Source organism: Haliotis rubra, unplaced genomic scaffold (genome assembly GCF_003918875.1).
Source record: "Haliotis rubra isolate DU_JTF1 unplaced genomic scaffold, ASM391887v1 Scf161, whole genome shotgun sequence".
Lineage (NCBI taxonomy): Eukaryota > Metazoa > Mollusca > Gastropoda > Lepetellida > Haliotidae > Haliotis > Haliotis rubra.
The window spans coordinates 1,385,796-1,674,153 of record NW_025765570.1 but is presented as its reverse complement, the minus strand read 5'-3'; the positions used below and the strand labels follow the sequence as shown (position 1 = coordinate 1,674,153).

Below are 288,358 nucleotides of genomic sequence, written 5' to 3'. Positions count from 1 at the left end.
GACAACAGAAAACACCCTTACACCCGTATGTATGTAACAAATACATACAACAGAAAGACCCTAACACCCGTATGTATGTAACAAATAAATACAACAGAAAGACCCTTACACCCGTATGTAACAATTGCATACAACAGAAAGAGACCTAACACCCGTACATAACAAAATACATACAACAGAAAGACCCCTTACACCCGTATGTAGGTAACAATTACATACAACAGAAAGACCCTTACACCTGTATGTATGTAACAATTACATACAACAGAAAGACCCTTACACCCGTATGTATGTAAACAAATACATACAACAGAAAGACGCTTACACCCGTATGTAACAATTACATACAACAAAAACTCTTACACTTAACAATACATACAACAGAAAGACCCTAACACCCGTAGGTAACAATTACATACAACAGAAAGACCCTTACAATTATGTATGTAACAAATTACATACAAACAGAAAGACCCTTACACCTGTATGTATGTAACAATTACATACAACAGAAAGACCCTTACACCTGTATGTAACAACAAATAAATACAACAGAAGACGCTTACACCTGACCCTACACACCCGTATGTAACAATTACATACAACAGAAAGACCCTACACCCGTAGTAACAATTACATACAACAGAAAGACCCTACACACCTGTGTGTAACAATTGCATACAACAGAAAGACCCTAACACCCGTGTGTGTAACAATTACATTGTATGTAACATACAGAAAGACCCTTACACCCGTAGGTAACAATTACATACAACAGAAAGACCTTACACCCGTAGGTAACAATTACATACAACAGAAAGACCCTTACACCCGTAGGTAACAATTACATACAACAGAAAGACCCTTACACCTGTGTGTAACAATTGCATACAACAGAAAGACCCTTACACCTGTGTGTAACAATTGCATACAACGGAAAGACCCTAACACCCGTAGGTAACAATTACATACAACAGAAAGACGCTTACACCCGTAGGTAACAATTACATACAACAGAAAGACCCTTACACCTGTGTGTAACAATTGCATACAACAGAAAGACCCTTACACCTGTGTGTAACAATTGCATACAACAGAAAGACCCTAAGACCCGCAGGTAACAATTACATACAACAGAAAGACGCTTACACCCGTAAGTAACAATTACATACAACAGAAAGACGCTTACACCCGTATGTAACAAATAAATACAACAGAAAGCCCCTAACACCCGTAGGTAACAATTGCATACAACAGAAAGACCCTAACTCCCGTAGGTAACAATTACATACAACAGAAAGACGCTTACACCCGTAGGTAACAATTACATACAACAGAAAGACCCTTACACCTGTGTGTAACAATTGCATACAACAGAAAGACCCTAACACCCGTATGTATGTATCAAATACACCCGTATATAGGAAGAACACGACCACGACTTGTGTAACGGTTGTACATTAACCGCAGTACAACTGAGCAACGTGTTTAGCTGAAGAACAGCAATGTATGTGTGTATTGTACAATAGAGCACGATGGAAATGACCATCTCCATGGTAATGTTCTCGTTCCCCGCTACCTTGCCTTCCTCAATATCACCAGTGTTCCAAACGCTCGATAACCCTCAAGCACCACTGGAACCGTGGCATTCTGAGACGGGACAATAAGTCTTGGTAGATATGACATTTCGTCTAATGAATGGAAAGCATTTAGAAACACCAACCGTCTCCAGGGAGGACCGACATCTTCGCAGCAACACACGTCTTTCCGCGTCACACCTCGTAGACAGAAGTTCCCCTCACAAACTTTGTGTGTCTGATCGATTGCTACGTATTTTAGATCCAGTAGACGACATTCAGTGTACATTGCCTGTGTGAAATACCAATTTCATTTTGATTCTTTCCCCATGGAACAAGACCATGCTGTCAAAAGACCTTTCCAAAGACATTCATCACCTTTCAAACAATATTATTTTCTGTTCTCGTTGCAGCATTGATAGATAGAAGGTTAAAAGAGTAGGTCCCCACGCGGTGCTCGTTCAAACATGTCGCCCTACAAGGGACGGTCTTCATTACCGCCCGACTGCCACATACTGGGAGACTGTCTACAGACAACGATAGGTCATAGCATCATCGATATACCCGGGACATTGTTATATAAGAATGTGGGTATAGACAATTGATATCACATGAGAAAGCTGCTACGTGAACGCTGCCTGGCGATAACACCGATATCTCATGAGATTATGTACGTAATGGTATTATGTCTTACGCCCATGTAAACACATTACAGGTGATATCTCACAGCCTACAAACACAACACATGTCGGACAGCATCCATTTCATTTTTATTGGTCGTGATGGAAGGGGGTGGTAACAGCGAGAGGGAGATATTTTTAAAGAAATAGTTTGTTTAGAAATATGCCCAATATGAATAGTTTTGTTGGCAGTGTTGAAACGATGAATAGGGGAAAATAAGGTAAACAAGGTAGTATTAATAGTGAATATGGCTGAAAAGGTTGTTGGCTAAAGCTGGGAAAATGGATTGTTCTAAAGAAACAAAAGGTATGATTCTACAGATCATACAAAATCATTATTCCACTTTTTTCCAGTTTGTAATAATTAGTGTAACTGTACAGCCTGCCCAAACATTGGCAGATAGTGATGTCGTTTGGAGTCATAGGAACGATGAAGTCACACTGGCCTGCAAACTTTTAGGCAAAATATTTTTAAGGTATTAGTATGGCAATGCTATCTAATGCGCCATATATGATAAGAATGTATAGCGTCAGCTTGGCAATGCTATATACGGCGTCATATATGGTAAGACTATACAGTGTCAACTTGGCAATACTATGAGGTGCCAAACATCGCGATAATATTTATACCAGACGATACCATGTGGTCAGTCGTGAAAACACTAGAAGGTGTCAAATATTGCAACACTATAAGAAGAACAAATCACCAAACAACACAACCACTGTTTCTATATCATATAGTTTCCTAATGATTCCTATGCCGATATATTTCTACCCTTGGATAACCGGATAACTCGAACAGTGCAGGCATGTTCGACACAACGAAGTTTCACTTGTGTAAGAACATACACCTTTTTAGTTATTTTTCCACGAATGGCAGTCTAATCTCTGAAGCATTGCTCTAGGATTACAGTTCCTTGTTTGCAATCAAATGAATATAGAACTGGTTCCAGATTTCATCAAAGTTCTGATATTTGAAGTTAGTATGTGCTTCAGGCAGGGCGTCGCGTTGTAAGGAAACCAACGTATGCTGTAACTGTACAGTGTGGTATCTGTTTGGATAATGACGCGCTGACAAGGATCAATCCCCCTGTAACAGAGAGGCCTGACCCCTACAGTGCTGAATCGGAGGACAAACAGATAGTCAGGGAGATTCATTTCAGTGTCCCTTTCAAACAAATCTCCCCGTTGTAGCTACAGGCTGGTGACTGATGTACAGATGGCGTGTACACAGATGTTGACATAGGCCAAGGGTCCTACTTAGGTTTCATTTCCCATGATGTCGATTGCGAGTTGTCGATTAAACATCGATTTCATAATACTCGTGACGGGCAAATACTCACCACTGAGTCGCAGCATGTATATAACACATTGATTTCATAATAATGATAATTGGCAAACACTCACTAAGCTGTGGGTATTGCTCTCCGACACTGAGGGACAGGAAATTATTTTAACCCTGGGGTCATTACCGATAAACCGATTGCGTCCTGGGGTCGTGGAAAAAGTGGCTATGAGTGTGGTTTGTAGCTTCATTAACCCAAGATAGGCTAAAGTGTAATGCACCGTGACGCTGTATAATAGAAGTGGACCCTGAAGCTACAGTGTGGTATGGCAGAAGAAGATGTATTGTGCCGTCTTCTTGGCGCAGCTGACATTTTCATTGTAACTCTGTAATCACCTTTTCTTGATATGATTTTGATATTGCCATCACGGTAGCTGTTCTGTAAGGGCTCATATTCTATTTGTTCCAGATTCGACCAGCGTACGATCAATGAGTAGGTGTCTAGCACCGACAACGTGTTTACAGTGTCTGGAAGATATGTTAAGCACATAGAGGGTGCAATGTGGACATGATAGCATGGAATATGATGTTGGAACATTGTAACTGGAATATGCCAGAACAATATGACTGGAATATGATGTTAGAACAGTGTGACTGGAATATGAAGTTAAAACAGTGTGGCGGGATTATGATGTCAGAACAGTCTGGCTGGAATGTGAGGTCAGAACAGTGTGGCTGGAATGTGAGGTCAGAACAGTGTGGCTGGAATGTGAGGTCAGAACAGTCTGGCTGGAATTTGAGGTCAGAACCATGTGGCTGGAATATGTCAAAACAGTGTGACTGGAATATGAGGTCAGAACAGTGTGGCTAGAATATGAGGTCAGAACAGTGTGGCTGGAATATGAGGTCAGAACAGTGTGACTGGAATATGAGATCAGATCTTAGAGGATAGAATATTAGCAATTAATACAACATATGTTATCTATGTTAGGTTAACTAAAGCACAATACAGTACGTCAATACTGCACTTGGAAAGTGTACAACTATCGTCAGGGGTTTCTCCAAGACTTTCCACCAGTAATCCCAGCCACAATGGACGCTCCACATTGGGCTTGGTGTGCAGCTGGGAGTTAGGTGTTCTATCCTTGGATTGTTTCGAAATAACTCACAATTTTGGTTCCAAAGATTTCTTATTGATTAAAATTAATTGCTATTCCGCTCAGTATAATCACTTGATTGTACCGGCGTCAGAGGTAATTACTCGTCTAACATCTGTAACAAGATTCGCAAAAAAGAAAGCAAAATAAAACACACACGATCCGTGCTTCTAATTATAGAAATCTTGTTTTACCCATGTGATTAATTGGACAGGATCTCAGGGTCTTGTACGAATAACAACCTGTTATGGAGGATTGAGTGGTCAAAATGGTTGATGTGTTGGCTGTTTTAGGGACACGCTGTCCACACTTCTCTGGTCTAGCACGTCTTGTGTATCACTGTGTGAGACAGCTGGTTACAACTATTCGTGGATTTAGCACGTCTTGTGTATCATTGTGTGAGACAGCTGGTTACAACTATATCGTGGGTGAAGCACGTCTTGTGTATCACCGTGTGAAACAGCTGGTTACAACTATATCGTGGGTGAAGCACGCCTTGTGTATCACTGTGTGAGACAGCTGGTTACAACTATTCGTGGGTGAAGCACGTCTTGTGTATCACTGTGTGAGACAGCTGGTTACAACTATTCGTGGGTGAAGCACGTCTTGTGTATCACTGTGTGAGACAGCTGGTTACAACTATTCGTGGGTGTAGCATGTCTTGTGTATCACTGTGTGAGACAGCTGGTTACAACTATATCGTGGGTGTAGCACGTCTTGTGTATCACTGTGTGAACAGCTGGTTACAACTATTCGTGGGTGAAGCACGTCTTGTGTATCACTGTGTGAGACAGCTGGTTACAACTATTCGTGGGTGAAGCACGTCTTGTGTATCACTGTGTGAGACAACTGGTTACAACTATTCGTGGGTGTAGCAGTCTTGTGTATCACTGTGTATCACGTGTGTGAGACAGCTGGTTACAACTATTCGTGGGTGTAGCACGTCTTGTGTATCACTGTGAGAGACAGCTGGTTACCACTATTCGTGGGTGTAGCACGTCTTGTGTATCACTGTGTGAGACAGCTGGTTACAACTATATCGTGGGTGAAGCACGTCTTCTGTATCATTGTGTGTGAGACAGCTGGTTACAACTATATCGTGGGTGAAGCGTCTTCTTGTATCAATGTGAGACAGCTGGTTACAACTATATCGTGGGTGAGGCACGTCTTGTGTATCACTGTGTGAGACAGTGGTTACAACATTCGCTGGTTAGCAACTATATCGTGGACAGTGGTTAAGCAACGTCTTCGTGTATCACGTCTTGTGTATCACCGTGTAGACAGCTGGTTACAACTATATCGTGGGTGAAGCACGTCTTGTGTATCACTGTGTGAGACAGCTGGTTACAACTATTCGTGGGTGATAGACGATCAGCTGGTTACAACTATATCGTGGGTGAAGCACGTCTTGTGTATCACGTCTTGTGTGTGAAGACAGCTGGTTACAACTATATCGTGGGTGAAGCACGTCTTGTGTATCACTGTGTGAGACAGCTGGTTACAACTATATCGTGGGTGAAGCACGTCTTGTGTATCACCGTGTGAGACAGCTGGTTACAACTATATCGTGGGTGTAGCACGTCTTGTGTATCACTGTGTGAGACAGCTGGTTACAACTATTCGTGGGTGTAGCACGTCTTGTGTATCACTGTGTGAGACAGCTGGTTACAACTATTCGTGGGTGTAGCACGTCTTGTGTATCACTGTGTGAGACAGCTGGTTACAACTATTCGTGGGTGTAGCACGTCTTGTGTATCACTGTGTGAAGACAGCTGGTTACAACTATTCGTGGGTATAGCACGTCTTGTGTATCACTGTGTGAGACACGGTTACAACTATTGTGTGATCACGTCTGTGTGTATCACCGTGTGAGACAGCTGGTTACAACCATATCGTGGGTGTAGCACGTCTTGTGTATCACTGTGTGAAACAGCTGGTTACAACTATATCGTGGGTGTAGCACGTCTTGTGTATCACTGTGTGACAGTTGGTTACAACTGGTTACAACTATTCGTGGGTGTAGCACGTCTTGTGTATCACTGTGAGACAACTGGTTACAACTATTCGTGGGTGTAGCACGTCTTGTGTATCACTGTGTGAGACAGCTGGTTACAACTATTCGTGGGTGTAGCACGTCTTGTGTATCACTGTGTGAGACAGCTGGTTACAACTATATCGTGGGTGTAGCACGTCTTGTGTATCACTGTGTGAGACAGCTGGTTACAACTATATCGTGGGTGAAGCACGTCTTGTGTATCACCGTGTGAGACAGCTGGTTACAACTATATCGTGGGTGAAGCACGTCTTGTGTATCACTGTGTGAGACAGCTGGTTACAACTATATCGTGGGTGAAGCACGTCTTGTGTATCACTGTGTGAACAGCTGGTTACAACTATATCGTGGGTGAAGCACGTCTTGTGTATCACCGTGTGAGACAGCTGGTTACAACTATTCGTGGGTGAAGCACGTCTTGTGTATCACTGTGTGAGACAGCTGGTTACAACTATATCGTGGGTGCTGGCACGTCTTGTGTGTATCACACTGTGTGAGACAGCTGGTTACAACTATATCGTGGGTGTAGCACGTCTTGTGTATCACTGTGTGAGACAGCTGGTTACAACTATATCGTGGGTGTAGCACGTCTTGTGTATCACTGTGTGAGACAGCTGGTTACAACTATTCGTGGGTGTAGCACGTCTTGTGTATCACTGTGTGAGACAGCTGGTTACAACTATTCGTGGGTGTAGCACGTCTTGTGTATCACTGTGTGAGACAGCTGGTTACAACTATTCGTGGGTGTAGCACGTCTTGTGTATCACTGTGTGAGACAGCTGGTTACAACTATTCGTGGGTGTAGCACGTCTTGTGTATCACTGTGTGAGACAGCTGGTTACAACTATTCGTGGGTGAAGCACGTCTTGTGTATCACTGTGTGAGACAGCTGGTTACAACTATTCGTGGGTGAAGCACGTCTTGTGTATCACTGTGTGAGACAGCTGGTTAACAACTGGGTATCGTGGGTGTAGCACGTCTTGTCTTGTATCACTGTGTGAGACAGCTGGTTACAACTATATCGTGGGTGTAGCAGGTCTTGTGTATCACTGTGTGAACAGCTGGTTACAACTATTCGTGGGTGAAGCACGTCTTGTGTATCACTGTGTGAGACAGCTGGTTACAACTATATCGTGGGTGTAGCAGGTCTTGTGTATCACTGTGTGAAACAGCTGGTTACAACTATATCGTGGGTGAAGCACGTCTTGTGTATCACTGTGTGAGACAACTGGTTACAACTATTCGTTGGTGTAGCACGTCTTGTGTATCACTGTGTGAGACAGCTGGTTACAACTATTCGTGGGTGTAGCACGTCCTGTGTATCACCGTGTGAAACAGCTGGTTAAAACTATATATGGGTGCAGCACGTCTTGTGCGTCCCTGTGTGAGACAGAGGGGGAAAGGCCACTTTTCTTGGACAACGGGAAAGGTTCTGTCGACATACAACTCCTTTATTATTAATATAAAAATAGGATATTTGGTTGAAGAAACTTTAAGCATTTAATTGGACTTATTATTTTGACAACACGAGGCAAACGCTCGTCTTCGAAGACAGGATGGTACCAGGACATCCCAATCACCCTCAACAACATCTGGTAAATAAACTCAAACTCAGTTTTGTAACTACCAGCAGTATTGCAAACTCAGTTTCGTTAAGTCTTTACCGATGAATCAATGGATTAGTAATGTAGTCCACTGGTGCATGCATGTGTTGGAACACCTTGTGTCAACCCTATGTTCAGTTCACAACAACTTTGTATTTTCCTTTTCAAAGCAGTTCCAGCTGAACATGGCGTGTAAGTGAGGGTGCTTATTCTCTGGCCGTTAACACCTGATAACCAATTTACCAACATTGTATCATGTTGCATCTCTCACTCTCTTTCTCGCTGTCTCTCACTCTGACTCTCGCTGTCTCTCACTCTCTGACTCTCTCTGTCTCTCACTCTCTGACTCTCTCTGTCGCTCTTAATATTGTCCTAAATATCGATTTCTGAAAATGATAAATGTCGCGATCAGAAAAAAACATATTCTCTTATTGCATCAACGATTTCAGTGTAACTGAAACACCGTAGTTTGGAGCTGAGAGCTACACTCAAATAAAATTGTTCTAACTGAGTATAATTGGCATTCTGAAGACTGCAATTGCCGATATGTCGACACTAACAACGACAGGCATTTGGCAGGTAGTGGAAGGAAGTGATATTCAACAGGCGAGCATTGACGATGAACATGAATGTTTGAAGCGTGGATGGAGTATGTTTGATCTATTGTGACGTTTGACGAGAGTATAGAAAGGGTCAGGTCTCCTGTTGTCATTGATGCATGTATTACACAGTTTGACGTCATGTCACTCCTGACTCGTCTTGTAACAGTTCTGACGCTCCCACAGGATTGTGTGGCCTCCTGTTGTCCTTGATGCATGTTTTACACTCCTCTAGAGAACGTCGTCTTGAGAACAGTTTGACGTCATGTCACTCCTGACTCGTCTTGTAACATTTCTGACGCTCCCACGGGATAGTGTGGCTTCCTGTTGTCACTTCATGTATTAGGAATTGGCATTTTGTTTCATCATATTTTACAGGTCAATGTCATAAATGGAGTGTTGCGGGAGTAGCTTGTATGTGCAATGTACATTATATACTTGTTTATACAGGGTTTCTAAATGTAAATGTAAAGGAGACCAGAAGGTATGAAAAATGACCATTTTACAATTTGAATATGCATGAAGTTTTTAAATTCACGATTTGTGAGTGTTTCTTTCCGTAGTGGTTTTGTCTTTTTTTATTAAATCTGCTAAGCACAGAAAGGGGAAAATGGATTTGGTTTTCTTAAATATTTCTCAGTTACAGTTTTTGGCGTCTGCAAGCTCAGTAATTTTGTCGTCTGTTCCTCAACACCATGTTTAGTTGTCGTTCTCTCAATAAATAGAGATTACTAAACGAGTGTCTGTCAGATACCATTTATCTTACAACGAGTTGTTTCAAAACGTATTTATCGAGCGAAAGCGAGTTAAATACGTTTTGAAACAACGAGTTGTAAGATAAATGGTATCTGACAGACACGAGTACAGTAATCTGTTTCTTACACACCATAAAATCGCACCATTTTATGGTCGAATACATTCAAATTTCATGTTTTCTCATCGTAGGTGCGCAATAATACACAACACAACGTTTATGAATAAGTGACGTCACTTGGCTTCCTAATCACTACTCATCCCCATGGTGACCCTCCACAAAAAGGTTTTTGCCACCTCTTTGCATCATCAAGGCAAGAGTGATAATGATAACTAGATAAGATCACAGAAAATTAATTAAACCCCCAAAACGATGATGCTACCATGCACATGTGGATGATTTTAATTCTTGCAAGCGTAAAATATTTGAGCGAGTGACGTCATCGTTATCGCTTGGTGGTTGTCGTCATCGGTAGATTGTTTTGGGTATCTCTGCACATTGGGGATCTGTACTTGTGTACCAGTTTACGTTCAATGTTCTCCCATCGACCGGAGCCAAAACTTTTGAGTGTGTGTAATTAGGTGCACCTAGTGTGCTTGAATGTGACATTGCTGAGGTTACGTTCACTGTCAATGGGGGACTACTCTTCTTCGCCACATCCTTCTCGTTTTCCCGAGCCAGAAACTGCCACTTGGAATGTAACGGAATTTACGGAGTTGTCAGTATGAAATGTGAGTTGATTACATCCTGAAAGTTATCAAGACATAAACTTTTCATTATCATGCGTCGGAGGAATATCTTGAGCAATGACTTATGTGTAGATCAACCGTTCCTGTACATGTTCGATTGAATAGAAAGGACGTGTGCCGCCATTTGCACTCATGAAGCCTTGCAAAACGTACCATGTTGTACATTGTTTCAACGAGTGTGTCTTGGTTCAGATTCTCATGAGTGAATTTGATAACATTGGAATCACAATAGTATCTCGGAGCTGGAAGTGGGTCTTCATCATGTGTATCAGTGAAAAATGTCATCTTCATCAATGCATCAAAGAAACAACGAGGCAAATCGATCTCACAATGGACAGGCACTGACGTTATCGCGTCAGGTATTTTTGCAAGACGACACATGACACTTGTCGAATCTCTCCAGTAAAAGTACCAGTGTTGTACATTTTGAATATTCGAAGGGAATCAAGGGTTTTATCTCTAACGGTGATTTTCACATAATTGTTTACACAGGTATCACTGATTGTTGGAGCCATTTTGAATTCATGACTAGAAATCAAAAGTTTTAATAAAAAGGAATTAGAAAATGAATAGATTTGTGTTATATTTATTCTACTTGTGACTCATTTTATAAATACCTGTTTATGTTGCAATCGCAAAATAACAGGTAGGTGAAAAGGGGGTTTTTTTGCACGAGTAACAGGTTTCTGTTCGATTGAAGCACGAGTAACTTATCAATGAATTTTAATCAGGAAAGTAGTCCGTCATACCCTGGAGTAGCCAATCACGGGCTTAGAAATCGATCTCACACATATGTGTGATACCAGTTTTCTCACACGGGTTTCTCACCCACGGGTGTGTAAGAACATGTTTTGTCGTCTGTTGTTTCAGTAACATCTTTGGCATCTTTTTTCTCACGGTATAACATATTCACGTGCGTTCTTCGTTTCATGCCCGTAGGTTTAAAATTTCACCACAGTGGTGAACGCCTAAGATCTGAATCATTGGGTGGTAAGCAGCTGTCAAACAGTGATATAACTCAAATAGTCATCAAACCCACGGTTAACCACATTCACTCACTGCATTCTCCTCACCTATCTGTCTACTCTCTGCCATCTTGGAGAGAGGATGACTGTGAGAGCTTTGTTTGACAGTTGTAATTCACTAATTAGCTTGGTGAGACTTGGGTTGATTGTTTGCAATTCCCCGTACAATCCAATCAGCTGTTATCAATAACACATCCGCATCTAGAATCACTGAGTGGTATCATCAGAATACGCAGGATTATATCCAAGAACCCTAATCAATAACACGGGTATTATTATCAAAGCCATCTCGTTACGGCGCCGTGTTCCATTGTCCGGTTCTATCGTCAGCTGTCAATGTTATGTCTGTGACAGTGGCCACTTTGTCCTCGCAGTGACCGGCACCGCTCCGGAAAACCTTATCGGGGCAACTATCTCTGACCGCTTGGGTCCAGATGTGGTCAAGGATTAGTCCTATTACTGTAATATCCCCATCATTCACCCTCCTGCCGCTGTGGGTGATGTGGGGCTTCATTTTAGTTGTACAATTAATCTTCTCGAACATATTGAATGAGCACGTTTGTTTTTACCCTTAGCCTGAGGTTAACCTGAAATTGGATAATGAAATATTTGTTCTCTCCCTTAATAAATGTTTTCTGTTAATCCCGGAATGAACTTCGCGGTAAGTGGTGCTTGGTTACCGTATGTGGAGACTAATTCATGCATTCAAAACGAACAGACTGGCTACGTGTGACAGTTTCCCTTGCGTACAGACGTGGTGATGGAGAATGTGGTCTGGGTGTCTGAGGGTGTGTCTGTTTGCTGTCTAGCAAATTCTCCAGCTATATGACGGTGGTCTGGAAATAACACAGTCTGGACCGGACAATCCAGTGATTGATATCATGAGCATCGATATACGCAACTGGGATTTGATGACCTGTGACAACCAAGTCAGCAAACGCGACCACCCCTACGACTTGCGAAGATGAATTCTTATCCGAATCCTCCTGAGTCTTAACAAGGCAAAGAAAAGAGAGAAGGAGAGAGAGAGAGAGTAAGGGACAGAACGAGAGAGTGAAGGAGAGATAAAGGAGCGAAGGAGGAGGGGAGCAAAAAGAGAGAGAAAGTGAAAAAAGACAGACTTAGAAAGAAGGGACTAAGATCCATGCGCACACGCACGGAAATAAATTTCAAACCTTGACACCGACCCCAGGTGGTGCCCGGTTGCTCTGTCTGACCGCACAGTCTGACCATTATTGACCATCCGGTCAGAGCGTGTGTAAATACATTAAGATACCGTCATGTTTATTTGACAACTGTACATCATTAAACTCTCTTCAAGTTTCAGCGCCTAGGTTAAATGACTGTAGTCAATAGTTCATGCCGCTGTTTTATCTGAAATATCGCTGGACATTCGATATCTGGGACATACACTTGATATCCTGGACATGCGTTTGATATCAGGAACAATGCATACACACTGACTCAAGCCGTATGTGCACCTGCGCCATCAAACTCTGTTGTGTTTCCTGATTTAGTGTTCAGAACAATATTTACACTGTTGATAGCCAGCCCCGTTAGGCTGTTGTTGAACCTATGCTTATAACTCAGAAATGAATCATCTGTGAATCTTTCATTACTCTTGCTCTTTGTCTGTCAGTTCTTTCCGGAGAACATTGTGTCATAAAGTGTGACCAGTGACAGTTTCCTTTATACCTGGAGATTTACACAATACAGACAATAATAAATTATCACTTTCCTATCAGTTTTCAGAAACTTGTATATTGTAAGTATCAGTTGAAGCTGTGAACTTGCCTCATACATGTGATAAGCACGATACTGTGCACAATAGTGTCAGGAAATATTTAGATTTACACGCTGGTTTACCGAAATATACCTAACACAGTGTCAGCGGGTCGTAAACGCACTCTTGTCACGGTCTAGTGACCGCACCGTCTCCCTCTCCCGTAACTATCCGTCTTCAATTACCTGGCGGTTGCATATAAACTGACTTAATCGTAAAAAAATGAAACGTGATTTGGTGGTGACAAAGTGCCTCGTACAGAGCTCAAGCTGTATAATCACTTCTCTTTAGGTATGTATTCGATATATGTTGTCTCGTGAATGTTGACAGGGGCGGTGGAGCAGCCTAGTGGTTAAAGCGCCCGCTCGTCACGCCGAAGACCCGGGTTCGAATCCCCACATGGGTACAATGTGTGAAGCCCATTTCAGGTGTCCCCCGCAGTGATGTTGCTGGAATATTGCCAAAAGCGGCGTAAAACTGAACTCAGTCAGTCAGTGTTTGTTGACACCTTGCACATTGATTTTGTAACTTTAGCGGGATTACTATGTAGCCGTATATATTACCCATGTAATTATGGCTATCTTCGCTTCCTCAGTAACTGCAACATCACACTCTAATCACAATCTAATAGTGGGACCTTGGGATATGTTATTTTGATACTTACATCTTCCATGTTGGTGTAGGAGTTGGGGAATGTGGAAATGGTATTCACATTTTGACTCGTGAGAGCTTGTTCGCACGTCATCTTGGAAGAACTAAGACCTATGTGTGGGGCAGTTCTCATTATGTCTATCCAGGGATAGACTGTGAAATAAGAGATTACTATGGGTTTAGTCGTATTGTCATGTAGCGGAAATCCGAGCCAGGTCATTTGGAAAATAGTGTCAGCTGTGGGCGAGACCTTCTCCAAGGTCATTATTGACGTTGTTGATCCGTTATCTAAGACTACTCAGGGCAATCAGTACTTGTTAACCATAAAGTTAATACGAGATCCTGGAGGCTATTCCGTTACGTAAGGTAACTGCGGCTGGGATAGCTAAGATTCCCAATCAGTATTTTACTATGACAAGGCCGCCTAATGAAATTCATTCTGATCAGATATCGAATTTCATGTCTTGAATATTTCAACAATTCATGTTTTTATTGGAGTTACATCAGTTCCGGTCTAGTGAGATAGTCCAGAGATGCTTCAAAACGTCTTCACCAGAGTGTGAAAGAAGTGTGTATGTTGATGTGTTTGGAGCATGAGATGGCCTGGGATACGGGAAGCTCGTCTGTGGTGTTTGCTACTAGAAATGGTGCTCAATACGTTGTGGAAACCAAACAGCGACGTTTTTGATGGCTTGGAGAACAAGCTAAAGCGTCATCTAATTCAGCGAGGTACAACCAAAGCTATGGTGATAGACGTGGACGTGGACGACGCCTAGCCAGTTAAGCAGCATCTCTACCGTTTCGAACCTCACAAGAGAGCCTTGCTAAAGGAGATCGACAGGGAGGGATCGAACCCAGCAAGTGCAGTTCCCCCTGTTTGATGGTACCCAAGCCTTTGAATCAGATATTGTGTCTGTGGTAACTTGATACTACTCTGTCACGCATCGACGACTGCATAGACAGCATACCACCTACATCAGCTGGACCTTCTCAAGATTTCGAGATTCCACTCTCTGATGAGGAGGATGACACTGACCTGGGCCATCCAGATACCAATACCATGTGATGCCATTCAGACTGAAGACAGCGGCAGCAGCGTCTCAAGAATCTGATTCTGGCGACATCCCCGAAGTAATCGTGTACGGGGACGACATCGTCATCGCTTCCCACGCCTGGAAAGATCACTATGCTAAGTGCTAGCTATAGGTCGTCTCCTCAGACAAGTGCGAGTTCGGGCACACCAAGGTGACTTTCCTAGGCGACATGGGAGGAGAGGGAAGTGTCGTGCCCGAGACGGCAAACTTAAGCCAGCGTGAACTTTCCCAAACCTCCAATAGGTTTTCACTTTATATACAGATTTTTCATGTGTTATTCAGAAAATGTCTACATGTTACTCTATTCTATGTAACATAAAACGATACAAGGCGAGAGGTACTGTACGGAGTGTCTGACCGTGTGTAAAGACATATAGGAAAGTGTATTTCTGACATTCGTAATCTTAATTGACTTCGATATATTTAAGCAACAACACAAGGGACTGTGTCCACACCAGCTTACTGCATTCGCCCGGCTGACCAATATTAATCCACGTCACCGACGTCCGCGCCGGCGTGTAAAAAACCTTGTTGTAACCTTGTGTAATGACAAAACTGACCCTTGTTACATCTGGCTACTTTTTATATGGCATTGTGTCTTCATAGCTTACGTCCATGAAGCAGTGCCACTTGTCAGAGGGATACACAACTGGACTACCGATCTAGATCACCAGTTGTCGGACCTCCATTGCTGTAGAAGCCCGGGGTCTGGGTGGGAATATTTTCACCCTTGATGTCCAGCCTAGTCCTCTTTTGGAAGTATGACCACTCCTGCAGCTTGGTGAATGGTATTGGCACCGACTGTTGTTATTAGCGTTGTAGCGTTGTAGTTAATGTCATTGTGATCGCACTGCCGTGACTTTTGCCCTGCCATTCTGTTCTCAGTGCGGGATTAATTACTTTACAGGAATTTGTCTTGATTTGCGTGTGTTTGATAAGTACGCTCAGGACTAGCATGAAACTTATACATGCAGGATGTTACACGAGGTGGTTGACCAGTGGGATTCCAGGTTCCACCTGAATCGTTAATCTGGACCTTGGTTAATCCGGACAGTGGTGAGTGTCTAGGGACAGTAGAGGGGGTTGCTGCACTTCACCCACCCGTTCTGCTATATGTAGCTCCAGAACGTAGAGTCGATTGTAATGAAATACGCCATCTGTAATATCTGTAACCGCTGCCGCATATAGACATTTCATCACATTGGACATATTCCATGGAAGGTATGATATGAAGTGATGATGTTTCACCAAGTGTTGTGTGTACATACATACATGGTCGGCACCCACGTTGGGCATGTACAGAATTACAAAAAGTTACAGAAATCCGTTGCTCAAAGGCATTCTCAGGGCTGGAATTAAGGCCCCAGATTCCCAAAACAGTCTCCATGAAGACATAATGGATCGTGTGTATGTTCAGCTGCGGTGCACAGGGGAAATATTTTCTCTGTAGATGTTGGCGGACTAGGGTTTCCTCTCCGTAGCGACTGGTGCGCGAACGGCCGCTGGAACAACAAGAAGCCCATCTCATGGAGATATAACATCCTATATCGTGTTTGTGCGGCCCAGTCCTCTGCGTCAACAGAAATAAGGTGGGAAAACATTGACATCCCTGGAATTTATTTAGGTTAGAAGTTAAAGCATTGCTTGCTTTCAGAAAATGAGGTGTATTTGGATGTAGTCACGGTGGCCGACATGTGTCACTGGCGGCGGGCTGGGCGAGGAATTAAACACCCTATCATCAAATACCAATAGGATAACGCACATCTTAAGTTCAGTATACGTTTCCTGCATACCTGTCGTCTCATGACCTACCTACCTTCCCTGTACACCTGTCGTCTCATGACCTACCTACCTTCCCTGTATATCTGCCGTCTCATGACCTGCCTATCTTCCCTGTATACCTGCCGTCTCATGACCCTGTCGTCTCATGACCTACCTACCTGTCTCTCCCTACCTATACCTGTCCTAACTACCTCTCATGACCTACCTACCTTCCTGCATACCTTTCCTTTCTGTCTCATGACCTACTCATGACCTACCTACCTTCCCTGTACACCTTCCTGTACACCTGCCGTCTCATGACCTACCTACCTTCCTGTATATCCTGCCGTCTCATGACCTACCTACTGTCGTCTCGTGACCTACCTACCTTCCTGCCGTCTCATGACCTGCCTATCTTCCCTGTATATCTGCCGTCTCATGACCTACCTACCTTCCCTGTACACCTGCCGTCTCATGACCTACCTACCTTCCCTGCATACCTGTCGTCTCATGACCTATCTACCTTCCTGCATACCTTTCGTCTCATGACCTATCTACCTTCCCTGTACACCTGCCGTCTCATGACCTGCCTATCTTCCCTGTATACCTGCCGTCTTATGTCCTGGCTATCTTCCCTGTATATCTGCCGTCTTGTGACCAACCTACCTTCCCTACATACTTCCTTCTACCCTCCTTCCTGAAATAACATCCATATTGTCTCAAGATCTACCAGCCTAATTTATCAAACGCGTTCATATAAATGAGAATTACACTTCGTGTTTGGGACGTACAACACTTAATGCATATAGCTAAATTGTGTCACTCAAGAAACAGTAGAAACACATGGCACATATTTGTCTTGAGTCATTGACTTGATCCGATATCATTGGTCCCAAACGTCAGAAGTCCTCTACTTGACGTAAGACACGTTTACAAAGGGTAGTCTGCTATTTCAACGTGCCTGATACTTTTTACTGATTAGTTATTTCCACAGCTTCAACATTTGACCATTGCTGCCTGCCAAGATGAACCGTTGTTCCACCTCCTCCTGTTTGGGACGCTATATCATTATCGACATGAAGCAGGGATTGCACTCGATGGTTCTGCTGTGGGCGAGGCAGGCCGACAGGGACAATCATGATCTGGCCTTCCTCATGACACGACTGCAACCAGACCTCCACGTGCAGCTCAGGGAAATCTTCCTTTTCGCTACCCCCTGACTGCGTGGGAATGTGCACGTGTGTGGGTGTTTATTGGACGCTGGTGTTACATCCACGTGTGTGATGGTCTTTCAACAGAATCAGAGTCGTGGAGACAGCATAACTGGTAATACAAATATACTATTCACACTATGCTAAGGATCAAATCATGGATTCAACAGAAAACTATGATGTGGGGTCAAATTTGGTTTAAATATCTAAGCTTATTGTAAGCATGGATCCTAGGTTTCAGTTTGTCATTTCGTCTTGTGGAACCCACACCTGCTATTGACAGGTGTTGTGTAATTGTCAATGACTCGTTCCATGATTTGCAAAATGTTTGATTGGTGCCATGAAAACAATTTCTATGGTTACTCAGGTATCAAGTGCATAAGGTGAGATTAAAGTGACTTGAAAAAACTGAAGTAGGGCTTCACAGGAAATAAAGTTCAATTTCTTTTCAAACAGATACGTTTTAAACTGGAACATATTTCAGGGACTAGTCATTTACCACAGGGACTGGGATCGGGTCATGAAAACCTGCTACATAAGATGATGATTTGATATGGTCTGAAAACCGATAAACCACCTTTAACCACCTTATCATCCCGAGCAGAGGGTCCACAACTAACCAACAACTTATATCAATTTATAGGAACAGACATATGCTGGAATCAACACATGTTGAATTTGTCCGAGCAGACACCTGGGATTCCCCATCAACAAGTGCCACATTGTTGACAGACCTACGCGGGGCACGACTTATCTTTCGTTCGCTCGACACAGAAGGGGCAGGATCGACAGACTCCGAAGGTCGTTCACAATCTGGGCGTGGTCTTGAAAGTGTTTGTTCTGCACCATTGGTATGTATGTATCTACATGTTTCCAACCTCCTGCTTCTGCCCTGAACACATACTTACAACATTGCTGTACTCCATGGGAGATGGCACCGGTATCTGTCTGAGATCCCGGGTTCATGTCGCAGGGAGTTTGTTGCTGGGAACTGGGGTTATTGCGGGTGTAGCTTCCACCTGACACATTGCTTCTACTAAAATCTATTTAAGACGGTTGTACATTAAAATGTACAGAAAGTACATTACATGAAAAGTGTCGGTACAAGCACATTCTCTGTTTCTGTAAATTATCCGTAGGTATGTCCAGTTGTAAGTATTCAGCCTACTTCTAGGGAATGGTATGTAGTTCAATGTAATTCGTTGTACGTCTGTTGTTTCAGTGTCATTCTGGCACTTGTTAAAATTGAACACTGAGGTCTACGGTACGTATGGAGGGCAATCTATGGGCATGGACCGAGTATCTACCGTTTCTGTGGAAGGGAAATCTAAGAGCAGTCACATAAACTAAAAAACATTTAATCTGAGTTTATGTGTTTCTGTGAGTGTCTGATTTTCATGTGTGTTCGTCTCTTTCTGTATCTGTCCGTCCGTCCGTCCGCCCCCCTGCCTGCCTGCCTGTCTGTCTGTATCTGTGTCTGTCTGTCTGTCTGTGTCTACGTGTCCTGGGAACGTTCTAGAACTGTTCCCTTGCAGTGGAAGAATCCAATGAGCCCCCTTGCCCTGGCCGCTATTGACGTAATCATTTTTGACCGCCCTGCTATATGCATAGCTCTCAGAGGTGGCCCAGCGTCTGGATGATGCTCCTGAGTTGCAGCCCCCCCTAACGAGCAGACTTTCATCTGACAACTTTCATTATGTCCATATGATAAATACAAACGAGATTCCATGAGATATATCCGCTAACATGGAGACGCACAAACCGTGGATGATGTAAGACTCTACTGCTGCTTGTTTCAAGTGGTGTATATGTTTCGTTGGTTTGGTTTTGCTACTGTGTGTTTTGTGCCTGTTGTACACCGCAGCATCAGCTGCACATGGCCGGCTTGTAGATATTCCAGTCTGGACAACCCAGTGGTTGATGATATGAACAACATGCAATCAAGTCAACGACTCTGTCTGTCCGATTCATATCGCCACGAACCCAGTGGTTCTGGTCCCGTTCTGGGAGTTTTTTACGGATGTTCTAGAATCTTCCAGACCAGGCTATACCGCCGGGCTGAACCCGACATGCTGCCGTTACTATTACTATATAATATGTCATCACATTTTCATATAAGATTCATGATTTTATATCTTTCAGCTAACTATACTTCTCAACGGATTAAATTTAATTGGGCTTTTACATTGATATAACACTGTGTTTGTATATTATGGTCTGAGATAGCAAATTTGGCATTAATGGTCTTATCCCTCTGTCAGGAGCTCATGTCTACAATGAGTCATCCGTAAAGGAAGAGTAAATATAAACGTGCAATACGATGTTATTTCGTTATAAATTTATTAGGTTATGTATTTGCAGCAACTGACATGAAATATGGCATGATATACGTTGACTATTGGCCTGAATACATGTTTAAATTGATATATGCGTGGCTGTCCTTAGTTGAATACATCACTGATGACAAGATAGTACGGACAACGTACGCCCTTTTCACATGTGTCAGAGGTCAGGCGGGTTATAATGCAAGCAGTTACGTATTGCTGCAAATATCGAATGCATGATTTTACAACTCCACAAGCAGAGAACAAGGCATATCACTTGAACCATCCCCCAATGAACGGAGTAATATTGAAGTTCTGTTTGAAGGAAACCATTGTTTCTGTGTCAGCGTCATATTAGCACCGCGTCAAATGACGTCACACCCCATTGTGGGGAGGAAGGAGCGCTACAAATGAAACGTCACCCTCAACACAACAATAGCAAACTCACGGACCGAGGGGGTGGGGGTGTGTGTATGGTATATCAGCTATGAGTTACAGTGTCGTTTAGGAAGGGGACAAGAAAGGTAGGATCGTTAATGGATGTTATGCTCTGTTTCATTGTACCCTACCTTCCTTAGTACTATTCAACGTCTAAAATGCCAGTTAAACAGATAAAGAAAGGAAACATTCTATCAAGGACCTCATTAAAACCAGGGATCCAAAACGAAAATGTTACCAATGTGAAAGCCAACGTCAGTTATTTATAATTATGTAGAATAAACAATGTTTACACTAGTCAGTTATGGTAATAGTCCGCTTATATGGCACTCATGTCCAGGCACACTACCTGCTCACGGCGCTACGTACATTACTATCCCCGGTCATAGGACACTGTCGTACTTTCCGATACATTTTTAACTCCCTTGGGAGCTGCCTGTTTTGTACAATGAACTAAACACTCACATTGCCAGCACATCCTCACGGGTACCCATTTTACAGCTGGGTGAACTGAGACAATGTGGATCAAAGTATCTTGTCCAAGGATACTACGCAATGTGCGGGTGAGTAATTATTGGTCAAATCACAATTTGTCTGAAAAGTTGACCTCCTACTGCTACTGAACGTTAGCACTGCACGTGATTGTCCGTTTACAGTCTATGATAACGTATTCTTGCTACTTTTTGCCGTTAAGAAACAGGAACAATTTATGGATTGGTATTCTTGATGTTGAGAATGAAACATGTCTTCGTTTCTAGATATCTATAACAGGAAAATATTTGTGCACTTTATCAAGTCCATTAATGTTGAAGAGATTGCTAATACAAACACTGCTAAGTCATAAAACGTTGTTTGAAGATTTGGCTGATACTTCATGATTGTTAAGATGCGAAATTGAGTTTTCATGTAATTTTCGACATTTTAGGAAGGTTGTTTAGGACAATGGCGGAATGTTTTTGAACTTGATGTTTAAAGGCTGAAACTCCAAGAATTTCTGTCAACATTAAGGTGAATGGTACACACGTGATCAGTCGTATAACACATCAATATCTCATCTTAAATCTTATGTCAGGCATATACTACTCAAACTTTCCCAAGGATTACCACTTCAAAAGTTGATACGTCAAAGAACATGTAAATTTGTTGAAGTAACCAATGGCAATTTTATTGTTTGAAGAACAAAAGTCTATTGCCAAGTGTCATATGATGCAAACCACCAACAAACAAAAATAAGCATATGTGAGCATAGTTGGACATATGTGAGCATATGCGATTATATGTGATCCTCGTGATACGATCACCACTAGGCACCGTCGTCTCATGCTCTGATTGGTTGCTAAGAGAAGAGTATTGTAGGAACTTCTGTGTAGTTTCCGGTGGAGGTCGTGTGTTATCGTTCGTGAGGTTGGAGGCCTGTTGATTGTGTGATTGGACCGCCATTGGGTCTCACCTACACATCAAGAATATCATCGCTGTAGCGGAACACCTGTCATCGTGCATCGCTGTACGGTATTGGGTTCGATCTACTGAAATACCTACTTCATGTTCACCTGCGTTTAAATACTGGAATATTTCTCCTTGCCTAAGTTAAACTCAGGTACGACGATCGGTGAAATCCTCGATTCGTCGATGAAAATCACTAGAGTCTGGTCTGTCTAACTGACGTAATCTTCACCCAAATCCAAACGTGCCAGCCTTTGATGTCGGTTTAGGAATGTCCGAAGATTAGCCTCACGGAGAGTCTGATTTGAAATATGATCGTCGGTATCTTGGAGTGTTGCTGCAATCAGGAGGAACCTCACTTCCCGCTGTTTGGTGGAACACTGTCGACCACCACGTACATGTGACTGGGTAGCTAATCCAAATGTCTGGTTTCCATTGGCTGCCCCGCTGAGGACACTCGTGGCATTGTGTAGACCGAGTTTCAAGCCTGTCTATGCATCTGCCAAATTCCTCGGTCGTCAAATGACGTCTTTGACCCTGGGGTGGATTTGGTGCTTTTGGTGGTTGTAATCTTCCAAATGTTGTACTTTTCGACAGCGATGTACAGTCAGGTCCTTCAGGGGATTACTCAGTCGTTTTGTACCGTGCTATTTTAATCGTTTTCTTGCATATCTTCAAAATATTATCCTTGGCAAACTTTGCGTAGTATATATATATATAAGTATCGAAGAAGTAAAAGCAAAATATTTTCAACGATACTATAAATCCTTCCAGGATGAGGTTGGGGCTGTCTGTTTGATTTTCTGTGTTGGTGCCTTTGTGCCTTGTCTGTGTCTGTGTCTCTGTGCATCTGTGTCTGCTGTCTCTGTTTCTCCGTGACTGTGTCGCTTGGGTTTTGTGTGTGTCACTCTGTAGCTGTGTCTCTGGATGTCGGTGTCTGTGTTTATCCCTACCTGTGTCTGCCTGTCTGTTACTGTCACTCTCTAGCTGTGTCTCTGGATGTCGGTGCCTGTGTTTATCCCTACCTGTGTCTGCCTGTCTGTTACTGTCTCTCTGTAGCTGTGTCTCTGGATATCGGTGTCTGTGTTTATCCCTACCTGTGTCTGCCTGTCTGTTACTGTCACTCTCTAGCTGTGTCTCTGGATGTCGGTGTCTGTGTTTATCCCTGCCTGTGTCTGCCTGTCTGTTACTGTCTCTCTGTAGCTGTGTCTCTGGATGTCGGTGTCTGTGTTTATCCCTACCTGTGTCTGCCTGTCTGTTACTGTCACTCTCTAGCTGTGTCTCTGGATGTCGGTGCCTGTGTTTATCCCTACCTGTGTCTGCCTGTCTGTTACTGTCTCTCTCTAGCTGTGTCTCTGGATATCGGTGCCTGTGTTTATCCCCACCTGTGTCTGCCTCTCTGTTACTGTCTCTCTGTAGCTGTGTCTCTGGATGTCGGTGCCTGTGTTTATCCCCACCTGTGTCTGCCTGTCTGTTACTGTCTCTCTGTAGCTGTGTCTCTGGATGTCGGTGCCTGTGTTTATCCCTACCTGTGTCTGCCTCTCTGTTACTGTCTCTCTGTAGCTGTGTCTCTGGATGTCGGTGCCTGTGTTTATCCCCACCTGTGTCTGCCTGTCTGTTACTGTCTCTCTCTAGTTGTGTCTCTGGATGTCGGTGCCTGTGTTTATACCTACCTGTGTCTGCCTGCCTGTTACTGTCACTCTCTAGCTGTGTCTCTGGATGTCGGTGCCTGTGTTTATCCCTGCCTGTGTCTGCCTGTCTGTTACTGTCTCTCTCTAGCTGTGTCTCTGGATGTCGGTGCCTGTGTTTATCCCTACCTGTCTCTCTGTAGATGTGTTTATTTGTGTCTGTTTTTGTGCATCCATATGTCTGTCCGTGATAGTGTGTGTGTGTGTGCGTGCGTGCGTGCGTGCGTCTCTGTTTCTCTGTCTCTTTGTCTTTCTCTCAGTCACTTACATTATGAGCTTCGATCAACGTTGTAATTCCCGGACAACTGTGGTGCAGTATAACGTAACTGTACGTTGTCCTTATGTTACGGATTTCACCTACTGCATATTCATATTGTTTTTATCATGTAACTTTGCATCTGATATGAAAGTTGATATCATGGACTACTGAAGGAACATTAAGATAGCATCACCAATTAGAAAATACAAACATATATCGTCCGTTGTAACTCAATGTGTGTTTTTCCGAAATACCATGAGAGTAATAATGGCATGAAATCAATAGAAAATTTGACTTTTTAAAATACAAGATGGCCGCCAGTTTGACGGATGAATAACACACTGCAATGTATTTCTTGCACTATGAATAGAAAGAGGACAAAATTGATGCTTAGGCGCACCGGAAATTTCCATCATAGTTGGGTTAAAAACAGAAATTGAAACATTTGAAATAACCCGTTTTAGCTTCAATTTTACATTTATCACATACAAGGCCAATAAAGTAAAATATGACATGCACCTGGCCTTTAACATAGTGTATAACGTGAATATGTTCCTTAACCTCATTAAATATAGCCTAGTGCAAGCGTGAGATGCACCAGGACACTCATATAAGACATGACATACAAACTATGCACCGGATCCATATACATATCCTACGGATCACTAACATATGATATAACACACAAACTATCCACCGGATCACTAACATATATGACAAAAACTATCCACCGGATCACTAACATACATATGGCATACAAACTATCCACCGGATCACTAATGACAAACTATCCACCGGATCACATCCACCGGAACATATCCACCGGATCAACATATGATATATATCCACCGGATACAAATATGATATCCACCGGATCACTATGATATGGCATACAAACTATCCACCGGATCACTAACATATGATATAACATACAAACGGATCACTAACATATGATATAACATACAAACTATCCACCGATCACTAACATATGATACTAACATATGATATGGCATACAACACTATCCACCGGATCACTAACATATGATATAACATACAAACTATCCACGGATCAAAACTATCCACCGGATCACTAACATATGATATGACATACAAACTATCCACCGGATCACTAACATATGATATGGCATACAAACTATCCACCGGATCACTAACATATGATATGGCATACAAACTATCCACCGGATCACTAACATATGATATGGCATACAAACTATCCACCGGATCAGGATCACTAACATATGATATAACATACAAACTATCCACCGGATCACTAACATATGATATGACATACAAACTATCCACCGGATCACTAACATATGATATGACATACAAACTATCCACCGGATCACTAACATATGATATAACATACAAACTATCCACCGGATCAGGATCACTAACATATGATATAACATACAAACTATCCACCGGATCACTAACATATGATATGGCATACAAACTATCCACCGGATCACTAACATATGATATGACATACAAACTATCCACCGGATCACTAACATATGATATAACATACAAACTATCCACCGGATCACTAACATATGATATGGCATAAACAATCACTATCCACTAACGATCACTAACATATGATATGGCATACAAACTATCCACCGGATCACTAACATATGATATGGCATACAAACTATCCACCGGATCACTAACATATGATATGACATCACTAACATATGATATAACATATGATATGACATACAAACTATCCACCGGATCAGGATCCACCGGATCACTAACATATGATATAACATACAAACTATCCAACATATGATATGGATCAAACTATCCACCGGATCAACATATGATATCCACCGGATCAGGATCACTAACATATGATATAACATACAAACTATCCACCGGATCACTAACATATGATATGGCATACAAACTATCCACCGGATCACTAACATATGATATGATATAACATACAAACTATCCACCGGATCACTAACATATGATATGACAAACTCCACCGGATAACATATGATGGCATAACATACAAACTATCCACCGGATCACTAACATATGATATGGCATACAAACTATCCACCGGATCACTAACATATGATATGACATACAAACTATCCACCGGATCACTAACATATGATATGGCATACAAACTATCCATCGGATCACTAACATATGATATGACATACAAACTAAGGAACCACATGAAAATATTAACGTTAGTGTTCAGTATTTATCTACGAGTGTTTTGAATACACAATGACATTTAGAAAGTGGTCAAATGTAACACATGTTCTACTTGGGATTAAACTTTCTCAGTAAAGTACAGTTTCAAGTAAAATTTTACAATATGATGTGTATGTATGATAGAAATGGTAGATAAATTGGAAACAAATGTGAGAAATTTGCTTGAAACATGTGGATTTGGCTATGCTATAAACTTGATTGTAATAGTTTCCCGAAGGTATTTATTAAATATGTAACACAAAAAATGTGGACTATTGACAAAGATATGCAACTTCTTTATTCAATAGGCGACTGGACATGCTGGACATGCTCGCTAACTCTATCACCCAAAAGCTCATTATATAGAACTTTTAAATCAGATCTTATAGCAGAGCATTACCTCTTTGATGTTAACCTTAAAAGGTTTAATACAGCAATTCCAATATTACTATGAACATCCCATGAATTAAATATAGAAAAAGGCAGATATTACAATGTTCCACGAGAAAAAAGACAGTGTATGCTATATGATTTAGGGGTGATAGAAGATGAGTTTGATATTAGTTTGTCCCTATTTTCACAATTTAAGAATGTTATATAGTCCTCCATTTTACCGTATCAGTCCTTGTGAATATAGATTAAAGTTATTTCTGAAAGCAACAAAATTACACATTGTTAAAAATCTATCACCATACAACAATCATGGATTCAACAATAGAAAATATGTTTTAAATATCATGTGACTGTATTGTATGTGACTGTTTTGTATGTGACTGTATTGTAAGGAACTGTATTGTACTATGGGCCTGTGGCTTCTTCAGTAACCTGAAAATTCGAAAACTAGCTCTTTTGTTGGGTTGAGTCCCATCCGGGATTCAAACCCAAACCCCCAGAGTGATGGCGATTAGGTGCCTGACTACCCGCATGGAACTCAACCCAACAAAAGTCAAATATAACATGTGTTACGTGTGTTTTGTATTTAACTATCTGTGCTATGTGTTTAACTACCTGTGTTTTGTATATAATTACCTGTGTTTTGTACTTAACTACCTGTGTTTTGTATTTAACTATCTGTGTTTTGTATTTAACTATCTTTGTTTTGTATTTAAATACCTGTGTTTTGTACTTAACTACCTGTGTTTTAACGCAAGCTTGGAGATCTACATATATGTATGTATACATTATGCTTGCGACTGGCGGTGGCCTATGTAGCGGGAGTGCCAAACCCAGCAACCGGTTCCTGTACAATCAGCCCTGACTTATGAATTACTAACCCCGGCTTGTGTACAGGTGGAAGGTGGTCGCCGACAGTTTGTGCACGGGATATTTATGACAGCAATGCCGGATTATGGGGATAAAACGAGTAGAGAGAATGATCGATAAGAGACCGCATGCCTCCGTCGGTAAGATGGACTGTTCATTGACAACAAAAACTGATTTATTAAATTCTCCGAGAGAGGCAATAACCACACTTTATTCAATTTACTACCAATACAATCTCATACAAATGCAGTTTCGAATTAATAATATCACATTAGTTTTATTTGAAAAATATTTCAATATGATCTCATGAAATTCAGCGGAGTACTTCCAAACAGACTCAATAAATAGCGTCAGCAATGCACCTGTCCAGTTGTGAATGAATTTAGAGTAGCTGTTCATCAACAACCGAAGTCCAAACTTGATTTGAGGCAACCAATCCATCATACTATGCCCATCAGCAAAACTCCCTGAAAGGCGAACAGTCAATTGATAATCATGGTATCCTTTTAACTCGTCCTTCCACAGACAAATATACGGATCAACTACTCCAGTGATCATCTTTCACATCGATACATACAAAAGTCACATATTCGCATTCAAAACTCGCTTACTTATAAACAGGCTTATTGTTTCAACAGTGCGCAAATGAAGCTTTTATCTTCTGACAGAAACAAAGATGAAAGCGAATCTCCTGTGACAGTCTGTATGGAGACAACTGTTGTTGATGGAATGGCTGAAGGGTAAGACAGAAGACATATACCAGATCAACAAGGCGTTCCGAGACTTGACATGAAAGAGGCAGAAATATTAACTTTCTACATACTATATACCGCTCAAAGAAATATACGAACATCCGCCATATTGAATCTGTTATGCCATATATTTGCGCACACGTATTTTAACGTTTTTCAATGCTGATTGGTCAGTTCCATCGTTGAAAATAACACATGACGTCATTCTGTCATCTGAACAAAAGATGGGTGTTTGTCACGATTTACATTACCAGGAAAATGGTAATATGTATTAACCTGTAAGAAAATCGAAAACTGGGACTACCTATTTGCTAACGAATGAATGGTGGACGTCCATGACAGCAGTTGGGAAGAGCGCTCGCAGACTGATATGTATTGTCTCGATACAATAAATTTAGATATTGTCCAGTTACAATAAATATCAATGTTGTCTAGATACATATACAAATAAAATCAGTATCGAGGTTCAAATTATCAAACTTATCTCCTCCACCATGCGCCAGGCAATGGGAGAGTCTAAATGTACCGCTTGCATGGCACCATTTCACTTTACACATTTCCTGTAGACAAAAGGTTTCCACAGTGCGAGACACAACTAGTTTCATCCAGCTAGTCTGTGTCCCCTGGTCGTCTGTCACCTCATCTTTGATCTACAGTCAAGGTCAGGTCAACATTTCGGCAACATGAAGTAGTCCCTGCAGAGAGCGAGTGTTGCATTGACATCCACCATCTTCCTCTGACATTTCCCACCGTCGCCAGCAGTAATGTCCAACTGATCACTCGGATCTGTACAAGAGGAACCTGTTTCCCCTGGTGTGATGTCATGTCCTGTCCACGCCGCAGACTTGTGTTATCTGGCTACATGGAGTAGGTAGGCATTTATTTAAGGGCAGATATGTCTGTCCTAACCCTTGTTGAGCACTTCTTGGGTCGTCCTGTTGAGATGTTTTCACTGGCGCCGGTTCTCATCGAGCTGAACCTGATGTAGGGGGGATCGGTGACGTTTAGCTCGAACTATCTCAGGCACTAATGAAGACAGCACATCGTCATGGCTTGGTCGTCTCACTGGGTAAAGAAAGAGCGCGGGATCAACTTCATAAGTAAGACGAGAGCTACAATTAGGCCTGAAAACTCAGAAATGAACGAGATAGTTCATAGTTGATATAGTTTCTGTTGTATCATGATTATATGTTAGATTAGAGTATAAAGTCATATGCCGTCTTAGATATCAGTCTGAGGGCATGTGTCATGTTAGACTAGAGTATAAAGTCATATGCCGTCTTAGATATCAGTCTGAGGGCATGTGTCATGTTAGACTAGAGTATAAAGTCATATGCCGTCTTAGATATCAGTCTGAGGGCATGTGTCATGTTAGACTAGAGTATAAAGTCATATGCCGTCTTAGATATCAGTCTGAGGGCATGTGTCATGATAGACTAGAGTTTAAAGTCATATGCCGTCTTAGATATCAGTCTGAAGGCATGTGTCATGATAGACTAGAGTTTAAAGTCATATGCCGTCTTAGATATCAGTCTGAGGGCATGTGTCATGATAGACTAGAGTTTAAAGTCATATGCCGTCTTAGATATCAGTCTGAGGACATGTGTCATGTTAGACTAGAGTTTGAAGTCATATGTCGTCTTATATATCAGTTGTCTGAGGGCATGTGTCATTCTGAATGACAGTCAGAGAGTATGTGTCGTGTTAAATGTCTTATATCTTGGAAGAATAAAGTGTAATGTATAGGGCTGATTCTAAGAGCACGTGTAATGTTAGATTTGACACTGAGGGCACGTGTCGACATGACATATTTGCGATGTAGTTCATGTTTCAAGGTCGAGGAAGTTATGCCATGCTTCAGGTTGTCCCGTGGTTGTGCTTCTAGGGGAACCATCTTGAGGCGAGCAGGTCCACTGGGCCTGTAGTGGTTGCCGTGCACACCGGAAGCCAATGCCTGTGTGCCTATTATGTGCGCTTCAGCGTATCTCCACAATTAATCTGACACAGGAGAGGCAGAAGCGGACAGCGATCTACGACACCAAACATTTTTAGATGTTGAAATAGACCCGGGGGTAATACAACTCCGTCATCTTAGAGCTGTGAGGATGGAATCGACGCTGTGGTTCACGATCAAAGGTTCACGCTGGTGATCTAACATTACTTAAAACACCTCGTGAGCAAGTAAGGACGTATGTTTTACAAAAGGCAACACTCTGGAATGTCCTTGTTTTCAACTATAAACCATGTGTTTTCCACCTGGGTCCTAGATACATGTATAATAGACGTGGGAGGATAACGCTAGGGCGATGCCTTGGGAGTACACTTTTTTCTATTAGTTATTTTTTTATACAATCGAGCACCGTTTTGTGATCCCTGTGAGTAAAAATGTATATACAAATAAATATACATGAAATCTACTTTTTGTTTTGTTTTCTTTCATAGTGATATGTGATGATATGCCCTGGTCGGATGTCTCGAAGTTCGGATAACTCGATATTATTTCTTGGTCCCATGAATATCGAGGCAACGGTGCTCGACTGTATTCGGTAAGATGTTCGAAGAATAAAGATATCCATTTGTTCAACATGATTGATACAAAATCTAAGACTGTCTTTTTATGAAGTTGGCTTCTACTTCTCCTCTTATACATTGTAATGAAAATAAAGATAACAAAGCTGTAGATCACAGTTATGACGGTATTGATAGCAAACCTTCAGCGTCGACACAACATTAATTCATGTGTCAGCACTTTGAATTTTACACCCAACAGTAGTTACATGGGTAACTGGGTAAAGCAATCAACTGTCTTCACAAATGTCAACAATGAACCCGCGTTTAATATACTTTACCACGGCTCCCCGGCACTCCGTTTCCAAGAAGACAGACATTAACGCTATCTCATCAAAATTGGTAAAATGAACTCACAAGTGTATAGCTTTAACAACAAACGTTTCATTTCAAATATATGTACGTGCAAAGAGAGCTGACTACGGGGCCCCGAGAGTACCATGCGTGTAAGCTTTAATTATGTGTATACAGAGAACTCTACACAGTGACTGGTTAAAGGTGATACAACATGTAAGTTGTCAGACAAGTCGTCGTCACATTCACTGTGGCTTGCATTAGTTGTACTAGCATTGGTAGGACATGTGTGGTTTGTGACATGATAATGGCATCCCACTGCTGCCATCATGTGGGAAGTGGCAACATACTCCAGTCATCTGTCTCTACTTCACATGTGGGAAGGTGGTCAACATCACTCCAGTCATCTGTCTCTACTTCACACACTATAGCATCACTGGGTTCTGTCATCACCCCAGTCATCTGTCTCTATTCCACATTCTATAGCATCACTGGGTTCTGTCATCACCCCAGTCATCTGTCTCTACTTCACACACTATAGCATCACTGGGTTCTGTCATCACCCCAGTCATCTGTCTCTACTTCACACACTATAGCATCACTGGGTACTGTCATCACCCCAGTCATCTGTCTCTACTTCACACACTATAGCATCACTGGGTTCTGTCATCACCCCAGTCATCTGTCTCTACTTCACACACTATAGCATCACTGGGTTCTGTCATCACCCCAGTCATCTGTCTCTACTTCACACACTATAGCATCACTGGGTTCTGTCATCACCCCAGTCATCTGTCTCTACTTCACACACTATAGCATCACTGGGTTCTGTCATCACCCCAGTCATCTGTCTCTACTTCACACACTATAGCATCACTGGGTTCTGTCATCACCCCAGTCATCTGTCTCTACTTCACACACTATAGCATCACTGGGTTCTGTCATCACCCCAGTCATCTGTCTCTACTTCACACACTATAGCATCACTGGGTTCTGTCATCACCCCAGTCATCTGTCTCTACTTCACACACTATAGCATCACTGGGTTCTGTCATCACCCCAGTCATCTGTCTCTACTTCACACACTATAGCATCACTGGGTTCTGTCATCACCCCAGTCATCTGTCTCTACTTCACACACTATACACACTATAGCATCACTGGTTCTGTCATCACCCCAGTCATCTGTCTCTACTTCACACTATATAGCATCACTGGGTTCTGTCACTCACCCCAGTCATCTGTCTCTACTTCACACACTATAGCATCACTGGGTTCTGTCATCACCCCAGTCATCTGTCTCTACTTCACACACTATAGCATCACTGGGTTCTGTCATCACCCCAGTCATCTGTCTCTACTTCACACACTATAGCATCACTGGGTTCTGTCATCACCCCAGTCATCTGTCTCTACTTCACACACTATAGCATCACTGGGTTCTGTCATCACCCCAGTCATCTGTCTCTACTTCACACACTATAGCATCACTGGGTTCTGTCATCACCCCAGTCATCTGTCTCTACTTCACACACTATAGCATCACTCGGTTCTGTCATCACCCCAGTCATCTGTCTCTACTTCACACACTATAGCATCACTCGGTTCTGTCATCACCCCAGTCATCTGTCTCTACTTCACACACTATAGCATCACTCGGTTCTGTCATCACCCCAGTCATCTGTCTCTACTTCACACACTATAGCATCACTGGGTTCTGTCATCACCCCAGTCATCTGTCTCTACTTCACACACTATAGCATCACTGGGTTCTGTCATCACCCCAGTCATCTGTCTCTACTTCACACACTATAGCATCACTGGGTTCTGTCATCACCCCAGTCATCTGTCTCTACTTCACACACTATAGCATCACTGGGTTCTGTCATCACCCCAGTCATCTGTCTCTACTTCACACACTATAGCATCACTGGGTTCTGTCATCACCCCAGTCATCTGTCTCTACTTCACACACTATAGCATCACTGGGTTCTGTCATCACCCCAGTCATCTGTCTCTACTTCACACACTATAGCATCACTGTCTGTCTGTCATCACCCCAGTCATCTGTCTCTACTTTCACACACTATAGCATCACTGGGTTCTGTCATCACCCCAGTCATCTGTCTCTACTTCACACACTATAGCATCACTGGGTTCTGTCATCACCCCAGTCATCTGTCTCTACTTCACACTATAGCATCACTGGGTACTGTCATCACCCCAGTCATCTGTCTCTACTTCACACACTATAGCATCACTCGGTTCTGTCCTCACCCCAGTCATCTGTCTCTACTTCACACACTATAGCATCACTGGGTTCTGTCATCACCAGTCATCCTCCAGTCATCTGTCTCTACTTCACACACTATAGCATCACTGGGTTCTGTCATCACCCCAGTCATCTGTCTCTACTTCACACACTATAGCATCACTGGGTTCTGTCATCATCCCCAGTCATCTGTCTCTACTTCACACACTATAGCATCACTGGGTTCTGTCATCACCCCAGTCATCTGTCTCTACTTCACACACTATAGCATCACTGGGTTCTGTCATCACCCCAGTCATCTGTCTCTACTTCACACACTATAGCATCACTGGGTTCTGTCATCACCCCAGTCATCTGTCTCTACTTCACACACTATAGCATCACTCGGTTCTGTCATCACCCCAGTCATCTGTCTCTACTTCACACACTATAGCATCACTGGGTTCTGTCATCACCCCAGTCATCTGTCTCTACTTCACACACACTATAGCATCACTGGGTTCTGTCATCACCCCAGTCATCTGTCTCTACTTCACACACTATAGCATCACTGGTTCTCTGTCATCACCCCAGTCATCTGTCTCTATTCCACATTCTATAGCATCACTGGGTTCTGTCATCACCCCAGTCATCTGTCTCTACTTCACACACTATAGCATCACTGGGTTCTGTCATCACCCCAGTCATCTGTCTCTACTCCACACACTATAGCATCACTGGGTTCTGTCATCACCCCAGTCATCTGTCTCTACTTCACACACTATAGCATCACTGGGTTCTGTCATCACCCCAGTCATCTGTCTCTACTTCACACACTATAGCATCACTGGGTTCTGTCATCACCTCAGTCATCTGTCTCTACTTCACACACTATAGCATCACTGGGTTCTGTCATCACCCCAGTCATCTGTCTCTACTTCACACATTATAGCATCACTCGGTATTCTGTCATCACCCCAGTCATCTGTCTCTACTTCACACACTATAGCATCACTGGGTTCTGTCATCACCCCAGTCATCTGTCTCTACTTCACACACTATAGCATCACTGGGTACTGTCATCACCCCAGTCATCTGTCTCTACTTCACACACTATAGCATCACTGGGTTCTGTCATCACCCCAGTCATCTGTCTCTACTTCACACACTATAGCATCACTGGTACTGTCATCACCCCAGTCATCTGTCTCTACTTCACACACTATAGCATCACTGGGTTCTGTCATCACCCCAGTCATCTGTCTCTACTCCACACACTATAGCATCACTGGGTTCTGTCATCACCCCAGTCATCTGTCTCTACTTCACACACTATAGCATCACTGGGTATACTGTCATCACCCCAGTCATCTGTCTCTACTTCACACACTATAGCATCACTGGGTTCTGTCATCACCCCAGTCATCTGTCTCTACTTCACACACTATAGCATCACTGGGTACTGTCATCACCCCAGTCATCTGTCTCTACTTCACACACTATAGCATCACTCGGTTTCTGTCATCACCCCAGTCATCTGTCTCTACTTCACACACTATAGCATCACTGGGTTCTGTCATCACCCCAGTCATCTGTCTCTACTTCACACACTATAGCATCACTGGGTTCTGTCATCACCCCAGTCATCTGTCTCTACTTCACACACTATGGCATCACTGTTCTGTCATCACCCCAGTCATCTGTCTCCATTCCACATTCTATAGCATCACTGGGTTCTGTCATCACTCCAGTCATCTGTCTCTACTTCACACACTATAGCATCACTGGGTTCTGTCATCACCCCAGTCATCTGTCTCTACTCCACACACTACTATAGCATCACTGGGTTCACTGTCATCACACCCCAGTCATCTGTCTCTACTTCACACACGATAGCATCACTGGGTACTGTCATCACCATAGTCATCTGTCTCCATTCCACATTCTATAGCATCACTGGGTTCTGTCATCACCCCAGTCATCTGTCTCTACTTCACACACTATAGCATCACTCGGTTCTGTCATCACCCCAGTCATCTGTCTCTACTCCACACACTATAGCATCACTGGGTTCTGTCATCACCCCAGTCATCTGTCTCTACTTCACACACTATAGCATCACTGGTTCTGTCATCACCCCAGTCATCTGTCTCTACTTCCACACACTATAGCATCACTGGGTTCTGTCATCACCCCAGTCATCTGTCTCTATTCCACACACTATAGCATCACTGGGTTCTGTCTCACATCACCCCAGTCGGTCTGTCTCTACAGTCATCTGTCTCTACACTATATAGCATCACTGGGTTCTGTCATCACCCCAGTCATCTGTCTCTACTTCACACACTATAGCATCACTGGGTTCTGTCATCACCCCAGTCATCTGTCTCTACTTCACACACTATAGCATCACTGGGTTCCGTCATCACCCCAGTCATCTGTCTCTACTTCACACACTATAGCATCACTGGGTTCTGTCATCACCTCAGTCATCTGTCTCTATTCCACACACTATAGCATCACTCGGTTCTGTCATCACCCCAGTCATCTGTCTCTACTTCACACACTATAGCATCACTGGGTTCTGTCATCACTCCAGTCATCTGTCTCTACTTCACACACTATGGCATCACTGGGTTCTGTCATCACCCCAGTCATATGTCTCTACTTCACACACTATAGTATCACTGGGTACTGTCATCACCTCAGTCATCGTCTCTATTCGACATACTATAGCATCACTGGGTACTGTCATCACCCCAGTCATCTGTCTCTACTTCACACACTATAGCATCACTGGGTTCTGTCATCACCCCAGTCATCTGTCTCTACTTCACACACTATAGCATCACTGGGTTCTGTCATCACCCCAGTCATCTGTCTCTACTTCCACACACTATAGCATCACTGGTTTCTGTCATCACCCCAGTCATCTGTCTCTACTTCACACACTATAGCATCACTGGGTTCTGTCATCACCCCAGTCATCTGTCTCTACTCCACATACTATAGCATCACTGGGTTCTGTCATCACCCCAGTCATCTGTCTCTACTTCACACACTATAGCATCACTGGGTACTGTCATCACCTCAGTCATCTGTCTCTATTCCACATACTATAGCATCACTGGGTTCTGTCATCACCCCAGTCATCTGTCTCTACTTCACACACTATAGCATCACTAGGTACTGTCATCACCTCAGTCATCGTCTCTATTCCAGACACTATAGCATCACTGGGTTCCGTCATCACCCCAGTCATCTGTCTCTACTTCACACACTATAGCATCACTGGGTTCTGTCATCACCCCAGTCATCTGTCTCTATTCCACATACTATAGCATCACTGGGTTCTGTCATCACCCCAGTCATCTGTCTCTACTTCACACACTATAGCATCACTGGGTTCTGTCATCACCCCAGTCATCGTCTCTATTCCAGATACTATAGCATCACTGGGTTCCGTCATCACCCCAGTCATATGTCTCTACTTCACACACTATAGCATCACTGGGTACTGTCATCACCCCAGTCATCGTCTCTATTCCAGATACTATAGCATCACTTGGTTCTGTCATCACCCCAGTCATCTGTCTCTACTTCACACACTATAGCATCACTAGGTACTGTCATCACCTCAGTCATCGTCTCTATTCCAGATACTATAGCATCACTGGGTTCCGTCATCACCCCAGTCATCTGTCTCTACTTCACACACTATAGCATCACTGGGTTCCGTCATCACCCCAGTCGTATGTCTCTACTTCACACACTATAGCATCACTGGGTTCCGTCATCACCCCAGTCGTATGTCTCTACTTCACACACTATAGCACAACTTTCTTGTTACGCATATTCTGGGTCCTTAACATTATGGTTACCTGCTGCCTGGGTTCTTAACTCTCTTGTTACTATTCTTGGTTACTTATAGGTTTGGTCCTAAACATCCTGGTTACCAGAGGTTGGGTTCTTAACATTCTGGTTACCCATATGTTGGTCATTAAGACTCTCGTTACCCATATGTTGGTCATTAAGACTCTCGTTACCCATATGTTGGTCATTAAGACTCTTGTTACCCATACGTTGGGTCCATTACATTTTGGTTACCTGTATGCTCGGTCCTTAAGATTCCGGCAAGCTATAGGTTGGTCATTTACTTTATGGGTACCCATAGGTTGGTCATTAAAAGGCTGTGTTCTTAACATTACCCAGTGCATGTTAACCATTGACTGTCATTAACTTTCTTGTTTCCCAAAGGTTTGGTTCTTAATTTTCTGGTTGCCCATCATTAACATCCGGTTTGGTTTAAACATATTTTATTGTCCAAAAGACAACGGGATTAGGCACAAGAGCACCACTTATGGCCGCCTTCTCCCTAAACATCCCCTAACATCCGGTAAGTATCTGATTAGTATGATTATCATCGTGGATCTGGACCTCAAACATACGATCATATGATTCTGGCACTGGCAATCAGAGCCAGAAAGAGAGGGCAGCGTTAATCCAAACTCACTCACTCACTCACGATGATCGAACATGGGTGTAAAGTCTAATCAGAACTACGCCTTTGAGCTATTTACTGGGTGACTGTGTATAGTTTAAAACCTCTTTGATCGATATTTTAGTATCCGTTTCGACGCCTTTGAACCCAATTTGCTCATAAACATTCCTCTCTTTATACGTGACTTATTACCCATGTCTTGATGCGGTAACTAGGTACTTCTCGGGGGAGATGAACACTGAGCATTAACCTATTCCAGAAAAACACGTTTATGTTCCTTTTATTCATATTATATGTGCCAGGAGCATATCACTTCTTGTCATACTTTATCATATTACGGTATTAGCTTTTCGACGAATATGACAGGTTAATCACCGTATCTAATTAAAAGCTTATTACCACATAATATATTACGTATGTGTTATAGACTTTTTGTAACCACGCTGATAGTTATTAATGCGTGTTGATAGCGCAACAGTATATCGCCGTTGTGTCGTATGTTTAAATGTATTTAATCGTCGATCCATGGCAACAATGTCACTGTCCCGTGTCTAACCAGGATGGTGTACTGTGTGTAAGCAGGATGATGTACCGTGTGTAACCAGGGCGGAAGTACCGTGTGTAACCAGGATGATGTACCGTGTCAAACCAGGATGATGTACTGTGTGTAACTAGTATGATGTACCGTGTCTAACCAGGATGATGTACTGTGTGTAACTAGTATGATGTACCGTGTCTAACCAGGATGATGTACTGTGTGTAACCAGGATGATGTACCGTGTGTAACCAGGAAGATGTACCGTGTCAAACCAGGATGATGTACAGTGTGTAACCAGGATGATGTACTGTGTGTAACCAGGATGATGTACCATGTGTAACAAGGGTGAGTGTACCGTTTGTAACCAGGATGATGTACCGTGTCAAACCAGGATGATGTACTGTGTGTAACCAGGATGATGTACCGTGTGTAACCAGGGCGGAAGTGCCGTGTCTAACCAAGATGATGTAACGTGTCTAGTGTGTAACCAGGATGATGTACTGTGTGTAACCAGGATGATGTACCATGTGTAACAAGGGTGAGTGTACCGTTTGTAACCAGGATGATGTACCGTGTCAAACCAGGATGATCTACTGTGTGTAACTAGTATGATGTACCGTGTCTAACCAGGATGATGTACTGTGTGTAACTAGTATGATGTACCGTGTCTAACCAGGATGGTGTACAGTGTGTAACCAGGGTGTGTGTTCCGTGTGTAAACAGGGTGTGTGTACCGTGTGTAACCAGGATGATGTACTGTGTGTAACCAGGATGGATGTACCGTGTGTAACCAGGATGAAGTACCGTGTGTAACCAGGATGATGTACCGTGTGTAACCAGAATGGATGTACCGTGTCTAACCAAGATGATGTACCGTGTGTAATCAGGTGGATGTACCGTGTGTAACCAGGGTGGATGTACCGAGTGTAACCAGGATGATGTACCGTGTGTAACCAGGATGATGTACCTTGTCTAACCAGGAACATGTACCGTGTGTAACATGGATGATGTACTATATGTAACCAGGATGATGTACCGTGTGTAATATGGGTGCGTGTACCGTGTGTAACCAGGGTGGATGTACCGTGTGTAACCAGGGTGATGGAACCGTGTGTAACCAGGTGGGTGTACCGTGTGTAACAATGGTGTGTGTACTATGTGTATCCAGGGTTGGTGTACCGTGTGTAACCAGGGTGGATGTACCGTGTGTAACCAGTATGATGTACCGTGTGTAATCAGGATGATGTACCGTGTCTAACCAGGATCATGTACTGTGTGTAACCAGGGTGTGTGTACCGTGTGTAACCAGGGTGTGTGTACCGTTTGTAACCTGGATGATGTACTGTGTGTAATCAGGATGATGTACCGTATGTAACCAGTATGATGTACCGTGTGTAACCAGGATGATGTACCGTGTGTAACCAGGATGATGTACCAGGTGTAACCAGGATGATGTTCCGTGTGTAACCAGGATGATGTACTGTGTGTAACCAGGATGGATGTACCGTTTGTAACCAGGGTGATGTACCGTGTGTAACCAGGATCATGTACTGTGTGTAACCAGGGTGTGTGTACCGTGTGTAACCAGGATGATGTACCGTGTCTAACTAGGTGGAAGTACCGTGTGTAACCAGGATCATGTACTGTGTGTAACCAGGGTGGGTGTCCCGTGTGTAACCAGGATGATGTACCGTGTCTAACTAGGTGGAAGTACCGTGTGTAACCAGGATGATGTACTATGTGTAACCAGGGTGGGTGTCCCGTGTGTCACCAGGATGATGTACCGTGTCTAACTAGGTGGAAGTACCGTGCGTAACCAGGATGATGTACTATGTGTAACCAGGGTGGGTGTCCCGTGTGTCACCAGGATGATGTACCGTGTCTAACTAGGTGGAAGTACCGTGTGTAACCAGGATGATGTACCATGTGTAACCAGGGTGGGTGTCCCGTGTGTCACCAGGATGATGTACCGTGTCTAACTAGGTGGAAGTACCGTGTGTAACCAGGATGATGTACTATGTGTAACCAGGGTGGGTGTCCCGTGTGTCACCAGGATGATGTACCGTGTCTAACTAGGTGGAAGTACCGTGTGTAACCAGGATGATGTACTATGTGTAACCAGGGTGGGTGTCCCGTGTGTCACCAGGATGATGTACCGTGTCTAACTAGGTGGAAGTACCGTGTCTAACCAGGATGATGTACTATGTGTAACCAGGGTGGGTGTCCCGTGTGTCACCAGGATGATGTACCGTGTCTAACTAGGTGGAAGTACCGTGTGTAACCAGGATGATGTACTATGTGTAACCAGGGTGGGTGTACCGTGTGTCACCAGGATGATGTACTGTGTGTAACCAGGATGGATGTACCGTTTGTAACCAGGGTGATGTACCGTGTCTAACCAGGATGATGTACTATGTGTAACCAGGGTGGGTGTCCCGTGTGTCACCAGGATGATGTACCGTGTCTAACTAGGTGGAAGTACCGTGTGTAACCAGGATGATGTACTATGTGTAACCAGGGTGGGTGTCCCGTGTGTCACCAGGATGATGTGGCACCCTTGAAGAGCACCTTCCTCGTGGTGGGTGCTGGGTAACGCCAATGCCGTGGGTTGCATCCCTGTGTCGGCAGAGGAAGGGAGTCTGGTGCTTGAGGATGACGGAACCGGCAATAGTGTTCAATAATCCAACACACCACTTCGACCCTAACTTCGCCTAGACGGGTGGTAGAATAGGCCCGATTCTACCAATCGGCTGGTCACGCCTTGCCCTGTGCATGGAATGTCTATACAAAATTTGATATTACATAACACTTTGGCCATGTTCAAAATGTTAACTAATATTCTACCAAAACAAATTAGCCTCGCAGATCCATGCACAGAAGGCGGTGGCTCATGGGCCAATCTAGTGATGCTGACCTCCGATTTCTGTACGTCTCCAATTGATTGTCATGGACAGAACCATCCTGACCTTTAATCTGGTAGGCAGCTACAGCATTTCATGTCACATTCGCTGGAGTATAACACCCCCTTATCCCTGGTCTTTGCAGCTTGAAGATCCGCTGCAATATAAGATCGTCCTTGTAGACACTCCACGGTGGGTGGGGAGAGGGGATGCCGAACCACATTAATTACGACATGGCTTCCCAATACCCCGGTTCAAAACGAAGACACATGGATACTGACAACTCCTCGTCTGACGAGAGTACGCCCTTCCGACCTGACTACTGGCCACGCTTCCTGCTTATTGAAGCTTGTGACATTTGCAATCTCCAAAGGTATCGCTGGTATCTGCGGAGAGGTTGCCAATGTTACAAAGCTCCGATCTGGCTCTCTCCTGATAGAATGTACCCGGAAACAACAATCCTTGAATCTCCTCAAAATACAAGAATTTGTCAACATCAAGGTCGCTGTCTCAGCGCACAAAACACTTAACTCGTGTAGAGGCATTGTACGGGACAGAGCTCGATGCCTGTCTGACATGACTGAAGAACAAATTGTCGAGGAACTCTCTCAGCAGTCCGTCACAGCCGTAAAAAGGTCAGTGTTGTTCAACCAACAAACACCTATCTCTTTACGTTCGCGCGAGCAAAGATTCCTGACTCGATTAGAGCTGGTTATTGTAGCATTGGTGTGGAGGTGTATGTCCCCAATCCACTCCGGTGCTACAACTGCCAAAAGTTTGGACATGGATCCAAGTCTGTCGTTCCTCTGCTGTTTGTTACCGCTGTGGTGACAAGCATGAGGGCAACGACTGTACTAAGGAAGTGAAGTGCACAAACTGCGGTGGTAACCATATGGCCTCTTCCAAGTTTTGTCCAGTGTGGCAACGCGAATCCGAGATCCTAAAGATCAAGCACAAAGAAAATATCTCCTTTCATGATGCTAAGAAGAGGGTTGCAAGTTTAACTGCAGCCCCTTCAACCATCACCTACTCTTCTGCTGTCTCCCGTCTTTCTATCACTACTGCAACTATCTCATGTCAGACCGATCTAACATGGATCATGTCTTCTCAGCCAACTCAACTTAACACAACTCAGCCCATCTCAGCCACTCCATCTCCAACGCCAAAAGTCAAAACTTCTGAATCACAAACACCAGAACAAATGCCAAAACCAGAAACAGAAACTGCGCGCAAAAAAGGGGAAAAAAGAGGCTAGAGAGACTAAAGCAACTTGAGCAACTGCCAAACACAAAACCAAAGGCCACCTCTCCTTCAGAGGTCCCCGTCGAGGTCCATAACTCCTTTGGCCCTCTGGATATGGAGGTAACTCCATCTCTGCATGACACCAATAGGAGTTCATCAAACGCTTTCTTACGTTCACGTGACATGTCACCAGTGGAAGCACCATGAATCCACAAAACATGATCGAATGGAATTGCAGAGGACTTAAGAATAATTATAATGAATTACAGTTATTGATTCAAGACTTCAAACCATCCGCGTTTTGTCTCCAAGAAACCTACCTAAAAAGGACTGATAAATTTGACATCCGTCGGTACAGTTCCTACCACTCCTTTTCTCTTCCCGGTGTAAAAGTTACAGGAGGTACTTCTATCCTGATGAGGCAGGGCATCCTCCATAGCCCTGTTCCACTTAACACCAACCTACAAACTGTTGCTGGCCGCATGACTCTGAACATAGGGTTTACACTATGCTCACTCTATATTCCTCCCTCCTCAACTGTCCACCTATCAGATATTCAGAACTTGTATAATCAACTCCCAAAGCCCTGCATAATCATGGGCGACCTGAACGACCATAACCCTCTATGGGGGAGTACTGATACCAATAATAAGGGAAAGGTCCTTGAAGATTTTCTCTCCAATAATGATCTATGCATCTTCAACGATGGATCAAACACCTATCTCCATCCTGCCACTGGAACATACACTGCACTTGATCTATCACTGACGGATTCTAATTTCTTAAACGAGTTTGAATGGTCGGTCCACGATGACCTTTGTGGAAGTGACCACTTCCCAACTATTCTTACTCCTATCACTCCCGCGGATGAACCACCTTCAACAAGATGGAATCTTACTAAGGCCAATTGGCCATTATTCCAAACTCTCTGCTCTGAAAAACTTATACCGAACAACTTCAGGAATGTTCCTGATCCCATGGAATTATTTTCTGATATCTTAAATACTATTGGAGACGAAACCATTCCTAAGTCATCTGCAAACCCGCACATACGCAAACCATGGTTTGATACAAACTGCAAACAAGCTAGGAAAAATAGGAAGAAGGCGGAAAAATACTTCCGTCAACATCCTACTGTGCATAACCTGAATGCCGTTAAAATGACAAATGCCAGGGCAAGACGTACATTTAAACAAACTAAACGCCGGTCATGGAGGAAATATGTGTCCAAAATCAACTCCCGCACACCCATGTCCAAGGTGTGGAACATGATTCAAAAGATTAAGGGCAAAGGATCCAAATCTGGTGTTCGCCATCTCAAAGATGGTGACTCCTCTTAACCAATAAAGTTGAAATAGCAAACAAACTTGGCGAAACTTTGGCAAATCACTCCTCCTCGTCAAACTATAACCCCAAGTTCCAGAAATACCAAATCCAACAAGAAAAGAAATCTGTCAACTTTAACTCTGATAATGGTGAGGATTACAATGAAACGTTTTCTCTCCATGAACTACGTACTGCCCTGGGGCAGGCTCACGACACTACAGCAGGAGCTGATGATATTCATTATCAGCTTCTGAAACACCTTCCTGATTCAAGTTTGGAAACTCTACTCAATATATTTGATGACATTTGGACAACCGGCAACTTTCCTCCTTCGTGGCACAACGCCATCATCATCCCTATACCAAAACCTGGCCGGGATCATACCGATCCCTCAAACTACCGTCCTATATCACTAACTAGCTGTGTTTGTAAAACCATGGAGCGCATGGTCAACAATCGACTAATCTGGTACCTGGAGACCAATAACCTCCTTAGTGACTGGTTTCCGAAAAAAACGAAGTACCATTGACCATCTGGTGCGTCTGGAATCTTTCATAAAAAATTCCATCGTCAACAAACAACATACTGTATCTATCTTCTACGATTTAGAAAAAGCATACGATACAACGTGGAAACATGGTATCCTAAAATATTTACATGAATTTGGATTGAGGGGCAGATTACCTCAGTTCATATCTCAGTTTTTAAACAACAGACAATTTCAAGTACGAGTAGGTTCCACATTGTCTGATTATTTCCACCAAGATCAGGGCGTCCCTCAAGGCAGCATCCTGTCTGTCACCCTTTTTAGCATCAAAATTAACAGCCTCACTAACGTCCTGAACAGTTGCGTTGATGGGTCCCTTTTCGTGGACGATTTCAATATTTCATGTCGTGGTAAGAACATGCACGCAATAGAAAGGCAGCTACAACTCTGCCTTAACAAAATCCAAAAATGGGCCAATGAAAATGGCCTCTAAGTTTTCAAAATCCAAAACAAATTGTATTCACTTTTGTCGTAAATACAGACCACACAAGGATCCAGACCTATCTTTAGATGGTACTCCCATCAAGGTAGTAGAAGAGGCCAAATTCCTGGGACTCATATTCGACCGCCACCTGACATTCTTGCCACACATAAAATATTTGAAAACCAAGTGCTTGAAGTCTGTGGACTTACTAAAAGTCGTTTCAAATACAGAGTGGGGAGGGGATCAGATTACACTCCTTCACTTGTACAGATCTTTGGTTCGCTCAAAACTAGACTATGGCTCCATTGTTTATGGTGGAGCCTGCAAAAGCAATTTAGAAATATTAGATTCTATCCACCACCAAGGCCTGAGGCTCTGCCTGGGAGCTTTTTAGGACCTCTCCGGTAGACAGTCTATATGCAGAGGCTAACGAACCTTCCCTTGAACAACGCCGCATTAAACTTTCACTGCAGTATATCACTAAACTACGTTCAAATCAGTCCAATCCAGCATACAATTGTGTTTTCAACCCTCTCTATGAAAACCTGTTTCCTAAACTGCCAAGCCTGGTTCCACCACTTGGAATCAGAATTCAACCACACATATCTGAAGCTAAAATTGATCTCAATAGCATAGCACCTTACCGACTCCTGTTTTCACCACCCTGGCAGATGGTGAAACCACAGGTCGATCTTACCCTCACTAAATTCAAAAAGTCTGAAACAAATCCCTTGGTGTTCCAGCAGGAATACATCCAGTTACGTTCCAAGTATGACACCCATAGATCCATTTTCACACACGGATCCAAGGATGAGGGCCAAGTCGCCAGTGCTACAGTCATTGGATCTAAGACTGTCTCCTCTAGGATTCCCGACAACAGTTCCATTTTCACTGCCGAGGCCAAAGCTATCTTTTCAGCTCTGACCTATATTAAACAGCAGAACTATTCCAAAAACTTCATCGTTTTCACAGATTCATTATCTTGCCTTCAAGCACTTTAAAATGTCACCCCATCATTCTGGACATTTTGGAACTTTACAACGACCTCTCTACTGGCCAATGCGACATCGTCCTCTGCTGGTTGCCGGGTCACGTCGGCATAGCAGGTGACACAAAAGGCGATGCTGCAGCAAAAGCAACTCTTGACAAGCCCTTATCTCCACTGCTAATCCCGTACAGTGATTTCAAACCCACTATCAAAAGCTATACTCGGGACCTCATGCAAAAACGATGGGACACTCAAGTAGGAAGAAACAAACTGTATGAATTGAAACCAACAATTGGTTATACCTACTTTGGCTGTCAGTCAAGACGTGATGAGGTAATTTTACGACGATGTCGTATTGGCCAAAGCCGATTTACCCATGACTATCTGCTGAAAACGGATGGGGATGGACCCCCCATGTGTGTCTCTTGCGATGAGGTTTTCACCATCAAGCATATTCTGCTTGAATGCGTGGACTTATCGTCTGCAAGGGACTCACATTATGATGCAACAAACCTAAAAGATCTGTTCTCCCGCGTGAGCGCTCATCTGATAGTGAACTACCTGAGGGAAGTTGATCTGTATCATAAATTGTAACTGTGAAATGTAACTATCATAAATTGTGACTGTGAACTTTCACTCACAAATTGCCTGCCTTTAAATTTGATGCTATGACTTTTTCTGCTTTTAAATGACAATGTAATGAATATATGTTTTTGAAATAAAACTCATTCCGAGTATGTACTTACAATGTTTATTAATGCAAACTTGTTCTCGTCACTATATGGCTGGAATAATGCCGATGTGACGCAAAACCCAACTCAACTCAACCAGGATGATGTACCGTGTCTAACCAGGATGATGTACCGTGTCTAACCAGGATGATGTACTGTGTGTAACCAGGGTTGGTGTCCCGTGTGTCACCAGGATGATGTACCGTGTGTAACCAGGGTGTGTGTACCGTGTGTAACCAGTATGATGTACTGTGTATACCCAGTCTGGGTGTACCGTGTGTAACCACGATGATGTACTGTGTGTAACCATGATGATGTACCGTGTGTAACCAGGATGATGTACCGTGTGTAACCAGGATGATGCACCGTGTGTAACCAGGGTGTGTGTACAGTTTGTAACCGGGTGTGTGTACCGTGTGCAACCAGGGTGGCTGTACTGTGTGTAACAAGGGTGTGTGTACCGTGTGTAACAAGGGTGTGTGTACCGTGTATAACCAGGATGATGTACTGTGTGTAACCAGGATGATGTACCGTGTGTAACCAGGATGATGTACCGTGTGTAACCAGTATGATGTACTGTGTATACCCAGTCTGGGTGTACCGTGTGTAACCAGGATGATGTACTGTGTGTAACCAGGATGATGTACCGTGTGTAACCAGGATGATGTACCGTGTGTAACCAGGATGATGCACCGTGTGTAACCAGGGTGTGTGTACAGTTTGTAACCAGGATGATGTACCGACTGTAACCAGGCTGAATGTACCGTGTGTAACCAGTGTGGATGTACCGTTTGTAACCAGGGTGTGTGTACCGTGTGTAACCAGGGTGTGTGTACCGTGTGTAACAAGGGTGTGTGTACCGTGTGTAACCAAGATGATGTACCGTTTGTAACCAGGATGATGTACCGCGTGCAACCAAGATGATGTACCGTGTGTAACAAGGATGATGCATCGTGTGTTACCAGGGTGGGTGTACCGTGTGTAACCAGGGTGTGTGTACCGTGTGTAATCAGGATGATGTACCGTGTGTAACCATGATGAATGTACCGTGTCTAGCCAGAGAGGGTGTACCGTTTGTAACAAGGGTTGTGTACCGTGTGTAACCAGGGTGGATGTACTGTTTGTAACCAGGGTGTGTGTACCGTGTGTAACCAGAGTGTGTGTACCGTGTGTAACCAGGCTGGATGTACTGTGTGTAACCAGGGTGGATGTACCGTGTGTACCCAGGGTGTGTGTACCGTGTGTAACCAGGGTGGGTGTACCGTGTGTAACCAGGGTGGACGTACCGTGTGTAACAAGGGTGTGTGTACCGTGTAACCAGGATTGTGTAACCAGGGTGTGTACCGTGTAACCGTGTGCAACCAGGTGGCTGTACCGTGTGTAACAAGGGTGTGTGTACCGTGTGTAACAAGGGTGTGTGTACCGTGTGTAACCAGGATGATGTACTGTGTGTAACCAGGATGATGTACCGTGTGTAACCAGGATGATGTACCGTGTGTAACCAGGATGATGTACTGTGTATACCCAGTACTGGTAACAGTGTACCGTGTGTAACCAGGATGATGTACTGTGTTATGTAACCAGGATGGGTGTACCGTGTGTAACCAGGATGATGTACCGTGTGTAACCAGTATGATGTACCGTGTATAACCAGTCTGGTGTGTACCGTGTGTAACCAGGATGATGTACTGTGTTTAACCAGGATGATGTACCGTGTGTAACCAGGATGACCGTGTACCAGTGTGTAACCAGGATGATGTACCGTGTAACCAGGGTGTGTGTACAGTTTGTAACCAGGATGATGTACCGACCGTAACCAGCCTGGATATACCGTGTAACCAGGGTGTGGATGTACCGTGTGTAACCAGGGTGTGGATGTACCGTGTGTAACCAGGGTGTGTGTACCGTGTGTAACAAGGGTGTGTGTACCGTGTGTAACCAGGATGATGTACCGTTTGTAACCAGGATGATGTACCGTGTGTAACCAGGATGATGTACCGTGTGTAACCAGGGTGGTGTAACCAGGGTGGATGTAATGTGTGTAACCAGGTGGGTGTACCGTTTGTAACCAGGGTGTGTGTACCGTGTGTAATCAGGATAATGTACCGTGTGTAACAATGATGAGTGTACCGTGTCTAGCCAGAGAGGGTGTACCGTGTGTAACCAGGATGATGTACCGTTTGTAACCAGGATGATGTACCGTGTGTAACCAAGATGATGTACCGTGTGTATCCAGGATGATGCATCGTGTGTAACCAAGGTGGGTGTACCGTTTGTAACCAGGGTGGGTGTACCGTGTGTAACCAGGATGATGCACCGTGTGTAACCAGGGTGGGAACAATGGCAGTCCCGTTAGCAGCGGGTGGACCTGAGTAAATACTGAAAATGATGCCTTTATCTACTTTACACAAGACTGAAGAGGCTCTGTTGCCCGTGCCGTGAGACGGACGGTCTTCCTGGATGGGTAGCCCTGACGTCCGTCCGATGTGGGCAATTTACCAATGTTGCAGTATGCCTCAGTATTCCTATTGCAGTCCTTTTGAATGTATGACTATATTTCTGGTATAATTCATCACTGCTTGTCATCACCCATGCAAGCAAGATAAGTAAGAGTGACTCATACATGGATGATTGCACTAAATGCCTGATTCGCCCTTCTCCGTTATCCTGCCCCTTTATACTACCTCGTGTATAACGTGTTTGTCTACCCCTATACTACCTCGTGTACAACGTGTTTGTACCCCTTTATACTACCCTTTATACTACCTCGTGTGTACAACGTGTATGTCTACCCCTTATACTACCTCGTGTACAACGTGTTTGTCTACCCCTGTACTATGTCTACAACGTGTATGTCCCCTTTATACTACCTCGTGTACAACGTGTATGTCTACCCCTTTATACTACCTCGTGTACAACGTGTATGTCTACCCCTTTATACTATCTCGTGTACAACGTGTATGTCTACCCCTTTATACTACCTCGTGTACAACGTGTACTACCTTAAACTATGTGTATGTCTACCCTTTGTACTACCTCGTGTACAACGTGTATGTCTGTTTAAACTACCTCGTGTACAACGTATGTATCCTCTCGTACTACCTCGTACAACGTGTATGTCTTACCCTTTATACTATCTCGTGTACAACGTGTATGTCTACTACCCTTTATACTACCTCGTGTACAACGTGTATGTCTATCCCTTTATACTACCTCGTGTACAACGTGTATGTCTATCCCTTTATACTACCTCGTGTACAACATGTATGTCTATCCCTTTATACTACCTCGTGTACAACGTGTATGTCTTACCCTTTATACTACCTCGTGTACAGCGTGTACGACGAATTGAACCGACCCCCGATCCACGATCTCACACAGATACACAAGATATCGTAAACACATTGCATTCAAACACTGTTTGCTCTCATTAGAAGAATAAACAGGTTTCCGTGAAATGTAATCCGAGCATGATTCGAGGGCACTCGAAATATTAACACTAAATAATAAATCCAAATAATGCTGTTTGATATACAAAATGATAATTACCTTTCTCACGAGAGAAACTCATTGTCATAATGGATCACGGAACAAAGCCATTACCTAACAAACCAGTTGCAGAACAAGAAGGAACAATGGCTGACCGTCGAGTCTACTTATACTTGGACTTATCACACAATAATCATGGAAATAAGGACCATCACATCAATCTTACGAAGAAAGAATAACACGGGCAGTGGTCTTATCATCACGTCTCTCTCTGGGTGAAGCTTCAGGAAAGACAGTTCATGAGCATGTAATCATAGTATCGGTCGCCATTAGAACAACTGGCCCATGGCAGGTTCACCAAGACCGGACACGGTGCTTCGTCAAGGAGAATATGGTGCTTCGTCACGGAGTTCACCAGGATAGAACATGGGGCTTCGTCACAGAGTTCACCAGAACAGAACATGGTGCTTCGGTACGGAGTTCACCTGCACAGAATATGGTGTTTCGTGACTGAGTTCACAGGACAAAACATGGTGCTTCATCACGGAGTTCACCAGCACAGAACATGGTGCTTCGACACGGAGTTCACCAGCACAGAACATGATGCTTCGACACGGAGTTCACCAGCATAGAACATGGTTCTTCGACACGGAGTTCACCAGCACAGAACATGGAGTTCAAGACGACTGGCCATGGTGCTTCCTCATGGAGTTTACCACGACTGGCCATGGTGCTTCGTCACTTAGTATAATAAGTCGTTGTTGACAAGCAAGTTGCTGTATTCCTGATGGTTTAATGTTATGGCCATATTCCAACCAAGCAATAGTAGTCTCTCTCCCAATGCAGCACCAACGTGCTGCTTCCAGTCCGCTGTCCGTCGGCCATTACATCCTAGGTGTCCCTCCAATGACACCTGGTGTCCGGTGTCCATGGACATATTTACAACCAGGTAAAAGTGTCCCAGGGTCACTAGTCCTAACAAATCGTTGTACGTGGCTGGAGGGTCATGTCGTATCAGTGTCGTCTTCCCCGCTATGTTCTGTCTGCACACTCTATCCTTATGTTAAGGAACGCATATCCTAGCCCCAAACGAACACTTATTCGTGAATATTCAAATAATCATTCTACAACAGAGGGGTACCTATGGGGTTAACAAAGTACGGCGATATCTGTGTTGACATCACCTATTTTTCACTTTAGACACGTTGTTAACGGCAACGACCACTTTCTAAATGACATTGTGTATTCCTAGCTTTCAGCCATTGACGCCGTGCCAATTTATATCTTTCAGATGGGTATACAAAGTCCGTGGTCTAGACTACCAGTTGTCCGACTTCCATGTTTTGAGGAAGCCGCGATGGCTGTGTGGGTTAGACGACTGACTTCATGTGCTGGCGATTAGGTGCATGACTCTGGGAGTGTGAGTTCGAATCCAGGATGGGACTAAACCTAACAAAGGTACTAACATCTGTACTTTGCTGAGAAAGTGTAATCCCAAATATAACGTGTCAACAGGACTAATCCAGCATCGTGGCCAGAATAGTCTGCCCTGGAGGCGTCACGGTTGTTGTTGTGAGTTGATTGTTAGTATTCTCACCACTGACGTTAATGCTGTCACCTCTGCAGTTTATACCGTCACTGCAATCATGCTGCTATCTAATTGTGTCACTTCATTGTCAACTGCCATTGTAATTATACTATTCACGCTTTGCTAAGGATCAAATCATTGATTCAACAGAAAACTATGATGTGGGATCTAATTTGGTTTAAATATCTAAGCTTATTGTAAGCATGGATCCTAGGTTCAGTATGTCACTGCATCTTGTGGATCCCATACCTGCTATTGACAGGTGTTGTTTATTTGTCAATGACTCGTTCCATGATTTGCAAAATGGTTGATTGGTGCCATGAAAACCATTTTTATGGTTACTCATGTATCAAGTGCATAAGGTTAGATTAAAGTCGCCTAAAGAGGGGTTACCATATCATTATTATCTAGTTTTAAATGGATGATACAATTTCAAATTATAAAAATATGTAATATGTGCAATTTTGGACGAACAGAATTCTTGGTTCATGTATCGTTGGATCTTGGAATTTTGCACATGTACAGATAGATATTTGCTGGTGCTAACCAAAACAGTCCCACCTTCAATAGTTAGAATTGAGATTATCTGCCCTGTGATTATAAATGTCCTATTCCTTTTATAAACAATTATTCTAGGATCGTCTTCCTCTTCACCTGTCGCCTAAATCAGGATGACAACAGTCGACACAGGTGAAGTATTTTATGCACATCAGTGACTTCCCAATATATATATATAGGTATGGAACTCAAAACAAGGACAGGAAGCAAATATTTTTACTTTTCATTCATCATCTTGTAGTTATGCAAGTAAGTTGGTAAAATAATGTTTCTCGTTATACCTTATTTATCATAAGAAAGTTGGTTTGGTTTAGTCAGAGACCATATAATATCTATTATATGGTCTCTGGTTTAGTTAATTTGAACAGCCCAGTTTCTACCCGCCGTTTCATCTCGGGATTTGAACAAAGGGGAAGCCTAAGGGAAGCAACTCTGCACGGCGAATCACGCCTCCTTGCTGTGCGACCCTGGTCACAGAGTCAGTAAAAAAGACACAGAAACATAAAACATTTTAGCAAGAATTCCGGGACGTCCCTGCCAGCCCATGCAATGGCCGACACAGATTGTATTACAGTGTTATGAGTTTCGTTCACCGTCCTTCACGACTTAAATCACATTCCATGGGGCAGCAACAACGTCATCAAATCAGACAATACCGTCTTAACTATCCCAGGCAGAAACTACTCGATAGGAACAGAATTGCCAAATTGAATTTAAACCAGGCATGACCATGCAAAGCCATCTTCGTCACTGTGTGTCCGATTGTGATTACTTTGCAATACAAAGATTAGATTTAAATAATCGTATTTGCATGATTACGCTGATCTCAGAGGTGATGCAACACATGACAATGGACGCGTTGCCGAGCAATTCACGTGACATGGATTTATGTCGGTTAAAGCACAAAAACTGTAATGGAGAGTGGTGTTGAGTCAGTTGGCAACGCTCTCACGCTATCTCCTCCCCAACCAACAGCTCCCCGCCCCCCTTCTTCGACCCTTCCTGGGTTGAGGAGCATTAGAAGCAGCCCCAAGATCAAGAGGATGAGGCACATTGTTATAGACAGAACTATAATCTACTCACCACTGATTAAAGCAGTTGGTTCATCATATCGCCAGCCCCTTGAAGATCCGGGTAGAACTGGGCTACACGAACCCTTGGTTTTCGTAACAGGCAACTAACGGGTTTGAGTGGTCAGGTTCCCTGACTTAGTTTATGGCATCGTATACCAGTTGTGTAGATCGATGTTCATGACGTCAATCACTGGATTTTCTTGTTCAGACTCGAATATTTAAATATAGCTTGACTATTGCTGAGTCCGGCGTCAAACCGCGGATTATATAGATTGTCATAGTTTCCCAAAGACACACTCCCGTCGCTACCTAGAGAAGGACCAACACGGAGCACATGCCATCTTGATAGCGGAGGAATGTGGGTGCAGTGCAGGTCTTAAACGCTTACCACTGAGGTGGAGCAACACGGTGCTGTCAAACCTTGTAACGTAATGATGACGAACGAGAAGCAACGATGCGTGTATGACAAACCTAAAGAACGCAACTCGCCTGAGGAACGCTGCCTACCGCGGCGCCGTGGTCGTCGTCTGGTTTTCGGTGACCACACTATATGATGAAACATACATTCGAAAAGTAAAGGGGCGGTGGGGTAGCCTAGTGGTTAAAGCGTTGGCTCGTCATGCCAAAGACCTGGGTTCGAATCCCCACATGGGTACATTGTGTGAAGCCCATTTCTGGTGTCCCCCGCCGTGATGTTGCTGGAACATTGCTAAAAGCGTCGTAAAACCAAACTCAGTCAGTCATTCCAAAAGTAAATGTTCTGTTATTTCAGTAATCGGCCCACGGGAAGTTTATTATAGAAAGAGTTACAATGTCACACGTTATATAAAACCCTTGGTGTTAAATGAGGGTTACCACGAGAGGAGAAGAAACAGAAAGTGCTGAACGTACCTGCTGAACTGTAAAATGTCTTTTACAGTGTGACAGCTTCCCAGCCACCAGCAACAACAACGACAACTACAACAACAACAACGACTCCAACTGGGATTTGATATACCAAGTATCTGACTAAAAAGATATATAAGTACGAAGATCTGTTTTAAGACATTGCCTTTCAACACGTTTAATCTCTGACATAGTGTTACATCTCCCAGTGGCTCCAGGTAACACATTGTAACACACGCCACGATAAGTGGTCACGTTTCACAGGATTTGTACGTGAAAGTCGTAGTGCTTGCTCTGTGAGGTTTTGCAAGGTCGTGCCACTGGGATTAATTGTCAAGAAACACACGTTTTATTGGATGTATTGCTCCGGTTGTTTTATTAGGGATTTTATTTATTTGTGATTGGGCTCACGTGATTCCTGGATGGCTGAGTAAATAGGGTAATGATTCATTTCAACACAGCCTCAAATACCATCAGTGTCACTGAAAACACATAGTTCACGTCGATTGTTCGGGGCGATTAAAATGGCGAGAATGTGCGCAAGTAACAGCATCAGGGCCGCTAAAGGACGGCATGTTAGATCAGAATAATCGGGCGCAGCCGAACCGGAGGTGAAATTCAACTCACTTACTCGTGCAGTTATGACCAATAAAACCCCAAACTAGCTTAGAATATCTGCGGCGCAAGCATCACCAACGTCGGCTATTACTGCCACGTTATTGCCCACAGCGTGATTAGGATATGCAGAACATGTATACATATATATTTGCTCTTTCTACTGAAGTGGCCATACTCTGAAGGCGAGAATGGGCTATCCTACCATGCTACCTATCTACTTACTATTTGCCAGACGTTAGCATCAGTAACTAATGTCCCGGAAACCACTGGTTCCATTGGCCCATGTGAACGCCGACCTGAGTTGGTTGAAGAGTGGAGAAATACCAGCGCCTTGAGCATGCATTAGTTGCCTGGATATGTGCGCTATATAAATATTCTATAATAAGAGATATATTGTCGCGCATAGTGGCACAGGTTAATTGGACTATCGTACATTGTTTCCTGGTGGGGAACGCAAGATACGTTCCTCCAATGACCATTCCCAAGTTTGGATGCATGCTATTCTTAAGTGTGTTTCAGATAAGGTTTAAAAACTTACTACCACCCGATCATTACATAATTCAGAGGAAATCCTTAAACAGGCTTTGCCTGAAGAAACATGTACGACTCAGCGTCAACATAAAGCATGGTTTATTCCAATATTAGTGTGTAAAACGCTCCAGAGAAATCGGAAAGCTGAAATTACGATTCCACTTCCACGATCAAAGTGTTTTGTGATTAAATTCATTACTAGCTATAAACATGCCCAGACAAGCATCGCCTTTGTGGGCAGTTCCTGGGAGATTAGGGACAGAAACCGTAGCCATGTGCGGAACTTTACAAATTGGTATTAACCATCTGTAAGCATGGTCTCTCTGTCATCAAACTTTGAGTGTTAGTCATCTAATACGATTCTGTTCATTTCATTGCTTTCAAACATTGATTCCATCATGGTAATTGTCATTTGTTGCATGTTCCTCCTCTATGTATCACCACTGCAGATAGCTGACATCATGCACATTAACCCTTTCCAACCCTCATACACATTAACCCTTTCCAACCCTCATATAACCCTCACATTAACCCTTTCCAACCCTCATACACATTAACCCTTTCCAACCCTCATACACATTAACCCTTGGAAACTCTTCAGATCCGCTCTGACAATTGGGAAGCCATGTCAACATTTTGGCAACCTCCTTCACAACTACAATAACAAGTTTTCCGATTGTAGATATCTACATATCTACATTAATCCTTTACATTGTGAACAAATATTCCTCACCTCTGCATTGAACTCTGAGACTATGTGTCCCGTCTGGGCATCTCCTCATTGAACTCTGAGACTATGTGCCCCGTCTGACCATCTCCTCATTGACCCCTGAGACTATGTGCCCCGTCAGGGCATCTCCTCATTGAACTCTGAGACTGTGTGTCCCGCCTTGGCATCTCCTCATTGAACTCTGAGACTATTTGTCCTGTTTGGACATCTCCTCATTGAACTCTGAGACTATGTGTCCCGTCTGGACATCTCCCCATTATACTCTGACACTATGTGTCCCGTCTGGACATCTCCTCATTGAACCCTGAGACTATGTGCCCCGTCTGACCATCTCCTCATTGAACCCTGAGACTATGTGTCCCGTCTGGACATCTCCACATTGGCCCCTGAGACTATGTGCCCCGTCTGACCATCTCCTCATTGACCCCTGAGACTATGTGTCCCGTCTGGACATCTCCGCATTGACCCCTGAGACTATGGGTCCCGTCTTGACATCTCCTCATTGACCCCTGAGACTATGTGTCCCGTCTGGACATCTTCGCATTGACCCCTGAGACTATGTGTCCCGTCTGGACATCTCCTCATTGACCCCTGAGACTATGTGTCCCGTCTGGACATCTCCTCATTGACCCCTGAGACTATGTGTCCCGTCTGACCATCTCCTCATTGAACCCTGAGACTATGTGCCCCGTCTGGGCATCTCCTCATTGACCCCTGAGACTATGTGCCCCGTCTGGGCATCTCCTCATTGAACCCTGAGACTATGTGTCCCGTCTGGACATCTCCGCATTGACCCCTGAGACTATGTGTCCCGTCTGACCATCTCCTCATAGACCCCTGAGACTATGTGCCCCGTCTGACAATCTCCTCATTGACCCCTGAGACTATGTGTCCCGTCTGACCATCTACTCATTGAACCCTGAGACTATGTGTCCCGTCTAGACATCTCCGCATTGAACCCTGAGACTATGTGTCCCGTCTGACCATTTCCTCATTGACCCCTGAGACTGTGTGTCCCGTCTGACCATCTCCTCATTGACCCCTGAGACTATGTGTCCCGTCTGGACATCTCCGCATTGACCCCTGAGACTTTGTGTCCCGTCTGACCATCTTCGCATTGACCCCTGAAACTATGTGTCCCGTCTGACCATCTCCTCATTGAACCCTGAGACTATGTGCCCCGTCTGACCATCTCCTCATTGACCCCTGAGACTATGTGTCCCGTCTGAGCATCTCCTCATTGACCCCTGAGACTATGTGCCCCGTCTGGGCATCTCCTCATTGACCCCTGAGACTATGTGTCCCGTCTGGACATCTCCTCATTGACCCCTGAGACTATGTGTCCCGTCTGGACATCTCCGCATTGACCCCTGAGACTATGGGTCCCGTCTGGACATCTCCGCATTGAACCCTGAGACTATGTGGTCCTGTCTGACATCTCCTCATTGACCCCTGAGACTATGTGTCCTGTCTGGACATCTCCGCATTGACCCCTGAGACTATGTGTCCCGTCTGACCATCTCCTCATTGACCCCTGAGACTATGTGCCCCGTCTGGACCCCTGATCTCTGGGCATCTCGCATTGACCCCTTGAGACTATGTGTGTCCGACATCTGGATTGAACTCTGAGACTATGTGTCCCGTCTGACCATCTCCTCATTGAACCCTGAGACTATGTGCCCTGTCTGACCATCTCCTCATTGACCCTGAGACTATGTGCCCTGTCTGACATCTCCTCATTGAACCCTGAGACTATGTGTCCCGTCTGGACATCTCCTGCATTGACCTCTGAGACTATGTGTCCCGTCTGACCATATGAACTCTGAGACTATGTCCCCGTCTGACAATCTCCACCAATTGACCCCTGAGACTATGTGGTCCCGTCTGACCATCTCCTCATTGAACCCTGAGACTATGTGTCCTGTCTGGACATCTCCTCATTGAACCCTGAGACTATGTGTCCTGTCCGTCTGACCATCTCCTCATTGACCCCTGAGACTGTGTGTCCTGTCTGACCATCTCCTCATTGACCCCTGAGACTATGTGTCCCCGTCTGGACATCTCCTCATTGACCCCTGAGACTATATGTGTCCCGTCTGACCATCTCCTCATTGACCCCTGAAACTATGTGTCCCGTCTGACCATCTCCTCATTGAACCCTGAGACTATGTGCCCCGTCTGGACATCTCCTCATTGACCCCTGAGACTATGTGTCCCGTCTGGACATCTCCTCATTGACCCCTGAGACTATGTGTCCCGTCTGGACATCTCCACATTGACCCCTGAGACTATGTGTCCCGTCTGACCATCTCCACATTGACCCCTGAGACTATGTGTCCCCGTCTGGACATCTCCTCATTGACCCCTGAGACTATGTGCCCCGTCTGACCATCGCCGATAAACGGTTTGCCGACAGAAGTACCTTCATACGTCCATATTATATATACTAAGTAGCAAAAGAAAAGTCAGTTTGGAGTGTTCCTTCACTAAAACGAACGGTTTTATTGTCAGCAGGATGCCGCGACTCACGACAGCTCAGAGAAACCAGGCGCTAGGAAGACTTGAAGCTGGCCACACTGCGCAAGCCGTTGCCAATCACTTCCAGGTCAACGTTCGGATCATCTACAGGCTGCAGCAACGTTTCCGGGCCACCAACACCACAAATGATCGCCCCCGTACTGGCAGATCAAGGGTGGCCACAAGACGACAAGACCGCCATGTTGTGCGACAGCATGTACAGAATCTCTTCATGCAGGCATCCGAAACAGCACGCCAGACAGTGGGAACACACGGAAGGCCAATCAGTACTGATTCAGTACGCCGACGTCTTAACAGCGGGAAACTCCATTGTCGTAGACCTTACCGTGGACCTATCCTCACCCCTCGTCATCGGCGTGAACGTCTACAGTTTGCCCTACAACACCAAAACTGGCGATACAGGCAATGGAGAACTGTTCTGTTCACAGATGAGAGTCGGTACTGCGTATCAACTGCGCATGGCAGAACAAGAATATGGCGACGACGTGGCCAGCGTTAGTCAGACCAATGTGTTATGGAAAGAGACCCATGGGGAGGTGCAAGCATCATGGTGTGGGGTGGAATAGGCCTGAACCAGAGAGTGGGGTCCTGTGGTGTTCCAGAACCTTGGTCCAGGGAGAGGAGGCGGCACCACAGCGGTGCGCTACATCGACCAAGCTCTCAGACCCCACGTCATACCACATTTCGCACGTCACCGGAACAACATTTTCCAGCATGATAACGCCCGGGCCCATACTGCCAGAGATACACGGGACTTCCTACAACAGAACGGGGTCAACATTATGCAGTGGCCAGGCCTTAGTCCTGATTTAAACCCAATTGAACATCTTTGGGATGAAATTCAGAGGAGACTGGATAATGTCATACCAAGGCCGAACGCAGCCGATTTATTGCGCCAGGCCTTTCTCAGAGTGTGGTTCCAGGTGTCAATGGCCTTCATTAATCTATTGGTGCACTCCATGCATAGACGCTGTGCTGCAGTTATTGCCACTCGTTGTGGTCACACTAGATACTGAAGTCAAGAGTCTGAATGGACTGCAAACGTTCACGTAATGTCTTGGAATTGTGCTGAGTTATTCATTGATGTGTCGGGATATTAAACATAAAAATGTTTTTGATCCGCTTATTATGTCCATTTCTGTAAGGATTTGATTACAGTGCCTATCTACAATGTAATTTTGAATTCATACTGACGGTTTGGTTTTTTTGGCTGCTTAGTATATTAACATGGAGAAAATAGACAAAGTTGTACAAATACTTTATGACATGTTATGTTATTGGAAACTGGAAATATCACATACTGATGACCGGTTATCTCCCAATTGACAGACACCCATTTGACAGACAGTCGATTGACAGACACTGAACTGTTAAAAAAAGGTTAATTAGGGTAACACCTACGGGTATAATGGAACAGTCCACTGTCTGTTGAGTAGAGTTGGGTGAGCCTGAAACGTTGTTACTGAGAATAAAACTTTGTTGAGATTAAATGATAATCTATCTTCTCTTCTCAAAATTGTTTTACTATCAATTACTATATAAAAACAGGTTTGTCACTGAGAGGTTTGATTGTGTTTATTGATTGAAACATATTTCATTCATTCAAAAAAGGATTGGGTACAACTTAAAAAATCACTCTCCCAATATTAGGAAATGTACAACAGAAGTTAACTGAGAAACGACTGATTTTCAGTAATTGAAACACCTGCATTGCCATGCAAGATAATACCAATCAGTGTTCGAATTTTAACAATATGTTCTAAAGATTGTAACAGTTTATGTCTTTGAATAGTATACGATGGACATTCAAGGAAGTAATGAAAAACATTCTTACATGGCCACATTGACATGATGCGTCATTTTTAACATTTATTCTAAATAAATCATAATTAAGTGTACTTGTCATATATCTTAATCTAGTGTGCAACTTCCTTATTCTATATAGATATATTTTTAGGTGCACATTTTTCTTTCACGTGGATTAAGATTTAAATGATGCAACAGAGTCGCAATTTCTAATAGCTAAGGGAATATTATTTCACATTTTAACTGCTGATGGAATAAAATATGATGTGGTGTACTTCAGTCTTGTACATGGTTGGCTTAAATGATCGGAGATTCTAAATTCATGGCTTGTCAGGTTGCCTACTACAGGTGGGAGTAAATCCTGAAGAAACACTAGTGTTGTTCTGTTTAGTAGGAACTTTAATTCTTAAATGCTCCAATCATTTTAGATGTCTTTTTGACAATGTTTTCAACATGAGGCCACCAACTCCTGTTAGACGAGAAGATTAAGTTCAATTGTTTATTATTTATGTTTTTATATTGCAGCAATCAAAATTAATTCATATTTATGTCTTTTCGGGGTCTTTCAAAATAAATAATATAGCTTCAGTTTTTCCTTGAGTTTTTATTTGGACTATTCCATTATAATGCGTAGGTAACAGGTTGTAGCTAATATGTTCATTGAATCGTAAATGTTGTTGTTTTAAGGCGTCTGTGAACTGCCTGTCGGCGTAATGGGAGGACACCTGACACTCTGTAAACCTGGACCTTCCTCGAAATTATCACAACTTATCTATAAGTTCGCCTATTTGCGATCTGTAGCTATTAATGAATAAAATGTCTGGACGAGTAATGTAAGGCAAATACTTAACCTCTGTGCCCTATCCTATGTATTTCATGACCCATTAAGTGTTTCAATCCAATGGCTAACAGACTCTAAAAGATCAGTTCTATGAAAACTGGAGATCTGACGTAGAGAAGCCCGAAAGGTTTATTATAAATACTTAAAAGATATTCCTTCATTTGATAACTATCTCCTTCTGCCTAAACAAATATACTGCCCTCTCTTGAAATACAGAACTTGTAACCATAATCTGCCTGTCGAGGTTGGCCGTTGGCTTGGCATAGAGAGAGAATTTAGGACATGTACACTGTGTATGTCGCCAGCTATAGCTGATGAATTCCACTACCTGTTTAAATGTGTAGCTTTTCACGAATACAGATTCAAATTTATTCCAAATAAATACATACAGTTCCCTAATATAATAAAGACTTAGTACAAAAAATTGTTGAGTAGTAGAAATGTAAAAGAAATCAAGAACCTTGCACAATTCATCTGCATAATAGATAAGTGCCTTCGAGTGTGATTGTATACATGAGTACAGAATTTCTGATGCGGAGTTCATATTTATCTGTCTAGATTTATACATTCATAATTGTTTTCAGTCACAATATCTTAATGTCGCCAATTATCTGTACAACATAACTGCCATCATGTAAAGTACAAATTATTTTTATTTTTGGAAAACTTTTCTCCTGTACCATCGTGGGTTGTTCTTTTTGAGAATAAATGAATGAATGAATGATGACCGCGTTCCACCATCTTAAACCTGCCACTGATAGCGAGCATCGGACATAATCCATATACATACATTGGTGGCATACTTGCAAACTAGTCATCCATTTATCATCGATGCTTCCTCAAACTAAATGATATCATCTTAAGTTCACAATAACACTTTTATCGCGAGTTTAATCAGGAAATGCGATTATCTGCGATCTGAAAAGGTATATAATACGGACGACAGTCACATATTATTCTGTGGCGGTCTAATTCACTCAGGTAAGAAACATTCTTCTACTTTGTTAAAATGTTTATGCTATTATGTCTTAAGTTTATTATCTATCATGCCTTAACTATTTGTTACGACCCTTAGGGTCAGGGTTCGGGTTCAGGGTTAGGGTCAGGGTCAGGGTTCGGGTTAGGGGCAGGGTCAGGGTTAGGGTTAGGGACAGGGTCAGGGTCAGACAGGTTAGGGTCAGGGTCAGGGTTAGGTGTATGTAGAAGGTGGCATCCTTTCATGCAATTCTCAGATACTCTGCATTACTGTCTATTTCAATACTGATAAACACTTTGCTGTTCTAAACATGTAATATGACTATTTATATGGTATATCTTGTGTAATTACCCTCTCAGGTAATGCATTAGAGTGTGTCGGGTGTGCTCTGTTCCATGATAAGTAAACTGCTGTACGAGATTGTGTGCCTTGATATTTATCGTTACTAATGTATCTTTTGTAATTCTTTTATAGCATCCCTGTTCTTGATATATGTACTCCTACACATGATTATAACATGGTATAAAACCTGATTGTATTTTGTATTCTAGACAAGACGAGTTATGTATATTCGATTCTGAGGCTGTGAAATATACTCCTCGTTTATTCACTCAGGTCTTGAGGTGAGGTGAGGTGAGGTGAAATTGGGTTTTACGTCGTGCTTGAGAATATTTCGCTCATATGACGACGTGCATGAGTGTGTATGTGTATGTGCGGCTGCCTGTACTAGCCCAGACTTAAGCCGGTTTTATAGTGCTAGCCCACTGAGATACCAGGCCGCAGTGAAGCATGAATACCCCACTCAGACACATTATACTGACTCCGAGCCGACCAGTCCTTGTTGTACCCATTAATGCCGAACGCCAGGCATGGACCAACAAGTACCATATTTTAACGTCTTTTGGTATGACGCGGTCGGGGATCGAACCCGCGACCTTCCGCTCTCCGAGCGGACGCTCTAACCACTACACCACGGAGGCGGTCAGGTCTTGAGTGTCACTCAGGATTGGTATAGTGGTACCTCTTGCCAAGCGAACCGATTCCCCAAACACTCGCGTTTTAATAATATTAACACCTTCAGAGCTACCTTCTTGTGTTTAGCATCAACCCTAGCCATGTGCTTCGGAGCATTTCATGATGCAGGGATCTGGGCATCATACATTCTTTTCCTTAAGCCTCCCACTCAGACTAAAGTCTCACTACTGACATTCAGCCAGCTGGCAGTGCAACCTAACGGTAACTACCAAACTATTCCTGTTACTAAGGAATTGTTACGGGATTATGCGACTAGACACACGGGATAATCAAATTTCATGTTTCCGATTCACGTTTTATAATATCATGGGGAAAGAGATTCGAAAATTGGCAGTATCAATTTGGTGATTCACACAACACTGATCTAAAGCTCCCCACAGCATCCCGGCATGACACCGGACTTCAAGACGCCCAAGTCGGTATTTTGTAGCACACGATGCAGCGATTATTGGGCAACAACTATAAAAATACACCACCTGTCGATTTGGGGCAAGTTAACATTATTGATTCGACTTCCCCGGAAATTTCCTCATTTGTTGATTGCTGCGTGTGACCCCAAGCCTGCCCAGTCGTCGTCTCTCGGGGAGATCTGGTCACGTACTGTTCCAACACCGGACATGACGTGTGGATTTTAACTACTAGCTCTCCCACAAAATCCTTGAAAGAAAACTAAACCCTCGAACTGCCCTCTGTGTCGTGTAGCCTATGACGTCGATCACCGTATCGATGATCGATGGAATAATCAATGGCGAGAAAACAATACATATGTAGCCTCGAGATGATCAAAAAACCATAAGTTTCCACCGATCTGTACTCGACAACTTGAGTCGGGATTATAATAATTATATATACATTATACAATATTCGGGCTGCATATCAGTGTATGCATCTCATCACGGCGACAATTTCCTTCGGCTGATCATCCGTTTTATCGGGAGTTTTAATTTCCGATTTGTAACTAGCGGAAAGCCCTCGGTGCCTATCTTGGTCTTTGTAAATGCCGACAACTAGATCCAGCTTTACTGACACTTTAGATCATGGACGATGTCACGTGATTCAAGATATTCTCCGTTTGTAGGGCCCCGATGAAAGCATGAATAAATCCAATAAACCGCTGAAATGACATTTATATGTGCATGTGCGAATATACATTATGCAAAACGATCACAAAACAACAGCGAGATAAAGATCGGTTCAGTGTATTACTTTAAACAACATAAACTGAGGCAAATGATGCTCCGCGTGACGTCTCTGTGTTTGTGCATGTCCCAGTGCTGTTTCCTGCTGCTAGGAAGCGAAAGTTCGATGTAAAAGTTTTCACAACACGATAAATATTGACATGAGTAGGCTTTAAACAGTCGGTTACCATAGCAACTCACATGTTCCATTTGCATATATGGTCCAGCAAGTTTTTCTAATGGTATCGTAATGGAAATTGTTACAATTTGCCCGTGGGTTTGATACTGTCAATAATCTGCAGAGACTGAGCAAATATTAAAGATACTTCCTTCATCACTTCCTAGACTGTATTGGCTGGAACAGACAGCACACCAGGTTCTTGTTCTCTCTCCCTGGGTGGGCGGTAGATTCCTTCATCTTACTCGGGCAATGTATTTTTCCAATATGGCCATGATTTACAATCGTCTAAAGGTCGTTTTCAATGTATTTCTGTGTCTCTGGTATAACGTATCTGATCTTGTCATTTCATTACTCAACCCCTTTAAAACTTTACATTAAAAGTTCATTCCTGGTCCTGGACTAGATATATATTTAGGGGTTTACAGGAGAGGCACCGTCCCGGGTACTTTGTGTCAGCGGACGTCACTTATAGAATCTGGCCACTCGTTTGACATGATCTGTTATACAGCAGAGCATGCATGCAAATCTGGGGAGTGAAATTTTACAGCGCTTTTAGAAACAGCACGACTGATAAACACCATTTATACGCCACATATTGTATCTATGGTATACACCGAACACGGGTCTTCACTCACTCACTCACTCACTCATTCACACAATATACCAACTTCCTACAGCAATGTAAATGAACACTGGCCCACTTGATCAGTGTCTAGCCGCCGACCACTCTGCGCCGTGTATGTTCTGTGATTTCAAAGTATGATATAATAAGTGAAAGACGCTAAGTTGTGATGATATCAGTTATAGGAGACTAATGGATTCCTGCTTTGATCATTTCCTTACTCCATTGATCACTGCCCATCGCAGCTAGAGAAATGTTGCCCTACACTTTACAGGGGCAGCGGCTTGGTCACATCCACTTTTATCCAACTGTCCCGAAAATAGTGTCTGCCGGTTATGAATATCCTCAATGATGTTGTCTATAACAGTGAACACACTGGTCACCACTCTCTAGCTACTTATCATGCTGGTTCCCTGGAGGGCAATAACAGTTGCCTTCAGCACAGGGAGAATACGACTCGGGAGGACAAATACGGGGCGCGGTCAGCGTGTAATCAAGTTGAGCACAAACACTACTATTCCATCTTACAGGGACGGAATGTGAATCTTGATGGGGCCATTACCAGGAATGACGAGTCATTTCTCAGCTTAAATCACAAATCTATTTCATAGATGTACCATCGTAACGAGAATGCCCACGAGGACGCAGTGGTGGCCTTGCGGAAGAGTTTATGTCCGGTTGGCGAATGTGATGGACTGCAGTGAGTCGAGCCATCAGCGAGGTTAACTGCAGATATATGTATAACCCTAATGGATTTAGTTATTTTCCATAGTATGTGTTGTATGTGGCGTCTGCAGTGGGTGCGATAATTGTGATATTTGCGACTTTCTGAGATAACGAGTGGACTGAGAGTGATTGATGATGCAAGCTAGTTAAGCTCAGAGGCTTTGTCTCGTCAACCCAGACTGGCAGAACAATCGCAGAGTATTACGACATGTCAGATTTTTATATGCAGAAGTGTTTTAAAGTAATGAATGTTTTAGTTTCAGAAAACTTTGTGTTCGGTGTAGGGCGAACGCCTTCTGAGGTTGCTGCTGTTGCAGTCGGTGTTCGGCAGTACGAGAGATGTTTGAGTCCTTGAGTAGCCTAGTGCCAGAAGAGTTTGCCTTTCTAAAACATCTGTGTTGTCGTCTTTCTTATGAATATGTCTAGTCTAAACGTGCGATTCCTTCAAACTTTGTTAGCACTTCATGAACTTAGTAAGCCACACAGAACGTTAGATTTAACCGCTGCTATAAATGAGTATATGACAGAAGACGTGCCTTCCCGAGATTGATGCAGTGTAGAGGGAAACGGACACAGAGGGGTACACTCAGATAAAGTTTGTCTCCATAGAAAGATGCAGTTGTGTTCGGATGTCAGATTACAGAACATTGGTCAGATGAATAATCGTGGTACATTTATCCGACGTAAGGCGTCAAATGATAAAACAGCTCCACATTTTAGGTTTTCCTGGAGGTTACACGTCAGCGGTAACAGCAGATATATTCAACACCCACACTATTGGTTAAAATAATGAGGGGGTAATTCTGTTTTGTTTCATCTTGAGCCATACACACGGCAATTGCATGCTTTTTTAACAGGGTCTTTGTGACGCCTATATTTAGTGAGAAACACAACAATCTCGTGCGAGTTGCGTGATGACACAAGCTGTCACGCGTGTATTGGTATGCAAGTACATAGGCATTGCTGATCAACAACTTACTCCAGAAGTGCAAGTTTTAATCAGAAAGCGAGTATGCCGCGACACACAAGTCGGCTATCTGGACAATTGTTGCTGGACAATCCTTTACTGGTCTGTAGTCGTCAGACGATAAACAGTTATTGGGTGCAGATCGATCAAGGTCTGGGACGCCGCGTGTGACGTCACACCAAGAGTGGTTACACTCGGTACATACTTCTTGTGTTCCTATAAAATGATGCCTCAGTCCAGGTTTCATCGCCTATTAGGCCACATAGAATAATATTCTTGTTTCTCATCACTTTTTCAAATATATGTTGCGGGCGGGCGGGTTCCGTTTTTAGATTTTTTTAATTCTATGTCCATAAACCCTTGATTTCTGTAGAAATTTACACCTTTTCTCTGACAGAAAATCAAAACTTACAAGTGTGAAAAATTCATGCACATTTTGAGAGTCAAAGTTGCAATTTCTCTAGTGTGAAAAATATATAAAAATCGTATGGTCGGGTCGAATTTGGGTGTTGAGCGGTTTTTTTATATATGGCCTTACCTGGATGGTAGCAGTATTTTCATAATAATGTACACAGTGCAGAGGTATGGTATCAAATACGTGAAGAGACATACCGTGTCATGTAAGTGAACAGACATACGGTGTCATGTCCGTGAACAAACGTATGGTATCATTTTCATGAACACAATGATGCACGGCGTCTAGTAACTGAACAAGCAGATGCACGGTGTCTGATAATTGAATAGGCGTATGATGTTGTGTAATTGAACACACGTACCTAATCTGGTACTTCAACAGACATACGTACGGTGTCTAGTAATTGAACACAGAGACGTACGGTCTCTACTCTAGTACTTGAACAGGGAGACGTACGGTGTCCAGTACTTGAAAAGGGAGACATACGGTCTCTACTCTATTACTTGAACAGGGAGACGTACGGTCTCTACTTTAGTACTTGAACAGGGAGACGTACGGTCTCTACTCTATTACTTGAACACAGAGATGCACGGTGTCTGGTACTTGAACACAGAGACGTATGGTCTCTAGTACTTAAACACAGAGACGCACGCTGTCCAGTACTTGAACAGAGAGACGCACGGTGTCTAGTACTTGAACACACAGAGACGTGCGGTGTCTGGTACTTGAACACAGAGACGCACGGTGTCTGATACTTGAACACACAGAGACGTGCGGTGAATGGTACTTGAACACAGAGACGTACGGTGAATGGTACTTGAACACATAGAGACGCACGGTGTCTGGTACTTGAACACACAGAGACGTACGATGTCTGGTACTTGAACACAGAGACGCACGCTGTCCAGTACTTGAACACAGAGACGCACGGTGTCTGGTACTTGAACACAGAGACGTACGGTGTCTGGTACTTGAACACAGAGACGTTCAGTTACTGAGTGACCCCCAGACGTACGGATGGTATCGGGCTATGGTGAGCAGGCGTAAAGCGTTACATATGGCGCGGAGGCGTTTTCTATTGCTTCTTCAAAGTCATCCCGCTTTTTATGAATGTCTGTTAATCAAACGAATACACTGTTAAAAGTAATTTGAAAAAAAGAAGTTTGATGTACAACATAAAAAGAAAACAGAAAACTGTTTTATATGTGACGTTAGATGGTATTTGACACTAACAAATCCTTTCCCCATGCATAAAGTGAGATTTTCCTGAGTTTTATGGTGTCCCATTACTCAACCACATTTAACACGATCGGATGTAACGTTCCCCGTTCTTTCACGGGCCTCTACACCGACGCTGATTTACGGTCTTTGAAAGAAAAGCAATAGAAACAATTAAGACCTCTTTAATGCCCCAAATCCCACACTGTAATGAAACTGTGTAATAAGTTCTTTCGTCGTCTCAGTTTCTCTGTATAAAAAAAATCAAATAAAAATATAAGGTGCAAGTAGCCCGACTGACGACGATTCGGTGAGGTAGATTACCCACTTTAAGTCGTGTCACTCGTTTCTTCATAGAGTGCAACAGTGATTTCACGGAACCCTGAAACGTTTATTGCCAATAAACACAATTTCATTGTGCACTTTCGACAGACTCTCATAATCCTCTATTGTAGAATGGGTGATTATATAGGGTAGTTATTTCTGTATGTTGAAATATTGTCTCAAATATAAGGCTTGGGACATCCGCCGTATGGTAATATCAGTATACACACAAGTGCATCCATTTACGACCAGACCGAGCTGAACGAACACGAAGCCAGACCTAACCAGTGCGTATTTACTGAGACTATTGCACCAGTGTGTCCCATTTACTAAATGGTGAGCTTTGACTAGTTGTTAGATTGTATACCCACTGCACGTCGTCATTGTAAGTGATACATTGCTGCACAAATGTTTCCCACTGTACGACGTCATTGTACGTTGTCTCACAAATGTGCCCCCACTGCACGACGTCGTTGTAAGTGACACATTGTTGCACAAATGTGTCCCGCTGTACGAAGTCGTTATAAGTGATACATTGTTGCACAAATGTTTCTCACTGTACGGCGTCATTGTAAGTGATACATTGGTGCAAAAATGTATCCCCGCTGTACGACGTCATTGTAAGTGACACATTGTTGCACAAATGTGTCCCGCTGTACGAAGTCGTTGTAAGTGATACATTGTTGCACAAATGTTTCTCACTGTACGGCGTCATTGTAAGTGATACATTGGTGCAAAAATGTGTCCCCGTTGTACGATGTCCGACGTCATTGTAAGCGTCGCCTAGTTGTATAATTGTATTCCCGCTGTACGATACCATTGTGTTATTGCTGGACTAGCGTTATAAATGAAAAGGAAGTTATCTTTTTGGAAAGTAGTGGCCAATATGTGTGGATGGCTATACAGGGGGGAGAAGTAGAGAGCATATTACTCAATCACCTCTCCGCTGTGACCAAGCAGACGAGGTGAGCATAGCGAGCGAATGAATTCCACCTACAGTGAAGTAGGCTGGAATTATGATTATGGGGTTTCCGCTGTGAAAGCGGACAACCAGCAGCATAGCGATTGAGAGCTTCTCACCCCAAACAGGCCACCGCGATACAAATCGCCGGCCATCCACACAACACGATATAGGTATTAGAAAACAGTGGATACACGAACAGCAGAAACAACCCAAAATTAGCGGGAAAATTATGGAACGCGTGTGCTCACTTATTGCCGTTATTTTAGCATTATCTGATTTAGTTAGCAGTTAAAGCCTTGATAATACTGTGCACGAAAGAGTCCATTGCACTGAGTGACAGGTGCACCCCGTCAGCCAAGTAATGTTCCGAGCAACATTTGACTGGATCAATCTGATCGTGGCGGACGCTGATCCCATGTAGCTCTTCAATTCTGTTAGCCAGTCTTCGATTGAGCTTTTTGCAAGAAAGTTCAAGCTTTTTAACGTTCACAGCCGCCGGCCACACAACACGTAGCAACATGAACGACCACACCAACCTGGTGTCCGGCAGACGTAGCTTGGCATACAGCAAATCATATAGGATGTCGTCGTACATGCACCTGGCGGACATTTGGCACATGTCATTTGAACCTAAATGGATCACGAGCCATTTGGGAACGGTGTTACCCGCAGAAGCCAAGAGATTGTCAAGGGAAGATCGGAAGTGGCGCCATCGCCTCCCGCCTCGGACTTGCCATCGTGTAGTGCCAAGACGTTGCAAATGTTGCTCCAAGCTTCCCCTCGTTCTGGCCATGTAGCTGTCGCCAGTTACCCAGGCCACATCTGTAACATATAGATCGGACAGCAGAAAAAATGCTACAACAACGTAATTAATAGAAGCCAAGCTAGTAAATATTAACTAGATTAAGTTAATTATTTGTGGGTATTTTATTAGAACTTAATATAGCCTTGGTATGCGCGAGATGACCATCTACCATAATGCTGAATTATACTTTCCTCCAAACTATTAATCGCCGCAGTTGTAGCAGCGCCTATTCTGAAAGAATGTGATGTATACTGGGTCACGTCATAACCGACATATGATAGTGACTTATTGAGAATCGCCCGAAATTGATAGCACGTTAATGGCGAGTCAACAAAATGGACAAACATCTGTGAGGTGGTGCATGGTCTGGACGTGAGATGCCCAGCGAGAGCGCTAACAGGGCATAGTTCTGAGACAATAGGAGAAATTGAAAGCACTGTTCCTCTACCGAACTGGTCAGTTTTCGAAAACCTTATGCGCAATGTTAATCCCCGGCCGGAAAGTGAAACATCATTAATTTGCAGTGAAGTTTTTTAATCATCGGCCTGTGAACTGCAAACCAACTCGCTGACCCTAAGGAAACCAAAAAAGGTTAAGGTAAATGCTGATTTAAACATCTGAGCTTCGTAAGAAGAGCTGCAGATAACAGGCAAAGCATTGACGATTCGCTGAAGAATTGGAAAAATGATGGGCTTTCCTATGTCCCGTTTTACTTTAATCTTGTGCATTCCGATGATGGCTTTTATAACCAAGAAATGTTCACAGTGATTGATAATGTCCCCGCTGTCCGATGTCCGACGTCATTGTAAGCGTCGCCTAGTTGTATAATTGTATTCCCGCTGTACGATACCATTGTGTTATATTGTTATACAACTGTGCCCCAACTGTGCGACGCTATTATACGGGTTATATTGTTGTGCAATTGCATTCCAACTGTCCGACGTCAGTGTGTTATATTGTTGTACAGCTGTATCCCCACTGTCCGACGCCATTGTGTTATATTGTTTTGCAATTGTATCCCTACTGTCCGACGTCATTGTGTTATATTGTTGTACAGCTGTGTCCCCACTGTCCGACGCCATTGTGTTATATTGTTGTACAGCTGTGTCCCCACTGTCCGACGTCATTTTGTTATATTGTTGTACAGCTGTGCCCCCACTGTACGACGCCATTGTAAACGTTGCGGTATCAGCAACAATATGCCCATTGTACGAAGTCATCGGAGATGTAGTTATATTAACAACAATATATTTATCGTACAGTGTCATCTTAAGCGTCGCTATGTTGGAAACAATATCTTGCTATATTACCGTGACTGAGCGACGTTATTGCTTTATTCCCCAACAATGAATGGACATCAGCATTAGTGCCCTGGATGCACTGGTTTTCTGCACTTCAAATCCCCGGATGTAGGACTTCATGTGTGACCTCTTGCGATGTGAGTAACAACGATTTATTGCATTCGTCAGCGCTATTATCTCAAGTAAAACGTCTTTCGAAGGCTTTAAAGGTCCAACTTAAATTCAAACGGATGCACGCAGACTTGTTAATTAAGGGTAAAAACTTTACTAGGATACAACGTTGGTTCATCGCTTCTAGGCTAAGACACCAGTGCACATAAAATGAAGGAATCACAACACTTTGACAGAATGGTCTTAAATTTTTTAACTAATGTAAAAAGCAATTGACACTTATTTCACTTATGTGAGAAATACACGTGTTTATCAGAGTTTCACTGGTTCAGAACGAACAACTTTAAGTAAACAATGAGCTCTCTGAAGCATCTAGTTATTAAATCCTGGATACTTTTTTTACCCCACGTCACGTGATTGACCTTGACCACAGAGCTCGTAAAGCACCCACAGGGATTCCGCGCGGTAGCCCTTAATGTCACTACGTGATAATAAACGAGGATCGGCAATATTCCTTCATAAGTCTTGGACGCTCTGTCTCCGGCGAACAGAATATAAAAGTCAACCTTTTAAATTAGCGGCATTTCAGTTTGCCATTTGCCCTGATCCACGGGCTATAAACCGATTCTTGTGAGCGAAAATAAATAGTGAGCTGGAGACGTTAACTCTACGTAATATAAGGGAATCGATCTACACAGGCGTAAAGCCGCTCATGGAACACCGAGAAAACACAGCTACTAGAACATGGCGATTTGAAACATACATCTCAGATTCCCATTGACAGTGCAACTTTGATCCGGTATTACCCGGTGGGACTGATGCTGTAAATTGTAATTAAAACCTGATCTTCCATGACGTGGCTTTTTAAGATTACACCATCGGTGGGACGATATGGCCTTCGGCGAACGAATCTTCATGGGTGATAAATGCAGTATATCACATGTAAGTCATTAACCTTGTGTATGTGTCTGGGCCAGACATAGTTTGATAGTTATTGAAGAACATACCTGCCCCCATCCACCACAGGTTACTCCCTCTTCCCTCAGACCTCTCTACGTAATGTTACCCCATAAGTCTACATGGAGGTTAACCCACCTTTCTATATACAGGTTAATCCACCGCCCTACACATAGGTCATCCCACGACTATCATAATTACATATATCTCATGACTATCATAATTATCTATATCTCACGACTACCATAATTATCTATATCTCACGACTACCATAATTACCTATATCTCATGATTACCATAATTACCTATATCTCATGATTACCATAGTTACCGTTATCTCATAATTACAATAGTTAACTATATCTCACGACTACCATAATTACCTATATCTCACGAACATAATTACCAATATCTCAAGACCATAATTACCTATATCTCATGATCACCATAGTTACCTATATCTCACGACTACCATAGTTACCTATATATCACGACTACCATAATTATATATATCCCTAGACTATCATAATTACCTATATCTCACGACTATCATAATTATCTATATCTCATGATTACAATAGTTACCTATATTTCACAACTACCATAGTTACCTATATCTCACGACTACAATAACTACCTATATCTCACGACCATAATTACCATATCTCATGACCATAATTACCTATATCTCATGATTACCATAGTTACCTATATCTCACGACTACCATAGTTACCCATATCTCACGACCATAATTATCAATATCTCACGACCATAATTATCTATATCTCATGATTACCATAGCTACCTATATTTCACAACTACCATAGTTATCTATATCTCATAATTACCATAGTTACCTATATCTCACGACTACCATAATGACCTATATCTCACGACCATAATGACCTATATCTCATGATTACCATAGTTACCTATATCTCACGACTACCATAATTACCTATATCTCACGACCATAATTACCAATATCTCACGGCCATAATTACCTATATATCATGATTACCATAGTAGTTACCTATATCTCACGACTACCATAGTTACCTATATCTCATGACCATAATTACCTATATGTCATAATTACCATAGTTACCTATATCTCTATCGCACGACTACCATAGTTAACTATATATCACGATTACCAGTTAATTATAAAAATTAGTTAATTATAACTCACCACTACTATTGTCACCTATAACACACAACTACCACAGTTGCATAACTACCCACTACTGCGTGTTGCCGTTCGATGTACACGTGTGCCAGAATTACGTCAGAAAGGATCCTAGGTCAGCGCGTCCCCTGACGCTGCTGCTCCGTCAGCCCGGAACGTTATAAGCCATACAATCAGTCATAATCTCCGGCATATTCCCCAGTATTACAGAGCAATACACCAATATCCGGTCTGTGTCACTTACTCCTGGAGCTGCCGGAGTGCGTGTACGGATATTTTAGAGTGGAGAGATGCTGCCTGAATTACTGCCGCGATACTTGGGTGGGGTATTATTCAAAATAGTTACACACCCAATAAATGATGGCGAAAGGAAAGCTACGACATGGCATAAATCTCTCTCTCTCTCTCTCTCTCTCTCTCTCTCTCTCTCTCTCTCTCTCTCTCTCTCTCTCTCTCTCTCTCTCTCTCTCTCTCTCTCTCTCTCTCTCTCTCTCTCTCTCTCTCTCTCTCTCTCTCTCTTCACGATCCTCACACACAAGTCCCCCTCCTCTTCACGATCCTCACTCACACGCATCTCTCTTCACGATCCTCACACACACAAGTGCCTCCTCTTCACGATCCTCACTCACAAGTCCTGCCTCCTCTTCACGATCCTCACTCACAAGTCTGCCTCCTCTTCACGATCCTCACACACAAGTCCTGCCTCCTCTCTTCACGATCCTCACACACAGTCTCCCGCCTCTTCACGATCCTCACACACATGTCCGCATCCTCTTCACGATCATCACTCACAACTCTGCCTCCTCTTCACGATCCTCACACACAAGTCTCCCTCCTCTTCACGATCCTCACTCACAAGTCCCCCTCCTCTTCACGATCCTCACTCACAAGTCTGCCTCCTCTTCACGATCCTCACACACAAGTCTGCCTCCTCTTCACGTGCCTCCCCTTCACGATCATCACTCACAAGTCTGCCTCCTCTTCACGATCCTCACACACATGTCTGCCTCCTCTTCACGATCATCCTCACGATTTTAGAGTGGAGAGATGCTGCCTGAATTACTGCCGCGATACTTGGGTGGGGTATTATTCAAAATAGTTACACACCCAATAAATGATGGCGAAAGGAAAGCTACGACGTGGCATAAATCCTCTCTCCTCACATCAAGTCTGCTCTCTTCTCGATCCTCACGATCCTCTTCACGATCCTCACACACAAGTCTCCCTCCTCTTCCAGATCCTCCTCGATCCTCTTCACGATCCTCACTCTCAGTCTCCTCCTCTTCTTCGATCCTCACACACAGTCTGCCTCCTCTTCACATCCTCACAGTCTCCCTCCTCTTCACGATCCTCACTCACAAGTCTGCCCTCCTCTTCACGATCCTCACACACAAGTCCTCCTCTTCACGATCCTCACTCACAATCCTCTTCACGATCCTCACTCACAAGTCCCCTCCTCTTCACGATCCTCACTTTCACAAGTCCTCCTCCTCACGATCCTCACTGCCTCCTCTTCACGTCCTCCTTCACGATCCTCACTCACAAGTCTGCCTCCTCTTCACGATCCTCACTGTCACCTCCTCTTCCTCCCTCTTCACGATCCTCACACACAATAAATGATGTCTGCCTCCTCTTCACGATCCTCACTCTCACAACTCTCCTCCTCTTCACGATCCTCACTCACAAGTCTCCCTCCTCTTCACGATCCTCACTCACAAGTCTGCCTCCTCTTCACGATCCTCACACACAAGTCTCCCTCCTCTTCACGATCATCACTCACAAGTCTGCCTCCTCTTCACGATCCTCACACACAAGTCTGCCTCCTCTTCACGATCCTCACACACAAGTCTGCCTCCTCTTCACGATCCTCACACACAAGTCTGCCTCCTCTTCACGATCATCACTCACAACGTCTGCCTCCTCTTCACGATCCTCACTCTCCCTCCTCTTCACGATCCTCACTCACAAGTCTGCCTCCTCTTCACGATCCTCACACAAGTCTGCCTCCTCTTCACGATCCTCACTCACAAGTCTGCCCTGATCCTCTTCACGATCCTCACACAAGTCCCTCCTCTTCACGATCCTCACTCACAAGTCTGCCTCCTCTTCACGATCCTCCTCACACATGTCTCCTCCTCTTCACGATCATCACTCCACAAGTCTGCCTCCTCTTCACGATCCTCACACACAAGTCTCCCTCCCTCTTCACGATCTCTCACACAAGTCTCCTGTCTTCACGATCCTCACACCTCCTCTTCACGATCATCACTCACAAGTCTGCCTTCCTCTTCACGATCCTCACTCACAAGTCTGCCTTCTCTTCACGATCCTCACTCACAAGTCTGCCTTCTCTTCACGACCCTCACACACAACTCTGCCTCCTCTTCACGATCATCACTCACAAGTCTGCCTCCTCTTCACGATCCTCACACACATGTCTGCCTCCTCTTCACGATCATCACTCACAAGTCTGCCTCCTCTTCACGATCCTCACACACATGTCTGCCTCCTCTTCACGATCATCACTCACAAGTCTGCCTCCTCTTCACGATCATCACTCACAAGTCTGCCTTCTCTTCACGACCCTCACTCACAAGTCTGCCTTCTCTTCACGACCCTCACTCACAAGTCTGCCTCCTCTTCCCGATCCTCACACACAAGTCTGCCTCCTTTTCACGATCATCACTCACAAGTCTGCCTCCTCTTCACGATCCTCACACACAAGTCTCCCTCCTCTTCACGACCCTCACTCACAAGTCTCCTTCCTCTTCACGATCATCACTCACAACTCTGCCTCCTCTTCACGACCCTCACTCACAAGTCTGCCTCCTCTTCGCGATCCTCACTCACAAGTCTACCTCCTCTTCGCGATCCTCACACACAAGTCTCCTTCCTCTTCCCGATCGTCACTCACAAGTCTCCTCCTCTTCCCCATTCTCACACACGTCTCCTCCTCTTCACGATCCTCACTCATAAGACTGCCTCTTTTTCACGATCTCTTTAAGAGATTGATTAATTTCATTCAATTCAGGTGTGACATTCTATTTTCAGCGAAAAAAAACTTACTTGATTAAAGTTGACCGCCGCTCTATGTGTGCGTGCGTGCGTGTGCTCGTGTCTGTGACAATAGCAGGACCAGGCATTACTACGAGAAGCAGAAGAGGTATCCTCTATCTATGGTGCAGTGATCGCTCGTGATGGTGTTTCCAGTACCAGTTTTATCTCCTGCTACTCACTGCTAACGACTTCAAGCAGATCCTTTTCTCATTTCAAGGTAAACATGTATACATCGAGTGTTCGGAATACTTATCATATGGAACACAGTTTACCTATATGCGCACAATCTGGAAAAAACGCACGCGTGTATTCCCGGACGGCTAGTTCTCCAGCAAAGATATCGTGTTCATTTTACTGGTTGCTTGCCAAGACAACATGTCGCCATTTGCAATGAATTCCGTTGCAAGGAGTAAAAAGATAAACAAATTCTACAATAATGAATGTATTTTTACTCCTCTTCAAAGCGCGTTTCACTTGTAAAGTAACAGAGTAATCTATCAAATAGTCAAGTCAGCTTGTGCATAGTAAATAACACCAATAAAACGTATGACGTTATTTGAATAAATCCCTCAGGTTGTAGTTAGATTGTCTAGGCAAGGCAAGGCAAGGCAAGGCAGCTTGGCAAGCACCAGCATAAAACATATGAACACATGTATATTTCCACATTCCATAGTTGATGCATTATAATCACTCAAACTCAGGAATGCGAGTAGTTATGTTATTCATGTATTTTATCTCATGCTCAGTGAGAACATTCGTTTTGTTGCTTTTAGTTTTGTTTTGTGCATTTTTAAACGGTTTATTGGGAGAAAAGCTTTAAAGCTAATTTCTTTATTTTTTAAACAACTCTTATTAGATCTTGTCTTGAAACTTGATGCTCCACATGAAAATAGCTTGCGGAAGTAAAACACGAACATGAAACATGTTTTGACGTTAGAATACTTTACAGTAATATAACCGTGATACATGTTATTGAAACATTACTTTTTCCATAACAATTTGTTATTTATACATGTATAACATAAGACATTGTGTCCGATGGTGATGTCTGGGTAAGATTAGAGAATACCGGACACCTTCCGCCATCTTTGAAAGCACGCGAGTTTAGTTTTTGTTGGGGTTAGGGTATAGGGTTAGGGTTAGGGTTAAGGTTAAGGTTTAGGGTTAGGGTTAGGGTAAGGGTAAGGGTTAGGGTTAGGGTTAGGGTAGGGTTTAGGGTTAGGGTAAGGTTTAGGGTTAGGGTAAGGTTTAGGGTTAGGGTTAGGGGTTAGGTTTAGGGTAAGGTTTAGGGTTAGCGTTAGGGTTAGGGTGACGTAACACTAAACAATATGGTTGGTAGGTATCCGGTATTCTGTAGGTGTACCGACGTCTGTGTTCCTGGATGAAGATGTAACTCGAGCGGTGTATTCTCGGTGTGTTGATGACCTGGGTTTAACACAGCCAGTATTCCAGTTACATCACGGCGTGTCAGGTTCATGTCCGAGGGATGACCGAAGGGATGACCGAAGGGATGCATGTTTCAGTTACCACTTTGCAGCTTTTGCAACTTAAGTGTGGACAGTCTGCTCCCAAACGTAGGAAGCAATATGTAGATAGAGACGACAAGATTAAACGCCTTGGACTAGAGTACACATGGCATTGTGTATTTCATAGAGTACATGTTATGTGAAGGAAATCTTGACTCATACCTGACTCTAGCTGCATTCAGACAATGTGTCAAGATCTGAATTAATATATTTGTGAGTGTAAATAAATATAGAATCTTCATATTTGTTTTGTCACTTACTAGCAACAGTGATCATCTACTGATCAATTTATTTAAAGATCACTGAGCCGTGATTCTCTATTATCTATACCATGTACGGTAGTCACCTACTCCCAGCCAACACCTGACTTAACGAGTTAATTAATAGTAGCAATCTTCGAAATACGCCGCCACAAATCTTTGATCAATCGTGACCAATTTGCAAGGATATTACATCCCATCAGCCTATGACTGACTGACTGAGTTTAGTTTTACGCCGCTTTTAGCAATATTCGAGCAATATCACGACGGGGGACACCAGAAAAGGGCTTAACACATTGTGCCCATGTGGGGAATCGAACCCGGGTCTTCGGCGTGACGAGCCAACGCTTTAACCACTAGGCTACCCCTCCACCCCCATCAGCCTATGAAGAACTAATCAAACTATAGACCATCAATAGCACCCTGTCTATTTGTGGTTACTACTTAATCGCCCTGTTTATTGGCTTCATCAAGTGCTGTTTGTTGTTTTTAGTTCCCTACTGGCCTCTTCCAATTATGTACCACTTGTTATTTCTATTACATGCTGTTGTTAATGTTAATCTGCTGCTTGTCACAACATACCATGTATATATGCTCCTCGCCATTTGGTTGTACTCACTTTTAGCTTGATAACGATGTAAGAATCTACATCGAAACGTCGCTCAACGCAAATAAACCAGAAGTTGTCATCCAAAAAAGTTGTATGTTTCATTTGTTTATAGTAACAGTTAATCCACTTACAGAGGAGTGAGTACAGCTAACGGAACAGCCAGGCGAGGTGGTAGAGGTACTAATTAGTAGCTTGTAACAACAGGGGCTAGGGGGACGGGGGCTAGAGGCGTGGAGTCAGTCTTGGTGCTGACAAACCTGAGAATGTAATCGGAGCTGTAACAAATACACTTTGACAGTCTGCAGGGTAGGGTCTTAAAAAACAGTGCACATATATATATATGGGTGCATGAAAAATAGGCATTAATTTTGGGTTTTTTAATAATACAGAAAGATAGAAGAGCTTTAACATTTTCAGAGGGTTATCGGTTACATGTGCAACGACATGGGAACAGGCATCAAGCGCAATGGGAGGGTATTTACTTTCAGCACATGAATGCACGAAAAACCTGTTACCCATCCACCTCTGAAATATAGGACCTGTCCCAAATATATCTGATTTCAACAGAACCCAACTTTTGCAAGAGTAGAAATTGACGTAAAGAAACCAAAGCAGAACTCGTTTAGAATTATTCCTGGCTGTCGCCTGCCAACATATGGTCAAAGGTAGATAACTCTCTTGGCACTAACCATGCCAAACGCATACCCTTTTGCTGGGTTGTCTTAATTTCCAGAGCTGTAGCTTTCAGGACGGGCCACAGCTCTAGAGGGTCGTAGAGCGTAATCCTTAAATAAGAACTGTAAGTGTTCAGGGACGATATAATTCTTAGAAGTCAGAGTTAAAAAATTAGACTAGATGTTTCTTATCGCGTCACATACAGAAGGTACATAAATTTATATCTGTAGACAGTAATGATGGCAGGTTTACAACTACAAGAGGTAGCGATACTTTCCCTAGGAAATATTAATACATTTGCAATAAATCAAACCTGTGTTGAGGTGAGATACTTAAAACTGTTATCTTTTTGTTCGTTTTGTCATTTTTCAGACGATCGCTTATATAATGCGATTGAAGTTATATATCGAACAGGTATACATACTGGAGGCATTTAAATAGAATGATGGGGACAGCGTCTTTTGGTGGATAGAAGTGAATGGAAGAGAACGATTTCATGGATGCTGTGCCTTGTAAATGAGACGAAACAAGAGGTTTGGTTTTGTTCCGGTTCGTAATAAATTGTCCGGATTTTACATCATGACAGTCATACTACTTCCGGTGTAGAAAATGGCTGGGAATGAATTTGTGAGAGAAAAGCATGTCAAGTTTTTTGTTCGAACACTTCAAATACTACCATCAAGTTGCGCATCGCTGGATACGAATAGGCAAGATTAATACATATATGCCTTGTCGCCAGTTAAACTCACTTAATGATGCAACACGTAGCATGAATAACCAACCACGGCATGTCACGAAAACCGAATCATACATTTGCCCACAAAAGTTTCGAGTGTTTACGAAAGAGTGACTCTAGATTACTTCATTTATCTTTAGTTGTACATAAACCGCTACCCACGGATCATTTTGTTCACAAAAATGCTGAGATACAACTTTTGATGGCCTCCCCCATATTTCATTACATACACCGTATTTCATTTTGTAAAGATGATTTCACGTTGGTAGTGGAAGTCATACGACGGTAAGAATGCATTCAACCACCTTTTCCATCTGATATTCATTCAGAGGTTTTCAAATCCTGATAAACTCTATCTGATTGCAACAGCCCCTCTGATTTGATGTCCGCATGACTGTGGAAGCTAATATCTGTACATCAGTACTTCTCTTTCAGTTGTTGTTGGTAGGAAGGCGTTTCCTATTCTCGCGGTACTTACGGATATTGGCAGAAAAAATAACACAAACAATTCTTATCATATGAATGCTTGTTGTTTTTAAATAAATTACCTTCTCCTCTAACATCTGCATCTATCTGCTGCTAGATCCATCAGGTGAATTACCACTCATGAGCCCGGTGATAAACAATGCCATTAGCCATTGACGAAATGAGGCTGCTCCTATTCTCGCGGTATAATGAGGAAGTAATGTTAAGGAGTGTATGGAAGAGCAATCCTGCCGGAAAGGGCGTGAAAAAGTTATGATATGTCCAAGTGGGTATAAACTCCCCAATATTCTTGACATTGCAAGATTTTGATCACTCACAGACTTGTCGGTGATGTAAACAACCACTAAGTGTCGCGCATCGGTGATCTCGGCAGAAAACGTGTTTACCGCGAGAATAGGAGACAGACCTATAGGTATTGTTAAAATAATTTGAATAGTGTGTACAGTATATTGGTTATGAAATGGGTTATGTTTGCAATCTGAAAGAGAATGTTTGGCCAAACGTCATCAAACACCTAGAGTTTGTAGTTTAGTACTTTCTTAATTACTACTGTGTTATGTACCTTTTGCACCACAGTGACCAATATGGCATCTTAATAGTGTAATGTGGTGTAGTGTAAACATTGCAAGTCTTGCTTAGTTTCTGTAGAGGTGCTCTCTTCATGTTCCTAACAAAGTTGCTAATCTCAAATGTAAGTCACATGAACTAAATGTTAAGAAATACTTCATATATTGTTTCCACAGCACATTTAAAACACTGGACTCAACATGCCTTTAAACTCTGTATATTTGCAGACATGTAACATTTAGGTAGGTAATATTCAGATAACATTACACTGAAATTTGAAGTCATATGTGTGATGGTTTAAAAATTACATTTGCCACTGTTGTATCTGCGAGTAACCTAGTTCTTCTTTGAAACTGAAAGCACATTATTTTGCTCTCCTGATTTTATCAGGCAGCTTTCACCAATTTTGGTAGAAGGACTAGAGTCTTGTACACACCAGGTATTAAGTTCTTCATGTTCCATTTTTGGCCACCTGAATGACATTAAGTTGGCCGTGGAAACAGTAAGTTTTTCTTTGTATTTTGAGCTTCATCGCTCTGAACTTCGAACTGTAAATGCTGTTGCACGCTGTTTTGGTAGTAGCTTCATGCAAATCATGTAGGATAGGTGTGTTCCCCATATACATCCCAAAAACATTTTCATCTAGCTTTGGGTGAGAGAATACTCTTTGCACCATCAATACACATAGAGATACTTGAACGTTCAACACACATAAACATGCTTAATACTGTTGACACGCAGAAAGATTCTTGAACCTTCAACACACCTGAACCTTCAACACAAAAGATACTAGAATTCTCAAAACACATTAACACATTACAATACATGTACTTTCAATGCAAGTAATGATCCCTCCCATTAAACTTTGCCGTGTCATTCCAAAAGATGTTAAAGATGTTACTAGTTGTTTCCCTGCCTCATGTTTGATATGATATATAGCATCATTTGACTTGAGTCAGGAATTACATTTGCTATCAGCTGATTCCACTAGCATTAATATTGTATAAATCATTATAAATAAGTATGGTTACGTTATCACTGATGACCGATTGCTAGCACAGACATTTGTGTTTCACTGCCTGTCCATAATGAAGAATGTCAAGCGCTGGTGCAACCATGGCATTCTCATAGAGTAACATCGTGTCAGCTGTGTCTGGACGTGATCACAATTAGACTGTATTCTGTTGATGAGGTCATGGTACTAAAATTCTAATATTTCTCGACCTAAATGTTGTCTCAAATAGAAGTACACAGGTGCAATATAATGATGTTGAGGCTGCTGTTTTCAGAATGACCATTGCCTTCTTTGCTCTGTCTGGCCTTGATGTTCTGTGTGCCTTGAATGCCATTGAGAAGGAGAAGCAGGAGATAATTGACTGGATTTACTCCCTCCAAGTTTTACCTGATGACCGAGGTTTGTGATCATTGCGCCAACTGTCTAGACATGCCAGAGAAAACTACATATTTTTCCTTATCCTGACTCATGATCTTTTGCTTATCTCCCTTTTCCTTTCGAATGGTAGTGGAACACTTGAATCCCTTGAAGTTCCCGAAGCGGACGTATAAATACCCTCACCCACGAGTTACCTCCTTTGCCCTTTCCCGCGCAAACATATCATGTGACGTGCCCATACTTGTCACTCTCTCCTTATTTTCCGCCCATGCACTTGGATCTGCGGTGAAATCTCAAGTGTCTTCAACGGGGAGGTTGGGAGGGCTTGTTCGTCATGAGTCAGGATAAGTATAAAAGATCAATTTTACTTTAAAAATTACATATTTTGCTCAGTTGATGAACATTATTTTCAAGAACATTATGTTGGTTGAAGGTGTGGTTGGTTGAACGAGTTATTGGCTGAATGTGTTGTGAGTTGACCGTGTTGGTTGAATGTGTTTTGAGTTGAACATTATATTGAAATATGAGCAAATATTTTCAGTGATCTGAAGACATTGTCAATTGGTATGGTTAAGTGAAGAAACAAAAGTTATTATAATCAGTGAGGAACTGTTTGTGCTGTTCCTGTTTTGAGCTACGTTTGAATGTTTTGAGGTTCTTTCCCACAACATGTTAATATATTACATAGTTCATGTTTGTACATTCATGGGTCATCTATAAACCAAGTATGAAGTAGAAGTAAAAACATGTTATCATGTTAAGATGCCATGGTTTGTAAACATGTTTAGATACATTATCACTGGCCACCTGTCTTCCTGAACGTGTTAATGTCTTGAATCGGGGCATATTGCGTATTCCGAAAATATCTTCCTGCTCCTGTGGTTTCAGGTTCCAACCGACCCCAGTGTGGGTTCCGTGGCTCCTCAACTCTGGGGCATCATCACGATCCGGCCAAGGTAGGGGAATACTGCTGTGACAAGATCTCTTGCTGAAAATGTTTCCTTAAATTCTTCTCTGAGATTGAATTGCTTTTGATTCAGGGTCAGAACTGATCCCAAGGAACCTGAGCTTGTCGAAAGAAGCAGCTTACTGGATAAGATGGCTGGACAGTGTGACTTGTCTGATTTTATGGTGTCATCGTTCATCAGTGACATAGACAGCTTCTCTCAATGTCAGTCACTGGATTCAGACTTGAATATACAGATCATCTCCACAGGGATTGAGTTACTGCAGAGTATGAAACGACAAACAAACAAACATAGATTGACTCATCTGATGAAGTGAAAGCAAGGCATATCTCTGATTGCAAACATCCCCTGTATGAATACTATGATATTGGTTGTGACTTGGTGAAGACAGGTTGTTGTACCCCATGCTGTATTACAGCTGTAGTGCCCTCTCTCCACCCACCCACAATTCCTTGCAATTCCTTAGGGCTACAAACGTTTCGAGAATAAGGGTCCAGATCTCTTTCATTGCCAGGTATAGGAAGCTGCCAAATGGATTAGATGGTCTGAGTGGCTGACTTGTCGATTGCATGGCCTTGTCGTTAGGTGCCACAGTTCACTCTGCAGAGTCGGGTCCCTTGGCCACACCAGAAAAGTGTGATTAAGGGTTCGAATCCCACGTCCACTGTAGCTATGTTTCTAGGTTTGTCTGCATACCGCTGCTTGTCGATCTCACCAAACTGGTAAACCTCTCGGATCTACATCACGTTAGGCTCTCCTCCAACCTTCAGCAGGGCGGTATGTGGTTAAAGCGTTTCGTGTCTGCAAGACCCGCTTCTTGTTGATGGGCACAGTGTGAAGCCCATTTCTGGTGTCCCCCGCCGTGATGTTGCTGGAATATTGCTAAAAGCGGCGTAAAACCAAACTCAGTCAGTCAGTCCAACCTTCAGCTAACATGCTGTCAAATAACTGGAATACTGTCCAAAGTGGCATAAAACCACTCACTCACTAAACCTAGGTGAATATTTTGAAGTAGATTTCCAACATTTCCTGTGATTCACCATGTTACTTCTGACTGAGGTATCACATCCTTCACGTACTTGTTGAAACCATCCCTTCCGATTTATTAGGAGTCAGAAGAAATGAGTAAGCATTCTGACTCCCCTGGCATGTCCAGTTGAATGTACACAGCAGATCAAACGTATTCCCAAGTGTTGGGGAAACACACATACAAACATGTCAAGTGTTGGAACTGGGCTCTGGACTTTCTGGAGCTCCTTGGTCCATCTCATTAAATCAGACAGTGTGTTTTGATAGTGTTTTTATGATCAGTTCACTGCAGTGTACCATTTCCCTTTCAGGCACGTAAAAAACCTATCATATACGACAGTGGACACATCGCCATGACCTACACAGCCCTGGCATCACTGGTGATTCTGGGAGATGATTTGTCCCGACTGGACAAGGATGCCATCATCAGCGGTCTAAAGGCTCTGCAGCAGGATGACGGCAGGTGAGCTACAGTCCACATCCAGGTGGCAGACACTGGGGGCACACTCATAGATATCCCCCAAATACACTCACTTCATGGCATTTCATGGCATTTAACCAAGCATAACTTTGTCCATGTATTGGAGAGAAAAATGAAGGCCTTGCCCTGTGACGTAGTCTTGATTGGCTGATATTAAAATGGGCAGGGCTTGTTTACATGACTGCAATGAATACACAATCCATGATTTTCTGATCTGTACAGTTGTTTGTGTGAATTTTATAATAGGAATTTGTAGAATGATGTATGACACAGACATGCGTTGTGGTTAAAAACTTCTGTATTTTACTGTAATAGTGATGTTTTGTTTATACTATTGAAGATAAATGTTGCTGAATATTACAATGCATCCCTGCATCCCTTTAAAACGCTTCACAGATAATTGTATTGGTCACTTCTGAAAAGATCTCCTGATTGCTTTTTGCCTTTGATATTTTGGAATTATCTGAGTAGGAATTCTGTGTTCACAGATCTGAGTTCTCAGGTGTGACGATGTGTTTCAGTAGGAGTACTGTGTTCTCTGGTGTGACGATGTGTTTCAGTAGGAGTATTGTGTTCTCAGGTGTGACGATGTGTTTCAGTAGGAGTACTGTGTTCTCAGGTGTGACGATGTGTTTCAGTAGGAGTACTGTGTTCTCAGGTGTGACTATGTGTTTCAGTAGGAGTATTGTGTTCTCAGGTGTGACGATGTGTTTCAGTAGGAGTATTGTGTTCTCAGGTGTGAGTAGGATGTGTTTCAGTAGAGAAGTACTGTGTTCTCAGGTGTGACTACGTGTTTCAATAGGAGTACTGTGTTCTCAGGTGTGACTACGTGTTTCAGTAGGAGTATTGTGTTCTCAGGTGTGATGATGTGTTTAAGTAGGAGTACTGCGTTCTCAGGTGTGACGATGTGTTTCAGTAGGAGTATTGTGTTCTCAGGTGTGACGATGTGTTTCAGTAGGAGTACTGTGTTCTCAGGTGTGACGATGTGTTTCAGTAGAAGTACTGTGTTCTCAGGTGTGACAATGTGTTTCAGTAGGAGTACTGTGTTCTCGGGTGTGACGATGTGTTTCAGTAGAAGTACTGTGTTCTCAGGTGTGACGATGTGTTTCAGTAGGAGTACTGTAATCTCAGGTGTGACGATGTGTTTCAGTTTTTGTGCAATGCCGGAGGGCAGTGAGCATGACATGAGGTTCGTCTACTGCGCATCCTGCATCAGCTACATGCTGAAGGACTGGAGCGGGATCAACATCCACACCACTGCCGACTACATCAAGAACAGTGTGGTGAGTCTCTGTAACCATGGTAACGAGGAATAGCCCATCCTATCAAGAGCTGTATAATGGGCACACAGTCCCAATGTACTGTAAATCTTGAAATTAAAGTGTCTTGATTGTTGCGGTATTTCCACTATCCAAGGTGTATCCCATACTTCCTTTAATACTGCTTACCTTAGTTTCAGCAGAATCATGTGAGAATTGTTTCTGTTGATGATTTCTATTACAAAACTATTCAAGTGGTCAACAGTCTATATAGACATAAATGCAAGTTTATTTAATGCTAGCAAAAACGACTTGCAATTTTCACACGACATGCAGTGTTGCATTGATTTCAATCTTTCCAGTGCTTCAGGCCCCACAGGTTCTCAGCGTCCGTTCTTCACAACTGACTAACACTATTATATGGTGTCCTATAATTGCCATCACATGGTGCGTGAAAAAAGAACTACGTCGTGGGCGCATAAAAAAGACAACATCTTGCGCGACGTCGCTTTGTAAAATATTTTTTGGCTACAAAAATAACGGGCGGCGTCTGACTATATCGAGGGGTTATCGGCCTCTGAACGTAGCTGACCAAGGTTACGTCTAAAACGAAACAGGATTTAAAACGCAAAAATGCTTCAGTCACTCCCGATAAACATTTCTGTCGACCCGAAAATGTTTTTACACCTATATCCAATCAAATGCCACCCTAGAAGGCCACTCTAGTATAGTTATCCCCCGCAACGCGTTTTGCGGGGGGTATTAAAATGGACTCTGTCCGTCCGTCCGCATTTGTCTTTTCCAGAGCAGAACTCTAAAACCGTTCACTATTTCTTCACCAAACTTGGCACATAGATAGATCTGATGGTGTACTGGTGCCTTTTGGTAGTTTTGAAATTCTAAATAAAACATTTTTGGCGTTTCCATGGCAACAAGTTTGACTTAGCCTGAAATTAGTGGTAGTGCTCTTTTCCAGAGCAGAACTCTAAAACCGTTCACTATTTCTTCACCAAACTTGGCACATAGATAGATCTGGTGGTGTACTGGTGCCTTTTGGTAGTTTTGGAATTCTGAATAAAATATTTTTGGCTTTTCCGTGGCAACAAGTTTGACGTAGCCTGAAATTAGTGATAGTGTTCTTTTCCGGAGCTGAACTCTAAAACCTTTCACTATTTCTTCACCAAACTTGGCACATAGATTGGTCTGGTGGTGTACTGGTTCCTTTTTGGTAGTTTTGGAATTCTGAATAAAATATTTTTGGCATTTCCGTGGCAACAAGTTTGACTAAAACAGAAATTAGTGGTAGTGCACTTTTCCGGAGCAAAACTCTAAAACCGTTCAATGTTTCTTCACCAAACCTGGCACATACATAGATCTGGTGCCTTTTGGTAGTTTTGGATTTCTGAATAAAATATTTTTGGCATTTCCATGGCAACAAGTTTGACATAGACTGAAATCGGTGATAGTGCTCCTTTCTGGAGCAGAACTTTAAAAACCTTTCAATACTCTCCTTCCACTTTTCTATATACACACCTAAATATTTGACATAATCATAACTCGTAGACATAATCATGAAGAGTATTTTGCCACTGCGGGGGTTTTGATGACTTTGTCTTCTTGTTGTTTTTAGAAATGGGGGTATAGTGGTACATTCTGAAAAATGGTCATTCCGTGGCAAAAATATTAATGTTGTTTCATATTATAAATATTTTGGTCTTTTATTTTCCAACCAATTAAATTGGTCGATGGCATGTAAAACTCTCGAAGCGCAAGCAAAAGAGGCATTATTTTCCATTTTCAAACTTTTTAAAACTAGTACGTTTGTTTCTTTTGATTCTACTTGCTTACTTGACACTAAAATAGCACCAATTTTGTTATATGGATCAGAAATATGGGGAGCAAATTATTTCGAAGCCATTGAAAATGTCCATGCATCCTATTATAAAAGATTTCTTACAGTAGGTAAATTTGCTTCCAATAAAGCCGTACTTGGCGAAACAGGATGCTATAACATGCATATTGAGAGTCAAATGAGTGTTATTAGATAACGGGATTAAACTTATAAGAATGCGTAATTATCGCTATGCCCATCAAAGCTATCAATTATTGTTATCACTAGATAAATGTGGAAAGTATTCATGGGCTTCAGATGTGAGAAAGATGTTATTTTCAAGCAGGTTTTCTTATGTTTGGTTTAAGCAAGATGTTGATGATATAAAAATGATTTTGTCAACATTTAAACAACGAATAAAATATATATATATATTCAGAATTGGTACGCAACAGTCAATTCATCCAGTTTTCTTAGTCATTTTTCACAATGTAAATCGATGTTCGGACCTGAAAATTATATCAGCGTTCTTAATGATAAGTCCCTTTTAAGAAATTTTTGTAAATTTAGAATCTCTTAAAAATACAACATTTTAGAAAAGATAATAATACATTGGAAGATTTATCATGTTCTTATTGTTCTTCTGGTAAAACTGAAGACGAACCTCGCTTATTATTAGTCTGTAAGGCTTTCTCTGCCTGCCGAAAGAAGTATTTAAAATGCTCTAATGTTGCCCCACAAACGATATATAATGTACGTAATTCTAATAATGCTGATGTTATTAAATCTGTTGCCATTTTCATAAAACATTTGATGTCCATCCGTAAATCACATGTAAAGCCATAATTTCATGTCACGTGGCCAATAGTTGTAATTGAGCAACTTCAATTGTACTCTGGACCACTGGGCTTTAACTACTGAATAAAACCTGTGTGACTGTCTGTCTATCTGTCATTGTCCAGGTACTCCATCAATGTCAGGTGGTTATTTGCAAGCCTGAACTTCACGGTATCTAGTCGTTCCTCCAAATCTCTGTACTTCTATTTGGGGACAGTCTTTAGCTGGCATTGTACTGAAGCATCTTTGCCTCGTTCAGTCCTTGTTCATCTGCCAAGAACTTGGCCATCTCGAAAAGGTTGGGATGTTGTGTTCCCACAACCTTCTTGAGACGGCCATGCCAAGTGCAACCCCCGGTGCAGGGACCGTCAGTATTTTTGGTACAGTCGAAAAGATTCACTTTGACTTCGCAGTGTACATGTCCGTGGTTGTGGTCTCCAGGTGTTTGGGAAATTATGTCGTTCACTGTTAGATTGATCTCCATCAGATCCATTTTCCCTTTTCTTCTTGTTCACAATAACCATATATCCATTTACATATATGTATGTTCAACCACGAGAAGTAGGAAGAAACCAATTGTGCAGTTGCCATAACTGAAGTTGTGGAAATGATGATGAAAACTGTCAATTCCAACATTCTTATAGCTTGCAAGTTTATGTAAGAAATTGAATAACTCTACTACTAATGAATTGAGTGAACTAAACTTACTCACTAACCCGCTGGTTCACATGTCAACCCGCTGGTACAAATGTCATAGTTCGTTTCCTGAGTGGACACATTTTACATTTTGTAGAAAACCAGTGTATTAATCCCTTAAAACAACATCAAACATCAACTAAATTTGACAGAATTTTTTACTTAAGGTGTTCTGGCACTAACCCCTCGATTGGTTTACTGAAATAAGTAGTAATGTTAAGCATGAAATCAGTGAATAGAGATCAATAGCAGTACAACTGCATCACAAAAGGTTATTCCCCGATTTTCCAATATAACAATTTCTAAACAAGATGTCATAGGCGACGTTGGCATCGACGTCGTGGAGTGGCGTCACCATCGGCGCTTATCCTGACTCATGCTCTTTTGCTTGTCTTCTTCTTCTTGCGAACATAGTGGAACACTTGTATCTCCTTATTTGAAGCTCCCTTCAAAATAAAATCACTAATTGGTACTCACCACGAGTTGCTCCCCTTTGTTTCCCCTGGCGGGAAAGGTGTCGCCACCCTCTGGCCATGTGCTTCACTCTCCTTCTTAGCCCAGTGAGCAGGATGTGAGAGCGCCTCGTGTCTCCTACACACCATATCCTTTGATAATCTCTTAGTTTTTACCTCTCTTAGGTTACTATAGAGGTATAGCTAGTATCCTTTACTAATTTGTATTGATTAATTATCGTATTTCTACTGTTTATTCCACGTGTATTAGCGTGATTGTTCAGCTAGCTTTACGTTGATGAAAATCTGTATGCGATTTGTAGATTACGTTTTCTGCCTCTGATCCGCATGTCATATGCCCTAGTTGTTCTCGCCGTGTGCGTTTAATTCCGTTGCAGTTACTGCATTAATTTATCTCATTCTGCATTTAATAAATATCATCTTTAGCGTCTTAAGGCGTGCTGCAGATAGGTCCACGCAAAACAAGGGCAAAACATGGCAGAGAGTCAGATATTCCATCCAGTCAGCTGCTAGCGATCGACCCTCTCCCCGTCTGGTGTTCTGCTAGAGACCCCTGGCGGAGGAGGCGATGGGGCGCCAGTCCGTTACCTCGAAAGAAACGACCGGCCTCCCCAGACATCCCGTCATTGCAGACCAAGTCTAAGAGGGCCTCAGCGCCGTCTCAACGCAGACTGAGGACCCCAAGGCAGCGCCAGACTTCCAAAGGAAAATCTACGAAGACAACGAGAACTTTCTCGGCCGATCGTTCCAGCAGCAGAATTGGGCCTCACGATGATCAGCCGATAATCATCCCGACTTTACGGCACAAGAAGCGACCGGTGTCAGCGACTGTGACTTCTGCAGAGATCACCATGCAGCCTGATGCCTCTACACTGGCGTCAGGCGTTATTGATGTGGACCCCATCGCAGAGAAGACGCCGACGACTTCGTCACAGATCATCCCAGAAGACATGATCGCGGCAAATTATGAACATCATGGAGGACCACTACAAACTGCAGAAGCAGGGTCGAGCCTTGCCGAAGGCTCCAACGTGAACAGCACCCAAGAGGCACCCCCGTCCAGCGTAGCAGCCAGGGCGATGTCACCTTCACGCGAAGGAAGTCCGCACCACCTTGGCGAAGGAGCTAGATGTACAGCCTTCGCGAAGGCCTTCCGTGGAAGGGGATAGATCATCACCATCTTCGATTTAATCTCTAGATATGGACTCGGACCATCAGACATCACGGAGGCCTTCGCGAAGGTCATATCATCGATCCCCCGGACCGGACGCAAATGAAGCTTCGCGAAGGCATTCGTGAAGGACATATGATTCCAGATCTTCATCATCTAGAAGGACATCGAGGGACTATAGAAGAGCTTCGCTGGCTATCAACGTTCGCCTCACAAGTCTCGAGAAAATCATCCCATAGGCGATCTCCACTTCGTTCATCACCAGGTCGATCACCGTCAGATCTCCACATAGAAGCGGCGCACAAGTCAACTAGATCGCCACAAGCCTCATCGGACATACAGACAGCTACCGCGGTCCCGAAGAGCATCTACAATTAGATTAATGATGATGGTTTTGAGGATGATGGAGGAATCATTTTCTCAGATGCAGAGATCACGGTATTGGATGGTCAATAACCTAGATCTCTCATCACCATCTAAAAGTGGCAATACAGCGCAGACGTATTTGATGAAGGAAGACGATCCAGATCGCGATCACTCTACCCCGATCGACCCGATTAAGGCAGTGCCACAGAATCTAGATGCAGCTTTCCAGAAAGCTCTGAAAGTTCAGACACCACATCTGCCCAACTTTCATGCCAAGAAGTTCTCCACGCGCCAACATGGACTCTTTCTACAAAGCCCAGGACATCGATGAGAACTATAAGATCATCAGCGATGTCAAGAACAAGATTTACAAGATGGATGATGCAAGTTGGCTCATATAGAAACCATGGCCGAGGCGTATGTTCTTTGGGTTAAATAGATCTAGGACGATCAATGAGACTCTTATCACTAGATTCGGGATTCCACGACGGAAGATGATAGAATGATTTATTCTGCCTTACTTATGCAAAGAAAAGATCAGCAGTTTTTAACGGATCATCTTACATCTGTTTCAGCAGCACTGACCTTAGCTTCGTCGTCAAGGCCTCCTCGCTTCCTGCAATTGGGGAGAACTTTACAGCCCCACTTTATACAGCCCGTGATTCGACAACATCCATCTTTGGCCGGAGAAATCGACAAAGTCGCTAAGCCAGAAGTCTCTAAGATTCCAGGAAGTCCTTATGATTAAATCGATGGACACACTAGCCAGCGTCATTAGTCAGACTTCACAAAGATACTCAGGCAGATCTAAGTTCCGCGGGCCCTCTGAAGAGCAAGAGACAGGAAGATAGCCAGCTCTAGAGGTAAAGATTCTTTTAAAATTAGGCCATATGGCAACTATAGAGGAGGATCAGGAAGAGGCAGGACACCCAGGCGTTCCCCACAACTATAGGCAGCTGAAACACAGGTTGAACGACTAGAGTCTTACACCCCAGCGTTCCAGTACAGCCAGCACAAGTGGGTGGGCCTCCAACTACACTGGGAAAACTGGGGAATATTGCAAGACCCTTCGTCTCCAACATTCTTCAACAAGGATTTCATTATCCCACTACAGGCCAAGCCTCCGCTGACAATCAAACCCCTCAAGTTCGATTTACAAAGCAACAACTACCAAAGATAAGAGAGGCTGTTTCATCACTCCTATCCAAACAGGCCATAGAAGTAATAGATCAAGCAAAGCGTCGAACCAGGTTTCTACTCCCCAGTTTTTCCTAGTTCCCAAGAAAAACTCACGGAGAAATACAGACTCATCTACAACATGAGCTTTTTCAACAAAATTATCTATACAAACCACCGAAGTTTAGCATGATACATTTACCTCGGTTAAGCCAGATGATTAGGTCCTATGGACTACATGGGCAGCATAGATCTACAGGATGCCTACCTGCACATCCCCATTCATCCCGATTCCAGGAAATACCTACGGTTTACTCTAGAAGGGCTACATTACCAGTGGAAAGTAATTCCCATTGAATATCATCAGCCCCCTGGCTATTCACGAGGATAGCGAAACCGATTATCATCTTTTCTACATGCGTCAAAGGGCTACGCGAAAGCGTCGTTTACCTCGGCGATCCACAGCATCTCAAACTACAGTTAAATTACATCATAAAGCTACTAACACAACTAGGATGGTTAGTAAACTTACATAAAGTCGGACCTAGTACCATCGCCAAGACCTGCAGTTCCTAGGTATTCGATTCATCACAAATCGCAACCCGTATCGTTGTACCAGAAGACCCGTTGGCTCAAGATACAACAGACCATTCCACCAGCTCTACTCTCTCCGTTACCACTTTCGACAATGGCAGAGCCTACTAGGTCTTCTCACATCAGCCCAAGACATGACTGTCACAGGCAGATTACATTCTGACCCCTACAGGTCCTCATCAGCGCACATCTCAGCGATGTACAACCATTCAGTCTACGGAAACATCTCAGACCGCGATCTCCTATGGTGGACCAAGAAATCGAATGTCTGCGAAGGGATTTGTTTAGCAGAGCAGGAATTCAAAACCCATCTATATGTAGGCAGCGTCACTCCAAGGTTGGGGAGCTCATCTCACCAACCACACGATATCAGGATTATGGAATCAGCAAGAATGCAAACTCCATATAAACAGTCTAGAAATGAAAGCTGTAATCAGCGCCATTCTACATTGGAGCACATTTCTACAAAATGCGCACTAATGATCCATACAGACAATTCGACAGTGGCGTTCTACATAAACAAGCAAGGCTCAACGAGATAAGCTGAACCTTTTGAACCTAAGCTTTCAACTGTTGATTTAATACAAGATCTAAATCTACATGTCCAGAGCAGTTCACATTCTCCGGGCCAGAAATATACTAGCAGGCGGCTCTCTCTGCCTCATCTACCATCACCGACAGAGTGGATGATCAACAGGGAAATATTTGCACAGATAATCAAGCAATTAGGGCGCCCGCTAATAGACCTTTTAAGCCAGCGATTCAACAATCAGCTACCGACATTAGTGTCACCAGTCCCAGACCCTCAAGCTTGGGCAGCGGACGCTCTAAGTCTATCATGGGAAGGCCTCAATGCGTGCGGCGTTTCGCCGCCAGCAATAATACCTCAAGTATTACAGAAAATCAGACAAACACAGAGCCTACAACTCACTTTGGTCGCCCTACTGCGCCGGCCAGAGCGTGGTTTCCCATACTAATTCAAGAAATCGGGTCAACCAGCACTGGAGCTACCCAAGCCGCGCAAACCTGTTAATTCATCCTCACACCAACAAGTGCTGCGGAAACCCAGCAATGTTCCAACTACGTATGGACTGTATACAAATGTGTTTAAACAAGAGGATATTCTGCCAGGGCGGCAAAAGCAGTCAACGCTTGCCTTACGTTACTCAACTCGTAACTTGTAATGCGGCGACAAAGTGGCACAGTTTGAAAATTATGCAGCAAAGAAAGGTTTTACAGCGAGAGAGGCTTCACAGCCTCAAGTGGCAGACTATTTGTGTTACCTGCGCCAAAACAAACATTTAAAAGGTTCAAGCGATATCAACATATCTTGCGGCAGCTTAGTTCTGTAATCACCATGAGAGCGGGTGTCAAGTTGACAAGATCTCCAGAGTTACTGGCCTTACTCTGAGCATTCCGATTGGAGGACCAAAGCGGAAGTTCCACGCCCCAGCTTGGGATCTGAATATAGTGTTACAACACCTCACGAGTGAGGTTTATGAACCTTTGGAATGCGACAACTTTTGAATTTCTCTCACAGAAAACACTTTTTCTGCTATCTCTAGCCACGGCAGCAAGAATGTCTGAAATTCACGCTCTAGATTACGAGAGGATACAGTTTGATGACAATCATAACACAGCACCTCGGACTAAGATGGGATTTCATCGCTAAAAATCAACTGCCAGGTCAACCAGACAGGTTATTCCACATCCGTAGCTATCCTCTATTCTCGGATCACAAGATACACAAGACTTATCACTGTGTCCAGTAAAAGGCTCAAAGTTTATTCTGACGATCCAAAACAAGGAGAAGATTTCTCAAGCGTTTATTCATCCCTTATAAGCCTACAAATCAAACAGAAGTGTCACGGACCACAATATCTATTTGGATAAGGACTGTCATTCTCCGTGCCTACAAGGCAGCAGGCTTGGACCCACCAACAGCATCAAATCCACATGAGATCAGGGCATTGGCCTCCACCCTAAGCCCTTCACGGCAACTGTTCCTTGAACACGATTATGGAAGGATGCTATTGGAAATCTAACATGGTATTTGCTAATCACTACCTGAGAGACATCACTACAGAAGATGTCTCTGGCATTCACCATTTCGGACCACTGGTCACTCGCTCTCAGCAACTGACGGTTCCTCGTGGCGTTAAATATTACCCTCACAAGATTAATATGTATTATATACATGCTTATCTAGCTTATAACTCTCACGAGGTTTAGGGGCTATGTATATATGTTCAGCTTAAGTTATTCAGCCTTAAGCTTATACCATGATATGTTCAGTTTCAGTGCCTCTATCAGAGTCACTTATATATATATATATTATATGTATTGTTCAATATATTAATAATGTAATTCCCTTTAATGGCATTATGTAACCTATGTTTTTAATACAGCAAACATCCTAAGTCTAAGCCTTCATGAAGTTCCGTGAGGGATATTACAGTATATCTATACAAAATCACTAATTATAAATCCAAAGTATTCTGTTACTCCCACCTCCGTGTCCGTAGGGATGCTACAAACAAAAGAGCATCGTCAGGATAAGGAAAATATGTAATTTTTGGAGGTAAAATTGATATTTTATACTTATCCTGACTCATGAAATTAGCCCTCCCATCCTCCCCACATAACACTTTGGATTTCCCTGTAAGATTCAAGTGTTGGGCTCGCATAAAATCAGGAGAGAGGAGCACATGGCCAGAGGGTGGCGACACCTTTCCGCCAGGGGAAACAAAGGGGAGCAACTTCGTGGTGAGTACCAATTAGTGATTTTATTTTGAAGGGAGCTTCAAATAAGGAGATACAAGTGTTCCACTATGTTCGCAAGAAGAAGAAGACAAGCAAAAGAGCATGAGTCAGGATAAGTATAAAATATCAATTTTACTCCAAAAGAAATTACATTTTTGTAGTAGATCATTCTTGTGTATTTCTGAGCGTCGTTACCGCGGCGTGGTTGTCGGCAATGTAGTCTTTTTTATGCGACGTTCTTTTTTCACGCTCCACACGATGACAATTATAGTACACCATACTATTACAGCTGTATGCACCAATGCTGTGGCAGACTGGGGTTGCTCCTCATGTGACAGTGTTCAGGCCTGGATGTGGCTGGACTATTGCTGACTGTGGCTCTTCACTCAGTTCATGCCAGTTGTCTGTCAACATGTACAGTACAAGTGTTCACCATTATGTACAGTACTACAAGTGTTCACCATAATGTACAGGACAAGTGTTCACTATAATGTACAGTACTACAAGTGTTCACCATAATGTACAGTACAAGTGTTCACTATAATGTACAGTACAAGTGTTCACCATAATGTACAGTACAAGTGTTCACTATAATGTACAGTACTTCTACTGTACATTATAGTGAACATGGGCACTGTAAATTATAATGAACACTTTTATCATGTAATATAGTGATCACTTTTAAGGTGTATTTTTGAAATACAAATGTCCTGTCTCTCCTGGGTGCGATTGACTGTTATTGACCAGACAGCCATTGGTCCGGTGACTGATACTTGATGCTCTCTCTGCTTCAGTCGTACGAGGGGGGCATCGCCCAGGGCCCAGATGCTGAGGCCCATGGTAAGTTCCACTGTTTTCTCCATGATCTGAAACAGTTCACTGAAAGGCTACATTTTAAGATGGTGCAGGCTTCACAGTTTGCCTGTGTCTTTAAGCAGTTATTTCGATCAGTTTATTTTCCAGTACATTAGCTGATTGCCAACTATATTGTCCTGATATTTTCTTCCAGTTGACGTTGAATGTGAAATAAAAGCTATTGATTAAAAACATGAACATGCCCGATTGTAATCTGTCTCATCATCACTTACCATACGTACAATACGTGTGAAGCCAGACTGAATGTTGTGTTCTTCTGTAGTTTAACTGTATGCCAAATCTCTGTCTCTCTTGCAGGGGGCCCCACGTTCTGTGGCCTTGCATCGCTAGTTCTCATGGACAAGCTTCAAAGTTCTTTCACACCTAAGCAAGTATCAAGGTTAAAACGATGGTGCATCAGTAGACAGCAGACTGGTTTCCAAGGACGACCAAACAAACCAGTTGACACGTGTTACTCCTTCTGGGTTGGGGCAACATTACAGGTAGGAACTTCACATACACCACCACTGTCTGACACCTACACTGTCTGACACCTACCACTGGTAGGAATCTCACCACCACTGTCACACCTACTGACTGACACCTACAGGTAGGAATCTCACACCACCACTGACTGACACCTACAGGTAGGAATTCACATACACCACCACTGTCTGACACCTACAGGTAGGAACTTCACATACACCACCACTGTCTGACACCTACAGGTAGGAACTTCACATACACCACCATTGTCTGACACCTACAGGTAGGAACTTCACATACACCACCACTGTCTGACACCTACAGGTATGAGCTTCACATACACCACCACTGTCTGACACCTACAGGTAGGAATCTCACACCACCACCATTGTCTGACACCTACAGGTAGGAATCTCACATACACCACCATTGTCTGACACCTACAGGTAGGAACTTGACATACACCACCATTGTCTGACACCTACAGGTAGGAATCTCACATACACCACCATTGTCTGACACCTACAGGTAGGAACTTCACATACACCACCACTGTCTGACACCTACAGGTAGAAACTTCACATACACCATCATTGTCTGACACCTACAGGTAGGAACTCTACATACACCACCATTGTCTGACACCTACAGGTAGGAACTTCACATACACCACCATTGTCTGACACCTACAGGTAGGAACTTCACATACACCACCATTGTCTGACACCTACAGGTAGGAACTTCACATACACCACCATTGTCTGACACCTACAGGTAGGAACTTCACATACACCATCATTGTCTGACACCTACAGGTAGGAACTCTACATACACCATCATTGTCTGACACCTACAGGTAGGAATCTCACACACCACCATTGTCTGACACCTACAGGTAGGAACTTCACATACACCATCATTGTCTGACACCTACAGGTAGGAACTTCACATACACCACTGTCTGACACCTACAGGTAGGAACTTCACATACACCATCATTGTCTGACACCTACAGGTAGGAACTTCACATACACCACCATTGTCTGACACCTACAGGTAGGAACTTCACATACACCACCATTGTCTGACACCTACAGGTAGGAACTTCACACACACCATCATTGTCTGACACCTACACCATTGTCACGGTAGGAACTTCACATACACCATCATTTGACACCTACAGGTAGGAATTCACTACACCACCATAGGAACTCTACATACACCACCATTTGTCTGACACCTACAGGTAGGAATCTCACACATACACCACTGACACCTGGGTGAATCTCACACCTACAGGTAGGAATCTCACACACACACCATTTGTCTGACACCTACAGGTAGGAATCTCACATACACCACTGACACCTGTCTGACACCACCTACAGGTAGGAACTTCACATACACCACCATTGACTGACACCTACAGGTAGGAATCTCACATACACCACTGTCTGACACCTACAGGTAGGAATCTCACATACACCACCATTGTCTGACACCTACAGGTAGGAATCTCACACCACCACTGACTGACACCTACAGGTAGGAATCTCATACACCACCATTGTCTGACACCTACAGGTAGGAATCTCACACCACCACTGACTGACACCTACAGGTAGGAATCTCACATACACCACCATTGTCTGACACCTACAGGTAGGAACTCTCACACCACCACTGACTGACACCTACAGGTAGGAATCTCACATACACCACCATTGTCTGACACCTACAGGTAGGAACTTCACATACACACCACCACCATTGTCTGACACCTACAGGTAGGGAATCTCACACCACCACTGCACCACACAGGTCTCACACCTACAGAACTTCACATACCCACCATTGTCCCTACAGGTCTCACACCCCACCTACGGGTGGAATCTCACCATACACCACCATTGACACTGACTGACCTACAGGTAGGAATCTCACACACCACCATTGTCTGGTAGGAATCTCACCTATACACCACCATTGACTGACACCTACAGGTAGGAATCTCACATACACCACCATTGTCTGACACCTACAGGTAGGAATCTCACACCACCACCATTGTCTGACACCTACAGGTGGGAATCTCACACCACCACCGACTGACACCTACAGGTAGGAATCTCACATACACCACCATTGTCTGACACCTACAGGTGGGAATCTCACACCACCACCGACTGACACCTACAGGTAGGAATCTCACATACACCACCATTGTCTGACACCTACAGGTAGGAATCTCACACCACCACTGACTGACACCTACAGGTAGGAATCTCACACCACCATTGTCTGACACCTACAGGTAGGAATCTCACACCACCACTGTCTGACACCTACAGGTAGGAATCTCACACCACCATTGTCTGACACCTACAGGTAGGAATCTCACACCACCACCGACTGACACCTACAGGTAGGAATCTCACATACACCACCATTGTCTGACACTTACAGGTAGGAATCTCACACCACCACTGACTGACACCTACAGGTAGGAATCTCACACCTCACAGCATCAAGGACAGAGTTTGTGGTTTCAGAATAGTCAACTAATGTTGCTGTCAACACAACCAGTGACATATTTGTCAGTACACTGTCAACAGTTGGACAGTTTTGTAATCACCATTGACTCAAGCATTTCTTTTCAGCAAAATGTTTTAAAAAATCACTGGAAATGCCAGATCTATATTATTTTTCCTTATCCTGACTCATGCTCTTTTGCTTGTCTTCTTCTTCTTGCGAACATAGTGGAACACTTGTATCTCCTTATTTGAAGCTCCCTTCAAAATAAAATCACTAATTGGTACTCACCACGAGTTGCTCCCCTTTGTTTCCCCTGGCGGGAAAGGTGTCGCCACCCTCTGGCCATGTGCTTCACTCTCTCCTTCTTCGCCCAGTGAGCAGGATGTGAGAGCGCCTCGTGTCTCCTTACACACCATATCCTTTGATAATCTCTTAGTTTTTACCTCTCATAGGTTTCTATAGAGGTATAGCTAGTATCCTTTACTATTTGTATTGATTAATTATCGTATTTCTACTGTTTATTCAATGCAGTATTCTGATTGTTCAGCTAGCTTTACGCTGATGAAATCTGTACTGATTTGTAGATTACGTTTTTCTGCCTCCGATCCACATGTAATATGCCCTAGTTGTTCTACTGCGTGCGTTTAATTCACGTTGCAGTTACTGCATTAATTTATCTCATTCTGCATTTAATAAATATCATCTTTATGTCTTAAGACGCATGCAGATAGATCACGCAACAAGGGCAAAACATGGCAGAGAGTCCAGATATTCCATCCAGTCAGCTGCTAGCGACGACCCTCTCCGCCTGGTGTTCTGCTAGAGACCCTTCGGTAGAGGAACGGGGGACGCAGTCCGTTACCTCGAAACGCACCGGGCCTCCCCAGACATCCCGCCATTGCAGACCAAGTCTAAGAGGGCCTCATCGTGCGTCTCAACGCAGATTGAGGACACCCAGGGCAGCGCAGACTTCAAAGGGAAATCTACGAAGACAGCAAGAACTTTCTCAGCCGAGATCGTTCCAGCAGCAGAATTGGGCCTCACGATGATCAGCCGATAATCATCCCCTTCTTACGCAGAAGAAGCGACCGGTGTCAGCGACTGTGACTTCTGCAGAGATCACCATGCAGCCTGATGCTCTACACCGGCCGCCAGACGCCATTGATGTGAACCCCATCGCAGAAAAGCGCCGACGACTTCCGTCACAGATCATCCCAGAAGACATGATGCGGCAGATTATGAACATCATGGAGGACCACTACAACCGCGCAAGCAGGGTCCGAGTTTTCGAAGGCTCCAACGTGACAGCACCCCAGAGGCACCCCCAATAACGTAGCAGCCAAGACGATGTCACCTTCGCTAAGGAAGTCCCCAAGACCACCTTGGACGGCGACCTAGATGTACAGCTCGCGAAGGCCTTCGCTCTTAGGCGGGAGAGGTCATCACCATCTTCGATTTCATCTCTAGATATGGACTCAGACCATCAGACATCACGGAGGCCTTCGCGAAGGTCATATCATCGATCCCCGACCGACGCAATGAAGCTTTCTCGCTGAAGGCATTCATCGCAAGGACATATGATTCCAGATCCTCATCATCTAGAAGAACATCGAGGGACTGCCAAGAGCTTCACGAAGCTATCAACATTCACCTCACAAGTCTCCGAAGATCATCCCATAGACGATCTCCACTTCGCCATCACCAGGTCGATCACCCGTCAGATCTCCACATAGAGCGGCACACAAGTCAACTAGATCGCCACAAACCTCATCAGATATACAGACAGCTACACGCGTAGTCCCAAGAGCATCTACAATTTGTTAATGATGATGGTTTTGAGGATGATGGAGGAATCATATTTTCTGATGCAGAGATACGGTATTGGATGGTCAATAACCTAGATCTCACATCACCATCTAAAAGTGGCAATACAGCCAGGCGTATTTGATGAAGGAAGATGATCTAGATGCAATCACTCTACCCCGATCGACCGGCCAGATTGGCAGTGCCACAGAATCTAGATGCAGCTTTCCAGAAAGCTACGAAAGTTCAAACACCACATCTGCCCAACTTTCAAGCCAAGAAGTTCTCCACGCATAACATGGACTCCTTCTACAAGGCCCAGGACATCGATGAGAACTATAAGATCATCAGCGATGTCAAGAACAAGATTTACAAGATGGATGATCGCAAGTTGGCTCATATAGAAACCATGACGAGACGTATGTTCTTTGGGTTAAATAGATCTAGGACGATCAATGAGACTCTTATTACTAGATTCCGGGATTCCACGACGGAAGATGATAGAATGATTTATTCTGCCTTACTTATGCAAAAGAAAGATCAGCAGTTTTAACGGATCATCTTACATCTGTTTCAGCAGCACTGACCTTAGCTCGTCGTCAAGGCCTCCTCGCCTCCCTGTAATTGGGGAGAACTTTACAGCCCCACTTTATACAGCCCCGTGGTCGCACAACATCCATCTTTGACGGAGAAATCACAAAGTCGCCAAGGAAGTCTCTAAAGCGATTCCAGGAAGTCCTTATGATTAGATCGATGGACACACTAGCCAGCGCCATTCGTCAGACTTCACAAAGATACTCAGGCAGATCTAAGTTCACGGGCCTACAAAGAGCAAGAGACAGGAAGATAGCCAGCTCTAGAGGTAAAGATTCTTTCGCCGGCCATATGGCAACTATAGAGGAGGATCAGGAAGAGGCAGGACACCCAGAGGTTCCCGCAATTATAGACGCTGAAACACAGGTTCGAACCACTGGAGTCTTCCACCCCAGCGTTCCAGTACAGCCAGCTCAAGTGGGTGGACGCCTCCAACTACACTGGGAAAACTGGGGAATATTGCAAGACCCTTACGCTCCAACATTCTTCAACACGGATTTCAGATCCCCTACAGGCTAAGCCTCCGCTGACAATCAAACCCCCAGGTTCGACATTACAAGCGCAACAACTACCAAAGATAAGAGAGGCTGTTTCATCACTCCTATCCAAACAGGCCATAGAAGTAATAGATCAAGCAAACGCCGAACCAGGTTTCTACTCCCCAGTTTTCCTAGTTCCCAAGAAAACTCCACGGAGAAATACAGACTCATCTACAACATGAGCTTTTTCAACAAGAACTATCTCACGAAACCACCAAAGTTTCGCATGATACATTTACCTCAGTTACGCCAGATGATTCGGCCCTATGGACTACATGGGCAGCATAGATCTACAGGATGCCTACCTGCACATCCCCATTCATCCCGATTCCAGGAAATACCTACGATTTACTCTAGAAGGGCTACATTACCAGTGGAAAGTACTCCCATTCGAATATCATCAGCCCCCTGGCTATTCAATGCGAGGATAACTAAACCGACATCAAATTTCTACATCGTCCAAGGGCTACGCGAGCGCTTTTACCTCGACGACGGGATACAAGTAGATCAAGATCCACTGCGCGTCTCAAACTACAGTTAAATTACATCATAAAGCTACTAACACAACTAGGATGGTTAGTAAACTTACGCAAAGTCGGACCTAGTACCATCGCGGCAAGACCTGCAGTTCCTAGGTATTCGATTCATCACAAATCGCAACCGTATTATGGTACCAGAAGACCGTTGGCTCAAGATACAGCAGACCATTCCACCAGCTCTACTCTCTCCGCTACCACTGCGACAATGGCAGAGCCTACTAGGTCTTCTCACATCAGCCCAAGACATGACTGTCACAGGCAGATTACAGTTACGCCCCTACAGGTCCTCATCAACGACATCTCAACGATGTACAACCATTCAGTCTACCAAACATCTCAGACCGCATCTACTATGGTGGACCAAGAATCGAATGTCTGCGAAGGATTTGTTTAGCAGAGCAGGAATACAAAACCCATCTGTATGTAGACGCTGTCACTCCAAGGTTGGGGAGCTCATCTCACCAACCACACGATATCAGGATTATGGAATCAGCAAGAATGCAAACTCCATATAAACAGTCTAGAAATGAAAGCTGTAATCAACGCCATTCTACATTGGAGCACATTTCTACAAAATGCGCCCTAATGATCCATACAGACAATTCGACAGTGGCGTTCTACATAAACAAGCAAGGCTCAACGAGATCGATGAACCTTTTGAACCTAAGCTTTCAACTGTTCGATTTAATACAAGATCTAAATCTACATGTCAGAGCAGTGCACATTCCCGAGCCAGAAATATACTAGCAGACGCTTCTCGGCCTCATCTACCATCACCGACAGAGTGGATGATCAACAGGGAAATTTTTGCACAGATAATCAAGCAATTAGGAGCCGCTAATAGACCTATTCGCCACGCCGATTCAACAATCAGCTACCGACATTCGTGTCACCAGTCCCAGACCCCCAAGCTTGGGCAACGGACGCTTAAGTCTATCATGGGAAGGCCTCAATGCGCGCGTCGCAAGCTTTCCGCCGCCAGCAATAATACCTCAAGTATTACAGAAAATCAGACAAACACAGAGCCTACAACTCACTTTGGTCGCTTCTACTGGTCGGCCAGAACGTGGTTTCCCATACTAATTCAAGAAATCGGTCAACCAACACTGGAGCTACCCAAGCCGCCAAACCTGTTAATTCATCCTCACACCAAACAAGTGCACGGAAACCCAGCAATGTTCCAACTACACGTATGGACTGTATACAAATATGTTTAAACAAGAGAGGATATTCTGCCAGGGCGGCAAAAGCAGTCACGCTTGTTTTACGTTACTCAACTCGTGAACTTGTACGACGACAAGTGGCACAGTTTCGAAAATTATGCAACAAAGAAAGGGTTTACAGCAAGAGAGGCTTCACAACCTCAAGTGGCAGACTATTTGTGTTACCTACGCCAAACAAACATTTAAAAGGTTCAACGATATCAACATATCTTGCCGCGCTTAGTTCTGTAATCACCATGAGAACGGGTGTCAAATTGACAAGATCTCCAGAGTTACTGGCCTTACTACGAGCTTTCCCATTGAGGACCAAAGCGGAAGTTCCACGCCCAGCTTGGGATCTGAATGTAGTGTTACAACACCTCACCTAGTGAGGTCTATGAACCTTTGGAATCGACAAACTTTGAATTTCTCTCACAGAAAACACTGTTTCTGCTATCGCTAGCCACAGCAGCAAGAATGTCTGAAATTCACGCTCTGGATTACGAGAGGATACAGTTTGATGACAATCATAACACAGCGCACTCTCGGATTAAGATGGGATTTCATCGCGAAAAATCAACTGCCAGGTCAACCAGACAGATTATTCCACATCCCGGCGCTATCCTCTATTCTCGATCACAAGATACACAAGACCTATCACTGTGTCCGTAAGAGCTCAAAGTTTATTTACGACGATCCAAAACAAGGAGAAGATTTCTCAAACGCTTATTCATCCCCTTATCGCCACTTAATCAAACAGAAGTGTCACGGACCACAATATCTATTTGGATAAGGACTGTCATTCTCCGTGCTACAAGGCAGCAGGCTTGGACCCACCAACAGCATCAAATCCACATGAGATCAGGGTACTGGCCTCTACCCCTCTACACGGTAACTGTTCCTTGAACACGCGATTATGGAAGGATGCTATTGGAAATCTAACATGGTATTTGCTAATCACTACCTGAGAGACATCACTACAGAAGATGTCTCTGGCATTCACCATTTCGGACCACTGGTCCTCGCCAGCAACTGACAGTCCCTCGTGGGCGCTAAAATATTATCCTCACAAGATTAATATGTATTTTATACATACTCATCTAGCTTATAACTCTCTACGGAGTTTTAGGGCTATGTATATATGTTCAGCTTAAGTATTCAACCTTAAGCATATACTTTGGTATAGTCAAGTTCAGTGCCTCTATCAGAGTCACCTATATATATATATATAATTTATATGTATTGTTCAATATATTCATAATGTATTTCCCCTTTAATGGCTTTATATAACCTATGATTTTCTTTATACAGGAAACATCCTAAATCTAAGCCTTCATGAAGTTCCCATAGGGATATTACAGTATATCTATACAAAATCACTAATTATAAATCCAAAGTATTCTGTTACCCACCTCCGTTCAGAGGATGCTACAAACAAAAGAGCATGAGTCAGGATAAGGAAAAATATGTAATTTTAGAGTAAAATTGATATTTTATACTTATCCTGACTCATGAGGTTAGCCCTCCCATCCTCCCCACACATAACACTTTGGATTTCCCTGTAAATTCAAGTGTTGGGCTCGCTAAATCAGGAGAGAGTGGAGCACATGGCCAGAGGGTGGCGACACCTTTCCCGCCAGGGGAAACAAAGGGGAGCAACTCGTGGTGAGTACCAATTAGTGATTTTATTTTGAAGGGAGCTTCAAATAAGGAGATACAAGTGTTCCACTATGTTCGCAAGAAGAAGAAGACAAGCAAAAGAGCATGAGTCAGGATAAGTATAAAATATCAATTTTACTCTAAAAATTACATATTTAAAGTTATTGTGTTAATTTGATCATTTGCCAGTTTAATTAGCAACTTTTCCAGTATCAATACGGAGCAACATGTAATACCACCAGAACCTCTGAAGTCATTTCTTACTTGGTTGCTCTCCCCTTATAAATTATCTCCCTTAACTGTATTATTCTACTCTGATTTCTTTCTATTTCAGCTGCTTTATAATTATCTACCTTTAATTGTTTTATTCTACTCTGATTTCTTTCCATTTCAGCTGCTAGATACTTTTGAATTATCAAATTTTGAATTCAACCGTTCCTACATCCTGCAAACTCAGTCCAATGTGACAGGTGGCTTCGCAAAATGGCCAGAAAGCAGTCCTGGTACGTGAACACAACCTCAGTACTAGCCCCAGGCAGCAATATTTACACAGTGTGTTTATCTCTTACTTTAATAATGTGATAAATGTTTAAAACTGTGAGTACACAGTAGTGTCCCTTTACCATGTCAGGATCTGCTGCTTCACATGTTATGAATTTACTAAACCTCTGTTGACATGATGTGAACCACATCAGAATACTGTCCATAGCTCCCAGAGTACAGGACACCCCAGCTGAATGTTGTGCTCTAAGATATCTAGTGTCATTTAGGTGCTAGCGTGTAGTCCAGTGGGTCCAGCTGGTCAGGCCAAAGGTTTGATTACCCACAGTCATAGAATATGCAATTCTTTATGTCCTCTGTTATGATTCTGTTCAGTGACTCATTTCCATTCGACCGCCTCCGTGGTGTAGTGGTTAGAGCGTCCGCCCGGAGAGCGGAAGGTCATGGGTTCGATCCCCGACCGAGTCATACCAAAAGACGTTAAAATATGGTACTTGTTGGTCCCTGCCTGGCTCTCGGCATTAATGGGTACAACAAGGCTCGGAGTCAGTATAATGTGTTTGAGTGGGGTATTCATGCTTCACTGCGGCATGGTATCTCAGTGGGCTAGCACTATTAAACCAGCTTCAGTCTGGGCTAGTACAAGTAGCCACACATACACATACACACACACATGCACGTCGTCATATGAGCGAAATATTCTCAAGCACGACGATAAATCCAATTTCACCTCACCCCCTCCCCACCTCATTTCCATTCATGTGACAGGAGATGAAGTTGATGTACTGTGTTGTTTTGTGATGTTTTAGATGCTCTCCATGCCTATTTTGGCATCTGTGGCTTGTCGCTGATGAAGGAGCCTGGCCTCGCATCCCTCCATCCTGCTCTCAACATCAGTCAGCGGGCAGCGGACCATCTTCATACTCTCCACCAGCAGTGGCAGGAGGAGTAGACGATGTCCAGTACTGGGGGGGGGGGGCAGGGACACCCTGAGCTTGATGCAGTCTCTCCCGTCATCAAGGATTTCACTGTGATTATGAGAGTGCTAAATCCATGCCTTTACTATTCTATGCTGTGATTGAGCCTGTGCATACAGCTATGGTCAGTGTTCCCTGACTACCACAGACTTTGTTCCGTCAACATGCACTGAACCAGCTGAACAGAGCGTTGACTTGGTGATATTTGTATCAGGGAACTACTGTCATCACTGTGTTCCAAACAGTACACAAAATGGTTACAACAATGTTGATTGTGTAAATGCAAATGTTTGTTGTGGAACAGGTTGCCTTCCCGTTTATCTCAAGGCCAAGTACTTCCACAAGCCACAAAATACAATGGTACTTCAGGGTGATAGAATTCTCTTTCCAATAATCATTTTGTCATTTTCTTAGCAACAGTAGTTTACTTGTAACTTTCTAAAGGCATTAACTTTGGATTTGGGCTCAAAGAGATCAAAGCAGAGAGGGATGTGTTCATCCTGGCTTAAAAGACTAAGAAAACAGTACCCAAACCTTGTTGTTAGATTGACAGAGCTGTGTGAACCTGGTTAAACTGGAAACATAGCGGTACTTGCTGCCACTGAGCAGTATGGACTGTTAGCAAGGGTAGATAACTAGCAAATTATAACTAGCAAATATTAACTGCACATTCAGAAATCATTTATATTTGAGGTAAAAGAAATATTTATTTATTACAATAACTGTTTGTGTTGAATGGGCATAATGCAGTCGATCGTATTAAGCAGTATGAGAACTCTTGTCTCCACTAATCAGCATGTGTGCCTTGCCCAGTTCTCACTTGGTGAAAGGCAAGCTTTGGGAAATTATATATACTACACAGAAATAACAGGGAGATCGTTTGATTGTTGCAATAGTTGAAGTATGTATAGTTCAACTGACATGCTTCCTGAGGGCCAATTTCCTAGTTCACTGTATAGGTTACTGTAGCAACCTGCTGTAGCAGACTGTAGCGGCATGTCAGTGTAGTGAAGCAGTGTGTGCTGGAGCAGCGTGAGACCTCCATGACATGCAGCTACACAACATCACAACTGTCGTACATGTCAATCTCCTTATGTTGTTAGCTTCCTGGTGTTTCTAAGTACCTTTTCCTGCCTCGAAAGTAATAATCATTCCCTGATAATAACCGTATTTTAGTCCATTAGAATAATCTATATAGCAGAGTACTGTAAAGACATGTAGCAAGTTTTCTTCAGTGTCTATTAATTTGAATTTAAACTTTTAAATGTAACTGATTTTGGCAGTAGAACCTGCACCATCAGTCAGAGTTATGGAACACTTGGGCCACTCAGGGTTTTTCAAATGTATTTCAAGTTTAATATTAAGTATTATGTTATGTTCATTACTTTATTAACTTTTGTGTATTAGCTGTTGGACAATGTATGGTCCATTCATCGCAGGCTCACATTGTCCTCTGTTTGACTCTCTTTGCCCTCACAGTCAAAAACTATGATCGCATTAAGGGTTGTCTCCCTTAGACTATTGGCTGGGCAACACATACCACTTCGTGTCGAGGATTGTACATGTCGTTGGAATGAGGGTGGTCTCCCTTAGACTAATGGCTGGGCAACACATACCACTTCGTGTCAAGGACTGTATATGTCGTTGGAATGAGGGTTGTCGCCCTTAGACTAATGGCTGGGCAACACATACCACTTCGTGTCAAGGACTGTATATGTCGTTGGAGTGAGGGTTGTCTCCCTTAGACTAATGACTGGGCAACACATACCACTTAGTATCAAGGACTGTATATGTCGTTGGAGTGAGGGTTGTCTCCCTTAGACTAATGGCTGGGCAGATATACCACTTAGTGTCAAGGACTGTATATGTCATTAGAGTTTCAATCCTATTCTATATATGAACGACCATGCCTTCAAAACATACATCAAACAAAAGCAGGTGGGTCAGATTTGATGAAGAAAATGTTGCATTTTTTTTAAAAATTTGTTTATATCTATTATGTTATGGAATATATAATCAGCTTGAAAAAGAAATGTCAGTGAACATCACATGCAGGTATAAATAGAAAAGAAAAGACACCAAATCTCTTTTACAAATGGACTTCAGTGGACACCAGCTGCTGTAGGTCAGTGTTCCAGAACAGAACACCAGGTGGCACTACTCCGCTTTAGTGTTAACGACATATGTTGGAGGAATGACTGTTTAAGGGATGTGTTATGACCCATTCTGATCAAGAAATGTTTTCTTCATGACGTTTAGCAAGTCTGAATACGATTAACTTTTATTGTCATTTGATGCATTTTGGAGCATATCACTGTCGATGGCATGCTTACTCTGTCACTATGATTTACCATAGTTGGTGTCAGCCAGACATTTAATAGACCCACATTCCACAAAATCAATTTAAATCTAAACATCTTTTCTTAAAAAAGGTTGCCCTAACACATGCCTTTTTGGTCACATTCTGCACTCAGGGATCAGTGTAAATACTTGTAACTACATGCACTAAGGTTAGTTCACATTTCATACAATCCAGCTCACTAAGTTCTCCACCACCTATTTTTGTATGTTATTATTTCACATTTTAGGATTTTCCTAGTAATAATATTGTCATAATGTCAGACCATTGTAGTGAGCTGTGAGGAATGGTTGAATCTGATTGGTCAATCAGAGGTTTCAAATCTCCTTAACATACCCGAGTATGTTACCACCTATAAATAACTGTATGAAGTCAGCTATGATATTAATTGTTATGCTGTTCATTGGTAAATATTGTTTTTCTGGACTGATCAGAACAATGTTTGAATCATATAGTTACAATAATGTATTTTTTTGCTGTTTTTGTTAGAATATTAATGAAAGTATCTACATTTAGATAGCATTACAACACAGGTCTGAAACACCTGGATTCAAGTGGTGGAAACATTTACTGCTTCTGTGATATAACTAAACAATGTAGAAGGATTTTCTAGGATCACAACATACATACAAGTACAGGAGAAGTTACCATGGTGACGGTTCCACCTGGACAATGTGCCATATATCTGTTATGGATGTTCGTGTTATCAAGATGATATATATGTATATATAAAGCCTTGCAGTAGAGGAGGCAACGGAGGGGGTATTTATGCCGGGCTAGCTATTCTCGAAACGTTCGTAGCCCTGTGAACTTTAAAGCCCATTCTTAACACATTGGCTACGATCAAAGTTAAATCTTAGGGCTACGAACATTTCGAGAATAAGGGCCCTGGAGTAGATCGTAGAACCTCGGGTTAGGGTTGGATGTTGTGGTTCCACAAAGAAGGTATTTCCATGTCACAATTAGTTTTAATATTTGTACAATGAATCTTGAAGAATATGTAAGAAATGTTCCATCTTATACAAGAAAAATGTATATTATTGAGGCATCATGATATATAACATAAGAATGAAACGTGAAAATATGACTATGCCATGTGAGAGATGTAGTGATACGATGTGCCATGTCTGACTTTCTCAGATCCCTGTACCAGAACAATTGTCAGGAGTTGATGTTACCACAATATGTCACAAGTCGTTATGTGTATCATTCGGCTATTGAAATGTGACACTCCTAAAATATCAATGGATAACAGCGTGTGTGTTAACTAGAGGATTCCATCTGTAAATGACATGCAAAATGAACCATTTACCAAGAATGTTGTTATTATCAAAGAATGATGTTGTGTGTAGGATGTTTTTCTATATGATTGAGATATCTGCCAACAACCAGGATGTGTATAGTTGAAGTGAAATACTTGCCTTGTGTTGTACAGATGGCAGTGGAACCATGGCCACAACTAAGCAGCCTATTTCAGCAGACATCTAAGTGACCAGGCATCCTCTATATTCTTGAACCATATTTAACCATATACTGGGCTTATCTGTTGAGGCAACTGCTTGAAAATTTCAAGGTTTATATCATTTGAAATTTACAAAGCGAGCTGTGTTCCATGAGGAGTACAAGTCTGTTGTTGTCATGGTTGCCAACTGTGAACTGTGAACATTCTCACCAGATTTTCACGCGTCAGATTTCAGCGTCTTCCCAAACATGAAGAAAGAACTGTCTGACAAGCATTATGCAAATGATGATGATGTCATATCTTGCTGTGGGTGAATTTCAACACCAGCAGGACCAAGCCTTGTACATCAGCAGGAGGAAGCCTTCTGGTGTCCTGCCAAAATTTCTGCATGCCAAAACTTCTACAGACTAAAACAACAAAATACATGGTCCAGTGCACTCCTAATCCCCTGTCCCTTACCTCAAGTGCACTGGATGGACTAGTCCCACTAGCTAGGCTTAATTAGGCTTCAGATCAAGTTGAATTAAAGTACAAGAGGCAATAGGTGCATGATGTTTGTTGACATATAGATATTATAACATGTAATATGTCAGTATTTGATAGCTCACTTGTTGCAAAGACTAGCATCTTGTCGTCCCCATCACTAAACAGAAGGAAAGGTCTCCATGAGCTGTATCTGTCCAGGCGCCGTTGAGATCAACCTCGGATCTTGTCTGCGGAAGTGCTGGGATGTTCTTTTTATGTCTGTACAGGGTGCTGCTCATGGAGGGGAAAGATGGCAGGAATCGAACATCTTTTTGTCTGGTAACCTCGTCATTGTATGGGGATGACATCTGGACAGTCTCTTGTGTGGATTTCTTTCTTAAGCTGCTGACAAAGTGTATCTTAGTGCTGTCTTCTGGAGCATGGACCTGTTTTAATCCTCTACTCTGGTAATCCTCTGCTCCTGTAATCCTCTACTCCCAACTCCTCCCTCTATAATCCCACCCCTGGGCTGTTCCATTATACCCATAGGTATATGCATAATTCTGCCTTGACCTTTTGTAGAAGTTATGGCATGTAGAGGGTTTTGGAGATAACCAGCCTTTTACACCATCAGATCTATGTAGACCAACCACAGAAGTGGATGTACCTGTTAGGGGATTGTGTAATAAGTAGCAACTAACCAGAATGTTTCTGCCATCCCCTCATAATGTTATATAGTCTTTATACAGGATGATATTGCATGTTATTAAGGGCATTGTTATGTAATACACTAAAACTGATGTTATATAACATGAAAAAGTATGTTATAAGGGATAGTGTTATATAGCTTGATGTCATAAGCTATGAAATTTTTGTAATATGGCAAGAAAAGAGTGTGCTGTCTGAGACATTATAGGTATACAAATATTGATTTCAGGCAGATTAGGCAGTCTGATGTTGCTTTTTTGGGGTCCATGAAAACAAGTATTTACCTAATTTAGATTATTACTGTTTCATTTCTTATAACGAAGAGATAAAAAAATTCTTCATCCTATCAAACTGTACAGTGTTCCGCTGGACTAGTACAACAGACCTGGACAGTGTTCCGCTGGGCTAGTACAACAGTCCTGTACAACATTCCGCTGAGCTAGTACAACAGTCCTGTACAATGTTCCGCTGGACTAGTACAAGAGTCCTGTACAATGTTTCCCTAGGCTAGTACAACAGTCCTATACAGTGTTTCCCTGGGCTAGTACAACAGTCATGTACAACGTTCCGCTGAGCTAGTACAACAATCCTGTACCATGTTCCCCTGGGCTAGTACAACAGTCCTGTACAACGTTCCGCTGAGCTAGTACAACAATCCTGTACAATGTTCCCCAGGGCTAGTACAACAGTCCTGTACAATGTTCCCCTGGGCTAGTACAGCAGTCCTGTACAATGTTCCCCTGGGCTAGTACAACAGTCCTGTACAATGTTCCCCTGGGCTAGTACAACTGTCCTGTACAGTGTTTCCCTGGGCTAGTCCAACTGTCCTGTACAATGTTCCCCGGGCTAGTCCAACTGTCCTGTACAATGTTCCCCTGGGCTAGTACAACTGTCCTGTACAATGTTCCCCTGGGCTAGAACAACTGTCCTGTACAGTGTTTCCCTGGGCTAGTCCAACAGTCCTGTACAGTGTTCCCCTGGGCTAGTCCAACTGTCCTGTACAGTGTTCCCCTGGGCTAGTACAACAGTCCTGTACAATGTTCCCCTGGGCTAGTCCAACAGTCCTGTACAGTGTTCCCCTGGGCTAGTACAACAGTCCTGCACAATGTTCCCCTGGGCTAGTCCAACTGTCCTGTACAATGTTCCCCTGGGCTAGTACAACTGTCCTGTACAATGTTCCCCTGGGCTAGTCAAACTGTCCTGTACAGTGTTCCCCTGGGCTAGTCCAACAGTCCTGTACAGCGTTTCCCTGGGCTAGTCCAACTGTCCTGTACAATGTTCCACTGGGCTGTAGTACAAGTACAACTGTCCTGTACAATGTCCTGTACAATGTTCCCCTAGTCCAACAGTCCTGTAGTCCAAGTCCAACTGTCCTGTACAATGTTCCACTGGGCTAGTACAACAGTCCTGTACAATGTTCCCTGGGCTAGTCCAACTGTCCTGTGTTTCCCTGGGCTAATGTTGTACCCTGGGCTAGTCCAACTGTCCTGTAGTCCAACTGTCCTGTACAGTGTTTCCCTGGGCTAGTCCAACTGTCCTGTACAATGTTTCCCTGGGCTAGTCCAACTGTCCTGTACAATGTTCCCCTGGGCTAGTCCAACAGTCCTGTACAGTGTTCCCCTGGGCTAGTCCAACTGTCCTGTACAATGTTTCCCTGGGCTAGTCCAACTGTCCTGTACAATGTTCCCCTGGGCTAGTCCAACTGTCCTGTACAGTGTTCCCCTGGGCTAGTACAACAGTCCTGTACAGTGTTTCTCTGGGCTAGTCCAACTGTCCTGTACAATGTTCCACTGGGCTAGAACAACTGTCCTGTACAGTGTTCCCCTGGGCTAGTACAACTGTCCTGTACAGTGTTCCCCTGGGCTAGTACAACAGTCCTGTACAAAGATTCCCTGGGCTAGTACAACAGTCCTGTACAATGTTCCACTGTGCTAGTACAACAGTCCTGTACAATGTTCCCCTGGGCTAGTACAACAGTCCTGTACAATGTTCAACTGGGCTAGTACAACAGTCCTGTACACTGTTCTGTTTGACTAGTACAACAGTCCTGTACAGTGTTCTGCTTGGCTTGTACAACTGTCCTGTACAATGTTTATTTGGGCTGGTACAACAGTCCTGTAAAGCGTTCTCCTGGGTTGGTACAACCATTCTGTACAGTATTCTGCAACCATACCTCAGTCCTGTTCGGTAGTCCACCGTGCTAGCCCAACAAGTCTGTACAGTGTTGTCCTCAGTGTGTCAGGCTCTTCTTGTGGGCTGCCACAGAGCAATCTATGCATTTCAAGTTTTGCTGGAGTCCATTAATGGCTATTCACATTATCTCTTCTTTCAGTTCATGAGAAACATGCACAAGTCCTGACCCTTCCCCCTCCCCATCCTTCCCATATTTCCCCACCCACCCTCTCCCCTCACACACACAGGAACTCTAGCCAGAGAAACAATGCTAGTACAAGTATCAATACAGTGTTCCCCATCATGGAAAGAAGGAAGCAGGTGCTAGGACAGTTATGAATACTGTGTCCCAAGGAACTATTAAATATTATCCAAAATACCTCCAGAGGAGTATTGTAAAGTCCATGAGCCCACAGTGAAAGTTTCAGCTGCTTTAATTGTGTTATATTCGTATGACAGATATGCTTGTATCACTGCATGCAACCCGAGCCCCTGGTCTGGAGCGGGGCTCAGCTGGAACATTCCTGGTACATGCCACTTGTAGTACTGCTGGAATCCCTGACAAACACACATAGTGGCCTGGACCTTGTTCCTGGTGCCAGCTACAGGTGTTTGCATCATGCAGGGTTTGTTACAGGTGTGTGGAGTACTGTCGTTCGGATTGTAACAATGACTGAAATGGTTTTTGCCACAATTGTTCATACCTTAGTGTTCTCAGCTTGGCATCATTACTCAACAGCTGTCATCTTCTTTCTACCCTGCAGTCAGGGATTGCAGTCATGTGACATACAGCCAAAACACTGTCAATCACTGAATGGTAGGGATGCCACGATGCAACGATACTTTTTTAAAGACGATACTATTATCAGTACATTTAAAACTGTATCAATATTTAGTTTTGAAAGTATCGGTTTAAATATGTTTATGTATCGTTTACATTTTGCAATTGTATCATGTTTTTTTATGTTATGAGAGTTATAAATGATTATTTCTCATGCACAAAGATGGGAAATTAAAACTTTTTAATCTCTGAGAATAAAAAATGTTGATCTTTTCATGGACTATTTTAAAATAAGAAATATTATTGTTCAAACTGTAACTAAATTTACGCAATAATGCTGCGAAAATAGGTATTGTGATACGTATCAAATTGTGACATGGGTATCGTGATACATATCGATTCATGAAACTTATGTATCGTGACATCCCTACTGAATAGACATTCCTCGAGTCTACTATTTAGACACCTTTAAACTCTTTAAGTCTCAAAATCATCCTGTTGGTTGTCAATGTCCACACTAGTGTTATTGCATCAGGATTTCTAATTTCTTCTCAGTAACTTCAATGATAGATGTAGCTCACACATTTCACTTCTTTGTTAATGATAAAGTCATTTTTGTTTTCTCTGTGCGCCAAATGATAAAGGATAAAAATATTCATCATATTGTATTACGGTAAATTCTACAGAACATGTACAGTATCTCCATTAAGTCTGCTCATGTCTCCAGGTCTCGACACTATAATTATGTCAGTAGTTACATGAGCAAAGGGAATTTCTCTTGCACTTGTATATAACATTGTCATCCTCATTCTTAATACTGGCAATATTTGTATAAAATCATTTTATATGCATTGAATATATTATACATAAACCATCTTCTGTGCTGGTTTGTTGTGAATTGTTTCAATTTTGGATACCCATGAAGGTCCGGGTTAGAATGAATCTTCAACACCCCATGCTTGTTGTAAGAGGCGACTAACGGGATCGGGTGGCCAGGCTCGCTGGCTTGGTTGACACATGTCTTCAGTTCCCAATTGTGCAGATCGATGCTCATGCTGTTGATCACTGGATTGTCTGGTCCAGACGCGATTATTTACAGACCCCTACCACATAGCTGGAATATTGCTGAGTGCGGTGTAAAACTGGAATAGTTGTGGATGTCAGAGTTACTTCCCTTTGACCACAAGTGCTGTACACAACACGAACAATGTCATGATCCAAGGAAGTGTGTGAGGAATACACTGTTACATCAATGGTCCATTTTGTCCTTCATTTCTTGAGGAGAAGACCCATTGGGATTTGGGGTAAGGATGCAGATCCCCAGCTTGTCAGTAACTCACTAGATCTGGTGGACAGGCTCTGTGACTTGGCTGGTAGGACATCATGGCATGATATGGAGTGGATCAGTGTTCATGATATCAGTCATTGGACTGTTTCATCAAGACCTAACTGTATACAGACCACCTTCATATAGCTAGAATAGTTGAGTGTAGTGTTAAACAATCAGTCATTCAAGCTAGAGGAAAACAAGCTTTAAGAAAGCCATACTCTTATAGGGAGACTGACTGACTGACTGACTGAGTTTGGTTTTACGCCGCTTTTAGCAATATTCCAGCAATATCACGGCGGGGGACACCAGAAATGGGCTTAACACATTGTGCCCATGTGGGTAATCGAACCCGGGTCTTCGGCGTGACGAGCCAACGCTTTTACCACTAGGCTACCCCACCGCCCCCTTATAGGGAGACATGGTGTGGGCTGAGAAGGGAGGGAAGTAGTGGTCCAATTGGTTCAACACAACCTCGGCATTACCTCTGTTATATCTACTATGTCAGCTCCATGAGATACAGGTTGTTTGATCTGTAACACTGGCTGATATGTTGGTTGTGGACGGGACAAACCAAGAAACAAGTGAGAACCTGGGATTCAAACCCATGATTAGTGAAACCTGGGACGCGTCTACACAGAGAATGCAGCGTCCAAGACTTCACCCAGCTGCCATGACATGTTGGGTTTTTGTCTTCATTAAATCTGGAATTTTGAAATTTAAAAATGCACATAGACCCACAGCATCATTATTGTAATGTGTTTTTACTGCAGTAGTGTCTCTGTCACATGATGGAAAGAAACGCTTCAGTCCACTGAAATACATTAGGTTTTCTCACGAAATATGCTTCATAATGTGTAACTGTTCCCAGTCTATACTGTGTGTGTCAGTATTATGTAAGTATCCTGGCCTTCCCATGCTGTGTGTCAGTATCCTGGCCTTCCCATACTGTGTGTAAGTATACTGGCCTTCCCATACTGTGTGTAAGTATCCTGGCCTTCCCATACTGTGTGTAAGTATACTGGCCTTCCCATACTGTGTGCAAGTATCCTGGCCTTCCCATACTGTGTGTAAGTATCCTGGCCTTCCCATACTGTGTGTAAGTATCCTGGCCTTCCCATACTGTGTGTAAGTATTCAGGCCTTCCCATACTGTGTGTAAGTATCCTGGCCTTCCCATACTGTGTGTAAGTATCCTGGCCTTCCCATACTGTGTGTATAAGTATCCTGGCCTTCCCATACTGTGTGTAAGTATCCTGGCCTTCCCATACTGTGTGTAAGTATCCTGGCCTTCCCATACTGTGTGTAAGTATTCAGGCCTTCCAATACTGTGTGTAAGTATCCTGGAGTTCCCATACTGTGTGTGTTAGTATCCTGGCCTTCCCATACTGTGTGTAAGTATCCTGGCCTTCCCATACTGTGTGTAAGTATCCTGGCCTTCCCATACTGTGTGTAAGTATCCTGGCCTTCCCATACTGTGTGTGTAAGTATCCTGGCCTTCCCATACTGTGTGTAAGTATCCTGGCCTTCCCATACAGTGTGTAAGTATCCTGGCCTTCCCATACTGTGTGTAAGTATCCTGGCCTTCCCATACTGTGTGTAAGTATTCAGGCCTTCCCATACTCTGTGTAAGTATCCTGGCCTTCCCATACTGTGTGTAAGTATCCTGGCCTTACCATACTGTGTGTAAGTATTCAGGCCTTTCCATACTGTGTGTAAGTATCCTGGCCTTCCCATACTGTGTGTATAAGTATCCTGGCCTTCCCATACTGTGTGTAAGTATCCTGGCCTTCCCATACTGTGTGTATAAGTATTCAGGCCTTTCCATACTGTGTGTAAGTATCCCGGACTTCCCATACTGTGTGTAAGTATCCTGGCCTTCCCATACTGTGTGTAAGTATCCTGGCCTTCCCATACTGTGTGTATAAGAATCCTGGCCTTCCCATACTGTGTGTATAAGTATTCAGGCCTTTCCATACTGTGTGTAAGTATCCCGGACTTCCCATACTGTGTGTAAGTATCCTGGCCTTCCCATACTGTGTGTATAAGTATTCAGGCCTTTCCATACTGTGTGTAAGTATCCTGGACTTCCCATACTGTGTGTAAGTATTCAGGCCTTCCCATACTGTGTGTAAGTATCCTGGCCTTCCCATACTGTATGTAAGTATCCTGGCCTTCCCATACTGTGTGTAAGTATCCTGGCCTTCCCATACTGTATGTAAGTATCCTGGCCTTCCCATACTGTGTGTAAGTATCCTGGCCTTCCCATACAGTGTGTAAGTATCCTGGCCTTCCCATACTGTATGTAACTATTCTGGCCTTCCCATACTGTATGTAAGTATCCTGGCCTTCCCATACTGTGTGTAAGTATCCTGGCCTTCCCATACAGTGTGTAAGTATCCTGGCCTTCCCATACTGTGTGTAAGTATCCTGGCCTTCCCATACTGTATGTAAGTATCCTGGCCTTCCCATACTGTGTGTAAGTATCCTGGCCTTCCCATACAGTGTGTAAGTATCCTGGCCTTCCCATACTGTGTGTAAGTATCCTGGCCTTCCCATACAGTGTGTAAGTATCCTGGCCTTCCCATACTGTATGTAACTATTCTGGCCTTCCCATACTGTGTGTAAGTATTCTGTACTTCCCATACTGTGTGTAAGTATCCTGGCCTTCCCATACTGTGTGTAAGTATCCTGGCCTTCCCATACTGTATGTAAGTATCTTGGCCTTCCCATACTGTGTGTAAGTATCCTGGCCTTCCCATACTGTGTGTAAGTATCCTGGGCTTCCCATACTGTATGTAAGTATCCTGGCCTTCCCATACTGTGTGTAAGTATCCTGGCCTTCCCATACTGTATGTAAGTATCCTGGCCTTCCCATACTGTGTGTAAGTATCTTGGCCTTCCCATACTGTGTGTAAGTATCCTGGCCTTCCCATACTGTGTGTAAGTATCCTGGGCTTCCCATACTGTGTGTAAGTATCCTGGCCTTCCCATACTGTGTGTAAGTATCCTGGGCTTCCCATACTGTATGTAACTATCCTGGCCTTCCCATACTGTATGTAAGTATCCTGGCCTTCCCATACTGTGTGTAAGTATCTTGGCCTTCCCATACTGTGTGTAAGTATCCTGGCCTTCCCATACTGTGTGTAAGTATCCTGGGCTTCCCATACTGTATGTAACTATCCTGGCCTTCCCATACTGTGTGTAAATATTCTGTACTTCCCATACTGTGTGTAAGTATCCTTGACTTGCCATACTGTATGTAAGTATCCTCGACTTCCAATACTGTGTGTAAGTATCCTGGACTTCCCATACTGTATGTAAGTATCCTGTTCTTCCCATACTGTGTTCAAGTATCCTGGCCTTCCCATACTGTGTGTAAGTGTAAGTATCCTGGCCTTTCCGTACTGTGTGTAAGTATCCTGTACTTCCCATACTGTATGTAAGTATCCTGGACTTCCCATACTGTGTGTAAGTATCCTGGACTTCCCATACTGTGTGTAAGTATCCTGGCCTTCCCATACTGTGTGTACATGTATAAGTATTCAGGCCTTCCCATACTGTGTGTAAGTATCCTGGCCTTCTCATACTGTGTGTATAAGTATTCAGGCCTTCCCATACTGTAAGTATCCTTGCCTTCCCATACTGTGTGTAAGTATCCTGGCCTTCCCATACTGTGTGTATAAGTATTCAGGCCTTCCAATACTCTGTGTGTAAGTATCCTGGTCTTCCCATACTGTGTGTAAGTATCCTGGCCTTCCCATACTGTGTCTTCCCATACTGTGTGTAAGTATCCTGGCCTTCCCATACTGTATGTATAAGTATTCAGGCCTTCCCATACTGTGTGTAAGTATCCTGGCCTTCCCATACTGTGTGTATAGTATTCCTGTAAGCATCCTCCCCCATACTGTGTGTAAGTAACCTGGCATTCCCATACTGTGTGTATAAGTATTCTGGCTTTCCCATACTGTGTGTAAGTATCCTGGTCTTCCCATACTGTGTGTAAGTATCCTGGACTTCCCATACTGTGTAAGTATCCTGGACTTCCCATACTGTGTAAGTATCCTGGACTTCCCATACTGTGTGTATAAGTAACGATGGTCATCTGTATGACAACAGTCCAGACACCTGTATGACAAGGTTGAACAGTCCAGACACCTGTATGACAAGGTGTAACCATGGTCCAGATACTTGTATGACAAGGTGAAACCAGAGTCAAAACACCTGTATGACAAGGTGTAACCATGGTCCAGACACCTGTATGACAACAAGGTGTAACCATGGTCCAGACACCTAAATGATGTGTAACCACAGTACACACCTGTATGACATGGTGTAACCATGGTCCAGACACCTGTATGACACCAAGGTGTAACCACAGTCCAGACACTTGTATGACAAGGTGTAACTACAGTCCAGACACCTGCATGACAAGGTATAACAGTCCACACCTGTATGACAACAAGGTGTAACCATGGTCCAGACACCTGTATGACAACAAGGCGTAACCACATTCCAGACACCTATATGACAAAAAGGTGTAACCACAGTCCACACCTGTATGACAACATGGTGTAACCATGCTCCACACACCTGTATGACAAAAAGGTGTAACCACAGTCCACACCTGTATGATGACATTATGTCACCATCTTCAGAGGTGTGACAGCTTGGTTTTAAACACAGTACGCAAGACCAACATTTGGCATATTAACTTGACAACAGCCACAAGAAACATACAGGATTTACGTCTGATGTCATCAGCACATCTGTCAGTACTCAAGAAAAAACAACAGAGTGGAATTGCACTTCAACAAGTTTAATTGTTTAGTACCATCCTGTCTAAGATGACTGAGACCTTCAACGAGCATAGTGAACATAGTGACATACACAAGCCAGTTGCCATGTTTACATGTGTGTGTTACATGTGTGTGTTACACAGCTGTACAGCACCAATAGCTGGGAGCCACCAAATATAACTGCCTCCCCATGTCCCTGTCTCAAAGTCAGCTTCTATCTGCCCCCCCTCCTTAACAGTTACAGTTGCAACCTTCCTAAATGACTGTCTTTACCAATTACCATCCCTAAATTCAACTTCTTAAAGGCATTGTCTCTTCTTCCACCTTTGTTCTCCCATTAAAAGCAACCACCCTTTTCCTCCATCAGCACACCTTTTGCACATTTTCCCAGTCTTTCTGACAATCACCAAGGTATCCACCCCATTCCTCTACCATATCAAGGTATCCACCCCATTTCCCTACCATATCAAGGTATCCCCCCATTTCTCTACCATATCAAGGTATCCACCCCATTCCTCTACTATATCAAGGTATCCCCCCATTCCTCTACCATATGAATGAACCCCCCCCCCATTCCTCTACCATATCAAGGTATCCACCCCATTCCTCTACAATATCAAGGCATCCCCCCATTCCTCTACTATATCAAGGTATCCCCATTCCTCTTCCATATCAAGGCATCCACCCCCAATCATCTCACCATATCAAGGTATCCATCCCATTCCTCTACCATATTAAGGTATCCACCCCCATTCCTCTACCATATCAGGGTATCCCCCCTACTCCTCTACCATATCAAGGTAACCCACCCACCCCAACACTTTATAAAAAGCATCTCACCCCTACCCCCTCTGCCGTACCTGTATTCAGACACTTCACCTTAAAGTGGAATCACACCCAATATCTCACCTGTATGCAGACACTTTACCTCAATGAAAACCTCCACCCCTCTCCCCACCCCATTAGCACTCCTGTATTTGGACACTTCAAAGTAGAACCGCCTCACACCTCACCTGTATGCAGACACTGCCTGTCTAACTGATCACAGAGACAGCATTGTACTCGTTCTTTCACACACAAAGATACACAAGTTTTCATAAACATGCATGAAATGCATTTGAAACCTTGAAAATGTGAAAACAAATCTAAATCAAAACTGATTTATTATCCTGAAACCTTTGAAGCATTACAAGATAGAACAAGCATTGTCTGCTACAGAACTCTGATTGGCTCGTACATCAACCAATCAGTCATGAGACCGACAACCAGTTTCCATGGTAACATCCCAAGTACAAGATGTGTACAAACAATGTATGAGTAGCTAATGTCTGGCAATATCTCAAGTGCACCTTTCCTTCATAAAGTTAAAGCTGGTCATTGCAAACATCACTTGTATCCACTCTGGTGCGGCCCACCAGGCAGCACACACACTACCCCTGACAGATACGGGCTACACTGTGTGGACAATGAGAATATACAGCAGAGGGAGAAGGAAGTCATTGGTTAACATCAGCTTCGGGTGCAGACGGCCATGTCAGTATAGGGGCAACAACTGCCAGTCAACATACCAAGAAATCAGTGGTTTCCGGAAAACAAATTGATTAATTCTGCACATGTTACAGTATCAGATCACAGGACAGGGTCCCATTCCCTGATGCGGTCGCAGCACTGCAATGATCGTACCTCCCATGATTTAACATAGGCTTCGGATGTTGTAGCGCTACAACAGCTGTGGGACGGATCCCTGATGTACATAGACCCATTTGAATTCATATTACAAGACAAGCAAGGGACATCTGAAGTTCACTGTAAAGGATTGGAACAGCTTGTGACTTCCCACTGACATGACCACTGCAGAAATAAATAGAAAGCAGAGGGGTGCTTGGTACATGTGGGTGAGCATTGGTGACTCTCCTCCAGGGTCTATGACACAATGCCCCAATCCTGGAGGACTGTCATACACAAACACTTAACACCTAATGATTATTCTGTGTTGATTTAAATCAAAATCACATAAATGTCTCAATAAATGTGTGAAGAATTCATTTTGATGCTAAAGTCTGTAAACAGAATTTTGCTTCATACCTGTTGTTACACCTGACATATTTGTGGGGGAACAACACATGGGTTGTCCCCAGGAGCCATCAACACCCACCACTCCTGTACCCAGCAGTCACCTTGCTGTGAGAAGCTAGCATCTTACTGGCTCTGACACTGCACCTACACCAGTAGCGGGACGCCAGTCTTGCAAACATCTCATGTAAGACAAGCCTAGCAATGCCTCATAGGAAGCAAATCTAGCAGCGCTTCATGTGACACAAGTCTAGCAACGCCTCAGGTGACACGTGACACAAGCTTAGCAGCGTCTCACGTGACATTTGACACAGGCCTAGTAACACCTCATGTGACACAAGCCTAGCATTGCCAATGCATTGCATGATGTGCCACCAGCGCCCAATGCCTCACATGACGTGCCACGCGCGCCACCAGCTATGCCACCAGCGCCAACATGACGTGACGTGCACCAGCTTCTAACGCTTCACATGTGCCACCAGCGTCCAACGCTTCACATGTGCCACCAGCGCCCAACGCCTCACATGTGCCACCAGCACCCAACGCCTCACATGTGCCACCAGCACCCAACGCTTCACATGATGTGCCACCAGCGCCCAACGCTTCACATGATGTGCCACCAGCGCCCAACACTTCACATGATGTGCCACCAGTACTATCATGCCATCTTTGAGTAGAAACATGTAGTTTTTCATTTCCTCGCCTGAGTGCTGCCATATTGAATTTCTCTTGTGTGATCCAAGTACACGGTACAAAACACATACACTATCATTTTACAATAACTTACTTGGCAACGAGTATACTACAGCACAAAAATATTTATACATACAAAATTCTTGCAAGTTTTGCAACAATTAAACCATTCATAATGGTATACAAACATATTAATAGTTAAAAGCACTTTTTCATTATGTAAAGTCCTTCAATTGGAACAACTCTCCTTCAATGCTTTTGTTAACACAGTCAGAAGCCACGCCCCTCCTCCAGTCAGCCCGCTAACACGTCATGGTACCATGACCTTAACAATGCCACTGACACGTCCTAGTAAAACACAGAAGTAACACATTATATTGCCTGAGTAACTATACACATTTCTCAGCTTTTCAATTGCAAAGTGACATCTTATGGTAAGTGATGGGACAGCATCAGGGAAATCCAAACAGCAATTACTGCGGAAATATTTCATAGTTTGAAGTGTCAACACTTGTCAAGACCAGAGTCAGTTTGCAATTGTGGAGCTGCCAAGCCAGTGCTACCTGATATACACATTCTGTAACATGCCTAGTAACCATAGTAACATATTATCGCTAAGGCAACATATAGAACACTCACTCAAGAAATAGCCATCATTTGAATATCACAGTTGATCTTAGTAAAAGCACTCAACTTATTCCTAATATCAGTTGATTAACAGAGGAGAGAGGGAACAATCAACCGTCTCAAGGAAATTAAATAGTAATAGTTTGTACAACATTCATAGATGAGGCTATCACCTATAATTTCAACTTTTAACAGAAAATTATCATCCCTGATATCAAACTGTTTATAAATGCTAAAATATACAAGGAATAGGAAAGTATGCAAAAATATGAAAACTTAATCTTTTCATATACAGAGTAACAGACAAGGACTAGGAGTCGTAATGGTCCAAGGAAGAATTAAAATAAACATATCAGAAAGAGTTTCTGGTTGAAAAGTATAAATAGTTGTAAAGGTACAATTTGCGTAGATTAGAAAAGTGTCATCTAAAGACTCTCCAATATATACAACCTCTACACTGCAGGTCTAAAAGATCATATGAGCATAATCGACTTCTGTGATAAAAGTTTGAAAATATACTCTATAGGTGTTATGAAACAAATACAAAAATAATTATCTATTAGCCTTTATAAATGCACCTGAACTACGCATGGCCAGTCCACAAATGGCCAGCACGATCACGTTTCCAACATGTACACCATCTGTATTCCGGGCCAAATTTCGGAATCATCAGAATTTACAATCATTGACTTATTTCATTTCTCTGATATGCTTAACCTGAACCACATCTTCGAACCATGCAGTCTGTTGTTTCCTTACCCAACTAGGAGTTATATATTGGTACAAAGAAGCGAAAGTGTCTATCAGGGTTTACGAGCGAGGTTTCTCTGTCACTTTACACTGTCCTATCAGGCTTCTATTTCATCACAAACTTCAACAAATTTTCAACATATAAATAAATTAAAAGCACTTTTCAAGATGGTCGGGAGGTGGCACCAAGTCTGTAAGTGGCTGTGTCAGCACTGGCATTAATTATATTGCACATTACTATGAGAGAGCGACCTCCCATGGGTGTCGTAGATATATAATAAATGTCTGGAATTTGTTCCAAACTTATAAAGTAGATTCCCTAAAGATTCAAATTATGATCATTACTTCATCAATAACAGAGTCTATTAAATACTATAAATTTTGGTGGCATATTATTTTTGACATTTGAAAAGTCGGCGTTGAATATCATATGAGTGATTCATGGTAAAGTCAAAGGTCAGGATTACAATGTGTTTCAAAGAGAAGAAAAAAAGCTGTGTGATGGTGCAAGATAACATTGAGTGACTGTCACTCCTCATCTTTGCCCTTTGCATGGTGAGTACACATCAAGAATCAACCCACTACGGGAATGGATACGTACACGTGTTCATGTCTAATGTGTGCACAACAGTGATATGAAATCCTCATTGTCGCTGACTAATCCCACTCACGAGGGGCTTCATCCTACGTTAACTAATCTACTACCACTTTTAATTTCGTTGAATTATTTGACAGTGAGCACTAGACTAGCTGAGATAGCATCTGTCCGTCCGTTGCTGTACGGACTCGTCCAGAGCTACTATGTCGTGTTACAATGTCACAACGTTGTTACTAGGCACAAGACGGGGGAATATATGCATTTATATGTCAACAAAACACTCCACCTCATCTGTCAGTGTATTCAAAACGGCCACATAAGTAACTGATACAACAACTTCTGCACAGTTGGATAATAATGATAATAAACATATGTAGTGATCATCACTGGTGATTGACAGAAGGTGCAGGAGCAATATTTACACAAATGAAAGCGTCTATCCAGTTTGTCCACCTGAAAGGCACCAAAGGCTCGTAGCCTTCCACCATGCGCAAAATCATACGCATAAACACGGGAGTAGAAACATACGTACGAAAATATGGGATTTTAAGTACGTATTAGTACATAACTGTCCTGCTTGACGCAGCTTCCTGTACAATATACAAGTCCACCACTCCGGTAGCGGTCAGACCAGCTGATGGCCGTAGCTAGCGAGCCAATGAGCAAGCTGCTGACCAAGTCCTGCTGACCAATCAGGCGACGTTAGTCTCTGTGTCTGCAGATTGAGATAGAGACAGACAGCAAGATGGAGACTCTGATGTACTCCAGCTTCCCCTAGGTTGCCCAACCCTCTATACGGGAGCGTTTCACCATCGGGCCGTCGTAGTCGTTGGTGTGTACATTCACCGGAGAGGAACTGTTGCTATGAGAGATGTGACCGGGCGACAGATGCCCGGTTCCCGCAGATGGAGGACGAAGCTGTTGCTGTTGCTGTTGGTGGTGACTAGAGGGGGTCGTGGAGTCCCGTGGAGGCGAGATAGGTTCGCTTTTGATATTCATAGGTTGTGTCATTGTGTTGATTGCCAAGGGAGATAAATGGTGACCCGAGTTGGCAGTGTGTGGAACTGTCCTGAAAACAACAGCATCCTTGGTCAGACAATGTCAATGTAACAATGCTACTCGACTGTTTGCCGGGATACTGAGCTAGTGCATATTTCTACAAATCTCAGAGGACAATTACCTCTAGACATGTTTACTATTGAATTTACAGATGCAACATGGAATACTATTTGCACAGTAACTTCTTCAGACAGAATGAATTCTCAATAATTCTCTTTAATAATATTTTTTTCTTACGATTAGCTTTTGTTAAATTTCTTTTTTATGTATAACAATATGTAGGTGTTATCCAATAAATAGCTGTGTAGTATACACACTAAAGTCTCCATGTAATCGTCTTGTACAAAAGGATTGATTTTGAAACATATACTGTTGCTATGGACAAACATGAAGTGATTCTCAAATTTCGTTAATTTCCTTTTCTTTATAACACATCAATGTAAATAAAACATGAATGGTAACAAAAGGTATATTGTGTGCTACTTACCCCGACGTCAGCGACAGCCCGGTGGAGTGATGCGGAGACCCGGTAGTCAGCGAGCCCTGCCCACACCACGAGTTGTAACCATTACTCACATCAGCAGTGGTCAGGGGGAAATCATCTACAAGGAAACACACACACCATGAGCATCTCACTTGCTGCAGCTAGAAGGCTCTTTATCCTGGCTAGACCATGTTATGTGTGGCTAGTCCACATTACGAGTGGCTAGTTGATGTTACGTGTGGCTAGTTCATTTTACATGTGGCTAATTCGTGTTACATGTGGCCCGTTCACATTTAGTGTGGCTTGTTCACGTTTATCCTGACTAGTTCACGTTACGTATGGCTTGTTTACATTTAGTATGGCTTGCTCACATTTATTGTGGCTAGTTCATGTTTATCATGGCCAGTTTCTGATCACATGGACAAACAAGTAAAAGCTGGATGGGTACTTACTTGGATGAAACGACGAGGGAAGTGATGAGGGGTACCCGCTACCCGGCATGTTCGGGGTTGCCAAGGATACAACTGGCGTTACTAAGGAGTTGCCTACTCGGCCTTGGAGCTGTGGAACAAAATACAAGCATTACTGTATGTTTCCTTACACGTATCCAAAACACAAACGCCATTCCCTAACATCATCCTATACATTGAAGCAAGACAGCCTGCAAGTGATGGATGGGTGTGCAGCTGAAGGGTCCAGAAGATGCTGCTTTCTTCCACTCATGAGGCCTAAAAATGTTGTGGTTCCGATTACCCGACCAACCCTTGAATTCTGGTGCCGACCCTACTTTTTTTAAGCGGATTTAATAAAATAAGCTTTCAGATACCATTGTTTTTTCCCCCGACACTGACAGATATCGGTCATTCTAATAGAGAAAGTGGACATGATGGCCGCAAGCTTGATTGAATATACAATAACACATTGATACATGTGCCATCAGTTTGTACTTTCCTTCTAAAAAAAATACGTAAAAAGAAAAATTCATACATACCTACCCTAAATTTTAAAGAGGTGTAATCGGAACCACAACATTTTTTTTATTTGGCCTGAAGGTTCAATTTCGCAAAGTCAATAAAAGTATGTAGATCCCTCTCCCTCATCATTACATCATTTTTCCTACCTCCCAGTTACACAGTCACTCACTCACTCACTCATGCTTCCCTCACTAACACAGCCCAAAGCAGGATGATATGTGTACATACATCAGGTGACATGAGATCCCCACGGCTGTGAGGTGGGATCATCACACGAAGGTTTGGGTTGGGCCTCATTTGGGTTGGGGTGGGCGACTGTTTGGCCATCTGCTTAGCATGGTGGACCATCACCCCCGGCGAGCTGCACGGGGACACTCGATGGGGGTAGCCATTTGGGGTGGGGGAATGACTCAGATCAACCATCCCACCTGCAAGAAACAAAACATACCATTTGTAATTGGAATACTAGAACTACAACAGGTAAATACTGCCTACCCATACAGTGAAGTATCTCAACAAAGCCTTTATAAGGAGATGAAACAAACAGATATTTAAAAATATATACTTATGGAAACGAATAAGGGATCACATGAAAGTACAAGTGTTCCTTTATTCTTTTCCAGAATTTCACCCACAGTGCAATACAAAGCTTTATGAAGAAACCTGGAAAAGAATAAGGAACACTTGTACTTTCAAGTGTTCCCTTCTTCCTTTCTATGAGTATATATATAAATATAACAAATTTATATCCCTAATCATAAGCATTTCAAATTGTACTCTTTTGAAAAATTAACTTCAAATTACGACTTCTACAAAATGCCATTAAATCTAAGAATTTCAAATGGAGATTTTCAAATGGAGATTATGTACACAAACATCAAAACATTTCACTGATTGAATCCACAAAAGGTCTCTGCTTGTTTGATTTCTGGATTCAGCTCCCTGGTTGGGAAGTAACACAATTATCTCCCCCTGTTTCAGGATTAGGTACAGGTCTACAACCAGTGTAACGTGGAGCTTGTCTGATACAGCAGGTTGTAACACCACAATGGAGTTGCATAATTTCAGATAAAGTCAGCATGGTCCAGGAGAGATGATTTACCACTAGCTATAACAAGGCGGCGCAGCACTTACCAGTAGAGTTGGGTCTGGGACTGTGGCTAGGGGGCGCCACCTGTGGTGGCTGTAGCAGTCCAGGGGAGCCACTCAGGACATGGTTCTGTGGAGGCGGAATCAAACCCGGTTGACTGGGATAGCCACTATTGTGTATCGGCACCGGCATGGTATTGTGGTACTGCTGGATGCCCCCCTGAAACACAAAGCACAACGTCAGGATAGCCAACATTATCTCCTCCTCATCCCAACGGGCAGGATAACCTTAACATGCTCTGTCAAACACACTGTCACCATTACCTACTGACATACCCTGTCACCAATACCTACTGACCCACCCCTTACATAGCCTGTCATCATTACCTACTGACATACCCTGTCAACATTACCTACTTACCCACCCCTTACATACCCTGTCAGCATTACCTACTGACATACCCTGTCAACATTACCTACTGACCCACCCCTTACATACCCTGTCAGCATTACCTACTGACCCACCCCTTACATACCCTGTCACCATTACCTACTGACATACCCTGTCAACATTACCTACTGACCCACCCCTTACATACCCTGTCAGCATTACCTACTGACCCACCCCTTACATACCCTGTCAGCATTACCTACTGACATACCCTGTCACCATTACCTACTGACCCACCCCTTACATACCCTGTCAGCATTACCTACTGACATACCCTGTCAACATTACCGACTTACCCACCCCTTACATACCCTGTCAGCATTACCTACTGACCCACCCCTTACATACCCTGTTAACATTACCTACTGACATACCCTGTCAACATTACCTACTGATCCACCCCTTACATACCCTGTCAGCATTACCTACTGACCCACCCCTTACATACCCTGTCAGCATTACCTACTGACATACCCTGTCAACATTACCTACTGACCCACCCCTTACATACCATGTCAGCATTACCTACTGACATACCCTGTCAACATTACCTACTGACATACCCTGTCAACATTACCTACTGACATACCCTGTCAACATTACCTACTGACATACCCTGTCAACATTACCTGACCCACCCCTTACATACCCTGTCAACATTACCTACTGACATACCCTGTCAACATTACCTACTGACCCACCCCTTACATACCCTGTCAGCATTACCCACTGACATACCCTGTCAACAATACCTACTGACCCATCCCTTACATACAATGTCAGCATTACCTACTGACATACCCTGTCAACATTACCTACTGACCCACCCCTTACATACCCTGTCAGCATTACCTACTGACCCACCCCTTACATACCCTGTCAGCATTACCTACTGACATACTCCTTACATACCCTGTCAGCGATACCTACTGACCCACCCCTTACATACCCTGTCAACATTACCTACTGACATACTCCTTACATACCCTGTCAGCATTACCTACTGACCCACCCCTTACATACCCTGTCAACATTACCTACTGACCCACCCCTTACATACCCTGTCAACATTACCTGCTGACATACCCTGTCAACATTACCTACTGACATACTCCTTATATACCCTGTCAGCATTACCTACTGACCCACCCCTTACATACCCTGTCAACAATACCTACTGACATACCCCTTTCATACCCTGTCAACATTACCTACTGACATACCCTGTCAACATTACCTAAAGACATACCCTGTCAGTATTACCTACTGACATACCCTGTCAACATTACCTACTGACATACCCTGTCAACATTACCTACAGACATACCCTGTCAACATTACCTACAGACATACCCTGTCAACATTACCTACTGACCCACCCCTTACATACCCTGTCAGCATTACCTACTGACCCACCCCTTACATACCCTGTCAGCATTACCTACTGACATACCCTGTCAACATTACCTACTGACCCACCCCTTACATACCCTGTCAACATTACCTACTGACATACCCTGTCAACATTACCTACTGACCCACCCCTTACATACCCTGTCAACATTACCTACTGACATACCCTGTCAACATTACCTACTGACCCACCCCTTACATACCATGTCAACATAACCTACTGACCCTTCCCTTTACATACCCTGTTACCATTACATACTGACCCACCCCTTACATACCCTGTTACCATTACCTACTGACCCACCCCTTACATACCCTGTCAACATTACCTACTGACATACCCTGTCACCATTACCTACTGACCCACCCCTTACATACCCTGTCAACATTACCTACTGACATACCCTGTCAACATTACCTACTGACCCACCCCTTACATACCCTGTCAACATTACCTACTGACATACCCTGTCAACATTACCTACTGACCCACCCCTTACATACCATGTCAACATTACCTACTGACATACCCTGTCAACATTACCTACTGACATACCCTGTCAACATTACCTACTGACCCACCCCTTACATACCATGTCAACACACCTACTGACCTCCTTCCCTACATACCCTGTCAACATTACCTACTGACATACCCTGTTACCATTACATACTGACCCACCCCTTACATACCCTGTCAACATTACCTACTGACATACCCTGTCAACATTACCTACTGACCCACCCCTTACATACCCTGTTATGCAGGCAACAAAACATCAAAAAAGAATATATGGGTTATACTAGCAGAATCACTAACTGGACTGTACATATTACAAATTGTAACACACAAAACATTTATAAATTGTCTAATAGAGAAATAATTAGCATGAATAATTATTTATTTAAAAATAATCAATTAGAAACTTCTGATATTCATTGTAAACATTAAACTCAAACACAAGAATAATTTGACCAAATTGAGAGACATTTTCAGTTTGACAATGTTAGACAGAGGCCTGTGCTGTAGTACACACAGGGCAGTGCAGGGATCTCCCAGACACTTCCACACAAATATAAACATTGTATACAGCACCTATGTCTCCAATACTAGGACTAATCAAATCATGTTGTCACTTGTCACATTTGTACAAGAAAAACCAGCACTAAAACAATGTGATTATATATGCTGTATATTATGTTTGGTGGTGCATTACGCAAGCATTGGGACAGGATTAACTGAAGCAGGCTGGTAGGTAGGTTGGCAGGTGCCCCTAGAGGCCAGCTAGTAAGTGTTAGGACAGTGGTGAGGAACCGCTGCACTAAACAGGAACTACCATCACACAACTAGGTGGGAGCATCAATCAAGGTGTGTATTAAAACAAACATGTGTTTCTAATATAAATAAACTGTGTAACTGTTTTACATAATGCTCTACAATGGCCGTTAAATGAGAGCTGAGAGCTGATAGCGAGATATACATCCTGACTTCTTGGCCTACTGGTTGTAGGCCTTGTAGGTGAAACTAGGTGGGTCCAGGGAGGTCAAGGACAAACAAAGCCCACTTGTATCAAATAATATACAAGATAATTATATTCCCATCCCCATTATTTTATCCAGTGTTTAGGTTACTAAACTATAGCTTAATAACTCCTGGATCCGTTGTTGTAGACATGCTTTAGAGACTGCACAGTAGCCCTCTACCAACACAGATTATTTCCGATCTGCCACATATGCAAATGTATTTTGAACAAGAAGCATCAGCAAATTTGAGTACATTGATACATGTGTAAGAAATAACTGCAGACTGATACATACGCTTTGGTCAAAGAACTGTGGATAATTCATAAACTTCTGAAAGGTAAAAAGAAAAGAACTTTGACAAGAAATTCTCTTGAGGCCGTGGTCGCTTGTCTGGCTAAAAATGAACAACAGAATACAACACTCAGTGACCTACTCCAACATTTACACTCTGTCAATTGTTATTTATCTTGTGTTGTTTAGAACAGAAAGTTAAAAGAATTTAGTATTTAAGGCTTGGGCACAACAAGTACATTGTGTTCGTCAGTTTTCGTCTCAGCTGAAACCTGTCAACAGACATCAGACTGCAGAAGAGTCAGACAATGTTCATTAGTCAATAGCAACATTAACATAGCCAAATGTCACCCTCAAAATACTATTGTATGAAATTTGAATTCATATCATAAATTCAGAAAACAGTTGCAGATATTACATATATTATCTACATGTTTTGGTTTTGACGAACATTATATACTTTGTTGTACCCCAAATGGTATAATTCTGTAACACTGACCCTCATGACGTTCTGCTGCATGACACGCTGGTAGTCATCGTTGATGCGCTCGTATTTGTCATCCCCACGTAGGCCCTGGGCGAAGGGGTCTTGCTCAATAGGCTCTGGACTCTCACAGCCCTTGTGTTCCTTCTTGTTGAGAGCCTGCAACAAGCCAGCACACCATTCAGAAACAATACATGTCTCCTGCAGCAAATATACACATACATTATGTTAATAGAAACTTTGTATGATAATGTATACATCTGTTATTTCTATTTTATACTTCACTTCTAAGTCAATGGATGTTTGTTTTATCTCATCAAAAATAATGCATCTCATCAAGTTACCTGACAAAGCTGATATTTTCTTGAGTATAATGTGGTTACATCTGTTGCAACTACTTAAACCGATGCTCAAATAAATATCTTTTCTACATGATATATATTCGAAACAACAACTGCCTGCAAAACTTGCAAACACAATATCACTTACAAATATTGTTTTCCTCCAAACTGAGTTTTCAAATATCTTTCCAAACCAATTCCCAGTTAATCCTCCTATGTGACTGACAGTAACCAGAACATCACAGAACAATGTCCATAGATACACAGATTCATACCAATGTCCAGAGACACTCAGACTTAAACCAATGTTCTTAGATATGTAGACTTAACCAATGTCCATAAACACAGATTTATACCAGTCCATAGATACATAGACTCATACCAATGTCCAGAGACATGCAGACTTAAACCAATGTCCTTAGATACACAGATTTATACCAATGTCCTTAGATATGTAGACTCATACCAATGTCCAGAGACATGCAGACTTAAACCAATGTCCATAGATACACAGATCTATACCATTGTCCATAGATACATAGACTCATACCAATGTCCAGATACACACACACTTAAACCAATGTCCTTAGATACACAGATTTATACCATTGTCCATAGATACATAGACTCATACCAATGTCCATAGATTGTCCACAGTTTAAATAATGGCCAGAGATACAGGTTTATAACATTGCTGTTAGATGTACACATCTATACTACTGCAGGGATTTACCCAAAGTCCTGTATTTGAGGGTCCCTGGGACTCATACTCTTAATTTTCAGGGGTCCTGGACTACAAAATGGGGGTCCAAGACACTTAAATATTATCATTACTACTTACTATGTTGTAATATTGTTGTAATTCAGTTACTGTTATTGTATTGTGTATCATAATCATCACATTGTTACAGCAATTAAATTGCAAATGATACCATAACCCATCTAGTAGCAGACTCAGTGATAACTTTTTGTTACTTGATCAAAATTTTACAAAAAGTATTTGGACTTTTTCTGCATCCTGCTAGGTGCACTATTAAATTTTGTTGCGTCCATTGTCAATTTTTATATGTATAGGGTGCAGGAATTCGCATCCCGTAAATCCCTGCTGTTGTCTTTGGATACACAATTACATACTGATGTCCTGTGATACATACACCACCAACAGAGTTCTCTAACAGATATATACCACTATCTTCAGACACAGACTTATAACCCTGTCATTACATTTATACCAATGTCCTTGGATATGCAGGCTTACAGCAATTACCATAGACATATTTATAATATTGTCCTTACAGTTGCAATATCATCCTTGCATAAAGATTTATAACAATGCCCTTAGTTTCAAAACAATACTGGAAGATCATAACAGTGCCCTTACATTTATACCAATGTCCTCACATATACCGGTATAACCAAATCTTTAGAATGTTGGATTTATAACCAAGTCATTACATTGTTAGATTTATAACCAAGTCATTAGATTGTTAGATTTAAACGAAGTCTTTAGACCGTTAGATTTATAACTAAGTCTTTAGATTGTTGGATTAATAAGCAAGTCTTTAGATTGTTAGATTTATAACAAAGTCTTTAGATTGTTAGATTTATAACCAAGTCATTAGACTGTTAGATTTATAACCAAGTCTTTAGATTGTTGGATTAATAAGCAAGTCAACTGTAGGCTGTATCAACTGTTCCCTCCCCTTCCGGGCTCCCTGTCCGGTATTAGCCTCTACACCTCCTACAGGTGACACCACACTAAATGTATTTCATTTATCAAATATCTTCAAAGGGGACCTTAAGACAAATAATCCATCCTTTTTACTGACTTTATTTCTCCTCTTTCAGCAATAAATGTGGTAACTAAGCTGACTCCAACTTCAAATAAGCATGTCACTCCAGGCTCGGCTTGTGTTAATTCAGGTGAAGAATCACTCCCACCATCTCACTTATTCTGATCAACTCGATAACTTTCCCTAAAAGCTTAACAAGCACTTGCCAAGTCCACATTCGAAGCAATTTACACAAACATCTCCTGAAAGATCTTTCCGCATAAAGGTCGGAGTGAATTTTCAATATTTCTGAGCCAGTCAGATAATGAGTTGATTGCTGGCCTCAAGCGGAGCATATTCACTGTGGCACTGCTAGCTCTTCTGAACTGTGGGCAGGCTGTCTGAATGTGGGTCACTGTGTTCCACAGAGGTAGATTCTATATCACAAAGTCCTGGTTGTAAAGTATTTGACTCACACTTGAGTTATTTCGGTCCAGCGACTGCCTATTTATAGTGTGGTGCCTCGGCTGTGACTATTTTAGGTAACTGGATCGATATGTTATCATGACGTTCCAAACCAAAAGCTATATGCTGGTAACAGGGAGTACACCAGCTCACACATCCAGATATTCTGGCAATTCAGATGAGGTTATATATAAAACAGTCTGGGTTATTTCTGTTAACTGGAATATCTTGGTTGAATTTAGAAGCACAAAAAACTACGGTTTCTATTATTAAACCCATAAACATTAGCCCCACTAAAAACACCCTTGCGCCTGCCCAATCCCACATACTCTTTGACAATGTTCAAGGAACAACACGTAGAGAGTAACATAGGAACAAACTCTGTTCTAAAATGTGGACTTTACACCATCTGTTCAACTGCTGCAACCCCTGAGAAGTGGGATTGACTTATAAAGGTAAGACTGGATTTGGTGAGATCGATGGCTACCCACACATCCTCTAAAATAGACTCATTACAGGTAATTAATTTCTGCCATCATTAGTGCCTAATGTGACCTGGATATTCTGGTTCCGAGGCCAAGCCTAGAAACCTGATTTATGAATGGAGATTAACCTATTATGGAATAATATCCCAGTATACAGCTTGTCAACTTCAATATTCTGATAAACGAAGCCCAGCTAATGCTATCACAGACACGGAAAGACCTTCTTAATTTCTGGCCATGTCTGTGTGGCCTTGTACTGCTGATAAATGGGATGTGTAAGTCTTCAGAGGGAGGCAATGATATAGACCTACTTTCTATAGAGTTCATTCAGACTGGGATTTGCTCATGTGGATGCAGCATCAACTCACCAATACATTAGTACTGATCCATTTGATGAATTTCTCTAACATTATTATATATTTTTATCTTCAGTGTTCGTTATGCTTTCAATCACATATCAACTTATATTTAGGAATAAATATGAAATTATATTAAAAGTAGACTTTTAATAAAGCCAAAGATTTGTCATTTCGGTTTGGGCTAATATTACTCCAATGTCTTGATAGTCAGGGAAAAACAATGCATTTAACATTTTGACTGGCCTGGTAAATGGTCATATTTGATGACTGTATAGTCAAGGTAAGATATTACATTTCATACAAGTGATTACATTTTATACTTTGACTGACAAATGTACTACTTTTCATTTAATTCTTGAATGACAATTTATGATGACATATAATACTTTTACCAACAACATAAAATATTACATTTAAAATCTTGTCTAACAATTTAACATATTACATTACCAGCTTGACTGACAACATAATACATTACATTTCATATCTTGACTAATGGTTTAATATATAACAAAACAATACGCTGACTCACATTGTAATGAATTACCTTTCTTATCTGACTCAAAATTCAATATGACATTAATAGCTTGACTGACAACATGAGGTATTACATTTCATACTCTGTCAGTAAATGTACCAATGTAATTACTACAGTGAAATGTGGACTACTTCCTGCACTGTATGACACTCTCTCCGGGCAAACAAGGCCAAAGAGGTCTACAGACACGCAGGCAGAGATCCTATACAGTATTCAGTGCCCCTCTGGCCTCTTGTAAATATTGGTCACAACACCTTTGAATTTGTTGTTAAGTTACTATGTGCCAATGATTACTACATTCAGTTTTAATAATCATAAAAACCCAAGTTGAGCAATGTTTGATATTGTTTCAACAATGTTATTATCCAAAGTATTACAAGATTTGAATTTGTCGAACTGTGACAAGGGAGATAACGATATTTTTCACTACCTGAGCACGTGCTCTTCTTTAGAGGAATCAGTACACTGGGAAAACGGTGTGTGTTTTATGTACATACAAAAAATCTGTATCTCTTCAGTGAATTCAAGTATAAACGAACACACATTAACAATCTTAAAGATCAAAACATGAGTCCTGATTTACAATGAAGACTTGCAACCAGACAGTGTAATTGCCTGTGGAATCTAAGATTAGTCGACATGGTATATTTGGTATTATGTGTTGATGGTCATGATCAAAATTCATTATGACTTGTGTTTTGAGCACACCCCTCCACACACATCTTTTGGGTAAAAAAAAGTGTGCTCTTTACTCAAGAAAAAATGGTACTGTAGCATGAAATATTAATTGTATAAAGTATCTGACATCATTAACATTAAAGTTCATCAAACTGATAATGTTTTGACAATGTCATCATCCAAAGAGTTAAAAGATTTATCACTCTGGAACAAATTCTGCAGCAGCTGTAAAGTTGAGCAAGTTATGTAAAAGCACCTCAAATCTTGATGCTATCCCATCATGCACTCCCCAGCCTGTGTTTGAAGCCTCTAGTTATGTAGATCACAATCCCATGATCTGTATGGTACTGCAGGTTTAGTTGAGTGCAGGCATGTGCACAAGGCAGTGATTCAACACAGCCCCCCCACAGTCACAACAAACCTTTGACACTAGTAACTCTTCTCACTATTATTCATCAATGTAATTTTGGAAACTGACACCGACATTGATGCTTATATCGAGAATCATTAGTTCTAAAAAATGAAAATTCGAATCACATAAGAGTTGTTTTTTGTGTTCTACAAGAAACAGACTGGGAAAACATGAGCTGGATATTGGTTGAGTGAATCTAACTGACAAGACCATGTTCTCATGTTCTCATCACCAGGGTGCCTCTTCTCATCTGTCTATCTACCTCTGTGACCTAATTATCCATTTATGGGCTGGAGGTTGTAAACAAACAGCTCTGTGTGGGGAATGATGCTGTGGGGAACGATGCTGCTGCTGCCGCTGGAGATGCTGATGAGGATGAAGATTCAATACTTGAGGGGCTACATGGGGAGGGCACTCAGCTCAAACTTCCTATTTCACATATCTTCTGTGTAATGGAGAGATCACTTGAATCTGTTGTTCCAGGTAGCTGACTCATCAGACCCTGAAGTGATTCCTCTCAATCAGAGCCTGGTTGTTGTCTATATGATATTCTGCTATATCTTAGTGCGTACTTACTTCTTACTTCTACAAAAGCACCATTAGAATATGCCAGTGAATTCTTGGCATTGTACCAACTGCAACCACAATAACATGACGTCATTATGATGGCTTAAATATGGTGAAAGAGTCCCCAAGGCTAACTCCTTTACTATGATATTGTTTATTACATCATACATTTCTCTCCAATACGTCCTTTCCCTAATGTACGTTTCATGTGTTGATTAGAGCCAGCTTGACCTGTGGTTTTGTAATCTAGATCGGTTTTGGTTTCATAATGTACATATATTCTACAGCCATGGCAATGTAATGGCAGCCCGATCTGTTACAGAACACAGGATTGTTGACACACTAACTTAACAAGAGTCTCCTCCCTTGGATACAGTTTGTCAAGATCTGTTCTTCATCTTTAATAATCCCCAGTTATTACACAATAACCTCAAAACATGTGATCACAATGTACAGTCTGTGCCTCAAACCATTAACAAGACATACAAGAGAGAGATAAAAAATCTAATTCATCTCCATTATACGGAATGACCTGATTTTTACACCAATACATCACCTCATAAAATCACGCTCACCTGTGATTTGAAATCACCGTCAGTTTGTGCACTCAGTCACCTCAACAGTATCAGACATATCGAAAGTAAAAACACATAAGCTTACAAAAACTACACTCACTGACACAGCAAGCCACTAAATGTATTCAGTCCCTTTGAAAACCCAGTGAGATCTTTATCAAATACATTGATGTAGTATATCCTGGTGTCGCTGTGTAAACATCTTACAAAAGATATCTCATCTCAATAACAAGTGAGCATCTACCTCAATTCAAAACCCACAATATGCCTGCGGTGTCGTCGTCCATCCCTCTCCCTAGCCTCAACCTCCTAGCCAGGAGCCATGTTTCTACAGTTTATCCCCTGCTTGGAGGGCTCAGTTAACCTGGGAGATGGGGGCTGTATGTATGTACCCACTGCCCTCCCTCCTCCCTCCCCCCACCATAGGCACTTTACCATAGTCAGAACCTTCACTCACCTTTAACAACATGCAGTAAATTTTATACAGATATTAGCCCTCAGGTGAAAACCAACATTTGCTTGTACTATATTATATACTAGTACATTGTGGGTGAAATATATTGTCAGGGTACTTCTGGACTGCATGAGTTACAAAGATAAAAACATAATAATTAGATCTTGTCCTAGAATATGAACAAATGTGAAGTTCACTTCAACAGACAGAAGCACTTTGATTGAAGTATGGTAACGTAGTGTTTGTGAAAATTTTGAAAAGATGCATATCAGTTTGCATGTGGTGATTCCACTGCTGGGTACCCGGCTGTGCAAGGCACCCCCCCAATGCCTCAACACCCCTGACATCGACAGCTGCACTTCAACAATATGCACTTCTCATGTCATGTACAGCCAGTTTCCATTATAATTTGAAATAGCCATAAAATAAGTGTGTGTCTTTCTTGAATGAGATCACAACCATCTCCTTCCTGGATTTAGTACTGTTTAGAACACCCAGTATTTTCCTCAGACTACATTCATCTGTGACAGCCATATCAACTATTGTCACACATAACAGGGTGTTGTTTAACGTCTTGTGAATGGTATAGATATTTCTTGAGGTGAAATCGCACACATCAACTCCTATTTAAACCAGCCAATTATTTGTTAAATACTGTTTGTAAAGCATATATACATGCTCTTTATACCACTGATAAGCATGAAATATGACACAACTTTTTGTTACACAAATTAACAAAGTTACACACCAACAATCCTCAACAAGACAAACTGCTCAGTTGCAGGGGTATAACATGGCTTGAAGTGAACAGTTTTGACAGGTAATATTATAGTTGAATGGGAGAGTGTGGACCCCCAACCGTTTGTTTCATGTACAGCAGAACGTATTCAACAGTAGTAACAAAAAGTCTAATGGCAATGAATTAAATTCTTTTAAACTTATCATTTTTTGTGGGTTTGTTTATATAACCTTGTTAATTTCTGTAAAAGCATTGCATTCTATTAAGTCTGAAGCTTACTGATAAGATATGGCTGAGTTGGGTGCCTTCATCATTTATAGAGAGAGGAATATATCAACTTCTGGACTATGTTTTCAAACTTTATATACAAAAGGAATACGTTTTAGTTTAGGTTTTAATTTGACCTGTCGTAATACAAATATATGCTCAGGGATGGCCATTTTCTGCTATTTCATGGATTTCTCCCGTTTGATGACACAATATTAAGTTTTCAGATGAAAATAATATTCCTGTTGCCATCCCTGTATGCTAGTCAAACCTTTGATAAGGGCATTACATCATTAATACTATTTACCTCATCAAACATCATAAGCAATCAGTTGGGTTAATAGAATTATTCCAATCAAACAGTCAGCAGTACAATGTATATCTCCAGTAGAAATATCTACACCAACCCTTTAGAAAATTAATTATCACACAAAAATACACTTGTCCATGAAAGGAAATTTCAACAAAGCCTACAAAGTTCATCAGATGATTTTGAATGTGACATTGTATTTCTGTTATCATATAAACTTGAAGTCACATCACTTACAATACTTGTGTTATTACATCACTTACAATACTTGTGTTATCACATCACTTACAATACTTCTGTTATCACATCACTTACAATACTTCTGTTATCACATCACTTACAATACTTCTGTTATCACATCACTTACAATACTTCTGTTATCACATCACTTACAATACTTGTGTTATCACATCACTTACAATACTTGTGTTATCACATCACTTACAATACTTGTGTTATCACTTCTGTTATCATCACTACAGTAATTGTGTTATCACATCACTTACAATACTTGTGTTATCACATCACTTACAATACTTGTGTTATCACATCACTTACAATACTTCTGTTATCACATCACTTACAATACTTCTGTTATCACATCACTTACAATACCTCTGTTATCACATCACTTACAATACTTCTGTTATCACATCACTTACAATACTTGTGTTACCACATCACTTACAATACTTCTGTTATCACATCACTTACAATACTTGTGTTATCACATCACTTACAATACTTGTGTTACCACATCACTTACAATACTTCTGTTATCACATCACTTACAATACTTCTGTTATCACATCACTTACAATACTTCTGTTATCACATCACTTACAATACTTGCGTTATCACATCACTTACAATACTTCTGTTATCATATAGCAGTCGTATCACCCACACTACTTCTTTATATGACCAATGATTCAACAGGGACATCACTTGCTCAACTGACCACATTCTACATCACCACATTAACTTGAGCCTCAAATAACTGCCTGACATAAACACATGTTCACTTAGTGACAATATTCTCCACAGACTCATCACTTACACTGAGTGTATCCTATAATGGCAATATGTCTCATTACAATTGCCTCCTCACATAAGAGTATGTGCTTCCTGACCTGAGAGTATCTCACCACAGAGACAGCGTCTCACATAACAGATGCATGCTGGGAACATTAATGTACCAAATGTAGAAGTCACGTCATCAGAAAATTCACATTTCACCCCAAAATATCTCCAGATAAAACACAGTGCCATGAAAAGACAATATTTCATTATCATTGAGCAATAACAGCATAATAAGTTGTGTTACAAGCGCAGACCATGTATGCTAAGTCAACAAAAAGCACTTCAATATGTTTTCCACGAACTAACAAGAGAACACCTTCTGAGTGAAACTGTGCCATCTCAGATCAAGTTGTCAACTACGTCACAAATATCGAAACAAACAAGTCTCACCAACTTCCCCCTCTGATCCCAAAAAAGCTAACACTGAAATGTCTCCATGTAAGTGCTTCGATGACATTATTGTGGTGGCGACCCCTCAGTCCTCCCCCACTCACCTCAATGATGTCCTTATTTGTGCGGCTCTCGTGGGGTTCATTATACTCGGTGTATTTCAGAAGGACCTTGTCCATATCAGTGCTGGCATACTGGAACAGCTTGTTGGAGCCATTGAAGATGATGAGGGCGATCTCGCAGTCACATAACACGCTCAACTCATAAGCTTTCTTCATCAATCCAAACTTTCGCTTGGTGAATGTAACCTGCAAATAAATTATCAAAATATTAACATCATAAACCTAAAATGATGATAATAATGGGGCTTTATTTATCATGACATTTATATATAATCCACTGATGACCAGACAAACCAGTGGTCGATGTGATGAAGACCCACTCCCTTGGGTTAAGGCAAACCACCCAGTCTACTTCACGTCACACATCCATTACCGGGAAGCTATCATACCCTGGAATCCCTAAAAAGTGTTGATGATACCCACAAATCTACAAACTCATAGAATGCCTGCCATGTCAGGTGGGCTGTTTCAAACTTAAAGTACATAATAACCCATACACTACTAGCTATGGGAGAAAAAATCACTCATGAGCACTAAAATATAAAACACTTAAGTTTTGAGCAAACAAGGTTATCTCTCCCTCCAGCATTGTAAGTAGACACATAAACTGAACGAAATACATCTGTAACACTCGATGTCCATGCTTTACCATGCCTCAGTCAGGGTGAAACAGAAACCCTCACACCTAATAATTGCTACAAATTAACATTAAATTCATATTGTAACCTGTAAATATCCCACTGCCAGTACATGTGGTTGGAACAGATGTTATAAAATACTCCTCCATTGTTCAACATACAATTCTTATTTCCTAAAACTAACAAGACTGACTGACTGAGTTTGGTTTTATGCCCGCTTTTAGAATATTCCAGCAATATCACGGCTGGGGACACCAGAAATGGGCTTCACACATTGTACCCATGTGGGGAATCGAACCTGGGTCTTCGGCATGACGAGCGAACGTTTTAACCACTAGGCTACCCCACCGCCTTAAAACTAACAAGAAGTTAAATGTTTCTAGCATAGTGACACATCACTTTCATCTGTTTGCCTATATTTTTATTGCCAGCAAAAATATATTTATCAAATTTGTTACGCAACATGAAGCAAAATCTATTAGCCATGAAATGAACACATAAATTTGAGAAAAATAAATTCAAACAATTTCATTTTTTGATAAGCACTGAAGGGCTAGTGTTCATGGATCTGTATATTAATGTCTGCACACCATGAGCCAGATGTGGTACATGAAGACAGAGAGTTAACACCAACAATCATCTTTAATTCTCTGCACTTCACAGGAGCCTGCTATCAAGAAGCATTAACAGAATTGCTTGAATTGCTATTGTGTGCTTAAGTAGCACTTCTTCAAACTATTGCATAACGCCTCACAGTTCAGACAGATGCACCTCTATAAATACCCTAGCCAATCAAATCCAACATTACACATTGTCTCTCTTTTCATTGGCTGTAATAAGGCAGGTGACCAATGACAACAAACATTACAAAAGATGGGGCAAGGAGTTTTGTTTGGGCTACCACTAATGACACCCAATCAGTGTTTAATTAGACAACTTAAACCAAGAAGCCAATTTAAGGGAATCATTTTGATTAAATGCAATGGCATCAAAACAGATTCTTCAATAAAAGACAGGTGTGTCCAAGTCACATTGTTTCCCACCATCTGTCTGGAGGGACTCCATATCGCAGGTCAAAGGTCACATTCTCTTAATTATCATGAAACAGAACATAATTCCTTGAGTGGATATTATAGTTACTATTAACCCAAAAATGTCACAACATCTGTACATTTTAACACAAATTTGTCAGAAAATCGGCACTTCTTCACCCAAATATTTCAGAATATCACTACTTTTACACACAATATCATAAGACAATTGGAGCCTAGTTATAGTCCAGACAGTGGAACTCAGTAATTGTGTATACTGTCAATAGAAACATTGGTATGTTGTAACATCTGATATAGCATGGCACAGTTACATTGTAACACAAGGTACAGTAGACCGGACAATGATGTATAGTCAATATGTCACAGTTACATTGTAACACAAGGTATAGCAGACAGGACAATGATGTATAGTCAATATGTCACAGTTACATTGTAACACAAGGTATAGTAGACAGGACAATGATGTATAGTCAATATGTCACAGTTACATTGTAACACAAGGTATAGTAGACAGGACAATGATGTATAGTCAATATGTCACAGTTACATTGTAACACAAGGTATAGCAGACCGGACAATGATGTATAGTCAATATGTCACAGTTACATTGTAACACAAGGTATAGTCAATATGTCAGACAGGACAGGACAATGATGTATAGTCAATATGTCACAGTTACATTGTAACACAAGGTATAGTAGACAGGACAATGATGTATAGTCAATATGTCACAGTTACATTGTAACAGGAAGGTATAGCAATATGTCAACAGGACAATGATGTATAGTCAATATGTCACAGTTACATTGTAACACAAGGTATATGATGTAGACAATATGTCACAATGATGTATAGTCAATATGTCACAGATACAATGTAACACAAGGTATAGCAGACAGGACAATGATGTATTGTCAATATGTCACAGTTACATTGTAACACAAGGTATAGCAGACAGGACAATGATGTATAGTCAATATGTCACAGTTACGTTGTAACACAAGGTATAGTAGACAGGACAATAATGTATAGTCAATATGTCACAGTTACATTGTAACACAAGGTATAGTAGACAGGACAATGATGTATAGTCAATATGTCACAGTTACATTGTAACACAAGGTATAGCAGACAGGACAATGATGTATAGTCAATATGTCACAGTTACATTGTAACACAAGGTATAGTAGACAGGACAATGATGTATAGTCAATATGTCACAGTTACATTGTAACACAAGGTATAGCAGACAGGACAATGATGTATAGTCAATATGTCACAGGAACTTGTTCATAATGCTGTCAAGATCTGTTCACATTCCTTTCACCAAAATTCAAATGTAAAATTCGACCTTGTCATGTGAATGACACAAATTCCAAACATTTCATGAAAAATAAGTATGTTTATATCTTTTCTCAAGCATTAAACTCAGTAAATATCTCACAAACAATGTTTCACCTGTATATGTGTGGTAGGTAACTTGAACTGTTTACATATAGACCAAATAAGACTAGGATGTTTTGCTACTGGTTTCAACACAATAGCCATAAGTTTAAGCATAATGTTCCAAAACTGTGTATAGGTGTGGACAAAGCCCCTATCCCCACAAGAACCCTTATATAACCCTTCCCTCCTTGTCCTCCGGGTGGGAGAGAACAACACAGATACCAAAGTATGGACCAACAGCCTCTGACAAAACACTACCTCTCAGGGCATGTCCTGGTAAGGTTAACTGGACATGATGACCAGGGGTCAATATACTCCAGTTTCAATTAAAATAAATTGCCTATATCATCTCAACTAGCCAACATGTGTGTTTTCTTCTGAAACTCCCCAAGGTAGGCCGAAACGGCCGAGGAGAAAGAACCCAGATTCATGCAGTCCACTTAACCTATTATGAGATTTCTGCTGAGGTGAGTGACAAATCTCATAGGTATCGGTGCCCAAGGAGGCCGAACTAATCACAATACTCTGGGCCATCATGACGCACGCTGGACACCACAGCAGACAAAACCCTCTTGACAAAAGAGAATATGTTACGCCATGGCTACATGCAATGAAATCTGTGTGGCATGTATTGCACTGTTGGAGAGGGATTATAGAGATTTATTCCCGCTGTGTGTGGAGGTCCCAGAACACTACAGTGCTCTGTGATGTGGTAGGGAAAATGTGCCTGTGGGAAGCACCGGTCATCCAAGGGCACTAAGGAGCTGTATTACATGCGTACATGGATCATTAAAGAAGATAATTCTACTACTGGACTCCATCTAAACAAACACTTAACATGGGTGGCATTGCCCAAAATAATCCTTCAAATATAGATGTACTTAAATTTCAGAAATCTTTTCAAACACATTTGTAATTAGTTTCTTTTTTTCTCATTTGAATGACATCATGGTAGTACTTGATATGTCAATTCCATACCTACAGCTAAACCTTACACAAAGCAGGGTATAAGCCACATCTTTTCTCCAGGATGTCCATCAATCGTTTGCTATGTAATACTGTTACACTATCCCGTAATCGTTAATGTCCTTTTCCTCATTACTGGAAACGATCATAAAGTTATACAAATAATTAAATCTAGAATTACACCTACATACTGCTAATAGCATTAACGGAAAGAATCCCTCCGTCAGTACTGAGTGAGTATTGTTCTACCAGACTGTAGCGTACACTCTCCCTCTCTGGTGATTCAAACATCCTCCCCACCTCTTATTGCCAGTGATGACCTGTAGGAGGGGTTGGGGGGTTGTAACTATGTCTAACAATGTAATATTACAGACATTATATTCTATTTATACCCTTTTGGTTTAATCATCTGAAAGTTTGGCTGGTATGTAGTGGCCAACTCGCGGTGTCGGCTCGGAGGTTACTCCTGAGGTACATGAGGACTACAAGTGACTCATTTCAGCCTCACACCCAAACAGCGATGACTGGGGGCGGTTTGCCACAATTCTAACCACACAATGTATAGCATGTCAGAGATTTTCACCTGTTTGTCAGGTAAATACAGATGATTACATCCAGGTGGGGTCTGAAGAGTACAATGGTTTGATACAAGTGACCACTGGGCAATCTGTCCCCATGTTAATGTTGTGGGTTCAAGACCTTCTTGTTTGTTAAAATGGACAGACTGTCAACAAGAACGCTGGTCTCCTCTATCTGCTATTTACCTACTTAATATCTGTAATTTTGATGTCAATGCTTTGTCTACAGTTGGAAGGTAGGAAAATGGTTTGAATTCAGCAAGACAAACGGCCATTGGGAAACAGAACACTGTTGTTTCAGGTTGAAAGAAAGCAGAAATCGTAGCGATTATCTTCTAAGAACTAGTAAACACAGAAAATAGCTACCTTAGTAACTAAAGTTCTCTACACAGAATATTGATAACCTCTGTCATTTCTACACACGAATCTATGTTTCTTACCTGAAAAGTGAATAACTTTCAAATGTGTTGCAAGAAGAAACAATGATATTTTAATGACTCACTCAAATTGTATTTAATGAGAGTTTCACATGAATCTTATATATATTTTACATGCAGACAAATGGAAATATCTGTAAACTGCATTAATTTAAATATAAAATCCCATGAAATGCTACATTTCAAACATTACAGTTTACTTACAGTCTTTAATCTACAAATCAAGATTAAACTTTCCTCTATTTTCTGTTCAAAAATAAGTTTGTTAACTTTGATGTTGAATGCCTTTGAGACATGGCAACTAGTTATGTGATTCGGGACGGGAGTCGGTAGCCGGCTGGTTGTGGGTTGTTTCTAAGCCCCTCTTCCCTCCCAACAGCGTGCAGGCTGGCCTATCTATCCCCACAATGTACCTTCACTAATTAGAAACTATCAATCTTGGCCCAGTCAGTTCTACTCCATTTCCCACCAATATGATTGGCACAAAATCAAACCTGCGGCTCCCCGCTGCTTCTGGGCATTTATTCTCCAGCCCTCCACAACACTGTTACTGTGTTCAGTGGTGCTGTTAACTTTCCGGCCAGTCGTCCACCAGATTAAATCTATCCCACAACCACCATTCCAGCATTGATCTACAAAGATTTAACTTCACTTCATCTGACACACGATTTCTGGTTGGATTACATTCCCATTGCTCTAAATTTTGCAAGATACTGCTTTCCTACCATACTCAAAGGGTACACAAAGATGTTTAGAGCCAGTAAAACACACTGGAAAATTTTAAAAACTAGAATATCATGTATGTATATTTACTTATGTTTACTTGCATGTAGAAATTCAGAACTGTCCCTACTACTAGTGGTTGTACAATTCCGTTATTAATGTTAACACACTGGTGATTGTTCCTCTTAAACTGTTAAGTCACTTCGTTTATTTGTCCAGAAAGTCGTCTCAGGTTTAGGTGAACATCATCAAACAAAACAAGCCAATGCCAGAGATTTAAGTGGCTCACAAATTGTCAGTATGTAGCCATACAAAGGTCCCTATACCAGCATCTGTAAAACACTTCATATATTGACACAGAGGCCCACAATCACCCATAATATTGTTTTCCTTTGGCTAGTTCCCACTGGGTTACCTGGGTTTGTTCAAACAGGCTGTGAGACAATCGCTTGTGAACCAGCCAGTTGGTGACTGTTATCAACAACAAGCAGTCATACCTTATCGTGGGTTTTAATCATTTTCGACATGTAGTACAACAATTGGACACTCTCTTCTACCTGGGCTCTAGCTGAGCAGTGCCAAGTACGGAGGTTATACTCTTCATCATGTGCTGTTTGCATGTAGCCCATGGTGGCCATAACTGCTCCTCCTAATATTGCACCAGTGTTACATAATCCACTCTCTCCATCATGTCTGTGTGCATGTGCCTTGAATTATAACCTTTTTGACATGTTATGCCCATAAACATAATAGAGCATTAGCTGCTCAGTAATTACAACTGTTTAATCTTTCCTAATGTTAACATGTGGATGGCATGTCTACACTTAGTGTCAGTCAGTGAGTGAGTGAGTTGAGCACTGTTTTCAACAGTATGTGTCAGTCCAATGTGTGAGGAAGGTTGCAGTGACGCAAATGTATGATGTTTGCCAATTTGCAAACTCACTTCACAAGTCTGGAAGCATTAGTAATGTGGTTGTCATATGTCTAACTTATACTATTCCAAAGCAAGCCAGGGATATATATTTGGGAATACATTTTCTCAGTGTAAGTACAGATCCCTGAATGGGGACAAGCATCTGTACCTTACAGAGAGAGAATGTGTCATCCCAAATATAACATGCTACATCTGACAACTTTCTAACAAGCACTGTGTATTCACATTCTAACAGAAGCTATATCTTATTCCAGAACAAAAACATTGTATTATTAAGTACATCATACAACCCGTGAAGAACCGGGTTAGAATACTGATCTTCGGTAACCCATGCTTGTCATAAGAGGCAACTAACGGGATCGGGTGGTCAGGCTCGCTGACTTGGTTGACACATTTCATCAGTTCCCAATATTGTGCAGATAGATGCTCATGCTGTTGATCACTGGATTGTCTGGTCCAGACTGGATTATTTACAGGCCGCCGCCATATAGCTGGATTATTGCTGAGTGCGGCGTAAAACTAAACCCACTCACTCACTAGTACGTCATACAGTAATTCATCTAAGTAATAGTATGTTGAGAATATGGAGAATAATTTGTGACATTATAGCTAACATTAATAAAGTAGTTTTTAGACATCCCATCTGTGAATATAACCGGCTCAACTCAACACTGGAACTTTTATTATGCCAGGATGACATGTTCTACTGACTACCTACCTATAACTTTAAACAAGCTTGCTTGTTTTAATCATATGTGCATGTGTAAATATTCTGATGTTTTTACACTGATGTGAGCATGGTAAGCTCCCATATATAATGGATCCAGGTATATTTTTATTACTGACAATCACATGCCTTGCTCACATACTCCCAGTGTCGTGCCCTGGCCGTCTTGGCCCAGACTCACTGAAGGGAGCCATTTAATATTCTCTGCCACGATGCATCAGCTTTCAGATGACACGTTGTTCTCTTTCTTATATTCTTTGAAGACTATTTAGGTAAAATCTTTATAAATAATAAGTCACAGACTGAAGAAAGGATGAAGAGCATAAAAAACACTTGACACATACCTGACGATTGCGTTCATCGCCTATTCGCGAGATCTGGATTTTTTTGCGCCCCATGCTGGTAGTAGGAGATTTGGTTGATTGAGCCAATATTATGCCGTATGTGGAACCGGGAAGAAGAAAAAAGTGATGGACTTGGCACCGGTACCTCAGTCAAGTCGGCTGTCAACTCTGAAACCAAGACAGATGTGTGAAAGATCACATTGAGTTGCCATCACCACCACCTCCCCCAGATGGAGCAGGTGCTCCTCCAGTGACGTTCATTCGCCTGCTGAAACCAAAACATCCTCATTCCATCAAAATTAGTATTCTTCAAACTGTCTCAAAAGAAATAAAATAAAACACTTTTGATTATTACAGTTGTAAGTTAATATGGCTGAAACATTATAGAATTATGATTGAAGTAAGTACTACAGATTACTTAAAGCTAGCGGATTGTACTTGCCAACTATCTACATCACCTTCTTCCTACCAGTGCTGACACGAGTCATTAGTCATTACAGATTGGCTTTAATTATTTTCTACCTGTATGAGCTAATCTTAATTAAATACAAGAATATTCAGGTTGGGCTTAAAGCATGCAAAGCCTCCATAACTTCTCAACTGACTTTTTTATCAGACAGGGGTTTGTTGTGAAATTACTGTAAAATATCATTTGAACTTTTGTTATTTCATCTATGGCTGTTTACATAATGGATCTAAAGAAATGTCAGGTTATTTCTTGTCTCATTACTAGTAATCATTAATATAACTCATCAATCACGTCTCCACATCCGCGATGAACTCGCTCCTATTCACCCGTTAAAACATGTGACATGTATACACAAACCACTGTGATGTTTCTAATCAGTCACAAGACAGGGACAGAACAAGATACTGAATGTAATACAACTGAAATACAACACTCCCCATAATGCCTGCCATATCGGATCTCACAACTGCCATCAGAACAGTGCTAACCCCTAGTGCCTTGCCAACAAAGGTTCTGCCAGCAAGTGATCGTTCACACACGACACAACTAACCCTCTCCTTCACTGTTTACAACCAATGCCTGTGTAAGATAATTATTTCATCAGAGAAATACCACATTGACAGACAGTCTATCGACACAGGTAAAATTGTGAGTCATAAATCACTGAGTGTGTGACATATCTACACCTGGACATACCGATATTGACACATCACATTGTCTATTGCAGTTGTCACGAGTAAATAATGGATTATCGTTTGACCTGTGAAATCAGAATTACCAGTGTGTGTAGCCAACCAATAAACATTTGAAGTCAGGGATTCCCCGAGATTCCACGGAACCTCATTAATAATTCAGCTATAATTAGCAAGCCTGTGTTCACTGGAAGGTCTAATGCAAGTCCATAGTTAGAAACAGTAGTTAGGGAACAAATACCCCTTGAAAATAATTGATCCAAATAATCTATATTTGCTGAGACTGACGCTGAATGACGCAGATGAAGTAATAGTCCGTGTCAAGAGGCTGGTTGTAGACAATAGTAAATATCAATACTACGAGTGCTCCATTTCACCTGTCATACAAAGTGAATGACGACAGACTAAGGTCACCGATTACAGTATAGGTTTGCACAGAAATAGCGCACAATGTCGTCATTACACTCCTAAAGCACCATGTCAGTTGTAAATATAAAACGTCAATGCCACAGGATAATCAGTCTCGATAATTCTCTGAAACAGATTCGATTGGGTGTAAAAAGCATGTGATGAAAACTATGTGAAGGGACCACTGAAACCCTGAGGACACCAGGTGCTCGTGAAAAGGTTAAGCATGTCCTGCCTAAATGCTCATACACTACATATGATTGTAACACCCCAATATATTAGTTCAGATTCTTTCTTTGAACACATATTTGATGGTGATTCCAACCTGTGAGTTTTGTCCAATGTAACCTAATACACAGACTGTCTGTTCACAATAAGGCAGATAAGTGGGGCCATGACTACACAGAGAAGCCCAACCAAAATATTTTGTACATGTAAAACAAATTCATTCCAAATTGTTGTTTTTGCTGATCTTGTTTGAACTTTAATTCTAGATTAATATTTAAACATTATTACTTAAAATGAATATAATTCACATTTTAGTACTGTGATTTCTCTTGTCAAACATCCATCCATCATGGTTTGTGGGTGACCTACCCCAAGCCAGGTACATGGTCTCGCATCATCCTTAATAAGCTCTTTTATTCTATTTGACATGATCCTAAATTAATTTGCTGAAAAAAATTTAATTCTTAATGTGGATAAATGTGTGGTCTACCCCTACAAGGCACATCAGTAAAGAGAACTGCTAAAATGTGAAACAAATTGGACTGGCCCATTTAAATTTCTCTGGGCCCAATCCTACAACATGGGGGAGGAGAAGGAACTGTAAATATGATGTTGATGTGACTTGTCAGAACAGCAGTGCTCTTGGATAAGGTCACAGTGTATAACATTGCCCATTAATATAAGTCTGGGAGGAAGTAGCCCTGCCTAAAATATCTCGGTTAAAAATAAACGTGTAGTTATAAACAACACTTATAACTGTAGGGCAGTGGCTGCAGTGAGACATAGATTGGCTGCAGAGCTTATGTGAACACAAGGTGGTTTGTGTAACACAACATTAACACAAATATCACCCAAACACATGATCCAATCAGCAAAGTTGCCAGCAATATACTTTATAATGAACACAACTGAGATATAAGTACAAAATACAAGTACAAAATTGATCTAGCAAAATATCTCTTGAAGACAATATTAACAGTGATCAGTTACAAGTAAAACAAATATCCCTGAATTAAACCAATTGATGTCTAAAAATACAGTCAAACTGGTCTACTGTCGCGTATATGCCGAGTTATGCAAGAAGCTGTGTATATAAACTTGCCTGTTTGCACACTTCGCATTCCGACACACCAACGAGATTCACCTGTCCTACCTGAGACAGCAGGTAAAATTAACAAGCCTGTCTATTACATTAGCCTACCTGTCACCACGAACACACAGCTCACATCTTCCACGCCAACTGACTGGAAAACACTGGTCAGATGGATGTCTTTTTCACCTGACCTCCCTTCCAAATCCTCACCTAATTCCTGATTTGATCACACAATTATGCCGAGTCTAGCTACGAAGGAACTCATTCAATATTCTCCTCACTGCTTCAGCATGTTCCCTCCGACCTCATTAAAACTATCCCGAAACGCCCCCGTGCCAAGCGCGCAATCAAAACAACATGCTACAGCGGCACTATTAAAGTATGACCACAATAGGACTTCCCATTGCTTGATAGGTAAATGACCACGAGCATCTTAACACACCTTTCCCCTTGGTCTCCTCGCGGACGGTCATTACCTCGCCACAGCAACCAATCAATACAACGATATGGAGTCATGGGTATTTCATCCACCATTACTCCAGTCTAATTACCGCTACCCTAGGGGCCAAATGACACGCTTAGCATCCAACCAAGACTCTCCCCATCTCTAAAAGAACACGACAGATTTTAACTGGTGAAACAGCCCAACTGTGATCGATAATGTCTGCATCTTACAAATTACTTTTTTCACCCTACATGAAAATACATTTTTAGCATAGTGGATCTCAAGCCTTTCTCAGCTTCTGGCTTCATGTTGAGACATAGCACCCTCTAATTTGTCAAAGTGACAATCCAGTCTCAAAATGTGCATTTTAATCAACAATTCGAAAAACATCTCCAATTGATTCTGCAACTTAAAGCCTTAGCAAAGTGGTAGAAGGGTTGCAACAACATTCAATATTTACAATCATTATTAATAAAGAATATCTTCCATAAATTATTTTTTAAAATCAATGATTTTCTTTAATAACATCTGATAGTTTATGATCCACAGATATGCGCCAGGTTTAAAAATTCAAATAATACTGGTAAAATGTCAAATAATACTGGTAAAATGTCAAATTATTAATTATACAAACACAGAAAATAGAGTTGTAAATGAAAATATTAAAATACTGGCAAAAATGATAACCAATAGCCACAAAAATGTAATGGTTCATATCCACACATGGTAAATATGATTATCACATTAATCCAACATATATCTGATTCCATTTTCAACATCGGGACAGTTTGGAACACACATTCCGATTTTACATACACACATCTCACCCATTATCTATCTCCGTCCTATTGTCTCCCATACGTCCTAGGTAGATCGTCACTGTACTAACTCTCAACAGGATTTTTCTAGTGTGTTGTAGCCACATGCCAGCAGCCAGTTCTGGCCTGAAACCTGGGTGTGTCTATTACATTGGCTACTTACACACAGGGATATATATGACAGCTATGTACTAAAGATCATATACCACGGCTGTTAACACCAACTATTCATACGAACATTATAGGAATGTCATCCACATGATCGGGTTAGTAAAGAGCAAAAACTGAGATGACAGGCTTTATGACTAAACATTTTGATCACAAAACAAGCATTATGCTTTCATTTCTTATGTTCAATAATCTCGTAATGTAGCAATATAACCCACGAATCAATGACAAAAAAGTATACTCATAGCAGTACCTTGAAATGAAACTTAACTTGTAACATTTAGTAAGTGTTGACAATAACACCATAGCCCGAGGTTCAATTTTTAACACAACAGGAAAATAGCTGAAATATATGTAAAACAAGTTCATTACAGTATATCACAGATGTACATCAGGGAACACAATGTACAGATCATAATAATAGGAATATCATAATAGCTCTACCTTGTATGTCTGTGTGACGTGAATGCCCTACGTGGGTGTGATGTAAGTATAAAGGTCCTACTAGCCACGTAACAGATCATCACTGTCCATCGGGAGATACGGTCACTGACAGGAAGCTAGAACTGTGACGTGATATACAAGTCTGGTGTGGACAATAGTAGGACACTTGGGTTGTCAAGAGTACTGGTGCAGTAGGAAGCAGGAAACGGCCCAACATCAGACAACAAATCACAACAAAGTAGAATCAGGGGGAATCCCCAGCATGATGCACAGATTTCAAATACTGCAGCTTGTTTCCATGAAAAATATCATTCTAAACAAAGAGGATTTTAACATTTGAATCTATTTGTCATTAATATTAATTCGGGATCCTTAGAAAATTAAAGCCATTTACAATCAGAATGAGTAATGTGATGCTGTATATAGATATATATTGTACATATATTGTATGATGTTTATCAGAATAACCCTCTTAACACACTGTCATGTATTCAATAAACTCAAGACAAACAAATTCATCATTGTCATGATAAAACTACTTATTTCATAAGGAAGGTTATTCTTGTAGTGTTAAGTCATTTTTAAATATAATATTTCCACATTAATCTCTTTATAGAAATAAAAAAACACATTTACAATCCCATACAGGAAAACTAGGAAGTGCTGAAGACCTGGAACTTTTATGGATACTAATTTCTTCTTATTTTTAACATTTCAGTAGGGTATTTTGCCCTTTCATTAGATGAAAGGTCTGATGGGGGACACGGAGTGGCCCTGAAAAACTACAGATAAAGAAGTTGTTTCTGATATCTATAAAAGTTTCATGTCTTCATGTTTTTCTAACTTTTAAAAGCCTGTCAAACATATGATGGTGATTATGACATCCAAACTTGTATGAAAGAACCCTGCTTTGTGTTGACGAGAGTGGTATCATACTTGCCACCACGACCACACAGAGACATCTAAACATATGAACTTGTACCAATGTGGAGGGAGAGGGGATTGGCTACACCCTCTAGATGCTGGCCTCCTTGCTCGCTAGTCGTGGTACACACACAAACATAACAATAAAACAGCACCACACGGATTATCCATCTGGAAAGTGACTTGCACAAACAAATAGTCAGCCCTGGAAGACAGTGAGTAGCACTTACGTGGTAGCTATATAACCCAGATATACTGTTGTCCATCAGCGCTAGTGAATGGTCCTCAACCATAATGTAACCATGTCAAGTTACCCAGCTAGGTTCTACACTCGGCATGTAGGTCAGATATGCCTAAGGGTAATTTTAAAAAGGCCAACACTATCATATGGTAGACTTGATTGGCTAGTGAATGTATCACCAATACCTTCATAAACAGCACAGCAATTTCATTTCTATTAAAGGATAATTTTTTAAATTTAATATGTGTAAGGAGGAGTTTCTACGTAGAAGTTAATTGCATTTTACTCATTCCAGAATTAATTCCCAGGCTTGATGAGAATTGTGTAATAAATTGGTGTCATTTGAAACATTAACTTCTTAAAATGATATACTTATTCTTTTCATTTGTAATTACTTTTTTAAACAATTTGATTTACACCATATATCAAAATTGTTAATTCACAGGTGACTTAATTTTATAACTTCTTCTCATATACATGCTCTCATATATTGTAATCATAGTGAAAGAAAGGCAGAATTATTCACATTTGTAAACAAAACTAAAATACATTCAGAATAAAGATGGCTTAAAAATGCCTTCATCTAAAAATACAATGTTTCCGAAAACAAAAAAAAATGATTCCATTCATTAAACTGTCAGAATTGGGAAAAGCCACTTGCATGTACAACTCGAAATAGCTGCACAAGAACAAGATGGTGTCTTATTTCTTGACGTCATGAAAGATCACTAACGTCTCTCGCCAGTGAAACCATACTCCACAACAACTGTCATTCTGACAACATCAGAAATCAACACGAGCCAACTCACCAATTAAAATCATACAGTCAGTTCTACCAGTCCACCAAGTCACAACTCCTGTAACTGATGATGTAAAACAGTCCTATATCCTCAGCTAGTATGACATAAAATCCAAGTAAAAAACAGTCGCTCCCAGCCCTGGTATAGGAAAAATATCACAAACAATCTTCTAGATATCTCCACCACTTGTATATCCTCAGGCTGTTGTTTGTGCTGTGCCTGAGACACAGCAACCCACAGTCACCTGTACAGGTAGATTAATCTAGCCGTGTGTAGATAGGTGGCCATGTTAGCACGAGAAGGTAAGGACACAACCACAGTACGAGCCAGCTGACCTCACCAGCCCTCAGGGCCACAACATCACTCATAAGTTACACTCACAACTGCCCTTCTCCAAATAATGATGATAAGTTTATCATGTTAACAACACCATTAAAGCCCATATGCTAAGAACATAAGTTAACCATTTCATTAAAAGCCATATACTAAGAACATAAGTTAACCACTTCATTAAAAGCCATTTACTAAGAACATAAGTTAACCACTTCATTAAAAGCCATTTACTAAGAACATAAGTTAACCACTTCATTAAAAGCCATTTACTAAGAACATAAGTTAATCACTTCATTAAAAGCCATTTACTAAGAACATAAGTTAATCACTTCATTAAAGCCCATATACTAAGAGCATAAGTTAACCACTTCATTAAAAGATATAAGTTAATCACTTCATCAAAGCCAATATACATGCAATATGAACACAAGTTTCTATTTTCATGAAACTCATGCATATCATGAATAGAAGTTTGTCAGTTCCGTAAAGCCCACATCCAATATCTCATTCAACTCATACATATAAGACCCAACAACGAGGATTAACAAAAATAGAACTTTTGAAATCTGTAATTATTATTACTTTTCAGCATTCAAATTCATTTTTAACTACTAGTACTTTTTTTTTCAATTTCAACCTGACACCATACATCCAAAGAAGGCACATGATTGTGAAGTGAACCAACATACCCACATGCTCCATACACTGAGACTGCCATCATTCCAACTGATTCAGGAGAATGCACAACTGTTTAACACTCTTCACTTCTTTCCTTTAAAACTATTGCCATGGCAACAAGGTATGGTCTTCACACCTATCGCAAGCTGTTTTTATCCTGTCAATGAACACCAAGTTGAAGGGTTTCGAGAAAAACGGCAACATGTCCTATGAATCAGTGACAAAACAACATACAGAATACAGTAGGTGGCAGCTCTTCAGGAATTTCACAAATAGAATAATTTCACATTTGTTTATTCATGTCCTGTGACAGTGATATTCTTTCAGTGCTACAAACTCCCAACAGTGTCGTGTTTATCACCATTCATACACACCTAGCCACACTTACATCTACAAAATATCTATATTTATTATTTATTGTATATACACTCAGTGTATCAACATTAGGGAATAATTTCATTCATTCAAATCTTAAGAAATTCAAAACAAGTGATATGCTTCATTCATGGAGCATCATACTGTTAAATTTATAATACTGGGTGAAACAGTTATCATAAAAACAGCTGGAACTACACTTTGTAGTTGTCCTCCCAGATACGTGTGGAATGGCGACCTGGTCATTATGATGCATACGAAGGAGGTTTATTGTGTAAGTCTGGCTACTGCCGATCGGTGGCCAGCAGCCAGGAGACTGAAGCAAGCCATAGAGGGAATAATTATGCACAAGCAACAACTCAGGCTAGTAAGACTTCCTTTGTCGCTATTAGTCCACTCTCCAGCTCCTTTCCTATTGACGTCAGCGTTTCGAGTTTCGCAAAGGTGCGCTAGTCATAAGAGCAGGGCTACGAGAACTCCGCAATGTTGAGACAGAGGTCTCTCATTTAGATTTAAATGACAGGCTTAATATAAGGATGGGCAGATGAAAATATGTTGCGTTTGTAGACGGCTCCTGTTGCTACTATTTCCAGTGTCTCAAGACCCTGTTTTTTGGTCTAAATATGGAATAAATAGATTTTCCTATTTATTTCAAACCATGTCACATAATCACCTGTGTGGTAATGGTGCCAAGAGAAAGGAAGCCCATAGGTGTCAAAATGTCAATGGAAGTCCATAGGCTAAAAACATTTTGCTATTGTAGGTGGCCAAATGATACACACACATATTGAACTGTCATATTCCCGTATTTATGTTTCAATTCAGATTTGAAATATTTTAGTTAAATATAAAAACTATCCAAACACAATGAGAAATCCCCTGTGTGCCATCTAACAAGATGTCATCAAGAGGTGAAACAATATTACCAGAACAAAGAGCTCCTTCACAAGAAAACACCTTTTTCACCAGAAACATTCAGACCACAAGACATCATTAAAACCTATAATTCTTCAAAGACAATGATATTCCGCGTAGAGGAGACAAAGACAACTAAAACCCTATTTCCTCCCTAAAAACATGACTGTCTGATCAACCTACTCATGGCAATTCATTGCTGCCATACAAAATCTTAGACAAATGAAGCAAAAAAAATTTCGACAAGTTTCATCCTCAAAGGATTTTCTAGGAGATTGCGGCAAGCGGTGAACACCTGACCTATATCGTGGGGACTGAACAGGATACAGCAGAGGAGGATGGGACGATCAATTATCGAACCAATCCTCGCACATACATCAACAAGCAGGGGGACAACCAACAGGAACAAGAACAGACTCTTCCTTCAATCACAGCCAACTTCTACCATTGTGCCTGCCAGACTACAAATGAAAACTTTCCTGTGACTTCTTAGCAGTTTTATATGTCTCTTAAAGGTATCTATGTCTAGTCAACTGATAAACACTGGCATTTTGTGTTAATATTACTATGATGTTGAGTCTGTGTTGCTGTTGTTCCACCATACCCGGATATGTAGTGAGAGCTCTCTTTCCTTCAAAGTAAGGAAGTCTAAACTTGGTAGCAAAACAAAGGCACTACCAGGATGCAACCCCTGGAGCAGTGAGGTGTCAGTCAATAGGAGTTACAAACATTGTTTTTTGAAAGTGTATTTCAAACATGAGGTATGTAGTGCTGTTTTCCGCACACAGTCTGCTACAAATAGAGAGATGAAACACAACAATCAAGCAGAAAGAGGAACAGGCACAGGAAGCTGGTATCTACTCACAGACTATAAGTTTGGGTGGACCTGTTTCTGAGAGCAAAACAAAATGACATAGTTGTCCGTGGGAAATGAAGAAACTGGTGCACAAACTTGAATATTTTGTGGGGAAGTGAAGTCCATCTGCAGGCCGCTCGACATGAGATGAAATCAGCTGTCAGTGCCCCCCCCCCTATCAGGAACACACAGGGAACACTCAAACCTTAATAAAACTTCATTAACACAACATATCATTTACAACTTTGTAAGTTCACAGTGTTGACAGAACCCCTACTGTAGTTTGCTGTTATTTCCCCATTTTTCCATATCCATTTTGTTCTTAAATCCCACAGAGCAAACAATGTTCCAGTGTAAATGACAAACAGGAAGTGAGATGACTGCAGACATACCTGTGCTATCACCTGGACATAGGTAGATGTATGAGGATGCAAGGTGTCAATAGGAACAGCAAGATTCACACATCCTTACTCCATCCTCACCACAGAGACACTGTCCCCTCCCTGTGCTCCCCCTGCCCCTCCCCGTTCAAACAGCTGTTCCACAACAACATCCCAACATGCAACCAGAGCACATCATTACAGCGATTGGTCAAATTTGGGGGGAAAGCCTGCATGGCAAAGGGTTTGTGGCAGGTGTCCCGTGGCCTTGCTCTTCACAATAATAGACAGTGGTCAACTACTGCAACTGTCCGGGCAGATGACCAGAACAGCGCCCATCACCACACATTCACAATAGTGGGGCTAATGTAATACTACCTGGAGTCGGCACAAATAAAAGCACGTGCCTCCGACCTCCTCTGTCCTGCGGTGAGTTCACAGGGAAAACTCAAGGGGGCTCTGAAAGGAGGGATGCCCCACTCATTTCTCACAACTTTTCATCTTAAGGTCTGAGAGTTTAAGGACAGTGGTCATTTGAGGGAGGCCATCACGGTCCCCATACATCATGAGGTCTAATCTGATGACAATGGTGGCCTCGAGACCATTCCCCTTGAAACAAGGGGTCAGTGTTGTTCAATGGGGGGTTAAATTAGCCGACAGGTTCAGCTGAGGGGAGTTGTGTAAAGGCTTTCACATCCACCTCATGGCATCTGCACCCCAACCTTACACGACATTATCTCATTTCAAGCAATCTGGGGATTTTTCTCAAAATGATTTTGAAACTTCAGAAACATTACTGTACATTACATTACATACATCTTTCACAAAGTATCTAGCTGAAAATTATTTTTGACATTTTAAAAAGTAAGCAAAACAAAAAATGAATGGTATAGAAATCACTGATGTATTCAACATTGTCAGTATGCTGGACATTATCATCCCTTGTGTCAGTACAATGAAAATAATCATCCTCATTGTACTCTATATACAAATTCTTTTCTCATCAAAATATACTACAACACACTATTTTGGAGAATTATCGAATATCTGTATTAAGCCATCTGAACATCTGAAATGTATACATAATGTTTGAAACAAGTCCCTGTCTAATATGACGATGTTCTCTTCATTGTATGTTCAAAGTAAATTAATACATGTATTTGCAAACATTAAACATGCACAGAAATTGTTGTGTTTGAGCCACATTTAAAGACATGTTGGCACACAATCAAGAAAACATCTCTGATATGTGTTTAATTCAGATTCACTTCAATCCAACCTCTAAATCTGTTAATCCCAATCTAGGAACTATTCACATAAAGCAGATAAATGTTTTAAGTGCATCCAAAATGGTGGCTACAAGCGTCTGCCTCACAGGTGTGACGACCACATTGTTCTGGATAGGAGTCAGTGACAAGACAATTGTCCATGGCACGTGGCGGTCAGTCAGTCGTGTGCCCATCTGTTCAGTGGAGCGGTCAGTCACGGTCACACTCCGGACAGAGGACAGGTGATTTAGAGGATAGGCGGACACATGGTTCTATGTGAATCTTCAGTGTTAAAGAGGGGCATCTTCCCATCAAGGCAACAATAATCAAAGAGACTTGAGACAACAATTAGCTGCACACTCTATGATTAAATTCAAATAAATAAAATGACCATGGGTCAAGCTGTCAAAATCAGTGGATATTAAGGAGATCAATGTCAGCATTTTTTTCTGCATGTCCAAAGAATATTCATAAAAAGAGTTAAGTGCACGTGCCCAGTCAAAAGTTCATATCTTGGGGTAAACATAGCAGCAATCCCAAATACAGCAGCAGTGATAGCTGTTTCTTTACAGAAAGCTATAATTTTGTCTCTTCATTTTGGAAATAGGATATTGATATGGACACCTTCAGAGAAAAAATGTTAACATATGGCAAAGTAATTCAAACTAAATAATGAAAGGGAGGAAGTAGAAATGATGACTCTAGAAACCTTTAGCAGTACAGATTAAAGATACAAAAAGTGGACACATAATAGTTGAAAATCAAAATATATTTTTTTTACATCTTATTAACTTGTTCATTTATATTTTTCTCCTTGACATAAAAAATCCATTAAATAACAAAAATGAAAAAATGTGGAAATGCCATTTAAGAGATTCAGACTTTTTGACAAGAAAGATAAAAAGATCAACTGATAAATGTCAAGCACAGAATGTTGGCAGGGAATAATAATGATCAATTTTTCAAGACACTTTTGCAAAAACACATTTATTTTGAAAGTAAACTCAATGAAGCCAAAAAGTCCCCGAGTGAAGGAAATGTTTGGTCAACCAGATCTGTAATTCTGAAGAACACAATTCCAATAAACATAATGAGGAGAAAGAAAGTTACTATACAGACCAAGATTAAAACAAGAAGAGTGGAAAACCCACAGATGTAAACAAAACCTGTCTGTCAATGTAACAGCCTTGTGACATCATCTCATGCAATTATTTCACCTAGAAACAGTACGGGTATTTTTACTCCAAGACTAAAGCCAAACAGACTACCGATATAGCTCACCATGGAGTTGGGCTCTAAATTCGACAGAAGCCGTCTAAATATACACAGAGAGAAGAGGTACCGAAATAAATTAACCACACATTCAACCAAAATAGCAATACGAGGGCAATAGGAATGAGTGTATCAAATATGATAGGAACAGCACCAGGGCAGTAAGTCTCCTACCTGAGATCAATAGTCATCACCTGTACATCGGACACACAATCAGGACGATTGCAAATCCTAGCCAACACTCACAAGGAAAGAACATCAAACTGTATGTGGAGAAAGTATGAAAGTTGGTAGAAGCTGTAGGCAGCAGTGGAAGAGAGGCGGAGTGTTCACTGTCAGGTATGTGCTAGTCGTCTTCCCGTGCAATACGACACTCAGCTTATCGTAGAGGTGTATGACGTCAGACCCGCATTCTTCAGCTGTAGCACACCGCAGCGGCAGAGGCACCAGTCTACTGGCAGAGGAATTGGTCCACATCTTCTATCTCTCCCTTGTATCCCCCCACTAGCCCCTCACTCTCTCACCAGATGCTGGGGAACATGTCTATACCCAACAGGCCCTCCTTAGGATTCCTGCCTCCTGCCAGTCCTTCAGACCGCTCTTACTTCCTATTATATCAATTAGTTTCCATATCATCCATCTAAACCCAGTGCTAGCTCCACATCCAACCTTGCCCGGATCATGCCTTGACTCAAGATGTGCTTCTTCTCCTGTCTCAGCTTATTAAGGAGATCCATTATTAATATGTGATCAGATGAACAGATTTTTATGTCCATGTGTGATCTGCCTAACATTTGATAATCACGAGTAACATCAGTTTTATTATTTCACAACTTCCAAGCAAAATGGGTACAGACATGTGGAATACGGAATATAGAATTCAGTATATTTAGAGATTGGAAAGGGGAATACAGAATATATGTCAAAGCAAGAATTTATTGCTTTAATATATCTGCAAAAAGAATACTGAATATATGTCCTGTCAAGGATTACATGTGTTTAGATATCTGCCATTGGAATACGAGTCACGACGAAGACATAGTACATGTACATAGAGATATCAGCACGGGGAATAGGGAATATATGACAACAATTCAAGGATTTAATACATTTACACACTGTCATGATGGATTGAATAAGCTTAGATATTCTGCATGCTAAGGATTTATATGTTAAAATACCTGAATAAGAAATGTTGAACATATATCATGTCAAGGTTTATAAGTCAAGGAAGTACCATATATTTTTTTAAGTATAAAAGAGCACAGCTTTTTGTTTCCAAATGCAGTTATTACTGAGAGCATGTAACACAGAAAGTGAAATGTTATCAAATCTGAAATGAAATATGCAATATAGCCCTGTAATGTTTGTTTGCACACCTTGACAGTGACATGCGGAATACATCCATGTGTTACAAACATGAAACCATAGCAATCAGCTGTAATACAATGCTAAGTATCATGTTAGTTTAAACATTCATCAAATTGGCAGTTAAAATACACAAAATACACTGGAATATATCATTCCTGATAAAATCATAGTTTCAGATATAATTCTTCTGATCATTACATTAAAATTGCTCGACCAGTAGACTGGGAGGAAATGTATAAAGCTGGCTGCTATTTTTGGCTTAGTTTACAACAAGAATTACTCATTAATCATAATCTCTGGTTATAAAACAATGCCTAGCAGAACAGGAGAAATATTCCAAATGGTAAATCATTACGTCTGTTGATGTTTTATCTCAAATTTCAAATTCATATTGATTAAGTTAGTATGTGTTCATTCATACATGAAGTCACAGTAGGATACTACTCTGTAAAATACTCCAAGATATGTTTTTAAATACTGACTAGTCTAGAGTCGGGTTCGATTATAAATAGGGTGCACACTATACTCTTGGAATATTGACCATAAAATGTCAGATATATAATAATGTTTCACAAAATGACCTTTCGCATATCTTGTATGATATACAGTTATCTCAAAGTGATATGAAATATTTATTATATCATGCCAGATGCAGATTAATGCATTAAAGTGTGACATGGAATATTTAGTAAAACATATCAGATATATAATAGTGTATCAGAATGTGACCTGTGGAATATTTAGTATAACATGTCCAGTATATAGAGAATCTCACCCGAGTGTCTTTTGATATCAAATATATCACCACAAGTTGATAAAGTTACAAATATCCAAGGCTTGCAGACGATATTTTTACTTTGACTTTAGTGCTGATATATTTGATATCAGAAGACACGAGGGTGAGATTCTATTTATCATCAAAAATCACTCTTCATTAGTTTTCAATGAAAAATGTACATCTCTGAACATAGTACTGCCATTAGACTTGCAGTGCAGCAATGTCATTGCATTGTGACGTCATCAACTTCATGATGTCATAGCATTGTCAAGGCATTGTACAAAATGTACTGTCAAAACGAGGAGATATCGCATGATCACACACAAGCAAAATCTCCTGTGGAACAGTTTTGAATGATAAATAATAATTGTGTTCCAGAATTGTGTTCACAATTTGACCTGTGGAATATTTAGGATAACATATCCAATATATAACAATGTATCATAATGTGGCCTATGGAATATTTAGGATAACATGTCCAATATATAACAATGTATCATAATGGGACCTGTGGAATATTTAGTATAACAGTATTAATGGATGATAAATAATAATTGTGTTCCAGAATTGTGTTCACAATTTGACCTGTGGAATATTTAGTATAACATGTCCAATATATAACAATGTATCATAATGTGACCTATGGAATATTTAGTATAACATGTCCAATATATAACAATGTATCATAATGTGACCTGTGGAATATTTAGTATAACATGTCCAATATATAACAATGTATCATAATGTGACCTGTGGAATATTTAGCATAACATGTCCAATATATAATAATGTATCATAATGTGACCTGTGGAATATTTAATATAACATGTCCAATATATAACAATGTATCATAATGTGACATATGGAATATTTAGTATAACATGTCCAATATATAATAATGTATCATAATGTGACCTGTGGAATATTTAGCATAACATGTCCGAAATATAATAATGTATCATAATGTGACCTATGGAATATTTAGCATAACATGTCCAATATATAATAATGTATCATAATGTGACCTGTGGAATATTTAGCATAACATGTCCGAAATATAATAATGTATCACAATGTGACCTATGGAATATTTAGTATAACATGTCCGAAATATAATAATGTATCATAATGTGACCTGTGGAATATTTAGTATAACATGTCCGAAATATAACAATGTATCATAATGTGACCTGTGGAATATTTAGCATAACATGTCCGAAATATAATTATGTATCACAATGTGACCTATGGAATATTTAGTATAACATGTCCGAAATATAATTATGTATCATAATGTGACCTATGGAATATTTAGTATAACATGTCCGAAATATAATTATGTATCACAATGTGACCTGTGGAATATTTAGTATAACATGTCAGATATATAATAATGTATCACAATCTGACAGACGGAGAACACAGCATGTCAGATGCGTCATATTGTGTCACTTTGTGGCGTATGGAATAATAAGGGTACATATACCAGATGTACATTTTGCTCATCACATGTGGCTTATTATTCAAGGAAGAAATGGCTGACCTAAAACAAAATAGTACTTGTTTAATGAATGCAAATTCACTTCCTAGTCTGGAAACTCATTGGGCTCATTTCTATCTGTGTTTTATGTTCTTTCTTCTTCATACATCTTCTTTGCAAACCATGTAAATTCTGGTACAAATTCATTTGTCCAAAATGTGTACCAAAAGATATACAACTATGGAAATCATACCTCATTTTCTTGAAACAAATGTCAAAGAAGGACTCTTCCTGCATCTCACTCACCAACTCACTCATCCACTCAACCACTATGCCACCCATCCATCTACTCACCCACAATGCCACCCATCCATCTACCCACTCACCCATTATGTCACCCATCGACTCACTCACCCACTATGCCACCCATCCACCCACCCACTCACTTCGCATCAATCCATCCACTCACTCCCTGTCTCCCACCCATCCACTGACTCCCATTACTTTTTACAGTAATCTTTTAGCCCCCCAGCTCAAATATCAATAGAACATATATTTCACATACAATGATTCATAAAGCATTGAGATTATGGGGTTTTTTTCATTGATAGATGATAAAAAAGTTTGAGCTGAACTTTCTGAGATTACTAACAGAAATAAATTTCTTCATTACCAACAAGCACTAATTGAACAGAAACCGAGAACACACTCACACTCGAATGTCCCAACCAGTGCTTACTTCCATCACAGCCACCACAATACTTATGCATCTTAATACACAAAAAATGTTTTAAATCTTTCTTTCCTGTTTTTTATTAATTATTTCAATATCATTGATCTTATCAACTTCTCATGTTTATCAACATTTGTAAAGATCTCTAGCAGTGGCACAACACCCCATGTTAATGACAGTGTACAGTTGAGTCTCCAGGAAAGCCAGGTCGGGACTGCTATGAGTGTGAATACTGAAGCACACTGTACCTCATACAGACACATTAGCAGAGCAGCAAGTCCATGATAAAGACAAATAGCCGAGGAGAGCAAGGCACCAACACTTCTTTAATGCCCCATGTCAGGCTTACCAATCCCATAGCTCCTGTACTCACCCCATTTGAACCCGAACTTTATCAAGACATTCCAGTCCAGCTACCCTGCTGTATACTACCTGAAGTGACCTACTCAAGCTGTCATGCCTTGTAGTTCACAATACATGTACAAGATATCACGTCACACATACATGATGTATATACAGAGCAGCATTCTGTATGTGCAGATCACATGGAGGAAGTGTGTAATCTCTCAAATAAAACCTGCTTTAATGTTGCAGCCTCGCGTTGTGGTAACATACTTGTACAATGGACACCATGTAGATACCTATCCAGCAACACTACTACCTGTGTACCTGTGATAGAAACACTACTACCTGTGTACCTGTGATAGCAACAAAACTACCTGTGTACCTGTGATAGCAACCTGTGTACCTGTGAAAACTACCTGTGTACCTGTGATACCTGTGACAGCACTACTACCTGTGTACCTGTGATAGCACTACTACTACCTGTGTACCTGTGATAGCACTACTACTACCTGTGTACCTGTGATAGCAACAATACTACCTGTGTACCTGTGATAGCACTACTACTACCTGTGTACCTGTGATAGCACTACTACTACCTGTGTACCTGTGATAGCAATCATTACTACCTACCTGTGTAGCACTACTACTACCTGTGTACCTGTGATAGCACTACTACTACCTGTGTACCTGTGATAGCACTACTACTACCTGTGTACCTGTGATAGCACTACTACTACCTGTGTACCTGTGATAGCACTACTACTACCTGTGTACCTGTGACAGCACTACTACTACCTGTGTACCTGTGACAGCACTACTACTACCTGTGTACCTGTGACAGCACTACTACTACCTGTGTACCTGTGATAGCACTACTACTACCTGTGTACCTGTGATAGCACTACTACTACCTGTGTACCTGTGATAGCACTACTACTACCTGTGTACCTGTGACAGCACTACCTCTACCACCTGTGTACCTGTGATCACAATCACTACTACTACCTGTGTACCTGTAGTAGCAGGTTGTCACAGCAAGGATTTGATATATTTAAAGATTTGCATGGGGACATGTTTAGTGTCATAAGTAAGATTAATTAATAATTTATCACATATAAACAAAAAAAAATGAGAATTACCCCCAAAATACTTGCCCAGGATATGTTCATAGTTAGCTGGATACATAGATCATTGAAATATTATGCCATATGTAAACACATTAAGATTATTATGGACTCAAGACAAGAAACATATACATCTGACTCATAAAAAGAAACATATTACAATAACTTACAGACATCATATAACATGTTATGACATTTATAAACATTACATATTTTTTGCTAATAGATATCTTATTATACATCATCTTTTCATTTATTATACTGTCCCATACTTTCATCGGAGAGTATCAATATACTGCCTCAGTCTGGGACCACACTTAAGAAAAATGACATACCTCTCCCTGTCGACCAGCAGCCTAACCTGATCAAGTTACAATGGGAATACCAGATATTGTGATCGTCATCACAGGAAGGATTGCTACACATTAACATCTATTAACATCTTACAGTCAGTAAGTGTGAGTGGTTGAGTCAGGTCACAGGCCACCACTACCAATATTCCTGCCACATCACAGTGGGGCACACCAGATTGGGCCTTCATACATGTGGGAATCAAATCCCAGAATTCTGCATGACTAGCGGATGCTTCAACCACTTGGGTACTGCCAGCCTGGCAATGATGACAGAGACATCAGGGTAACTGGACAACCTGGCTCAATCAGCCTGCTTACAGCTGGACACAGACTAACTGCCGGCCTGGCAATGATGACGATGACATCAGGCTAGCTGGACAACCTGGCTCAATCAGCCTGCTTACAGCTGGACACAGACTAACTGCCAGCCTGGCAATGATGACGATGACATCAGGCTAGCTGGACAACCTGGCTCAATCAGCCTGCTTATAGCTGGATACAGACTAACTGCCGGCCTGGCGATGATGACAGAGACATCAGGCTAGCTGGACAACCTGGCTCAATCAGCCTGCTTACAGCTGGACACAGACTAACTGCCGGCCTGGCGATGATGACAGTGACATCAGGCTAGCTGGACAACCTGGCTCAATCAACCTGCTTACAGCTGGACACAGACTAACTGCCGGCCTGGCGATGATGACAGAGACATCAGGCTAGCTGGACAACCTGGCTCAATCAGCCTGCTTACAGCTGGACACAACATGACTATACATGCAGGTTCTCATACTTCCAAATATCTTGCAACATATTAATGACATGACATCTATATCATTAACCATGACATACTTCAACACAAAATTATTTCCCATCATTCAGAGTCTATTCAATCTCCCTTCCATCACATTAAGCTGTTCTTTGTTTCTTCTCATGAAATATTACCAGTGAATGAAAAGTAAAATTTAAACCAAAGCAAAATCCTATTGATTAAAAAAGTACAAAATGTATTGCCTTACAAAGCATAAACTTTACATTATTGAAAATGGCTTAGAAAGATCAACTGTAAACAGGTGCCATTTTCAGAAGAGCTCCAACAAACTTTTTATAGGTTGAGCAAATGTATGGTATCTGCTCCATTTGCTAAATAATGCAAATACTGAAATTTAATCGTTTGTGCTGTTTGAGGAAGCAGTTACATTGTTGCAGGAACCAATAACAGCCAATATCAGTCAGGGCCAGGTAGATGTGTGTGTGAGACCAAGCACCTGCTGGTAGATGGCAGCATGCTGTATGGCAGACTCTTTAGTAGGTACAGTTCAGGATGACCAATGTGCACCAAATCACCACTCTGTTAGTTAAAGGTTTCAAATATTTTATTCACATATGTCAACTGGATTGGGGACAAGTTCTTCCAAGTGAGAAAATCCTGTAAATTATAGCATAAAACATACAAGATAGATGTTAGTGAAAGGAAGCTATATCGAACAAGGTTTAATGGTACAGATGTCTCTTAGTTTTGTATATACACTGGTGTAAATATTGACTCATTTCTGTGTGTGGTGAAGTAAGCCTGATACAGCACTGCCCAGGTGCCCAATCACCCCTCAGCAATTAACCATGAACACATATCAGAAACAATTACTTTGTTGACAAAAACAGTAGTACCGAAATTTACCACAATTTCCACAAGCATATACTAGGTAAGTTTAAACAGTTACTCCGGGTAGTTATAACAATTTTGTCTCCTAGATAAAATGTTGTAATTGATGGTGAATCAAGTGAATCATATTTGATCTTTTTATATCATTTGAGAAAAACTGGGATAATTTTGTAAATGCATATGTGAATTCAATGATCTAAATGACGTACACTTTCCTGAACTCAGTAGTATATCGTTCCACACTGTAATTGCTAATGAGAAGAATGACTCATGACAGTTCCGTCTTCACATTTTCGCCAATGAAATATGTCTGAGTACATCATACTATTGTTGATGTACACACATTTTCACAAACCAAGCCATAATAACACACGGTAATCTGGTTAGATAACAGTTGATAATTCCCAGGTCTCCATCAGTTGGTCTCCAAGTTGACACAAGGAATTTCATTTGATTGTCCATTACTTCACAAGTCCACAACCAACATACCTGCACAACCCTAATGAGTTTTCAATACACTGTTTCTTACACATTTTACTTACATTGCTGTTGTGGACTATTTCTCTAAAGGATTCAAGCTTAATGTGAGTTGTAATATATAGATATAGTAAGTCCTGTGTTGACATAACCTCACCGCCATAAGGGTAATAGCACAGAAGCTGGTGCAGCAATAGCAATACAGGGGCATTACAGAAATCACCAGTAGCAAATATAATTTTTGACTAATGCTTATACAATCCATGACATTATTATACTACTCAAAAGATGTTAAAGTTATACACTATAGTGTATGGGAAGAAAATATATGTTTCTTAACTTCGTTTGAGCAGTATATCATTTAAACAAAACATCATGTACACCAAATTGTCCTACATTAAGATTGTAATACCAAGTGCACAGTTGGTAAAGTTGTGAAGCTGATAGATACGTTCCGTAATCCCCCAGTGTGAAGGAGTGGACCCCAGGTCTTGATGAACACACTAAATGGTCTCTCCCAGCTTTATCTCCCTTGATGCACTGCACTCCTGTTATCATATGAAAACACTTGAGGACCTAGGGTAAAAGGAGGGGGTTGTTTCACAGATTCTATCAGCTAGATTGAGAGAGGTTTATCTTTAAACTGCTCTCATCAAGAATAAACAACAGGAAGTGGCATAAGACTTTCTTGTACCTGGTGATAGACACTTTGTGGATTAAACTCTCTTTGAGGTAAACATGAGACAGGACCAATATTCTGTATTACAGATGAATCTGTCCATAGTTTTATGATAGTAAAAGAGGTAAAAAACAAACTTCCATACAAACTTCACTACTTTTGCCTCATACTCTTCCTATTCATCTTGATAAAGGGGGTTTCATGTAACTTGAGTCTCACAATCAACACTAATACTCATAAAGATAACCCAGACTATTTCATTATTAACAAGACAATTTCTTTTATTTAAAACCAAACCTGTTCACTGTTCCTCCTAGCAAGAAAGAAAAGAAATAACATAATATAAAATATAAACAGGATAAAACAACCCAGTTTCAGTTAATATGGTAAGACTATCAAAGCTGTGTACACATTTAATATAACAATATGATAGAGGCATATTTGTTTCAATTTTTCTGAAGCTGACTACAAGTCTATATCTATATATAACTAACTACAAAGTTTTATTTACTGTCTAGATTTCATAGGTGTTAAAGGTCAAAAAGATAACTTTAATCTCCAAGTCATAAACAGTTATTTGTATGCATGTTTGGTAAAGATCACCACCAATGAACCAACACAGTGTGTGAAACATGACACCCCACTGAAAGGTTACTACATATCTTTACATTAGTATAATTTCACATCACCCCTATAGCGAGTACACAGGCATTCATATTTCAGTTGGATTCATATCTGTATAGCTATACCATGCCTGTTATTGGTCCTCTTACAAAGGCACCAACTTTATCAAGTGTGAAATGCCACAAGTCAAGGAAGTCATTGATTTGAGTACACTGCTATCTGTCACAGAGGAGAATAACTCTCCGTACTTTGTCTCTGCCAGAGAGATATGTCTGACTTTATTTGGACCAAAGAGAGATTATCTGCAACTCACTACAACATGGAAATAAGAATATAGACCTTGTCACCTGGATGATATAAGAATCATCCCATACCATGTTTCAGCAGGTAATACTGGGATCCTGGTCAGCACAAGGAATTTAGATTGAAATCTTAAACCATTGTGCCCTTACAAAGTTGAAAATAAGACCTTTTTATACATTCACACTAGCAATTAGTAGATAATGTTTAAAACAAGAACCTAAAAAGCACCCTCATTTATCATTGATATTGACTGTATGCCTCCACAGACTAATGCAGTGTGCCACCACTCTCTGACAAGCCTTGTGAACCCTTTATCTTCAAACCTGATTACAATGAACAAGCTGTGTACTATTATACATAAACCTCATACAGAAAAACACAAAGCCTACACTAAACATTGAAAGCAATACTTGTATTTTCCAGTAAGAAAACATACCACCCAAAGAAAACATATTACTGATCCACCATGTTTTTAGCTAATCAAAACCAGGAAATGTTCAGAATCAGTTATGGTGTAATAGATAATGTAAAATGTACCTGAGTGTGTTATTTCCTTCCTGCAGTAAAACACATCACAAAGCAGTATTTATAAATCTGATTGTGTTATTCACTTCCTGCAGTAAAACACATCACAAAGCAGTATTTATAAATCTGATTGTGTTATTTCCTTCCTGCAGTAAAACACATCACAAAGCAGTATTTATAAACCTGATTGTGTTATTTCCTTCCTGCAGTAAAACACATCACAAAGCAGTATATATAAACCTGATTGTGTTATTCACTTCCTGCAGTAAAACACATCACAAAGCAGTATTTATAAACCTGATTGTGTTATTTCCTTCCTGCAGTAAAACACATCACAAAGCAGTATATATAAACCTGATTGTGTTATTCACTTCCTGCAGTAAAACACATCACAAAGCAGTATTTATAAACCTGATTGTGTTATTCACTTCCTACAGTAAAACACATCACAAAGCAGTATTGATAAATCTCATTGTGTTATTTCCTTCCTGCAGTAAAACACATCACAAAGCAGTATATATAAACCTGATTGTGTTATTCACTTCCTGCAGTAAAACACATCACAAAGCAGTATTTATAAACCTGATTGTGTTATTTCCTTCCTGCAGTAAAACACATCACAAAGCAGTATTTATAAACCTGATTGTGTTATTTCCTTCCTGCAGTAAAACACATCACAAAGCAGTATTTATAAATCTGATTGTGTTATTCACTTCCTGCAGTAAAACACATCACAAAGCAGTATATATATATCTGATTGTGTTATTTCCTTCCTGCAGTAAAACACATCACAAAGCAGTATTTATAAACCTGAGTGTGTTATTCCCTTCCTGCAGTATAACACAGTACTAAGCTGTACTTATAAACCTGATTGTGTTATTCCCTTTCTGCAGTATAACACAGTACTAAGCTGTACTTATAAACCTGATTGTGTTATTCCCTTCCTGCAGTAAAACACATCACAAATCAGTATTTATAAACCTGAGTGTGTTATTCCCTTCCTGCAGTAAAACACATCACAAAGCAGTATTTATAAACCTGAGTGTGTTATTCCCTTCCTGCAGTATAACACAGTACTAAGCTGTACTTATAAACCTGATTGTGTTATTCCCTTTCTGCAGTATAACACAGTACTAAGCTGTACTTATAAACCTGATTGTGTTATTCCCTTCCTGCACTATAACACAGTACTAAGCTGTACTTATAAACCTGATTGTGTTATTCCCTTCCTGCAGTATAACACAGTACTAAGCTGTACTTATAAACCTGACAGTCTTGAGCCGTTGCGCAAGTATTACAGGCTATAACCCAGCACCACTCCCAGTCTTGGTTCTCACCACTTACTACTGGACCTGAGGGATGCGACCTCTCACTGAGGTCATACCTGAAGGGCCTTCTTCACTATGATAACTATCATAAAAAATCCCATCTTCTTGAAGGAGGGTGTTATCAGTGTGGAGGCCTCACATATATATGCCACAGGTATGGAGAAGCCAGATTCACCCTCAACCACCATGGACACTATATGACACTGTTCTATCTAACTATCATACAAATCCCATCTTCTTGAAGGAGGGTGTTATCAGTGTGGGGGGCCTCACATATATATGCCACAGGTATGGAGAAGCCAGATTCACTCTCAACCACCATGGACTCTATATGACACTGTATATCTGGTCCATCAGCTAGGCCATATTTCTCAGGCAGTCAAAGGCACTTGAAAAACAGCATTCGGGTTTACTGTTGAAGCTGGTAAGATTATGGTCACCCAGTTCAGTGCCCTATGGCTTGTAGACAAGGTAAAGGAAGAGTCTGTTTTCTAGACTACAATCAGACCCACCCAGGAAATCTAAGTCACTGACACATTTAACAGGTGATAAAAACTTCCTCAATTCAGTAGGATTTAGAATTTCAGGAATTTTGTCTTCAGAAAAGGTGCAATATTTTAATTCATGTTGTCTTCTTTCTAATCTACATCAACAAGTTCTAAGATTTATAATTTACCTGTTAAACATTAAAACAGTAATAAGACATAAGTTAGATCCAATCTTATGAAATTCTGTGAAGATTACACATGGTGGCCTCCAGGCATGGTGATGAAGCAAGGCGGAGTGTTCTACATTGGATACACTCATCGACACAATTCAATTTGGGGTCCATGTTTCAAGCCCTTAGTCCAGTAGTTTTCATGCAGGGGATCTCTTCAGAACCTGTCACTTAACATTAGCACTATCCTGTAGAAAACAACCAGCTATATTGCATGCTCTGTCCAGGCCCAGTGGACCACTAGCAGGGGAAGATTCAGTTTCAGTTGTCTGGTAGCTGGAAACCACCTCTTACTCATTCATTCTTACACCTCTTTTTTTACAACTGATCTTATCCACACTAGAGTACTCGTTGGAAAATATAACAGAACTGTTTAAAACCACAGATATACTTTCTATAATGCCCATATCTTTGAGTGGGATTTACAGGGAAATCGAAAATGTCCAGCAAATCAGCAGTAGAACATTATGTTCATATGTGAATTTATCAATTGCACATATCTGACTTAATCTTTGTAAACACCAAGATGTATAACAGAACTACAACATCAAGTTATATCCATTCACTGTACAATTGTTGAACTTCATGAAAGAAATTATTAAACTAATTGTTGTAATCGTCAAATTCTATCAACGTGGATCAAAGAAACAATTTCCTCCGTTAAAAATGGAAAACTACAAAAATTATTTGAAAGATTTTGTCTGAAATAAAAGTAAACGTCATTGCTAGTGGTATATTGATGCAAGAATACAGTCGGGCCAGCACCAAGTGAGACCTACCTTTCTTAGCACTAACGGTTCATAGTTTATGCTGGAGCTTATCTTCATACAACACGGCTTCTTTGTCCATCTCACTAACTCTATTGTCCTGCCATTGTGCAAGTCGACATCATGGGGCGGAAGACTTTCAAATATCCGACATGTTTGGTTCGTATCGGCACAATGGTGCCATCACCTACGCTTTCTCCGCCATGCGTTTTTGTTTATTGACAACAAACACAAAGTTCTGTCTGTTTGTAGATGGTGACAAGAAGGCGATTCTAGGTCCCTTGGTCGTTCCCGCGAGCTGGCTAAGCAAGGCAGAGCCGAGCTCAGTGCTGATCATGTGACCCTTCGGCATGCTGCAACCGCTTGTTCTGTCCACAGAGTGACAAACAACCCCCCACAAAACAACTAAACAAACGCCATGTCCATTTACTTGTGAAATGCACAAAGAATTGTGGAATTCATACACAGTACAGCCCTCACCAGGCTTTGGCCCAGCCAGACTTTTTGCTGTTTGTGCGAGCAAACATTACGTTTGCGATAAAAGCGCGCCAAGTATTTTGTTTATTCAGGATTACCGACCTGTTAAGTATTTAATCTGGTTAATCCACAAGACACCTTCAGGCGGAATCTTGGCGGTAGCAATAACACTTTAAGCGAAAACAAAGAGACTTCACTGATTTAAGGAATCAGAAGGTGAAAGAATTGACGACTTTGGCTGACCTTGAGAGACGGTAAATCTTGAGGTTAAACCAGGCTAGCATACACAAGCTTTTAGCTCATTACCCCGATCAAACGAAACAAGATGTCTCTTCTCTGCGAGGCAGTTACACAATGCTTGATGCCGATTTGTACCTCAATGCTAAGACCATGATGCAACATTTTCGTAAAGTCCTACAAAACTACAACATCAAGGTTCCAAGTTGGAATCCATCTTTGCAAATGCAGTAATTAGCAGAAAAGCTAGGTTAAAGCAACAAAGTATATACCTCAAAACACATTTGAAAAATTCCTTATGAAGCAATATTTTCCCCAAATATTACAATGACAAAATAGCTAATCTCCTTTAAAAGACTAACAATACGATAACAGATCCTTGTAAAGTAACAGCTCTAAACTTGGCTACTGTAACAATGTTTGAAAAAAACATTGAACAAACTTGACTTAATCATGTCACTTCACTAAGTTACTCATTTCCCAGGACAAACATGCTTTTGGTGCTTTATCTGTTTCCATGGAAACAACTGCCTGAAAAAACGGCTTGGACAACCTTGATAAATGTTCAAATTTTACACAGAATCTTTGTTCAACTGCGATAAAGGTCAGAAAATATTTAACTGGCGATAGCAAACTGCTGAATGAGGCAGCCAGTGGGAAGAAGGGGTTTAAGCTTCAGAGGATAAACAGTTTTTGTGTCATAATGTTTCCCTTAGAATTAAAGTAAATATTTATGTTTAATTGAAAAATTTACGAGATTTCCGTCATCATTATCAGATGGACTGAAAATGGGGTCAGCAATTTAATGTTGTATCCCATATTTATAGACTGGCATCTGCAACTGCCTAAGTGTTATGATGTTGGGGTAAATACACTGGTACTGTTTACCAGTCAGTGTGGATGTAATGACAGGCCAACACCGCAGCTTCACTTCTCAATACAATGGCTGACATGTTTTGTTTCCTATACCTAGCAGATAATAAATCTGTTTTCTTATCAAGTGCATGAAAACTACTGTTCAACCACTCCTGACTTAAAAACAAAACAGCAAAACAAATATGAGCACTGTGGTAAAGTACCCTTGGAGTGGTATTTCTCCACTTTTTCAACACATTCGCTTAACACATGAAACTTCTTGTGCTTAACTCTTCCATGTAGAAAGTGTGACGATATGAACTATACAGATACATAATAAATTAGGACAATACCCACACCAATACAATATTTTGCCATTATCTAGGATTATCGAAAGATATTTCAGATTTGTATGAAGTTGTATACATAATAGCAGAGTATTTCAATGCTCACTGGCTCATTATTTGTAAAAAAAAGGCTAAAATATTGTGTGATGGTGAGGCTTTTAAAAAACTTATCAGATTTGTTACACTTCATGTCTGCAATGCTAGACTCTTCATCTAATTTACTCTGTCATATTGCCTGGTAGCTTAATCTGTTATACGTAAAGGTTATTGAGGTGGCTATTTTACATTTCATTCATACATAAACCATGGTTATTTTATTTATATTCCTGCAATATCATTCTGACTAGGAATATGCTTCACACATGATATCCAAAGGGGGAACCAAACCTGGTTCTCTGGCCTGACAAGCCAACACCTCATCCCCTTGGCTACTCTAACAACAAATAAAGAGAACATATTTCAAAAGCAGTCATAAAGATCCATTGTCGCAGCATATCAATCAAATATTCAAGTTGACTTTTCAGAAATAGTGCAGTGAATAGTAAATTGAAACCTAACAAGACAAAATCAATTTATTTAAATGTTACTAAATTCAACCCAAATATTTCAGTCTCAACATGTTTAACTCATTACGGGGATACATAGAGGATATCTCGTTGCAATTTCAAAAACTGAATTTATTTAGCATATATTTCTCTTCATGCCATGGACTGTTCAAGTGCCTGGGTGAACCGGATGGCCTAGTGTTGTCACTGCAGCTTTAAGAGAACGAGTTGATGGACTGACAGACACATGACAGACAATTGACAACACCCACTGCCATAACTCCGCGAGTACCTCTCTATCTTCATGAAGTGAAGGTAGGTTTCCACCTGACTATCTTTAAACACCCACTAAATCACATCATCATTTTGTAGGGGAAATTCATGTTTTATTTTTTTAAACATTAAAATGAAATTCAATTCAGTTGAGCTTACGCCTCAGTTATCGTAATAGCCAAAGGCACAAACAAATATGTAAATATGTTTTTAAAACTTTACATACTATTACCAGCTGATCACTAGAAACACCAAACCTTCAAACAAACAGTCGAAAATTTATTTTTTTTTAAATATCATGAAATAACAGGTATACCTGCCCAAAAAGCATGTTACTGGTTCTCTGTCCGGTTACTATACATTGCAACAGCTGCGTGACAGGTAAACACCCTCGTCAACCTGCTCTGTGCATCACCAGCTATCTACCCCTGGTTTACCAGAAGGCCTTCACAACACAATGTCACAATGTTCCCTCGCACCTTCATCCAGCAGTAAAGCCCCCTGACATGCCTCGGAGACCCTCTACAAGCCGCCTACCAGTGTCAAAGGAGGGCTTGCTTGGTAGCCTTAACTTTTGGCAAGCTCTCAAGCAGATCAGATCGGCTGCTTTATGGATGGGCAGTTGTAAACTTGTCAGTTTTTGTGATTAACATCTATAGCGGATGAAATAAGGGATAGAGCCTTACCTGACAACTCACGACCATCCAGGCTGTGACTGACGGGTATTATGTCACCGACTGACAGTTCCTATAGCTCCGTCACACCGCCATGTCAACTAGAAACGTTGTACATTTCATACGAAGATTCCTCAAGCCAGCAAAACAGCCTCCAGCCAAAGGTAGTGATATGCTAGGAACATGACAGCTAGTGACATCATTTGTCGTCTAAAGGGGGAGGAGGGGCCAGGCATTTACGCAGGTGATTGTCAATTGTGTTAGGTTACACAGCAGAAAAGAACATTTCCACTCTGTATACTTACTGACATATCCCCAAATAGAGGTGTGGAAACAAAGTGTCTATTTCCTTTTTAGTAAAAGCCTGAACACTATATTTAATCTTATTACACGCATTTATATAGACACCAAAATCAATTAAAGACATATGGTAGATAGGGAACGTCAGTCAAGCAAATAACAATTCACTTCACCACACGCAAATTCAATTTGCACACAGTCAAGACACACTTCCAGAACTAGATAGTTATAAGACCAGTATTTGTCAATTAACCACTCATTCTATTGAAACAACCGATAAATCAACGCTGATCACCGGAAACTCAAACATTAACATGTAGATAACAGTAATAATTCACAGGATGGATGTAAGGGAGTCTCATTATGAGTGAGAGACCTTGCTGTTACACAAAGTTGAATAAGTCGAAACAACATGAAGAATCGGCAACAAGTGGATCTATACAACACAGGAAAAAACATTTTCAGAATATTGCTGTAAAAGTTTCCAGAAATTGGCCAGAAGTGATTGATGAACACACAGTCATCAAACTCCTAAACCCCAAATGGAGCAAAACAAAAAACTAATAATTTTCCAGAAAATCTTTCTCACATGCAATCCATCTTGCCTGCAGACAAAACAAACAGTCCCAGCATTTAGTTTGTGTACTGCAAATGGATCATAGACGCTACTCATAAGTGACGGCAGACATCGTTCTTGAAAAATATGAACAATTCTGTTTTCTTTGCTCCTTGGGTGTGTTATTTTGAAGGAAATCAAATAGAAATTGGCGGAGTTTAGCACTTGAGAATTGCAAAATTTTACACCGATAAAGAAACTGATTTAACAGGAAAGTGTAGTTGAGAAGACAGGCACATCAGCTGCCTGATTCAGTGGATGGAATCCAGGAAAAATCCCCCCCCAAAAAACACCCCAGACATAATCCCCCCCATCCTAAACATTAAAACGGACAAAATCCCCCCTACTCATCTTTAGCTTTAGATTAAAGGTTCTTTAATCCTTGTTATGTTTTGATAGAACAGCTTTATTAATTGCAGAAGAGTGAACAGTGGATGAGCAAGTTGCCAACCTGATCACACTGTGAACACCGGACAGGTGGCAACATTATGACCAAACACCGGAAAACTAAATAAAAATCCAATTATTTTCTTTCTTTCTGTTAGCATATTTTAAGGCCTTCTACATATCACACAGAAAATAACAGAAAATTAGTGCAAATGGAACAGATTGCAATATGTCTCCAGGTAACTGTGCTTAACTTAATCTTACAAAGTCTTTCTTATGAAATATACAAATATATTCCTATATGAAGATGGTCGCTGCTATTGTGATAGCCAACAGTGCTATTTCTCTGGGAGATAGCTGCATGGACTGAGAGCTGAACCCATGCAGTAGACAAATCACAAGACAAAGTGTTGTACTCATGTTGCACAAAGTTTCTACATCCCTATATACACTTATAAAGAGTTGAATATTGCCCAATGCCCCATCAAGCACTTTACAGCTAATGGCAGCTAGCAGCTGTGGTCCACAACACATTCTAATAATTTATGGCATCAAAAGATAATTTGAATCTTCTGAAAATAATCACTTAAGTTTGAAATGATAAAATCCGATGGTTTTTTTCAATACTCAAGTCTGATTGAAATCATTCTCAAAGTCTTGTAAACATGCATGAAAATATTCTCTCAAACCATCAGCCATCACAAGTGTCAAGGAAAAAATGTCACAAACACTTTCCTAAGTAGAAATCAAATCTATAGACACATCGTCTAAAAAAATACTTTGTGATTATACCAGAACAGATTGACCTAGATCACCCATGATTACTCCCTAGAAATTTCCAACCTCGTTGATTTGTGAGATTGTCAGGCACGTCCAATCAACTTGTCTTTTACAAGAGCAGCTACACAATAAGATTTCGGCCTAAAAATCCCCAACTGACGTCATAGGCTTCGTCAAATAATTTGCTGCACACACTCGGGAGAAGATGAGCACTGGCCACCAGGTGGCCGCAGAATCTTGTACCGTTCCCACTAATTAGGGAGCTCTGATCAGTCTCAGCTTATTATAATGGTCCATGAAAACCACAGTGACCGATGGATGTTTTCCAAGATTTCCCAGAAGACATTCCTTCACTATGTTGCATTGATTGGTAAATTTATTGGATTTTTTTTAGGTTTTGTGAGAAAGTCATATAATTTCTTGACAAAAAAGCTCTTTGAACACATAAACATCATGCTCTTTGAGAAAAAAATATTTTTCACATGTTGAAAAATGCAACACGAATGAAATTATGAAAATTGAGACTGCTTGTGATTGAAATTATCTTGTTTTACACCTAACAGATTGAATTTATTTTTGTACTTTAGGAATATTTTAGATCTAATACACAAACAAAACGATATATTATTTCATTATATTTTTGTAAATGTTGGGTAATATAAAAATAGGGTGATATTGTGATACTGGTCCTAGTCCACAATGACAGAAAACATATCTCCAAAAGGAGGGTCTTACAACAAAACCCACCAACAATCAATTCCACTAAACTCACTCTCCTGTCTGCCCTAATTAAGTCATGTGGGTTCAAAGCGTATTTCTTCTGCTCAGTCATTGCCATCGATTCCACACGTGAACAATGTTTTTTATCTCATTTGGCACGGTAACCTCAATCAGGTGTGAGAATTGGCAGGCACTGAAGAACAGGTACGTGTATCGCAACTGGAACAACTCATGAACGTTTCTGGAACTGGCCTGTTCTGAATTTAGCTACTCCCAGAGTGGAAACACTAAAAATATTTCATCATAAGTGTACTATTTTCTGCCATCTAAATAAAAGACTATTCCACCACACTTGTTGATACCAGCCCAACCTCATGTTTATATTTGTCCTGCATTCACTGGAATCACATAGTGTTAGATGCTGGCGCCGGCGCCTGTTCTCTACACTCATGGAGGATATATGTGTATCCACACCCCGGTCTGCAAGGATTTTGCCCTGGGCTCACACAGATTTCTTTTTGCTACCATCCAAAACAGGATTTTTTGCATATCTTAGAGTTCAGCTTACAAAAGGTAAATATGACTTTATATAATATATCTGTTGTGATGATTCATCTTCAGTATGTTTGGTTTATGCATGTTCAACATTCTCTTGAACATCACATTGGGGAAGGAATCTTATCTGACATGCAACGTTCTGTAAAATATCACTGTCATTGTCACTTCCTTAACAAATTCTGCAACGACAAATTCGTGAAAAGTGAAGCCAACTGAAACTAGGTAAGAATGAAGGATGTACCATGTTGTTCTTCAGTAAAACCATCAAGGTTGTATCTGACCTCTCGCTCGTCTCCTACAGCCAACAGAGCATACATTCCATACAACAAAAAACCTATCCCTCTTTTTGCAGTCTTCTAGTAGCTCAACAGAATAGTCTTATCCACTCTCCAGCACTGAAATAAGCAGACTTAATGTCCTTTAATACCTGAGCAGGGGAGGATACAGCTTTTTGAGAAAAGCGGGGTGCACAGTACATTTTCACCTGTTTTCAGAGAGTTTCAATGGTCATTTAATAAGCCTTCAGGACAAAAGGGGGTGCACCCCCAGGGGATCTGCCTATGCCTGAGGGTTTTCTGGTAGTCTGTCTCACAGTCCCTGAACCACATTATATTCCCTACTGCCCAGCCCACCCTGCAATGCTAAAGCTCTAAATGAAGCAAGTCTAGATTCCCTCAGGTTCAGGTGTTGCTGAATCTCTAGTCTCTGTGGGGCTCCTTTTCAAATAGAATGGGCTTGTTTGTTACTATCAAAATGATATATATTCCGAGACTAAGCGTTAGTGTAGGTTTCCGTCAGAGAACTGGTTTATATAATCTTATACTAATTGGTCAGAGTATGTGAGGCTGGTGTATACGGCAGATAACGTTACAGTGAGGACTATGAGTTAACTCACTGGCTGTTGTGTATATGTTGCTCTACACTGGCCAATGGACACTGAGTGATTAACGCCCCATGCCTGTTCCAACACTCTAGTACATATCCTGACTTTCTTATCGCAAGGTTCAAACCGTGATAAGATGCACTGTTATACCTGCTGTACAAGTACTGAAGAGCACTTGATGTAGAGCACTAGCTACTGTTTCAGGTTATTCCAGCACAGTGCCAAAAAGTATGAGTGTGTGAATGCTGTTCAACACAGCAATACTATAGGTCTTTGAATGGCATTTAGAAGTGATACACATAGGGAAAAGACTCTGAAATGTAGTGTTCCCCATAATAAAGAAGTTGATATCCATAAAAAAAAGCAATATTATAGTTTTGACAAATACTGTGAAATAACAGGAACAGCAGTGTCTTCAACAAGACATACATAAACATGAAAGAGGGATTTGTGTGAGGATTTATCTCGGCCAGCTCAGAAGCTGATATTCAGTTCCAGGTCTGCAGCAATTGTTTAAAAAAATTCCAAACTGGCATTAAAGAATTCCCATTTAATGTAAATATATGCCGAATACCTAATTTTGTGGCTTTGTAGAAATAACCTGTATTTCACTCATAACAGGACCAATAACTAAGAAGAGGTTTCAATGCTTAGTTAAATAGTGCGGTATTAAATACAATCTCAAAATACAAAGTTAAAATACATCTGAATTTAAGAAAAAAGAATAAGTGCTTTCCCAGTGTGTCTGCCAGAGGCACATAGTTTACAATCCTGCATAAATCCCTGCATGTATGACCGCCCTGCCTCAGACTTGACCCTATTCTCAAGGTGTTCCAGAGTGGAAAATATATTATTAACTTGCTATGATGGTTTCCCGATGCCAGATGAGCAGGAATGAAGTGAGAGAGATCAATAACTGGCCTGAAATGACCCCAAGCCCCACATCCCCAGGTAGCCGTGTTCAGGACAATAGGTTCTTAACTGCCATAGCCAGAGTGGTCAGCAGAAGACTCATTACCAACCATCAGCAACAACACCTCCATCACATGCTTGGATGTCATGGAAATTGTGAAGTAGATCCTTCAATAATGGTGTAAAATGATGGCAAGAGTGGATCATTAAATGCCATACATGAGATATAAAACATATATCACACATGAATAATAAGTCTGTATTTCAGTTTGTACACTGTCACCCGTGAAGATCCGGGTTAGAATTGAGTTTCAGTAACCCATGCTTGTCGTAAGCGGCGACTAACGGGATCGAGTGGTCAGGCTCACTGACTTGGTTGACACATGTCATCGTATCCAAATTGCTTAGATCCATGCTCATGCTTTTGATCACTGGACTGTCTGGTCCAGACTCGACTATTTACAGACCGCTACCATATAGCTTGAATATTGCTGAGTGCAGCGTAAAACTAAACTCACTCACTCACTTGTACACTGTGACTAGATGCAACACAGAGGGAAATGTATGGAAGAGGTTAAACATGGTGATGCTTAAGGAAGTGTTACGAAAATGTGTCATATCCATGTCAAACAGAGATACAGGCTTCATCTTGCATGAACAACGTCCTGGATCAGTCACTGAGGAAACTGGATCAGTGTCATAACTGCTCCAGTATTCACAGACATCATTATTGTGTACACCTGATCAGCTTCTAGACTGCAGAGTGAGTGAGTGAGTTGGTATGAACTTCAAAATCAATCATATCTTCATATGTTTTTGTCTAAGGATTTGGTATCATGCTATGCCTCTTTTCACAGTACTTTTAGACAGAAAAAAATATATTTGAACCTTAAAAAGAATCTGCTTGCTTGATGGTGATCTTTAAAACATTAAGTCTGTACAATTTGGAAATGGATTTTGGTCACTTTAATCCACTTTTAGTTCACTAGCATTGGATAACTGTAACTAATATTCCCCTAATATTCCCCCTTGTACCCACTTGGCTTCCAATGCCGGTGCCTTATATCATCTTCTGACTTCATGATAAAACTACATCTGCAGTTTTCATCAGATAGAGTTTATCTAAGCAATGAAATTTAAAAGTTAATACTTCTGAAGTACAGAAGTATCCATAAATAAGAAGACATAAACCTACTGTCATTGTGTTTAAATGTTATGTGATCAGATGCATTAAACTGTGCATGGTAAAATAATCCTTTCTACAAACCTTTCACTGATACAGGTGAATATGTGCTACTGTGAATGTTGCGATCACAAAGCACAATCACAATCACAATCACTTTAAACATACAATTATGTAGCTGAGAGAATCCAACCCTAAACAAGATTAGTAAAAAAACACACATCAATATATTTAGTAGTACAACACTATATGCTACTTCCCTCACACACAAGTGACAAATCTGTATGCAGTACAGCACTATGTGCTACTTTCCTCACACACAAGTGACAAATCTGTATGTGGTACAGCACTATATGCTACTTCCCTCACACACAAGTGACAATTCTGTATGTGGTACAGCACTATATGCTACTTCCCTCACGCACAAGTGATAAATCTGTATGTGGTACAGCACTATATGCTACTTCCCTCACACAAGTGAAAAATATGTATGTGGTACAGCACTATATGCTACTTCCCTCACACACAAGTGACAAATATGTATGTGGTACAGCACTATATGCTACTTCCCTCACACACAAGTGACAAATATGTATGTGGTACAGCACTATATGCTACTTCCCTCACACACAAGTGACAAATATGTATGTGGTACAGCACTATATGCTACTTCCCTCACACACAAGTGACAAATCTGTATGTGGTACAGCACTATATGCTACTTCCCTCACACACAAGTGACAAATCTGTATGTGGTACAGCACTATATGCTACTTCCCTCACACACAAGTTTTATATATGTATGCAGTACAGCACTATATGCTACTTCCCTCACCCTAACACATGAGTATCTAATGATAATTGTCTAACAAACATGGAGCATTCTTACACACAACATCATGAAAACGTGTAAACAAATCAATTGACATAATTATTACAAATCAGTTTTCTGCAGATTTTTAAAAGTTAAAAATATGTTTAGCTTTATATTTGGATGTAAACAAGACTAGTGTACCTACCAGTTGATGGAGTTAGTTAGACTGAAACAGTAGATGCTGACAGCATACAGCAGGCATCAAACATGGGAGGTAACTCTGCTGGACTGTGTGGGCGATCTGGAATGAAGGACATAAACATTAAAACAAATTCACAGGGCCCTACTTCAGTGATACAAACCCATATATGAGATTCCAAACATCATCGTCATGATTAAACGTCTTAACAACACCTTCAGGATGTGACAATCCATACAATATGACCACTACGGACATCTACCTTGAGAAACATCCTTGACTGCCATTCTTGACAATTGCCCTTGACATCTACCCTGACAACCACATTTGACATTCACCCTTCACATGTACCCTGACAACCTGTAACCTCTAAAATACTCAAACAGTACTTGATGCCTATTCCTGCCAAGTATACTGACAACCCTTGATGCCTACTCTTGACATGTACCCCAACAATCCTTGATGCCTACTCTTAACATGTACCCTGACAACCCTTGATGCCTACTCCTGACGTGTACCCAGGTATTCCTTGATGCCTACTCTTGACATGTACCCCAACAATCCTTGATGCCTACTCTTAACATGTACCCTGACAATCCTTGATGCCTACTCTTAACATGTACCCTGACAATCCTTGATGCCTACTCTTGACAAGTACCCTGACAATCCTTGATGCCTATTTTTGAAGTGTACCCAGACAATCCTTGATGCCTACTTTTAACATGTACCCTGACAATCCTTGATGCCTACTCTTGACATGTACCCTGACAATCCTTGATGCCTATTTTTGAAGTGTACCCAGACAATCCTTGATGCCTACTTTTAACATGTACCCTGACAATCCTTGATGCCTATTCTTGACAAGTACCCTGACAATCCTTGATGCTTACTCTTGACTACCCTGACAATCCTGGATGCCTACTCTTGATGACTCGATACATATATCCAAAGCCTAATACAGTCAACATCTGCTGCATTCACCAACTTCAAGCTTGTACAAGCAGCAGAGTCTTCAACACATTATCAAAGCATAGTATGTTGGCTTGCTTGCCTGTTGTACAAACATGCCAAGTCATACAGTGAGCCCTAGCTGGGCAGTAACCTTGGTTGGAACTGGGTTCCTGCAAGTACTCCCACAGTTGTCAGGAGCGGCAGTCCAGGCGTATCACCTCATGTTGCACCCCAGTGCATAGCTCTGTACATTGTGCTGCTTCAGTACCAGCTATGTACACCAGTAGAATGGTATGACTAGTGCCACATGTAGCCTGTGTTGCTGCTGCTGTACAACAAGCACCTGTCACAGCCAGCACCTTCTTCACATTATCTGTATAACAGTCATGTTATTCTACCTGCACTGGTCACCATTCACTTCATCTTACATCCATATTAACCTTTGGTTAGAATTGGTCTTGCTGAGAAGAAATCCAACTACTTGTCTTCATCCTTGCTAAATATAATCATTACCAGTCCATTGTTTCAAATAAATGAAATATTTTCTTTTACTAATAGCTCTATTTCAGCAAGTAAAGAGCCGGTTTCAGAATACATTCAAAATTCCCCACAATCCAATCATAGTACTATGACCACGATCTGAAAGTCAACTGCTACTGAAGATATGGTTACCATAATATATCATAATACATATCCTCTGGCAACCCATCTACGACACAAAACATACTTCATCCATATTGTATTGCATGCCACTCCATGGTATCCCACGTCCAGTATATACATCGTATCACATACTGTTTGTATTGTTACACCTCAGACCAGCCACATCATGTATATACATCGTATCACATACTGTTTGTATTGTTACACCTCAGACCAGCCACATCATGTATATACATCGTATCACATACTGTTTGTATTGTTACACCTCAGACCAGGTACTAACACTGGATGCCTGACACTAAACAATCAGATAATTGTAAAAGTTGAGAAAGTAAGGACATGATTGTAACCCCTCTCCCCCACCGCCACTGTGGCAGCGATGGTGCTGTTGGAGGATCGTCTGCTGCTGCAGTAACAGATGGGAACTAATTACAGAGGAAGATACCCCATCAATCTGGGGCTGGCAACGGCAGGAACAGCACACGCCACATCCAGGCCTCTGTTCAAGGGGAGACCATGCTCTATGAGTTGTTCCACACAACCAACATTTGTCTTTCAGATCTCCCCAGAATGATTTAGTCTTCATTTGTCAATACAAAAACAAACTTTCTTTACAATGTTTCTCAAAACTCCATAGAATTTATAACAAATATTTCAAAAGGCAACACAAAATAGTCAGAAACTAAATGATGTCAAAATGAAACAAATTTAACACTTTCTTGCATAAATATTCAGTGTGTGTAAAGTTTTGTTCAGAGGACCAGTGTTTAAGTTCCATAGCTCTAATGGACCAGTACTGCCGTTTCTCCAGACATGGCTACAAAGATTAATTCAGCTACAGGTTATCCATGTTCCTAGGACAGCACAAAACAATTAATTTAAATCCCAGATCAATGCTCAACAGTAATATTCACTCAGATCTTCCACTTCTCCAACATAACTCAAAAACACAACACATCACACTTTGTCAGAGTTTTCATTTTTGACAAACATTTCATTTCCATTTGAACAGCATTGATTTATCATCAGCCTCAACCTTTCTTCGGGGGTTTCTTCTGAGTTCTCATCCTCAGAGAATTTAAACTCTATCAAGTGTTGTTCTTTTTCAAGGGACCATAAAAAACAATAACTTGAAGAATTTGTTCTGTCTGCGTCAAGAGCCAGCAGCATATTAGCAATCATAATGAATTTACCTCTTACAGGAAGCAAGAAGGAGATCACAAAGGACCACAATGTTTTACAGACTAACGCTACTGGATCATTCAGAATAGGAGCAGTTGACTTTCCTGCCGTAGAACTCATTAAACCAAATCACAGTCAAATCATGTCCCAACATATGTTTTGGTTTATGTCTCTGTCTGTCTGTCTGTAAATGTATATATAAATATGATTTTTTTTATTAATCCCATCAAATCATCTCTTTTCAACAAGCATAACAAAGAAGACACATAGACATCTCACAGAACTATCAGAAGCCGTGGCAAGAGAGGAACAATCACCACCAGTTTTCCAACATCAAAGTTTAATTTGAACTGAGTAAAATCACAGGAAATGATGCAAGCGTAGGTTGGGCGGAAGTTGGTGACATATTGTCCACGACCACAGCCGTGCTGATGCTTCCCATTACTATTTTATAGAACAGGAAACAAGGTCCAGTCATTGCTTCCTGGTGAAACTACCAGCTCAGCCTGTACCTGACTTCTCCCACACACAGGAACATCACAACCATCACTGGTACCACAACTGTCATCCACTTTGTTAGCATCAACACACCCATACATACCATCAATTACCACCCCTACCAACAGTGTTAAAACATCATAACTGACAACTACACATCAACTCCTGCATCATCACGTATCATCATCATCATCATCATCATCATCATCATCATCATCATTTGGGAGGTGGAGGTGGGCGAGCTGTCTAAGGCGCCAGGCTAGTAATCCAGCGAGCTTGGAGGTGCCGGGATCGAGTCCACCTGTGACCGGGTGTAAAAACCTTGGAGTCAACTTTGTGTGCAGACTCTTTCAGTGTTGTCACAACCCCTAGTGTACAGTACACAACCCTGTGCACTTAAAAGAACCCACGAATCCATTGGTAGATGACCAGATGGTGGCCACATGAATACGCGCAAACACCTAGTTGCGGGTACAGCAACGTGCAGTGAACTTGGACAAAGTACTGTGACTATGTGTCCCAGTCCATCCAGCTGTGAATGGGTACCTCGTAATGATGGGAAAGCCACATTAACTCGGTGCGCCTAGTAGGCAGCAAGAGTTGTATGCTCCCAAGGGAGTTGAGATTGAAAATACGATATGCCGTTGTGATGGACATCCAATGATCGAGGGAAAACAAAGCGCCTTTGAGCATTTGTACTGGATATAGGTGCTATACAAATGTTTGTATGTATGTATCATCATCATCATCGTCGTCATCGTCATCATCATCATTACCAACGTCGACATCTTCATCATTATCACCATCATTGTCATCGGCACCACCATCATCATCATCATCATCATCATCATCACCATAGTCAACATTGTCATGTCAGGTGCCATATAGGGTTTTGATGGATCTGGAATTTTCTCCGACATTAAGCTCCAACAACATGATACAACTGAAGCAGTCTTGAAGGTTGCATAACTTGATACACTCACTCATTCGTCAAGTAGTTTTGCTCCTACAGTTCCATGTGACATTGGAGCCTGGTTTGAATTATTCACTGTTACAATATGAAGCTGAACAAAGGTTCTGATGACCACAATATTAATGTTGATGTTAGTTACGTCACCATAAGAACAGACACAAAACATGTGCCTGTCCTATGGCTGTGTATATATCAACAACATTTTTTCATCCCGATGTCCACAGTCGACCAGGTGACAGCTCACACACAATCATTCCCAGCCTCTGCAACCCTACATGTGTAGTAATTTCCACACTCAATACTAATATACCCAGTCCCACCGTAAACAAAATCCCATTTTAAAATTGCTTGTTTATTTCTCACAAAAAGAGTATACTGAGAAAGGTCTTTTATTGAATCATAATTTGAGGACTTCCTTAACACAAACCACTGGCACCATGTGTAGTTCATGACATGAGACTTTGGTAACATTATCAGATACCTGTCACCATTCTTAAGAATGAGTACCATATACAGGTAGGAGTAAGCACGCGTGAAACAGCTAGCCCTTCACTCAATCACTGACACAATTCTCTGAAAAACCTGAAGCCACTGGGAATGGACTTCGGTAACCTTATCAGCCGTTGATCACCTTTCTTTCTGCTCCCACCTACCAGACCTCCAGCGGGAGCTAGTGCAGCACACTTCACCATATTCACCCCACCTCAGTATTCACCCCCAACCCTTGGATAACAGCAAGTAGCAGTACAAGATATTGCAGTTATGCTCAATTCATACTCAATGTTTAACATTATTTTATCCTGTATTTTGCCCAATGTTGCTGAAATAACAAATAGGAAGACCAAGATTATATAATTTAGCAAACAGGTAAAGATACTTCAACAAATGATGGTCACAAAAGTCAGTACTGTATTAAAAAATTTAGGAAGGCCCAAAAGAAAATGCCAAACAGCAGGACTGAAATAATGTGTTGTGAGTTACCCCCCTTCCCAATGTACACACAGCCTGGCAGCATCTGGTGATGGTTATTAGTAAGAGATCATGTCCATCTCCAAGTGTCCCCCTCCCACATTGGACAAACAGAGAGCGTGGCAAGTCGTGTCTGGCTGACAGGAAGCCCCAGGTTGAGGGGATTACAAGAAGCCATTTCCTAATGGCCTTACATCACATCTCACGGTCATCTCTGCGTATTTACAAAGCTTGTTGATTTCGTGCCACTCGGACCCTCCGTGGTACCATGGAGCGAGAGAGGTCTGTCGCAGAGCACTCCACATTGTCTGTAATGGAATTTATGTTCAAACATTCTTGTAAACAACTGCAGCTATTGTCATTGGTCGTCTTGACAGTTGTAGGAATGTGCTTACCTATGAGCGTAGGTAGGAAGTGTGAAATTAGACAGTCCGTACTTCCTCCACTCAATCATAGCCAGGGGTGCCTAATTGGGCAGGTAACTGGTATTATACATGAAGGAACTAAATTGTATATGAAAATATGTTGGTAATGGCTTGATTCCAAAGGGTCGATATTTTATCAACTTAAACCTATCAGTTGATTTTTTTTATGGATATACAACTTCTTTATTGAGAAAGGCCTTTCACAGAATAAAGAAGTTGTATATCCATAAAAAAGTATCATCATTCTTCGTCATCACCACAACTTCTAAAATGGCGATCAAGGAAGACATTTTTAGTGATACTCTAGTGTCTCTCTTTTTCCCTCTCACTGTTTCACAGCCACCCACAACCATACACATGCACACCCATCCGCTCTTCTAGAAACACTTCTTGAGATACAAACACATTCTAGAGATATACACACACTTCTAGTGAACACATACACACAGAAATACAACGCTAACTCACACACACACACACACATGCACACACACACACATTCAAGTATATACATCTACATATACTGCTTCCCCAAACCCCCCACCAACACACACACACTACAATACCATGTATACAATTCAACATAATTCATATGAATCCCATTTGTCTTCCAAACTGAGAAAACGGGTCATCAAATATTCACTTTTTATCATCTACTTTAAGAACATTCTAGTGAGACATATGACACTTGCATATGATATGATTTAGCACAGATGACTTGGGTAAATTTATTGCCATGGTGATTTATAGGTGTGCACAACATTCAGTTTTCTCAGCTTCCACTCCTGGGTGTAATTTGTAATGGCCAGTTTGTTATATGGTAGAGCTGTACATAACAATGCTGTATCACTTTCTTTATAAAATTCTATGCAACATATATTTAGTGAAATATTTTTCATTAAACAATTCATTTGTGCTGTCTGTGCTGGTGACCGGTACTCCTTACCCCGATATCCACAAATATGAGACACAGTTCATATTTTAACAGTAATATGCAGTGACTGATTAAAGTGTTCAAAAGTTTCTCATATAGAACATAAAAATGGGTTTTAGTGAAAATTCCTGATTATTAAATATTTTCGCTTAATGAGTAATGTCCATTCATTGCGTTGCAATAAGCTCCAGCACTTCAGGTGAGCACTGTGCTCACAGAGGACACAGGGAACAAATCAATACTGGGTTCAACACTAGGCATAGGCATAAACTCTTTTCAAGCAGAAAATCAATGATCAAAAACCGATACAAACAAAACGTGCGGCAAATGTTCGCTATCTTCTCGTTCGATGGCTACAGATCATCATCAGCCTCAGTAGACAGGAGATGTACCGCATCACAAGTGCCAACTTCAACTCACTGCACAATATAGATAACCTTTGAAAAATTAAGTTATGACAAAGATCAAGAAATCCATGTCAACACATTCCTTGATGCGGCTGGACATGCAATGAGCAAGATAGCACCCCTGAATAGGGCCCATCTGTAACGTAAAGATGTGGCTGTACCTTCACCACTTTCAACATACCATATTTTCCTAGAAAATCTCAATTCTTGCCCAGGTGTTGAAATCAGATAAAGGCAGCATAAAATCGACAGCTATTTTATTGATTGTCACAGCCATGAAATCTATCACAGTGGACATGTTAGCATCAGGAGAAGCTGGATCGACGGCGCCACAAAAACAATCTTGCTGTCTGACTGATGTCGAAGAGTGTACATCATGCCCCTGCCCGGCCCGCTGTCCGCCACGCCCACGACGCCAACATGGCAGTCAGTAGCATGTGAACCTCGAGGTCAACGCAACATGGACACAAAAGCACATTCTCGACCAATGTTGGCCGGTCAATAGGTATTGATCGCCATGATTCTCCTTGTCGTCTCCCACTCCCAGGCCTTGCTCCAACCACTCTGTAGTTTCCCTCTTCAAACACCAAAAATGGAGGAAAAATATATGCTTGTAACTTATTCAATTACAATAATGAGGAGCCAAACTTGGCTCTCTTACAGCAGTATGAGGTAACTTTAGGGACTCGGGTCACTGGATCATATCGTGCATCAGGGCAGAGAGAGGAGACTAGTGGGTGCCAGTAGGATCTAACTTTAAGGGACTCGGGTCACTGGATCATATCGTGCATCAGGGCAGAGAGAGGAGACTAGTGGGTGCCAGTAGGATCTAACTTTAAGGGACTCGGGTCACTGGATCATATCGTGCATCAGGGCAGAGAGAGGAGACTAGTGGGTGCCAGTAGGAGGTAACTTTAAGGCACTCGGGTCACTGGATCATATCGTGTATCAGGGCAGAGAGAGGAGACTAGTGGGTGCCAGTAGGATCTAACTTTAAGGGACTCGGGTCACTGGATCATATCGTGCATCAGGGCAGAGAGAGAGAGACTAGTGGGTGCCAGTAGGATCTAACTTTAAGGGACTCGGGTCACTGGATCATATCGGGCATCAGGGCAGAGAGAGGAGACTAGTGGGTGCCAGTAGGATCTAACTTTAAGGGACTCGGGTCACTGGATCATATCGGGCATCAGGGCAGAGAGAGGAGACTAGTGGGTGCCAGTAGGATCTAACTTTAAGGCACTCGGGTCACTGGATCATATCGTGCATCAGGGCAGAGAGAGGAGACTAGTGGGTGCCAGTAGGATCTAACTTTAAGGGACTCGGTCACTGGATCATATCGGGCATCAGGGCAGAGAGAGGAGACTAGTGGGTGCCAGTAGGATCTAACTTTAAGGGACTCGGGTCACTGGATCATATCGGGCATCAGGGCAGAGAGAGGAGACTAGTGGGTGCCAGTAGGATCTAACTTTAAGGCACTCGGGTCACTGGATCATATCGTGCATCAGGGCAGAGAGAGGAGACTAGTGGGTGCCAGTAGGATCTAACTTTAAGGGACTCAGGTCACTGGATCATATCGTGCATCAGGGCAGAGAGAGGAGACTAGTGGGTGCCAGTAGGATCTAACTTTAAGGCACTTTCGGGTCACTGGATCATATCATGCATCAGGGCAGAGAGAGGAGACTAGTGGGTGCCAGTAGGATCTAACTTTAAGGGACTCGGGTCACTGGATCATATCGTGCATCAGGGCAGAGAGAGGAGACTAGTGGGTGCCAGTAGGAGGGGGCCGGTGGGGTAGCCTAGTGGTTAAAGCGTTGGCTCGTCACGCCGAAGACCCGGGTTCGAATCCCCACATGGGTACAATGTGTGAAGCCCATTTCTGGTGTCCCCCGCCGTGATGTTGCTGGAATATTGCTAAAAGCGGCGTAAAACCAAACTCAGTCAGTCAGTCAGTCAGCCAGTAGGAGGTAACTTTAAGGCACTCAGGTCACTGGATCATATCATGCATCAGGGCAGAGAGAGGAGACTAGTGGGTGCCAGTAGGAGCTAACTTTAAGGCACTCGGGTCACTGGATCATATCGTGTATCAGGGCAGAGAGAGGAGACTAGTGGGTGCCAGTAGGATCTAACTTTAAGGCACTCAGGTCACTGGATCATATCATGCATCAGGGCAGAGAGGGGAGACTAGTGGGTGCCAGTAGGAGGTAACTTTAAGGCACTCGGGTCACTGGATCATATCGTGTATCAGGGCAGAGAGAGGAGACTAGTGGGTGCCAATAGGAGGTAACTTTAAGGGACTCGGGTCACTGGATCATATCGGGCATCAGGGCAGAGAGGGGAGACTAGTGGGTGCCAATAGGAGGTAACTTTAAGGGACTCGGGTCACTGGATCATATCATGCATCAGGGCAGAGAGAGGAGACTAGTGGGTGCCAGTAGGATCTAACTTTAAGGCACTCAGGTCACTGGATCATATCATGCATCAGGGCAGAGAGGGGAGACTAGTGGGTGCCAGGAGGAGCTAACTTTAAGGCACTCGGGTCACTGGATCATATCGTGTATCAGGGCAGAGAGAGGAGACTAGTGGGTGCCAGTAGGAGCTAACTTTAAGGCACTTTTCGGTCACTGGATCATATCGTGTATCAGGGCAGAGAGAGGAGACTAGTGGGTGCCAGTAGGATCTAACTTTAAGGCACTCAGGTCACTGGATCATATCATGCATCAGGGCAGAGAGAGGAGACTAGTGGGTGCCAGTAGGATCTAACTTTAAGGCACTCAGGTCACTGGATCATATCATGCATCAGGGCAGAGAGGGGAGACTAGTGGGTGCCAGGAGGAGCTAACTTTAAGGCACTCGGGTCACTGGATCATATCGTGTATCAGGGCAGAGAGAGGAGACTAGTGGGTGCCAGTAGGAGCTAACTTTAAGGCACTCGGGTCACTGGATCATATCGTGTATCAGGGCAGAGAGAGGAGACTAGTGGGTGCCAGTAGGATCTAACTTTAAGGCACTCAGGTCACTGGATCATATCATGCATCAGGGCAGAGAGAGGAGACTAGTGGGTGCCAGTAGGATCTAACTTTAAGGCACTCAGGTCACTGGATCATATCATGCATCAGGGCAGAGAGGGAGACTAGTGGGTGCCAGGAGGAGCTAACTTTAAGGCACTCGGGTCACTGGATCATATCGTGCATCAGGGCAGAGAGAGGAGACTAGTGGGTGCCAGTAGGAGCTAACTTTAAGGCACTTGGGTCACTGGATCATATCATGCATCAGGGCAGAGAGGGGAGACTAGTGGGTGGGGGATCTACCTGCCAGCTCCACACTTAGCAGGGATGGCAGTGGGTCCTTGTCATAACCATACTGGTTAAAGTCCAACATTCCCAACTCTGTCAGTTCATTTGTTGATGGTACTCGATGGCTACTGTTCAATGTTAAAGACAAACATGGACATGGACTAAAACATATCATAAAATAGAAACAAGAACTGGATCATCATCTGTCAGGATATCTAACACATGGCTGTGGAAAGAAGTGGCCAACAATCCTTTGTGTACTAAGTCAGTCAGTGTCACCCACACTCAGGGGTGAGTGAGTGTCACCTAGCACTCTGGGTTAAGTGAGTCACCAACGCTCTGGGGTGAGTGAGTGTCACCAGCACTCTGGGTTAAGTGAGTCACCAATGCTCTGGGGTGAGTGAGTGTCACCAGCACTCTGGGTTAAGTGAGTCACCAATGCTCTGGGGTGAGTGAGTGTCACCAGCACTCTGAAATGAGCATCATAGCTGGGGTGACTGAGGGCCACCAGCACTCTGAAGTGAGTGTCACCAGCACTCTGTTAGGAATGTAGTGAAAAATCTTAACATGTCAATCTTTCATGAGATTCCTGGTGAAATCATTCCCTCCAAATACATGTAAATATGGAAAAACAGGCAAACAAAAACAACATTAAATATGAAACATAATCATCAGCCCAAGTTCCATAAAAACTTAAATAAGAGGAGAAGCTAGTCATGGGACAAGTCTTCCCAACGTACGGTACACGCCATCCATCCCACTAGCAAGAATGTTAAATGCTGTAAGGTATTAAACATGTATTTCAGCAAAATGTGACATTCTTCAAGAGACTCATTCACATAGGGCACACATTTAAGTTGTCCCACCAAACACACAATGTCATGGCTGCCATTTTCAGCCCTTGGTGCATTTCAATCAGCTCAGATAATATCCCTCCAAAATTCACAAAGGACACCTTTTGTGGGCCAACTGGTCTCCTATGAGTTCCACATGAAATTACTGCCATGCAAGCAGGGCTGATAATTGATAAAAGATGTCTGCAATCTCCATATAAATCAGGCGATGATGAGAGTGACTGCTTCATTAGAGCTTCCCTGTGACCCCACCCGACCCTATCACAGATCTCTCTCCTTCACAAGGGTCCATGCCACAATTACAAGATTATATGCAGATTGTGTATACCTGAGGGACTTAGCTAACTGTTTAGTAAGTCCCTTGTATAAATTGGACTGCACCTAACAAGTGTACCAAGTACATTCCCTTGAGATTAACTTTGCCAAGGGCACAGGCACACCCTAAAAGTTGAGATCAAGGAGTCTGAAGCAATACAAACCTTATAGCTATGGGAGCATGGGGCACTGGCACTGGCCATAGTTGAGAAGGTCACACTGGGGCACTTGATACACTCTGTAACTGAGAGTCACACAGGGGCATTTGATACACTCTGTAACTGATAGTCACACTGGGACATTGACACACTCTGTAACTGAGAGTCACACAGGGGCATTGACACACTCTGTAACTGAGAGTCACACAGGGGGGCATTGACACACTCTGTAACTGAGAGTCACACAGGGGCATTGACACACTCTGTAACTGAGAGTCACACAGGGGCATTGACACACTCTGTAACTGAGAGTCACACAGGGGCATTTGATACACTCTGTAACTGAGAGTCACACTGGGGCATTTGATACACTCTGTAACTGAGTCACACAAGGGCACTGATACACTCTGTAACTGAGAGTCACACTGGGGCATTTGATACACTCTGTAACTGAGAGTCACACAGGGGCATTTGATACACTCTGTAACTGAGTCACACAAGGGCACTGATACACTCTGTAACTGAAAGTCACACAGGGGTATTGATACGCTCTGTAATTGAGAGTCACACAGGGGGCATTGACACACTGGCCATAGTTGAGAAGGTCACACAGGGCATTGACACTGGTCATAGTTGAGACAGTCACACAGGGCATTGACACTGGTCTGTAACTGAGATAGTCACACAGGGCATTGACACTGGTCATGTTGAGAGAGGTCACACAGGGCATTGACACACTCTGTCATAGTGAGAGAAGGTCACACAGGGCATTGACACTGGTCATAGTTGAGAAGGTCACACAGGGCATTGACACACTCTGTAACTGAGATAGTCACACGGGCATTGACACACTCTAGTTGAGACAGTCACACAGGGGCATTGACACACTCTGTAGTTGAGACAGTCACACAGGGGCATTGACACACTCTAGTTGAGACAGTCACACAGGGGCATTGACACACTCTGTAACTGAGATAGTCACACAGGGGCATTGACACACTCTAGTTGAGACAGTCACACAGGGGCATTGACACACTCTTGTTGAGACAGTCACACAGGGGCATTGACACACTCTAGTTGAGATAGTCACACAGGGGCATTGACAGACATACCTTGTTCAAGACGTCATCCACTTTCTCAGACAACAGTCTTCCCCAGAGATGTCCTAGGATTAACTGATGTGTTTTATGACAGAGAGAATCTTTTATCTCTTAAAACTACTTGAAGAAACTACTTCTAAATTAATGATGCTCAGTATCAGTTTTGAGACTGAGATAGGACGTAGCTTTGATTCAATCTTTATGGTATAATCTACTCTCATGTTTATCACAGCACCTTTCTTCCAGAGTGGACTCTACAATATGGAAAGCACAACTGACACCACCTACCCCCATCCATGTCTAAGTACCCCCATGGGCACTGAGTGATTGACCCACCACCAGGTAGGCCATGTTCCATGTAGGGGGTGGGGCACCAAGGTGATGTATGCATGTGTATGTACCTGGATACCATCATATCTAGTTATCTACCTGGCTGAACACCATGTAATATACTGCTCTGTCACCTGAGATTCCAGAGGTCAATACATCTAACAGGATGGCGTTAGGGGAGAAATTAATTAGGTACCAATATTAGAGAAAACGTCCCTCAGTGACAGATAAGGTACAGAACCTGGAACGCCATATGGTGCAAGCAGCAAGTTATTATAGCGACTCAGTTACTCCATTACAAGTGTAATGATTAAGTAGGGGCTCATGCCACCATTTTGTTTCTCGTATCAATAACTGACGGCAGACCAAATTCCACTATCAAATGATCGGGTATCAGACACATTAGTGTGAACTTCTTTGATGGGCATTTTAGAAGTTGAGTTTATGAAGAATAATGACAATTTGTATGGATATACAACTTCTTTTATTCTGTGAAGGGTGACGTTTCGACATAGATTCTAATGTTGTTGTCCAGCAAGTGGACAACTGATCAGTTAACTCTCTTCGATTAAACCTCGCCTGAAATATCAGTTAACCTCAAGTGATCTGTTAACGTGACATGACTAGTTATTGTCTGTGCAAGTTAACCGTGTCACTAACATTCCCTAAACAAGCAGCTGATGCCCTCACTCATTAGGAACTGTGAATGCTAAGCTTCACAAATACTTATCAGTTCATAGCGTGGAAATACAGTACATTTGTCGTGTAGTGTTGAAGAGCTGGAGCCAAATACACATGATCTGTTCATGGAGAATCTGTACAGCAATAGCGACTACTAGAGGAAGCAGCTCACGTAAGACCATCATTAGAAGCCCGACTGGTGGCACGATACAGGTCAGCTGACCATACTTCGGACGGAGGTATGTATCTCGACCACCCTCCCAGAGTGTGTGCACATCCATAATGACAGATATCTGCTCAAATTGAAATCTAAAACACCTGAATCCCACATCAAATGAGATATTATGCCTATAAATAAAGTCTCAAGTATCAATCAGTCCTCCAAACGACTCGGGTTGAAAAATAATTGCATCTTTAGCGTCATGATCCACAAATGTTCCTGCGTGTGCTACTGGTGCCTCATGGGAGTCTCACCAGGTGATACGTCAAACATCATAACTATAAAACCATTTGTTCCAACAGACCCGTGTGTCATAACAATGACGTGCGACCAGCAAACAGCTCCTGCAGTCCAGTAACCTCTCCCATATGTCACATGATAGCCTGACCATGGTCATACTCCATTCATAAGTCCTTACTTACCCCTAACTGTCTGTATACTGGTAAGGCTATCACATTTCTACATTATGTTTCCTTGTTAAATGTCATGCTAATAACAGTCATTGGCATTTCCACTATAGTCATCAGTAGAGGCAGAGTTGAAACAAGATATGGCTTAACGACCTACAGGTCTGCATCTTAGACCCCAAGAGCAACTAAAGACTTCCTAAACAAAGAATAATGTGTAATTCACTTTTATGTCAGTTAATTCAACAGTCATAGAAAAAAGTATGAATCACTTCTTTCATTTGTGCCATCAGGTAATGAAGTGAAGGTCACTGCCAACTCATTGGCCCTGATATCTGCACAGTAAAGACATTAATTAACATCAGTCATTGTAGTGAGGGATGTTTCAGTCATTAATGGAAATAATCGCAACATGTTTACTAGACTACATCAGCTGATGATGATACTACCCCTGGGTGTCTGAGACATTAAACAGTAACCAAGGAAACATTACAGCTCCAGGTTGAATAACATCTGTGCCTAAGGCAGCCAGTCATATTTTGTTGTTCCTTATCAAGACATCTGGCCAGTTAACCCTTCGAAGACATAGGGTTAGTTAACTATACACCATAGACAAACATCTGGTCAGTTAACCCTACATAGACATTTGGCCAGTTAACCCTACACAGAGATCTGGCCAGTTAACCCTATACAGACATCTGGCCAGTTAACCCTACACAGACATCTGGCCAGTTAACCCTGCACAGACATCTGGCCAGTTAACCCTACACAGACATCTGGCCAGTTAACCCTACACAGACATCTGGCCAGTTAACCCTACACAGACATCTGGCCAGTTAACCCTACACAGACATCTGGCCAGTTAACCCTACACAGACATCTGGCCAGTTAACCCTACACAGACATCTGGGCAGTTAACCCTTCACAGACATCTGGCCAGTTAACCCTTCACAGACATCTGGCCAGTTAACCCTGCACAGACATCAGGCCAGTTAACCCTACACAGACATTTGGGGAGTTAACCCTACAGACATCCAGCCAGTTAACCCTTCACACATCTGGCTGGTTAACCCTTCACAGATATCTGGCCAGTTAACCCAACAGACATCTGATCAGTTAACCCTGCACATATAATAATATCCCCCCACACACACACACTGCAGCTACACAAGTCGGCACCAAGATACACGGTTGGAGGCAAGGTTAGGAGAGCAGCAAATGTTTAATGCTTTTTGAAGGGGCAAGCAAATTCACGCTCACTTCTTTCAAAGTCTGTTAAACTTCCCACTTGAGAACTAACAGCTAATACAAGCTGTGACAAGAAAGAAAAAAATCAACCACTCAATTCTCATCTAAAAACATCTTTCTTCTTTTTTATTGATGCACATGTTCCAATACTGCTAGAGTGCAGATCCTTTCAAGGCTAAGACAGGTAAAAAGCAGTCTCCCCTCAAGGCTGAGATTGAGAAAGAGCAGTCTCCCTTTAAAGCTGAGACAGGTAGAGATCAGTTTCCCTTTAAGGCTGAGACTAATCAGTCCAACCTGGATTCCGTGATTCCGCGGTTGCAGAATAAATCACGGAAATTACCTTTTCAGACAGAAGAACGTCCGGTCCACGGAAAAAGTATTTGCATGCAGAATACCTGCAGAAATTGCCATTTTTCTGCTGCAGAATATACTTATTTTGAAAGTTGAATCAAGATTGATCTTCAACCGAAACAAAAAGTAGGGATAAATGTGAAAACTATGAATGGTTACACAAAAACGAACTGAGACATTTGTTATAACGATATTTTCAAAATATTCACGAATAAAGATGACTTATTCATAAGGTAATATTTTCTTCAGCACGTTACAATACTATTATTAGAATTTGAACCTGCAATTATGCTCACAACATCGATCTTTTTGAAGATTGAAATTTGCACTATTGTGTGGTTTTTCTTCAAGTTTTAAGTGAAGAATTTTGAAAAATGGGATGCAGAATTTACTTAAATTTGCCACGAAATTCTTAAGAAATTGTTGCAAAATCCAGAAGGGACTGACTAATAGAGACCAGTCTCCCTTCAAGACTGAGACAGGTAAAGACCAGTCTCCCCACAAGGCTTCGATAGGTGAGTTGCCTATCATCCTTATATGAGAGAGATAAATGTCACACTGTGTATCCCTCGCAGATCTGGCTGCACTAACACCTGTACCAATCACCTGCGCCAATCACCTGTGCCAATCACCTGTGCCAATCAGCCGTATCACTTGATGAATAATCCATTACCTATCCTCCAAGTGTGCTGGGTTTCAATCCCACATATCCTACTGCTAATACCCAGGGGAGATTAGCTGACAATGGATAACCTGCTCCCCACGATGGTGTCAACAATTAACTCTATGTCCAGGCTCATCAGCTGGAGCCACACCACCCTCACTGGTTGAACAGCAGCCCAAGGGAACAAAACATGCACCCTTACATTAGCCTTTACCCTAGAGCCACACCATCCTCACTGGTTGAACAGCAGCCCAAGGAACAAAACATGCACCCTTACATTAGCCTTTACCCTGGAGCCACACCACCCTCACTGGTTGAACAGCAGCCCAAGAGAACAAAACATGCACCCTTACATTAGCCTTTACCCTGGAGCCACAATACCCTCACTGGTTGAACAGCAGCCCAAGAGAACAAAACATGCACCCTTACATTAGCCTTTACCCTGGAGCCACACCACCCTCACTGGTTGAACAGCAGCCCAAGAGAACAAAACATGCACCCTTACATTAGCCTTTACCCTGGAGCCACACCACCCTCACTGGTTGAACAGCAGCCCAAGAGAACAAAACATGCACCCTTACATTAGCCTTTACCCTAGAGCCACACCACCCTCACTGGTTGAACAGCAGCCCAAGGGAACAAAACAAGCACCCTTACATTAGCATTGTAAGATCACCTGTGAATATATACCCCTTCACCTGGACCATTTGTCAATATGGGAGTGAGTTTAGTTTTACGCCACACCCAGCAATATTCCAGCTATATGGCAGCAGTCTGTAAAGAATCGAGTCTGGACCAGGCAATCAAGTGATCAACAGCATGAGCATCGATCTGCGCAATTGGGAACCGATGACATGTGTCAACCAAGTCAGCGAGTCTGACCACCCGATCCCGTTAGTCGCCTCTTAAGACAAGCATGGGTTACTGAAGATTCATTCTAACCCGGACCTTCACGGGTCTTGTCAATATGGACTAAATACATAGATCTTCAAAATGGGAATATTTGCACCCTACAGCAGACCCCAAACATAGATTCTCTGATTCTTACAATGTAATGATCCCCTGTATTTCGAATACAACAACCCTTTTTTGAAAAGCAATATGTCTTTTGTTTCATTTTAAGTATTATTCCCATGAATCTCATGAAAATATTCAATCAAAGTCTCATATTTCATGCTGGGTGAAAATAATTATCAACATTCAAGAAAGTGATCAACTATTTAGGTTTTTCACATGAACAAAATGTCAGAAAGTGACTTTCACCTCTTCTGTGACCATAGACTGAAAGATTTGTTCCTGAATTCCATGTGCATTACCTATGAAGATATGAGATGAACATCACATCTCTTTCTTTTGCCTATTTCAGCTTATCCATCAGCTGTCACTTCAACGAACATCAAAGCCAAGCGAGTTTCGTGCTACGCTTCTCTGGGGATCAATACTGCCTGCTTGTTTGGTCCCCTTGACTTTGTCCACGTTTACGTAGCTAGCTTGGCCGAGTTACGGAACATGACGTAGGAAGCTGCGGCCTCTGGCGGTCGTCCCTGTTGATCAGTTCCTACATTATCAATCTCTCTAACAATCAGTCAATACATACTACAATGACCATAGCTGACACCCAGTTCTCCGAGCTGATAGTCCTCAAAATGTCTGCTTGGCCAGAAAATAATTGATGCTTAACACTCCCGAAGCCCCTCTGGTAGAGGAGTGGGTGCTAATAGCCTCGTGAGGGTATATTCACGTCTGGCCCCCGGTTGGGTGAAATTCTACGTTTACAGTTTGCAGAATAATGAGCGCCACCTACTGTAAACACTGCCTGTTAATGCGATTAATCAGGCAAAATATGCTTCATTTTATGTCAATTAGAAAGTCTTGCTATCAGTTTTATTGTGGATTTTTGAAACGCCTTTGTCAATGTAATAGAGCGAGATCAATATTTCGAAGATTGTTGTGACAGACTTATTTTATTAAATAAATCTTTCTTCTCGGGGACCAGATTTAATTGGATTGTGGTAAATTCATGAATACTGTCAAGCTGTATAATTCAATATTAACATCTTTTTGTTATTCATTTCAAGCTTAAAGTTTAATAATTAATTCCTAGCTTGAAGACATGCCTCCATAAAGGATCACCATGGATCAATCGTTTGACTCCAAGTATTGTATGATTTTACATCAAAATATCAAACATTAACAGCTATGCACTCATGGAACATGACTTTCTTTAATTCATCTTAAAATGTCAGAAGTTACACTGTGATATACACAATTTAGTATTATTCCTCAAAGACATATAATTGAGAAAGTGGGTACAAATTTAAATTTGGAAAAAAAAATTATTATTAGGGGCACTCACTTCCAGATCTGATACAAGAACTAGGATGCTTTTTTCTGAAGTTGTAATACTATTCTGAAAGTTTGATCAAACTGTTGGCAGTACTATAAATGAGAACACGTTTCACACTATCAACCTCCATCTTTCACATGCGGAAGGCAATCCCCATAAACTCTCCCCTCATTAAGGACTTAAGATCCAAGAACAAGTCCGAATATAAGTCTCCCTGAGACACTAAAGTTTACGTCACAATTTACTACCATGCACAGCTGAGGGAGTCAGAAAATTAACCTGAGATTGTGAACCAGCAAACCTTTGTTTTCTTAAAACTTATGAACAATTCTACCACGACTTCAGTAAATACTGGATTGTGATTGGTTAATCTAAGTCATTCAGATGTATATAATCATGTTATATACCTCTGATTTTCCAACACAGTATGTATTTTTTTTTTTAAATCTTAATAACGTGGTTATGGTAGAATGTAGATAAACGTACTGTGTTGGAAAATCAGAGGTATTATATTTTGTTTCATGCCTCTGATTTTCCAACACAGTATGTTTAAAAAAAATAGCCACATTTTTCAGGAACAATTTTTTTTCTTCAAATCAATCCATTGACAATTTTGTGATTAAAAAATATTTTGGGGATAAATTCTTGACCATATAAATGACAGTTTACAAAATGTACATACTAAATAACATAATATTTCAGAGTACAAATAGTAGTCCAAACATCTCATAAACCTTAGGGCTTTATTATACAAAGAAGTGGCACGGAGAGTATCAAAATAGAGAAATGCAAATTTGACTAATTCATCTAAATGAAAATGAACAAACCAGAGACATATTGTATTGTTAAATATTATCAGTTCATATTGTTGAAAGCTGAGAAAACAGATTGAGTTAAAGATCAAACATGAGGAGCCTCCTCCGCCAACCTACAAAAAACAGGACAGCAACTGAATGCATCACCCAGCTGTTACTACAGAGGTGAGAGACAAGTTTGTAACATTTGTCAGTTGTACCGCCAGTTTTTCCATTGTAGCAACTTTGTGGAGTTTGACAAACTTTCCCACCTCTCAAGCACACCAAAATACCCTCACACCACAAAGTTTTCTAAGATGAAGAAGCTTTGGCATAAACGAAGCGACAAGACACCGGGCGGTATTCATGTTCTAATGTTGAAAAATTTCCCACAAGACAAAGGGTCTTACATAAGGCAGGCTTGCCACTGGTATTAACGAGTTCAAGTATATTTGAGTTGGAAATTGTACGCACGTTTAGAATGACAGCATGTTAGGGGCTCCCAGATCCATCAATGCCTCCATTTTCATCGACGTTTGTAAAATTCACATCCGACGGAACCTTCTTTCGACCGTCTAAATGATTTAACTCACTTGAATTTGAGGGCTTTCCACTTTTTGAATGAAGACAATAAATTTTAAATCTGAGCAGAAAGATGTCATAAATGTGTAGAACCAATCAATAAACATTGGTCCAGGTGTTGGGACTCCATCACCCCTAAAATCAATAGTGAACTCATCAAAGCAAATAGCCTCAGACTTAACCATCAAACAGTCAGGGGTGTTAAGTTGTAGACCTTACCTTTCCATGTCAAATGTTTACACTTGGCAATTATCCATAATATGAGATCTCTGCAACAAACAAGCAAGATTTCTCAAACTTCCAAACTACTGATTAAAATGGCCGAGTTTCAGCGTATCTCCTCCTAAACAGCCCTGCTCTGTCCTCCCTAGGGCACAGAATGAGAATGTGAACAACTTACCTGGACTCTGGCTGCAAATCAAGCTCATCAGAAATATCGATGCCCAAAATGTCACACAACAAAGTTGATAGAACAGCTGTGAAGGCCTAAGCAATGTTCACACAATAGATCCCATTTAAACTTCATTGACTAAACTTGTGTGTTTTCGCTTGCTGAAGTTTTGTAGGCAGAATCTCGGCATTACCTCTACATCCCAGGGAACCCCTCGGAGAATGTGTAGCCCGTTCCAAACTAAACACAAGTTCAAGAAGTACAGGCTAGCGGGGAGAACAAACAAACACGGTGATCTAGAGGGGCCACTCTCACATACATACGACCACTTACCATATTTCCAGCCGTTTACAACAGCTATAAAACTGTAGAGTCCTACCACTTTCATGCAGGTATCCATGCCCCACTGCACAGGTTCCACAGTGTCAAACACACAATCATTCATAAATTATGGAAGATATGTTGACATGGGATTGGGCAGGGATGCTAGGTGACTTTTTGTACAGAAGTTGTGTAAGCAGACAATGAAAGGAGTCAAGACCTGACAGGTTGCACAGATCATTATCAGTCTTCTCCACTACGTTCCATTCAAAGTTTTTGTCTTACCATCAATAGCAAACCTACTCCTGAAAAGTACCAACTTTATAATATTTGTGATGTGTTGGGATTTATAATCTAAATGTCCACGTTGATGTCATATAAGGGTCTCTGTACACTTGGACAACAAGCACCTGGTATAGATAGAAATGTTCAGGAGGACTGGTACATTATCCTACCTGCACAGGTGGATAAACCATTGTAGCAGGGCATGGAGTTATCCTACACACGACATCATTACCAGCTTGCTCACTGGGATATACTATAAACCATTGTAGCAGGGCATGGAGTTATCCTACACACGACATCATTACCAGCTTGCTCACTGGGATATACTATAAACCATTGTAGCAGGGCATGGAGTTATCCTACACCCAACATCATTACCAGCTTGCTCACTGGGATATACTATAAACCATTGTAGCAGGGCATGGAGTTATCCTACACCCGACATCATTACCAGCTTGCTCACTGGGATATACTATAAACCATTGTAGAAGGGCATGGAGTTATCCTACACCCCATAGCATCATTACCAGCTTGCTCACTGGGATATACTATAAACCATTGTAGCAGGGCATGGAGTTATCCTACACACGACATCATTACCAGCTTGCTCACTGGGATATACTATAAACCATTGTAGCAGGGCATGGAGTTATCCTACACCCGACATCATTACCAGCTTGCTCACTGGGATATACTATAAACCATTGTAGAAGGGCATGGAGTTATCCTACACACGACATCATTACCAGCTTGCTCTCTCTGGGATATACTATAAACCATTGTAGCAAGGGCATAGAGTTATCCTACACCCGACATCATTACCAGCTTGCTCACTGGGATATACTATAAACCATTGTAGAAGGGCATGGAGTTATCCTACACCCGACATCATTACCAGCTTGCTCACTGGGATATACTATAAACCATTGTAGAAGGGCATGGAGTTATCCTACACCCGACATCATTACCAGCTTGCTCACTGGGATATACTATAAACCATTGTAGAAGGGCATGGAGTTATCCTACACACGACATCATTACCAGCTTACTCACTGGGATATACTATAAACCATTGTAGAAGGGCATGGAGTTATCCTACACCCGACATCATTACCAGCTTGCTCACTGGGATATACTATAAACCATTGTAGCAGGGCATGGAGTTATCCCTACACACCCGACATCATTACCAGCTTGCTCACTGGGATATACTATAAACCATTGTAGCAGGGCATGGAGTTATCCTACACACGACATCATTACCAGCTTACTCACTGGGATATACTATAAACCATTGTAGAAGGGCATGGAGTTTTCCTACACCCGACATCATTACCAGCTTACTCACTGGGATATACTATAAACCATTGTAGAAGGGCATGGAGTTATCCTACACACGACATCATTACCAGCTTACTCACTGGGATATACTATAAACCATTGTAGCAGGGCATGGAGTTATCCTACACCCGACATCATTACCAGCTTGCTCACTGGGATATACTATTATGGTCAGGTGGACAAGGCGAAACCTCAGATCAGAAGGTCCATGGTTTGAATCTCATCTAAGGACTAGGAAATTGTACAGCCACTACGCTATTCGTGTGGCCTTCCAACAGCATCCTGTCAATATTCGAGTCATGAACAGAAAATTCAAGTTGCAGTTATCGCACAGACAAGTTCTCATGTCTGGAATCATACTTATGTATAAGATACAAGCCAGTCTCTACAGAAGCTCTTGCCGTGGTTATATCATAGAATACAACCTGAGTTTGTAATGTTATATCATCCAACAGCCAAAACCACATTAAGTGAGTGAGTGAGTGAGTTTGGTTTTACGCCGCTTTTCGCAATATTCCAGCAATATCACGGCGGGGGACACCAGAAATGGGCTTAACACATTATACCCATGTGGGGAATCGAACCCGGGTCTTCGGCGTGACGAGCGAACGCCTTAACCACTAGGCTACCCCACCGCTCCAAAACCACATTAAGAAATAAGCACTAATTACTTCACTGTTAGAGACACAGAAATCACCATCATCCATATTTCCTACCTGACTAAGGCAGTAAGCCATTAACAGCCCTGATAACACTGATTTCTTTCTGTATTGATTCTGCTCATACTTGATCACATCTTGGCAGTAAAATGAAACATGTGTAAACATATTCACAGCTGATAACCTATAAAACATACACATGAAACAAATTAGAACATTATATTGCTTGTTGCTTTTAGTCAAATACAATTATGTAAGACATTAAAATCAACAGTTCCTGCTCTCCGTCAGCAGTTGTGAATTATTACTAAAACAAACAACAAAAGATGCTTGCAAGGTGCAGGTGATTTTAAAGCTTCTCAGATCACGTAAAAGATCAATAGATTTAACCAATCGATTGTAGCAACATCATGCAAACAGTTTATTGGTCTCATATCTTAGTAAATACCATCAGTATCACACGACTATTTTGTAAATATGTTTTCATGGACAGTAACCAATATGATAGTACAAATGTCAGAGTGTTTGGTTTTTTCTGCAGCAACAACATGTGTTTACCATCTTTACCCTATAGATAATCCCTGTCCTTTCCAGGCTCATAACTAAACAATAACTTGTTAAGTCAAGGTATTATATATGGTAAGACCATCATTATTAAACCATAACAACATTATCCTTCATTGGGGTTTTACGTTTTTTCTTATCGTCTAAATAGTATGTACAAGTTTCAAGTTTCAAATGCTGGAACTTGAAAGGTGAAATAACTCTGTGGTCGTCACCAGCTCTGTTGCAGCAAACCTTTGCATTCAGTCATAACCAAGAATCAATCCAACTGCATATTTAATTTTTTTTTATCAAAAACCCTGCATTTATAGCTGGACCTGATCAATAGTATCTCCAACAGTGGAAAACAAATCACAAAGTTCCATTTCTTCCTTCTATCTACCAGAATCAATAAGCCACTACAAGTCATCCAACTTTTATAGGCCTGCCACACAGTGCTTGTCTTCTTTCTCCCTAACTCCACAATTTCGTACTCATCAAATAGTCATGGGGAGCAGTAGGTATCAAAATGACTTTCTGATAATTCTGCAAGAAATGGATATCAGTAGATAACTAACAAAACTTATCCATAATCGTTTTGAAGATAGTCTCCTCAAGTCACAACACTTATCTATCCATTTCTTTCATAACAAAGATAAAGCATCGTGTGACCCTGGTAGCGTCCAGCCACTCAGTCCCGCTGTCTATGTGCAAGCAGTGTTGTCACATTATATACATGTCCAACAACATCGAGTATACCTCAAACCTACGTCACACATGTGTCCAACAACATCGAGTATACCTCAAACCTACATCACATGTGTCCAACAACATCGAGTATACCTCAAACTCATGTCACATCACACGAGTCGAACCACAGCGAGTATACCTCGAACTCACATCACACGTGTCCAACCACAGTGAGTACATATAGAACCCATGTCACATCGCACATGTCCAACCACAGCGAGTACATATAGAACTCATGTCACATCACACATGTCCAACCACAGCTAGTATAGAGAACCCATGTCACATCACACATGTGTCACACCACAGCGAGTACATATAGAACCCATGTCACATCACACGTGTCCAACCACAGCGAAGTGTCCAACCACGTAGTATAGAGAACCACCCATGTCACATCGCGCACATGTGTCACACACATACATATAGCACCACAATACATATAGAACCCATGTCACATCACACATGTCAACATCGGTATACCTAAAACCCATGTCACATGTCAACAACAGCGGAGTACACCATAGAGCCATGTCACATTACACCTAGAAGCCATGTCACATTACACAAATTCTGCCTTGGATTCACTACAGGAATACAAGCATGACATACACGGGACCTATTCTGCCTTGGATTCACTACAGGAATACAAGCATGACATACAGGGACCTATTCTGCCCTGGATTCACCACAGGAATACAAGCATGACATACAAGGGACCTATTCTGCCTTGGATTCACTACAGGAATACAAGCATGACATACAGGGGACCTATTCTGCCTTGGATTCACTACAGGAATACAAGCATGACATACAGGAAACCTATTCTGCCCTGGATTCAACTACAGGAATACAAGCATGACATACAGGGGACCTATTCTGCCCTGGATTCACCACAGGAATACAAGCATGACATACAAGGGACCTATTCTGCCCTTGGATTCTGCCCTGGGATTCATTCTGCACAGGATTCAATACAAGCATGACATACAAGGGGACCTATTCTGCCTATTCTGGATTCACTACAGGAATACAAGCATGACATACAGGAGACCTATTCTGCCTTGGATTCACCACAGGAATACAAGCATGACATACAGGAGACCTATTCTGCCTTGGATTCACCACAGGAATACAAGCATGACATACAAGGGACCTATTCTGCCTTGGATTCAACACAGGAATACAAGCATGACATACAGGGAACCTATTCTGCCCTGGATTCACCACAGGAATACAAGCATGAAGTGCTGGAGACACTTCAAGTAATACAATCCACACCTACACAAGCACTGACACAACTACAATGCACATGCAGGACTAAAAAATTGAAGATAATAATCTAATAGCACCAAGTAACTTCCTTGGCTTTGACAAGTCTAGGTTTCGGGTCAATCAGCTCTTTCACTCACTCACATTCTCTATGTTTTCTTTTTCAATTTCTCCTATATTGTCCCCATTCCCCCGAGTAAACTCCCTGCTGCATATGAAGAAGTTCGCAAGGAACATATTCCTCCCATCATGCATCATTCAGTAGAGAAGAATCTTCATTGTCCGTATCTGTACAAACCAACTTCAGTTCAATATGTCAATACTGGGAGGCGGGATCCTGCTTCCTGTAACAACACATAATATAACTTTCTTACCATTAGGAACCAGTCTAACTTGCCAGTTCTAAAACTACAAACAATGGAGTTGTGGGTAAGGTGTTCATTTGTCATACAAACCATGCTTGGATCTCCAAACACACACATTGTGAAGCTCATCCATTGTGTCTCCTGTATCAGCTGGACAAGTGCTATCAAATCTAAAGTCATTTTTATTCTTTCCCTCCCTCTGTGGCTTCGTCTTTTAATCCCTGTCTTTTACTCATGCCACTCACTCATTCACTCACTGTACAGTTCTCAGAACCCATGTTCAGCAAGGCATGGATGATGTTTTTAACATTCACATAACGAAATGTTTCTTTACTGATATTATCTTCCTTGCTTCATTCACACATAAATTATGTACAGGAAACTTTTAAGACAAAAATCATCATTTTTTTCTGGCTTAAGTGCAACAACAGCATGGTATCAACATACATTGGAATCTTTAGGTTTTTTTAGTGTATAATCAATTCATAACTACCGAAATGTCTATTGGACACTACAAAATGTCACATGACTTTTCAACCCATAATATACATAAACTGGCCACAATTTTTGTATGTTATTTCCCTGCCAAGCAATGCCGAAAGTGTGCCCCAACCAAACAAATCATGAACCATGTTTTCTTGCATCAAACTCGACCACTCACTAAACAGGACACGGATTTACATACCCATATATCTAACATGGCACCCCACAAAACAAGCCTGCACCTAATAGCGACTGAATATCGTCCAATATCATTAGACTGAGTGAGTAGCCCCTCTTTGGGTATCATGAACACAATTGGCAATTTCTCCCTAATGACTGGTGCTCCATGAAAGCTTCAGGCTCCTTGTCCCTTACGTCTACTGAACACAAATGGTTAGTAACACTGCACGAAATCAGAGCCACAACTATTGGAATCAGAAAGCAGATTTTGATTTCACAATTCTCTCGGGCATATGTAACAGCTGAGTCTGAAAAGAATTCAGATTTCCACCTTTTTGGTCTAAATTCAGCGGGGACTAAAACAATCTGGGAATGTGTTGATCTCATAGCTAGCTTGCCACGATGCTCACGTCCAAGTTGAAGAAAACCTGTTTACTTCTACTCAAGTGAAGACTAAACCTGCTTCTAATGATGCAGCTGAAACAGGAAAATAGTCTATGTTAGCCTTGTTGCCTTACATTTGTTGGGGACTTAATTCACTTGTTATCTCAATTCACTACCAGGCAACTACTGCCTGACTGCAGAGAAGCCTGAAGGGAACATTCATATTCGGTCAGTCCGTATTCGAGAAAGTCGTATTCTGTTAGAAATAGCAGTAAATCATAACAATTCCTGTTCCAAACTTGCTTCAACTAAATCGATATCGCTACTTTAAATGTGCAAAAACATTCCCCTTTTTTGGAGGTCTAGTCGGTGTGAGGCTGTCTGAAAGCTCTGCCTCAGTCCACCCCTCAACAATCAATAAGTCTAGCTCAAAAACGAAGAGCCTTGCCCTTTGCTGAGAGTGCCCTCCATGCCAAAGCATCCATTAATATGTCAGTCAAAATACATCGTGCATTTTCCTTAGGACCTTTGCTAATCAATACCTAATCAATACCAGCAAAATCAATTGATCACCTCTCTTCCAGTTCAGGAGGTGCAGCAATCTAGCTCCTAATTCTGTTCCGTTTCCATTTCAGACAGTTTCAAGTTTCAGAGCCTCCACCTGGGTCATTACGAGCCGCCAGTGAGGAAAACACTGAAGAAAAACCCACACACACATCAGACCAGGCTAATTCCATCTTCACTTTGTCTGATAAGATATTGACAAACAGTTATGAATACATCAAGCAAGTACAAAGAAAAACAGTGTATTCAATAATGGCCTGGATTAGGATATTCCAGAAGATTCTCTTTGTTCCATTATTTAAAGCTTATCTTCATGGAGTTCAGAAAAGAAAAAGATATAATATTCTTCAGTCAAATGTTTGACAATTTTTGAAGATGTGAAAATATCGATGATGACATTTTCAGCCACATTAGCTGTCACACAACCAATGTTAGTTACGCTGTAGACTACGGTCCGGACCGGAGTGCGGAAGGTCGCGGGTTCGATCCCCGACTGTGTCATACCAAAAGACGTTAAAATATGGTACTTGTTGGTCCATGCCTGGCGCTCAGCATTAATGGATACAACAAGGACTGGTCGGCTCGGAGTCAGTATAATGTGTCTGAGTGTGGTATTCATGCTTCACTGCGGCATGGTAATCTCAGTGGGCTAGCACTATAAAACCAGCTTCAGTCTGGGCTAGTACAAGCAGCCGCACATACACATATACACGCATGCACGTTGTCATATGAGCCAAATATTCTCAAGCACGACGTTAAACCCAATTCCACCACCACCACGGTCCGGAACATGGAAGCTACCACCTCCCATCTGTGAATTAAATTATTTGTGGTGATTTCTCATGCCATTTATCACCAGCATACAAAGTACATCAGTATTTTTTACATCTTGAAAAACAAAACATAAATCATGTACCAACAAAAAGTATTAACATCTGACTGCTCCAACACATACAGTGATGGTGGTGTAGTGGTGAAGATCCCAAGGGGTCCACCCGATGTCTGTAGGTATGAGTGTACTACAGGACACTTCCACTGAAGCGAGGATAGCTGTCTCTGTGTTCACATTGATACACACGTACCCCAGTAAACAAATCGGTTTATTGGCTTCAGACAATTCATCATCATGATTGACATTAGACATGTCTCTTTGTACCAAGCCTCGACTACCTAACTTCCAACAAACACCCTCACAAGCACGAGAAAATAACAAGGTCTATCTTTTGACAGCAAAACATCAACTTTTAAGCATCGTCTTAGAAACTGTCTTGACACACGATTCAGTCTACACATTTTGACACAATAGCGAGCCCTTCTTGGGAAACATGGGCTTTTACTGAGGCACAAGTAAAACCGATAATTCCCTCCGTCAATATTTGTAAGAGTCTAATGTTATGAAAGCGAGACCTCACAGTCCCTCGATAAAACCTCATGTTAACGTGGCCTGGACACACTTTCACATTTTAGTGGAACCGAAGCCCACTCTCACACGGGGAATTCAAACCACAATGTCAGTGTGAGAACTCCAATCTTCGGCTGTCCGACAACTAACACAGTTTACTATGGGGAAAGCCATCACATTTCTCCTAAAACTTCACTTGATATGAAGCCATCGAACACCATACAATCTTTTAATTGAAAACACAAAAATCTTCCATTTGTGTATCAATTTCACCAAAATACAGGATGTTTGGCCATATAAAATCAACTTCATGCTTAATATCTAAATCCAATATGACATTCTTTCATAAAAAATTTTATTCTTCTTTTCCTGTATCCTACTTGTGACCTTATCGTTGGTTCAATACAAATGCATCTTTAAAATGTTCTGTGGCATATAGATCTTGATAACTGTTCACAAAAATGTTGCAGAGAGCAAATGAGGAGATGCTCTTACACTCATGACTGGAGCCCTGGGTGGCTTTAAGAGCTGACCTTTGTCAGGAGTATATCAGGTAAAATGACTGTTGCCACTTACTGTTTGGTGTGTTATTTTGTTTTGAATTTCAGCTGTGCAGTACACTGTAGAGGAAACACATAACAAGATAGCTTTATGATTCATTTTTCAGACCACAGCTTCACGATGTAGGTTGATTGTAACTTCAGTGCAACTTATGATACAACAGGGCGGTGGAGTAGCCTAGTGGTTTAAGCATTCGCTCGTCACGCTGAAGGCCTGGGTTCGATTCCCCACATGGGTACAATGTGTGAAGCCCATTTCTGGTGTCCCCTGTCGTGATATTGCTGGAATATTGCTAAAAGTGGCGTAAAACTAAACTCACCCACTCACTATGAGTAAAAACTGTAACTTAAGTTTGTTTCAAGAAATCGGGACCTGATATCATAATTGTCAACATATAATCACTCATTGTCAGTCAGCGTGCACATTTGGAAATCAGATTTTTTATTTATCTGAACACAATTTCTTCGATATGACAACAACAAGTATTATTTACTTGACCTATGTACAGAATGATAGGATACAATGTCTTATGGTTTGTTAATAGACGGCAGTTACTAGCAGTTGGGGTATTTTCTAGTGTATTTTACATCACACAAAATAATTTCATGTTAGATATATGTAAAACTATAGTACAACTTGTTTTAAATGTTTGCTAAAATCCTTTAACAAACTAAAGTTGATTTCAACACAATTAAATCAGATTAATCAGATGTTATATAGAATTTGACCATTATATTGACAATTGGTGAAACTTCAAACAAGAATTTTCAAACAGATTCTCTAGTTTATCTAAATTAATATTGAATGCCTTACACTGGCATTTCTATATTTATAGACAACATCGAGGAGTTATGCGACCTGGAAATATATGTATTTGTTCCACAGTGGTTATCGAATGTGTCACTGTAAGGTAATAAACATTTAATGCTACTGTAACGTAAAATACTGTCAAACATAACGGCTGCAGTTTTTGTCATTGTATAAGGTCTTATAACATTGTAACGTAAAATATACCCTTATCTATACTGTATATGATTGTATCTTCCCAACATATTTATAGTTTAACAAGTATTTACAAACAAATGGATTTGATGTTCAGTGTCTTCAATAAAGCATGAGCAATTACTTTATTAAAGTTACTGGATGTATTTTGTTTGTTCTTTTGATGTTTTCTTTTTTTTGTAGCAAAACATAAAAATACAAAAGAATTGGCAACAGTGGAATTTCATTAAATTTTGACTAATACCCTAAAATATTAGGTCACAGTAAAATTCAGCACAATATCTTCCACATGATGCATGAAATGCTAACATTCACTATCACTAGTGTTATTTATGGTGCAACAAATATATACACCATCGCTGGCAACATGCAACTTTTAACTACAATGTGATGTTATACATATCGTAAGAATATGTTTTTTTATGTTTTATGGAAATGGTAATGGTAAATTAACACAGAATGCCAAATGTATCTTTATTTCCAAACTAACTTTTGTGAAGAAGTTCAATATTTTTGCACTTGCAACCATGCAACAACGGATGTGCATGCTGAGTGAGAATGAGTGAATACATTTACACCTGGACTCCACAGATAATAAGGCATTTGCAATGCGCTGAATTCTGCACCATGAAGGGGCACTCTCACAGCACTTCAATCTGAGTATTAGTACTCCAGATAGAAGCTCTAGAAGGTTATTAGTCACATGACTTATCCCACCGGGTACCCATTTTCTGCTGGGTGAACAGAGGCAAGTTTGAACAAACTCACTTGCCTAAGGTGAGAACACATGTATCACATTGATCATGACAGTGGACATGGTATTAAGACTTCAGACACTATAATAGTGACCATGGTATGACACACTGGTAAAGAGCAGATGATGTCAGTGATGACTTGACTCAGCCAAGTAGGATATAACACGTTCATACCTTGCTGACTGTTGGGGTGATGACAGCGACGTCATCTCACCCAGGAATAACATTCTGATATAAATTCACTCTTTAGATGATGAAAGTGTCTTTACATGACTATAACATATCTATATATATCTGACAATGCAGTAATTTAAGGATATAATGACTTCCTGCCTGTGGTATAACTCAATAGTATATAACTGGCTATAGTATAACACACTGATATATATGGCAGTAGAGTAATGTAAGGATATACTAGGACTACAACTGGCTATAGTACAACACACTGATATATATGGCAGTATAACAATGTAAGGATATACTAGGACTACAACTGGCTATAGTATAACACACTGATATATATGACAGTATAGCAATGTAAGGATATACTAGGACTACAACTGGTTATAGTATAACACTGATATATATGGCAGTATAGTAATGTAAGGATATACTAGGACTACAACTGGCTATAGTATGACACACTGATATATATGGCAGAAGAGTAATGTAAGGATATACTAGGACTACAACTGGCTATAGTATAACACACTGATATATATGGCAGTAGAGTTATGTAAGGATATACTAGGACTACAACTGGCTATAGTATAACACACTGATATATATGGCAGTAGAGTAATGTAAGGATATACTAGGACTACATTGTCAAGGCATCACATGGCATATATATCTGACATCAACATAATGACACTGAGACAATTACCAGTACATGATGTAACACATTTGGTGCATAAATGATTTACATGGCTGTGGAATACCACATACATCAGACTCTAGGTATATACACATGTGGTGAAGGCTGTGGTATGACAGACCGACATATCTACTGATTTACCTGGCTGTGGAATACCACATACATCAGACTCTAGGTATATACACATGTGGTGAAGGCTGCGGTATAACAGACCGACATATCTACTGATTTACCTGGCTGTGGAATACGACACATCAGACTCTAGGTATATACACATGTGGTGAAGGCTGTGGTATAACAGACCGACATATCTACTGATTTACCTGGCTGTGGAATACGACACACATCAGACTCTAGGTATATACACATGTGGTGAAGGCTGTGGTATAACAGACCGACATATCTACTGATTTACCTGGCTGTGGAATATGACATACATCAGACTCTAGGTATATACAGATGTGGTGAAGGCTGTGGTATAACAGACCGACATATCTACTGATTTACCTGGCTGTGGAATACCACATACATCAGACTCTAGGTATATACAGATGTGGTGAAGGCTGTGGTATAACAGACCGACATATCTACTGATTTACCTGGCTGTGGAATACCACATACATCAGACTCTAGGTATATACAGATGTGGTGAAGGCTGTGGTATAACAGACCGACATATCTACTGATTTACCTGGCTGTGGAATACCACATACATCAGACTCTAGGTATATACAGATGTGGTGAAGGCTGTGGTATAACAGACCGACATATCTACTGATTTACCTGGCTGTGGAATACGACACATCAGACTCTAGGTATATACACATGTGGTGAAGGCTGTGGTATAACAGACCGACATATCTACTGATTTACCTGGCTGTGGAATACGACACATCAGACTCTAGGTATATACAGATGTGGTGAAGGCTGTGGTATAACAGACCGACATATCTACTGATTTACCTGGCTGTGGAATACGACACATCAGACTCTAGGTATATACAGATGTGGTGAAGGCTGTGGTATAACAGACCGACATATCTACTGATTTACATGGCTGTGGAATACCACATACATCAGACTCTAGGTATATACACATGTGGTGAAGGCTGTGGTATAACAGACCGACATATCTACTGATTTACCTGGCTGTGGAATACCACATACATCAGACTCTAGGTATATACACATGTGGTGAAGGCTGTGGTATAACAGACCGACATATCTACTGATTTACCTGGCTGTGGAATACCACATACATCAGACTCTAGGTATATACAGATGTGGTGAAGGCTGTGGTATAACAGACCGACATATCTACTGATTTACCTGGCTGTGGAATACCACATACATCAGACTCTAGGTATATACAGATGTGGTGAAGGCTGTGGTATAACAGACCGACATATCTACTGATTTACCTGGCTGTGGAATACGACACATCATCAGACTCTAGGTATATACAGATGTGGTGAAGGCTGTGGTATAACAGACCGACATATCTACTGATTTACCTGGCTGTGGAATATGACACATCAGACTCTAGGTATATACAGATGTGGTGAAGGCTGTGGTATAACAGACCGACATATCTACTGATTTACCTAGATGTGGAATACCACATACATCAGACTCTAGGTATATACAGATGTGGTGAAGGCTGTGGTATAACAGACCGACATATCTACTGATTTACCTGGCTGTGGAATACGACACATCAGTCTCTAGGTATATACACATGTGGTGATGGCTGTGGTATAACAGACCGACATATCTACAGTAATATCCCACTACTGATTTACCTGGCTGTGATTGTAAGACTTGCGTACCTGTCTGTCAAGTATAGCATTAACACCTAGTCTTGTGTCAGGTTTATGAGACTGAAGAAACAAGCATGCAGTCCAACTACACCTGACTAGCTTTCATCCCAACTAGCATGTCTCGTTCTACCTGAAGCAAGGCAGACTAATCTACATATCACGTTCAATCAATTTCTTTATCATCATGTAAATAAACAAAAGATTACGTTATGAAGTCTCTTCCGGTGGCAATGAAACGATCCCAAGTGTGCGGACAATAAGTTTCAGAAATAGAAGCCCTACCTAAAATAATCAATTCCAAGTCAAGAGATTAGCTATTAATAGACAATCCTTGAACAAACTCAGATAAGTAAATCCCTATGCGAGATGCAGGACAAACACATACGCACACACAAACGTCCTTATTCAATGAGATCGGGGGCGCTTTTGTGTAAATGCATGCTACTATAAATCGTTGCCTTTTGTGTGACGAAAGCGAGTAGTTTTTGCTCAAGCACTAGACAAGTGCACATCGATTTTGTATGACGTGGGTGTGACGACATGAGCGTAGTCCAGATTATTGAAATGTGAATAATTCAACATAGAGGTACATTAGAAATGGTGAAGACCTCGTCCCATCACACTCTGCCAATCAATGTTCAATTGTGGCCACTTTTTGAAGTTGCGTTCTTGTTAGGTGTACACAATTGATTTTCCTCATCAGGTAGAATATTATCCTGCCATTAGCAAAATGAGAAAAAACTATTGTTTATGTAGTAGAATATCCCAACATATTATGCAAATTGTTCAGTTTTCCTATCACTTAAAGTATCAAAATATGTCTCCAAGTTTTGTCTTAATGAATGTATTTCATACAAGAACCTTCCTCTACTTACTTTAATGTCCTTTTACCCACCTTATCATGCATGTCATCTGTAGCCATCAACTTGTGGTAAATATGATACTATAACCCCCAGACTTGGGGCAGATTAACATCTCTGTGTCATTATGCCAGTCTATTACAGTACAGATGAATGCTATAATTCTTACCAAAACACAATTTCAGTTCTTCAACATAAATTAACTAATTTATGATTCATTTATATTATCAATTGTCAAATTAATTCAAATTATTTGCACATACAATAAAGCCCTGAAACATTGTGCATACAATAAAGAAGAAGTTGACATCCATAATATTTTGTCTCATACTACAATAAATGGGATAAAAGATTGGTGTAGAATCATTCATATTGATCAATTTAGACAACAACATCAAGTTAATGCCAGACCAATTATATTTCTTGTTTTACGGATTTTTGTCCTCAGAAAACCTAAAGGCAGGAGGGAATAATAATAAAAAAACCAGTCAAAGTAATATTCCTTTTAAATACTAAAAGTATTTTAGTTTTGGCAATTGATGAAGTTTATATGGGGCAAAAAAGAATCCAAAATTATTATTTTTTGGAAGTTTACATTTTTGGACAATAAAAACATGAGGATTTTATTTTTTGAGTGGGGAAAATTAATTTAAAAAAATCTTATTCTTGAAAAAATATGACCGGCGGATCCGTAATACTAGAAATAAAATTGGTCTGGCCTTACCTAATGTTAAAATCTACATCAGAAGCTGGGCGACAGAGATGCTTTCATTTAAATATTTTATTTAAACTTGGTTTTGGAATGGTGAGGATGCAGCAATAACAATAACTGGCAATCATTACTTCATTCCAACATTGAATGGTCTACATCCAACACTTCAAACCACCCCTTGGTGTTAAGAAATATCAAACCAACTACTTCATCTTGGAACTTTAATAGTGAACATCTGATGGAACAACTTTATTCTGTGAACTAAACTGGTCAACATGGAAATATTCCAGGCTGATGGATAGTCCCGCATATGAGGAAAATATCAACTGCTACAATGTTGTCAATGGTACACTCTGTAAAAAACCATAATAAACCATTTTATTGGGAACAATACTCCAACATTGGACAACTATACATTATACAAAGCTTCTACAGACCAAAGATAAAGAAGTATTCTCTAAACAGCCATACTTCTTTCATAAGTTCAAGAGTTGACATGAGCTGTAATCCAGAACTGTTCTAAAAAACTCATAACAATTTGACAAACACTTATAACAGGTTGTTAGATAATCTTGTTTGACAAATGACTTGAATGAAAAAGTTCGGGATTTATCTGTTTTTTTGTAAACATATTGGACTTTGACATAGATGTTAAAAATGAACTGTCAAGATATTTATAACTGGAAAAGTCTCACGCACTCCACAGAAACTGATAAAATCCTCGTGTATGATACAAGTTCCCAGGAAGACAAGAGGCTTGGTGAGATAAGTGACTTGTGTGTGTAAGGCACCCGAGTCCCTGGGTCATGAGACACGCCGATAGTTGATGCTGTATATTAGTACTGAGCTGTTGTTTGTGAGTTCAATATTCCGTATTGAGCCAAGTCTTAATGACACACACTTCATAGTCCATTTAACAAAACACAATGATGTAATAGAAATACAGAATTGTAAATTAATGAGAAGTAAAGAAAACATTAACATATTATAAAATTCGTCATTGTCTTGAGAAAAAAGGTAAAAAGTCTAACACTCCAGCAATGCCAATGATGTGTCAACTTCAGAGGATTTGTCCAAGTGATTGTTACCCTTCCTCTAGGGGGCAGTGGGGTAGCCTCATGGTTGGCTCGTCATGCTGAAGACTTGGGTTCGATTCCCCACATGAGTGCAATGTGTGAAGCCCCTTTCTGGTGTTCCCCACTGTGATAGTGCTGGAATATTGCTAAAAGTGGCGTAAAACCATACTCACTCACTCACTCACTCCCTTCCTCTATGACCCAGGTAATGTGTCTGCATTTTGAGAGTTCTTTTCATGATGGAGTCGTATCATCAATACCTGGCAGGCACTGTCTCAAATACACCAGAGGTGGAAACACGACTTCCTTTTGGACAGTCTTCTGGGATTATGTGTAGATGTACACCGAGTACACAATATATACCCTCAGCAGTATACCTTCCAGACATGACAGGACCTATCTAACATCTATTACAACGTAACCATGCAATTTCACCATGCTGTATTCATTCTGCATGTGCTTGTTTATACCAACAATTTTGAGGTCTTACATGATGCTAATTGTTTGATGGGCATTCTAGAAGTTGGTGACTCAAAAATGAAACATACAACTTTATGGATGACAACTTCTTGTTTATTGCATAGAGCGACGTTTCGATGTAGATTCTTACACTGTTATCAAGCTAAAACCTTTTCTCTTGATAGCTTTATAACGGTGAAAGAATCTACATCGAAATGTCGCTCTATGCAATAAATAAGAAGTTGTCATCCATAAAGTTGTTTCAATTTTACATGATGCTGATTGGCCATTTAAAAACTTCACCTCACACGGTCTCATACAAGGGTGGCCTCTGATTTTCATACCAAGAGTATCCAATCAGATTTGAATTGAATATGACTGAGTCTACTACCCTACCACAATATTACTTTAAGACAATAAACAAAGTAGGAATGTGTCCGTATACTCACTATTTCCTGTTCGTCATATTTTTCTTAAACTACATAAACTTTGTAACATTTCACAAGAAATTGGTCTTCACACAGATACTCCAATATCATCATGTACTACCATCAGATGCGGTGGGGTAGCCTAGTGGTTAAGGCGTTCGCTCATCACGCTGAAGACCTGCGTTCGATTCCCCACATGGGCACAATGTGTGAAGCCCATTTCTGGTGTCCCCTGCCGTGATATTGCTGGAATATTGCTTACAGTGGTGTAAAACTCACTCACTACTACCGTCATCTTTAGCATCTTTATGATCAGTTAAGATATATACATTACTTTTCTTCCCACAAAACACCCACAAAACTCACAGTAAAAAATAAAAAAGCTAGGTGACATTAAACACTAATTCTTACTGGAACAGTCTTTTAGCCTCACCTACGGATGCCTTTCAACATGGAGTGTGAATCCTTATCTAATGCTGTATATGTGATGTGTTGGCTGGAAGGCAGCATCCAAATTAGTTCTAACACCCACAATGGCTCTCATCAGTACAATGCTAACAATCCAATCAGAGGACTGAACGAACAGATGATCATACGAAATTCACCACCTAACAAGTCACAAAGTTCCCTGCAATTCAATTTGTAACAATTACAAATCAATACGTTCAGCGAGAAAAATAAAATTTCAGAATATTTACATTTGTTGGAAAACGTCAAGGAGAGCTTTTGTTTGAAAATTTAATTGTGAGATAAAAGAAAAGTCCATTTGTAACCTGTTAGTAACTTGAAACATTGACATGTATACTATGTACATCGCAGACTGACTGGAGAACAGTTCATAGCCATCAATAATACAGTCATCTTGACAGTTTCAATACACATAATCAGCTCTTAAAATGCCTTTGAAGTTCCAAGCATCCTTAATTTCCCATAGATTATTAATATTTGTAATCAGAGAAGATGCCGTAGACTTCCTCCAATACATGAGAAGTATTCCACGCTGATAATGTCTGCCAGCCCACATCTCACTGTCAAAACCCCACCAGCCATATCACACTGATATTTGTAAAACTTTATTCATATTTCATACCACATTTATCACATATTGATGTCTCATAATTCATGGGTGATATTAAGCATATAACCTACAGATGCTCCCATAAACATGTATATCACCTATATCGGATACAGATGGTTCTATAAAGTGCAAAGATGAAAACATTGAATATGTGATAATGAGCTATCCATGCTGGAGACAGTGAAAGAGACATTACTTCCGTGACGGTGATCCAACTTGCCAAAACAATGACAGGAAACTTGGGACTGAAACAGTCGCTCCTCCCTCTCTATCTCCCTTCCCCCACTTCCACCCAAACACAGTGGAGGGGCACTTTAATGTAGGTTTCTATGATGTATTGTTAGGTCAGATTTCTGTGTTATTTTATACATAACATATTTTAAAGGGGTGTTTAGATTTATTTGGGGCCCTAAGTGGGATGAAAAAAGCTCACCCAACTAATGAGGTATTAACTCCTGGACAACCTATTTAAATACAAATATATACAATGAGCCCAAAACTTGATTCTGGAAAAATAAAATGAAGTATTTAGTAACATCACTTCACATTTTGGACAGCGGGTACAACACAGTAAAGGTTGGAAGGCAGACATGTTTATGACTAGGTCAAAGTTCTGTGAGCAGTTTGGAAGGCATCATTGCTGGGATCATTAATACAGAGTTTCAAGGGGTCCTGCAGTTGTAGAAACAAGTAAAACATGCAAATGTTCACCACTAATGTATGATACAAACCCTGTAGTAACCCACTAATGTATAGTACAAACCCTGTAGTAACCCACTAATGTATGATACAACCCCTGTAGTAACCCACTAATGTATGATACAACCCTTTAGTAACCCACTAATGTATGATACAACCCCTGTAGTAACCCACTAATGTATGATACAACCCATGTAGTAACCCACTAATGCATGATACAACCCATGTAGTAACCCACTAATGTATGATACAACCCCTGTATTAACCCACTAATGTATGATACATCCCTGTAGTAACCCACTAATGTATGATACAATCCCTGTAGTAACCCACTAATGTATGATACAACCACTGTAGTAACCCACTAATGTATGATACAACCCTCTAGTAACCCACTAATGTATGATACAACCCTTTAGTAACCCACTAATGTATGATACAACCCCTGTAGTAACCCACTAATGTATGATACAACCACTGTATTAACCCACTAATGCATGATACAACCCCTGTAGTAACCTACTAATGTATGATACAACCCATGTAGTAACCCACTAATGCATGATACATCCCTGTAGTAACCCACTAATGTATTACACAACCCCTGTTAACCCACTAATGTATTATACAACCCATGTAGTAACCCACTAATGCATGATACAACCCCTGTAGTAACCCACTAATGTATGACACAACCCAACCCCACTAATGTTATACAACCACTAATGTATTATGTGTGACAACCCCCCTGTTAACCCACTAATGTGATACATCCCATGTAGTAACCAACTGGTGCATGATACAACCCATGTAGTAACCCACTAATGTATTATACAGCCCCTGTAGTAACCCACTAATGTTGATTATACAATCCATCTAGTAACCCTCTAACCCACTAATGTATGACACCCCTGAAGTAACCCTAACAACCCACTGTAGTAACCCACTCTGTGTGATGACACAAACCTTCTAGTACCCACTCTGGTTTGACACAACCCCCTGTAGTAACCCTCTGGTGTGACACAGCCCCCTGTAGTAACCCTCTGGTTTGACACAACCCCCTGTAGTAACCCTCTGGTTTGACACAACCCCCTGTAGTAACCCTCTGGTTTGACACAACCCCTTGTAGTAACCCTCTGGTTTGACACAACCCCCTGTAGTAACCCTCTGGTTTGACACAACCCCCTGTAGTAACCCTCTGGTTTGACACAACCCCTTGTAGTAACCCTCTGGTTTGACACAACCCCCTGTAGTAACCCTCTGGTTTGACACAACCCCCTGTAGTAACCCTCACATCCTACCTGAAGGTTACCATGTTATGATTAATTGCTCACCTGACTTGAGCCAAAGTAAGACGACCAACATGCTCATAAATCATGCCGCCAAGCGCCACCCCATGAGGTAAAGCCTGTCAGTCGTTCTGTACTGCTGCTATCATATGGACACTCACACAACACAGAGCTGACGTACAAAGTCAACGCATTATATCTTGCCAATCAAACATCCTACTGACAATGATCCTTAGAACTTACCTGATCAATTACCTTGTTACGTATATACCACGATACATTAAGTAAATTCAAATAATGTTTCCGGTGATTTTTTAAACCTTGATTAACTCAACCTTTCAACATAAGGGTGTTTTTATATCACCTATAAATATCATTAAATGTTTCTCCCGTAAACAGATACTGAGCACTAGAGTATATTCTGAGGTGAATGACGTCACGCCAGTTCCTATTCTAAATACGAGAGTCTTGCAATATTTGCATGTATGGTCGTCACAGTGTTGTAATCAATATCATATATCTGTGTATACATTTCACACTGTTCACAATGGAAGCAGAGGATGTGCAGTCATTACCCAGCCTCCTATTACCTTACATCATATTGATTTAACCAACACCTGTGGGTTACATAGTCATGCTATAACTCACCGTATCACATGCTTTGATTATAACAGGTATGTAACACCCTGAGATTGCCGCCTCTCGGTAACCTGAGGTAGGGAAATTGTGCCAAGTGTGTCATATGACGGTATCTGCGTCAGACGCCTATCTATCACAGCGACGTCAGTTGATAAGTCACAAGTCTACATATCCCGGCTTACATTGTGCAAATATTAATGCATGTTCTACAGGAATTTTGAGCTGTAGTTTGATGGTGAATATGTTGTGCCACATTAAGCAACTTCAGGTGTAATTCATAAGGTATATAAAACAATAATAAGCATGTACACAGGTGTAGAAACCAACTGTAGACTACAGGCACGTACACAGGTGTACACTACCAGCTGTAGACCACAGACAAGTACACAGGTGTACATGACCAACTGTAGGTCCAGGCATGTACACAGGTATACACAACCAACTGTAGACTACAGGTATATACACAGGTGTACACAACCAGCTGTAGACCACAGACAAGTACACAGGTGTACATGACCAACTGTAGGTCAGGCACAACCAACTAGTACAGACAAGTACACAGGTGTACATGACCAACTGTAGGTCCAGGCATGTACACAGGTATACACAACCAACTGTAGACTACAGGTATATACACAGGTGTACACAACCAGCTGTAGACCACAGACAAGTACACAGGTGTACATGACCAACTGTAGACACAGGTGTACACAACCAGCTGTAGACCACTGACAAAGTACACAGGTGTACATGATCAACTGTAGGTCCAGGCATACACAGGTATACACAACCAACTGTAGACTACAGGTATATACACAGGTGTACACAACCAACTGTAGACTACAGGTATATACACAGGTGTACACAACCAACTGTAGACTACAGGTATATACACAGGTGTACATGACCAACTGTAGACTACAGGCATATACACAGGTATACACATCAATCTGTCAACCACAGGTATATACACAGGTGTACAAGACCAACTGTAGGTCACAGCATGTACACAGGTATACACAGGTGTACCAACTGTAGACCACAGGTATATACACAGGTGTACACTTGACCAACTGTAGGTCTACAGCATGTACACAGGTACACAATCAATCTGTAGACTACAGGTATATACACAGGTGTACATGACCAACTGTAGGTCCAGGCATGTACACAAGCATACACAACCAACTGTCAACCACAGGTATATACACAGGTGTACTGTATGACCAACTGTAGGTCCAGGCACAGGCATACACAGGTATACACAACCAACTGTAGACTACAGGTATATACACAGGTGTACATGACCAACTGTAGACTCCAGGCGCGTACACAGGTATACACATCAATCTGTCAACCACAGGTATATACACAGGTGTACATGACCAACTGTAGGTCCAAGCATGTACACAGGTATACACATCAATCTGTCAACCACAGGTATATACACAGGTGTACATGACCAACTGTACACATACCAACTGTAGGTATAAGCATGTACACAGGTATACACATCAATCTGTCAACCACAGGTATATACACAGGTGTACATGACCAACTGTAGGTCCAGGCATGTACACAGGTATACATATCAATCTGTCAACCACAGGTATATACACAGGTGTACATGACCAACTGTAGACTACAGGCACGTACACAGGTATACACATCAATCTGTCAACCACAGGTATATACACAGGTGTACAATGACCAACTGTAGGTCCAGGCATGTACACAGGTATACATATCAATCTGTCAACCACAGGTATATACACAGGTGTACATGACCAACTGTAGGTCCAAGCATGTACACAGGTATACACATCAATCTGTCAACCACAGGTATATACACAGGTGTACATGACCAACTGTAGGTCCAGGCATGTAGACAAGCATACACATCAATCTGTCAACCACAGGTATATACACAGGTGTACATGACCAACTGTAGGTCCAGGCGCACTGTAGGTCCACAGGTATACACATCAATCTGTCAACCACAGGTATATACACAGGTGTACATGACCAACTGTAGGTCCAGGCATGTACACAGGTATACACATCAATCTGTCAACCACAGGTATATACACAGGTGTACATGACCAACTGTAGGTCCAGGCACGTACACAGGTATACACAACAATCTGTCAACTACAGGTATATACACAGGTGTACACAACCAACTGTAGGTCCAGGCTATATACACATCAATCTGTCAACCACAGGTATATACACAGGTGTACATGACCAACTGTAGACTACAGGCACGTACACAGGTATACACATCAATCTGTCAACCACAGGTATATACACAGGTGTACAATGACCAACTGTAGGTCCAGGCACGTACACAGGTATACATATCAATCTGTCAACCACAGGTATATACACAGGTGTACATGACCAACTGTAGACTACAGGTACGTACACAGGTATACACATCAATCTGTCAACCACAGGTATATACACAGGTGTACATGACCAACTGTAGGTCCAGGCATGTAGACAAGCATACACATCAATCTGTCAACCACAGGTATATACACAGGTGTACATGACCAACTGTAGGTCCAGGCGCGTCCACAGGTATACACATCAATCTGTCAACCACAGGTATATACACATGTGTACATGACCAACTGTAGGTCCAGGCATGTACACAGGTATACACATCAATCTGTCAACCACAGGTATATACACAGGTGTACATGACCAACTGTAGACTACAGGCACGTACACAGGTATACACAACAATCTGTAGACTACGGGTATATACACAGGTGTACACAACCAACTGTAGACTACGGGTATATAAACAGGTGTACATGACCAACTGTAGGTCCAAGCATGTACACAGGTATACACATCAATCTGTCAACCACAGGTATATAAACAGGTGTACACGGCCAACAGCAGCTTTCTACCTCCCTCCCCCATTTTAGAAATATATGATAGTTATGCAAATTGCATTAATAATCAAAAATTACTCTTCTGTAATCAACTTGGTTAGTCAAGCTAAGAAATGGCTGCTTTTCATTCTATTGCTTTTAAGAATTTTATGAATTAAATAAACATCATCCCAAAACCTTATCAGTAAGTTCTGTGCTCCTTGAACAATTCCAGCTACATATCAGATTCATCTGAACAAAGATATATTAAACGTTTCATGGCTGCAAAGTCACATGAATAATGGACGCTCTTGACATACATATCTACAAACGCTTGATCACCACACAATCGAGGTGGGGGAATCTGTGAATAAGTTCTGTTGTTATAATTAATTATATTATTAAAATATGACTGGTTAGGCTATTTCTAACCAGGTAAACAGATTCTACACTGATGAAACACAATATACAGTCACTAAACATTGCTGCATCTCAGACAGGATGTTAAGCACTTGCTGATTTCAAAAAGCCCCAAATTGCTCTTGAAACATTTTGTATAAATTGAATCAATTCTTTTTATGTCGGTTTATTTGTTACATTATTTAAAGTCATCTAAGAGAATTATTACAATTTGCGGAAGTAAGCATTGCTACAGAAATAAGAGATTGCACCTAACCTACACAAAGATTGCTGGCAGTACAGACAAAATCGGTCCTGCATAATATGGTCAATAAGTACTTTGTCATTCCCAGCACATGTGACACACCCAATGCCAACAGCACTGTGCCCCATGGGGATAGGGCCAGCCCACTACCCACAGAAACAGCCCACCACAGCTGTGTCAACTGCTGTCATTTAGAGGGTTGAGAACTGGATAAAATCCATCAATGGATCTTTACAGTTTCATTTGTATTTTGTTTTTTATAAATGGTTGCTATGTTGACTGAAATTTTCAAACAATTTCTAGCCATTTTACCAAACTGATGTGCCTCCCTTCCCTGGAGCATCTACACACAGACAAACACAGACATACACAGACATACAGACACACACAGAGAGACATACAGACACTCACACAGACATACAGACACACAGACATGCACACACATACTACAGACATACAGAGACACAGACATACAGACACAGGCACACAGATATACAGACATACAAACACAGACATACAGACAGACATAGACACGTGCGCACGCTCGCACACACGCACAGAGTAATACACACACAGATGAACACACAGACAGAGCTTAGGTAATACACACACACCCTAGGTAATACATGCACACAGATGCACGCATGCACTGCCTGCAAGAATTATAATCTGGACCAGTCAAACCAGTGGTCGATCTCATGAGCACTAATCTGTCTCCCAGCTAGACCACCCAATCCATAAAGTTGTTTCTTACAACCATTTCTTGCCACAAGTTCTATCCTAGAACCCGGAAAACTGTTAGGAAAGATCAGTAGTATCAAAACTATGTGTTACCGAATGTTCTAGGAGTGTTCAAGCGAAGTCATTATTGAATGTTAATATCAACCGATCTATGTCATTGTTACTGAAGCCAAGCATAAGTTACAGATGACCTAACCTGGGTCTCATGTTGTTGATCACTGGATCGTCTGGTCCAAACTAGATTATATACAGACAAACCGCCATGTAGCTGGAATATTGCTGAGTGCAGCATAAAACAACAAACCAACCAACCTAACCTGGGTCAACAGAGGGGAACTGCAGGAACAGAGGCTCGAAATGATGGCCATATTTAGACTTTTCCCATATTTAGACAGTATCCATTTCCCCTGTAGTCCATTATTTTATGCTCATTGATCAAACATTTGGAAAGGACAAGTACCCTCCATATTGGTCCCCGGAGATGACATTAAAGATTATTTTCAGATAATTTTATTACCACATGCAGCTTTGCATTTGTGAACTGTGATCTGTTTTGGTAAATACAAATAACAATGAAAAAATGGCTGCAGTAAACAATGATCTTGTTTGAATGTGTGCTCATCAAATACCTGCCAAAGTAAATATGTAAAATATTATCACATGCATCGAGGACAGTCTAGACAGTTTGTGTATTTTATATGCATAGCCAAAATTGCTGATTGGGAATATCAATACCAAGCTTTCAAACAAATGTTTCAATTTCAATAAACATCATGGTGGGAGATGCATTTGCTGAATACACTATAATGAACCCAAACTGGCAAGAATCAGATCGGAGCTATTTAGGTTGGGGCAATCTCCGGTTCATCAAACATGTGCACCATTCAAAGTCACCCGTGCATAAAAAGCATCAAAGAGAAAGTGTCACTGCAGCTTACCTAAGTGAACATTTCATGGGAGAAAATCGGAATTTTGGAACTACCATTTTTGTCTTCTTACTCAACAGTAAAGTCTACTCACAGGACCAGAGATGTTGTGTGGCATTATATATATGACAAATCAGGTCAGACCTGTATCATAATTGTGTCGTATGTACTTTCCATAATCTCCACTAAATGTCTACAAGCCCTGTCACTGCGACCTCCGCCTCCTCCCACACTTAACTGATAAGACAAATCAGTATTACACTGATAAGTCATTATTCCAACCTGTCCTCAGCAGTAAGCCCACACTTAAGCCCATTAACAGTTCAACTTATAACATTGTTTATCTTGCCAGCTAGTATTTTTGTGAAACATTTTTTGTGGGAAAATGAAACAGTAAGCCTCATAAAGAAACATCTGAATTTCTCAAAATGATTTCCTAATTCTAACCAGAGGCCCAAATAAGCTGCGTATCCGGGTAAAATATGCATAGAAAATTTCCAACTACGCATTGAAAAATAATTCTTGAGTACCAATTACGCATTTAAAATGTTAGATACGCAAAAAGTTTAAAACAAATGCGTAAGGAATATATTTATAAAAATCGCTTGCGTAATGAAAAAGACATCGATTGCTATCAAGTTGTACTGTTAGTATAGGACAAGTGTTGTACTGTCAGTATAGGATGAGTGATTTTTTATGAAATCATTTCCATTATATTTAAGTTGGTTTTGATTAGGTATGACATAAGGCAGAACATACCTGCTTAGTAAACTTACTCAATGACATAAAACTTAGGTGAGTAAAATGACTGAAATACCCACATATTTGAAAGCAGTGGGTAACGGAAAATGAAATACCCACTCAACATTCATAATACCCACTTCAAAAAATACATTGGGTACAGTACCCACATGAGCTAAATCTTATCTGAAGCTCTGTCTAACAGTCCTTTGGAACTAAATATTTATATCCATTCCCTCTAAGTGTTAAAAAGCACATTGTTTATTAAAAAATTGATACATGTACATATTTCATGGTCTTTTCAGACATGCTAGTTTTTTCAAGTGACTTGATGTAAATGTTACGGTCTACTGTCCAGGATAATTTGTCCAGGCAGATGATGCCGACCACACTGAATGTTGAGTTGTAACTGTCACTGATGGGTGGTGCCCCTGTCTGACAACATGTCCCTCCCAGACACCTAAAGCTGACCACAATCACAGGTTAAACAAGTGAATACATGTATGGGGAAGAGGCAGTTGATCCCTGTGACAAATCATGTTTACAAGTACCTTATGTTAACTTTCCAATTTTGTCCTACTGTGAAACATATTCTGTTTTATGGGAGTGCCTCAAATATTCCCAAAAGCAATTAACTATATACATTAATCAATGTATTAGAATTCATTTCTTTTATTATTAGAAGTTAATGTTCTACAATATTGTACAACTGGATTAAACGTACGGACTAGGTATTCATTATGATAAATACACCCAAGTGAGATGATTTCTATATATTGAACAAATATCTGATATAGTTTTGGTTTTAATCAGAATTTTTCTATTGATCATATTTGTGTAATGTGTAGAGCAAATGTTCAGTAAAACCTGGTCCATTTTCCTTCATGGGTACACTGAGTGACAAAACTGGTCATCCTTCATGATCATAGGAAAAAAGTCCGTGGAAAAAGTCCTTGGTCAAAAAGTCTCACCTCCCTTGAACAAACACCTACATTAAATGATGCCAAAGGACAAAACACCTGTCTTAAATAAATACCATTTCAGAATTGTAACTTTCCACAGACATAATGCGAACATGCCAAAGGTTAAGTTTTAAGAACATATTTTCAACACTTCCATTACTAAGTTTTAAGGACATATTTTCAACACTTCCATTACTAAGTTTTAAGGACATATTTTCAAAACTTCCATTACTAAGTTTTAAGGACATATTTTCAACAGTTCCATTACTAAGTTTTAAGGACATATTTTCAAAAGTTCCTTTACTAAGTTTTAAGGACATATTTTCAACAGTTCTATTACTATTTTCAACAGTTTTAAGTTTTAAGGACATATTTTCAAAAGTTCCATTACTAAGTTTTAAGGACATATTTTCAACACTTCCATTACTAAGTTTTAAGGACATATTTTCAACAGTTCCATTACTAAGTTTTAAGGACATATTTTCAACACTTCCATTACTAAGTTTTAAGGACATATTTTCAACACTTCCATTACCAAGTTTTTCAAGGGGGAGGAGAACATGGCTGAAAGATAGTCAATGTTTGATTTACAAATTATAAAACACTGAGAGGAGAAATCTGAATCAAAACAAAATTCTTGACACAAATCCCACCCTGAGAAATGTAAATACCTGTCTTGAATATACTTGGTTCCACAAATCACAGAAAGTGATGAACATTATATATAACACCATATATAAATGCTGGCTTTCATAAGGAACCATTGAAAACCAAACAGCAGATGATGGAAGCCTCTATGTGATACTACTGATTAGGGTATGATTGCCAGGTATATATGAACACCTCACCAATAATCGACACTTGCCACAATCATGGACACTGTTGATGCCTTTGTGTACAACACACAGTATACCATGTCAATGTACATCAAAGAATCTGATGAGAAAATAGTGAGTTCACCTTGATTATGGTATGGGGCTGTAGCAGAAGTAGTACAATGTGTCACAAGCTGAAAATAGACTATTGACTGGCACACATATTCACTAATCAGCAGGTCGCTGACCACCAATGAGTGAGTGAGTGAGTTAGTGAGTGACTTAGTGAAAGCCTGACATTATCACACATGTATGAAACAACCTACAATTCTAGTCAAGACCAAACAAGCCAATGTTTGAAAGCATCCTTGTCAGCCTATGCAGACAATATCCAGGTCACAAACCTAGGTTCTACTTCATACTAATTCATATGTTAACTCTGTGTTTTGACATTACATTCCATTAATGGCAAAACAAAAATAAAATGTGTATATTATTTGCCAATATATTTTAAGGACATACACACAAAAAAGGAATTAATTTTTTCAGACACAAAATTTACTGAAATAAATTCAAAAATATGTTGAGTTACTTATCAATAGTAAAATATTTAATCTATGTAAGACAAAACTGTCAAAGGCATGTTTGTTCCAGTGGTGCTGTCAGGGTAACAGTGGGTATAAACTGGTAGCACCATCAACACATCTACATGGCATGCAAGCTCGGTGGATGATAATAAGTCATTACGTTGATGAGGAGAACTCTTTACTAATCCCCTTGTCTTATCTACAGCTAAGTAGATAGACTCCACGACTACAGCTGGGCTGTGTATAAGAAGGCCAGATTTGGTAATTGGATTCAGGGCCAAAATCACGACCAACAAATTGCGATTGAGCTGCCTGATTATGTGGAGCTAAGTCAGCCGACGACAGGCAGAGGAAAGGTAGTTGGTAAAAATATCAATAATTGGACCTAGTACTTGGACCGGTCAATACACGACGCAGGCGCTACGTGAACGTCAGTTTTTTGACGGTTTTACCAAGGCAATGCAGTACCTAGGCGATACGTTGCCAGGAACGACAGGCAGGTCTGTGACGCAAATGCCATTGGCAACTCATCAAGTTCGAACTAACCGAAGCCTCCGGTCGCACTTCTAAAACACATCCCAAATGTACGATAATAGTTATTCACACAAACCCGAATACATATCCCATGATAAAAGTCTGGTCGGCCTTTCTCGCCGAGCGTGTAATACTGTCTGGTAATGCTGACATAAGTGGTAAAGTTACGTACATGGTCCTAAGTTTGCCGGAGGCCCAGTACAGCACACGGGCGTAACACTTGATTGACATTTGACATAACCAGCCTTCCGACCGCTACAACAGTTACCGTTAAGGTCATATTTCAACAGTATCATAAGCTAGGGTGTATATGTACATATAACATGTTGACTTACCCTCACGGGTCGCGATGACTTTTTCTTCGTCTGTAAAATGTCGTGTTCACTACATTAGTCCGAGTGAGACAGACTGATGAAACGGTCTTTGACGGCTGGAGAGCTTGTCAGAATCCTGCTGTATACAAGGAAGGAATTGTCCTTCGGCGATTCCAGTGTTTCTTACAGGGAGTAAGATATTCTGAAACAGAGACAGCCAGTCATTTAGCACAAGTTTGATAACGATGTATAACATGACAAGCCTTACAGCGACGTCAAAATATCCAGTACGCGATAAGACGGAAATGGTCATATTTCACTTTCTTCCGTCTAAGTGACATGTTTCTTTCAAATCGGAGTTCACTATTGAATAAACAGTGCTCCAGATACACTACAAGTCTCACCAGACTAAATCCATGAATTGAACCAAAATAACTCTAACGTTTCTATTTTTACTATCCAGTGAGGAGTTATAGGTGAAAATCTGAAGCTCGTTCTATTTTAGGAAAAGGAAAACACACCAGTCCTGTATTTATAGTGGGACGATATGAAAATATCAGTCCGCTTGTATAGCCACTTGGTATATATTCACCAGATTAAGGTGGTATAAACTAACGTACTAATGGCCTTATGTAATCCTCGCCGCCACTATATCCAGCCACGGAACGATCAAGACTGAAATAACCTTCCAACCTAAATCTGACCTCTTTTCTTGCGCGGAAGAAGTCGATTGCTGGTTACTATGCGCGGCGGTTCATTTGCGTCATCACTGACCCAGATATATTCTTGATGATTGAAAATACTCTTCCCAACATGGCAGATAGGAATACATCGACTGCGGCAGCTCTCTGTAGTATATTTATTTCAGCGCCTTGCTCCGTTCCTTCTTCGAGAGACTTAGAATTGAAAATTAAATATTCCAGAACTCACGCGCCAGTAGGAATTCCATGTTATTGACGTCATATGGAAACACCAATGAGAATCGTGGAAATGCTCACGTGAAACTACAGCAGACAGTCGAACATAAACCTCTCCTCGATTCACCTGACCACTGATTTACAGTCGTTTTATTATTGTCACTTTCGTTTTCTGAATTATTGGCCCTGAGTTAATGCCGATAGCACGCACGTGTAATAAGATAATGCCATCACGCCGTTGTCCAACTGATTTTACACATGGAATTTATCGGCCACGTGCGTGACGGGTTATAACCCCGCCTCCCGATTGCTTATATGGGTATATTCCGTCATTACGCTACTTTTTTAACGCGTGCATATTTCCACGCTTTAGGAAGAGGCTGAGTTTACACATTCTTCTTAAAATACAGTTTGACGTACGTGTTATGCTCATGAAAGAAGTATCAAGAATCCTGGTTTATAAACTATGACGGTGTCATGATCCTGTTTGAGAAAATAGCCTGTGACAGTTGGGTAATTCCCAGTCCCACGAGCAACTTACAGGTAGAGTCTGCGCAGGGCAGGGTATATAGCAGTACGCCAGTTATTTAACTTCTATCCACTCTTAATACTTTTTGGGTTTGTTTAATGTTTGAATATTTGATATAGTGAATAGGCAAACTGTCAATTTGTTAATGAAAACAACGTATGTATGTATGTATGTATGTTGAGTTGAGTTGAGTTGAGTTGAGTTGGGTTTGCGTCACATCGGCATTATTCCAGCCATATAGTGACGAGAACAAGTTTGCATTAATAAACATTTTAAGTACATACTCGGAATGAGTTTTATTTCAAAAACATATATTCATTACATTGTCATTTAAAAGCAGAAAAAGTCATAGCACCAAATTTAAAGGTAGGCAATTTGTTAGTCACATTTCACAGTTACAATTTAAGATGTATGTATGTATGTATGTATGTATGTATGTATGTATGTATGTATGTATGTATGTATGTATGTATGTATGTATGTATGTATGTATGTATGGATGGATGGATGTATGTATGTGCGTACGTACGTGTGTACGGTTTGTGCGCGCTTGTGTGTGTGTGTACGTACGTACGTATTTCTTTTTAGTTTTACACTTAGTGTAACCCTTTCCCTTCATGTGAGAAAATATCGTTTTGATAATCTCTTAGTTTTAAAAATGATGAACAATTTCCTAACATGTGAATTGATCTAACCTTCTTGTTAGTTTAAATATACCTTATCTAAAATATCATCTGTCAATTTGAAGAGAAAACCACTTTTGATCGTGCGTTATCCGTTATATATATACTTGTAGATATGAGAAATAGATATCTTACAGAGATATCATTATAGTTGCATATGAAGTTCCATTATGTCAAATCTAGCCCGTTATCTTATGTTCCAGTTTCGATTGTTTGCGTTTTATGTATTATTCAAAATCCCAGCATGAGGGAGCTTCTCAAAGCCACCCCGTCCATTTAGAGGTAGATCCAGTCACAGTTGAGGTGAGGTGAGTTGAGGTGAGGTGAAATTGGGTTTTACGTCGTGCTTGAGAATATTTCGCTCATATGACGACGTGCATGCGTGTGTATGTGTATGTGCGGCTGCTTGTACTACCCCAGACTTCGGCTGGTTTTATAGTGCTAGCCCACTGAGATACCATGCCGCAGTGAAGCATGAATACCCCACTCAGACACATTATACTGACTCCGAGCTGACCAGTCCTTGTTGTACCCATTAATGCCGAGCGCCAGGTAGGGCCCAACAAGTACCATATTTTAAGGTTTTTTGGTGTGACGCGGTCTCCGGTCGGACGCTCTAACCACTACACCACGGAGGCGGTCCAGACACAGGAGAACGTATACATGTGGGGATTATGATCACCATCTGGACTGTATTGTATAAGGAGTCGTTCCATAAATCATAACTCAACTGCATGCCGTATTGTATACTCTGAAATATTAATGCGAGTACTGAGGAAACGTTTTTGAACTATTCACCATGAAGTTCTTCAAGATACGATGCGGTCTGTGTGCCCAGCAACCCTGAGATTTGGTCTCCGGAATCAGATGCAGCAAGATACCCACAATGTATGTATCCCAGATATCAACTTATTGTTACCCCTTTAACAGGCTGCAGATCTCTCAGACATCTCGTGTTTTCACATTTCTAACTAAATGGAACTGTCTGGTCCTAAAAACGAAAACATGTATAATTTCTCATGTATACAGATATATTTCCAAGGTTGACATACTTGCCGCTGCGTGTGCCAAGTTCGTCAAGAGGTAGGCAACCAAAGCACCTGTGAGTGAGTGAAGGATTGACTCCGTTATGAACAATATTTTAGTAATATCATGGAGTGTCTATTGAAGATTGTGAAGGAAAGCCACATAGCAAGTCCTAGACGGTTGAAACACACCGACTGGTTCTCTGACAAACCAGGAGAAGTGTGAGTGCCATAGCATCCCAACAGCATGGGCAGTTGTTCGCAATATCAATCACTGTCTTGCTGGTTTCAGGCTCGATCATTTGGACACCACCGCAGAGCATAGCGAGGGTGAAACTGCGGGGAAGACGTGCCGGAGAGAAGGTCCTCCTGGGTCCTCAAATGGCCACTTCGCAATCATCAGGACTATGCCTCTCGTCACACGTTCACAACGCCATCTCACTTTCAACCATTTACAACTGAAATACACCCAGACCCCCAGGGATCGTTCCAGTAATCGATATTTGTGCAATGATTATCGTGCATTCTTATGTAGAGATCGAAAAGTTGGAATAGATATGTGATGTTACCCCTGGCCGATCTTAGTGCTGAGCGTTAATCCTCCAATACTGCACTTTACACAGCAAGTTGTGTGAGTGAGTGAGTGCGTGTCTGTCCCTGTTGTGTGTTTGTTTGTGTATGTGATATGTGTGTGCTTGTCTTGTGCGTGTGTGCCTGTCGTGTGAATGTGTCGTGGGTCTTATGTATATGTCTTGTGGGGGTGTCTCTTATGTGCATGTGTGGTGTAGGGGGTGGGGGAATTCGGGTTTATGTTAGTGTGACATAGGTGTGTTCTTTAATGGCTTGTGTGTGGTCTTTGTGTGTGGTATTTGTGTGTGTGTGTGTGTGTGTGTGTCTTGAGTGTGTTGTGTACATGTTTGTGTGTTCTTTTGTGTCGTGTGGATGTTTGCATTTGTTTGGTGTGTGTGTGCGTGCGTTTGCGTGTGTTTTTTTGGGGTTTTTTTTTGGTTGGTTGGTTGGTTGTTGTTGTTTGGGGTTTTTTTGGGGGGGGGGAGCAGGAGAGAACACGGCCGAGAGCAGCCGCAATAGATCTGACGCACTACACCCTGGAGGCGGTTCGATGGGACGATGTATTTAAATCGGTTATTATAGATGATTTCTCATGCATAGTTTCGGCGACTGTTTTCAGCCAAGTTATGTAGCTTTCAGTTAAATCAAATTTCGAGTGTTTACTTTCACGGCAGTTACTAACGCAATAAAACATTGTGCCGTGAAGTAGACAAAACACTATCCACCCAGAGTGAGTGACTGAGTTTGGTTTTACGCCGCTTTTAGCAATATTCCAGCTACATCACGGCTGGGGACACCAGAAATGGGCTTCACACATTGTACCCATGTGGGGATTCGAACCCGGGTCTTTGGCGTGACGAGCCAACGCTTTAACCACTAGACTACCCGCCGCCCCCACTCCGGGCAGAAGCACCACTGGTTCATTGTGATTTTCTAGAGTGCATGTATACAACGTTCCATTGACATTGTTAGTTGTTATAGTTCAGGATTAAAACCAATACTCATATCCAGTCTTTAAGTTTCATAAAGGGCCCTTACTGCCCAGATCGAGAATGCAAACAGCAAAACTCAAGCATAGTGGCGTTTTTACACACATCAGCTGCAGCTGCATGGTCTACCCAAATGTCGTAAATCAGTTCAAGTTATACAACACCAGTGATCTTAGTCCTACTTTACAAACTACTAACATGATATTTGTTTCCTAAACCAACTCTGTGATAAGCCGTATTAACATGTATAACGAAATAACTGATATCTTCAATTATTTTAAAGATATCTTAAAAATAAATTAGAATTATCCTAATTTGAATTGAAATTATCTTGAGATGGATTATATATACCGAAAATACAGACAAGTATACATATTATATATACACATATACATGTAAACATACATGATTATGTCCACAATGACGGTAATTGTTTAAGAAGATATCTTAAACTCTTTAAGAGATATCGCGAAATAGGTTGCCCCCAAGTTGAATTGTGTCTGTGTTGGTCCTTGTTGGTTGAATTGTGTCTGTGCTGGTGCTTGCTGGTTGAATTGCGTTGAATTGTGTAATTGCGTCCCGTGCTGGTTGGTTGAATTGTTGTGTTGGTGCTTGTTGGTTGAATTGGTCTGCGTTGGTTTGTCGGTTGAATTGCGTCTGTGTTGGTGCTTGGGTTTGAATTGTATCTACGTTGGTGCTTGTTGGTTGAATTGTGTCTGCGTTGGTGCTTGTTGGTTGAATTGTGTCTGAATTGTGCTCTGAATGTGTCTGTGTTGGTGCTTGCCGGTTGAATTGCGTCTGAATTGTTGGTCTGTGTTGGTGCTTGTTGGTTGAATTGAATTGTCTGCGTTGGTTTGGTTGAATTGAATTGTCTGTGTTGGTGCTTGTCGGTTGAATTGCGTCTGTGTTGGTGCTTGTTGGTTGAATTGTGGTGCTTGTTGGTTGAATTGCGTCTGTGTTGGTGCTTGTGGTTGGTTGCTGTGTCTTGTTTGAATTGTGTCTGTGTTGGTGCTTGTTGGTTGAATTGGTGCTTGTGTGTCTGTGTTGGTGCTTGTTGGTTGAATTGCGTCTGTGTTGGTGCTTGTTGGTTGAATTGTGTCTGCGTTGGTTGAATTGTGTCTGTGTTGGTGCTTGTCGGTTGAATTGTGTCTGTGTTGGTGCTTGTTGGTTGAATTGTGTCTGCGTTGGTTGAATTGTGTCTGTGTTGGTGCTTGTTGGTTGAATTGTGTCTGTGTTGGTGCTTGTTGGTTGAATTGTGTCTGTGTTGGTGCTTGTCGGTTGAATTGCGTCTGTGTTGGTGCTTGTTGGTTGAATTGTGTCTGTGTTGGTGCTTGTTGGTTGAATTGTGTCTGTGTTGGTGCTTGTTGGTTGAATTGTGTCTGTGTTGGTGCTTGTTGGTTGAATTGTGTCTGCGTTGGTGCTTGTAATTGTGTGCTTGTTGGTTGAATTATTGTTCTTGTTGGTTGCGTTGGTGCTTGTCTGGTTGAATTGTGTCTGTGTTGGTGCTTGTTGGTTGAATTGTGTCTGCGTTGGTGCTTGTTGGTTGAATTGCTGTGTTGGTGTCTGTCTGTGTTGGTGCTTGTTGGTTGAATTGTGTCTGTGTTGGTGCTTGTTGGTTGAATTGCGTCTGTGTTGGTGCTTGTTGGTTGAATTGTGTCTGCGTTGGTTGCTTTGTGTCTGTCTGTTGGTGCTTGTCGGTTGAATTGTGTCTGTGTTGGTGCTTGTTGGTTGAATTGTGTCTGTGTTGCGTCTGTGTTGGTGTTGTTGGTTGAATTGTTGAATGTTAGTTGAATTGTGTCTGTGTTGGTGCTTGTCGGTTGAATTGCGTCTGTGTTGGTGCTTGTTAGTTTGGTTGAATTGTCTGTGTTGGTGCTTGTTGGTTGAATTGTGTCTGTGTTGGTGCTTGTCGGTTGAATTGCGTCTGTGTTGGTGCTTGTTGGTTGAATTGTGTCCGCGTTGGTTGAATTGTGTCTGTGTTGGTGCTTGTCGGTTGAATTGTGTCTGTGTTGGTGCTTGTTGGTTGAATTGTGTCTGTGTTGGTGCTTGTTGGTTGAATTGTGTCTGCGTTGGTGCTTGTCGGTTGAATTGTGTCTGTGTTGGTGCTTGTTGGTTGAATGGTGTCTGCGTTGGTTGAATTGTGTCTGTGTTGGTTGAATGGTGTCTGTGTCGGAGCTTGTTGGTTGAACTGTGTCTGTGTTGGTTGAATTGTGTCTGTGTTTTGCTTGTTGGTCGAATTGGGTCTGTGTTCGTTGAATTGTGAGTGTGTTGTTGCTTGTTGGTTGAATTATGTCTGTTGTTGCTTGTTGGTTGAATTGTGTCTGTGGAGCACCAATGAGAACCATCAGCAGCACTGAGAATCATATACACCATAGAGCAGCACTGAGAATCATATATACAGTAGAACTGCAATGAGACTCATACATACAATAGAACGACAGTGAGAATCATATATACCATAGAACAGCAATGAGAATCATATATACCATAGAACAGCAATGAGAATCATATATACCATAGAACAGCAATGAGAATCATATATACCATAGAACAGCAGTGAGAATCATATATACCATAGAACAGCAATGAGAATCATATATACCATAGAACCGCAATGAGAATCATATATACCATAGAACAGCAGTGAGAATCATATGTACCATAGAACAGCACTGAGATCACATATACCATATAGCAGCAATGATAATCGTATATACCATATAGCAGCAATGAGAATCATATATACCATAGAACTGCAATGAGAATCGTATATACCATATAGCAGCAATGAGAATCATATATACCATATAGCAGCAATGAGAATCGTATATACCATATAGCAGCAATGAGAATCATATATACCATATAGCAGCAATGAGAATCATATATACCATAGAACTGCAATGAGAATCGTATATACCATATAGCAATAACACAACAACAAGCATAACAGGACACCGCTTGTACCAAAGAACACTTCTTGTACCACAGGACACCACTAGTACCAGAGAACACTTCTTGTACCACAGGACACCACTAGTACCAGAGAACACTTCTTGTACCACAGGACACCACTAGTACCAGACAACACTTCTTGTAACACAGAACACCTCTAGTACCACAAAGCACACTACACACCCAACAGTACACCCTGGCCACGGGGTCAACTTTAACTGCTTTACCGGTGCTGGCAGACCATGCAGGTATGGCCTGAGTGTCACCAAGTACACGAAACATACTTTTTTAACAATTACAGAAAAAAACAAGAACTCTGCCTTCAAAGTACAGACTGTACGTACTGTCTCCCCAGCTACTCGGGTATATTAGCGTGCTGTTTTATCCGGAACCCAAAATCTTATTCAACTTCTATCAGCGCGTGTGTGTCATTCGTCTGTTACCAAGACATTGTATATCTCCAGATACAGCCACTTGTCACCACGGGAACATCTCTCCCTTCTAATCAGCATCATTATTCTGGATCACTGTGTGGTTCTCGGGGATTTCAGCAGCCCACTGATGACCCCGTCAACAACTCAGCCAGCATCGTACCAACACGTCATGAGCTGCAACAGACAGATGACAAGACCGTTATCTCTTGCCTCTGTGTTATCATCTTTGAAATGGGTAAAACCTGGGTGGGATCAGCAGGACTATTTTAACATGGTCTTCTCAGTGTGGCTAACCCCTGGCATGCCCCAGCTGCGTTAGGTCTCCTGGACACAAGGTGCAAGGCTTCTCTCGAGGATTTTATTGGCGCATCAGGTTGTGAAAATACTTGACAGGTCCTGTGCACATTGCCTGATGTGCGAGCGTTGCTGATGCAGTGGCCTGGATACAGTTAGAAAGTTTCGAACACACCTGTAACTCACTCTATCAATAACTATGGTAGTGGCGATACAATACATGATCTTCCACAGACTTTCAATATAAAAATCTTTCCATGTACGGTATCACGGTATAAAACATACTACTGTATACATTTTGTACTGTAATAACCAATATGCCCAACACCCGTTAAGGCCCGGGTTAGAATATTGATATTCAGTAACCCATGCTTGTCGTGCTTGACTAACGGGATCGGGTGGTCAGGCTTGCTGACTTGGTTGACACATGTCATCGGTTCCCAATTGCGCAGATCGATGCTCATGCTGTTGATCACTGGATTGTCTAGTCCAGACTCGATTATTTACAGACCGCCGCCATATATCTGGAATATTGCTGAGTGCGGCGTAAAACTAAGCTCACTCACTCATATGCCCATATATTTATAATTTCTTGAAGTACTTAGATATGTTATTAATAAACCAGAAAAAACAGTTGGCGTTTGTTTCGAAACTAGTGTCTTGAATTTCAGTCAGTTTGCTTATACCCATTTGTGAGACAGCACATCCTCCTTAGTCTGAGATTTTGGGGATGTATTTAGAGCGGAGATTCAGAAGGACGCGCAGAAAATATTGCTTCACAAATGGTGAAAAACATGTTCCAGAGTTTAATGTTGAACTGGACATACCGTAAACTGCCAACTCTTTCAACAATGCTGTTTAATTTAAACTAAAATGTGTGACTGGTGACACTAAATGCAGACAGAACAACACACACTTCCTGATGACCAAAATGTAGTCATTTCCCTACTCAGTTCTTATTCTACTAAATGGCTACGTTCGCTGATATTACACTTTCTATATATTCACATGAATAGTATACCTACTTATACTTACCGGCTGCGCATGCGCAGTGTGAGCTGTAATTAAAAGATTGACGACAATATTCTACAATTCTACGTCAATCGTAACTAATTCCTATATAAGAGATACACACAGTGCAATTCCATCACGGCGATAGCCCCATTATGTCCGCTAGTAAGTCATATTTTCAGCGTGTAATGATACTTCGATGTCCAAACAAAAACATAATACAAGTAAACGATACAATTAAGACGAAATCTGATCAAACTTGAAAAGTAACTATGCAATTAAAAACTGGCTTATCTGTTGACATTTAAGATTAATCGAGATATGTGTCTGTGTGCCATTGCAAGACAGTATCTCGCTACTGTAGCCACTCTTTACCTCGTCACTTCTTTAATCAACAGTTGCTCGTAAACACACAGTCGCGCGTCAATATACACGACAACTACAATACTCCTGACAAGAGTGTCTTCTACAGCCGAAAGTATATCACGTACGCATGTATAGAGACTAATCCGCTAGGCAAGCTACTTCGTGTTCGCTAACGCCATGCGTACACAGTAGCTGTATGTGTCGTCGCTGCTGTTGCCGCGACCCGTATACGGTGACAAGATTACAATACAATGTATACAGATAGGTATCCAGGTAATAATCTCGCATATCAATCCAGCCATCTCTAGATCCAGACTGTTATCTATAGTGATATTTCAAACTCATTAATGCATGTGATCTTAACATTTAAATGTATGCGGATATATACGTTTTGGCAAATCACTGATATTGAGACTACAACGATGAATATTCAGCGATCATTTTACAACTATTATTATGTAGTAAATAAGACTTCTTACCATCAATATATGAATAGTTTTATACTCTTCGGAAAACTGCGGTGTTACGGTGAGGCTGGTCATGGGTCACATCTTGTGTATATTTGTTCCTTAGCAACCTCAAGTTACTCCATGTCTTCAGCAATCATTGAACTACACGATTCTGAGTTTCGGATACATTGTTTGGTATTCTACTTTGTGTGTGTGTGTGTGCGCGCGCGCGTGGGCGTGCTTGCGGGTGTGTGAGAGCGAGAGTGAGATAGATACTGTGTGTGATAGAGATTGAGATAGAGACTGACTGTGTGTGAGAGAGAGTGAGATAGAGACTGACTGTGTGTGAGTGAGAGTGAGATAGAAACTGACTGCGTGTGAGAGAGAGTGAGATAAAGACTGACTGTGTGTCAGAGAGATTAAGAGACAAAGTGTGGATGTGTGCGTGCGGTGGGTGTGGGGTGGGGGTGGGGGTGGATAGGTGTGTGTAGACCAGACTAACACCAGTTTTATAGTGCTAGCCCGCTGGGAAATCACGCAGGAAGGTGAGACATGTACCTCGTTCAGACAGTTTGAGCCGACCATTCCTTCTTTGTTTCATGTGTTTCTCCGCATCACGTGACAGGAACACCCTCTGTAGGAGTTATCTGTGGTGCCATCTGCGCATCACGTGACAGTGACAGGAACACTCTGTAGGATGTATCTGTGGTGCCATCTCCGCCTCACGTGACAGGAACACCCTCTGTAGGGGTTATCTGTGGTGCCATCTCCGCCTCACGTGACAGGAACACCCTCTGTAGGGGTTATCTGTGGTGCCATCTCCGCCTCACGTGACAGGAACACCCTCTGTAGGGGTTATCGGTGGTGCCATCTCCGCCTCACGCAGGAACACCCCTCTGTAGGGGTTATCTGTGGTGCCATCTCCGTGACAGGGAACACCCCTCTGTAGGGGTTATCTGTGGTGCCATCTCCGCCTCACGTGACAGGAACACCCTCTGTAGGGGTTATCTGTGGTGCCATCTCCGCCTCACGTGACAGGAACACCCTCTGTGTAGGGGTTATCTGTGGTGCCATCTCCGCCTCACGTGACAGGAACACCCTCTGTAGGAGTTATCTGTGGTGCCATCTCCGCCTCACGTGACAGGAACACCCTCTGTAGGAGTTATCTGTGGTGCCATCTGCGCCTCACGTGACAGGAACACCCTATGTAGGGGTTATCCGTGGTGCCATCTGCGCATCACATGACAGTGACAGGAACACCTTCTCTAGGAGTTATCTGTGGTGCCATCTCCGCATCACGTGACAGGAACACCCTATGTAGGGGTTATCTGTGGTGCCATCTGCGCATCACATGACAGTGACAGGAACACCTTCTCAAGGAGTTATCTGTGGTGCCATCTCCGCCTCACGTGACAGGAACACCCTATGTAGGGGTTATCCGTGGTGCCATCTCCGCATCATGTGACATGAACACCTTCTGTAGGAGTTTTCTGTTTTGCCTTCTCCGCATCACGTGACAGGAACACCCTCTGTAGGAGTTTTCTGTTTTGCCTTCTCCGCATCACGTGACAGGAACACCTTCTGTAGGAGTTATCTGTTTTGCCATCTCCGCATCATGTGACATGAACACCTTCTGCAGGAGTTTTCTGTTTTGCCTTCTCCGCATCACGTGACAGGAACACCCTCTCTAGAAGTTTTCTGTGGTGCCATCTCCGCATCACGTGACAGGAACACCTTCTGCAGGGTTATCTGTGGTGCCATCTCCGCATCACGTGACAGGAACACCCTCTGTAGGAGTTATCTGTGGTGCCATCTCCGCATCACGTGACAGGAACACCTTCTGTAGGAGTTATCTGTGGTGCCATCTCCGCATCACGTGACAGGAACACCCTCTGTACGGGTTATCTGTGGTGCCATCTCCGCATCACGTGACAGGAACACCTTCTGTAGGGGTTATCTGTGGTGTCCGAGACAATGTCGTAGTTAATATTTCTAAAAGATACACTGATATTCAAAATACATCAAATTTTCAAATTTCACTTGCTGATCAAGAACATGTTATCTCACGTGTATTTTCGTACCTATTGTGTGAACTGGAGGAACCATTTCCCCAGCCACTAAATTATTGTTTCTCATCAAAGTTTGTCATATTCTCCAACAACATTATATTCCGAAGAATTGTTATATGTTGCCTAATATGCAGAAATTACGTAAAACATTATCACCTTATCACTTAAAACTGTATCCAGTTTGAATACATTATTACGTTAAAGTCTCTAGATCACTTGAGTATGCTGTCATCTTGATCTTTATTGAATGGGTGAGTGAGTGAGTTAGAATTTAACGTCACCTCGGCAATATTTCAGCCATATAGTGACGAGACATGGTTTACATAAACAATAAATTTAAGTTGCTAAATAATCAGTCATCGAAGAACTTTATTGAATGTATGTTGCATGTATGTATATGTATATTCTTAGACCACCGTCGGTGATTTTCGGACAATGTTACAGGCATGGCTTGTTTAGCTTAGTAGAAAGGGTCATCCCTTAGGGCTTGGGCGGTCGTAACTGTTTAACATAGACTTTCGACAGTCGTTGCGATCACGGTGCCTTGGTACGAAACAACAAGTCCATGTTAAGGTGTGGGAGTTAAGATCACCTTAGCGCTAACACTGCTTCCTACAACGGCGCTCAGGTCGTTTTGCGAAACGGGCACAGAACGCCGGCAATTATGTGGCATATGGTAAAGGTCAATAGTATATCGGTTATTGTCTGTTTCTCAAAGAGGGAAGACACGGAATATTGTCCAAACCTTTATGCCTATAATTGGAACCGTAACGACTTCTGCCTGTCTGTTATTCAAAAAGCATGCTTTAGGTCAAGTACACCGTGGATTAACCTATGTGATACACGTGTAGCTCCGTTCTGTCGTTATGAATAATGGACACAGCATACAACTCGGGGTTACCCCAATACAGTCTTCAAACAAATACATGTATAACCTTGTCTTAGCGGGATATATCTACGAACCTGCTGCCAATCGCGATACATCTATGAAACAGCTCGCGTCCAGCCCTGCTGACCAGTCGTTCTGTAGTTTTGTATTGGGGTGGGGGAATTGGTTACAAACAAAATGTTATTTCGCAATTTTTCATCCAGCATGTCTGGTGAAAGATGTAAAACAAGTTTCTGTTTTCACGGTGGGGTTGGGGAGGTTTCCCCCCCTTATTTTAGGGAACATATTGTTTTTAATCCCAGCCACCGCGACCGTAAGCAGCCATATGCTTCTAATCCCAGACGCACGTTCTGTTACTCGGCTACGTCTGTGGCCTCAGCGTCGGCGTGCGTACGCAGGTGTGTGAGATAGACCAATCAGTCAATGAACGTATCTTCAACACTCGGTACTAATCTGTCTCAATTTAATCCGTGCCAAAGTTGCGGACAACGCGAATGGTTAGCTGACTGACAGAGTATATTACCCTCATGGGATACAGGGAAGTCCTTTACGACATGTCGCATACGCGCCGTGACGACTTTCTTCTCACATGACCGGACTATTCCCTTCTTTCTGAACAAATGTTTTTGACTGAAATCAGTTGTATGCAGTGATATTTCTGATATAATATCAATCAAAAGTATGTAAAGAGATATTACATGTTTATCATAGTCACATGTTACGAGAAGTATTTACCAAGTGATAGACACAGGTGTTTTCTTCCAAATCCGTATGACAATAAGAACACCCTCACTCATAAACTGTGAAGAAGAAAATATGTCTTTGTCAAGAAACAACCTTGCATGTCAGCTAAATGTGTTCATGTATATATAAAGTGTCAACATTGATACCCGTGGGGTATGATCTGTTGCGACGTCACTACACATTGTTGAAACAATGACATGAGTGTCGTCACAATTTATTGGGACGTCATTACATATTATGACGACAATGATATATGTCGTCATGACCTATTGTTAAGTCACTGCACATTATGACAACAGTGATATCATTGCAATAATGATCTATTGTTACGTCACTACACATTATGACAACATTGATATTATTGCAGTCATGACCTATTGTTACGTCACTACATATTATGACAACAGTGATATCAATGCAGTCATGATCTATTGTTACGTCACTACACATTATGACAACAGTGATATCATTGCAGTCATGACCTATTGTTACGTCACTACATATTATGACAACAGTGATAGGAATGTCGTTATGACCTATTGTCACGTCACTACACATTATGACAACAGTGATATCAATGCAGTCATGATCTGCTCTTACGTCACTACACATTCAAACAACAGTGATGTCAGTGCAGTCATGATCTATTGTTACGTCACTACACATTGTGACAACAGTGATATAAGTGCAGTCATGACCTATTGTTACGTCACTACACATTATGACAACAGTGATATGAATGTCGTTATGACCTATTTTTTACGTCACTACACATTATGACAACAGTGATATAAGTGCAGTCATGACCTATTGTTACGTCACTACACATTATGACAACAGTGATGTCAGTGCAGTCATGATGTATTGGTACGTCAGTACACATTACGACTGAAATGTTGCTGGCCGTGAAGTGCAGAGATATTTCAATCCCGGCTACAGCTATCGATCAATTGTATATACAGAAATATTCACGTGCTCACCAGAATTACATATTCATTACGTCAACAATGACTCTGGGCATGTGAACACATCATGGGTTGGATGTGTTGCTTCTATATGTCTCGTATTTTAAATCCCATGTGACATGTGTGTATCTATCTATCCGTCTGTTTGTCAGTCTGTCTGTCTGTCTGTCTGTCTGTCTGTCTGTAAGTGTTTTCAATACTGAAAACCGTTTCAAGAAGTTGAAAGTGTTTCAACATTTAAACAAATAGACGAACTGAACGTTCAAAAGGATCTGTTTTGCAAAACATTATTACACATACCACATCATGCTTTGCTAAACGTTAAATGTTAAACGCCCCGTTAAAAGCCCCTTTTGTCACACCTTGACGATTTAGCCAGCGTATGTCGAACGATCAAAATCTCTCTAAATAGGTGGTATACTCTTAACTATCGATGTATTTTTCAATGTTGGGCGTTTATATAGCGTATTCATAACTATGCGGACGTATACATAACGTATTAGTAACTTATATCGACCGTATCGATAACGTACAGATAATTTATACCATGCTTAGCGCGTTGTCGGCGTTCACAACTTGCAATTGTGCCTAACGATAGTCGTCTAACTTATCCAAAGCGCGCGGCCGCCTATCGCCGACGATCACGTGACGTGACACGGACATCTGGTCACCACGGTGTCTTGAGGAGTACTGTCGGTTTCCTCCTGTGAACCCCATTTACATCTACCAATTCCCCTAAACACTGCTAATACGCCATCATACGGTAGCTGTAAGTTAGAAACAGGTTCAGTAAATTCGGTGGTCGTCCGGAATACGTCAAATACGTCTACATACGTCAATATGCGTTGGAGATAAGTCGATAAAAAGTTACACATACGTTCAAAGCACGTTACTCATAGGTTAGAAATAAGTTTTGGATACGCTGGGCATTATTTCGACTTATGAGTAACTTAAAAATAAAGGAGTGTGAAAGTGTGTCAACGGTCGCATAACTTACGTACAACTTATGGCCCGCGTATGCAGGACGTAGGAGCCAAACGTTGGCATACTTCGAAAATTTTGTGGACCGTCCATAATTTAAGGACCGTTCATAATTTAAGGCGAGGGTTTTTTGTTTGGTTTTTGTTTGTTTATTAATTTTTTTATTTTTATTTTAATTTTATATTTTAAATCATGCCTCTCACAGTGTGAAGTGGACATTTGTGGACTGAGTGAACATCAGCTCGGTAATCATAACCTCCAATTACTAACACAAATTGCCGATCCATATTCAGTGATTGCTAGATGTTTTGGAGATGGTCAACTACTGCCTGATGGGTTCTTTGCATCTAGAGGTGGTGTCGCTTTGCTTATATCTAAGCGATTCCACTGCTATTGTCAAGAGGTACCTAGCGACTATGACTTCTTAGTTGGTGTTGAGATTCACGTTCCTGGATGCAGACCTTTGTACATATTTAATGTGTACCTACCGGCTGTGACTAGACCAAATGAGTTGTTCTTTACTTGCCTTGACATTGTCGATGACATATATGCTGCCTACTCAGAACTTGGTGAAGTAATTATCATGGGGGATCTAAATACAAAAGTCAAATGTGCTCATTACAGATTCACAGAAGATGTCCGATCAAGAAGAATGAACGAGACAATTCAAAGGTCAGGCCTTACTTCAGTGAACACTCTGGATCTCTGTTCAGGTCCAACTTGGACCTTCTGCTCTTATCAGCATGGACCACGCACTATGATTGACCATATCTTGTTGCCTGAGACGACCCTGAGTGATGTTTTATGTGCCCGTATCTTAGACGATGCCCCTTTCAATGTGTCTGACCACAACCCGGTCATCTGCACCTTGTCCCTGCCATCACCTCTACCAACACTCACGCGAGAGGGACGAGGGATTGTCTCATGGGAAAAAGCTAGAAGTCAGGACATGTTGAAGGATTATACCTTTGCTGTTTCCCATCTGCTGTGGAGTATTAAACCTCCCACAGAGGATTGTGAATTGACTGATATTGATGAATATTATTCAGCAATAACATGTACTATTTTGCATGCCAGCAGGGAGACACTACCAATGAAATCATTCAGGTCATTCCTGAAACCATACTGGAACAAAGTTGTGAATGATTATCATAATCACATGACTGCTAAGCGTCGTGTTTGGCTTGCTGATGGCAAACCTCGTGGGCCTGCACACACGTCCTACAGAGAATACAAGGCAGCAAAATCTGACTTCAGGAAGCACATGAAGCAAGCAAGTGATAACCATATCTCACAGACTTTTCAAGAACTCGAACAATCCCATGACCTTGATATCCGGACCTTCTGGAACTGTGTGCGGTCAATAAGAGGGGGACACAAGTCAACACTTTCCCCGATATTGTATCAAGGAGCTGTGCACAGTGATCCAGAGGCTATATTTGATGCTTGGGCTAACCATTTTCAGGATGTATATGCTGCCAAAGACCGAGACAATTTCAACTCTTCCTTCTGTGAGCAGATAGAATCCCTAGTTGAGGAGATCCGTGTTAAATGCAAGGAAGAACGTGATCCACAGCCAATGAAATTCACAGAGTTGGAAGTCGCTGAGTGCTGTGCCAAGCTGAAGAACAATAAAGCTGGTGGTGCTGACAAGATCGTGTACGAGCACCTAAAGTATGGTGGCAGAACCTTGATGTTTCACTTGGCAACCCTCTACAACATCATTCTTGAATCCGGACATATCCCGACAGCTTGGCGCGAGAGCATCCTGGTGCCTCTGTACAAAGGTGGGAATAAATCAAAGAAAGACCCGAACTCTTACCGTGGCATATCACTCTCCCCTGTGTTGTCAAAAGTGTTTGAGATGGTGCTCCTGTCTCGACTGGACGGACTAAATCAATCTGATACCTTCCCCCCACCCACAACAAATGGCATACCAATCTCAGTTATCTGCCCTTCACACATCCTTCAACTTGCAAGAGACGATACGCCATTACCACGAGCGGAAGGAGGATACCCATGTTGTGTTCCTGGATACATCAAAGGCCTTTGATACAGTATGGCACAGTGGTCTCAAATACAAGTTATTCGAGTGTGGAGTTAAAGGCTCCTTGTGGACTGTTCTTGACGACATGTACACGGGAATGATGTGTCGAGTTTTCCTTGACTCAATGTGCTCTAGGCCTATCCCCATGATGCAGGGTATCAGACAAGGTGGTGTGCTGTCAGGGAAGTTGTACCTGCTGTACATAAACTCCCTACTCCAGAAACTCTCTGAGTCGAATCTCGGCGCTGTCGTGATGGACTTAAGCGTGTGTTCTCCCACTCAAGCAGATGATGTAGCACTCATTTCATCAAGGCTCTCTGCCCTTAGATCGATGGTGAGGATTTCGGAGGAATACAGCAACGACTGGAGATACGTACTGTCCTCCTCCAAGAGTGAAATTGTCACTTTTCCATACCGGCCGAGATCTCAGCAGCTAGAGCAGGTTGAAGTCAGGTTGTATGACCAACCTCTCCCGTGGAAGGAATCAATCCGCCATGTTGGGATAGTCTTGTCAGGAAACATGTCAAGCATAGAGCATGTGACGCTAGCTGCCATTTCCTTGCGGTCCGGTGTGAGATCACTGACAGCTTGTGGGTTTCACCCACGGTTTACAAACCCAATCATCAGCCTGACAGTTGTTAACCGTGTGTTTCTTCCCAAAGCCCTGTACGGGTCGGAACTGTGGACTAACCTTTCCAAAGTTGAGATCTTAATTCTGGAGAGATCATACAGACACGTCATTAAATCAATCCAAGACTTGCCTCGTACCACTCGAACTGATAGTTGTCTTGGACTCCTTGGGAGTGTTGCCTCTAGAGGCAGTTATAGACCAGCGGAAGTTGTGTTTCCTGGGTGGTCTCTTGAATATGGACCACAGATATCTACCTCACAAACTGTTTATATCCCGGTTGATGGGCTACTTGCACAACGTCCCATCGTCATCGTTTGGATATGTGCCTGATGTAGTCAGGGTGCTTAAGAAGTACCTACTCTATTGTCACTTGGAAAAATTCCTAGAATCAGGGTCCTTCCTAGGGCGTTCGAAGTGGAGGAGAATAGTGAAGACTTCAGTCAGAGAGTATCATGTAGCACAATGGAACAGTCGGTTGGCAGATGACTCTGATCTTCACAAGTTCCAGCGGATACATCGCCAGCTTGAAGTCCACCCTGCATGGAAGGTGTCATTGCTTGATGCATCACTCAGACGGCAAGCTAACTTTGTCATCAAAGCCTGTGCTACAGTGAGAGACCTATGTGAAGCAGGGCTGTGTCATCGGTGTGGGATGATGTACGATGACCCCCCTCACGCACGCCGTAGTTGTGTGTGGATACACAGATGCAACTCGGGACGAACTGTGGACAGGCCTAATCAATGTTGGGCCAATCGAATTCAGCGTGAAACTTCACAACATGAACCCAAATGAACTTACAGAGTGCTTGTTGTCGTGTACAACCGACTTTCCTCTGATCAAAGAGGACTTGATTGAGTTTTCCACTCTGTGCATAAAATACATCACCATGATGTACAAAGCTGTGTTCCAGTGACTCATTGTGACTCTTGCATTTGACTGATTAAGAAAACGTGGTATTGGCTCTAATGCGCACGGAAATCCTGAAATAAGTGCATAAATATTGTCTCTTTCTGTACTCTTCACTATGGAGGAATAAAAGATTATATATATATACGTCTGTGGCCTCAGCGTCGGCGTGCGTACGCAGGTGTGTGAGATAGACCAATCAGTCAATGAACGTATCTTCAACACTCGGTACTAATCTGTCTCAATTTAATCCGTGCCAAAGTTGCGGACAACGCGAATGGTTAGCTGACTGACAGAGTATATTACCCTCATGGGATACAGGGAAGTCCTTTACGACATGTCGCATACGCGCCGTGACGACTTCCTTCTCACATGACCGGACTATTCCCTTCTTTCTGAACAAATGGTTTTTTTTTGACTGAAATCAGTTGTATGCAGTGATATTTCTGATATAATATCAATCAAAAGTATGTAAAGAGATATTACATGTTTATCATAATCACATGTTACGAGAAGTATTTACCAAGTGATAGACACAGGTGTTTTCTTCCAAATCCGTATGACAATAAGAACACCCTCACTCATAAACTGTGAAGAAGAAAATATGTCTTTGTCCAGAAACAACCTTGCATGTCAGCTAAAAGTGTTCATGTATATATAAAGTGTCAACATTGATACCCGTGGGGTATGATCTGTTGTGACGTCACTACACATTGTTGAAACAATGACATGAGTGTCGTCACAATTTATTGGGAAGTCATTACACATTATGACAACAATGATATATGTCGTCATGACCTATTGTTAAGTCACTGCACATTATGACAACAGTGATATCATTGCAATAATGATCTATTGTTACGTCACTACACATTATGACAACATTGATATTATTGCAGTCATGACCTATTGTTACGTCACTACTACATATTATGACAACAGTGATATCAATGCAGTCATGATCTATTGTTACGTCACTACACATTATGACAACAGTGATATCATTGCAGTCATGACCTATTGTTACGTCACTACATATTATGACAACAGTGATAGGAATGTCGTTATGACCTATTGTCACGTCACTACACATTATGACAACAGTGATATCAATGCAGTCATGATCTGCTCTTACGTCACTACACATTCAAACAACAGTGATGTCAGTGCAGTCATGATCTATTGTTACGTCACTACACATTGTGACAACAGTGATATAAGTGCAGTCATGACCTATTGTTACGTCACTACACATTATGACAACAGTGATATGAATGTCGTTATGACCTATTTTTTACGTCACTACACATTATGACAACAGTGATATAAGTGCAGTCATGACCTATTGTTACGTCACTACACATTATGACAACAGTGATGTCAGTGCAGTCATGATGTATTGGTACGTCAGTACACATTACGACTGAAATGTTGCTGGCCGTGAAGTGCAGAGATATTTCAATCCCGGCTACAGCTATCGATCAATTGTATATACAGAAATATTCACGTGCTCACCAGAATTACATATTCATTACGTCAACAATGACTCTGGGCATGTGAACACATCATGGGTTGGATGTGTTGCTTCTATATGTCTCGTATTTTAAATCCCATGTGACATGTGTGTATCTATCTATCCGTCTGTTTGTCAGTCTGTCTGTCTGTCTGTAAGTGTTTTCAATACTGAAAACCGTTTCAAGAAGTTGAAAGTGTTTCAACATTTAAACAAATAGACGAACTGAACGTTCAAAAGGATCTGTTTTGCAAAACATTATTACACATACCACATCATGCTTTGCTAAACGTTAAATGTTAAACGCCCCGTTAAAAGCCCCCCTTTTTGTCACACCTTGACGATTTAGCCAGCGTATGTCGAACGATCAAAATCTCTCTAAATAGGTGGTATACTCTTAACTATCGATGTATTTTTTCAATGTTGGGCGTTTATATAGCGTATTCATAACTATGCGGACGTATACATAACGTATTAGTAACTTATATCGACCGTATCGATAACGTACAGATAATTTATACCATGCTTAGCGCGTTGTCGGCGTTCACAACTTGCAATTGTGCCTAACGATAGTCGTCTAACTTATCCAAAGCGCGCGGCCGCCTATCGCCGACGATCACGTGTGACGTGACACGGACATCTGGTCACCACGGTGTCTTGAGGAGTACTGTCGGTTTCCTCCTGTGAACCCCATTTACATCTACCAATTCCCCTAAACACTGCTAATACGCCATCATACGGTAGCTGTAAGTTAGAAACAGGTTCAGTAAATTCGGTGGTCGTCCGGAATACGTCAAATACGTCTACATACGTCAATATGCGTTGGAGATAAGTCGATAAAAGTTACACATACGTTCAAAGCACGTTACTCATAGGTTAGAAATAAGTTTTGGATACGCTGGGCATTATTTCGACTTATGAGTAACTTAAAAATAAAGGAGTGTGAAAGTGTGTCAACGGTCGCATAACTTACGTACAACTTATGGCCCGCGTATGCAGGACGTAGGAGCCAAACGTTGGCATACTTCGAAAATTTTGTGGACCGTCCATAATTTAAGGACCGTTCATAATTTAAGGCGAGGGTTTTTTGTTTGGTTTTTGTTTGTTTATTAATTTTTTTATTTTTATTTTTATTTTAATTTTATTTTGTTTAAATTTATATTATTATTATTAATTTATTTTTTTATTTTTTAATTTTTTTATTTTTATTATTATTATTATTTATTTTATTTTTATTTTTTGGGGGTGTTATTATTTTTTTAAATGGGGGTTGATGTCGAAAATTATGCTTAAAAATATGGGAAGGGGAGAGGGTCATTGATTTTGTACATGCAGGGGAGTCACTTACTTTGTCCATAAATTATAGTCACTCACATTGTCCATGCTTCTCCATAAAACCATCTCTCTCACCTTCCTTCCTACGTTAGTACCAACAGCGGGGTAAAATGACTATTCACTCCTGCTTGCAAACCATGCTGCTCAGAACGGCGTTAAACAGAAATCTTGTAATGGAGCCAAAATGTCTCTTTTCCTTAACAGAAAAAGTCATGTCATACTTTGATAGCGAGACCCTGCACAATGGTACTGGCTGCATGCCGCGCTGTTACACCAGGAATGTCGTTTCTTAACACTTTCAATTCAGCGGTTAGAACTGTAAAATAATATTATTTCCACTCCTTATTTGGGGATAATAAAGTGCAGCTCGAACGGCATATGCAACAGATGAAATGTACACCTTGGTTCTACCATGATTGCGAGTAATGTGCAATTGTATCTTGCTCGCTTTGAAGAGCTGTTTAACATTTAAAGCGTAATAATGTGTTGTAGCGAACCTGACTATCAGGGCTATTGTTTGCTGCATCCGCGACCGAAATCATCACACATTCTGCTCCGACATAATTTGACAACAGGTGTCTTATTGAAACAGGAGTTTAATATTTCACACCAATCTCTATTTACCAGTCTTTTAGTTCCGTGAACTGGAGACAAAAATATCCCCGACACCTAAAACTTGGCAAAGTCAAAATCGCATTTGTGCATCACTTGACGTCAAATGACGCCAAAATTAGCAGGTGACGTCACCGATCAGTCTGCTGTTCCAAATCGAGTGCGTCAAAGTGGAGTAGGTTTTTTACATACCAGCTTGTAGAGCTGTCGTACACGACGAAACCTTACACCACCTTCAATGATGGCCATTCTAATAAAAAATCGATAGAGTCACATATTATACGACCACCGATTACCTACAGTCTAACAAGGCAGATCCCCTATTGCCTGCGATATGACACTGCTGAAGCTGACATACTCCTCTCGGCTCTGGAAATAGTCGTGGTGAATGGACATCACTGTCGTTTCGGAAGGGGGAAACTCAACATATCACATTTATTTATTTTAAGACTTCATCTCAACACAACTGGTAGTTAAGCGTGAAGTGCTGAGACCGAACAGGATATCGTTATTGCTACGACTTCTACTACGACTTTCGAAATGCTGCTTTATTTGGAATGTTCGATGTTGAAATGCAAAATTCTTGTATAATATGGTTTATTTCCTTTACCAGAATAAGCGTTGTGTCACCAGCTGTTTGTTTTGATGTTTAATATTTAACAAATTATAATAATGCACGAGTTTGGTTGTTCGCGTTTGGAAAAGAGATCCTGTGGTATTAATGTTTATGTCACAGAGATCACACAGACGTAACATGCGACAATGATCTTAATGTATGGTGCTGTCTCTCAACACCACACAGACGTAACATGCGACAATGATCTTAATGTATGGTGCTGTTTCTCAACACCACACAGACGTAACATGCGACAATGATCTTAATGTATGGTGCTGTCTCTCAACACCACACAGACGTAACATGCGACAATGATCTTAATGTATGGTGCTGTCTCTCAACACCACACAGACGTAACGATGCGACAATGATCTTAATGTATGGTGCTGTCTCAACTCAACACCACACAGACGTAACATGCGACAATGATCTTAATGTATGGTGCTGTCTCTCAACACCACACAGACGTAACATGCGACAATGATCTTAATGTATGGTGCTGTCTTTCAACACAGACGTAACATGCGACAATGATCTTAATGACGTAACACCACAGACGTACATGCGATGATCTTAATGTATGGTGCTGTCTTTCAACACCACACAGACGTAACATGCGACAATGATCTTAATGTATGGTGCTGTCTTTCAACACCACAGACGTAAATGATCTTAATGTATGGTGCTGTCTTTCAACACCACACAGACGTAACATGCGACAATGATCTTAATGTATGGTGCTGTCTCTCAACACCACACAGACGTAACATGCGACAATGGTCTTAATGTATGGTGCTGTCTTTCAACACCACACAGACGTAACATGCGACAATGATCTTAATGTATGGTGCTGTCTCTCAACACCACACAGACGTAACATGCGACAATGATCTTAATGTATGGTGCTGTCTCTCAACACCACACAGACGTAACATGCGACAATGATCTTAATGTATGGTGCTGTCTCTCAACACCACACAGACGTAACGTGCGACAATGATCTAAATGTATGGTGATGTCTTTCAACACCACACAGACGTAACATGCGACAATGATCTTAATGTAAGGTGCTGTCTCTCAACACCACACAGACGTAACGTGCGACAATGATCTTAATGTATGGTGCTGTCAACACCACAACAACACACAGACGTAACATGCGACAATGATCTTAATGTATGTATGGTGCTGTCTCTCAACACCACACAGACGTAACATGCGACAATGATCTTAATGTATGGTGCTGTCTCAACACCACAATGATCACACAGACGTAACATGCGACAATGATCTTAATGTATGGTGCTGTCTTTCAACACCACACAGACGTAACACACAGACGTAACATGCGACAATGATCTTAATGTATGGTGCTGTCTCTCAACACCACACAGACGTAACGTGCGACAATGATCTTAATGTATGGTGCTGTCTTTCAACACCACACAGACGTAACATGCGACAATGATCTTAATGTATGGTGCTGTCTCTCAACACCACACAGACGTAACATGCGACAATGATCTTAATGTATGGTGCTGTCTCTCAACACCACACAGACGTAACATGCGACAATGATCTTAATGTATGGTGCTGTCTCTCAACACCACACAGACGTAACATGCGACAATGATCTTAATGTATGATGCTGTCTCTCAACACCACACAGACGTAACATGCGACAATGATCTTAATGTATGATGCTGTCACTCAACACCACACAGACGTAACATGCGACAATGATCTTAATGTATGGTGCTGTCTTTCAACACCACACAGACGTAACATGCGACAATGATCTTAATGTATGGTGCTGTCTCTCAACACCACACAGACGTAACATGCGACAATGATCTTAATGTATGGTGCTGTCTCTCAACACCACACAGACGTAACGTGCGACAATGATCTTAATGTATGGTGCTGTCTCTCAACACCACACAGACACATCAGCAACAGCATCGTGTTAAAACATGGCACATCTCCTTCAAAACATAACTTGTCCACCATAGGTTGTCTAGGGCCTTCAGTCCATGATTGGCGGTCTATCGGAGGTTGCCTGGTGCCTTCAGTCCATGACTGACAGTCTATCGGAGGTTGTCTGGGGCCTTCTGACCATGATTGGAGGTCCATCACAGGCTGTCTGGGGCCTTCGGTCAATGACTGGAGGTCAATCGGAGGTTGTCTGAGGCCTTCTGTTCATCACTGGAGGTCTACCGGAGGTTGTCTGGTGCCTTCTGTCCATGATTGGGAGTCCATCGGAGGTTGTGCGAGGCCTTCTGTCCATGATTGGAGGTGTATCGGAGGTTGTCTGGTGCCTTCTGTCCATGATTGGAAGTCCATCGGAGGTTGTCTGGTACCTTCTGTCCATGATTGGAGGTCTATCGGAGGTTGTCTGGGGCCTTCTGTCCATGATTGGAGGTCTATCGGAGGTTGTCTGGTCCCTTCTATCCATGATTGGAGGTGTATCGAAAGTTGTCTGGTGCCTTCTGTCCATGATTGGAGGTCCATCGGAGGTTGTCTGGTGCCTTCTGTCCATTGGAGGTTTTGCGGGGCCTTCAGTCCATGATTGGCGGTCTATCGAAGGTTCTCTGGAGCCTTCTGACCATGATTGGAGGTGCATCAGAGGCTGTCTGGGGCCTTCTGTCCATGATTGGAGGTCTATCGGAGGTTGTGTGGGGCCTTCTGTCCATGATTGGAGGTCCATCGGAGGTTGTCTGGGGCCTCCGGTCCATGACTTGAGGTGAATCGAAAGTTGTCTGGGGTCTTCTGTCCATGATTGGAGGTCTTTCGGGAGTTGTCTGGGGCCTTCTTTCCATGACTGACGGTCTATTGGAGGTTGTGTGGGGCCTTCTGTCCATGACTGACGGTCTATTGGAGGTTGTGTGGGGCCTTCTGTCCATGACTCACGGTCTATTGGAGGTTGTCTGGGGCCTTCTGTCCATGACTCACGGTCTATTGGAGGTTGTCTGGGGCCTTCTGTCCATGACTCACGGTCTGTCCATGGAGGTTGTGTGGGGCCTTCTGTCCATGACTCACGGTCTATTGGAGGGGCCTTCTGTCCATGACTGGAGGTTGGTGGGGCCTTCTGTCCATGACTCACGGTCTATTGGAGGTTGTGTGGGGCCTTCTGTCCATGACTCACGGTCTATTGGAGGTTGTGTGGGGCCTTCTGTCCATGACTCACGGTCTATTGGAGGTTGTGTGGGGCCTTCTGTCCATGACTCACGGTCTATTGGAGGTTGTGTGGGGCCTTCTGTCCATGACTCACGGTCTATTGGAGGTTGTGTGGGGCCTTCTGTCCATGACTCACGGTCCCTTCTGTCCATGACTCACGGTCTATTGAGGGTTGTCTGGGCCCTTCTGTCCATGACTCACGGTCTATTGGAGGTTGTCTATTGGGGCCTTCTGTCCATGACTCACGGTCTATTGGAGGTTGTGTGGGGCCTTCTGTCCATGACTCACGGTCTATTGTGAGGTTGTCCATGTGGGGAGGTTGTGTGGGGCCTTCTGTCCATGACTCACGGTCTATTGGAGGTTGTGTGGGGCCTTCTGTCCATGACTCACGGTCTATTGGAGGTTGTGTGGGGCCTTCTGTCCATGACTCACGGTCTATTGGAGGTTGTGTGGGGCCTTCTGTCCATGACTCACGGTCTATTGGAGGTTGTCTGGGGCCTTCTGTCCATGACTCACGGTCTATTGGAGGTTGTCTGGGGCTTACGGTTGAATTTTCATATTGCTCACAGCAGTATCCAGCTTGACCGAGTTGACTGCATTATTGTCATTTCTTTCAGGAACTGAAAGGGAGCCATGTCGAAGGTGTTGGTGTGTAATAATAGTGTGCATGGTTTATGGATATAGTTGTTAATTAAGAGGTTTCTATTCCTAGTGCTCTTCCTTTCCGGACACAAAGGCTGAACATTTCCAGTCTGTTTACAAAATGGCTGTCATCTACACGCTCAAAGAAGTCCGTATATGTGTGTCGTATACCGTTTTGTACTGTTTAACACACAACATCTCATATTTAGCGATCTGAGAATAGCTGCCAATTATATTCGCCACATGTCCTCATAATTAGATCAGGTGATGGATCCCTAAAAGCTTTTGGTTGCCTAACTCTACGTTCCACAGAACAGGTTAGCTCAAATGCCGAACTAATGGCGCCATTACAAAAGATCATTGCTAATGTGCTACAGACAAAGTATTACGTGGGATCCTGACGTAAACTTCTCCACCGTAGAGACACACAAGATACTGGAGCTCACCTCCGTCGTGAAGAGACACACACGTTACTGGAGCTCACCACCACCGTGAAGAGACACACAAGATACTGGAGCTCACCTCTGTCGCGAAGAGACACACACGTTACTGGAGCTCACCTCCATCGTGAAGAGACACACAAGATACTGGAGTTCACCACCATCGTGAAGAGACACAAACGATACTGGAGCTCACCTGCATCGTGAAGAGACACACAAGATACTGGAATTCACCTCCATCGTGAAGAGACACACAAGATACTGGAGCTCACCTCCGTCGTGAAGAGACACACACGATACTGGAGCTCACCTTCATCGTAAAGAGACACACAATATACTGGAGCTCGCCTACATCGTGAAGAGACACACAAGATACTGGAGCTCACCTCTGTCGTGAGGAGACACACGCGATGCTGGAGTTCACTACCATCGTGAAGAGACACACAAGATACTGGAGCTCACCTCCGTCGTGAAGAGGCACACACGATACTGGAGCTCACTTTCATCGTAAAGAGACACACAAGATACTGGAGTTCACCACCTTCGTGAAGAGACACACAAGATACATGAGCTCACCTTCATCGTAAAGAGATACATAAGATGCTGAAGCTCACCTCAATCGTGAAGAGACAAACACGATACTGGAGCTCACCTCCATCGTGAAGAGACACACTAGATACTGGAGCTGCCTCCATTGTGAAGAGACACACAGGATTCTGGAGCTCTCACCTTGCATTGAGCATCACACGTGGCGCCTGAGCTCACCTCCATCGTGAAGAGACACACATGGTGCTGTAGCTCACCTCCACTGTGAAGAGACACACAAGTGGTGCTGGAGCTCACCTCGACTATGGAGACACACATGTGGTGCTGTAGCTCACCACGACTATGAAGAGACACACGTGGTGATGGAGCTCACCTCGATTATGGAGACACACAAGTCGTGCTGGAGCTCACCACGACTATGAAGAGACACACGTGGTGATGGAGCTCACCTCGATTATGGAGACACACAAGTCGTGCTGGAGCTCACCTCGACTTCGTAGACACACGTGGTGCTATAGCTCACCTCGACTATGAAGAGACACACGTGGTGCTATAGCTCACCTCGACTATGAAGAGACACGCGTGGTGCTGTAGCTCACCTCGACTATATGGAGACACGCGTAGTGCTGTAGCTCACCTCGACTATGGAAACACACGAGTGGTGCTGGAGCTCACCTCGACTATGGAGACACACGCGGTGCTACAGCTCACCTCGACTATGAAGCGACACGCGTGGTGATGGAGCTCACCTCGATTATGGAGACACACGTGGTGCTATAGCTCACTTCGACTATGAAGAGACACGTGGTGCTGTAGCTCACCTCGACTATGAAGAGACACACGTGGTGATGGAGCTCACCTCGATTATGGAGACACACGTGGTGCTGGAGCTCACCTCGAGAATGGAGAGACACACGCTACTGGAATTCACCTTCAACATTGATAGACGGTAACTCACGTCGACTATGGAGACTAAACATGTTGCCTAGCCTTAAAGGGGTGATCTCCTGTTATTTTGACCTTAAACACTGGTTTTCCTTGCCTATAACACTATTCAAATGTTGCTCTGAGTTTTATTGGACCACCTAAAACCCTAGTTACGTTTCGTTTTGATAGTGAGTACGTAAGGGCAAGGCATCTTACCAGTAATATTCAAGCTGCATTACAATAACTTGTAAACAGTCGAATCTTGTCCAGCTAAACCAGTGACGGGCGGGAAGAAACTACTCAATGAGGGTGCATGCAATCAGCAGTCATTATATAGGCTTGACCATCCAATACTCTGTAGTGTTGGACAGGTTCTGACCCGGAAGCCCACTGGGAACCGTTTCCTGTAGTGATTGTCTTCAAAGGTTAACAATGCCCCATCCACCGACCTGACCTCCCATGTACGGCACCACGCCAAACAACCATCCAGCAACACACGACCGACCAACTCGCCATTCCTCCCATGGGATGAGAGAGAAAGGCGCCATATGTGTCACTCATTACCCTTCTAGTGCAGCCAATGTCCGCTCCTCTGGTGACATTGTGTTTTTAGAAATTAGCAAGTCTCTAACACCGGAACTCATTACGGCCAAACTAATGAGTTTTATTTCATGGCGGTAGATACGTACTATCAGCCGCAGCCCCCTGCAGTCGCTCGCCGCGATTCACCAATTACCAGCCCCATCTTAGGCTGATTACAACTCGCCTGTTAAAAGCGTCTTAAATGAACTACATACTAAAAGCACTGTTTTGGGACTGAGTTTTCCATTCCAGCTGTAACGAGGTTAGCAATTAAATAGTCATGTCATTGTATTCGTTGTGAGTATATTACCTGTAGGAGACAAACATGATGACCCGTGATGACGGAACACAGGCTTTAGCTCCTCATGTTACCTTCAGCATCTTTACCAAATGCCCAGTTAAAAATGGCAGGTCCAAATGGCAGGTGCTAATAACAAGTTCACAAATATTATAGTATCCTGAACGGGTACATAGTTAGTACCCAGTCTCTACATTATGCACCCGATCCATATGTTGTGTATCCAATATATGTGTCACGCACCCGGTTCGTATGTACCAAGTAGGTATGTATAAACATCAATGCCATGTACAAGGTAAGTGTGTATCTTTTACATGTGTGTACCTGTATACCCGGTGTCTGTGTTATGTACCCGGTTACACTCGGCCATCCGATCACGAAAATCGCCTCTTGTTACAAACATTGGTTCCTGGGGACCTATTGTTCCTCTGAATCAACAAGGGAGATCACTCTACCCCAAACTCTGCCACGCCTTCAACATGGCCGCTAATCGTTTGTTGTTAACGTTACCCCAGCAACAGTCCACCTACAAGACAATTCTGAGGCTGACATCATGAGCATTGATCTGTCAAGCTGGGATACGATGACATGAATCAACCATGCTAAAAATCAATTCCACCCTGGATGTTTACTGGGTACCACCCGGGGCCCCTTGTTAGATGTAATGATTGAGTGGTCAATACTCTAACACATAAGCCGACCTACCAGAAGTGGTGGAACAAGCTGTTATCAAAATAAATACACACAAAAATAATTATTTTACGCTCATATTCCTGGAACGTGTACAAAAAACCTCTTGCCATTGCCATTCAAAAGTAATAATTATCTAAAAAAAATATTAATAAATGAAAGGGCAACGTGTCTGCCGCACCCATCCATTACTCTGCTGATACACATTCGAGGGACGTCACCCCCCAGGTCGGCCGGGGAAGTAGGCTGTGATAGATGTAGGTATTTCAGTGAGGAAGTATTTCATTGGTATTTATACCAATATCTCAAAAATAACTTGATCAGAAATACTTCCTCAGAGATACCTCCTCAGCTGGCAACACGCAGCGCATATTGCGACAAGATGAGACGCTCTACAACTTGAAACACAGGTGCTGGAGAGCGCTACCTACATCACAAACGTCATAAACAGTTGACTCCGGCACACCTCGCGGTCGATGTACGCCCGACTTTGATAGCCGTATAACGGTAATTAGTCACCCAACGTTCCGTCAACACAGGGCTTACTATAATGGCTTACACTGAAATCAGCACTAGCTTTCAGGGAACCCCCGGCGGGTTCAAAATGGAGCTGGGAATTGACACATATGAAGACGAAACCCCCAGGGAAACCTCCACCTGAGGTTGTGCGTTACGGGCATCATCGAATATCACGTGGTAGTTGATGTACCTGGCGTGACACAACAGGTAGACCGACTCCTCGTCAAGTGCGAGTGGTGACGTCAGCACATAAAGTGTGTTCTGAACAATCGATATTTTGTTTATTTCAGTTAATATGAACAGAGCGTGTTGAAACACGAGATGTTGTTGGCTGCGGTTTCAGCATGGACGTCATTCAGTGACATAATCTACGGTGACATTGTGACGGTCGTCGTTTTGTAAAATATAATTAGTTTTTAAACTAAGATAAACGATGAGATAGACGCTTTCCTTTTTATCTGTGACGTCACATGGAGATCCCGGTACAACCCTTTCACGGTGAATGCGGATGTGCCACGATCGTAGACTGACATATAGAGACCAACATATAGAGACTGACAAATAGAGACTAACATATAGTCGAACATATAGAGACTAACATAAAGAGACTAACATATAGAGACAAACATATAGAGACTAACATAAAGAGACTAACAGAAAGAAACTAACATATGGAGACAAACATATAGAGACTGACATATAGAGACTAACATGAAGAGACTAACATATAGAGACAAACATATAGAGACTAACATATAGAGAATAACATAAAGAGAATAACATATAGGGACTAACAGATAGAGACTAACATATAGAGACTAACATATAGAGACTAACATAAAGAGACTAACAGAAAGCTAACAGAAAGAAATTAACATGTAGTCTAACATGTAGAGTTTAACATATAGAGACTAACATAAAGAGGCTAACATAAAGAGACTTACATATAGAAACTAACATATGGAGACAAACATATAGAGACTGACATATAGAGACTAACATAAAGAGACTAACATATGGAGACTAACAGATAGAGACTAACATATGAAGACTAACATAAAGAGACTTACATATAGAAACTAACATATGGAGACAAACATATAGAGACTAACATATGGAGACTAACATAAAGAGACTAACATATAGAGACTAACATAAAGAGACTAACATATGAAGACTAACATATAGAGACTAACAGAAAACATAAAAGAGACTAACATGTAGAGAATAACATAACATGTAGAGTAACATATAGAGACTAACACATAGAGACTGACATATAGAGACTAACATATAGATTCTAACATATAGTCTAACATATAGAGACTAACATATAGAGACTAACATATAGAGACTATATGGAGACTAACATATAGAGACTGACATATAGAGACTAACATATAGAGACTAACATATAGAGACTGACATATAGAGACTAACATATAGAGACTAACATATAGAGACTAACATATAGAGACTAACATAAAGAGACTAACATATAGAGACTAACATATAGAGACTGACATATAGAGACTAACATATAGAGACTGACATATAGAGACTAACATTTAGAGTCTAACATATAGAGACTGACATATAGAGACTCACATGGAGACTAACATATAGAGTCTAACATATAGGGACTAATATATGGAGACTAACATAGAGAGACATGTAGTCTAACATGTAGAGTTTAACATATAGAGACTAACATAAAGAGACTAACATAAAGAGACTAACATAAAGAGAATAACATATAGAGACTAACATAAAGAGACTAACATGTAGTCTAACATGTATGGTTTAACATATAGAGACTAACATAAAGAGACTAACATAAAGAGACTAACAGATAGAGACTAACATATAGAGACTAACATATAGAGACTAACATATAGAGACTAACATATAGAGACTAACATATAGAGACTAACATATAGAGACTAACATATAGAGACTAACATAGAGACTAGATATAGAGTCTAACATATAGAGGATATAGAGACTAACATACATATAGAGACTAATATAGAGAGACATATAGAGACTAACATAACATATAGATATAGAGACTGATATATAGAGTCTAACATATAGAGACTAACATATAGAGACTAACATATAGAGACTAACATATAGAGACTAACATATAGAGACTAACATATAGAGACTGACATATAGAGACTAACATATAGAGACTAACATATAGAGACTAACATATAGAGACTAACATATAGAGACTAACATATAGAGACTAACATATAGAGACTAACATATAGAGACTAACATATAGAGACTAACATATAGAGACTAACATATAGAGACTGACATATAGAGACTAACATATAGAGACTGACATATAGAGACTAACATATAGAGACTAACATATAGAGTCTCACATATAGAGACTAACATATAGAGTCTAACACATAGAGACTGACATATAGAGACTAACATATAGAGTCTAACTTATAAAGACTGACATATAGAGACTGACATATAGAGACTGACATATAGAGACTAACATGGAGACTAACATATAGAGACTGACATATAGAGACTAACATATAGAGTCTAACATATAGAGACTGATATATAGAGTCTCACATGTAGAGACTAACATATAGAGTCTAACATATAGAGACTAACATATGGAGACTAACATATAGAAACTAACATGTAGAGTCTAACATATAGAGACTAAGATGTAGAGTCTAACATATGGACTCTAACATATAGAGACTTACATATACATATAGAAACTGACATATAAAAACTAACATATAGAGATTAACGTATAGAGACTAACATGTAGTCTCTGAAATGAACATATTTTACAGAAAAAATGGCTCCGAAAATTATATTCCTAAAATATGGTAGAAAGGAACCCCGACATTTTCTTCCTTTTCGGAAATGTAAAATTCTAAACCTGTGGTTACCTGAACTTGAAACTTATTCTAGACTTGCTTAGGCAGCATTCGGTAAAAACAATTTGTTTTTGTTTGTTTTGTTTTTTATTTGTTCCCATGTTTACAAAGTCAATAACAAGGGTCTATGGTAGCAACAAGCACAGAAAAGGTGAAGATACATTGTTGTAGAGATGTAATAATAATTAGTTACTGAATATTGGGATGAGCGAATTCCATTTAAGATTGAATTTTTCAATTTCATTGTTTCTCTTTGAAATAATTTTTTCTACAGAAAATATCTCTTTTAATACATTTTTATAATTACTGAATTTTGGAATTGATTTTTTTATATTACATAAATTGATATGTTTTTTGCAGAGATAATGATTTGATTTAGTAATACATCATTATGCAATGTACCAAACCAAATCAAATATTTTGTGATGTTTATTTTTCGTGGTAAATAGTTATTAATCCAGAGTTCTAGATCATTCCAGAATTTCATGCTTTCACAGCATTCCCAATAAACATGACAAATGCTCTCAGAAACATCATTGCAAAAACTACACAAATCGTTGTCAATCAGCTTCATTCTCGATAATTCTTTTTTAGTATAAATAACTCTTTGCAAAAATCTGTATTGAAAATCAAGAAGTTTAACGTCTTTCAATCCATGTCTATAAAAGTTTAAAATTTTGTACCAATCAAACTCACAATCATTGAATATACTTTCCCATTTAGTACAAATTTCAAGTTTATCATTTTTAGAAATCAGCTTGTCATAAAATATTCTTGAACCTTTGGACAGCTTTAACATATTTCTTTGGTAAACATTGATGTATAAATTGTAGGAAGGAATGATTCTTGTCCTTTTAATAACATTTTTCCAAATATCAGGTAAGATGTGAAGTAGATAGTTATAGTCTAATAGTGTCCCTCTTGTTTTGTATTTTATCTTTAACTTATCAAATGGCATAAATCCATGTTCATCACATGGTAAAATATGGTAGAAAGGAACCCCGACACTTTCTTCCTTTTCAGAAATGTAAAATTCTAAACCTGTGGTTACCTGAACCTGAAACTTATTCTAGACTTGCATAGGCTGCATTCGGTATATTTGTCCAGGGTCTGTTGGCATGTGTAGTCGCAAGGGAGCGGGATGGGTGACGAGGGTGTCTTGACGCGGATGACAAGCGGCTGGGGGTAGTGAGTAGGTGGTTATGCTTGGGTGGCAGTGAAGGACTGGCGTGTGTGTGGGTGTGGGTGTAGCAAGTCACTCGGTGCTCATCCACCTGCGTCACAGCTACACCCATTATTCAGTAGATGTGATGACCATTTTAGAAAGATTGAGAACGTCACTGTAACTCACCCAACTCTTTACATGGCCTCATAAGCTGTCTAACTGTATCTGTATTTGCGCTGGGTATCTATCGTGGGCATGCATTATGAATATCACTTTTGTTGGCATGTTTAATGTCTCAAACAATCATAGCATGTAGGAAACCTTAAATGGCAGTTATTCAAACACATAATTGTCAGTGCAGAATTGCAATTCCGTAGTTGATACATAATTTCTTGAAATGTATTTATTCTTAGTGGGGCGTTTAGCTTGATTTAAAAATGATTTTGAATTTTAAGTTCTGTGATTAATTTACTTTAATGGCGTTGGTCATCTGAAACTACACAGGTCACATGGCAGGTAGTGTCACGATGGAGGTGATGTACGGTAGTGTGTAGGTGATGTACGGAAGGGTGTAGGTGATGTACGGAAGGGTGTAGGTGATGTACGGTAGTGTGTAGGTGATGTACGGAAGGGTGTACGGTAGTGTGTAGGTGATGTACGGAAGGGTGTAGGTGATGTACGGAAGGGTGTAGGTGATGTACGGTAGGGTGCAGGTGATGTATGGTAGGGTATGGTGTAGGTGATGTATCGTAGGGCGTAGGTGATGTATCGTAGGGAGTAGTTGATGTACGGTAGGGTGCAGGTGATGTACGGTAGGGTTCAGGTGATGTAGGATAGGGTGTAGTTGATGTATGGTAGGTGTAGGTGATGTATGGTAGGTGTAGGTGATGTATGGTAGGTGTAGGTGATGTATGGTAGGGTGCAGGTGATGTATGATAGGAGTAGTTGATGTATGGTAGGGTGCAGGTGATGTACGGTAGGGTGTAGGTGATGTACGGTAGGGTGTAGGTGATGTAGGATAGGGTGTATGTGATGTACGGTAGGGTGTAGGTGATGTACGGTAGGGTGCAGGTGATGTAGGATAGGGTGTATGTGATGTAGGATAGGGAGTAGTTGATGTACGGTAGGGTGCAGGTGATGTACGGTAGGGTGTAGGTGATGTACGGTAGGGTGCAGGTGATGAACGGTAGGGTGCAGGTGATGTAGGATAGGGTGTAGGTGATGTAAGATAGGGAGTAGTTGATGTACGGTAGGGTGCAGGTGATGTACGGTAGGGTGCAGGTGATGTATGGTAGGGTAGGGTGTAGGTGATGTATGGTAGGGTGTAGGTGATGTAGTGATGTAGGGTAGGGCGTAGGTGATGTAGTGATGTAGGGTAGGGCGTAGGTGATGTATGGTAGGGTATGGTGTAGGTGATGTATGGTAGGGTATATATAGGTGATTACGGTAGGGTGTAGTTGATGTACGGTAGGGTGCAGGTGATGTACGGTAGGGTGTTGATGATGTACCGTAGGGTGCAGGTGATGTATGGTAGGGAGTAGTTGATGTACGGTAGGGAGTAGTTGATGTACGGTAGGGTGTAGGTGATGTACGGTAGGGTGCAGGTAATGTAGGGTAGGGAGTAGTTGATGTACGGTAGGGTGCAGGGAGATGTACGGTAGGGTGCAGGTGATGTAGGGTAGGGAGTAGTTGATGTACGGTAGGGTGTAGGTGATGTACGGTAGGGTGCAGGTGATGTAGGGTAGGGAGTAGTTGCTGTACGGTAGGGTGCAGATGATGTATGGTAGGGTGCAGGTGATGTATGGTAGGTGTAGGTGATGTATATTAGGTGTAGGTGATGGATGGTAGGATTAGTTGATGTATGGTAGGGTGCAGGTGATGTATGGTAGGGTAGGGTGCAGGTGATGTATGGTAGGTGTAGGTGATGTACAGTAGGGTGTAGGTGATGTATGGTAGGGTAGGGTGCAGGTGATGTAGGATAGGATGTAGATGATGTGTACGGTAGGGTGTAGGTGATGTACAGTAGGGTGTAGGGTGATAGTACACAGTAGGGTGTAGGTGATGTATGGTAGGGTGTAGATGATGTACAGTAGGGATGTATGATAGTATGGTAAGGTGATGTAGGTAGGGTGTAGGTGATGTATGGTAGGGTGCAGGTGATGTATGGTAGGGTGTAGATGATGTACGGTAGGGTGCAGGTGATGTATGGTTGGGTAGGGTGCAGGTGATGTGTGGTAGGGTGTAGGTGATGTATGGTAGGGTGTTGGTGATGTATGGTAAGGTATATAGGGGTGATGTACGGTAAGGTGCAGGTGATGTACGGTAGGGTGTAGATGATGTACGGATGGGTGTAGGTGATGTAGTGATGTATGATAGGGTGTAGGTGATGTATGGTAGGGTGTAGGTGATGTACGGTGGGGTGTAGGTGATGTACGGATGGGTGTAGGTGATGCATTGTCGGGTGTAGATGATGTATGGTTGGGTGTTGATGATGTATTGTAGAGTGTAGATGATGTCCCTAATTGAACGGTTGTAGTGGTGTGGGCCTACTGAATGGTGAAGCTGATGTTACAGTAGGAGACGAGTAGCGTACGCTACACCATTATGTAGGCGTATAGATTGTGTTTTGGTCATGTAAGATGTCAATTCTATTATTCCAGCACATATACTCCAATGTATTGTAATCTTCAATGAAACATTGAACGTCAATTTTAATTAAGGATCGTTTCATTCTAGTCTTCTAGTTGACATATTAAGCTATACCTTAAAGTCTCAAATTACGCCTGGTGTATTTCGATCTGCGTCTTCATATTGACAGAGCATCTTATTCAAATGGTAATTAGCGGAATGCCACGAATCTTTCATACGATAAAACACCATTTGCAGAATCATAAGAGTCGTGTTTCGACAAAACTTGATTAAATAACCTTATCTTGCCGAGATCTTTGATGCACCTAGCTGACATGAATCATCTGCTGTGATAGGCTTCCATGTGTATTGTTTCTTCATCTGTGAGTTACCGCGTGTATAAGGACCTGTAACCGACATATAACGTTACTATGGACGTCTATGGGAAAACATTTAGCAGTGTGTAACCAGTAATGCAAGGCGAATCGGGAATCGGAGCTACTTCCACGGGTTGTTTCCGTGTCCAAGGGACGCAACTCTGCACAGCGACCAGAGGTTAAACTACACCAATCAGTGAGTGAGTTTAGTCCAGCAATATCACAGCGGGGGACACCAGAAATGAGCTTCACACATTGTACCCATGTGGGACACCAACTAGCAGTTTAACCAACACTTTGGTCAGCGCAGACTGAATCAGACAGCTGGGATTGGGCGATGTTGTGTGAGGTTTTTGAGGTTTTTAAATGTACAACATCCAGTCATTAAAACTGACCATATTTTTGAATATTTAGAGCTGTCTTTTTCCACACGATGACTTATGCTGGATATCATAAAATATGTTTACAAAATACTCACATCAAACCCCAGACTTCATGATATTGTAAAATATTGAAACATATACTAAGCCAAAACTTGTCATGGCGACAGAGAACGACTCCATGGTGTAGTGGGTAGCTCGTCTGACCTGAAATAGAAAGGTCCTTTGTTTGATCCGCTGTTCGCGTCATACCACACAGAAGCCAAGGTTAATACACGTAACTCGGCATTAAGAAGACAAGAGTTTGGCGGGTCGGAGTATGTCAAACAAATATTTTGTTGGGTATTCATGTTAAACTGCAGCATATTGCAATGGGCTCGCACAACAAAACCGACTAGAGTCCGACATAAGAAACCATCAAGCACATATTCACCGCTAGCATGTGTAAAGAAAATGAAAATAAGGGATATCGTCTTGAACTACAGTCCATAGTTCGTTGAGGCGGGTTTCGCCATTCCAAGACTCTATAGGACTCTCATAGGTTATGTAATTTTAACATGTTCATACTGTCAACACTGCACAGCCAGGCAGTCATTTTGATTAGTACCAGCGCCAGAAACCATATAATATATAGACGATATATAGTACTAGCCAGTGGGTTTGATAGACGATATATAGTACTAGCCAGTGGGTTTGATATATAGACGATATATAGTACTAGCCAGTTTGATATGTAGATGATATATAGTACTAGCCAATGGGTTTGATATACAGACGATATATAGTACTAGCCAGTTTGATATATAGACGATATATAGTACTAGCCAGTGGGTTTGATAGACGATATATAGTACTAGCCAGTGGGTTTGATATACAGACGATATATAGTACTAGCCAGTGGGTTTGATATACAGACGATATATAGTACTAGCCAGTTTGATATATAGACGATATATAGTACTAGCCAGTGGGTTTGATACAAAGACGATATATAGACGATATAGTAGACGATACGATATATAGTACTAGCCAGTGGGTCTTATATAGATATATAGACGAGCCAATTTGATATATAGACGATATATAGTACTAGCCAGTTTGATATATAGACGATGTATAGTACTAGCCAGTGGGTTTGATACAAAGACGATATATAGTACTAGCTAGTTGGATATATAGACGATATATAGTACTAGCCAGTTGGATATATAGACGATATATAGTACTAGCCAGTGGGTTTGATAGACGATATATAGTACTAGCCAGTGGGTCTGATATATAGACGATATATAGTACGAGCCAATTTGATATATAGACGATATATAGTACTAGCCAGTTTGATATATAGACGATGTATAGTACTAGCCAGTGGGTTTGATACATAGACGATATATAGTACTAGCCAGTTTGATATATATACGATATATAGTACTAGCCAGTGGGTCCGGTAGACGATATATAGTACTAGCCAGTGGGTTTGATAGACGATATATAGTACTAGCCAGTGGGTTTGATATATAGACGATATATAGTACTAGCTAGTTTGACATATAGATGATATATAGTACTAGCCAGTTTGATATATAGACGATATATAGTAGCTATAAAAAGCTAGACCATATTTCACACACTCCATCACAACTGTCAGGGCAGTCATTTTGAATATTCTGAAATGGAAACGTGTACTCTTTGTAAAAAGGGATTTTCGGAAATTCCAGTAGTTTCGGAGGGCAGAAAACAAGGGCAATATTAAGCATGCTTAACTGAATGGTGCTTTCAAAATGTAAAGATTATTTGTAGTGCGAGATATGTGGAATATGTTAGTCATAAGTTCATTAGGTTTAAGTTCTTCGTGCTGGAAAACATACAGAAAACACATGAACGTCACTGAAAGCACTGCGACCCTGGCGCTTGAATTAACTATCAAACTGTCTCTCTTGAAATTGAAAATAACTGCAAATTCAAAACCAAAATGTTTGGAATAGTTGTTGACGATATTGCTAAAATATAACTGTTTTTACCAAATGTATATACTTTTTCACCCTGATATTTGTTAATGAATAGTAAAGCCATGCCATAGTGTCCTCTCATATTTCATTGCCATGGAAACGTTTAAACAATAACTCATTAGTTAACTGATCCTGCTAGTTTTCATTATCTATATAATACTCAAATCAGTACGAGTAAACCTATTCATACTAAACCTGACATACGATGCCTTGTTCATAGTTATTGTGTACATTATAATATCTACCAAGTGTATGCATGGTTTTTCTGTCTTTGTAAGGGACGCTACGTTTCAAAGACCCACTTGTGGATGTCGACTAGGATCCCAACAGCTAATGCTTTATGGCTGATTAATGTATTGTAAACCTGTATTGCATTGTTTCTGTTAAGAGTCAGTAGACGGCAGTGGTGTGGAAGTTACTGTTTCTGGATGCTTTTGAATTAAACAGTTATCTGAGAGTTTCTAGATCAGAAAAGACTAATCTGGCATATTAAGGACATGGCTGGAAGCCTTTAAGACAGTACACGGAGGCAAGCACTAGACTGACAACTAGTCTCTGAAGTTAACATATTTTTAAGATAAAACAGTTCATAATAAAAAGGAGCCCTCGGTCTTTCTTCATGAAACTGGATATCTAGACTTGCCACATATTCTAGACTTGCATGGGCTTTCTTGGATAAATGTGTTTCAGGGTCTGTATGACAGACTTGGGCAAGCACCTGCCACTATCATCTCAGTTTACACTGAGTCAAAGGTTGTGAAGATCAAATTTTCACCCTGGATATCAAACCTAAGCCTAGTTTGGAAGCTTGACGCTTTTAAAGCAAGGCGAATAGTATTACACTCACTGTATTTCGATTACAATTACATTTCCATACAGCCATCTTAATTGTAGCTTTTGTACTGTTTCTCTATTGTGTACTGCCTTAGTAATTACTGTCTTAGAGCCTTTCAAAAATATGTATTGATTTGTAATTTTATAATAGGTTTATTAATTTTATAACATGTTTGTTGTTGGCTTCTCACTGAAATCAGTTTCAGTTCTGATATCCGACATGTGACGCAATTTGATTTGGTGGTCACGCACATTGCCCGTTTATTGATCGTCTTAATGTCCATAATCGACTCTTCATCGTCATATTGCTTGAATATTTCTCATGCTGCGGTTAACTGCCATGTATGGCCCACGGTCTGGACACAGCGGTCTGGGTGTAATGGATGGATATACACCGAGGTGGAGTCCAGAATACTTCTGTGAACATTATATACAACATATACCAAACATATTTGAGCTTAAACTTGACTGTGTGATCAGGTGTTCTGCATGGAGTGGACATGGAACCATTGGACTACCTAACTATCTGTAACCTTCTGTAACCAATTGTGGCCTGTACTCAGATGTTGGTCCAGTTGCCATTTAATGTAGGGCGACGGCATACTCGTTTGAACTGTTTTCATAAAATAAACTCGGAATACTTGTCAATTTTAATAAAACCAAGTGGTGTATGAGAAAAGTTAAATGAAAGACAGTTAAAAAAATAGTTGTCGTTACATAGATAATTCTACTGTCCACAACATTATTAGAAGATAAAGCTCTGTAAGGTACATGGAAGAAAGTAGCCTACATTCCAGACACAGGCAGTCCAGTTCGGGACCCACAATGTGATCCTCAGTAGTGACTGTTATGATGTTGCAAGGTGGTGAGGGAGTTATATTAAGTAGTAGAGCTGTTTCCCAGTTAGCCTAACAACTAGTCTCTGAAACGAGCATATTTTACAGAAAAGAAGCTCATAGTAAAAAAATATATATATAATGAAAAGGACCCCTGAGACTTTCTTCAATCTAGACTTGCCACATTGTCTAGACTTGCGTGGGCTTTCTTGGATATATATGTATGACAGTCTATTTCCCAGTAAGACGTTCGGTACGCTGTATTGTCGTATTGCGTCTTAATAGCCGTGTTATGTGTACCTGCAGTGAGTTACCGTCCACCACAGGCGGGCAGTGTTTTCATTCTCCGGCCTACATACATGTTTTCCTAACGTCGATAGCATTTCATTTTTGTCTTTAATTTAAAGTTCATGGTCTACACGCAATATTAAGAGTGGTGAAAAAATATATCTGAGAGAAATGACGTAAGAATAATGCATGCATATATCCGTCTTCACATAAACAATAAGCATGTCCATGTCTATATTAGTCCTTCAGGGTCAGTTGCTGGTCCGTGTAGACAGCGGCAGGACACCACGCCTGCAGCAGGGGCTACGTTAGGATATCCAACTCAATCAAAGTCAAAGGTGAAAAAAATAAGTTTCTAAATTTATTTGATTAAGTGGTCTATCGTTAAAAAGTTATATTTAGACCAATTAAAATGTAAGTTTGTACATTTCCTCAGAAGGTCAATTCCACGGCGGATATTGAATAAAGTTTTCTAGAGGCTGTCAAGAGCTGAGCGTCACTGGGAGGTGTGACAAACTGCAGATGGCTGTTACCCATGCCGTTATGGGAGGGTATTCCCGCGGTGTGGACAACACTGGCGGTGCGGGAGGCTGCACTACTCCCAGGGAATCCACACTGTGTGTCTGCCCCGTGTCAGTTCTAGTTCCACACAGGCATAGCCTTTCTGTTTAGTAATATCCTGTATATAATATTGGGACTTGTTTCGTTACCATACACATTTATCAGCGATAACATTTGCCATATGTGGAAATAATTGAAAAATTGGCTCAGATGAACCGTTCCATACTTTTAATCTATATAAAATTGAAATATATGAATCATTATACATGTACTGCTGTATTACATGAATGATTAGAGACAAGATTAGATACAAACAAAACAATATATACATATATATCATCGAAAACATGCTTCCTCGGTAGATATAATGCCAAAATATTGCGAAATACCGATTAACTAAGCAGATATTTTCTACATTACAAAGACTTTTATCATCTAATGTGTTTTGTACCTCCAGATGAAGGTCGTGTCTTATGGAGACTCATTTAACGTTCTATATGTATGTGGACTGTCACCATGTTGCTCCATGCACTTAGGGACACCTGCCACAGGGACAAGGTAGAATTATGGGATTATTCAATTTTAGTTTTTATTTATTTATCCTTAGCAAAAGTTTATTTTGTGGACTTTTATTTATTTATTTATTTATTCGTATTTTTTTATTTATTTATTTATTTTATTTATTTTTTTTTTTATTTTTTATTTATTTATTTTTTTATTATTTTTTTTGGGGATTTGTTTGAGACAGATGTTGACCCGTGAAATTGATTTGAAGTAACCTATGCTTGTCGTGATTGATGGTGATTGTCTGGTCCAGACTCGATTATTTACAGACCGCCGCCATGTAGCTGGAATATTGCTGATTGCGTTCAACAACAAACAGCAACAAACAACTATCAGTAAATTTAGTAAATGTAAGTTTCTTGGTTTTCTACTGTTTATATTTTGTTTCGTATTTTTGTTTGTTTGCTTTGTTGTTTTTGTTGCAAAACCCGAGGACAGGTTTTCTCCCAGCGGTTTCGGGGAAATGTTATTTCTTCATATTCAGTCAAGCAATACACCATTGGAATCATAACCTGAAACAGTTGTGGGGCAACCAAATTTAACGTAGTGAAGCTTGGTTTATGCTGTAACACCGCCATGTTAAAACGTGGCCTTCCAAGTCTGAGGCCACGTCACTGTGGCGCCTCTCTGTCAAGCCTGCATGACGTCACGCCCTGTCCAGTATTGTTTTTTTCACCTAACTAGATTACTGGCTACAAGTATGGTTCGCAAATGCAGCACATTTCATCGCAACTGTAAACGTATCCTGTTTTAGAATAATTCCCTCTCCTTTTATCTTCGTCTTATATTTTGAGAGCAGTGAACGAAGTTAGCAATGTCCACGTCCATCAAAATGACAGGAATGCATGACCGATATATTTCCGTTTAAGTGTGACAAACCAATGCACTGCGTCACTGGCCCATCCCTAACTGTAGTCTAGCGGTTACAACGTTCGTTCGTCTCGCCAAGAGGATCGTGTTCAATTCCCAAAAGCGCATAGTGTGTGAAACCAGGTCATAGAGTCTCCCAATCATATTCACATTCACGCCGCAAGTGCTAGTCTGCAGTACAGCTATTGCGGGAAAGCCTCTGTGACTAGCACACGGTATATCCATATAAAGGGAGTGAGTGAGTTTAGTTTTACGCCGCACTCCGCAATATTCTAGCTATATGTCGGCGGTCTGTAAATAATCGAGTCTGGACCAGACATTCCAAGGATCAACAGCATGAACATCGATCAACCCAGTCAGCGAGCCTGACCACCCGATCCCGTTAGTCGCCTCTTACGCAGTGTGTGAAATAGCCACAGGCCCGCTAGCCTATGGCTAGTAAAAATCCAGTTGGGCCAGTAAATCTCTACACTCACTGGCCCGACTGGCTAGTGAATTTTCATGGGGTCATTTTGTAAATGATACTAAATATATCACTCTCTTCGACTTCTTAAGTTATTATACACTTTTAAATCATGCAAGATGATGGCCTGATAAAAATGTTCATCATATCAGCAGCTTAATGATGAAACCTTTGTCATGCCGACAATATCTTATTCTCATCAAATTTTGTAATCTTCGGCTTAGTTTCTACATTCAAATTTCGGGCCAGTGAATTGTTTTGTGAGCTAGTAACTTTCAGGCAAAGCTAGCCTGACTGGCTAGCAAAATTTGGAAACCATTTCGCACACTGCTCTTACGACAAGCATGGGATACTGAAGATCAATTCTAACCCGGACCTTCACGGGTCCCCTATAAAAGAGACAATCAGTTTCAAAGTTATATCTTACAGAAAAAGATATGTGGTGCAGCATGTAAACGTTTACCCAAACTAAAACCACCATGTAGATTTGTCATATGAAGCGATAATGCCGATAATAGCGTCACACACATTACCTTATGACATCATAATGTGTTCAAGACGTCACAAGACGCTTGTCTTCTTTCTTGAAAGGACAATGCGTTGCATAGCGAATAAACAGGAAACATGGAATTCCGTTTTGTTTGTCCGCGAAGGCTCTTACAACCGTCAAGGCTCTTACAATGTAATTTCTCGTAGTTAATTACATGTATTTCTAAATATGCCATACCTATGCCATATGTAGGTTAAGGACGTTTCATCAGACCATCTGCATCATGACTAACTTCCATCTATTCCAGCGTCTCACCTAAAGAAGTAGCGACAGGGAACCCAGACAAGTGATCCCGCTCCCCAACAGCAGCGACAGACACAAGGTCCTTCACATTCCACCAGGTCAGCTATAGGTGGGTAATGTGTGGGGGTAAACTTCTATTGAATTTACTTTTATTATAAAGAAAATTAATCTAGACCACCTGATGTGGCGGCGGGGTTGTGTGGACCAGGATGAGAACGCGGCAGGTGCAGAAGCCCAGTCAGCCATGCTGGACAGGGAGCCCGAGGCCGAAGAAGTCGCAGCGACGGCGTCGCTGGTTGTGCCCCTCACTCCAAAACATCTATATTTCATGGCGGTCAGCGGCCCATGCTAATTGACTTTACCTTCAGCAAATGTGACCGGCGAATATTGCTCTGCATCCTACAATCGAAATGCTGGGGCTAATTCCTTTAAAGCTGGTGTGAGTGGCTGTCCGGTCGCGCCACGGAGACGGGCTGAGGAGATGTTCTCATTGTTCACTGAAATTGTTAATGCTTATGGGTAACAATGGGGGGTATGCGCTGGCCAATATACAGCTATTTCCACACAAAAGTAATAATGTTTTCGTTTTATCTTAGTTTATTTTTGCGCTGTATGGCGAACTCCATTTGGGTGGAAAATTGGTTAAAAAGTGGAGATGACCTAAGGCTGATTACGTCAACAACAGCGTCATCCAACTACATAACCGCAGTCGGCCGCGTTAAACATGTCACTATGGTATATACAACTGCCCTAAGGACTGCAGCGTGATCTACAGTGTTGTGTCCTCAGGTGCTAGGTGTCTCTGACTGTGGGTTCGAATCCCAGATTAATTCAGATGTTCAAGGTTGGTTTGTCCGCACGATCATCGTGCTCGTGTTTTCCCAATGGCTACCACCTGTACAGCTTTCGGTGTTTCCACTGGACATAACATACTGATAACAACGCCGGCTAATTACAATTAATTCATTTATACATCAAGCACAAATCCAAATTCGGTGATTTTCAAACTTTGGCAACAAGTTTAGTGTCAAAAGTAAATGAAATATGTATCTCGCTTAACTATGACATTCTGTTTCCTGCAGAATCTACACTGACCAGAAACATTCCCAACTCAAGTTTAGGTAGTGCGCCTTTAAGTCAAGTGTAGCAGTTGTTTTTCTAGTCTGTCTCGCCAGTGTACATCAATACATACGACTCTCCCATCTTCAGGCACCGTAAATTCCAATCAGTGTGTTTTACAGCCAAAACCACGGGAAACAACCTCAAATAAAATACTGATTAGGCCCTAGTCGGTGGCCGCTGGCCGCGCTATAGGACGGGTCATTTCGCTCTCTATTTCGGTAACCGTGTCCGTCTTAATTTCCGAATCAATTTTGTGAAAGTCCATCTCACATTGGGTGGTGACGTCATAGCCAGGGTGTTGCAAATGTATGATGAATAAAATACGAATAACAGCAACGAAAGACACTCTGATGAGGAAATTAATTGTAATTTTAGGAAACATCAGATCAGTACATATTCAGACGTCACTGACGGTAGGAAGGAATATGTATTCTGAGCAGGCTCCCCAACGGAGCTTTTGTGAAAGTCGTCTGCTACATTTCTCTCTCTACAAATATGTGTAGGTTGCTTTTGCTCAAAACACATGTCTGAAAAAACACCAGCCATTGAAATACTGCTGCACCAAACTAGTATGTGCATACAGGGGGCGATAAAAGCATGTCAGTTTCAGTGACGGAACATATATTAAGTTATATTTACTCTTATAGACACCTGTAGATACATACACACATACAACAATAGTAAACGGCAC

General features: G+C 41.5%; 3 protein-coding genes and 1 long non-coding RNA gene across 19 annotated transcripts; 2 read left to right on the top strand and 2 right to left on the bottom strand.

Annotated features, from left to right (window-relative positions):
- The first annotated feature begins 81,059 nt into the window (after window positions 1-81,059).
- On the top strand, window positions 81,060-115,159 carry LOC124271569 (geranylgeranyl transferase type-1 subunit beta-like). Its single transcript, XM_046706723.1, has 9 exons — window positions 81,060-81,163; window positions 83,535-83,659; window positions 84,527-84,594; window positions 85,947-86,098; window positions 87,267-87,399; window positions 98,077-98,122; window positions 98,456-98,640; window positions 107,892-108,000; window positions 108,808-115,159. The coding sequence occupies exons 1-9, from the start codon at window positions 81,066-81,068 to the stop codon at window positions 108,948-108,950; spliced, it is 1,059 nt and encodes a 352-aa protein (XP_046562679.1). The 5' UTR covers window positions 81,060-81,065; the 3' UTR covers window positions 108,951-115,159.
- Window positions 115,160-124,193: 9,034 nt separating this feature from the next.
- On the bottom strand, window positions 124,194-125,512 carry LOC124271568. Its single transcript, XR_006897079.1, has 2 exons — window positions 124,731-125,512; window positions 124,194-124,698 (listed from the first exon to the last, which is right to left on the bottom strand). It is a non-coding gene; the product is annotated as an uncharacterized LOC124271568 (long non-coding RNA).
- A 411-nt stretch (window positions 125,513-125,923) lies between these two features.
- Window positions 125,924-241,337, bottom strand: LOC124271565 (myocyte-specific enhancer factor 2A-like). Of its 16 annotated transcripts, none has more exons than XM_046706706.1 (12): window positions 241,206-241,337; window positions 240,523-240,703; window positions 189,795-189,890; window positions 152,960-153,127; window positions 145,097-145,300; window positions 135,573-135,716; window positions 135,077-135,112; window positions 131,440-131,614; window positions 130,534-130,733; window positions 129,784-129,892; window positions 129,335-129,449; window positions 125,924-128,857 (listed from the first exon to the last, which is right to left on the bottom strand). In XM_046706706.1, exons 4-12 carry the CDS (start codon window positions 153,011-153,013, stop codon window positions 128,563-128,565), a joined length of 1,332 nt encoding a protein of 443 aa, XP_046562662.1. In that variant the 5' UTR covers window positions 153,014-153,127; window positions 189,795-189,890; window positions 240,523-240,703; window positions 241,206-241,337; the 3' UTR covers window positions 125,924-128,562. The 16 variants fall into 16 exon arrangements, with proteins under 16 accessions (XP_046562662.1, XP_046562663.1, XP_046562661.1 ...); XM_046706707.1 differs by lacking the exon at window positions 241,206-241,337 and adding an exon at window positions 241,122-241,184; XM_046706705.1 differs by lacking the exon at window positions 241,206-241,337 and adding an exon at window positions 240,906-240,996.
- A 15,788-nt stretch (window positions 241,338-257,125) lies between these two features.
- LOC124271539 lies at window positions 257,126-258,421 on the top strand. Its single transcript, XM_046706680.1, has one exon. The coding sequence runs from the start codon at window positions 257,126-257,128 to the stop codon at window positions 258,419-258,421; it is 1,296 nt and encodes a 431-aa protein (XP_046562636.1).
- Window positions 258,422-288,358: the final 29,937 nt, after the last annotated feature.

Bases quoted from the DNA above. Each gene is read 5' to 3' on its own strand.
- LOC124271569 (XM_046706723.1), top strand. From the start codon at position 81,066: ATGGCTGGGAATGAATTTGTGAGAGAAAAGCATGTCAAGTTTTTTGTT. The intron at 84,595-85,946 runs GTAGGGGAATAC...TTTCCCTTTCAG, and splicing joins ATCATCACGATCCGGCCAAG to GCACGTAAAAAACCTATCAT. The intron at 86,099-87,266 runs GTGAGCTACAGT...GATGTGTTTCAG, and splicing joins CTGCAGCAGGATGACGGCAG to TTTTTGTGCAATGCCGGAGG.
- LOC124271565 (XM_046706706.1), bottom strand. From the start codon at position 153,013: ATGGGGCGCAAAAAAATCCAGATCTCGCGAATAGGCGATGAACGCAAT. The intron at 135,113-135,572 runs GTCAGTGTTACA...TTTACCTTTCAG, and splicing joins TGCAGCAGAACGTCATGAGG to AAGTTTATGAATTATCCACA. The intron at 130,734-131,439 runs GTAAGTGCTGCG...TGTTTCTTGCAG, and splicing joins TCCCAGACCCAACTCTACTG to GTGGGATGGTTGATCTGAGT.
- LOC124271539 (XM_046706680.1), top strand. From the start codon at position 257,126: ATGATTGACCATATCTTGTTGCCTGAGACGACCCTGAGTGATGTTTTA.